Source organism: Styela clava, chromosome 6 (assembly GCF_964204865.1).
Source record: "Styela clava chromosome 6, kaStyClav1.hap1.2, whole genome shotgun sequence".
Classification (NCBI taxonomy): domain Eukaryota; kingdom Metazoa; phylum Chordata; class Ascidiacea; order Stolidobranchia; family Styelidae; genus Styela; species Styela clava.
The window spans coordinates 3,231,195-3,509,545 of NC_135255.1; the positions used below are offsets into that span (position 1 = coordinate 3,231,195).

At 34.3% G+C, this 278,351-nt stretch overlaps 15 protein-coding genes, 2 long non-coding RNA genes and 1 pseudogene across 27 annotated transcripts; 6 read left to right on the forward strand and 12 right to left on the reverse strand.

Annotated features, from left to right (window-relative positions):
• Positions 1–5,181: 5,181 nt before the first annotated feature.
• On the forward strand, positions 5,182–7,715 carry LOC120330863 (retinol dehydrogenase 14-like). Its single transcript, XM_039397824.2, has 5 exons — positions 5,182–5,636; positions 5,735–5,873; positions 6,195–6,319; positions 6,716–6,834; positions 7,041–7,715. The coding sequence occupies exons 1-5, from the start codon at positions 5,507–5,509 to the stop codon at positions 7,494–7,496; spliced, it is 969 nt and encodes a 322-aa protein (XP_039253758.2). The 5' UTR covers positions 5,182–5,506; the 3' UTR covers positions 7,497–7,715.
• Positions 7,716–7,855: 140 nt separating this feature from the next.
• Positions 7,856–49,735, forward strand: LOC120330862 (helicase domino-like). The gene is made up of 63 exons (XM_039397823.2): positions 7,856–8,454; positions 12,559–12,645; positions 12,800–13,868; positions 14,206–14,320; positions 14,500–15,409; positions 15,679–15,804; positions 15,880–16,039; positions 16,357–16,470; positions 16,561–16,701; positions 16,981–17,161; positions 17,539–17,622; positions 17,906–18,063; positions 18,509–18,559; positions 20,545–20,691; positions 21,196–21,321; positions 21,491–21,659; positions 22,048–22,148; positions 22,337–22,474; positions 22,594–22,771; positions 23,044–23,168; positions 23,251–23,373; positions 23,973–24,143; positions 24,559–24,776; positions 25,231–25,417; positions 25,801–25,946; positions 26,333–26,432; positions 26,614–26,716; positions 28,452–28,559; positions 28,845–28,943; positions 29,208–29,267; positions 29,440–29,469; positions 29,704–29,744; positions 30,108–30,256; positions 30,449–30,547; positions 31,058–31,260; positions 31,549–31,718; positions 32,164–32,318; positions 32,579–32,735; positions 33,000–33,209; positions 33,328–33,441; positions 33,906–33,957; positions 34,155–34,279; positions 34,758–34,886; positions 38,497–38,532; positions 39,167–39,329; positions 39,550–39,756; positions 40,335–40,483; positions 40,900–41,110; positions 41,329–41,431; positions 42,218–42,362; positions 42,637–42,784; positions 43,332–43,492; positions 44,232–44,346; positions 44,642–44,779; positions 45,343–45,503; positions 46,242–46,310; positions 46,597–46,843; positions 47,067–47,158; positions 47,432–47,542; positions 47,829–47,915; positions 47,987–48,139; positions 48,565–48,705; positions 48,772–49,735. Exons 2-63 carry the CDS (start codon positions 12,608–12,610, stop codon positions 49,336–49,338), a joined length of 10,284 nt encoding a protein of 3,427 aa, XP_039253757.2. The 5' UTR covers positions 7,856–8,454; positions 12,559–12,607; the 3' UTR covers positions 49,339–49,735.
• Positions 49,736–52,371: 2,636 nt separating this feature from the next.
• On the forward strand, positions 52,372–59,036 carry LOC120331112 (calcineurin B homologous protein 1-like). Its single transcript, XM_039398148.2, has 7 exons — positions 52,372–52,519; positions 53,849–53,921; positions 54,639–54,719; positions 55,164–55,273; positions 55,614–55,675; positions 57,002–57,124; positions 57,598–59,036. The coding sequence occupies exons 1-7, from the start codon at positions 52,453–52,455 to the stop codon at positions 57,649–57,651; spliced, it is 570 nt and encodes a 189-aa protein (XP_039254082.1). The 5' UTR covers positions 52,372–52,452; the 3' UTR covers positions 57,652–59,036.
• A 3,712-nt stretch (positions 59,037–62,748) lies between these two features.
• On the reverse strand, positions 62,749–67,288 carry LOC120331082 (sulfotransferase 1C4-like). The gene is made up of 6 exons (XM_078113776.1): positions 66,678–67,288; positions 66,109–66,321; positions 65,510–65,681; positions 64,605–64,842; positions 63,747–63,944; positions 62,749–63,715 (listed from the first exon to the last, which is right to left on the reverse strand). The coding sequence occupies exons 1-6, from the start codon at positions 66,775–66,777 to the stop codon at positions 63,587–63,589; spliced, it is 1,050 nt and encodes a 349-aa protein (XP_077969902.1). The 5' UTR covers positions 66,778–67,288; the 3' UTR covers positions 62,749–63,586.
• Positions 67,289–71,989: 4,701 nt separating this feature from the next.
• Positions 71,990–80,312, reverse strand: LOC144424437 (sulfotransferase 1B1-like). Its single transcript, XM_078113777.1, has 6 exons — positions 79,475–80,312; positions 78,987–79,205; positions 78,370–78,545; positions 78,243–78,259; positions 77,785–78,022; positions 71,990–72,520 (listed from the first exon to the last, which is right to left on the reverse strand). The coding sequence occupies exons 1-6, from the start codon at positions 79,572–79,574 to the stop codon at positions 72,170–72,172; spliced, it is 1,101 nt and encodes a 366-aa protein (XP_077969903.1). The 5' UTR covers positions 79,575–80,312; the 3' UTR covers positions 71,990–72,169.
• Positions 80,313–84,559: 4,247 nt separating this feature from the next.
• LOC144424438 (sulfotransferase 1B1-like) lies at positions 84,560–86,970 on the reverse strand (annotated as a pseudogene). The gene is made up of 5 exons (XR_013476716.1): positions 86,892–86,970; positions 86,308–86,479; positions 85,566–85,705; positions 85,467–85,522; positions 84,560–85,224 (listed from the first exon to the last, which is right to left on the reverse strand). The product of XR_013476716.1 is annotated as a sulfotransferase 1B1-like (transcript).
• On the reverse strand, positions 85,154–177,462 carry LOC144411707 (sulfotransferase 1B1-like). Of its 9 annotated transcripts, none has more exons than XM_078113944.1 (8): positions 177,294–177,431; positions 176,738–176,856; positions 175,290–176,421; positions 171,710–171,871; positions 171,222–171,440; positions 170,651–170,820; positions 170,053–170,290; positions 168,441–169,214 (listed from the first exon to the last, which is right to left on the reverse strand). In XM_078113944.1, the coding sequence occupies exons 4-7, from the start codon at positions 171,807–171,809 to the stop codon at positions 170,234–170,236; spliced, it is 546 nt and encodes a 181-aa protein (XP_077970070.1). In that variant the 5' UTR covers positions 171,810–171,871; positions 175,290–176,421; positions 176,738–176,856; positions 177,294–177,431; the 3' UTR covers positions 168,441–169,214; positions 170,053–170,233. The 9 variants fall into 9 exon arrangements, with proteins under 9 accessions (XP_077970069.1, XP_077970072.1, XP_077970068.1 ...); XM_078113941.1 differs by having other exon boundaries at positions 171,710–174,477; XM_078113943.1 differs by lacking the exon at positions 168,441–169,214 and adding an exon at positions 85,154–85,294 and having other exon boundaries at positions 171,710–176,421.
• On the forward strand, positions 93,152–94,051 carry LOC144424439 (spermine synthase-like). Its single transcript, XM_078113778.1, has one exon. It carries the CDS (start codon positions 93,152–93,154, stop codon positions 94,049–94,051), a length of 900 nt encoding a protein of 299 aa, XP_077969904.1.
• On the reverse strand, positions 133,789–139,555 carry LOC144424643 (uncharacterized). Its single transcript, XR_013476861.1, has 3 exons — positions 139,517–139,555; positions 138,617–138,734; positions 133,789–134,253 (listed from the first exon to the last, which is right to left on the reverse strand). It is a non-coding gene; the product is annotated as an uncharacterized LOC144424643 (long non-coding RNA).
• On the reverse strand, positions 157,952–159,151 carry LOC144424440 (sulfotransferase 1E1-like). Its single transcript, XM_078113779.1, has 3 exons — positions 159,020–159,151; positions 158,532–158,750; positions 157,952–158,163 (listed from the first exon to the last, which is right to left on the reverse strand). Exons 1-3 carry the CDS (start codon positions 159,117–159,119, stop codon positions 157,952–157,954), a joined length of 531 nt encoding a protein of 176 aa, XP_077969905.1. The 5' UTR covers positions 159,120–159,151.
• LOC144424441 (sulfotransferase 1E1-like) lies at positions 168,864–169,166 on the reverse strand. Its single transcript, XM_078113780.1, has one exon. It carries the CDS (start codon positions 169,164–169,166, stop codon positions 168,864–168,866), a length of 303 nt encoding a protein of 100 aa, XP_077969906.1.
• A 2,811-nt stretch (positions 177,463–180,273) lies between the features above and the next one.
• LOC120331045 (sulfotransferase 1B1-like) lies at positions 180,274–187,481 on the reverse strand. Of its 2 annotated transcripts, none has more exons than XM_078114098.1 (5): positions 183,799–187,481; positions 183,312–183,530; positions 182,735–182,906; positions 182,145–182,382; positions 180,274–181,327 (listed from the first exon to the last, which is right to left on the reverse strand). In XM_078114098.1, the coding sequence occupies exons 3-5, from the start codon at positions 182,893–182,895 to the stop codon at positions 180,977–180,979; spliced, it is 750 nt and encodes a 249-aa protein (XP_077970224.1). In that variant the 5' UTR covers positions 182,896–182,906; positions 183,312–183,530; positions 183,799–187,481; the 3' UTR covers positions 180,274–180,976. The 2 variants fall into 2 exon arrangements, with proteins under 2 accessions (XP_077970224.1, XP_077970225.1); XM_078114099.1 differs by having other exon boundaries at positions 183,312–183,547.
• A 1,535-nt stretch (positions 187,482–189,016) lies between these two features.
• LOC120331083 (sulfotransferase 1E1-like) lies at positions 189,017–190,678 on the reverse strand. Its single transcript, XM_078113781.1, has 3 exons — positions 190,440–190,678; positions 189,536–189,590; positions 189,017–189,367 (listed from the first exon to the last, which is right to left on the reverse strand). Exons 1-3 carry the CDS (start codon positions 190,676–190,678, stop codon positions 189,017–189,019), a joined length of 645 nt encoding a protein of 214 aa, XP_077969907.1.
• Positions 190,679–200,401: 9,723 nt separating this feature from the next.
• On the forward strand, positions 200,402–201,502 carry LOC120331198 (spermine synthase-like). The gene has a single exon (XM_039398267.2). It carries the CDS (start codon positions 200,402–200,404, stop codon positions 201,500–201,502), a length of 1,101 nt encoding a protein of 366 aa, XP_039254201.2.
• Positions 201,503–244,746: 43,244 nt separating this feature from the next.
• LOC120331934 (uncharacterized) lies at positions 244,747–253,294 on the reverse strand. Its single transcript, XR_013476856.1, has 6 exons — positions 253,223–253,294; positions 252,074–252,135; positions 250,714–250,831; positions 249,879–249,940; positions 248,417–248,535; positions 244,747–244,867 (listed from the first exon to the last, which is right to left on the reverse strand). It is a non-coding gene; the product is annotated as an uncharacterized LOC120331934 (long non-coding RNA).
• Positions 253,295–260,603: 7,309 nt separating this feature from the next.
• On the forward strand, positions 260,604–261,338 carry LOC144424443 (spermine synthase-like). The gene has a single exon (XM_078113782.1). The coding sequence runs from the start codon at positions 260,604–260,606 to the stop codon at positions 261,336–261,338; it is 735 nt and encodes a 244-aa protein (XP_077969908.1).
• A 917-nt stretch (positions 261,339–262,255) lies between these two features.
• LOC120331244 (spermine synthase-like) lies at positions 262,256–263,368 on the reverse strand. The gene has a single exon (XM_039398323.2). It carries the CDS (start codon positions 263,366–263,368, stop codon positions 262,256–262,258), a length of 1,113 nt encoding a protein of 370 aa, XP_039254257.2.
• A 5,022-nt stretch (positions 263,369–268,390) lies between these two features.
• LOC120331254 (spermine synthase-like) lies at positions 268,391–276,838 on the reverse strand. Its single transcript, XM_078113783.1, has 2 exons — positions 276,276–276,838; positions 268,391–269,986 (listed from the first exon to the last, which is right to left on the reverse strand). The coding sequence occupies exons 1-2, from the start codon at positions 276,836–276,838 to the stop codon at positions 269,002–269,004; spliced, it is 1,548 nt and encodes a 515-aa protein (XP_077969909.1). The 3' UTR covers positions 268,391–269,001.
• Between the last annotated feature and the right edge of the window lie 1,513 nt (positions 276,839–278,351).

Sequence of the window (278,351 nt, forward strand, 5' to 3'; positions counted from 1 at the left end):
TAACACGGCAATCTGCGGACATAATAATTTGAGATAAACTGATTATATTTAGTTTTTATAAATAGATTTAAATAGTATCACTGCTCCAAATTACCAACGCAATCCGTGGACATAAACATGTACGATTATATGTTGTTTTGATTCGTATTTTTGCAATTTAAAAACATATCTGAGCTATTGCTGCAACCAATATTCCACTTTATCGCAATGCGGGCCATCCTAAAAAAAAACCTAAATGGCGCTTTTGAATCAAAAAAATTTGGGTCACGTTTTCATTCCTTTATTTATCTTAGCCTGTTGTCACACATGATTATGTAATAAAGAAAATTTGGGTCACAGATTCACTCTTTTATTTATCTTAGCATCTTGTCTCACATGAATACGTGATAACTCGTATCTCATAACACAAGTGCCATGGCTGCTTGAGAGCAATAAAGTAATTATCGTTGTGTATCGGTAATAGCCCTTCACTCGTGATGCACACACAAATGCGGAATATGATAATCGCAGCATTGAAATTCCATATTCACCGTGAGAGAATGCCGATTTATTTAAAGTTTAAACTAACCTGTTGAAAAGGTGGTTGATGCTATCGCCGAAGGTATTTTATGGTCCAAATTGAATAATAGGTTGACACCAAATAAATGAAAATTATCATACTCGCCTAATAAGACGACCCCCTAATATCAGGCCAAAAATTTGGGTCTAGAAAAGCGACTTGTTTGCCGGGAAATACGGTATTAGTTAACTATTGAGTTCTGGTGAAACATCAGTAAAAACTAATCAAATTATGGCTAAAGAAGCGGTTTGTAAAAAGGATACACTATACATCTATAACAGTCAGGGGCGTGCCAAACTAGTCTGCTGTCCGGGGCGAGTTTCTGATAATGCTGCCCCTTATACCTAACTTCTAAAATAATTTGGGTGATAAACAGATTATAGGTGTCGTTATACACGAGAACAAGTCAAGTAAAGGTCAAGTAAGAAAGAAACGTTTTTTTTTATTATTAAAATGAGCATCAAAAAATGTTGCGATTGTGAAATATAGGAAAAAATTTTCTGGGGTCAAGGGTCGGGGAAACAACCCTCGGTGAATAACCATCACCACAGAACACATCATGTTAGCTTTTAATTATATAGGAACACATCTAGAATAGCATGTGTAATAACGCAAACTCTACAGCTTGGTTCTGCTGCCTCCCTACAATGTGCTGCCCGGGGTTGGTTGCCCCCTTCGCCCCCCTCTAGGCACGCCACTGATAAAAGTGGTTCCCAACCTGGGGGTCGCGGCGGGATTCTAGAGGGGTCGCGAAGGTCTTGTAAACCAGTAGAAAATAATATAAGACTTCAAGTTAAATATTGTCAATAGAACGTCCGTTACCACGACAGCAAATTGAAAACCAAAGGCGGGTAAATTTTTGCTGCCGTAACCACGGCATGTCGGCTGTAATGGCAGGGCTGCCCGCGATGTTGATAAATATTGGGTAAGTTGGAACATTTTTCTTATGGATATAGTTTTGATGGATTTGGGGTTAGGTTTCAGGTTTAAGTGGATATAATTCCGCATGGTAAACTAAAATCTGATACACGACTTGTTTGTGAAAAGACCGGTAATAGCGCCAACCACGTCAAGAGCTGCCATCGGTTCGCTCGTGGCAGGAGCTACCATGAAGTGGTAATAACTGCGCCTCCACTTTGCCGCTTATTTTATTAATAAGTATAGAAAGTGAGGCAGGGGGTCGCGAGATATGTGTAAACCACCAAAGAGGGTCGCGAGCCAATAAAGGTTGGGAACCACTGATTTATAAGCAACAGTAGAATTGTGAAGATCGAGTTGATATTAATTTATCAATTGGGTGCTGTTGAAGTCTGATTTATTTTCTGATCGTTGTTGGTAGTGGCGATAGAGATCAAGCTAAGGACTCGACCGCTTCCATCTGCCTTCATACAACGCAACACATTATTATAGGATAGGCTAGGATTTACATATTTATCCCGGGGGAGAGGAAAGCCGATAAGACGGCTTATCCATATGGCGAACCACGGCCTCTCGTCCGGTTACCATTCCAAGTCGGGTATGGGATTAGTTTTACTGTATTGTTTGTTTTCGGAAGCATGGACTTGGTGGTGGAGGAAGCCGTAACCGACCAGCGGTTACGTGAACCACCCAACGACGGCGAGGAGTCCAGCAATCCTCTCGCACATAACCATCCCTGCATGGGATTCGAACATGCGAACCCACGCAGAGTAGTTAGAGATGCGGTGGCGAGCGTATTCCTAACGCTTAGCCCGTTGAGCCACACCGCCGCCGATTATATATTTGCTATATTGCAGATCGGAACAAACGATAACAACCTGCCGTTAGCATTCAAATTGGAATCGGAATTCAAAAGTCAAACATCGTTCTCCGAACCAAAAAACTCACCGAAGCAGAGATAAAATAAACTCTCCAACAAACGACACCATGAGACGAAATTGACAAGGCAGAAAGGTAATACACAAAGAAAACAAACAATGGACTTGGATAAAGATGCAGATCATAGAAAACCGGTATGGGCGTGGCTGCAATGATCTTTTAAAGAAAAAAATATTCAACTGCGGATGATAAAGTCGACTTAAATTTTTGATTTTCCAAAAGCCGTGCGTGTAAAGTATTTTAAAGCAATTCCAAACAAGGGCAGCATATGAAGAAACTGAATATATATATATGTTTATGCATAAAATATCTTAGTTACCGTATTTGCTCGTTTTGTAGCCCGGACCCATATTTTTTTCAACCAACTCACTAACCGGGCCCCTATTCAAACCGGCCCTTATTCAAGCACGGGCGCTTGTTATTTTCGATCGTTACAATAATTAATATATTGTTATTTCCAGTTCTCAAGTATGATTTAAACGAGAATAACGAAAATTCTGACTTTTTCCACGCACCGCAGGTACAAATCCGCAAAAAAAGAAAAGTTTTGCGACGCCCTATCAATATTGAAAGGACGCACTTGGGCGTCGCGACGCCCAGTTTGAGAACCATGGTGTTACGTAATCAGGCGCGCAGCCAGGATTTTCAAAAGGGAGGGGTTTCAAAATCGGAAATGCCAATTACCGTGTGTAACAGTCACGGCGATTACGTGCTCGTTAAAAGAGCCGCCTTTTCAGCGTATAATGATTTTTCTGTTGCTTAAATTATTCAACCCATGACAACTACGAAATTCGAAAATGTCCTTTTTATTAATTTAATTGTGTCCAACGTAACTAGCGGTGGCGATTTCTTACGTCAAAATAAAAACATTACTTCTCTAAAATACCACGGCGATCTGTGGACATAAAAATATGAGATAAGCTGACTGATGTATTTAATTTTGATACGTTATACGCGAACTCGTTATAGCCTAGAGAAAATTCTTAATATCTGTTATAAAATTCGTGTAGTACAATTTTACTTCATACAATGAAAATACATATAAAGTAGGTTATATCAGTAAATCGAATACACATATTCACCCGCCTTCACCGCCTCGTAATCCATGTCAAACAGTCGCCGCGGTAACACCACTTGTTGAAAGAGCCGACTTTTTCAACGAAAACTGAATTTTCTGTTGTGCAAAGTATCAATCCACGACCGGTACGGGCATATTTAAAATGTCTTGCTTTATTAATTGAATTGTCATTAATTTAAACTGTGGTTGCGTCGACAAAACAAGAGCCACTCTAAAACACCACGGCATTCAGCGGGCATGAAAATGTGTGGTAAACTGCCCGATTATATATCGTCACGCTAATAACCGAATTGCGTAAGTCATTTTTGGCGATTTTGAGTTTTTTATAAAATAGGTATTCATGTAATGCTGCGCACCTGTCTGTTAACTCAGATTTTATTTTAAGAATTCCGAAACCCATAAAAATGGAGATTTAGTATGACATGCACATTTGTGCAATTGTTTTGTCATAATGAATTACATTGTTACCGCAGGACTATTGTGACGTCACAAAGGCAAAATAACCTCGGCAAAGTATTTTCGAGTTTTTGCATCTCGGATTTTAGCTTAGCGCGTATTAATTTGAATTTATACTACAGTATAAGAAGACGTGCACTTGTGATATTCACTGTCCGAGTCCAATTCACCTTGGTTGGCTTTTATATTGGGTACATTGCTGTTTTATTCTTTATATCTAATCTTAGTCTTATTTCGGTGAGTGTGCAGAACGTGTTATATTGATGAATTATATATTTTTAAACATAAAAAATAATGTAATTGAAACTGATTAGCTATTTTGGGGATTAGACATTGTAGATACTGAGAATTACATTCGTTTTTGAAATGTTTAGTTTTCAGGACTGGTACATATAGTAAAGTTGAAATATTGCGTATGTCCCCAAGTCATAGACACATTTCTGCCTAAGTCACAGTGCGCCTTTATAGCGTCACTTAACTGCGTCATACAAATTAACTTACATCCGGCTACGATCAAAAAATTGAACCACGGCAAATTATTGACTCTCAATGGCATAACAGTATCATTAGGAAGTTTTTTACGTTTTTCTCAAAACTGCTAAAAATGACTTACGCAATTCGGTTATTAGCGTGACGAAATTGTTTTGATCCGTATTTTTGCTTTTTTGCAAATTCCTGTACTTGTAACACTGACTCCTTCAATGTTTTTCTATGTTTCTTCACATTCCAAAACCTTTTATCAAGTCTCTCCACGTTTGGCCAAAATAATTCGGCGTTTGACTTGCGCGCGGTTTTCATACGGTACCATGGGTTACCAAAGCTTTCTAGTCCGACGCTTGACCAAATCCGTTGATGCCATTGTACAGTGAGTGAATCAACTATGACATCCCATAATTGCATATAGTTAATAGTGGTATTGTTGTCATTCTTGTAAATTGGAGGAGGCGTGGACATTTACTCTCGAAATTACCGTGTATATATTTGGTTGCAAGAAAGAGTTTGGATAGGCCCGCTTTACATGTATCATGCTTGGCCACGAAAAACTTAAGTCGTTTTTCCAATCCCTTACAAGCTTCTACTCTACGGGGTAATACAGCAAGCAAACGAAAGCATGTGAAACCAGCACAGACAACCAAGACAAATTTTATAGAGGACTCATAAAACCAGCTAGCATAGGCTACATACACCACTTGAGCCTGATCGCGCTTTTTCAGCACTTGCAAATTTGCTATTTAGCAGATAAATCTAGAAGCATTAATGCTAATGTGCCCATTATTACTTTTTGACGCTCGAAGTAGGTCGCCGATTCTTAAAAGCGTAAGATCCACTCAACAACACTGGTCGCGATACTTTCTAATTGCGTAATGTTTGTATTGCTATGAAGATAAATTGAAATGACTATCCAACGCCCGAACACAAACAATATCTGAGTGACCTCGTTGAGAGTTGTTTCGTAAAAAGGACAAATTCTTAGACAGGTCAGCGCTCAGCAGTTTCAATTTCACGAAACGACCAGTGCGACCTCAATATTTTATTTGTGACAAGTCAGCATTGTAATGGAGTACATTCGAAGATTAACGGAAAGTTTAGAAGTTTGGCAATTTGTGGTCGTTGGTGTAGTTACCTTTGTAGTGATGAGAAAACTGCGCAGATACTTTACTGTTCTAAAGAAATACACGGCCGAAGGTAAAGTACCGTATACAATATAACTCTTTGTATTATTTTTTCCTATGTCACCGCCTTGCTAATGAATAACACGATACATTTGATGCATTAACAACCAGGCAAAACAATTTTGATCACTGGAGCCAATACAGGAATCGGCAGAGCAGCGGCAATCGAGTTTGCAAAGCGAGGTGGTCGTGTTATTTTAGCATGCCGTGATACAGAAAAGGCCAAGCGAGCGGCTTATTACATACGGGAGTGGGTGATATTTTTTCAGTATCTAGTTATCTTATGTCAAATGACCTGTTCCAATACTGGTATTACAAATACCTATTTGTAACAAATAAAATTGATTGATTGATTGGTAATAACACATTTAAGCATTATTGCATAATAAGCATCGTTTCCAACTCCATGGTGGGTATTTACAGTGAACTAATTCTGTCACATTTTATCCTAGCTTCTTTTGTATTTATGGCCTGTTCAGATGACTGAAAGCACTCTGTTAAAAATAAAAGCAGTATCAGGAGCAAAATACAGAAATAGTTTGTAATTTACATTTAAATATATGCTTTGCAGAAGAACTAACAAAGGTTTGTTGGTTATTAAACAACTTGACCTCTCATCCCAGGATTCTGTTCGAAAGTTTGCAAATGACATTTTAGCAACTGAGGATAGACTGGATGTTTTGGTGAATAATGCAGGTAGGATGCCCAACATATTATTTTGAGGGAATTATCCCTTGGTGTCAAAACACACTAGGACAATATAACAGTTCTAAATATCAATCTAATAGCAAATATTATTTTGACCCATTCATTTTTGATTTAATTTAAGTCTAATGATTTGCACACTGGCAACTGAAGTATCGAATTTGTTGTTGCTAGAGCAGCATTTCAATCTGCTAGGCATAAAAGCTTCTTGTTCTGTTGTGTCCGAAATATTCAGTCATTGATATAACACAAAATGCTGTAGACCTTGTGCAAATCCTCAACGAATGATGCATCAATTTTTGGAAATGTTTTAGAGATTGATAAACTGATATAGCCATCCATTATAAGAATTTACAGCAAATGTTTGTATATTTTCTCTGATTTAAGGGGTGTTTGGACTTCCATACGGCCTGACTGAGGATGGAATTGAAACAACTTTTGCAGTAAATCATTTAAGCCATTTCTTGCTCACAAACATGCTTTTAGATTTGATGAGAAAAAAAAAAGTAGGTATTTTGCATAATTTCCATCATTATATAAGTAAATATTTATTTACCTGTGATTGTTCAATTGAATGAACTACCAAAAAATATTGTGTATAATTGTGGTGACTGTTTTCATTTCGGTTGACAAAAAAATCTCCCTCTTCCTGTCTGGAAAGAGGAAATACTGACATTACAGTTTAATCCTAAACACAATTTTCCCATTACAGCATGCTCGTATCATCACAGTGACATCTATGCTCTATGCACGGGGTATAATTGATATAGATGATATTGTGAAAGGGGGGCACAAATCCAGTTCATACAGCCAGAGCAAGTTAGCAAACATCATGTGTGCTAATGTATTGAGCTCTCGGTTAGCTGGATCTGGGATCACTGTAAATTCTGTAAGCCCTGGTATGGTGAAGACAGACTTAGCTCGGCATAAAATTGGAGAATCTTTCATGAAGAATCTCATGTATGAGACTGTAGGTCGACTGCTTTTGAAAACCCCTGAACAAGGATGTGAAATGATTATTTCCTGTGCGTTGGATCCAGATTTTAAGAGCACAACTGGAAAGCTTTTCAGGAATGGCCAAAAACTAGAACTGAACGATGTAGCAAAAGATGAATCTACAGCATTGAGGTTATGGGATGTTTGTATGGATTTGACAAACTTGCATTGATATAGGTTGCTTCCGAGTGTATTTCAGGTAGTACTAAAATATATGTTTTCTACTGGTATTCTTCACCTTCTGCCAGTGCCATGACCCTTTAAACAACATTCCTAATTTTGTGTGGAGGTGTGAGTCACAAAAAGTATGTGGCATAAAATTAGAATTTTTTACAATTACCACTGTTTTATTATCAGTTTGAAATATATGTACTTTTAGATATTCACATCATTATTGGGTTTGATCGGTCTTTGTGATTGTGGGTGACAGTTATAGATACATGTGGGTAAATGTAGATCTTGTTTGATCGTTTTTTTTTTTGAAGCTGGTATGGTGTCACAGAAAACCGATTATAGCAAGCAGATAAAGTAATTTTATGTATATTTATGAATGCGTTTATACAACCGCGTTGGTCAGATAAACTATTTGTTAAAAGTTTTAGTCAGCGCACCTTCACATGGGGAGATATGAAAGTGATCTTTTGAATAGGTACAAACAGCAACTCTTATTTTCGTATACCGAATTTGAGAATGTTGCTTTTTACGGCTATATTTGCACTAGGCCAATATAGAAGAATTGCAAAATCGTCGCCCCACCGAACTGACGTGAAATCGGATGCAAACACCACGTTTCCTAGTCAAGTGAACACCATTCAGACGGCGCTGGTGAGCAGCGCGGGAAATACTGTTTGAGTGAAGAAGGCGATCTTTTATATTAGGTAAACAGAACTCACGCATGCGCATTACGTCCGATCATCACCGCCTTTTTCTTTGTTCTTTCGATCTGTCTGCGCGGACGTGTTCTTTCGATTTTCCTCGTGACACTGTAAAGATGTCGTCTTTAACCAAATGTCCGTTTATTTTGTTTCACTAACAACATGTGAGTCTGTACGCGAAGCTCTGATTACTCTGGATGGAGGTTCAACGGCTGCCGATGGGTTCGTTTTGTGCTGGATTTTATTGGATAAAAGGTAGGTGCATTCTTATCGCAGTATGGGTTGGATTTAGTCTGTGCAGTCATGCGTGTCGTATGCGTTCATGTTATACGACTTATTGAGTTAATGGCTGGTTACTATAAACTGTATTTTATTGATAATCTACCGTCTTGATCGTGTTCTTGTGTTATCGGCACCGTTTGACTCTTTCTGTCTGAATTTGCTTCATGCTGGAAGATGATAAATTACATCATAAACTTCCTTCCATCCAGCCATTTTTTTATATCTTGAGCTCCAGAATTTTTTTTGTAAATGCTTTAAACTAGAAAATACTGCCAGACTGCTGGAATGTCTTTATTTATAAAATACCTGATATTTTATCAGAAATTCTATTACCTCTGTACCATTTTTTATTTATAATTTGTGGCACATAGTCCTAATGAAAGCTAAAAAAAACCAAGACGCACTTGCTAGACCATGTGGTTAACCAATATCAACTAATTTTATCTCAAGTTCGTTTAAGTATGGTCATCCGATGTGAAAATGTTAACCATTCCTTGTTTTCAAACTCGTCAAAGATCTAAGTGCTCTTTGTTGAATAGGACCCAGTTTCAAAAGAGATTCGACATAATTTTATGTTACCTTCAGGATGGTAAATTATTCAGATTTCAGTATGGTACAATATCCTAATTCCAAGAATGTCCAGTCATGTCATTTGGTTCAATAAAACAAACACTCCATGTGTCTCACAAATGAGGAACGACGGGCAGATGAGTCATAACGCACCATGCTTGTCTCAAAAATAATCTAAATAAATCGTGGCTATCATGTGACCAAAATTGCTGTTTTTTCCTAAAAACTCTCGAACGCCATGGTAAAAATTTTTTTCTTTGGTAAATCAGATTCTTTTTTCCAGGGGAATTCAATATTGACGTTTTTAGATAGCGCTTCTTTGTAGTATTTTGTGCAACTTCATCATACTGTATTTTTACCGATATTGAGGGACAACAATGTCCAGACCTCTCCCAAAGGAGGGGTGTGTGATCATCGGTAAAATGCTTTTCTCTGAAACGGGACAATGTCCCTCGATCTGTATAATGTGCGTACTGTATTGAGGGATCATGCCTGACTTTGGCAAATACCACCAAGCAACCATTTCATGCTGCAAATCCCCTGCGGGTGAAATATACGCTTCTTATAGAGCCCGGCGTGCACACATGCCATCGTCGCGGCAATACAGTACGGCACACTTTACAGATCGAGAGACAATCTCTCGTTTTAGAGAAACCTATTTTAACGGTGATCGAATATCCCTCCTTCGATGGACGTCTGGCGGATTTTGTCTCCCGATATCGATAAATTGAAGCTGCGCAATAAACTAACAAAAAGCGCAATCTAAAACCATCACCATTGAATTCCTCGTGAAAAAATAATCAGATCTACCGATGTAAAAAAAATTTTACCGGTGCGTTCGAGAGAAATGAGCAAAAAACGATTGACGGCGTGTGACGTCACTGAATTTCAATCGACGCACGCAGGCACACATCGGCCGTTCCTCGACGTAAACCTTGGCGTGCCGTGTTTCTCTCATTTTCAATGTAGATAGGATGGCGTGTTAACGATAATAAATGCATCAGAGATAATAAAAATTACATTTTGATAACACACAATCGATAAACAGTAAAATTAATGCCTCGATATAGCATTAGATGAATTAGTTCATAAAGCAATAATTTAATCTAATGCCGCAACGAGACATTCATATGCCGCAAAATGTGCAACTTGCGTAATTTATACAAGAATAGATCGACGAAAAACGAGAATTAAATTAGCAAAATAACTTTCATGATGTATTCATATGCCGCAAATGTTCAGTTTGCATAATTTATACTAGTATAGATCGGTAAAAAACAAGATTCAAAATAATATAATGTCCCATCGATACATTCATATGCCGCAAATGTTTAACTTCGAAAGTTACGGTATACGAGAATAATTTAATTCAATGCCACATCGAGGCATTCATATGCCACAAATGTTAATCTATACGAAAATAATTTAATTCATATGCCGCAAATGATCAACTTGCATAATTTACACAATAATAGATCGGCAAGAAACAAGAATCAAATTAGCAAAATAATGTAATATCATGCCGCATCGATGTATTCATATGCCGCAAATGTTCAATTTGCGTAATTTATACTAGTATAGATCGATGAAAAACAAGATTCAAACTAATATAATGCGGCATCGATACATTCATATGTCGCGAATGTTTAACTTCGAAGTATACGGAATACGAGAATATTTTAATTCAATGCCACGTCGAGGCAATCATATACCGCAAATGTTAATTTGCGTGATTTATGCAAGAATAGATAGGTGAAAAACAAGAATCAAATTAATATAATGCCGCATTGATGCATTCGTATGCCGCAAATGATCAATTTACGTAGTCTGTGAAAAACAAGAATCAAATTGGCAAAATAGTTTAATCCAATTAATCATCGAGGCTTTTATTTTACTATAGATTGTTGACGCTCAAATTTAAATAAAAATCTCGAATATAATTATTTGTCGTTGTGCGTTCTAGAAGTTTCAGTTCTAAATAACCGAAGATGCTATGTTAAATTGTTGTAATTACAGGTATTAACGGGCATACAAAGTTTCACTATCGATATTAATTTAACTATTGAAAAAAAAACTTTGATATCGTGCATCGTTTTGACTTCGTTATACGACAATTCAAACGATGTCATGTAGTCACAAACACTTAATAATAAAATTAGTTGGACTCGTAGACGTATTAATCGAAACGCATAATTTTGTAATCTCTTGATATTATTTGAAAGTAATTATTTTATTCACAGACGTTTGCATTTACGCAACATTATTTTAATTAGGCACTACCAACAGTAGACTGAATATAATGATTCAGAAATACATCGTATATCTAACCATATAGGTCAGTATACATCGGTAAAAAACGAAAACCAAATTAGCAAAATTCGAGAGCCCTGTCGATCTGTGCGTGACTTTCTTTGACGTCATATCCAGACATCTGACGTTCTCACGCATCTAGCTCGCAGACGACTCGACGCCCCCGGTTTCACAGACGCCTATTCATATTTTGGCTCTTCCGGAATGTAGACGCAAATCCGGATTCGGGATAGTGTGCCGTACTGCAATAAATCTAGAAGCAAATTTTGTCGGAATTAATTGCTTTCATTCCCACTTGTGATGGTGACCGAACATAACGGGAAATTTTTGCATTCCTCAATTTACAGAGTTTCAAATAGCTCCTAAATATTTTTTAGTATCGTGGATTTTACCTTATCCTGACGATGTTGATGATAATATCGTTCAGTTTAAGTTGGTGGTATTACTTCATAAGCACAAATAATAGCATAACAACCGACATGAAAGATTTAAATCAGTGCTGACTCGAAAAACGAAACACTATTCTCGGTCTTAATTATTAGTCATTGGTTGATGGATATTTGGGAATTGGTTCACTCATTCGATTATGACTATGATCGTGTAATACCATTTGTGTTTTTCTGAATCAAAGAATGGTGGAACAAAGTAAAAAAAATTAAAGCCCGTGCTAGCACAACAATTAATCCTTGTGTAGAGGGATAATTGTGGCAAAATTCAGCTTAACAATGTTGGTGTACTAAATGACAGTCATCATGACGATAAACAGTCTGAATTTATAACAAAAATTGACATGGCAAAAAGCGTGTGTGCTGTAAAGAACTTTTGGTTTTCCTAGAACTTGAAGTAGAAATTAAAACATTCCACTAGGTGCCTAGTTGCTCCTTTTTTCTGTGCTTGCCAAGATGCACCATAATTCGTAGGTGTGAATACTGTAGGTTTATCAAGAAAACCGCTAATTTGAATATTATCACACATTCCATTTATATTTATAATAATATGCCCATAGATTTTAGAAAAGTGAATAAAATATTTGGGGGATTTCAGAATGTATTCGAAATAGTCCAGTATTTGGGTATGGCCGTCCCTATAAGTGCCCAGGTTTTCATTGTCCTAAAATAGCTCGTGAACCATTTCAATTAATTTATCCTTGAAATGACTTTTGTTACCTGTAGCTGTAACTAAGTCTCTTTTTTTCAGAAACAATAGTCTACCGCAATTTAAATGAACATTACACCATCTGATCAAAATGCAGCAAGATGATTATTCGGCTGATAAGTCTGGAAGGTTTGATAGCATATTTATTTATTTTATACAAATTCTGGCCAATGTGAATAATAGTGAACAAAATAAACTATTATGAACTATATATGAACGGTTGGTTGTCTTGGTCAACAATGCCATTCTTTGTAACCCATAAAGACCTAATATTGTATTGCAGATATGTTCCAGATGCCATGCAAGGTCAACAGTTTTCAATATCAAACACGGATGCAAATGCTCCAGTATCTCTCAGTGGGGTGCAACAACCACAAATGAATCTATTTGGAACTGAAAATACCACTCAACCACCACCATACCGGGCCGCTCATCCATCTCCTCTCCCAAGTATGACTCCTACGTTCTCTCAACATATACAGCCTCAATATACAGAAAATCCTCTACAGTCCCAATTTTCTTATAGAACTCCACAGTCCTCTTATCAATCTCAGTCTTACAATGTAGGTGTATCTCCTGGTCAGATACAGACTGTTTTTGATTCACAACTATCAAATCCCATTGCACTGAGTCCTGGAAGTCAGATGTCTGTACCTCAAGGAATGAGAGCTGTGTCACCAAGCCAACCAGCAATCCCACGTAAATCTATAGCAGGTATGATGTCTCCTATCAGAGCACAAGGCCAACCAATGCCACCACCGACTTCACCGGCTGCTTTACTGGCAAGTAGGATGCAAGGGCCAATGTCACCACTTTCGGTATATATGTCGACAGCCCAGTCACCACAAAGAAGATCCCAACCTGTTGTATTACATGCGCAAAATATGGTGTCTGGCCAGTATCTTCCCTCAAGTCCAGTTTATCAACATCCATCAGCATATTCCTACAGCCCGCAGCAGGTCCAGACATGTCAATTCAGCCCTCAATCTTCACCTGTTGCAACTAGCCCAAGGTATGTTGACCCGACTCAGCATAAACAGATGTCTCCACTTCTAGCTACACATGCTCAGCTACATAGCCCGCAGTCGACTCATCCTGGTATCGTTCAAGTACCACGATCTCCATTCAAGGCAGCGAGACAATTGAGCATGGGGGTTTCACCTAATAAAGTCCAGCCTGTCAATACACAATGGCATCAGCATCCACAAAGCACCCGAACGACTTCGCAGGAGATGTGGGAGAATGTTTCAGCTCCTGTGTTACCATCATTACCTGTTCTTTCCGCTGATACATTGGATTTGCTATCAACACTAACTGTATCCACAGTCTCTGCTCCGGTGCAATCATCTACAGTAAGTTAAAACTAAATTTTTCGGGCCCATTCAAATTATTGTATTTCAGGAGCTTACAAGAACACTATATAGCTAACATTGGCAAATTATGGCCCGCTGCCACAATGTTTCAGCTGAAAAATAGCTCAAGGAATGTGTTGAGATTCCGATTAAATTTAGTTTTTGCAAGAGACCTATTGTAACAGTGTAAAAATTGTTCACAAAAAATAGCTTTTTACGTGGCTCGCGAACCTAGGTGGGCAAATTTGCCCAACCCTGCTATACAGTGTCAGCTGAGTGTATTTACCATGTTTAAAGATATATCCAGTAATGTTTACATGATTCATTTTGCGAACAGATTTCAACAGTTTCTGATACTCATGTACAGCAGTCTCCTCTACTTCAAAAACATTTGCTGATGCCTGTGAAACCAATTGTGCCACCAACCAACAGCAATCTATTGGTGGTTTCAGGTGAGCTTATTGATCATTTAACTGTGTCATAAATATGGTTTGGAGTTACTTTTTATGCAGTCAGTCGAATTTTAATTTGATTATGTTATGACATCTTGTTTTAAAAGAGTAATGTGTGGAATAACTAGCTATTCCCATATTCCCAAGATTCTTTACTTATTCCTTTGTTTTTCTTCCAGATTCAGGAAAGACTGCCACAACTTCTTTGACTGGGACATCTTCAAGTCAGCCGAAACCCTATAAGGTTGAAGCACCTCCATCCAGAAGTAATCTAAAGCATAGCGATAGACCAACATTATTAATTAAACGTTCTACGGAGGAAAATCTAATTAACTCTGATAAAAATATTGTATCGTTGGTAACAACGACTTGTACAGACTCTTCTGCTTCTACTTTTTCTAGTTCTAACATTGTGACTTCTAGTGTACATAAAGAAAATATTGATATATCTCCTGTTGACCTTCCGTCTACTGATCCTGTTTCATCAATTGTGATGGAAAATAAATCAAATATGGCTGCATCGGCTGTTGGCACTACTGTGTCACAGTCTGTATCGGTCAGCGTTATGCCATTGAGCACTGTTCCAAAAAATGTTCTTGTAGACGACAAACATTCTCGTAATTCACTTACGAGTGCTTCTGCAAGTCCATTACCACAGGTCCCACAAGATATACTTGAAAAACGTGCAAAGCTTTGTGAAATTCACAAAGCTAAACTAAAAGAAAAATTAGAATTGTATAAAGAGTGCTTGACAGAGCTCTTTTTCTTACAAAATGGTGGAAACTGCATGGACTTCATTCAATTCAAAAAGCGACCATCTGCAAAATTATTGGAGTATCTCAAAAAAATGATGCCCGATGGTCCGCATGTGCGTCGCAAATCTCGTAAAATTTCGCAAGAGTCTACAGTGAGCAACAACAGTGAAATAGCACCAACATCTCCGGCCTCTACTCTTTCTAATGCAAGTTCCAGAAAAATTTCTTCAGATGATGGCAAAAAAGTGAAGTTAAAGTTACCTGAAAACGGTGCAGATAATGTATTGAAATCTGTGCAGCTTCCTGGCAATGAAAGATCGATCAGTAGGAAAAGGTGGGTTGGAATCTTTTTAAGAACTAAGTATTTATAGAGGCCATGACTGCTTTGTAATTGTGTTAATATCAAAAATGCAACTCATTAATTTTATTTTTCTGTTCATTTCTATATGGTAAATGATCTATTCTTGCATCAAGTTATTGATTTCATTATCAAAAAGGTCATTTGTGTCCGCTGTGGAAGTTATATTTTTCATCATCACCGCGAGAAACTACACCGACTTTCCATATACTATTGTTAATACTGTTTCAATTTGTTATTGCCAGGAGCACCTCTCAAGATAAAACCATTGTGTCGAGTCCAGCGGTCGTAACTGTAACAAAATCTGTGATGTCTACCCAAGTACATGGCAATCAAATCTCCACATCTAAGGGACAGTCATCTCCGCTCAGGTTTATAAAATTTTTTACACATGGGCTCCGAAAGTTTTTTTCATCTTTTAAATTTTTATATGTATGGTTTTGTAGATTGAAAAGGCTGTCTAGACAAAACGCTTCAACTCCCCTCGATGAGAGCATTGGTTCTCAAGAGGAAATATTGGAGAGAGCAAAACAAGAGGCAGTTATTCAAAGGAAGGTTGTTGAGTTACGAAAGCAAGGTCTTTGGACACAAAGGAGATTGCCGAAAGTGAGTGAATCTTTTTGATTTATGTAAATTTTTATTTTGTGCCAAGATTGAATTGTAACCAAATGATGGAATCATGGGTGTTCCAAACGGTTCAACTTAAATGTATGGCTAAATTTTTACATTTTCGGAATAAACTTAACATTTTCATTTTTTCTGTATATTGGCCATTTCGAGCAGTGAACTTCAAGACTGTGAATAAATTTCTATGAATCAAAATGATCATAACGAGACCCATTTTAGATGCATGCATACTTTCTCTATCTGGGAAACAATATTTTGAATATAGATGTTTAGTGATATGTTTTCTCGTACCACAGGTGCAAGAGCCTCCTCGGAATAAGACCCATTGGGATTATCTTCTCGAGGAAATGAGATGGTTGGCAGCAGATTTTGCACAAGAGCGAAAGTGGAAACGGGCAGCGGCGAGAAAAGTATGCTTTCAGTTTCATTTGAAAATTTCTAGAAAAGTGAAAGTAATTCTAGTGTATGTATTTAATACTAGGCAATTCTCGTCATTTCAGCTTGTTCGAACCGTTGCTGCTTATCATAAGGAACAGCATGACAAAGTAAGAAGAGCAGAAAAAGAAGAGCAAAATCGTCTACGAAGAATCGCTTCTACTATGGCTCGTGAGATCCGAACATTCTGGGGAAGCATTGGCAAGGTACTTCAAATATATTTTCAGTCCAGTTTTCTATGCATGATAGTTGTTTGCAAATTGCTTTCTTTGGATCGATACATAATTGAAGATTTCAGACATAATTATCTGTAATCAGAATGCCGATTCAAGATTAATTCTCAAATCTCTGCTTCTGTGGCATTGCTTTAATTTTGTACACAGCAATAGACTTGATACAATTGTTGCATGACTAATATGTGTTTCAGTAGGGATCTTCACTTTAAAATATATCTTTACAACTAAGCTGTTATTTTGTGTGGCTAGGTTGTTGAGTACAAACAGCGGTCGTTGCTTGACGAGAAACGACAGAAAGCTCTTGACCTTCACCTGAGTTATATCGTTGATCAAACTGAAAAGTACTCTGATTGGTTGAGTCAAGGTTTAAATAAAACTTCTGCAGGTTCAAGTCCAAGATCTCTCACAAGTTCAAAGCCGGGAAGTGATGGTAAGATTCAGTTCATATCTTCTACGTGGTTGCCAATTTTTTAACGAGATTAATAGACCTGGAGGGTGATTAACTGCTATTGTAGTATGCCCAACTCAAATAGAACAAATGTTCCACGAAAAGAATGATGACTTCCATCAGACAAGGGACGTAATTCAGAAATTGATGTTGAACCGTCTGTCTGACATTTTGTGGAACCTTTGAAACTGATTCAGTAGTAGGCTTGCTGAATATTCTTTAGAAAGTTATATCTACATTTCGGAAACTATGCTAGATAGGGGTTAATTTCATGATTTCATATCAATTGTTTGTCTCTATATTGGCCTGGTAAATAATATGTTATTCATAAATTTAAACTTATTTGGGTTTGTCTCCAGATGAATTTCTACCTCAAGGAGAGTCGAGTGATGATGAGGAGACCATTGCTGTTGCTGAGGAAGAATTGGAAAAGATTGATGACAGTGAGTATCTATGCTACTGATTAGGCTCAGTTATTACTTATTCTCTATTGTGTGACATGATTAAAATAATAATTTAGTTCAGTACTTTTGACTGGTGGAGAAACGAAACTTGATATAATTCAGTGATTCCCGATCTTCATCTGGATACTTTTCTCTCTTCATCTGGTCCAAGTCGTGATAATTATCTGTGATGTTTGAAACCTAATTTTCCTAGTTACTTGCTGCTAATTCTTGTTCCCAGCTTGGTATATGCTATAATATGACTTGTAACTTTTGTACGCAGCTGAAGATGAATTATCTCTGTTAAAAAAAGAAAGCGAGCTTCCCTTCAATGAGTTACTCAGTTCTTTGCCGGCTGAAGTTATTGAAAACATTGGTAAACCATTGGAGGAATCCGTGGATGAGAAATCTGATGCAGTGGAGGGAGAAGATTATAACAAAGTAGGTTTTGGGGTTTAGAATTGTACTATTTAAGTTTTCCCCACACTTTACCACCCTAAGCTATTTAATTTTTGTGTGGTCATTCAGGGGAATAAATTAAATAACAATCATGCAAAATTAAGATTCTTCGGTGGTTTCTTAACTCCGGGGGAAGGTTTGCTCATTGAACAATTATAAAGGCTTTTTTATCAGATTGTAGATTTTAATGCAGTTGCATGCTTGGAGGAAAATTCTATGATCTACCTTCTCCTTTGTTTTGTATGAATACAATAGCGAAAATGATCGTTATCAAGCTTGGATCAGGGAAAACCAAATGTTTATATAGAAATTTGTTGGTGCGGTGAAAAACTTTTGACATCCCAAATGCTCTAACATGATGATGTAATTACAGATTATCCAGAAATATAGAGTTGATGTAGTTTCTACTACTGTATTTCATTTTTAGGGTGAATCATCACAAATTAAAACAGAAGAGCCGACAGAGTCTGAAAAAGAGGTGGGTGTTATGAGGATTAGCTTTCTTTATAGGCGACGAAGTATTATAAGATGACCAGGGATGGCCAATTCGAATAAAGTATTCGAATGTATTCGAATATCTCATCATTCGAATATCGGAATTCACGTTCATAAGAATATCGGATATTTGTGTGACGTCACACATTTTCGACGCCGCTTTCATGACGTTTCCGTTGAATGAAAACATTCTCGATAGAAACTTGCGCGTGATTGTTTTTATCACTAATCAGCGTAACGTGTTAATTAGGCCCGTAAACGCCTTTACGATTGTGTTATTTTCTCTAAAACGAAAATTTTCCACAAATTTGTTCCACGATAACGATAACATTTATTTTATTTTTGTACGCGCACGGAATTGTGAATCTGGTAAATACGTTCATCGGCGGCGAGTTTCTTAAGACAACGCAACGCAACGCAAACGGCAATTTAAAATACAGAAAATAAAACCGTAAACAACATAAGTTTTATTGAGGCCCGCGAAAATTTAAAAAACGCTTTTCTTAAGCAGTGAAAACCGCAAAATTTCGTGTGCCTCCGGCACACATTATGTTTGGTCGGCGTTTGGAAACATATCGTCACTAATTGAGGGCGGGATTTGCCTGTTTATCCATTACTTTAAATTGCCGTCGAATATTTTCGGGTTAACACGATACAAGGTTTGAAACGCGACTTTTTCCCTGGTTGTGAGGATGTATATAATATAATTAATCTAAAGTATATTCAATCAATTTTATTGTGATGAAATAAATTTTACTCTGAGCATTTCGATCGAGCGGAGTCACTGTTAACAAGTACATCTAAATATTTGCCGAATTCGCAAAATACGAATAAAAACAATATTTAATCGGACAGTTTACCTCACGTTTTTATTTTTAATGGCCGCGGATTGCAATGGTATATAAGAGTGGTGAGGATTTTATTTTGTCGACGCAACCGCATGTTAAATTGAAGACAATTAAATTAATAAGAGCAAGACATTTTAAATATGCCCATGTCGGTCACGAATTCATCACTTTGCACAACAGAAAAATATATATTCGTTGTTATATTATTTGTTGTAAAAGTCGACTCTTTTAACAGGTGGCTTAATCGCGGCGATGAATATGTATTTTTAATTTACTGCTGAACTTTATATGTATATTCATTGTATGAAATGAATTATTCTCTACACTTAACAGGATTTTATATAATTATTTGAGATTTTTCTAACGGCGATAACGAGTTGGCAAGATTGCAAAAATACATATTAAAATTAAATACATCAAGCAGTTTATCTCGTAATTTTAGGTCACAGATTGCCGTGGACCGAATAGTAATGTTTTTTTTGACGTAAGAATAAGCAACCGCGAGTTATGTTGGACACATTAAATTAATATATAAAGATATTTCAGAATCTCGTAGTTGTCATGGATTGAATATTTTACGTAACAGAATGATCATTATACGCTGACAAGACGGCCCTTTTAACGAGCGCGGAATCGCGGTGGGTGTTACAGGCGGCAATGAGAATTTCCGATTTCGAAAATCCTGGCTGCGCGCTGGCAGCATTGAGGGTTATATACACCTCAATGGCTGACAGTGGTGGTCATCTATTATCTACAACTCCTTGGCTATCTTTTCATATGGTCATTTGTACAAAGTGAATAATTTTAATAAACTGACTGTGTCACAAGTTGCTATTATTTTTTAATAATAACTATAAACTATCAATTACTTTGTGTACATATACTGTTGGTTTGTGGCTTCATTCTGATATTTCTATTGAAGCTTATTTCCTAATTTACTGGGTTTTAATCAACTAAAACAAAAATGTGTTATTTTCGATTTTAGAATGTATTCGGAATTCCAGATTCGAAAACATTATTTTAGAATGTATTCGGAATAGTTTAGTATTCGGAAATGGCCATCCCTGAAGATGACATGGTTTGCCTTTTTATGTAATATTTTTAACATTCTTAACACTAGGCTGAGGGGAGCGATGGAGAAGATTCCACAAGTTCAAAACCTACACCTATATCTTTGAGAAGGTCAGCCAGGAAGAGAAAGGTTGACTCAACCAACGCATCTAAAAAAGATGAAGCTGACCCTTCGAAGAGGCAAAGGATTGAGCATGTGAGATTATATCATTTATTCATCTTGGTTGATTAGGTTCCCTAACTCTTTGCTGGCTGTGGTGGAATGTTTATTCTTTAATCTGCAGTCGGTCATATGCAGGGAACAGATAAAATGTAGCAATACTGCCACCTCTTTGTCATAAAATATCGAAGTTGTGGTATCCAAGCTATCAACATGCTATTTCTCATCACACCAGTTTTTTTTTCAATTTTTCTCACTCTTTGGGAGCGCAATATTACACCTTTACAATTTGTCATTGTGCCGTGACATGTCAGCTAATGCCCTACACTAGCTATGTTGTTAGCTACTATAGTGAGACTGATTTGTAATTTTGAATGAAGCATACATAGTGTGTATTGCAGTTATTGACGCCACGTAAATATATTTGATTATTTCTCTGAACAGTCTTTATCAACCAACTCGTTAGTTCTCTTATCATGTCCCGTATTAAAATATTTGCAATTGCAACCACTAAATAGTTTGGTTCTCTTTGAAAAAAAGGAGTCACAAGGTGGTGATGAAGAGTTCAGTGTGGACCAAGAATCTGGGGAAGACGATGAGGCAACTGTAGAAGAAGAAGAGAAAAGCGGAGAGGTTGATCACAAAAAGGAGATCGAGGACTTGCAGGTTGGTAAAGAGATAAGACGAATTCAATAACTGGTATTTTCATAGACTGGCTCAGGTAAAAGACAAGTTGTCTGTTACTTGAGTCAGTCTATGAAAATTCTAGTCTTATGTAACTTATCTGCTCTATTGGCTGTATATGTAACCATGCAATTGATTGATACCATCGCAGGCGGAAGGAGAAATGCCTATTGAAGAATTGATGAAGTTATATGGAGCAGCGTTTGATCAGGATCCAGATGGAGAGGAAGAAAAACAACAGTCTGAAGATGAGGAGGAAGTAGATGAATCTGAAGATGATAAAGATGTTCAGATGGAAAAGGAAGAAAGTGAAACTGAAGGTTGGAATTGAACTTTTTATTTTTGTTCAGTGGTTTTGTTTGCAACAAGATCTCAATATGCCTGTTTTATTATATTCTAGCCTTGTTCTTTATTCTATGTACATGGCAATACCAAACTGGCAATATCAACTGTCTTTCAACATCCAGCCATTCTTGTGTTTGTGGAATGCTTGGTTCCATGCAGACGTATATTTATAGACATAACGAATTTGTCATTTCTGATGGCGCTTTCTAGAAGGGTTTATGGCTACACATGCAAACTCACTTTTGTGGTTATGACTAGTATACTTGGTGATTGTTTGTGGTCACTTGAATAACACTGATTTTGTTAAATTTCCATCATACAAGTGAAAATGAAAATTGTTATGTTCATACGTTCCTTTCCCAGCTTCTGATGAAGATATTGAAGATGATAAACAAGATGAAGAGGAAATTGGAATGGATTATTTATTCAAAGCTGATCTAACTAAAGATGACAATATTCCCATGGTAAGATGTGTATTGTTATTACCTATAACTAAACTGAATCTTGTTTTTATGATGAAACAGTCGACTGCAAATCAATGTATGATGTTCGTGATTTCATTGACTAGGTCTCTGAAAAGCTGAAATGAAAGCCATTGGTGACTTTTTCTTACAATATGGGCATTTTGGGAAATTTGGTCTTTTTTTTCTAGATTGTTCCGTCAGATACCTCAGCACAAAAAGATGACAAAAAACCTGAAGGAGAGTCGAGTCCGAGCAAAGAAATTACAGATGTTGCCGCAGAGGCTGCTAGTTTACAACCTACTGGCTTTACATTAGCAACAACTCAGGTTGGAGATGCAGATGAATGTTTTTGCCCACTTTATGACAACTGCAATTTCTATGATTTATTCTATTTGTTTATTAGAATGCATTTATATATTTGTCTCATTCTTCATTGATTTCATAGGTTGTCACACCCATACCTGTTCTTCTGAAACACACATTGCGAGAGTACCAGCATATTGGTTTGGATTGGTTGGTAACCATGTATGACAAACGGCTCAACGGAATTCTTGCAGATGAGATGGGCTTGGGGAAAACTATACAGACTATAGCATTGCTGGCGCATTTGGCTTGTGAAAAAGGTCAGTTGCGCACTTCGTCTATGATTTATGCACCTGAATTGACTTTTGATAATGGTGATAATATGGCGGAGTATGGAATTAAACCTCGTTCTATCATCAATAATATGCATGCTTATGTAAAAACTTATGTATTACACAATATTCTTTGCTATCTAATGTGAGACAGGAAGGGTTTTTGATTATTTTTCCACAATTTTTTTTAAATAGATTTGACTTTGATTTGCAGTGAAAATTGGAAATGAAATTATTGCTTACATAATTTTTTCTATCAGGTGTTTGGGGTCCTCATCTTATAGTCGTTCCTACCAGTGTCATGCTCAACTGGGAAATGGAATTCAAGAAATGGTGTCCTGGTTTCAAGATACTGACTTATTATGGATCACAGAAAGAAAGAAAAGTGAGCTTTCTGAACTTAGAAATATTAGACATTTTTAGATGTTTTATTACTAAAAATTGAAAATATACTTTTTTTTTTTCAGGCGAAAAGAACTGGTTGGACAAAAAGTAATGCATTTCACGTTTGCATAACTTCGTATAAACTGGTTCTTCAGGATAATGTTAGCTTCAGAAGAAAGAAATGGAAATATTTGGTCCTTGATGAGGTATGGATGGATTGTTCCTTGTTAAGATCTAGGTTTATGCACTTCTTACCTTGGACCTTCTTGTTTCTACCATAACAATTTCGTCTGCTGAAGTGCTAGAATAAATGGTGCAGTTGCCTAAAGGCTGACCTCTGCGATGGTTGGACTTTTTTGTTATCTGTTCCACATCAGTCTTTGATTTAGAAATACATAAATCTTAGTTAATATTTTTGGTCTGTGGTCCAAAGTGCAACTTTTGATAGTGTGTTTTTTACATATTTCTCACTCTTATCACAGCTGCACTTCAAAACCACTGACCTATTTTCTTCGACTTAAAACAAAGAATATTATCTGAACCTTTTTAGTATTAATACCCAAACCCAAATATGAAAAAATAATGTTTGTTCTTACGCTAGCTGCTGTACATACTTTAGCCTGTGTTTCTATAAGTATCTCAAAAATCTCTGTTCAAATAAACATCCATTTTTAGGTGAGAGGCTAGTTCAGCATTGACCTCTAGTACAATGTGCATCGTATTCAATTCCTCGATTAATATCTAGCACTTCAACAACTAGGCCGTTACATCCATGAATAAATGATCAACTACTTTTTTCTTCCAGGCTCAAAACATTAAAAATTTCAAGTCTCAACGATGGCAAACTCTGCTTAATTTCAATTCACAAAGACGATTGCTTCTCACTGGGACACCATTACAAAACAATTTGATGGAACTGTGGTCTCTCATGCACTTTCTTATGCCTCATGTTTTCCAGTCTCATAAGGAGTTCAAGGTAAGAGATTGGATGTTTTTTTATGAGGTGGCAAAACTTGGTGAATGCTTATCTAGGTCTCGTGGATGGTCAGGGCAAGATAACTTTCAAACGCATCTTGAAATGATGGCCAGGTATGACTGGAATCAAACAATTCGCTATTCTAAATATATTCTTCAATAAATTTGGTGATGCAGAATATTCCGATAAACTTTATTCGTTTTTTAATTCAATGCGTACTTGACTTCCTTGTTTGCAATGACAGTAATTAATAACTATAATCACAAATTTTCAAACGTTGATGTTCTGGATTGTTCCTAGTATCTATCTTATCATGAATATAACCGATTTCTAACGTATTTAATGTTCAATTCGTTTTCATATATATATATATATATATAAAATAGTTTAATTATTTCCTGTTTTTTTCACTCAGGAATGGTTTTCGAATCCCCTCACTGGAATGATTGAAGGGAGTCAGGAATATAATGAAAAATTAGTCAGAAGACTCCATAAAGTTCTAAGGCCATTTTTACTAAGAAGAATTAAGAAAGACGTTGAAAAACAAATGCCAAACAAATATGAGCATGTTGTTAGATGTCATTTGTCAAAACGACAAAGGTTTTTGTATGAGGACTTCATGTCTCGGGCGAGGTAAATTGCTCAAATGTTTGCTGTTCGTAGTGGCTACAGCATAAAAAATGTTGAACATTAAATTTCATTAGGCTGTTTATTGCTGGTCGGAAAATATTTTGCTGATGTTCAACATGAAATAGTCTTTAAACTTGGTATGCTTGCGTCTGTAAAAAATTTATGGCACTCCGAAAGCGTGTGTACCAATATGGAAGTAACTAATTTTGTTTGCTTACTTTACATCAAGTTGTGGAAAGGGACTGAAACCTATGGGCCGAGGGTATATTTATTCGGCTAACACAGACAGTTCCAGAGTACCCAATTTATTAATTCAATAGTTAAGTGTGTCTCTATATTCTGGAAAATATCAATACTGTGTTATCGTTTTTCCTGTCCGCTGGGATAATTATTGAAATATTATTGAGACTATTTAGTGTAATATACATCACACTCATATTTTAATCTTCTTTCTCAGTACAAAGGACACTTTGGATTCTGGTCATTTCATGAGCGTCATCAACATCTTGATGCAACTCCGAAAAGTTTGCAATCATCCCAACTTGTTCGAGCCTCGTTCGATCGTCTCACCTTTTACATTCGATCGCATAGTGTTTTACGCGCCTTCACTCGCCACTAAAGTTTTTGAAAAAAGTCCCTTTGAGGTGGGTTGTTGTAACAGCTTCAGAGGCTGTGTATATCTATTTGTTGTTTTTCCTCGGTCAAAGACATGGGGTCTGAAATATTGTCTGACGTCATGTAACTAAGAGAGGTAGATTGTCAGGAGATCTATACTGAGCCATCTCTACCAGTGATGCGCTCACGAAGTTTTCTCTCACAAAATCTTGGTGTGTACAAACCTTTTTTAGTTGTCTGTTGAGAATTCTATTCGTTGGGAATTTTTACTTCAATTTCACTAATAAATCAGGAAATTCTTGAACTCGACTTGAAGAATTCACAATATTGACTCGGGGGAATTTAAAATTATGACTTCGGCTCCAAAACTCAACTCCAAAGCCCTGCTGGAAGCAATTTTTTTCTTTCTTAGACATTGAATCTTGAGGATTATCATCTGCATCTACCTTCACTCACCAATATTCATCAATATAATGCGGAGAGGATGAGAGAATTAAAGACACCGAGGAAATTAATCGAGGAGTTGACAACAGATTGTGTGCAGGGAGAAAGTGAAAAGTAGGTTGATTATTGTAACATCACGATAGCTATATATTTGTAAACTACTTCTATTACCGAAAGAAACCTATCGTGCTTGTTCTTTTGTTCAATTAAATTTTTACTTCAAATGTAGCCATTTTGTCATGTGCGATCAAGTTGTATGATATTTTTCCAAGCCTCTTCCACAACATTGCTTCGAGTAAATATCTTGTGAGTAGTGTATCTAATTTATAGAGGTATATTGACTGGAGACTTTCCACTCTGCACGTTTCCTTTTTGAAATATCGTTGCTGAACTAATAGTCCTCCTACAATAATATGATGCTCGTCCTTTTTCTTTTTAAAAAAAGTTTTTTTTTTTATCAAAAATATTTCCTCGTTTTTATCAAACAGTTTCTATTCCAGACCCCAAAGATCTAAATCACAAGTGATTCGCGAACAGTTGAGTCAACTTTTGAAGGAAAGAGAGAAACTGAAGAACTCGACTGTTGTACTAAATCAACAGGTGTGTAAAGTATCCTAGTTTTTTCGCTAAGAGCAGTTTGAATTCATATCTCTGCATGGCAATATTGAATTTTGTCACATGATTTCGGTAACCGCATATTACAACAGTAAATAGAATTAAAACAACGCTTACATAGGTAACATATTAAAAACTATTTTTATAATATTCCCATTTTTATCAGACTGGCAGCACTCTTCCTGTTCTTACTATACCAATCTCAAGTAGTGGTGGAACTACAATCTTCCCTTCAAGAGTAATTACAATTCCACAGTCTAATTCCGAAGGTAAATTGATTTGTATGATTTTAACCAAAGAAAATCAAAGATAAAAAGGTTTGAAATCCTTGTGTTGAGAAACTATTGTAATACAGTATAATGTTCTCTATGAAAACCTTGAATCCTTTTTATCAAAGTTTTGGAATTTGACTCAGTTTTTGTTACATAAATCATTTCCCTTCTTTGAGCTTTGTACGTGCATCATTCACGCTCAAGGTCTAGCTTTGGGAAAAGAGTAATCTTTCGGCATCTTGAAGGCCATGATCAATTCAGTGTTTTGGCCTGACTGTAGCCAGGACAATTTCTATTGTTTAAACTGCATTGTTTGGCTTCGTCTATCATATTAATAACTTTGTATTCTGCTCGCTGTCGAGGTTATTTTTCGGTCGTCGATAGCCAGGCATGAATTTTCAACCCATTATATGACCCCGGCAAAATTAGTTATTCTATTAGTGATGTTATTTTTATCATAAAATGATATGCATGGTAATTTTAATCTCTGAAGGTAGGATCTTTCCCTTATTGTAACAGCTTTGTGAAAATTTCAGTGTTTCGCGAGGTCTTGCCAAAGGGATACACGATGTCGGTTATAATGTCGCATCGTACGTCAGTGCAGTGGCGCGACGAGCTGTACTCAACCGAAACAAAAAAACAATTCCATTGTTTGGCTTCGTCTATCATTTCTAATGACTTTGTATTCTGTTTGCTTTTGAGGTTATTTTTTGGTTGTCGATAGCCAGGCATGAATTTTCAACCCATTATATGACACCCAGGCAAAAAATAGTTATTCTATCAGTGATGGTATTTTTATCATAAAATGATATGCATGGTAATTTTATTCTCTGAAGGTAGGATATTTCCCTTATTGTAACAGCTTTGTGAAAATTTCAGTGTTTCGCGAGGTCTTGCCAAAGGGATACACGATGTCGGTTATAATGTCGCATCGTACGTCAGTGCAGTGGCGCGACGAGCTGTACTCAACCGAAACAAAAAAACAATTCCATTGTTTGGCTTCGTCTATCATTTCTAATGACTTTGTATTCTGTTTGCTTTTGAGGTTATTTTTTGGTTGTCGATAGCCAGGCATGAATTTTCAACCCATTATATGACACCCAGGCAAAAAATAGTTATTCTATCAGTGATGGTATTTTTATCATAAAATGATATGCATGGTAATTTTATTCTCTGAAGGTAGGATATTTCCCTTATTGTAACAGCTTTGTGAAAATTTCAGTGTTTCGCGAGGTCTTGCCAAAGGGATACACGATGTCGGTTATAATGTCGCATCGTACGTCAGTGCAGTGACGCGACGAGCTGTACTCAACCGAAACAAAATGACAATAGCATTGTTTGGCTTCGTCTATCATATTAATGACTTTGTATTCTGCTTGCTGTCGAGGTTATTTTTCGGTCGTCGATAGCCAGGCATGAATTTTCAACATATTATATGATCCAGGAAAAAAATTGTTATTCTATTAGTGATGGTATTTTTATCATAAAATTATATTCATGGTAATTTCATCTCTGCGAAAGGATTTCCCTTATTGTAACAGCTTTGTGAAATTTTCAGTGTTTCGCAAGGTCTTGCCAAAGGGATACACGATGTCGGTTATAATGTCGCATCGTACGTCAGTGCAGTGACGCAGCGAGCTGTACTCAACCGAAACAAAAATCACACATTTATCATACTTTACATAAATTTATAATTTGATAACATTAAAATAATAATTTTTTTCGTGTGCAGATGCTGCTGGTACAAAGACTTCATCCACACAATCTATTACTCTTCAGTATCAAACTCCACAGGGCACTAGGGTGACAATACCAAACAAACAGATACGACAGTTGCCAGGTATGAAAAGGATTTGTTAGACTAAAAAACAGATATAAAACATTCTAATTTAGTAACAACTAACATTAATAGAACTTATTTCACTAAGTCCTCTGACAAGACAAAGCACTCAAGAGGCAAGTTGTGTAGTTTGAAGTTCCGCCTTTTGATAAGCTTTCCTTACTCTCACACACACTGAAGTGACAGTAGTATTACTTAATTCTAGGAACCTAATTATGTTGTAACCCACACAACTTTGCTTCTAAAAGGCATGTAATCTTTACGCTACATACTTTGTTTTCAAAGGGGGTGTTGTCCAGATAATGACTTCCGGATCAACGAAGTCTGTTTCAGGACAGACAGTACCCACACAAGGAGCTCTACGTGTGCCAGCAAATAGTCGAGGTGTGTTGATTTCTTTCTAATTTGTTTAATAGCATACCTGTGGACACTTGACACGCATTGTCTGACAGTGGCTTTAAACGTGTTGATAGCGCAGGAATATAAAATTGTGTCTTTTACGTACCTCGTCGTTTATATCAGTACGACAGCTTGGTCCCGTTGGTCACATACATTTCAGTTTGGTTAGGACGTCTTTCACTTATTTGTGTCTTTTTTGTAAAATCTGTGTGGGCAAATTTTTAACATCTCAAATTCTATAAAATCCAGGTCTTCAGAACGGTTCTTCAGACATAGAAAAAGGGCAGTTGATGGAAATTGATGAACAAAGTAAGTTTGATCTTCTGTCTGTCATAGTGAAGGGAGGAAATTAGTCAATAATATAAAGATTTAAAGTACATATCAATCATTTGCCACATTGGATTCATATGAATATGGAAACACTATTTTTAGATTACCTCCTCATGACTGCCATATTCAAATTTGTTTTTTTTTCGCACAGGGAAAGATGGTGATTTGAAGCAAGCCTCAGGTAGACTGCGTTTTCGTTATTTTTAAAATTCTAGTACGAGTAGTTACAATTGAGTTTTCTGGTGTCAAACCACTCCTGCTTGATTCTGCCAACAAGACCATGATGAATATAATCTGCCCTAGTCAATCTGAATTAAATTGACGAATAGATTTTCTGATCTTGTTTGAGGACAAACAATGTTTTGTTGGCTACAGTCTATTATTGAGATAGTAGTAATGATTTCTTTTCTTGCAGAAAACGAATTTCTGGAATTGAAAGATCCAACGACATATGCAGTAAGTGTGAAATTTTTTTTCTTATCATTACCTCAATAACCTATCTTATATGACATGGCATTTTATTCTTGTTTTGGGGCTCTATATTCCTTTTCAATGCGTCATGATTTGCATCACAGAAAATAATGTGCTTGAAAAATTAAAAAAATTCATACTAAAATAATAAAAAGATGGGATATGGCAGTCAGACATAAGTTTTGTAAAGAAGGAGTCTCTTTTACACCTGTGATGAACTTATGACAAGCATATCACTGAAACAACATTTGTTGATAATGTTACATTTGTCTGAGGTGCACTTCTCCTATACCTTGTTTCATATACTGGCTAAGCGTAGCATAAAAGTCAAGAATTTTGTATATTTAGGATCGTCTTCATCAAATTTTAATCGAAGAAAGACGTCAGAGATGCATCAAAATGGCAAATGTGAATGAGAAAAAATGTGAAGCCAATCCAGATTGGTTGCCACGAGGCACTATCGACTATCTGAAAGATATTTTCAAACTCCCTTACATGTAAGTTTATTACTAGATATTTTCTTATGACAGTGTGGTTTTAGGCCTGACTTTCCATTTCCCTTATCTTAGTTGTTCTGAAAAAAAAAAAGTTGTAGATTTTTAACTATGAAATGAGTATTCAAATTAACTCACAAGCAACCTCTATTGTGCTTGATACAGTTTCTCATCAACTTATTTTCTTCTGTTCAGGCAATCCAGGAACACCATTCGATTAAAAAGTGACGTGATGGATGAGTTTATTAAATCCAATTCAACGGTTTTAAAAGAAATCAAGCCTGTTACAGACAGGTAAGTTATTTTTTAAACTGCTATTGCATACTATTTTTTCTGTCTTCATGAAATGGCTAATGATGATCTGTTATATGCTGATTCTGTGATTGAGATATGAACTGCGTTGCTGAAGCCAATATTTCTAAGTTAGTTTTCATGGTGGTTCAATGTCCATATTATGTTCTAAATCTAGACTTTTATTGAAATATCTTTGATTATATTTAAGGGAACAAGTATGCATAGAAATTTCACAATCAAACCATTTTAGGCATGCTCCATGATATGCACAATCTATCAATACATCACTTCTTCATCACTCAGTGATTTCAAATGTACCTCATTGTTAAATCCCTGAGTTGATATTTCTCAAGCATTAATTAGTTTTCATTTTATCGTTGTGTATGTATAGTAAAACAAATTTGAGTCTTTTGAGAACATTTATATGTACATATGACCTTGTGAGTGATGATTTAATACAAATTTTCTTAGTTACATGGCGAATGAACAAATTTTCATTTGTTTTTATAGGTTTGTATTTGCAATATCAAAGGCTTTAGCCAAGAGGATAGACTTTCACGTTTCACACCCATCACCTTCACTACGTCTCAAAGAAATGACCGGGCTGGAAAATCTTGAATTCTACCTGAAAAAAGAAGTTCAACCTTTCCATCGCATTCATCAAGCGACCAAAATTCAGTTTCCAGAAGCCAGATTGATTCAATATGATTGTGGTGAGTATAGTTAATTGTGCACAAATCCAAATTTGTATCACTATATAATGATTGTTTTGCACCTCAAAAGAATTAAGTGCCACTTTTGAAATTGGACTTTTGCAATTTAAATGAACTGTGATAATGATGATCATAATCTGCCCTAGTCAATCTGACTCGAATGAAGAACAGATTATCTGATATTGCAGTTTTCTTCTTCTCTAAGTGCACATTATATACAACCAGAATTTTATATTTAAAAAAATGGAGTTCCATAAAGAACTTACATTTCTGTTCTACATATTACAGGAAAGTTACAAATCCTAGATGTTTTGTTGAGAAGATTTTGGACTGAAAAACATAAATGTTTAATATTTACACAAATGACTAAAGTGCTCGATATTTTGGAAGCTTTTTTGAGTTACCACGGTTATCGCTATCTTCGACTCGACGGGTCAACAAAAGTTGAACAAAGAATGGTGAGTAGTTTCGCTATATAGAAAGTACCATATTGAGCTCACTTTGCTAAAACGTCTGGCCAGTGTCACCTATGATGAGCATTGACAAGCATATCACTGAATAGGCATGTTTGTGGAAAATTTACAAAATCAACTGAGGTGACAATCAGGCACGAAATAGAAATTTCTCCAATTTCTGACTAGAAATCAGTCTCTCTATTTCTCTTAACCAAATTCATTTTTTATGAATTTACAATTTGTTCTTGCTCCAGAAAGTGAAAAAATACAGTTTTGGCCTTTTCTTCCAACAATAAATATCTGTATTTTAATATCTTGATAGATTTTCGAGAATAATGAATTTTGTGTGCTTCAACTTTTTCCCAATTTGGTAAATCCTCAATTCAAATAGATTTTTATACACTGTACTAAACTATCATGGGTGGTAACTCATTCATACTGTTTTCAGTTACTGATGGAGAGGTTCAACAATGATCCGAGGATATTTTGCTTCATCTTATCCACTCGTAGCGGAGGTATCGGTGTGAACCTAACTGGCGCAGACACTGTTATATTTTATGACAGTGATTGGAATCCAACAATGGACGCCCAAGCTCAGGACAGGTGGGAAGATTGTTTGTTAGTTGGTTGGTGTTTTTTGAGTATTAAACGTATTCACGCACCTTGTATCTACGCTCAGCTCGTGTATGAAGTCGACTGAGCGGTCGTTTTCTGGTGCTACATTGAGTCCAACTAAGCATCGTTAAACCGTACTCATTGATTGATTCGGTTTTAGTAAAGTATTGGTACAAAGCTTTCCAAATATAGAAATTTGATTCAAATTTGTTAGATAACTCTACTAATAAAATCTTTTTCATTGGTAGGTGTCACCGTATCGGACAGACCAGAGACGTTCACATTTATCGTCTCATTAGTGAGCGAACTGTAGAAGAAAATATTTTGAAAAAAGCGAACCAGAAACGCCTTCTCGGTGATTTGGCAATTGAAGGGGGAAGCTTTACGACTGCTTTCTTCAAGGAGGTTAGGTCATGTCTTGAATTAGTCTGAACTTTTATTTTATATGTGATCTGGTCATATTATAGAGGTGCAGTGTTCTACATTGCTGTGCCTTGTCGGAATGACCATATACTAAATTACCGCTGTAGTCTGCACTGTGATCAGCATGAGTGTGGTCACGGTTTGATGGTTGGTTAACAAATAGCATATTTTAAGGAAATTAAAAATAGTAATGCCCTTTTGCTCCCAGTGAAGCTGTCGAAAAGTATCATTGCTTTCTTATTTCAGCAAGCCATCAAGGATCTTTTCAATGAACCATCTGGTCTGGAAGATCTTCCCTCGGCGTTGGTAAAAGATGAAAAACAAACTACGGAGAAGCCACCACTGCAAGTACTTGCAAGACCGATCACAGCCAGGCAAAAAGCTATCGCTGCAGCAAAAGAAGCTGAAGCAAAGGCTGGAATTGATGTTAATGAGAAAGAATCATCTATTGAAAAGGTAATTTCAGTTGTCTGGTTATGATTTTATATTGAGATTGACACCACATCATAAAATTGGGATATGTGACCAATTGGGTATTACGAAACCATGCATTATATTTTGTTACTTTTAACAGCCTGTGAGCCAATCGCAAGATCCGAATGTGCAAGCAAGTAGTTGGGAGGATGCGCTTCAACAAACTGAAGACAAAGAAGATGTTGATGCTGCCAAACAACTAAAGGAAGAACAGGTTTGTTGGATTAGAGGTTACTATCCTTGGCTGAGATTTGCTGGGAGTAAAGAAACGCTGGTGTTGAAAATAATTTTGCGTATCTCTGCACCTTGTATCTACGCTCAGCTTGTGTATAAAGTCGACTGAGCGGTCGTTTTCTGGTGCTATATTGAGTCCAACTAAGCATCGTTAAACCGTACTCATTGATTGATTCGGTTTTAGTAAAGTATTGGTACAGAGTCTTCAATGTTTTATGTCTAAAATATACAGTGTTGAATTATATGAAATTTCCAAAACAGGGATTTTCTAGGTATAACATGAGACTGATCGACATTGTAACGGCGGCAAATTGTGTTATTCCATGCTAAAAACAAATTGGGCGGGGATCATTGCTTAATACTTTGGAAATAGTTATAGTACCGCCTTAGGCACATATTGTACATTGGTATTGTAATTATCACACAATATTCTTTTCTTTGCAGGATGCTGACATGGAAGAGTTCACTGAGAATGCAGAAGGAGAGGAGGGTGAAGGTTAGTTTCTCAAGTTGTTTATTAGGTCTATTGATTGAATGATGATGGACTTGCTACTTTGCATCTCGATTTATTTTGTGAAGAAGGTTAAAGTCGCTCCACTCTGACATATCTTTTCTTTCATTGTTTATTGCAAATTTTGAACATGTAATAAACATCAGTTGCACCATGAGCTAAAATTTTCTTTATTTTAAAAGTTTCAAGAGTGCAAGAAGAGATGAAATCGTTGTATGAAGAACTCACTCCTGTTGAAAAATACGCCCTCAGGTATCTTGAAGAAACGACAGAAGAGATGAACAAGGAAGAGCTGGAACTTGCGGAGGTTGGAAGAGTTTTTGCTTCTCTTTTAAACATTGTTCTACCATGGCACTGAGCATTTCATTACAATATTAAAGTGCTGTTTTTTTTCAGTTCATCTAAAATATTGCCAGTGTTAATTGTCGTGGGTTTAAAAGGCGTATGTCCATCATGTTATATTTATCTTATAAGAGTTGGAGGACAGAGCCTGTATCATGAGAAATTACTGGAGTTATGTTTACTTGTATGATGATAGTAACAGTCAAGGCATAGTTCATCTGATCTATCGTGATGCCTCAACTGAATAATATCTGACAATGTTAATTTTCTCACCCATACCCCGTATATATAAAGTCTTACCACCTGCCAAAATTTCATATCTTAGTATTTATCAATGTTTGCCTTAATTATTCAATGTCAAGTAAATTATATGTTAGTTCCTCGGTCTCTTCCCATTCGAACATGCACATACTTGGTTCTTTATCTACCTAATAATTTTACAGGAGCAAGTTCATAGGTCGAAGCAGGACTGGGAGATCACTCACCTGATGGCACTCAAGGAAGAGGAAGAAAGAAGATTGGAAGAGGAAGAAGACGAGATCTTCTACACGAGGGATGATGCAGAGAATCAGGTAAATGAAGGAACTGGGAAGAAGGGGGGAAAGAAAAGGAGAAGAAAGAAAGAACGAGACATTTGCTTCCTCGACATGTCATCCACGTCTGAGGAAGAAGATAACGATGGAATAGATGTCGAGACTCTCGAAAATGAGGACGAACTTTACGAAGATATTCGTAGCCAGGAAGAACGAGAAGTCAACATCAGTCCTAAAAAGAACAAAAACATGCAGCGGAAAAAGAAAGTCAAAACACCACCGAAGAAAAAATCATCCGCCAAACCGAAGGACGGCAAAAATCGAGGAGCCAGCACAAAGAAAGGGGGCAAGAGATCTTTGCATTCTCCACTTCTCACCAGTCCGAAGAGAAGACGTGCATCGGAGTTGGCTTTAGACATTGCCACACATGGTTACTATCAAAACGATGAATATTACTTCTATAACGATGACGAAGACGATAGTGTGTGTGGTGAGGAACCACCTTGGGATCAAGAAGAAGTTGATAATGAATCGGGTAAAGAATTCGCTTGGTCTGACCGTGAGGATTGGCCTGATACACCATCTGAAGATTACTCCAGTGATGATGAAGTGCCAGATGATCGAACTGTATTCATCGTTACTGATGAAGATGATGAAGCAGCTAAACATGGTGTTGGTTCGGCATACAGAACTTCACCACTGTGGGATACGAGTAACTATGGTCAATTTTCTGCTTTTGGTGGTAGAGGGCAACCTAAAAAACCTTTGTATAATATTGTGGTAGAGACTAGCGCTACTCCTAAAAAATCTATCCCTAAACCGGTTGCTAGGCCGAGAATGACAACGGATGCGATAACCAGGGATGTTAACAGGACTATCAATTTCAATGCTCAATCGAAAAATGTTCAACCTAATTTGACAAACTTAGTACCGACTATATCTCTGAAGCCCAGAGCAGCTTTACCAGCTACACGGCTAATTAAGCCTGTTTTTTCAGCACCAAGACTTGTTTCTAATATTCGCCAAGTTCAAGTGGTTGCCAGCAGGGCACCAGCACCAAATGTAAAGGCACTTACTATTTTTGAACAACAAGCCGCCCAGCGTCAAAAATTGCAGTCTTACAAAATACCCCTCGTGTCTGGAGTACGTGCCCCTGCAAGAGTGGTGACCTCCCAATCAGTAAGACCCGTATTTTCTCAAGGCCAGACTTTTCAACTGGCAGCTACACCCAGTCGGGGCACTGCCACTATTATTCCACTGTCCCAATTAGGAAATGCCACCCTCAATCTTACACCAATTATGCAGGCTCGAGCACCAACACCTCATGTTAGAAGGGTCTTCACGATATCCAACCCAGCCACGGTAGCTCAACAAAGAAAAACAACCCCGTCTGTCATTGTACCAATTACTGCCCTACAACAACAGACTTATATTATACGGCAATCTAACTCTAGTTCACCTGTGCAAATAATTACAAACAGTTCAACCAATGTCACCAATGTTCAGACAGTAATGCAACAATTATCTGGACATGGCAATGTTCTTCGAACTAACACAGTTTCCAATGTTCAGACTGTTAATGCACAAAAATCTAAACGAAAGCCACCAGCCAAATCCAACTCTGTTCATGTCACACCGTCGTCACGAACTTGGCCTAAATCGCCAAAAAAATCTGTCGCTCAAATTAAAAAGAAACCGGAGATTGACAGAGGTATTTTTGATATTGTTAACTCGGTCGAGTTTATGTCGCCACCTCTGCAAGATCCAGACAAAAGCTCTGGAGCTGATCGGAACGAAGAAAAGGGCAGTTTATTCGATTCTCTCGAACAAGAGTTTATAAAGAGTGACACGGCATGTGACTTAACAATAGGCAGTGGTGATGAGGATGACATGATCACCCTTGACCTCGAGCCCGTCAGCCCCAGCGACCCCCAATTACTTGACCCCAATGATACATATGAGAATGAGGAGGAGAGAAACGTTTTTGAATCCTTCCAGTCTTTATTACAGCAGTAACGATTTTGTCAATGTCAACCCTAGAGTATTTTTCTACCGGTACATAGTATTTATGCTGCTACTTAATAATATCTTGTTCTACCGAGCTTCATTTTAGCTTTTGTGCCATCATGGTGGGTTTTTATGCTTCTGCCTGCTGTATTAAGAAACAGTTCTTTGTTAAGATCAGTAAAACTGTTTATTTCTTTGCTGTGTTTTTTTTTTCATTTTTTTTCTGAATATTATATGATTAGTTTCTGGTTTTAGTTGCGTTATATAGGATCAACCTAAATAATCCAGCGTTAAGAATTTTGTATCTGATCACTTTTCCAACACATCGGGTTATTGTTAGTAATTGTGTTCTGCTTCCGAGTTTGAAGAAGCAGAATATCTTGAATATTCGAAACATGTAATTCTCCACTTTTTGGGGTTTTCAGATTCGATTTTCGTTCTTTTTTCTTTATAATGTGTGATTTCTGCCAAAGGTCTGTCCAGCATGAGCAATCTGGTTAACCAAGTAATATTGAAAAAATGTTTTTAGAGGTGGGAGCTTTGATTTGACTATCAAGGGTAACTGTCTAATCCTCCATTGTTTTTAAGTGCTCATGATATTTCTAAAGTCTGTCTGGATGATTATTCTAAAAGTCATTTTCCAAGGCACATATATATAGTCTTTGAGGTGTTGCTGATGTTATCGTTTGCTTTTGCTGGATGGAGTTTTGTTTGAAAAAAATTTTCATTACTATAATTTCATGTTGCCCACCCAATATTCATTCACCACTTGCTTGCAATTCTCTCTCGTATAATACGAGCGACCAAAAAGATTAAAATCACAAACAAACTAGAAAGTCGTTTTTATTCATGAACTTATATGGACAGAACTTTTGAGAATGTAAATGCTAATATATAGGTTGGCAAGGTAGTTTCAGAATGCTTGGCAGCTGAAGAATGCTGATGGGTGGCGAGTGCGTGTTTTTTGGCTGCATTCAATCATAAAAACTATAAATTAGGTGGGAAAAACTGCCTTGCCACCCTGTTAGCATTCTTCTTAAGAGTATCTGCAGTTGTATTTGTTCAGGAATGAAGACGAGGTTTGCTTCGCGTACACAATGGCACGACTTTTTTTATTTTGGTATGTAGGCTCTGGTTGCTATGTTACGACTGATTTTATTTCGTCCCTCTGCTAAAAGTTTTAAGATTCTCTACCTAAAAGACGTTTCCATATAACTGTGCGGGTGGTCTGTCCTATTTTGGCTTTTGAGTCTCAAAAATTAAATCTCTTTTCAATGAATTATATGACACTTGTCTTTCTGCGGTCATAAAGGAATAGATTTAATTCGGTTTCTATGAAATTTGTTATAATTAAAATGTTGAATCACTGGTGGAGCAGAAATACTTTATTCCGATATATGATTGGATCATCCCATCATGAACTGTATCAGAATTTCTTTCGCGGCGTAACATAGCAGTAAAATCTTCTCAAAGCACCCTAAGCGAAGTCGCCATCTTTTCCCGCTGTCTCATACTAACAGCATTTTCCATGATTTGGTCAAGTTGCCTTCAGTCTTGTTGAGACTTAAGTGACAGAGATTTGCAAGTGAGGTGGCTGGAATAGCCATGTAAACCAATGAACTTACAGTATCATGTTCAACAGGTTTACATCGATGATGTCACTGGAGAGATTATGCCGGTAAGTGGATTTCAAATATTTTCGAATTCGTGAGAGGGATGCTGTTTGTGGGGCTTTGGAGTCTGGGGAAAATTGTATTCGATTTTGGCCTGGCAAGAATTTTGACTCCTAAAAAGACAGATTTTGGTAATACTTTGTGGATTTCTTTGACCTGTTTGGGACCATTAGACAAATTTGTGCTTTTTGGATAACTGTCTGAAAATTATATTAGATTATCCACGTCTAACCATTTCAATACGGATTTCTATAAAAACCTGAGTTTTGACCATTTCTGAACATGTACACAAATCAATTTTATTTATTCGTAAAACATCTGAAATCCACCTCCAGTTTCCGACAGTATTGAAAACCAAAGAACTCAATAATTGTGAGAAACAACATTTTGGTACAAGTAGTTCAGGATCTTTTTCTCTCTTAATTGCTGCAAAATTGGCGAAACTGTTAAGCATTGTGTATGTCTTGAACAAAAGTAACCCTAAAAATCTCTCAGGAGGATGTGCGATCATTTGAGATCTTGAACAAGTAATCTTATTAGTGAAATTACAGCATTTCTTAAGTGTACGTAACTTCCTGACTGTGTCCGGTTTTTAACGGCATTAAATTGTATTGGAACTTTATGAATTTATTAAAACAGGTTTGGTTTCCTCCGACACCACCCCAAGATGACAATGATATCTATTTCGACCCTGTGTCGTGTTTATTATATCTCCCGACTCCAATGTCTGAAGATCAACTTCCAACTATTCATGTCAAGAAGGAAAGAAAGCGAACAAAACCAGAATCGGAAAGTCCAGGAGGCAAGTTCTCTCTTGATAAGGCTTCTGGTAGCCTGATATAGTTTTGTTAAACATACCATTTGCTGTTTCCAAGTGCCGATTTGACTCAGAGCTGATTGTCATTTGGGCAATAATGTGCTGCCTAAAATCTGTATGTTTATTTTTTTGGGGGGGAAGGGGGGAATAATTGACTACTGGCGTGTCCAGGACACACACATTTACTGAAACTGCAATATTTCAGGAGCACCAGGTCCAAAGAAGAAAATTTTTCGATCTGAATGTCACGCACCTCGTTCCATATTTGATCGACCGTTATCACAGCTCAAAAAGAGGGAGATTAAAGCTAATAAAGATAGATTGCTACATCTAAAGAAACCATCTTCTACGGCTAACACAATACTACCACATGCAAAAGCTCTTACTGTACCTGCATTGCCCTCATTACCAGGTAGGGTATGCCATTCTAAAATAGCTTCTAGTTTATTATATTGCTGTATGTAATTGTATATGTCAGATGCAGTTTCCAACAAAATCACATTATTTGCTGATTTTTTTTATGTTATTACAGCTGTGGATTTTGTTGGTTTTTCTTATGAATCAGAAGTTACGATAGATAGTTCTTTTTGTTAACAGAATTTTTTTTCTCATTCTACGCGTTCCATTTGTTTGTGTAGTGAGTTAAGAATCAATAACCTAAATTAGGATATGTGAAACAGAATAAGTGCTTTCAGTTTTATGAGAACAATAAAATGATTAGTGAGCAATTACAGGTGGTTGAGAAAATTTTATGTCGCTCATAATGTCAAATTTCAATTGACAAACACTATATTTCATTATAAATTTCAAAGCGAAATTCATAATTGATGAATGGGAAAACAAAAAATAAGATTTTTCGAGTCTGAAAATTAGCCTAATATTGAGTAAAATGATACTGAATGTCTTCGTATCTATCAGTTGTTTTTTTATTTTGAGAGCAGATTCATTATGTTTTTGTTTGTAGCAACTAATTTTATAAACTTGTTTCAGTCACATCTTTACCTGATAAAGAAAATATCACAACACAGAAAGACCAAACAGAGACAAGTACTTCAAGCACTTCTGCTGCAGCGACAGTTACAGATTCAACCAATAAAAATCCTGAATGGCTCATTAATGAAGATTGGAAACTTTTGCAAGTAATTTATGTTATAATTTGTACATGCTAGTACCAAAGATGCTCGGATAATGTAGTAATGTAATAATAGAGTATAAGTTAAGTACCTAAATACCCAATTTGGAGCCAAATATTTACAGTTACAGTACAAATACATCCGATGAGAGGTTAATAATGATCATTCACATAACAAACTAAATTGTCCAAGGCAGGAATCTGAAATAACTAATAATTTGATTTTAGACCTGTATTGTTGAAAATGGAGGAATTCGATGGTGCCCAATTTTATTCGAATATTAGTTATATAATATAGTGTATTATTTTTTAAAATTGGCATATAGAAGGTTATATTCAAAATCTGCCCTCATGAGAGAGTATCTGAAATGGAGATTACTTTATTTTGTCCATCTTTGAATGGAACATCAATTTTTGTCACAGGCTGTTGAACAAGTGTTGGAAATGCCGTTGTCCTTAGCAGTGCTGATGCCGGCACATACTCCTAACTGGGATCTTGTTGCTGACGTAGTTAATTCTATCGCGTCCGTTTATCGATCACCTAAAATGTGCAAACAAAGATTTGAAAATGTCATCGCTCCGAGAGAAGAAGGCATATCCGCAGCTGAAGTGTCAATGAAAAAGAAAATAAAAGGTACGTCTATTTGGTGTAGCAAAGTCCAGTTATTGGGACTTCAGTTGGTTGATTTTTAAGTGTGGCACATTTTTATGTGAATCGGAGTTTGATTTTGAATGTCTGAATGTAATGGTGATGTCAAATTCTGAATTTGTCAGAAGCTTTGAGCCTTCTGAACACGCAATTACATAAGGCTTGCATACGCCAACATTTTTAACATTGGTATAATTTTTCAGGGATTAAAACTCCAGGAAAACCGAAGATGAATAAACCACAGAGAACAACTAATGTTTACTCAACAGATAATAATCTGCAGCATACGACTCTGTATTCAAGCAGGTTCGACTCTTGCTTTGTTTTTTTATAAAGTCTTGGGGATTGGGCACTTGTTGGATGTTCTACAGACGAACGGATTAAAATTGGTTATATTCGGGGATGTCTTATACGAGCCGAAAAACGAACATATTCAAAATCGTTGGTTTTCGATTTAGTTAAATCATGATATCGAAAATGATTTGAAATAGTTTTATTTGATAAGTTGTTAATATAAGCATTCGATATATGATTGTCAAATATAAAATATTTATATAAGCTTCGTTTAACTTCTGACACTGTCAAAAAAACTGTAAAAAAACAACCGAAATAATGTTTAGCTGAACTATTAGGCAGTTACCAAATTAAGTTTCTATCAATCTGCAATAATTTGTGCAAATTCATCTGTTGAATATGACCCCATTTTGAGATATATTTAATTTTTTACATTTGAAAATATAATTCTAAAATATCTTCAAAAAAGTATATTCTTTGATTTCGCCATTCCTGCTTTGACCTTCAATTGTCAAAGCTTTAATTACCAGAATCTGTAAAAAATAGGAAATTTATCAAATTATTGTTTATCCCAACTTTTCTGTATTTACAAACTCAATAAATATATATTGACGTTATGGCTCTTTGTTGAACAAATCCAGACTAAATTATAATCGATATTCCATGTTCAAAAATATTATTTTGAAATGAGAATATTCTGTGTTTAAATATAAACCATTAGCAATTACCGTAGTTTTTCGTTTTCTGATTCATTTATCATTTTTTAAACCAGAAACATCTTTTTTATGTTTCCACCAGGTTTGATGTTATCAAAGAAACCTGTGGCAAGCGAACAATGCCAATGAAATCAGCAGGATCAGGACAATTTCAACGAAACCCAAAACATACTTCAATATTAATGGATAATGGCATCACGTATGATAAACCACTGCCTCCTATTAAGGTAATTTGCATCATTAACAATTTGAATTTTATATCTGCATTTATATATGCCATTTTTTTGAATTCATCAGCAGCAGTAGAGTGATTGATATATTTCAGCACTTTTACTCTTCAAAAACTTTTGGCTTTTTTTTCATCGGCCGATGATGACAGATTTCATTCTCAATTTTCCATGTGGATTCTTGACACTTGAATCCTGAGGTCGAATCTAATTTAGAACCATTTTCTGTGTTTGTTGATGTAAATTTCTCAATTGAAAATTTCTCACTAATTAGGTGGCGACACTTAGAGCAGACAGAATTGCAAGGGAAAAGCAGGCTCTGGAAGTGGCGAAGCAACAACAACAATTACAGTCGCAAGCAATACAACAACACACAGCCAATATGTCACAAATCAGTACAAGTCAGGTTTCAAAATCAGCAGGTAATTTTTTACAATATATTTTGCCTTACAAGATCTTTTACCCATTTGAAATCAAATATTAAAATGGCCATATTGCACCCAAAAATATCCACATTTGAATAATTGGTTATTCAAATTATCTTTCATGCAGCTAATTTTGCTTTCAAATATTCCCAATCGATGCATTGAGAGCAAAATTGAGAAGAACACCAAATGATATGATGTCGCAATAGTAGAGTTTTATTGAAAAATAAAAGTACCTATTTGAATTTTTTCATTAGCCATAATTTTGAATTTTGTTCCAACTATTTCTTTTCATATTAAGTTCTTATGCAGTAGCTCACAACTCTTCCTTTGCACTTTTAGTTGAGCTGTAAGCTCAGGACCACGCTTTGAGTGAATTTATATCGAAAATCATTTTCATTAAATGTTTTTGATGAAACGTTGGGGTCTTCCATATACGACTCCATTTTCAGGATATAATGATGATTTTGTGTATTCGTTATGTTAAGCCTGACAAATCCTTATTATGTATCGTTATGTCCTAATGAAAACTCTCTATTTGCAGGCATGACTACATTGGGTGTAAGTCAGTTAACAGCAATCCCGTTATCAGGAGGTGCCAGCAACATTATTGTCAACTCCAGTACTCTTTCGGCACTAACTAAAAAGATGAATCAACAATCTGCAATGTCACAGTTTTCTGCTGCAAGTGCAAAAACAGCCAAGGTAAGCCAAGTATTTGATTCTTAATAAAAACATTATTTGTTAAGGAAAAGTCACTATGAAGATGAGAATAACCAGAGAAGGCCACACTTTTCAGTACGCGCAAGATTATAATTGTAAATCTTTTGCGATTTTTTTCTCAAAATACTCCCCCCCATGTTCCAAAACTTCAAATATACAATTACAAGTCAATTTAACAATGTCAATGCTGAAATTTTGTATGTTTGGGTTTTATTAGGGATGGCCAAAATCGAATAAATTCTGATCCAATATTTCGCCATAGCTACTCGACATTTCAGTGGCTCCAGCTCCTAACCATCCTCTTGAGCTCATGATTTATTATTAATTTTAATATTCAAACTTGAATTTATATACTTAATAAAACTTCAAATGTCAGAATTTGAAACCTCTGTGTCATAGTTTTGAGTTGAGCTTCTAGAAACTGCATTTAGGGGCAGATATTTCATAATTCGGTCACAAAAATCTATGGGTATGGGACCAAAGCCACTGCTATATTGATTGAATTCTACAGCCCTGCTGTCAACTAAGTTTTGCTAAACCAATGATGACAATTATTGATTTTTTAAGAAAGGTGGAACACACGTTTGAACATCAGGCATTGCTTGATGTTCTGACTGTATTGAGTAATTGTATACCATTTGAATTATAAATAAAAAATTTCACTGTATATTGGGCTTAAACTCGATTGAATGAAAACTGAAAAAATGCTGTTTTTATGTAGACCACATTGATAAATACGGCTTTGCATCAAACTTTGCTGCGAACTGCTGCAGGAAACGAACCAACACAAAATTTACAGCAACAACAACAGATACAGATTCAACAACAAAATCAAGGTAGTTTGTGTTCCGTTATAATGTTACTAATCATATTACGCAATTTTGCACATGGTGTCTGAAATAGTATAAAAATTGGGTTCAGTATGTATATTAAGAATGGTTCTATTTGTGGAAACTGTAAAGTCATCGATTAGAAGATTTCGAATATGTCAGTTTATGAAGGTGGAGGTATCTAAATGAACATTGTGTTTGGTGTCCTTCTAATTTTGATATCAATTTTTCACTTTCATTCTTAGCCATAGACTCTTCGCATGTTTAGTAGAGTAAGTTATTTTTATCATATTAATTTCAGTTGGAACAATGGTGACAGTAGGATTGTTGCATCGATTATCAAACCAGTCGACTGTGACTTCAGTCGCAAGCTGTGCGTCAGGAAATACAATCACATTATCTTCATTGACTAGACCGTCTATATCTGTGCCAGGGGGTGGTAAGTACTCGGTTCTGTGTGTTGAAATGAATTTATTTGAAAAAAAAATTGGAAGTATTGTTGTTTATAATGCTGCTGCTAAATTATTAAAATTGTCAAAAATTTTCTGTTGAGTTTACTTTTGCATGGTGAAATCTTACTTATTTCGCTCAGAAAAACTCAACTCTATTTTAAAATTCACCCATTTGCAAGATTCAAAATTAAACCTAATTGCCATTTACCTGATATAATTTTAAAATACCAAATTATCGTATCGTAATTGACATCTCTAGTTATCGGAAATTTTATTGGGAATTAGGTTTTTGTGAATACATAGCCTATATAAATTGTTCTTGCAAAATGTCCAAAACATATGATTTTTAAAGAACTTCAAATTTAGTTTCAGCTATCACTCGAGTATTAATTTTCATGTCGTAAAATGCATCTTTCTGTTCAGTTCCATCGTATCATTCTCTGCGTATAGGCAAGCTGTAATTTCAGTGTTGACATTAGTCGTTCATCATACCAGTCAATCCATCTATATATATATATATTCATCTATTCTTGTCATTGTATTATTGCAGCCGTCATACAACAAGGATCTCAACTCACGAAGCAACTCACAAAACAACAGAAGCAGAGATTACAACGATTACAAGAACAAATGGAAAGATTGCAACATCATAAACAACAGCAACAAAAGAAACAAAATGTTAAAACTCAGATCACCCCTCAAAAGTTCCAGGTAATGCCGAAGCATTGTTAGTTTGCCGACAACACAAGAGCATGGTGTTCTGAAATTCTTGCTTGTACAATATACTGTGTTTCCTCGAAAATGAGACCTAGCCTGATTTTGGAAATTATTTTAATATGAGCCGTCCCGTTAAAATAAGACCTAGTCGATGGCGCAAAATTTTTGAAATTCTTAAAATTTAGTGACTTGCAAGACATTCCAGAGGATAATGATATGGCATTTTTGAATAATCTATGTTTAGCAGTTTTTTAAATAATAAAAACATTTGGGATATCGGTTTTCTATTTTGTATATTTAAGAATCTCACAGTTCTATACTTTGTAATTTTGTTTTGATAAATGAAAATAAAAGACGTTACCCAAAAATAAGCCCTAGTGTTATTTTTCGGAAGAAAATTAAAATAGGTCACTGACTTATTTTCGGGGAAACACGGTAGACTCTAAATCTAATATATCATCTTTCGGGATGTATTTCAAATTTTTTGAACTGGTCAACCTCCAAGATTGTAAGTAAACATTATACTTAAATTTACTGAATTTTGGATTTTGTTCAAGTTAAATTGGCCGTATATTGCTATTCTACACTTCTGGTGGTTTGGTGCTGTTCCCCATGACACACAGTAGTGTGGATGCCGTGCGATTCAAGTTTTATTGAATTGTGGAGATTTTGAGTAATAGCAAATTCATGGAATTGGCCTGTTGGTAGTAATTTGTTTTCAATGCTTTGCAGCTCACTCCAGAAGCTATGAAGAAATTTCGACAACAGCAACAACAATTGGAAAGTGGAAACGTGATTACTGTGAGTCCTTGTCAAAATTTTTTATTTGTCTGTTAAAAATGGCGTAGACCATCTCCCATAAGGTGAAATTTTTTTTTGCATTTTAAAGAAAAATCAGGCAGAGATGAGGAAGAAGCATTGATCTTTTGCCTTTATACCTTAGGCCTACATGTTTACAAACTTTAAAAGGCATGAAGTATACTAATTGCTAAATTTGCCGCTCATTGCTAGAATGTGAGAGATAATATTATTTCTTCCGTGACTGAAATGATTTTAACAGCCCTTATTGCTCTTGTGTTATCTTTAGGTTGCGGGTAAACAGCGCAAGACAACTCCAATCACGCAAAAAGAGCTCGAATTACTGATGAAAAACCCAGGAATGAGGAGGCAAATGCAACAACAGAAACAACAAACTGCTCAGGTGCAGATTGCACCTGTCCATGCCCAAGTACAAGCTCAACAAGTGCAAGAAGCCGCAGCACAACAAGCTGCACAACACATTGTTACTTCGAAGCCGTTGCCAATAACTGTACCAGTGTCTAGTCTTGTTTCAGGTGAGAAAGGGCCGATTTCTTTAGTATTGTACTTTTTTATGTTTTTACGCTTCAAATAATTTTAAAATAGCTAAAAAATAAATGAAATCTTTCTAATGTGACATTCCCTACACAATTTAGTTTTGTATCTAGATAAGAATAGATAACTTGAAAGTTTTAGACACCCGAAGAATATTCTTCGTCTTTTCATTGGTTCGTAACACAATGAACTTCTTTTATTCAGTTGCTGCAGTTAATCTGGGAGGAATGAACATGTCTATTGCTAGCACAAGTACCAGTGGTCAAGCTAAACCACTTATTGTTACTGGACAACAGGTATTTGATTCGGTCTAAATTATCCATCAATAAAAAAATCAGAAATTGTCAGACTTGGTCAAGAGAAATAAATTGTCAGATGAAATGGTGATTTTGAATATCAAAAATAACATTAACTCACAGATTACCTCTTTCCTGTAAGCAATCAAATCGATCGGTATTCATAATTCGAATCATACATAGTCTAGTTTGTTTTTCCAGTCACTTTCAGTTTCTTTGAAACAAAAATTCACAGCATTTTTAATCGATTTTTTCCTTTTTTTCATTTGTCAGGTTCCAGTCAATATTCAGCAACAGATAACATTACAACGTCAATACATGAAACAGAATCTACTCACTCAACAACAATCTCAGTCACAGCAACAAGCAGTCAGGCAGGGTCAGGTATGAAAAAATTGTTTTTGCGAAATCTGGTCTTCTGGGTCTGAGATATCTGGTTTAAATGTTGGCTCGATATTTGTTTTAGTTAAAACAGAATCATTTGTCTCTTTATGTTGATAAAAAGATGTTAAATCATTTTGACGGCTGTTTATTTGATTAGCTTTATGATGAAATAACTATGCCATTTGCGTTTGAGAGACTTCAGTATGATTAATTCTGCTTAACTATTATCTGTTTTGGATTAATAATTATGGGAAATTTGATTCTTTCATGCTTCATTGTTTTCCAGGTTTTGGCTTCGAAAGTTGGTGTCAAACAAACGGTGTATGCAATGGTACCTGCACCTCCGTTAGTGACTCAAAAACAAAGAAGAGTGGTAAGTTTTGTCTTTGTTACTTGTAAACCAAGTCAGCTCTAAATAAAATTATTAAACATCTCTTCATTCAGAATGTAGCTGTGTCATCTGCTGGGGCAACCATGATTGGACAACAGCAAGGTGGAACGCAGCAACCTGTTCAATTGACCGTCACAAAACTACTTCAGTCACAGGCGATGCCTGGTCAATCGACTTCTCAGGTCAAACAACAATTGGTCAAGCAAGTGAGTTCTTAGGCATGAATCTGAATTTGTTTCGACCAACGACAGCGACTGGTTATTTGTCAGTTGACCACCCGTTCGCTTTGGTTCGAAGAGAAAAAGAGTAATTTTATTAAATGTGCATGTGAAGTAACATTTTCACATGTTTCGTGAATTACTGACATTTTTAAAACTATCTTTGTGGGTATTATGATTGATAGACAATCTGATTTATGAGTATAAGCACATCAAGTTTGCATTAAAGATATAATATTGTAGGTTCTGGTCCGTATTTACCACAGTAAGTCCATGCCTGGTATGTGAAGCAGTACTGTGAACACCTTTCCAGTTGATGTTTGCAGTGGATTGCAAAACCACATTGAGAATCTTACCAAGCTATTGAAATAAGTGACTTATTTTGTTATGCATCTCCCATTCTGTTTTTGTAGGGTGCTGACGGCAGCAGGTTCGAGGTTCAGCAGATACGACAATCACAATTAGTTTCACAGCAGCAGCAGATTGCAACTGCAACCATTGTTCCATCATCACATGTAGGACAACCTCAACGTTTGATTTCGTCACAAAGAAATGTAAGTCTTTTTTTGTCTTATTTTTCCATTCTGGGCCTCGTGTTACAAAAATACATTTTCTTTCAGTTAAGACAAATTCAACAACTGGCTTCGAATCAGCAACAGACGCAGATGATTTTAACACCAGCATCATCTGTTGTTTCCAATTCTCAACAATTCATTCAGAGACAAAATCCAAATGTTGTTGCATCAATATCGATTGCTGCTCCAAGCAGTTCACAATCTGCGTCACAACAACAAATGACGCTAGCTTCACCAACGGTCCAGTCAGCAAGTTTATCTCAACAGCTACAAAGTCTATTGACACCACAAGTATTGAGAGCACAATCATCACAAGCTGTGGTTTCAGTGCATCAGTCGATGAGGGTGTCTCAACCTCAACATTTGGTTCTCTCTCAGGTTACACCACAACAACAACTATCTGTTAGCCCCCAAACTCCTGGAATGACAATAACATCACCTACCACCCCAACAACAATGACCCTGGCGCCATCGTTGGTTCAACTTCCAGCATCCGCCGTAACCTCTGTTTCCGTATCACAGTCCATGTTGAACGTTCCTACTACAACGCAGCAACAGCCGGAAACAAGTGCAAGTGTTCAATACATTACAAGATCTGCTCCTCAACAGTGAGAGTTGTCTGACACCGATCTTTCCGATAAATATGTATGTTGGAAAGTGATTAGACTGTGGTGGATTTTGACCAATTTGAGGAATTATTTTGGTTTTTGGATACTTGTATTCTGAATAAACTTTTCCCAATTTTAGTTCGTTTTTTCTTTTATTGATTGTCTTTTTTACTTTCATGTGAAATCTACCATTCAAGGAAATAGAATTATTCTGTTATATATCATTGATATCATCCCAATACCTGTTGGCTTTTGTGTTTTTCATAATATAGATGGATTTGACTAATTATGAACTATCGTTTATCTTATATGCGGCCTAATGAATATTATTGATTTTGCTTAATTTTGTAGTACTCACTGATCATGGCCTTGTTTGAAATAAATATATATCATCTGTTAAATTCTTTTGATTAGTTGTTTGTATTTTTGCAATCCACATTAGGCTTGCACATAATCCACGAAAATCAATTCCATATTTATGGCAAAATCGCTTACGTAATGGCCCGTAAACAATAAAAGTTTTATTGAGGCATGCGACAGTTTAAAAAACGCTTTTTTAAGCATTGAAAATCGCAAAATTTCGTGCGCTTCCGGCACACATTATGTTTGGTCGGCGTTACAAAACATATCGTCACTAAAATCGGAGCACTGTTAATTGACGAAAATTTTCGTTTCAACATTATACAAGGTTTGAAAAACTGGACAATTTTCTCCGGGTTGTGATGATATATAAGATATTAAATCAATTTTTATTATGCTAAAATAAATTTTACAGCAGATTTATGAATTTTTTGAACGGTTTTATCTTAAAAATAATCGGAGAGGCAGCATTGCGATGTTACAAGAACCTCAAAAATTTGTCGAATTCGCAAAAATAGGGATCAAAGCTTTATATAATGGGGCACAACTTTATGTCCGCAGGTGCCCGTGGTATTTCAAAATTGGGAAGATTGTATTTATTCGACGCAACCGCTGGTTAAATTGAAGACAATTGAATTAATAAAGCAAGACATTTAAATATGTCCTTATCGGTCACGAATTGATTACTTGGCACAACGGAAAAATCATTATTCGTTGTAAAAGTCTGGCTCTTTCAAACAAGTGGCGTAATCGCGGCGTTTAATATGTGTTTTTGATAATGATATACTTTATATGTATTTTCCTTGTACGAAATAAAATTTTACTCTACGGGATTTTATATCAGTTGTTGAGATATTTTTAATGGCGATAACGAGTTCGCAAGATTCCAAAAATACGTATTAAAATTAAATACATCAGGCAGTTCATCTCATATTTTCATGTCCACAGATCGTCGTGGCTTTCAGAGAAGTAATGTTTTAAATTTGACGTGAGAAGGAGCAACCGCGAGTTACGTTGGACATAATTAAATGAATATATAGAGACATTTTAGAATCTCGTAGTTGCCATGGATTGAATATTTTACGCGACAGAAAAATCATACGCTGAAATAACGTCTCTTTAACGAGCGCGTAATCGCAATGTTTGTAACAGACGGCAATGAAAATTTCCGATTTTAAAACCCTCCTTTTTGAAACATCGATATTATTCAGGTAAACTCTTAATTTCCACCATTTCCCCCTTCTCGCAAATATCTAACTGCACATCTCGTGCCACGAGGACACCATAGTTAGTATTTTCTCGTCCGTTGGCCAAAACTCGTTTTTATGCGATCGTCGAAGTCCGAGGATAATCAAATGAGAGTCTGCAACTTGAAATTTCTGGCTGAAAATAAAGGGAGTGAATACTATGACTGAAAAACGGATTTATAAAATACCGCAAATAATAAAAAAACATCACATTAGTTTCGTTTTAGAAGTCGCACTGGCTATCTTGGACACCGTAAATTGGTAAAATTTCGTGTTCCTGCGGATGACTTTATTAGCTTGAAACTATGCCATAGAAACTGAAGTTTTTAAATTGCCATCTCTCGAACACTCGGCATTCCATGCATCAAAATTAAATGCAATCGGGTAGTTAACCTGAAATTTTCATATCCGCGGATTGTCTTAATCTGTGAAATATACCAAACTCCAACTCAACAGCTCTGCTCGGAACACCACCGTCAGTCAGCTGATATACCAAAGCGTATATATACAGTGTGAATAAGATTCTACTGATCTGTGATGTAAGAGATCGATGACTGGATGGTGACTGCTTCCCTTTTATTTTACGGACAGAAAGTCTGGTACGGTACACTCTGGATGACTGGGTTGAGCAAATACTTAGCTTTGCCGCAATTAGTTCGTCAGATACAGAAAGCGTATAGTCTACTACATACAAACATAGTACTGATATTCGAATATTACTGTCTGACTGCTTGGACTGTAGGCTATTAGGTTCAATCTGTCAATAGGTTGAGTATCTTTTTTTGTTTTATTTCTGGCCTAAGCCTCTGGTTTGTATTATGAAGTTTTCAAAATAAACTATCAGTGAATGTTAGAACCTTTCTGAACAGTTAATAAGGTGCCTTGGATCATTTGTATGTATTCCTGTATTCAGAAATGATATCAGCAGTTCAAAAATAAATTACGATTGGATTAATCACATAGCATGGCGTTTTTATCAAATACATACCGAAAAGCTTAGTGATCTTCAACGATTTTTTAATATTTGAAGAAATTTTGTTCAGGTTCTTCGGTACCGTATCCTAAATTAAACCCTTGCTGAAAGAACTGACAAAAGGCGATAAAATGGCTTAACTATATGGCGAACAACAGCCTCTTGTCGATTACCATTTTATACCGGTATGGGATTAGTCAGGTATTTGTTTTTGGAAACATGGACCTGATGACGTTAGAAGCCGTAACTGACCAGCGGTTATGTGAACCACCTTACAGCGGCGAGGAGTCCAGCAATCCTCTCGCACATAACCATCTCTGCATGGGATTCGAACCTGCGAACCCACGCAGAGTAATCAGTGGTAAGGTGGTGAGCGCACTCCTAACGCTTAGCAGTAGCACGATGAGCCACACCGCCGATATAGTATTTGGTTTATTTACTACTGTACTAATTATCTTTATTTCAATGCCTATCACAGTTACTTTGTAGTATATTTTAGACATTGATATTTTGGTTGTTTTCCTTATTAACATTAAAAATGGGTTCCAAAGTTTCGTTGGATCTTCAAGATGAAGAGATAGAGAGTATCCAAAAAGAGACCGGATGTGAGTAATTGTATCATCAGAACTAGTGTTGATTGCTTATTTTTGAAAAACAACACTCTACCCTGGATTGTACTCAAAACTTTTACCCACTACTGCACTATGCCTAAAAGAATGCAAAATTTGAAAACAGCTTATTGTGAGGGTATAATATAGCTGAATACAACACCCTCGACTCAAATGTCATACTGATGTGTCAGCTTCCACTAATTTGAATCAGACCTGATGAAATGGCCCTGTTTCGAGTACTTCTTTCACAGTAGTATCAACAGTCCTATTTTTATGCATAATACGGCGGTATTATTTTGACACAGTCTGTAAACTACACAGTCTGGTTTTTGAGTAATTTGCGTTAGTTTTCATAGTTCACGGAAACTTAAATGAAGAAATATGGAGTAAAATGCCACGTGCTTAATGTGTGCGGATTCAAATCTTGAGTGGGGGAGCATTGCTGAGACACCCGTTGTTGTGGAGTGTTTCATGTGGCCCATGTTTGGGACGTCAGTTACGGATTGCCTACTACCGCAATGGTCCTCAAACTTCAGTTTTCTAAATTTTAACAGGCCGTTTTATGCCCTTAATAATTGGCCATGTCGTGAGTCTTGTGACAAAAAAAAAAAAAAAAACAGTCCTATTTTTATGCATAATACCTAATTGCAGTACATTAAGATTACTTATCGGTATGTAATATCTAGACATGCTTTCCCAAAATTATGTAGCTTATGATTAGCAATGGTCAATAGTGGTGATGGGCAATGTAGAATAAAATTTATTATTCTAGAATACTCAAACCAAATCCAGACTAGGAATTCTATTCTATTTTCATAGTTATATAAATAGAGGGAATTCTACCGCCACATTGCTGGATGAAAATATTAAAAAGGCAAAATTGTAAATGTATTACTGGCTTTGTATTAGGATAATTGAAAATGTCCCCAGAATTGAAGCTTATTTGATACCAAACAGGCATTCTCAGGACAATGAAATATGGGGAATTTTCACAATTGCCTTGAATTATTCGAAATATACATAATTCCTAAATACTGATATTCTGAATTAAGATTCCCCTTACGGATTCTTTGCAAGCAAATACAAGCATAATTAAACAAGAGAGATTTTGATGAAAGCTGAATAAAATAAAAACCCAAAATAGAAAAATTGACAAGTGGCAACGAAGAGGCAGAAACCGAATCCTGTTATTGTATTCTCTTAGATTGAAATCTTTTGTGTTCGATATTCTGCATTGTCCATCCCTAGCCATTAGAGCCAAGAGCATATGCAGTAAGGTAGTACTGGCTACAATACTAATAAATACTTTATATGTGTTTTCAGTTTCCCCAAATCAAATTATTCGTCTCTTTACAAGATTCACAAGTTTGGATAAAGAAGAAAATGGATTTTTATCGTAACTACATTTTTATAGATATAAAAGCCCATATTGTATTGTATAAATCTATATTGTATTTAGACCAGGGTTTCTCATACTGGGGTCCGTGACGACTATACAGGCGGTCCGCAACGTTATTAAGAGTCTGATTTTAACGTATGTTCGCTGTTACCATAGGCATTCGTAAACGAGTTGAGAGACTTTTGCGACTTTGCCAAAGTCATTTGAGCCCTGTTGCTGCAAGAAAGCTGCATGAAACCCAGTTTTTTGTGTGAGACTATCAAAGTATACACAATCAAATTAGTTAGTGTCGCTGCTTGATAACCAGTCTTGGTGTCTAGCGCCTGCCTTCACCCTGGCCTGAAGTACCATTTTACTTAATTTTTTTGTATTGTTTATTCACAATGTGTATGATGGAAAATATAAATTACTGATTAAATTAGTTCCACATGTTCACTTAGTACAGACAGTAGAGTGGGGCCTACGAGTTTTCTTGTCACAAACTGATTCGTCACATTAATAACGTTTTTGTTGTTGTGTTCTAAATCCAGATGAAACATTATCCTTCCTCGTTGGTTAGACGCATGAATTGATACGGCCTCAAGGATATAGCTAGTCATTATATCTTATATGATATCGTTAAAATTTGTTACTTTAGTTTCCTTTGTCGATTAAGTTTCAATTTAAAAGTTTTTTATTTGTTTACACTTTTTTCTGATTTATATATTTATTCAGGAGAGATTCATTCTTGAGGATTCCAGAACTTGCAATAAATCCTCTTGCAGACAGAATTGTGGAATCATTTTTTGAAAAAGGGTAAAATCTTTTTAAACTGAATAGAAAAAATATTTAATGTATTTAGTACACACACTTCTGGAGCGCCAAATCTTTACATATGTAAACAACTTGTTATGTCAACAACACTGATATTGCTAGGATTCCAGACCGTGTTTTACTAAGCACATTTCCATTGGTTTTCACAGTTTAATCTAGTTTGTGTGGTGTGGTGTATTTAATACCACCTTAAATACCAAGTTAAATGATCTTGCTTGTTCTGTGGTTCTCGTTTTCACTCATTAATTTATTGCAAAATCCTGCTCTTAACAAGGTAATAAAATACTAATATGCCCTACTAATGTTTTTGAAGATTTATTTACATCAAGGATGAGGGGCATAAGTTCGAATCTCAAGTCGTTAACCTGCATCCAACATTCTAACCATTAAGTCATTGTATAAATAATAAGTTTTCTTTTTTTTCAGTCATGATCATGTCAACTTCAGGCAGTTCATGAGGACATTGGCTGTGTTTCGTCCTTTAACTAATAAAACACTCGAAACAGCAGTTAATAGCCGAAATAAGAAGCTAGAATGTAAGGAAAATTCTGATTGTATTTTGTCTTTATTTCTATTTAAATCAATTCTTGTACTATTTTACTTCTAACTGCTTATTGTCTAGTAAAGATATATCACAATTAATTATAACAAGTCACATAAATGAGAATATATTATGATGAGCAATCTCAATCAAATGAAGGAGTAGGCCTGTTACAATGAAATTCTTTATTAAACTAATTTAGTCTGGCCCATTTGCTGATTTATGTAGAGTAATTGAATTTTATAGATCTTACTTTGTTGTCACTTTTTCACACTCCTGCCTACATGTATAGTGTGGATTACAGACGAATTGATAAGTTTATTTTATTTTTTCAGTTGTTTTTTCATTGTATGATTCTGACAATGATGGAAAGATTTCTAAGAAAGATTTATTGGATGTGAGTTATGGAGTTGATTTTTTGTGCTTGTCATATACTTATTGTCCAACACAGTGGTTCCCAATCTTTTATAGCTCGTGGCCGTCTTTCGGAGGCTTTTAGCGCTCATGCCCTCCCTGTTCATCATTCCAGTGGTATTTATAGTGTTATTTTGAATGGTAGATTTCAAATCCCATTATGTGCAAACAATTCATGCTCAACAAAGTGAAAACACCTTGACTGGGAATTCCGTGACTGGGAATAATGGGGATTTTTATTGTATGAGAAAATGTAAAATCAGTTTTTATGCTGGCATGTGGCCCCTTCCAACTGCTTTGAGGTCCCCTTGGTGGGCTACAGGCCCACTGTTGAAAACCCCTGAAACGTATGTTTGGTATTCTACTGTTGTTACATTTCTCCATCAAATATGGCTAGTTTTCAATGTTGTCTTGGATCGTGAGGTTTAAATAAAGATTATTTGCTAGCAATTTGAAAGCATAAGATTGGAATTACTTTCCTATTACAACAAAATGCCAGACTAAAAACTTTCATTTTATTCGTTGCCTAACAATACCAATGAGTGATTTTTCTTTAATTTGAGATTATATTTTTATTGAAATATTGCATAAATCATTCAACTGTCATAGCTTCCCTACATCGCCACTTCAAAAGTTGAATTTAAAAAACGGCAATGCAAAGAAAATTAATATGATCGTATATTGATATATAGTTTGATCATACTCGTAAATGAATAAATCTTTTTGACACCTTGAACTAAACTGAACTTCATATATGATTTGATTGCTGTGTTATCAATCTTACATGAAGGGTATTTATTGATCAGTTTTACTGGGGAACATAATCAATAATTTTCCCTGTGATATTCTTTCTATGATATACTCTTCATTAATTTTGATGAGTCACCATTATTTTGCTAATAGTCAGAATTGTGTTTTTATCATATGATGTTCTAATAATAAATGAACAATACTCATAAAGGGAAATTGCATAGTATAAAGCCATAATAGTCACTGCGACAACTTTATTTCATTTATGTCAGTTCCTAAATATGGCTTTTGAATTTGCAGTGACATTTATCATGAGTTATGTCAGCATCACATCTTCGCTTTGAACAAACTTGAAATTCAATCCCTTTTTATACTAAGAATCATTTGTGCTTTTTGAACTACCCAAATGTACTTGGTTTGGCATTTTCTCACCCAATTCATTACACATTCAAGATGGTAGGGGTTAGAACCCTCTATGTACGACACCCCTTGTAGTTGTACTGGATATTTTTCATTTTCTGTCGCAGCATGTTTCACTAATCTATGCCTATATTATTAGATTTTAAGTTTGATGGTTGGAGCTAATATAAGTCCAGATCAACTTTCCTATATCGCCGAACGAACTATTTTAGAAAGTGATAAAGATAATGATAGAAGCATCAGCCGTGAAGAATTTTTAAGGGTGAGATTATTTTGTATTTTTTGTTCAACACTTGTTTATCAGTTACAATATTGTTAATCTCGTGATCAACCACTACTACCATAAGTAATTTAATGTTTTTTTTTATAAAGTTTTGTCATATATTACCAAGAACAAAGTGGTTCAACCAATTATTGGTATTTGTTTTTAAAAACATTTTTAAAATCCTATCTGACTTTTGTTATTTCCTAACTTTAATTTATAACTTGACTAGTCTAACATGTAAACATACATAAAAAAGTAGATTTTGTTTTCTTTCCTTTTCAATTGAAAGATAACCTGTGTTAATCATCATTATTATTACCTTTGATAACCTATTTGTGACAATGTAGCAAGTTTTCATGGTCCAAGCATATAAAGTTTATAAAGCCTTTAGTTTCGATAGCTGTAAAAACGTGCCATTACAGTTATAATGTTAGTGAATATAAATCCGAACTTGAATGTTACTTTTCCAGGCAATGGATGCAGCAAACTGCAATACAAAAATGAGCGTGCGCTTTCTGGATTAATCACCACATTTTAAGCATACATCAGTTTGATTTATTATGAAAAGTTATGTCTGTCTTGTACTGTGAATTTTGTAGATGATTTTGTATGTATGAAGGTTTACTCAACTACAGTTATTCAAAATCATAGTAGATTCCTATGAATCATTGGATGATTGTCCAGTGCCCGGACCTCCAGAAGTATCTGCACCAAAATGGCACACATCCTGAACATAGTATGTGTACCAGGTTAGGGTTCAGGTTGTGCCCCATCTTGGGTGCACATACTTTGGGAGCGCCCAGTGCCCTGTTTGGGGCTAAAAAGTGAAATACTTTTATAAAAATGAAATTTTATTAATCTGTATCTACTATTCTAATCTAAATGTGTAGAGTGTAAAAATAACATAAATTACTGTGGCTTTGATTTAAAGGTTGTTCATATGAAACAAATTCTAACATCCCTACACTGGTCTAAATTCTGAGTTTGACGAAAATATGGAGGCAATGAAAAAAAAACAGATGTACTACATCCATTGTTTTTTTTTCGTGCTCCTTACTTGGCAATCTCAGTATTACTCATTGTCAGGTGAATGAAACGGACCAGTCATTTTAGTTCACATACAGTGTGTTGTAACTGCTAGGTCTAGCCCTCAAAAGGGCAATTGCGTATTTCACATGTCTGTCTCGTCCATGTAATTTTTATTTTTCAATGTATCGCACATTTTGTCTGTATTCATTCATACAGATTGAAGTGCAAAATTTATTTTTAGTCACATATTAACAGACAATAAAATAATACAATAAATTTTTACTTTTCATCGGGACCACGGAACATTCTCATCTTCCTGTAACAAACATATTTTTCAACTTATTGTCGACCAATATATATGTATGAGATTTTTAATTGTAGTATCTTGCATTTATTACTATTTGTAAGTTTTATTTACTTGAGTCAATTTTCACCCAAATATATTACTAATTTTTTCCTAGTCTTCAAGTACATGTGCTGCAATCCCTGTATAATTAATTGCCTCTTTTTGGCTCGATTCAGCAAGGGGAGATATGTTAAGTATTACTAAATGAATTGGGTTTCTTGTTTTATTTTTGAAATGGTATTTTGCTAGAATATGTTGAAAAGACGAATTTAATTTTTTCTTTCTTGAAGTAATTGATTGAATGAAAGTATCCAAAAATACGGTAGTATACCGGTTAAAGTTAAACCTTAAACTTCTTGAAAGCTCACATCAGAGACGCTCACTGATATGCATATTTTGCCAGCTTCTTTCGTTTATGGCGGTTGATTAACTTTTTTCATCTTATATATATGTGTACTTCTACGGTTTATTCCTCTCTCCCGGTCTAAATATGGAAATCCTATTTATTGGTGTCAATAAAATCTATCCATATAATTTATGCATTCAAGTAATTTTGCCGAGCCGTGTTCAATACGGTGTTTTTCTTGTCTGTTCCTTTACCACCTTAAAGCGAAGTAGGCGATCAAACAACTTATGCAATGAATTTAAATTTATCTTATTAGTTCTGGAGCGGTGATATCTGCATACTCATCCGAGTTCAAATGGAGTGCTGTGAAGCGTCATTTATTTTGCTTTGACACATAGTGTTAAGAATGTTTGCTCAAATGATGGCTTTTTGTAATATCCTTCAATATACCACTTCGTAGCTTGCGCTGGTACTCAACTTGGTGATGGACGGTTCATTAAGCTTTGTCGGATAAACAGGGTGCTAACTTTTCTGCTGCCCGGGTCGAGTTTCCAATAATGATGCCCCTATCCCTAACTTCAAAAATAATTCTGGAGATAAACAGATTATAGATGCCGTTATACATGAGAATAAATGAATCAAAGGTTAAGTAAAATAGAAACGTTTGTTTTATTAAATAAATATTCAAACTTAACAACAAACTCACATGTATAAGATCGGACTCATTTATTAACAAAAAGCAAGTGACCTATTTCTATGTCCAATCGCTACTTTGCTGCGACAAATGTCTGAACGACAGCCTCTTTCACCTCGCTCGTCAAGAATTTCTTTTCGATGCTAATCAAAGTTAAACTTGCGCTAATTTGAAATCGACGACCTCAAGTATATATATTTTTATATATTTACTTTGAGAAAGATCGTTCGCAACTAGCAATTGAGTAGCCGATTATGAGTAATAAACAATATGCAATAACAAACTCAACCATTGAAGCAAGAATATCTTTAGCATTTCTGTTTCCACTTCGGAAAAGCGACGTAACAGTAGACGTTTTAACAGTCGTACAGACAGATTCTCTGGCATGGTTGTAGACATTTCCTCGTTCGTTAGTTTTTAGATGTGTTTTGGAAATTCCACGTACATTTGCACCCGTAAACCGCTTCTAGTATGCGCATGCATACTTTTGCACCCACCGACATTTGCATCCATACATTTTCACCTATAGATTTTACCACCCGCCTATAGATTTCACCCGCGGACATTAGCACCCATGTACATTTTGCCCCCACGTACACAACAGAACTTCTTTTACTTCAAAGACTGCAGGTATCCATATATGTGTAAATGTTTACGGGTACAAAATTCCACGGGTGGAAGTGTCCATAGATGCGAATACCCGTGGGTTCAAATGTTCATGAGTGCGAAGGTACGCGGGTTTATTTGTACGTTGGTGCAAATGTACGCGGGTGTAAAAGTACGTGTGTGCAAATGTCCGTGTGTGCAAAAGTACATAGGTGAAAATGTCCGTGGGTGCAAAAGTACATAGGTGAAAATGTCAGTGGGTGCAAAAGTACATAGGTGCAAATGTCCGTGGGTGCAAAAGTACATAGGTGAAAATGTCAGTGGGTGCAAAAGTACATAGGTGAAAATGTCCGTGGGTGCAAAAGTACATAGGTGAAAATGTCAGTGGGTGCAAAAGTACATAGGTGCAAATGTCCGTGGGTTGAAATGTCTGTGGGTGCAAATGTCCATGATTGCAAATATCTATGGATGCAAATGTTCATAGGTGTCCGTGGGTCAAAAGTATGCAGATGCAATTGTCATGGGTGCAAATGTACGTGAATGCAAAAATAATGGAACCCAATGATTATACTGTCTTCTCACATAGTTTAATTGCAGCAATCAAAAATTAGTCCTAAATAGCTGTGATAGACAAGGCTAAACTTTTCTATCGGTACTTTTAAATAACAGGGTTGAATATTTCGAATTAAAATGATTGTTTGAAACATATAAACCGGTTTCAGGCGCTAACTCGTGAAACCACCATTAAAATGAGCACAGAAAATGTTGCAATTGTAAAATAGGAAGAATTTTTCTGGCGTCAATAATTGGGGAAACATTCATTGTTGACTCACCATCACCACAGTCAGTGACACAAACTAAACACATAATGTCAGCTTTTAATTAAATAAAAACACATCGAGAAAAACATGTGTAACGTACAAGCTTTCTCACATTACATATTGAATCATCTGTAAGTGACGCCCTTTAATACTGTCGCGGACACAATATCTTGCACCCAAATTGCTTTTCAATTCATCCCAATATCAGCGTCAATAACATTTTTCGGTCTCCACAGTCAATTTCCTTGCATGAACTTCACGCCGCTCAACAAAAGGATCAATTACTGATCGAATACAAAAGGGATCCTGAGAAACATTCTCTCGAATTAGTAGATGTTCCCATCGCAGAACTAAGCGGAACTTTAGTATTCGATACATCAGCAGATAATAAATTGAGCCATTCGTACCCAAATCGTTACGCAAGAAACTATTTGAAAACATTAACAGTTTAACTCATTCTGGTGCCAGGGGCTTAACTGATCTAATTTCATCACGCTACGTGTCGCCAGGAATGGTCCAATAAGTATTTTACGATCGAATGCAAATGAAATCCTTACGACGTATCAACCAGCATTCCTTCCTTTTTGTGACTTCGAGACTACCACATATGTCAAATTTCACTCTTCTCCGCTGAAACCGCAGTCAAAACCTGATAGCGAACTAAGAGAAAACGCTCCCATTTTAAACGCGCCAACACAAAACAGCCTTACTCGACGTGGACGGGTAAATCGCACACCACGGCAGTTGGATGATTTTATACTAGCATCTATTTTTGAAATAAACATTTAGATTAATAGCGTAGCTCTTTACTTTCTCGTATATATCTACCCCATCGAAGAATATCACCGTATTACTTCTTTGTTCACAGCTATTATTTTTGTCTCACTTATGTTTTTTATTATGTTTTTCCATCGTTCGTGTTGACCACTTGCCCTATCACCTATGTCTGCCAAAAGTTTTGTCACTACCCTAACCAATTTAAAATATGGAAATTTCGTAGTTGCTGTAGTTTCTCCCCACACATCTTTCAAAATTTTTGATTAAATTGTGAATATTTCCATGTCATCACCCCCAAAATACTCAAAACATGATGTGACGGATTAACGTATCATTAGTAGTGTTTCTCTTCTTACAGACGATGGTTGTGTCTATAAGGTTGTCATTTCTGGGCACAAACGCAATTATTTATTTTTATACTATTTTCATCTTGCACAGCTCAATTTTGAACATTTTTGTGTTCAGTAGTTTCTCAATGTCGCACTGTGTCAACGTCCGTGCTATATCTAACCGGATGATATTATTTCATATTTTAATGAGAATATTTTGCCGTACAGCTGTTTTTGTTTGCACTCACACTGGCATTTTATCTTCAAATTGTCAACAATGATTCTTTCTTGTCCACGTCAATTAAACACATCAAATGGTGAAGTTTCGGCTTATCCAAGCGATCCAACTCCATTGCAATCTCCACATTTCGCTGTTCTACTTGCTTCTACTTTTCATCCGTAATTAGAATACTGTAAGATACCAGTGATAATTTTGATTTTTAGCTAGTTATAACTTATGGTTGCATATTAATACTGTTGTGACAGCGTGTTACCTACCACACTTGCTTCCAACATTAGACACCTCTTATAGCGACACCTAGACTCAGGTCATGTGACCCCTTGACGCGCGCGCTGGCCACGTTTTGGCCACTCAACTGCTTCTGACAAGATTCCTCAGCTAAGTTAAGTTGTTTTAGTGTTTTATTATATATTTTATACTGTTTTACAATCGCTGATTTTATTACAATATACAGCAAAGATTTTGCACGTTTAATGAAGACTTTGGAGCGGACACAAATAGAAGCACAGTCTCTGCACGCAATGGAGTCGTAGGACTACAACCAGATACCCTATACATGCACTGTTTTTTAATATTCATAGAAGACCTTATTTCGCAGTTTAATGTCAAGTACGCAGAAATATATTCTATCGATGCCACAAAAATAACTTTCGTAATAGTTAGTACAATATATGTGCGATTATTTTATTTCAGTCCAGGCATTAAAACTAACTAATTGTAAGTTACGCCCATATGCTAAATACTTATACGGAGTTGACAACTCAACGCATCGTTGATGAACCATGGGCAACACATAGATAAAGTAACAAATGTTAATGGCTGGATGTTGAACTTGTTATTGTTGTATGAAGCGTAAATAGTAGAGATAATTAAATAGAAGAAATACTTAAACAGCGAAGTCTTGCTTAAATAGTAGAGCAAGAAAACTGCAAGGCATTCTTTGCATTCAGATGCGGTGAAACAATGATCAAGCATTTGGAGCTGATGGATTTTTCAATATGGACGATGTATTGTTCACTCACAAAAGTAATACTTCAAATCAAAATATATTAATAAGGCCTTCTCAAAAACGGCCTCGCCCTGCCTTACGATCACTCACGCGTCAATGCTGAACTATATATATTTTGTGTAAACGATAGATTCTTAATCATGACTCCCGCACCACTACGTCATGATTCAGAGGACAGGATCTTGCGATGCGAAACGATGCAAGTCAGGTGTAGCAAGTTGAATGAGGCAAGAAGCGAAGAAAGAAATGTTAGTGTACAATTCACATTTCGAAAGGAATGTCAAGCCCACTATCTTTTATTTTTTCATTGTATAATTCATCGAAAGCTGCATTTTCATTTATTGTGAAATAGTTCTTCCAATCACCAACTTCACCTTTTCTCATGAACTTTGCCTTTTTAAAATCCATCCATCCCAAAATTTTGACATTTTTTTGAGTAATTTGTACTTTTGTTCTTGCTCGTACTGTCAAATGTGCAGAAATTAAATATGATATCTATTTGTTCATTAGTTAGTTTTTTTCCAAGAAAGTTGGCTACAGCAACTATTTCCTTTTTCATGTCCTTCTTCATAGCTTCGTACGTAGTAAAGTAAATGCGTTCTTTGTCTGTCTGAAACTTCTATAAAACAAGAGAGTAAGGCTCAAATATATTGACACGGAGGTAGAAGACCTTAAGAACATCGAGTTTGCTGGAAAAAATAATGATTAAGCGTGATGTAATGAGTGTTTTTTTTATAATGTAATAACACAGGAAAAATTTGCGTAAAATATCGATTTCGATAGGACTCAAAAAAAATTTGAAAAAAAAAAACTGAAAGTAATAACTTTCTGGCGACTATTTCTATCTGCGAGTATTATAAATTTGCAATCATTCAGTCCATTTGTCGTGGAAAATATCCCAACAAGAACTCAGCAAAACGATCCACAAGCTTTTGCAAGGCGCAAAATTTTAAAACAAAAATCAAGACTAATTGTCTTATGAAGTTATTTAGTTCAAATAACCATTGTAGCTTCATTTAACACATTGCTGTTGTGTTGACCTGTGTTATGAAGCGTGTATGGTTTAAATATAGGTTATTGAAGTTACGGCCTGATGGTGTCTTTAAAACACTAAACTCAACCAATACCTTATTTTTCAGACAATATTTTATCAAACGATTATTTTCGTGTCTTATTCTTATATATAATTACATCCGATGATTAAATAATGAAATGAGAGCAGATTTCACCTTTGCTAAGATGCCATTTACATGCATCATGTTCATAAATATGATCTTACCTCCCAGTATGTGAGAACATGCGGAAACCAGCTTCCAAACAAGATATTTCCAGAGCTATAATTTTTTAAAAATTCACTCCAGGTACCTGGGTGCGGTAGTAACATATTCATGACGTGAAAGAAGTAGTAAGAAACACAAACGTCTTTCGCGTTCCGGGCGACATAAATTATCTTGCATTTGTTACCCGATTGAATATCTTCAGGCAGGAGTCCATAAGCGAGATGAGTCTTTATTATCCTGCAAGAATATTATATGCGAACTGAATGATATTACTGAATTGATGCGGTTCTAAAAATTAGAAATTTATTTTTCCAAAAGGTTGTTACACTCGATTTTAAGTTAGATGTCGCAGGGGTGGGCAAGGTTTTTAAACCAAGGGCCGAAAATTTAGCCCACCAAAACTGGTGGGTCATGTAAGTGTAACGTAAAAGTTACATTTTATGAACAATATTTACGGTGTTATGAAAGCAAAAGTGGAAAACAATAAGCCTCGTACCCAAACTAAATTTTATCGCAATCTCAAAAAATTCCTAGAGTTATTTTTCAGCTGTAGTATCAAAATTTGGTTTTAGTTTGGTTGTGGCAGCATCAGGCGGGCGAAATTGAATTACTCAACGGGCCGGATTTGGCCCGCGGGCCGTAGTTTGCCCATGTCAGTGTTAGAGTATAAACCGCCATTACATTCACTTTTCAAAGGTTTGGAATACAAAAACATATTACTCATTGCTGAAAGGACGGGTTGATATAACCACGTGGACAAAGCGCCTACTTCTTGATCTCTGGCCCCATTTAGTATTCACTTGATAATGTTATCAGGAAAGGAAATCGTGAACTTGATGTAATGTAATGACCGGCAATTCCGAAAACTAGCTGCTGACTAGTATCAAACCAATATGATACTGACCTTGGCTTATTCTTTTGCCATTTTTCAAGCGTCTGTATTCCCAAAGACACGTTGTCCGTCATATCTATCGTTTCAAGAAAAGGAATTCGACTCGAAAGTGGCTTGTCCTTAGCAACATTGATATCAGCGTTGTTGCAAATTAACCAAACAATTTGCTGCCTCCATGTTGTACCTTCGTTAAAAGAAATAGTTCAATAAAATTTGTTTTGTAAGACTCGAAAACAAATTAAAACATTTTACTGGAAAGACTATAGTTTTGCATAGCATAACATACTGTGAAATTGCACTTTTCTGTAGATTGCGATAGTGATAGAAAGTGTTCAATGCAGCATTTGTAGTTTTAGCGAAAAAGGGTCATGAACTAAAAAATACAAATCAGTTCATAAAAGTAGTAGAAATCAATGTCATAATTCAATATTAAATATAGGTGGGATAAAAAATTATTGAAAATAAAAAGCCTAATTACAATTTCGGCGCCATAATTATATTCTCAAAGTCATGGGGATGTGTAACTTTACTGACATCCGACTTTAAAATCATTCGGAGATGTGATTCAGAAATAGGTTATCTTTGAACGTCTCTTTTTACAATGCACTCACCTGATTTTGGATAAGTAGCAATAAAAACATCATCGTCTCTAATCTGGAATTTCAGAGCTTCCGCATATACTGCAGCCATTCCTGTGTTGCTTAATAGTGTTTCGTATCCATTGCATGCCCTAAAATGATATAGGTAACGTACCCTCAATATCTCCGACAAACCAGTCATACGAAGCAAATGTGGTATTCCGAGTTTTATCATCAGCTTCACTTCTGAAAGTTGAATTATCTTGTCAAAATATCCTTCAAATATACAATGTTAGGATGAGCCATGTAACGTGAAAAATGTTTACTCTCTGGAGATATTAACATGCAATATTTGTTTTAGTTCGAGGTAAATTTTAGGTAAAATTGGACTAATTGCATTTTGTATAACTGCAAGAAATACCGGCAAACAGTATATAATATAAAAAAGATGGAACCTCGTAGCAAATTTTGTTGAGATTCTTCATAAGGCAGTATGGAAAAATAGAGTTATATGGATATACCACTCAGTGAAACATAAACTGAATATTAAAGACAGGCATAGGACTGAGGATTTACATGTGCTACTTATTATTACTACTTACTGAAGGAATCTCTGTCAATCATTCGCATTGATTTCCATCTTGTTCTTGCGTATAAAAACGCAGTAGAAAGAGCTATTGATAGTATAATAAAAACATGCATTCTGGATGATCTAATCCAAGTTTTCAATTTTATTACAGAATAAGGTAAATAAATAAAAAGGTAAAAAAAAGAATTGTCGTGACGATTGTGTCCATGAGTTGTACACAAAAATTTACATATAACGTGAAGTACGGCGACATCCCTGTGTACGCATAGTCGTTATAAGGATTAAGACGATTAAGACAGTTACAAGCAGTTTTGAAGTTCTATAAGTTTTAGAATTTTAACAAATTTACAGCGATGCTAGCGGTAATAGTCCAGTCTTCCACATTTATCGCAAAATATTTAACTCAGAAAATCCCGACTTTTCGTGTAAGTTCCCCTAACTATCTCGTACATCTTTAACAACAGTATGTATATCGACAATGGTATTGAAGGAAGTGGACCTTTAATTGTGGGCACAGTCTTCTAAAATTGATTGTCATCAATAGTAGCACAACTGTCTAAGTCTAAAGCTAGTTCGGCAGTTATATGGGATGTATTTTAGAAACCAGTCCTTAAGATAAAACAAACATTATCCTACATTTCTTTTTTGCAAAAAAGCTCGGCGTCCGTTATCTCCATGTGTATGAAATACGAATAAAATTAAATGTAGGGGAGAGTGGGGCACGGTGGCCCATGGGGCACAGTGGTCCAATCCACTCACTAGCGACACCGGTGGTCGTACCGAGCACGTGACCAAACTGAAAAAAGTCACGGTCAAGCCTGTCCTCTAGGAAATTTATTTGCGCCGGTAGGTCGTATTGGAAAAAGTTAGGAGACTTTCGTTGTTTTTAGGGGGCCAAAGTAAAAATAAATTGCCGGAGTTTTTTCTTCTAAACTGCAGCCCGCATGACTTTTGCCGCCCATATTGGCATGCCAGGTAGGTGCCCCACAGAGGCTTATGACGGGGTATAAGATAGATCGGCACTCTAGGAGCAGGTGATTCATGAAGGCAAAGAACTTCGTACAACTGCAAGAGAAAATGCCATGCCCAAAACAACCCTATCAAGGTACGTCAAAAAACTGAAGTTTATGTCAGAAAGTTCTGTGTCCGACTCAGCGCCTTCAGATAGCCTCGAGTATTTTCGTCCTAACTACACGGTAAGAAGAATATTTTCGGATGAGGAAGAAGGTGAGCTTTCGAGTTATCTGCTACAGGCATCCAGACACCACTACGGGCTTCGAAAAGACGAGGTTCGAGAGCTAGCGTATAAAATGGCAGTTAAAAATGGAACAAACATTCCGCGGTCATGGGTTGAGAACAGTAGGGCAGGAAGCGACTGGCTGGACGGATTCATGCAGCGTCATCCTAAACTCTCTCTGCGCAAACCAGAAGCCACAAGTTTGTCGAGAGCTACCAGTTTCAACAGGAAAAATGTTGGCGAATTCTTTGATAACCTTGATTCCGTAATGAAGCGTAACAAGTTTGAGCCAAATTCCACATATAACATGGACGAAACCGGGTTAACTACCGTTCAAGTGCCGTCCAAGATCATTGCCGAAACAGGTATAAAGCAAGTGGGAAAGATTACTTCGGCCGAAAGGGGACTTCTTGTGACAATGATAGGAGCAGTCAATGCACTAGGAAACTCCATACCTCCGTGCTTCATTTTTCCTAGAGTCAACTTCAGAGAACATATGCTGAGAGGTGCGCCACTTGGTGCAGCTGGGTTTGCAAACAAATCTGGTTGGATAAATTCAGAAATCTTTCTTTCATGGATGAAACATTTCGTAAAACATGCAAACTGCACACCTTCAACTCCCGCACTATTACTAATGGACAACCACAAGAGTCACATCACGATTGATTCTCTCAATTACGCAAAGGAAAAATGGTCTGGTCCTCCTCACATTTCCACCCCACTGTAGTCACAAACTACAGCCTCTGGACAGGTCAGTATACGGGCCGCTGAAACATTACTACAATAACGCCGTTGATGCGTGGCTAACTCTTCCAGAACATGCAGGCAAAACTCTAACGATATACGATATCGCCGGAGTTGCTAAAACAGCATACATTCGCGCGTTCACGCCTGAAAATATTCAGTCGGGATTTCGGGTGTCTGGAATATTTCCGTTTGATCGAGATATATTTGGCGACCATGAGTTCTTGTCTTCCTTGGTTACAGATCGCCCAGAACCAAAAGAAGATGATAGCGAAGACTGTCAGGCTGCGCCAAGCAACGCCGATGTAAGCTCTTTGCCTGGGACCTCCGGCACTACTGCACATTTCTCACCAGAAGATGTCAGACCGTTCAACAAAGCCTGTCCGCGAAGAAAAAAGTGTGGGAGAAAGAGCTCAAAGACGCTTGTTCTCACGGATACGCCGGTGAAAGAGGCTTTAACAGCTAAATTGACTAACTCACAATCCAAAATCAAAAGCTCTAAGAAGAACCCCAAGCGAAAGAAGGCTGCGGCATCTGCTGAAACGAGCAGTGATGAATCATCTGTCTCCTTGAATGACGATAGCGATCTGGAAAGTGAAGTTGATTCGCGTGTAGACGATAGTGTAGATCGGGTGGCAGCTGTGGGGGGATTTTGCCATTATTAAATTCAGTAGAAGGCGTGGTGGAAACGCGTTGCATTACGTCGGTAAAATTCTTGACAAGGACGACGACGAGAAGGAATTTGAAGTTATATTTATGCAAAGAATCCCGTCGAAAGCAACAAATTCCGCTTTTGTTTTCCCCGAAGATGAAGAAAGCACATTCGGGCTGGATGAAGAAGAGGTAGTGAAGATCTCACACAATGGAATATCCAGTAGCTTTGAAGGACGAATAAGGGCTCGATATTTTAGCAAAATTTCTTTCCTGATGGTGTTTTGTTCTTTATAAATTATTTCCTCCTCAGTGTCCCACTGTGACCCAACCACCGTCCCACTGTATACCGACGTCGGGGCACAGTGGGACAAAAATTTTTTTTTAAATTACCTGGCTCACAGGAAAAATATTCCCATTGAGCAAATTCTTTGGTAAGAAATAAAAAGTTCGTTTCTCTTACAATGTAGTCATATGCTTTAGAAGTTGAAATAGCGTAGTAAATAGTTCGAAAATCGCCAAAGAAAAAATGAGGACCACTGTGCCCCACTCTCCCCTAGGTGATGCATGTAGATTGACACAGCTCAAAACGAAAAGGAACCCGATATTTTAAATCTGCACTTCATGTGTAACTGTATCAGCGCGCTAACTATGGCATATAAAATCACCAAGAAAGACAACTGGTTCTAGAGCTCTGTGCCAGTTTACAACTTTGATTTGCTACAAATATTTATGAAAAATGTTGAGACTCAATAGTGATCGTTCAAGTTAAAACATGTATTGGCAAAATTTTCACTATATAAACAAATTCCTCTATTTGATTAACTACCAATGGAGAAGTGGTTTTTAAATTATCATATGTCCTAAGACCTATTCCTTCACTCATTATAATGTTTTGATATTTGCTTGAACTTTAACATCAGTATGTTCAGTTGCATCATTAATAAAAACAACCCAAATAATGGCCGGAAATTATACATTTCTATTACCAAAATTGAATATCAATATCGGTATTTTTCATTCTCTTTTTATCGAGATCATCACCAGCTGCATATTCTTTAAGTGTGAAGTAATTCTTCTACTCGCCAACTTCTCTCTTTTTCGTGAATTTGGACAACTCGAAATTCATTCCTACATTTTTGGCATGAGAGTCATTTGTACACTTTTATTTTTACTTATATTCTTGAATGTGCAGTGTTCAAATATCGTATATATTTGTTTATCAGTGAGATTCCGTCACAGAATACTAAATTTATTCACCTTTCAAGTCTTTCTTTAAAACTTCGTATGTAGTAAAGTAGATATGTTCTTTGTCTGACTAATAATTCTAGAAAAACTAAATACCTAATCCCAAAAGAAAATTGAAAATTCATATTCATTCAAATAAAAACAAAAACAGCATTCATAAAATAGGTTCTACCTGTCGACAATTCATTACTTGAAAAAACCCGCTTCCATATGATATATATATTTCTTTCGTAGGATTTTGCTAAAACCTCCAAATTCCTGAACTTGGCAAAATATTCATAACGTGGAAAAAGTACCCCTCTTTGGGGAATTTCGTGCAGCATAAATAATTTCCATTAATTTGAAAAAATACGCAGTTCCGAATTATATATACATATATAATAATAATAAATACAGAAATATATTCTATTGATGCCACGCGAATAACTTTTATAATAGTTAGTACAATATATATGCGAATAAATTATTCTAATCCAAGTATTAGAAGATTTCTAACGAACGTGTATCAAACTGATGTTCAAGAGCGGTATACACTAACTAATTTTAAGTTACGCCCTTATGCAAAATACTTATACGGAGTTGACAATTCAACGCATCGTTGATGAACCATGGGCAAAACATAGATTAAGTGACAAATGTTAATGGCTCGAGGTTGAACTTGTTAGTGTTGAATGGAGCGTAGCGTATATATTAGAAATAATTAAACAGCAAAGTCTTGCTTGAATAGTAGAGCAACAATACCGCAAGGCCAGGCTTCGCATTCGAATGCGTTGAAATAATGATCAAGCATTTGATGCAGATGGATTTTTCAATTTGTACGATGTATTGTCCATCCACAAAAGTAATAATTCAAATCAAAGTATACTAATACAGGTTTTCTCAAAAACGGCCTCGCCCTGCCTCACGATTACTGAAGCGTCAATGCTATACTATGTGTATTTTGTTTAAACGATAGATTCTTATTCAAGATTCACGTACCTACACGGAATGATTCAGTTGACTGGATTTTGCGATGCGAAACGATGCAAGAAATGTTGCAAAAATCAGGTGTAACACGTTGAATTAGGCGAGAAGCAAAAATATTTGTGTACAGTAACTTAATAAATGGAGTGTCATAAAGAATATCTGGTACCTGATGTAACACACACTCACACTAAACGGAAAATACAAGTGGCTAAATTTTATTAACGCAAGGAAATAGAAATTTATGCTACCTTACCCAAATCAATTACCAACAACTGCAAAATCACATTTATTCTTTACAGTGAATATAAAAAAAAACATTTCAACCTACACAGAAGTTCGCTAATTTAATTTGACAGTACATATTCGCATGGTTGGATTTGTAAATGTTTACAGAAGAGTAATAGTGATAATGCAGGTTAGCATATAAATCAAATATTTGAAACAATCAATATCAAATGCAAAAGTATGTCAATAAAATTTCGAAAACTTTGAAATATCAGATAATATAAGTTTGAATATTATATGGATATATAAATAAATAATTTGGAACCTAATATTGTTTTATGTTTTAATATGTGAATGATCTATTATATCTGATATTTAGTATGATAAAGAAATCAGCAATTGATGTATTCAAAAATTTAAATTCAATTCTTAAATCACAACTCGAAAGGAATGTCAAGTCCACTATCTTTTATTTTTTCTGCGTATAACTCATCGAAAGCTGCATTTTCATTTACTGTGAAATAGTTCTTCCAATCACCAACTTCGCCTTTTCTCATGAACTTTGACTTTTTAAAATTCATTCCCAAATTTTTACCATGTGAGTAATTTGTACTCTTGTCTTTGCTCATACTGTCGAATGTGCAAAGATTGAATATGATATCTATTTGTTCATTTGTTAGTTTCTTTCCAAGAAAGTTGGCTACAGCAACTATTTCCTTTTTCATGTCCTTCTTCATAGCTTCGTACGTAGTAAAGTAAATGCGTTCTTTGTCTGTCTGAAACTTCTAGAAAACAAGAGAGTAATGTTCGAATATATTGACAAGAAGGTCAAAGATCTTGAAGCCTCGAATTTGCTAAAAAGAATGATGGACAAGGTTGACGGGGTGGTGAGGTGTAGTAGAATAAGTGTTTTTCTATAATGAAAAAAAAATTTGTTCATATAGTTTTCTTACCTCCCAGTATTTGAGAACATGCGGAAACCAGCTTCCAAACCTCATATTTCCAGAGCTATAATTTTTTAAAAATTCACTCCAGGATCCTGGGTGCGGTAGTAGCATATTCATGACGTGAAAGAAGTAAAAAGAAACGCAAACATCTTTCGCATTCCGGGCGACATAAATTATCTTGCATTTGTTACCCGATTGAATATCTTGAGGCAGGAGTCCGTAAGGGAGATGAGTCTTTATTAGCCTGCAAAGATTTTATATGCGAACTGAATGATATTACTGATTTGTTGGGGTTTTAAAAATTCGGAATTTATTTTTGCAAGAAGGTTATTACACTCGGTTTTAGATTAGATGTTACGGGCAATGTTTTTGAACCAATGGCCGCAAATTTTGCCCACCTAGACTGACGGGCCATGTAAGTGTAACGTAAAAAGTTATATTTTGTGAACAATATTTATGGTGGTACAAAAGCAAAAGTAGAAAACAGTAAGCCTTGAGCAAAAGCCATATTTAATCGCTATCTCAAAAAATTCTTTGATTTATTTTTTTAAATTTGAAACATCAAAATTTGGTTTTAGTTTGGTTTTGTCAGCATCATGCGGACTAAATTGAATTACTCAACGGGCCTGATTTGGCCCGCGGGCCGTAGTTTGCCCATGTCAGTGTTAGAGAATAAAGCGCCATTACATTCACTTTTCAAAGGTTTTAAATACAAAAACATATTACTCATTGCTTAAAGGACGGGTTGATAACGTTGATAAAGCGCCTACTTTTCAGTCTCTGGCTCCTTTTAGTATTTACTTGATAATGTTATCAAGAAAAGAATTCGTGGAATGTTACGAACGTTATGACAGTCGCTTCCGAAAACTAGCTGCTGACTGGTATCAAACAGATATGATACTAACCTTTGCTTATTCTTTTGCCATTTTTCCAGCGTTTGTATTCCCAATAACACCTTGTCGGTCATATCTACTGTTTCAAGAAAAGGAATTCGACTCGAAAGTGGCTTGTCCTTATTAACGTTGGTATCAGCGTTGTTGCATATTAACCAAACAATTTGCTGCATCCATGTTGTACCTTCGTTAAAGTATATGATTCAATAAACTTCTATAAGTTTAGTACGACCCGAACAAATCAAAAACATTTCACTGAGAAGACTAGTTTTGCATAGCATTGCATACTGTGAAATTGCACTTTTCTGTAGATTGTATAAGATAATATTGATGAATCAACTAAATGAGAAACAAGATGTCATATAATTAATATAAAATCAATGCCATAATTTGATATTCAATAGAAGTGAGAAGGAAAAACAAATGAAAATAAAAAGCCGAAATACAATTTTGACTTCATAATTTTGTTTTCAACGTCACGGGATGTGTAACTTTATTGCCATACGACTTTAAATTAGTCGGAGATGTGATCGAGAAATAAGTTATCCTTGAATGTCACGTATCCATGAATGTCGTCTTTTACAATGCACTCACCGGATTTTGGATAAGTAGCAATAAAAACATCGTCATCTCTAATTTTGAATTTCAGAGCTTCCTCATACACAGCAGCCATTTCTTTGTTGCCCAATAGTGTTTTATATCCATTGGATGCCGTAAAATGATATAAGTAACGTACCCTCAACATCTCCGACAAACCAGTCACATGGAGCAAATGTGTTATTCCAAGTTTCATCATCAGCTTCACTTCTGAAAGTAGAATTATCTTGTCTCAATATTCTCCGAATATAAAATGTAGGCGCAAGAATGAACAATGTAACGTGAAAAATGTTTAATCTATGAAAATATTACCAGGCAATATTTGTTTTAGTTAGATTATTTAAAATTTTTTTTAGGTAAACTTGGACTAATTGCATGTCGTATTACTGCATAAAATACCGGCAAGCAGAATAGAATATAGAAAAGATGAAACCTCGTAGCAGATTTTGGTAAGATTCTCCATAAGGTATGAAAGAATGGAGTTATAATTAAAGACACCAATACGACTGAGGGTTTACATATAGTACTTATTATATACTACTCACTGAAAGAGGTTCTATCAACCAGTCGCGTTGATTTCCATCTTGTTCTTGCGTATAAAAACGCAGTAGCAAAAGCTATTAATAGTATAATAAAAACTTGCATCCTGGATGATTTATTCCGAAATTATCTCTACGTAATTTTATAAAGCAAAATACAAAGTTAAAAAAAAAAATTTTCGTGACGACAATGAGTTCGACTGTGTTCGACTAAACATCGACAATCACCAAAATAAATTTGTATATATTTGTATAAAATTTGTAATACGCGCTACACTGGTACTGAATGTAAACTCCTATATCGCATGCCGGAACAATATTTCATCGTCATTATAACACCATGAGTTGTACATGAAGATTTTCATAAAGGTGTACGCATAGACTGTATAAGGATTGAGACAATCACACACAGTCTTAAAGTTCTTCAAGTTTTAGAATTTTAACAAATTTGCAGCGATGCTAGTGGTAATAGTCCAATCTTCCACCTTAATAACAACAAATTTGACTCAATAATATTCCGACTTTCGATGTAAGTTCCTCAAACTATCTCGAACATCTTTGACCACAGCATGCATACCGACAACGCTATCGATAGGCATCCAATTCTGGACGCAGCCTGCTAAAATTGATTGCCATCAACAGTAACACAACCGTCCAAATGTAGTTCGGCAGTTATATGAGATATATTTGAGGTACCGACGCAGAAGATAAAATAAACAATATCCTACATTTCTTTATTGCAAGAAATCAAATATTAGCATATTGACTCTCGACTCCGTCGTCCGTTATTCCAGTGTGTAGGATATACGAATAAAATTAAATGTAGAATATGCATATAGATCGACACAGCTCAATACGTTAAAGAACCCGATATTTCGAATCTACAATTCATGTGTACAACTGTATCAATGCGCTAATGGCAATCTTAAGCTTATCCATGCTGTGCCATATATAAAATTGCTAGGAAAAAACATTTGTTTTTAGAGTTGTGTGCCAGGTTACAACTTTTTAACATCAGTACATAAATTCTATCGTTGATAAAAGCAACCCAAATGATGGCCAAAAATTAAACATTTCTTGTACCAAAATTGAATATCAATATCGATATTTTTCATTTACTCTTTGCCGAGCTCATCATAAGCTGCATTTTCGTTAAGTGTGGAGTAATTCTTTCAGTCACCAACTTCCCTCCTTTTTTGTGAATTTCGAGAACTCGAAATTCATCCCTGCATTTTAGGCATGAGAGTCAATTGGACATTTATTTTTACTTATATTCCTGAATGTGCGTTGTTTAAATATCGTATCAATTTGTTTATCAGTAAGATTCTTTCCCAGAATAATAAATTTATTTCCCCTTCAAATCTTTTTTTAAAGCTTCGATATAGCAATACAGGTAGCTAAATTCTATTAACACAAGTAGATAGAAATTTGTGTTACCTTACCCAAATAAATTATCAACAGCTGCAAAATCACATTTATTCTTTACAGTGAATTTAAAAAAAAAATCAACACACACAGAAGTTAGATAAGTAAATTTGACAGTACATAATCGCATAGTTGGATTTGTAAATTATAACACAAGAGTAATAGTGATAATACAGTTTAGCATATAAATCAAATATTTGAAACAATCCATATGTTTTTATTACCTCACAGAATTAATTTCGTACTTGTTTTGATTCGTTTTGCAACAATCTACGAGCATCGAATTCGAAATTACGTCATTAAAGTTTCATTCAGTCGAAAACTACGAAATACACGATAATATGAGTTTGAATATATAATTAAAGATAGAAATAATTCGGAACAGAATTTTGATCTAAGTTGTAATATTTGAATAATCCGTTTTATCTGATATTCACTATAACAGAGAAATCAGCAATTGATGTATTTAAAAAATTCAATTTCAAAATCACACCTCGAAAGGAATGTCAAGTCCACTATCTTTTATTTTTTCTTCGTATAATTCATCGAAAGCTGCATTTTCATTTATTGTGAAATAATTCTTCCAATCACCAACTTCACCTTTTCTCATGAACCTTGACTTTTTAAAATTCATTACCAAATTTTTAACATGTGAGTAATTTGTACTTTTGTCCTTGCTCATACTGTCGAATGTGCAGAAATTAAATATGATATCTATTTGTTCATTAGTTAGTTTCTTTCCAAGAAAGTTGGATACAGCAACTATTTCCCTTTTCAAGTCCTTCTTCATAGCTTCGTACGTGGTAAAGTAAATGCGTTCTTTGTCTGTCTGAAACTTCTAGAAAACAAGAGAGCAATGCTCAAAATATATTGAAAAGAAGGTCAAAGATCTTGAAGCATCGAGTTTGCTGAAAAGATTGGTGGACAAGGTTGGCGTGGTGGTGAGGTGTAGTAGAATAAGTGTTTTTCTATAATGAAATAAAACAGAAAAAATTAGCGTAAAATATCGTTTTCCAGGACTCAAAAAAAAATTTAATAAAGAAAATATACTGAGAGTAATAGCTTCCTATCGACTATCTCCATATTCAATTATTATAATTATGCAATCTGTTATTCCATTTGTTGTGGCAATCATCCCAACCACAACAAGAATTTAGCAAAAGGATCCATATGCTTCTTCTGTGCTTCCAATAAGTAATAAAGACAAGAGCATAAGTTAATTTGAGCATGGTATATTTGCCTAATTGAAAATCAATGCAAAATGAGTAACAACAGCTTTTTACATTTTGGTTTGACAGTCACGGAATACCATAGATTTTTGAATGGGGCGCAAAAATTTAGAACATAATTCAAGACTAACTATCTTATGAAGTTATTTTTTTCAAATAACCATTGTAGCTTCATTCAACACATTGCTGTTGTGTTGACATGTGTTATAAAGCATGGATGGGTTGGATAAGTTATTGTCCAACACTAAACTCAACTAATAGCCTATACTTATCAGGCAATAAATATTTCATTAAACGATTATTTTCGTGTCTTATCCTAATATATAATTACTTCTGATGATTAAATATGAAAAATGAGCGCAGATTTCACATTCGCCAAGAAGCTATTTACATGCATCATGTTCATAAAGTGTCCCTACCTCCCAGTATGTGAGAACATGAGGAAACCAGCTTCCAAACATGATATTTCCAGAGCTATAATTTTTTAAAAATTCACTCCAGGTTCCTGGGTGCGGCAGTAGCATATTCATGACGTGAAAGAAGTAGAAAGAAACGCAAACATCTTTCGCATTCCGGGCGACATAAATTATCTTGCATTTGTTACCCGATTGAATATCTTCAGGCAGGAGTCCGTAAGGGAGATGAGTCTTTATTAGCCTGCAAAGATATTATATGCTGACTGAAAGATATTACTGAATTGTTGGGGTTCTAAAAAATCGGAATTTATGTAATGCAAAAAGGTTGTAACACTCGGTTTAAGATGAAATGTTAGAGCCCAAAGCGCCATTTCATTCACTTTCAAAGATTTTAAATAAACAAACTCATTACTCATTGCTGAAATGAAGGGTTGATATAACCACGTGGACAAAGCGCCTACTTTTCGGTCTTTGGCCCCTTTCAGTATTTACTTGATAATGTTATCAGGAAAGAATTGAAATCTTACAAACGTTATGACAGTCGCTTCAGAAAACGAGCTACTTGTATCAAACAGTTATATGATATACTAAACTTTGCTTATTCTTTTGCCATTTTTCAAGCGTTTGTATTCCCAATAACACGTTGTCCGTCATATCCACTGCTTCAAGAAAGGGAATTCGACTCGAAAGTGGCTTGTCTTCAGCAACGTTGGTATCAGCATTGTTGCAAATTAACCAAACAATTTGCTGCATCCATGTTGTACCTTCGTTAAAGTAAAGTGTTTAATGAACTTTTATTAGTTTCGTACGACTTGAAAACAAATTAAAAACATTTTACTGGAAAGACTTGAAAACAAATTAAAAACATTTTACTGGGAAGACTAGTTTTGCATAGCATTGCATACTGTGAAATTGCACTTTTTTGTAGATTGTGTTCAATGAAGTATTTGTAATTTTAGCGAGAAAGGGACGTGAACTAAAAAAGATAAATCAGGTCATATAAGTAGTAAAAATATTTTGATAATAAATACAGGTGAGATGAAAAATGAATAAAAATGAAAAGCCTAATTACAATTTTGGCGTCATAATTCTATTTTCAACGCCACGGGGATGTGTAAATTTACTGGCATCCAACTTTAAAATCATGCGGAGATGTGATCCAGAAACAAGTTATCCATAAATGTCACCTTTTACAATGCACTCACCTGATTTTGAATAAGTAGCAATAAAAACATCATCATCCCTAATTTTGAATTTTAGAGCTTCCTCATACACAGCAGCCATTCCTGTGTTGCTTAATAGCGTTTTATATCCATTGGATGCAGTATAATATATAGGATATAGGTAACGTACCCTCAATATCTGTGACAAACCAGTCATATGAAGCAAATGTGCTATTCCGAGTTTAATCATCAGCTTCACTTCTGAAAGTTGAATTATCCTGTTAAAATATTCTCCGAATATAAAATGTTAGCGCAAGGATGAACAATGTAACGTGAAAATGTTTAATCTCTGGAAATATTACTAAGCAATATTTTTTTTAGTTAGATTATTTAAAAGTTCAATTTAGTTAAAACTGGACTAATTGCATTTCGTATTACTGCAAATGATACCGGCAAACAGTATATATTATAGAAAAGATGGAACCTCGTAGCAGATTTTGGTATACAGTACTATTTATATAACTACTTACTGAAAGAGTATCTGTCAATCATTCGCATTGATTTCCATCTTGTTCTTGCGTATAAAAACGCAGTAGTAAGAGCTAATGGTAGTACAATAAAAACTTGCATTCTTGATGATCTAATCCAAGTTTTCAGTTTTATCACAGAATTCTCTACGTAATTTTATGAAGCTATTTACAAAGGTAAAAAAGAAATTGTCGCGAGGATTGTGTTCTACTGAACGTCGACAACCACACTACGATTTAGCGAATACTTTTACCATGTCGTTCAGGAATGTTAGGATGAATATGAATGCATTCAATTTTTTGTATTGTATTGCATCGAAGATAATTACGGCCCTTGGATTAAGCCTGGAGTGGCCGACCCGCAGCTCGCAAGCCGCATGAGGCTGTTGCGTCGGTTTTATGCGTCTCATTTCCCCTTGGTTATATTAAGGAAAAAATAAAATGCAAACTACGATTCATCTCAATTCGATCAAACATCCTAATTATCTCGTACATATTTAACCACAGTATATATATAGACAACGCCATGGATGGGCCGCTAATTGTGGACGCAGCCTGCTAAAATTGATTGCCACCAACGGCAATACAACCGTATATATGTAGTTCAGCAGTTATATGAGATATAATTAAAATACCAGCGCAGAAGAAATAACAAACAATTTCCTATATTGATTTATTGCAAAAAAACAAATATTGGCATATTGTGCTCGGCTCGGCGTCCGTTACCCCAGTGCAGTAGTTCCCAACCTTTTTTATGTCGCGGCACTATTGAGCTATTTTAAAATAATAAAAAACATAGCAGATCAGATGAAGAAAAATCTATTCTTGTTAATATAACATATATATCCTGTTTTTAAAATGGAAATGACATATCCTAATTTCGGAGCACCTCACATTATTGTAAAAGATTCGCGTCCGCACGGGAAATACGTGACGCGAATACGCTTTAGTTTTTCTCGCCCTTCCGTTGGGTGTAGCCTTATTATTATCACAGGTATTCTCACTTTTGCACAACCTAATTCATCCTAATCTTTTCACGTTATGAATTTCGTGCAGGGCCCGAGCATGATTTGATGGCCAAAATTGTAGCATTTACTATGTCGACTTTTCAGACCGCAGAAACTATCCGAAAAATAACCGTGAAATAATAGAAAGATATGAAATAATCGTCAATTCCACTACGCTTTCATGAAGTAGTGCAATTTACTAAATTTAATGAGGGTTTTATCATTAAGTTTCATTGCATCAGTGTTTGTGCTCCCACGCGTTTTGTCTGAATACTGGCATGATTACAGATTGCAAGAATGGACAAAATAAAATATTTTTATTGAACCGAATAATTCGAATATTTTTAACGAATTGTCGAATATAGGATATTTTTAAAACACATACAATGAGCATCCAGGCATTTTAATGTTGGTGATCTATTTCCGTCCGTCCTCTCTTTTTTACAAGGACTATTTCTTACGCAACGTTTGGTTTTATATCTCTGGGAGAACTATGCGTTCACATGGGCGACATATGTTAAAGACGGCTGTTAAAAAGTGAATTCGGGATTTTATTCTGATTTTTATCTTTTACGCCGGTTTTGATCTTTCTCCCCACCGATTGTAAATTAACTGTCCCAATTTTAAGCTAACAATATTATCATTTCTGACGTCGGAATGCGGATATTTATAAAGACGATAGTTGACCTTCTTATGATTTTACTTTCCTATTATGTCTGTTTTATTTTCGTATTAAAGGGTGAATAAAAACCCTGCAAAGTCATTGCGTGAATCTTAAATGTTATTTGAGTTTAAATAGTCTACTAGTCACATAATAATTCCTCGGTCAAACTTGGGGATAATTTCGCACAATAATTTGTTACCTTGGTTGACATTTACAAAGCAAAACTTAGAATTAAAACAATACCCAAATACCTGAAATATGACTCCTCAATTTTGTCGTTTCTGTTTGTTAGCAAGAGCCATGGGATAATTCTTGTAGAATTCAAGGGATTGGAATCACTTGAAATTAATTCAAATATGAAATCTCTTCGCGGCACACCAAAATCTTTCTGCGGCACCTTAATGTGCAGAGGCACCCTGGTTGGGAGCCACTGCCCCAGTGTGTATGACAGGGTGGTCCAAGGTTGTCGGTTTCGGGAGCCACAAAATCATTTTTGCATTGTTTGCAGGTCACAATAGTGCCAAGAATAGGTAAAGAGTGCAAAAAAATCTGCAAACACATAGTTCTCAGGCATTGCCATCCTAGGCTAATAGAATCCGCATTCGATTTTTAGTTATCTATGATTCCTATGTTGTTAGCATATAGGCTTATTCCCGACTAAAACGATAAAAAGTCAGATAACAATATAGACTCCCAACACATCATTCAACTTTGCTAGTTGTCTCAGTTAGCCATAATACTAGTCAATTCAGTGACATTAGTGATGTAACTTTGGGTGCCGCTGCTAGATAACCAACTTTGGTTCCCCGCGCCTTCCCTTCCCCAGTAAAATTATGTTCTTTAATTTTTGCTAATTTTTTGCACCGTTTAATATTTTACTGGTTAGAAAAAATAAACTTGACTTGACTATGACTAACAACATGTCAAAGGATTATTTTTAATTGATTTTATGACGACGAAACAACACGGAATGCAATATGATTGCTCTCCGAATGCGACGCGGGCCACAGAAAATGAAGCTGCGGGCCACATGTGGCCCATGGGCCTGGGTTTGGACCACTCTGGTGTGTGACATACCAATAAAATTAAATGTGGATTATGCATATAGATCGACACAGCTCAAGACGAGTAAGGACGCGATATTTCAAATCTACACTGTATGTGCAACTGTATCTATGCTCTAACCATGGCAATCCTAAACTTATCCGCGCTGTTGCATAAAATCTCTGAGAAAAGACAACTGTTTCTGGAGTTGTGTGCCAGCGTAGAACTTTGATTTGCTACAAATAATTATGAAAAATATTGAGACTCATTAGTGATCGTTTCATTTGAAACATGTGATAGTAAAATTTTAAATATTTAAACAAATTCCCATATTTAATTAACTTTCATCGGAGAAGTTGTTTTAAAATATCAAATGTCTAAAACCTATTCGTCACTCTTTACAACAGAGGGTCTTAACCTTTCCATGCCTACCGAGTTCCTGAGCTATTCGGCAAGATTCCGCCGAACCACATCTTTCTGAACGGCTGAAATTAGGAGCCCTATCCTAAATTTATATTGGGGAAGCTAATTTCGTGCAAGGTTAAAGAAATTGAACGTTATTGTGTAACCTTAGATTCCGATACCCCATGTAGAAATAGTCTTTGTTTTGTCACAATAATGTCGCCGGCAGGGAGAGTGAATGTCTTTTGTTGTATAAGTAACGCGAGTGAAAGGGCGAAAAACGGATGAAGAAATAGCAACTTTGAAAATCCAAAAGATGATAATATGCCTCAAAAACGTCGGTAGTTCAAGTCATTCGTTTCTCAAACTTCAAACTGCATTGAAATGCGGATAAAAGCGTTTGCCAATTGTTTTTCGTTTTACTGAAATAGAAATATGATATTACTCGGCGCCATATCACAAATATTCAGGTTAAAAATCCATGGTTTGTCATAACTACCCGAGATATTTCAAAGCCATAAGCAGAAAGCATCTAAAAGCGCTACCATAGATAAAAACAAACACCAAAACGCGCGACATCTGTAAAGTTGATACGTTCTTTGTCTGACTGATAGTTCTAGAAAAACTAAATCACATTCCTGGACAAGGCAAAATATTCATAATGGGAAAAAAGTACTAGTTTTGGGGAATTTTGTGGAAGGCGATACGTAAGTAGTTTTTACCTCGGTATCGGCATCATTGAAAATCAGTCAAGCAATCTGATTTATTGCTATAAAATGGAGAAAACCTATTATAATGTTTAGCAACAAACCGGCAGTGTTTAGGGGTAAGCGAAATATATATCACAGCGAAGTATATACAAAACGAGTAAACAAGATATAAAGACTTACATCGTCCTCATTTAGGCCTAACTCTAGCAATTCACTACTTTTTTGAAGTGAACTATATTTGATTATACACATGCACCGATTTTTAATATCCACAGAATATTTTATTTCGCAGTTTAAGTCAAGTACGGAGAAATATATTCTATTGATGTCAAAAGAATAACTTTCATATTAGTTAATATAAAATAAGTGCGCCTATTTCATTCTAATCCAGGTATTAAAAGTTTTTTTTTACTTACCTGTATCAAACTGATGTCCAAGAGCGGTAGACACTATTTAATTTTAAGTTACGCCCTTATGCAAAATACTTATATGGAATTGACAATTCAACGCATCATTGGCAACTCGTAGATAATGTAACAAATTCTAATAGCTCGATGTTGAACTTGTTACTGTTGAATGGAGCGTAAATAGTAGAAATAATTAAACGGCAAAGTCTTGCTTGAATAGTAGAGCAAGAATACTGCAAGGCCAGGCTTTGCATTCAAATGCGGTGAAATAATGATCAAGCGTTTGATGCAGATGGATTGTTCAATTTGTACGATGTATTGTCCACTCACAGAAGGAATAGTTCAAATTAAAATATATTAATAAGGTCTTCTCAAAAACGGCCTCGCCGTCAACTCACGCGTCAATGCTGAACTATATATATTTTGTCTAAACGATAGATTCTTATTCATGATTCATTTTGTTACGTAAAGAATATAATTATAATATAAACAGCTGTTTTGTTACTATAATTCAGTGAAGCTTCGCGGACGGATTATATTGCTCCGCGGGCCGGATCCGGTGTAGGTTGCCGACCCCTGCTCTACGGTATGATTCAGAGGACTGAGTTTTGCGATGCGAAAAGATGCAAGAAATGTTGCAAAAGTCAGGTGTAACACGTTGAATGAGGCGAGAAGCGAAGAGAAAAATATTTGTGTACAGTAACTTAATAAATGGAGTGTCATAAAGAATATCTGGTACCTGATGTAACACAAACTCACACTAAACGGAAAATGCAAGTGGCTAAATTTCATTAACGCAAGAAGATAGAAATTTATGCTACCTCACCCAAATCAATTACCAACAACTGCAAAATCACATTTATTCTTTACAGTGAATATAAAAAAAAAAACATTTCAACCTACATATAGAAGTTGGGTAAGTAAATTTGACAGTACATATTCGCATGGTTGGATTTGTAAATGTTTACAAAAGAGTAATAGTGATAACGCAGGTTAGCATATAAATCAAATATTTGAAACAATCTATATCAAATGCAAAAGTATGTCAATAAAATTTCGAAAACTTTGAAATATCAGATAATATAAGTTTGAATATTATATGGATATATAAATAAATAATTTGGAACCTAATATTGTTTTATGTTTTAATATGAGAATGATCCAATATATCTGATATTTAGTATGATGAAGAAATCACCAATTGATGTATTTAAAAAATTCAAATTCAATTTTGAAATCACAATTCGAAAGGAATGTCAAGCCCACTATCTTTTATTTTTTCTTCGTATAGTTCATCGAAAGCTGCATTTTCATTTATTGTGAAATAGTTCTTCCAATCACCAACTTCACCTTTTCTCATGAACTTTGACTTTTTAAAATCCATTCCCAAATTTTTACCATGTGAGTAATTTGTACTTTTGTCTTTGCTCATACTCTCGAATGTGCAAAGATTGAATATGATATCTATTTGTTCATTTGTTAGTTTCTTTCCAAGAAAGTTGGATACAGTAAGTATTTCCTTTTTTCATGTCCTTCTTCATAGCTTCGTACGTAGTAAAGTAAATGCGTTCTTTGTCTGTCTGAAACTTCTAGAAAACAAGAGAGTGATGTTCGAATATATTGACAAGAAGGTCAAAGATCTTGAAGCCTCGAATTTGCTAAAAAGATTGATGGACAAGGTTGACGGGGTGGTGAGGTGTAGTAGAATACGTGTTTTTCTACGATGAAAAAATAAAAAATTCGTTCATATAGTTTTCTTACCTCCCAGTATTTGAGAACATGAGGAAAACCAGCTTCCAAACCTGATATTTCCAGAGCTATAATTTTTTAAAAATTCACTCTAGGTTCCTGGGTGCGGTAGTAGCATATTCATGACGTGAAAGAAGTAGAAAGAAACGCAAACATCTTTCGCATTCCGGGTGACATAAATTATCTTGCATTTGTTACCCGATTGAATATCTTGAGGCAGGAGTCCGTAAGGGAGATGAGTTTTTATTAGCCTGCAAAGATTTTATATGCGGACTGAATGTTATTACTGACTTGTTGGAGTTCTAAACTTTCGTAATTTATTTTTGCAAAAAGGGTGTTACACTCGGTTTTAGATTAGATGTTACGGGCAATGTTTTTGAACCAATGGCCGCAAATTTTGCCCACCTAGACCTAGACAAGTAGAAAACAGTGAGCCTCGTGCAAAAACCAAATTTAATCGCTATCTCAAAAAATTCCTTGATCTATTTTTTAAAATCTGAAACATCAAAATTTGGTTTTAGTTTGGTTTTGTCAGCATCATGCGGACTAAATTGAATTACTCAATGGGCCTGATTTGGCCCGCGGGCCGTAGTTTGCCCATGTCAGTGTTGGAGCATAAAGCGCCATTACATTCACTTTTCAAAGGTTTTAAATACAAAAACATATTACTCATTGCTGAAAGGGCGGATTGATATAACCACGTGGACAAAGCGCCTACTTTTCGATCTCTGGCTTCTTTTAGTATTTACTTGATAATGTTATCAAGAAAAGAATTCGTGGAATGTTACGAACGTTATGACAGTCGCTTCCGAAAACTAGCTGCTGACTGGTATCAAACAGATATGATACTAACCTTTGCTTATTCTTTTGCCATTTTTCCAGCGTTTGTATTCCCAATAACACCTTGTCGGTCATATCTACTGTTTCAAGAAAAGGAATTCGACTCGAAAGTGGCTTGTCCTTGTCAACGTTGGTATCAGCGTTGTTTCATATTAACCAAACAATTTGCTGCATCCATGTTGTACCTTCGTTACAGTATATGATTCAATAAACTTCTATAAGTTTAGTACGACTTGAAAACAAATTAAAAACATTTTACTGAGAAGACTAGTTTCGCATAGCATTGCATACTGTGAAATTGCACTTTTCTGTAGATTGTATAAGATAATATTGATGAATCAACTAAATGAGAAACAAGATGTCATATAAGTAATATAAAATCAATGCCATAATTTGATATTCAATAGAGGTGAGAAGGAAAAACAAATGAAAATGAAAAGCCGAATTACAATTTTGACTTCATAATTTTGTTTTCAACGTGACAGGATGTGTAACTTTATTGCCATACGACTTTAAATTAGTCGGGGATGTGATCGAGAAATAAGTTATCCTTGAATGTCACGTATCCATGAATGTCATCTTTTACAATGCACTCACCTGATTTTGGATAAGTAGCAATAAAAACATCGTCATCTCTAATTTTGAATTTCAGAGCTTCCTCATACACAGCAGCCATTTCTTTGTTGCCCAATAGTGTTTTATATCCATTGGATGCCGTAAAATGATATAAGTAACGTACCCTCAACATCTCCGACAAACCAAAAAAATATTCAAAAAAATATTACTAACTGTGTGGGTAAGGAATCAATAAATGTGAAAAATAATGGAAGTACCAAGGTTGCTGATAATGAAAATTTACAATAATGAATTCAGAATCAGTTTTCGGTCGATTTCGAAATATATTGTTCACGATTTCATTGCAAAATCGGATATTCAATGTCATACAACAAGTGTGCAGTTGATGCCGTTTTTCTTTATGATATATATCTCGAAGTAGAATTTGCACATCGAACACTAAAAATTTGTCACATAAATGACGTTTAACAACGGAATCGGGTTTTCTAAAATATTTCCACATGCCGAACCACGCTGCCTATCTTTTGCAGCAGTTGAATCATGAAACTATCTCGATTCGTGAATAATTTTGAGCGATACCGGGATAAGAACACGCGAAATTGCTTTATAACCATTGTGACGTAACAAGCTGAAATTATAATTATTACGTCAAACGTCACGCGGCGGTTAACCGGTTAATTGTACGCGGTTAACGGTCAAAGTGTTTTCCCTGAAATTCCCAGCCCTAGCGATATGCATGGATAAAGTAAAACTAATTTTATATGTATGTATCCGCATATATCCATGCATTTAAAATCGAAGAAGAAAATTTGTAATACGGGCTACATTGATACTGAATGTAAACTCCTATATCGCATGCCGGAACTATATTTCACCGTCATCATAACACCGTGAGTTGTACATAAAGATTTACACATAACGTGAAGTACGTCGACATACTGGTGTTAGTGGTGGAGGCATAGACTGTATAACAACTGAGACAGTCAAACACAGTCTTAAAGTTCTCCTAGTTTTAGTCCAATCTTCCACATTCATCACAACATATTTGACTCAATAAAATTCCGACTTTCCGTGTAAGTTCCTCAAGCTATCTCGTACATCTTTAACCACAGCATGTATATGGACAACGCTATCGATCGGGTTGTGGACGCAACCTGCTAAAATTGGAGTGCCATGAACAGAAACACAATCGTCCAAATGCAGTTCGGCAGTTACATGAGATATAATTGAGGTACCAGCGCAGAAGTAAAACAAACAATATCCTACATTTCCTTATTGCAAGAAATCAGATATTAGCATACTGTTCATCGGCTCGTCGTCCGTTATCTCAGTGTGTATAATATACGAATAAAATTAAATGTAGATTATGCATATAGATCGACACAGCTCAATACGGAGAAGAACCCGATATTTCGAAATCTACAATGCATATGTAACTGTATCAACGCGCTAACAATGGCAATCTTAAACTTATACGCGCTGGGCCATATATAAAATCACTAAGAAAAAACAACTGGTTTTTGTGAGTCAGCGCACAACTTTGATTAGCTACGAATATTTAGAAAAAATGTCTCATTAGTGATCGTTTCATTTGAAACATGTGATAGCGAAATTTTTTATATATTTGTTGCACTTTATAATATTTTGCTTAAACTTTAACATTAGTATGTTCATTTTCATCATTCATAAAAGCAACTCAAACGGTGGCCGTAAATTATACATTTCTTATACCAATATTAAAATTAATATTATTAAAAATCAATATTGCTATTTTTCATATTCTCTTTGTTGAGATCATCAAAAGCTGCATTTTTGTTAAGTGTGAAGTAATTCTTCCAGTCACCAACTTCTCCCCTTTTCGTGAATTTGGACAACTCAAAATTCATCTCTGCATTTTTGGCATGAGAGTCATTTGTCTATTTATTTTTACTTGTATTTTGAATATGAAGTGTTTGAATATTGTATCTACTTATTTATCAGTAAGATTCCTTCCCAGAATATAAATTTCCTTTTCACTTTTTAAATCTTTCTCTATAGCTTCGTTTGTAGTAAAATAGGTACGTTCTTTGTCTGACTGATAATTCTAGAAAAACTAAAGATCTAATAAAAAAAAACGAACAATTCATATTCATTCAAATAAAAACAAAAACAGAGTTCATAAAATGGGTTTCTACCTGACGATAATTCATCACTTGAAAAAACCCGCTTCCATGTAATATATTTCCTGTGTAGTATTTTGCTAAAACCTCGCTCTAGGTTCCTGGCTTTTAGACAAAATATTCATATTGTGAAAAAGTAGCATTTTTTAGAGAATTTCGTGCAATACAAATGATTTTGCATAAATAAGATGACTTTACGTTAATCTGAAAACAATATGCGGTTATGAATTATTTTTGACAATATTTAGGCTCCATTATCTTATTAATATTTAACGTTTTTAGTTTTAGGTTCACAACAACGGTACTCGAAACTTAAGTAGTTTGTACTTCGGTATTGGCATCATTGCAAATTGCAAAAGTCAAGTAATCTGCATCCGATTTGTACCTTAACTGATATATAAATTCATAGCTATAAAATTGGAAAAACATAATATAATGTCTATAGCAACAATCCGGCAGTGTTTAGGGGTAAACGAATTATATATTACAGGGAACTGTATATAAAACGAGTAAACAAGATATAAAGGCTTACAATGTATTTATAGTATGCCTACTTCTAGCAATTCACTATTTATCGAAGTGAACTACATTTGTTATATACATGCACTGATTTTTGATATCCACAGAACACCTTATTTCACAGTTTAAGTCAATGACGAAAAGATATATTTTATTGATGGGCTCGATGTTGATCTTGTTAGTGTTGAATGGAGCGTAAACAGCAGAAATAATTAAACAGCAAAGTCTTGCTTGAATGGTAGAGCAAAAATACTGCAAGGCCAGGTTTTGGATTGCGAGAAAAAAATGACCAAGCATCAGAAGCAGAAGGATCTTCCAATTTGAGTAATACATATCACCGATTTATATTACTAAGAAACCATATCACCAAAAAAAATACCTTTTTCAGTTAGAAAAACAAAACCCTCAAGAGTTTCATAAAAAGATCCCTACGTAAGTTATAAATCGTATAATATTTTTCAATCAAGCATCAGCACATCATTTATAATAAATATATTGATTGATATAGGTATGGTATCAAATGTACAAAACAAGTCGTCGTTCATAACATCAAAGAGATACAGGCTTTCTGGTTATCCAGCGCGATGCGTTGTATTACAAGGTTTACCAGAAAGCCTGTATCTCTTTGATGTTATCGCATTTCAAAATACATTATAGCGAATACGATGTTATTTGATATGAACTTCGAAAGTAATTTCCGAAACAAACTGAACCACAGAGTTCTATTCGAACGACGACTTGTTTTGTACATTTGATACCATACCTATATCAATCAATATATTTATTATAAATGATGTGCTGATGCTTGATTGATGATACAGCGCGATGCGTTGTATTACAAGGTTTATATTGGGATGATTTTCCAATGTTCTTATTGATTGCAGAACAAACTAAGCTGAAGTTATCCGGTCAAAAGTTTGTGATATATAGGCTCGACTCAGTATTGTTACTATAGTCGCATTTGTTTACTTAATTTTAATATTCATTCGGAACAAGCAGCACTACCAGTTTAAGGTTGATTATATCTCAAAATGTGAACAAAAAGGCTTATTATTAGTAAATTCAAACAATAGGCATTGATTTTTCCATGTATATTGCACAAAATTTATCCAATAAACAAGCACCTTAATGTTTTTGATAAATGATTTTCGACTATTCTAGATGATTCACATAAAATTATTGGAATTATTTCTACGTTTTCCCGTACTGGACTACAAGAATCAGGTATGCTCGTATATTGTATGTTGGATAGATAGCTCTTGCGTTGGATAGCTCAATTGTACATTATATTTAAATATCTCGGCTAAAGTGTATATGCAGGGAATCGTACAAACGACAACGCATGTGTGCCGCAGGCAGGATTGTTTTGACTGTATTCACTATTCGGTGCAATACTATATTCAGTGCAATTGAGAGGCCACCTTACAGCCTTACTAAACGCAGTGAATAATGGAGCACGGAAGACGAAATAATGAGCATGTAATGACAATGTGTGTCAACTTCAAATATAAACCCTAATTCTTCGGGATTGAGATGGCGTGTACGTTAATGAATAACCTCCATAATGTACGTACCCTGTTTTTATTTGTCACCATGCGGTCTGCTTGTTGTTGAGTTAGTGATAAAAGCAAATAGCAGGGAATACAAAAGATACCCATCAGTCAACAATCGCTGAAAAGTAGATAGATAGCTTTGCGCTATTGCGCTCCGTCAGTTAATGAAAAGTACTTCAGGGTGAAGTAATTGACGTCGTAGTTTGGTAATTTAACTCAGTCAATGATAAAAATTATGAACGAGCATATGAGTCCATCTCTAATTTTTGTCGATTTACCGGTACTGTGGTTCTCATGCTACTGATTTCGAGCACGAGTCTTGGTTGGCTTTGTATATGCTTCAGTGACTCCACTGGTACAGGCTCGCCTCAGCGAAAGGGAATCGTTCAGTATCTGGCTGAAGCTAATGGGGCGTGACAGAATGTATTGAGCTTTAGTTATAGGTAAAGGCGATTTTGAAATACCGAGAATTAGGCGAAATAAAAAAGAAGATGAAATGAAATGCATTGATAATGCACAGATGATTGAATCGGGCTCGACACTTCATTGGTAATCCAGAACTCTAGCCTTTAATTCTGGCTAATATTGCAGATATTCTAGAGCAGGGGTGACGAACCCATTTGCTGCCGCGGGCCACTTTATCAGTCACCGCTGAGTTAGCGGGCCGCACAATTTTTAGTCGTACTACCGTATGATACCTGTTGATTTTCATCTACAAACGGAACAACGGCATCCATACAGTTGATGTTATTCAATTATATAATGCAATATAAACGCTGGGCTCGGATGTTCGAGATCCGAATTTCCTTTCGAATACCACAGCATTTTTAACACAAAAGTTTAGAGTCTACTACCTGCGTATTAATGCAAAATCAATTTTTAATGTACTGATTAAAATAAATTGTAGTCTTTGATATTTTATAGCAGATCTAGGGATTTCTCGGACGTTGATATGAATATCTTGTGATAGAGACAGTCAGTGATGCAAGAACATCATATTTGTAAAACTTTATAAAAAAAAAACGCCTCCGCTCAAAATCAAATGTAAATTATAAATAATTCAATTACATTTTTAGGGTGGGTGGGGGCTAAGAATCCAGATTGCGTCGGAAATTCAAAACCTCAAATCATTTCTAAACCGAACCGCAACTGGATAGTTACTAATTTGTTATTTCAGAACGTAGTGTTTTTTTTCACATTTTGCATTAGGGATGGAGGCTTTGTACAGAAGATCCGTATTTCGCAGGCCTTCGGATACAAAAATTGTAAACAAATCCCTCTAATCACGATTAACTGATTTTTAAAACGTAGGCATTTTTTTGAGATTTACCATTGTCTTAATCATTGAACAGAAGTTATAAACTTTTTATTACTTCCAAGTATCACGTGTATCGTGCACGAAAATATCACATTTTCATAAAGTGAGATTACTCCTTCTCTATTAAACGGTATGCGTTTGCCGATAAGAGAGCGTAACTATGCTACGACAATACTCATTTTGATCCATTGTCAGAGGTATCGATGATCCAAAAAATAGATGTGTTGGAAATAGTGTTGCTGCCAGTAATATGAATAACACTTGCGATCCCGTTCTCTCTGTACAGTTCTTGGAGGTTTGTGACTTTACGCCAAACATACACTGAATTGCCTGAATGCTTCGTGGGCCGCACGAAAGTCCTTGGCGGGCCGCATGTGGCCCGCGGGCCGCAGGTTCGTCACCTCTGTTCTAGAGAATCTCACGAATATGATGTAACAGAAAAATATATTTGATGGGCTCTCAGATAGATGAATCAAGATTTTTATCGATAACTAATGATTACGAAATTGAAGCAATGACATAAACTATCCAATAAGACGTTTGACTGTTCTGAAATAATAAAAAAACTTTTAAAACCGATGAATACCGAAAAACATGCATGTGGAAAATAATATCATACTCAAATATTTGTGTTATTTTTTTACAATTAGGTTTTTGTTTTTCAATTTTGTGATTCTATTCAACTTCAAAAATGGAAAAGTTGATGAATTTTTGAGTCAAATCGGAAAACTCATGAAGCATTTAGACATTGGATGCATTCTTGTGTACAGTAATACCGAAAAACATATTTCAGCCCTCTTCTCGAATAACAAGGGACTCAATGTGTTTCTACAAAGTGCGAAGAATGGCTTGTTAACACTGGACATACATACTACGAGTGTTGAAAATGCTTATTTCAAGAATCTAGTAAATGAATTGGATGAAAAAGTCAGAAAATTAGAATTTGCTGAGATTCCAAAAACACCGCCTTATGATAGCCTTCCCGCCATGAAACGAGGTCGAGAATTTTCTCATTACGATATTGTCCATGGTATTCGTTTAGTTGAACGAGATTTTGACAAGCTTGTGTTTGACGAAGTTACCTCAAGGCAACATCTACGTGTTTTACACTCTATCGAATTTGGGAACTGCCTTTATTGTGATAATGACATAACCATAGGTGAATACGACTACGAAAGCTATTCTCATGCCTTATCAGGATTCGGACACGTCGATTACAACGGGAAACGTGTTCTTATATTGGGTGGAGGTGATGCTTGTATTGTTCGTAGAATCAAGGATATGGGCAGCACTATGATAACGGCAGTAGAATATGACCAGCGAGTGGTAGACGTTACAAAACTCTACTTTCGCGAAATATGTGGTAATCTACTCGATTCCATGACAGGTCCTAATTATGAAATTGTTATAGAAGATGCTGCAGAATATCTTGAAAAAGCTGTCAAGACTGGATTAGAATTTGATGTCGTAATAAATGACATCGCTACAATCCCATTATCTTTGGAACCAGTGGGAGAGAGATGGGAGTTCAATCTTAAACTTTTAGCTAACTCAATGAAGGTGTTGAAGCATGATGGGGTATTCGTTAGTCACGGAACTTCGGCAAGTCGTCTCCAAAATGTCTTTCAGTAACGGGCCTCGTATAACTCGTATCGCCGGGAAATACGGTATTTATCTCATAACTGACGGATTATTGTTATCTTCGAGCTATCATATCGTCATCATATATATTAATAAAGATAAATTCATTCTCGTAACTCTGGCATGGAGTGTCTCAGCCAGATAATCTGTGGAAGACGGAAAACTTGCGTTACATTACAGCTCAAACTCGGCTGGAATCATTGATTCTTGTAATCTAGATCTAACGTCGCCCTAAGTAAGTGCTACAATAAATATTAAATAGAAAAACGATTGAAATAATTATATTTTTCAAAAATATATTCCACAATAACTCCCTAATAACTAACAATTTTACTATTTAGATACATACTTCAAACAAAGCACCTATAATGCATGAAATATATTGCCTAATTAAATTCGATTCTTGAAACAAACTTTTATGTACATTCTACTCTTCCATACATTGCCGTTGGCTATCTGTGTCGTGTGGAAATAGTAAATATCTATATTGCCCTTCTAATAATCAGAATTCAATTAACAATAAACATTAATACTACTTTCCTCTCGAAAATCGTGTGCACTATGCTCCAACAAAGTTCAAATGTTTTCACTACATTTTATAGATTATAATCGCGGTGCTCAGGAAATGTGTTTTCGACATTATTATTTAACGGTAATAAATTCGGCGGATCGATATAATAAATAGCGGATTGAGATTAGGTTATGGGAATCAATTTTTATGACTTATATCTCGACAGGAGGGTGGACAGAAATAAGAAAAGGGAAATGTTTTCTACTCGGCGTATTTCATCTTACCCCAGCTGATGTTGCTGTTGCCCTGATTTTAAGCCCTTGTGTCAACAATTGTTGGCAAAAGTCTTATATATATATGTTTTCTTCACAAAAAAAGGTTTCGTATTGTTATATTCTTCGAACACTGGAAACCGTTCATCACAAATTAAGCAGGCATTTGAATATTGTCTTTAAAAAATACGTCTCTCCATTTCTTGTTAAAAAACGTCATTCGGAATCCACATTGCGTTTCCCACTCATACTGATGGATTTGTTACAGTGGCTGACAAATTACGGCAGCTGCAGAGAGAATGTTGGTAGAAAAATAAGTCCAAACCTAGACTAAGATTTATATAATAAACAGCATAAAGTAGCAATCGGGTCATCTTGGGTGAGTTTTAGGTATATGTGGCTGGTTTTCCACATTATTTACAGGTGCAGATAATACATGTCTATATCTTAGCCGAAGACTCGTTAGTTTCAACGCAAATGTATATCCATGAAAACTATATACTGTAATCGTAAATTCTACAGGCACAAGTTGGCCGGATGAAATACTTCGGCGAGCTGGATCCTGCCCGCGGGCTGTATTTTGCCCACCCTGCCTTAATGATACTTCAATCAATTATTGGAAACAAAGTGTACATATGGCTCGTTTTGTTAATATTTTGTTCTTGCACCAAAGTGGCGCACAACATGAACATAGTATTTGTGTTCCGGTTAGGGTTCAGGTTGTGCGACTAATAATCGTATCGATAACGATACCTCGTTTCCAAGGTATTCTGTTATCACGAGCAATTATCAAAATGCACTTCTGATCATATTCTCTACTTCTTAAATACACACCGGTTTACTTATCTTGAAAATATCCTATTCTAAAGTAATGTTTCTTTCACTTTAATAGCAATACGGATGATGCCTCATTTCCATGGCAACGGGGTATTTTCTTGGATGGCACCATATCCAAAATTGATCAGGGGATGCTACTGTGCATGTGTGCCAAGTTTCATGCTTGCATCCAAAAGTGCATGATTTTACCTCTTATCCGCTGGACTACAAAGCGTGGGTTCTGGGTCGTCATATTTTTAACGCCTAACCAGAAAGTCCGTTTTTTGGTTTCACGCGTAATTTGAACTGCTTATTGTGATGTCACAAACTTATCTGTTACGCCCGAGCACCTTGATTATTATTTACGATCCCTGGATTTCGTGTTGCTGCACCGGTATAATTTATTTGTTTTTCGTTGCGTAGTCAACATAAAAAATATTTGGAATGTTTAGAATTTAAAAAGGCATTTGATATTGCAAAGCTGGTGTCCAATTTTGTTACAGGAAGTTCGTTGGTTGCTGCTCGTAGCCGCATGGTTAGGTTAGACTAGTTGGAATTTGAAGGAGGGAGTGCTATCGATTAAAACTTTGCATCTTATCACACAAATTACAAAAAAAGGTAAAGACTCACAAATTTCTTAAAGCCCTGATTGTTCAATTAAGTCTCCATTAATCCGAATGGATTCTGTACCTTTTCAGTTTTAAAGCAAACTTCTAAATAACCTCATTTTCTGCTATCTTTTTCCGTAATGTTAAACGTTCTCGTTTAAAGCGGGCATTGCTTTCTGGTCGTTCAGCATTATGTTCGTTTGACATAAAATCCAACATTGCTTTTAGCACTTGCTTCATGCAATTGTTCTAAGTTCAATTTTGCAGAAATTTTAGGAATGTCCCTTCCCCTGGTTGATTTTTTCCTACTAGATGAATTACATGATCTTGTCTCAAAGTTCTTTATTGATCTCATTTGCTCTTCCACTTTATGCGTCAAGTGTTCAATCACAATGTTAATTTTGATAAGTTGATTCTCGAATAATTTCATTTCATCGTGTGAAATACAATTTTTCTTCCCGCGAAATATATGCTCCAATGAGCTTTGATCATCAATAACTTTGACAAACATGTCTTTAATTTTCTATTTATCATCACAGCATAAAAGTAGCCTTTTTCATCTCGCAATGCTTCTCTTTAGAAATTCCAGCATTTCAACAAACTGGGCCTTGATTTTATCACCTGCGAAATCTTGACAACAGCAATTTTCTGTGGATGCTCCCCACTTTCAGATCTGGGCTGTTCCAGTTCTGAATTTCCTTCAGTCAAGGTTTACGGTAATAAAATTTCTTCTGCATCTACTTCAGTTTTCCTACTCGTACTGGTGCTTGATGAACCATTTCTTGACGCCATGATCAAAAGCGTCCCAACTAGTAATTGAGTGTACAGTTTTCCAATGTACTGATTATTGCACAGCTTCACACTTGTTGAAGTGCACAAAAGCGTCCCAACTACTAATTGAGTGTACAGTTTTCCAATGTACTGATTATTGCACAGCTTCACACTTGTTGAAGTGCACAAAAGCGTCCCAACTACTAATTGAGTGTACAGTTTTCCAATGTACTGATTATTGCACAGCTTCACACTTGTTGAAGTGCACAAAAGCGTCCCAACTACTAATTGAGTGTACAGTTTTCCAATGTACTGATTATTGCACAGCTTCACACTTGTTGAAGTGCACAAAAGCGTCCCAACTACTAATTGAGTGTACAGTTTTCCAATGTACTGATTATTGCACAGCTTCACACTTGTTGAAGTGCACAAAAGCGTCCCAACTACTAATTGAGTGTACAGTTTTCCAATGTACTGATTATTGCACAGCTTCACACTTGTTGTGCACTTGTGTTGCACTTCTGTTTGTCACTCGGCTTGAGACTCCAATTACTGTAGTGCAGGGGTGTGCAAAGTGCGTCCCGCGGGCCAAGTGCGGCCCAAATATATTGTCACACCCATTTTAAACGAATTCGGTGGGAAATTTGCTGCTGGATTCTTTTGCCGACTACTCTCATCCAAATTTGCCTAAATGCAGTGCTAGCAATTTGACGCCCATTTTAGAAAAAAATATGTAACCGAAAAGTGCCATATTTGAAGCCATGACTTTTTTCAAATTAAAAAAGTTATCTTAGTTGAGATGTTTTTGGTATAATACGTCAAGATTCATTTCCAAATACTTTGCTGTCAAATATTATTCTAGATTAGATTTTAACAAAATCAACTGATAGGCTGGAACCAAAACTCATTCAGCTTTTGTATCTCTTAATATTACATTTTTTCAAACTGCTTTCCAGTTGCCTAATCTTCAATTGTCTGTTCCTACAAATTCATTAGCGTCTGCTCCGCATTTTTTTTTTCAATTGTTTGCTGCTCGGCAAGTGACAGCTTCCTTGTGAATCGCGTTGTTCGCTTCGCTGTGAAGACGTTGTGACGTCTTTGGTGTGACAATATATACAACGTCTTCACAGCGAAGCGAACAACGCGATTCACAAGGAAGCTGTCACTTGCCGAGCAGCAAACAATTGAAAGAAGAATGCGGAGTTGCCTATTAGTTGTTTTTGTTGAAATCTAATCTAGAATAATATTTGACAGCAAAGTATTAGGAAATGAATCTTGGCGTATTATACCAAAAACATCTCAACTAAGATAACTTTTTTAATTTGAAAAAAGTCATGGCCTTAAATATGGCACTTTTCAAAAGAATTCAGCAGCAAATTTCTCACCGAATTCGTTTAAATTGGGTGTGACAGTATATTTGAATTACAGTTTTAAGATATTTATGCGTTTTCTGCAAGGAACCCCTATGATGACGACATGAGATCAATAACGAAAAGAAACTATTTTGTGCCTGCGACTTATAGAAAGCCTATGTTAAATGAAGGTGCGGCCCGCGATTTTTCCCAGTTATCGATATTTGGCCCGCCTGCGAAAAAGGTTGCACACCCCTGCTGTAGTGTACTGTAATTTTGTCAATTTGTTGCCGTAAACAATTAATCCCTTTAATTACTGGTGTACTGCAGTTTGTTCCCCCGACTCAAATTATTTACTTTCACGCTGTGCCAACTTTAAAACGGTGACCACTTGGATCACAGTGTGCCACAGATGTTGATACTAGAATTAACTTTTAAACGCGGTCTTTATCTTTTTATGCTCTGACGGGACGGCCCCTTCAGGAAAAAGCCGGTAATTAATTTTAGTGTTACTCGGGTATAAACAAATGCAGTACCAATAGATTTCTAAACTGTGAGAAAACATATTTGTTACACCTAAAATAACACGGATCAATTACAAATACAAGTCTATGTTGGGGGAGCCATATTTAAGAAAGAACTGCAGACAGGGCAACTAGCCTAACTCAAGTGAGAACACGTGCTTCAAACACAAAGTCAAAAGGTGATAGTCTCTTGCGACACCTAGTGGACATAAACCCATGGGTACGTATGCCAACAATGTTCTTTGTAAATCAATGACCATCACAAAGATATTAAAATGTCCACAATAGTTTTTTCAACACCTCTTTATATGATAAGAAGAGTTGAACGATATCTGCAATCCTTTGCGAGTATTTTTCAACCCAATTTTTTCTTGAAAGAATAAATAATGGGAATTGTATATTTTATTGTAAAAATCATAGTTACATACTGTGTTGAGTCATGTCAGGTTGAGTCAAAAGTAAAAGAGAATAATTCTCGCATCACAAAACTGAAATGTTAAAATATACATGGAGTAAAAAAAATAGGCGCTGGCAACTTCTACTTAACTTACAAAGGCTCCTGTCACAAGTAATGACAAAATAAAAAAAAGTGTTGAAATTCATTATGCAGATCTGTGTTGAGTGTGCAGGGTAAATAACCCTTTTACGATTTTGCCAAATTAAATATTGTCAAAGACTTATCTAAAAATCCAAAATTAAACGATTCGGCTAAATTGTGTGAGAAAAGAATTGAGAAAGCCTTGGGTTATTATATTGCGCGAAAAAGCTGGAAATTCAATGCTCACATCTAGTCAATGAGCCTGGTCATATAGTTACGAGTTTGGTATGAATATCATAACATACTTCTTCAAACAAACTGTGGGCATTAGGATATTAAAAGTTTGGTAACCACCGCTCTAGTTTCTTATGGCTTTTCTAGTTATTCTAGACTTCGCATTAGGAACGGATTGATTCGGATTGGCGACTTAAATTAAACTTGGCTAGTTAATTGATTCAGCTATTCAGACACATCAAAAGAAAAGAATATTTTCGAATTGCTACACATGAACAAAGCGGAGAATTTGAGGAATGTTAAATTCCTATAAATAAAGCTAATGTGTTTCTAGATTTGATTTCACCCTGTGATAATATTTTTCACTATACGCCAGCGCTCTTTCCATATAATGATTCTTTGATCAAGTTTGTCTGCATAGAAACGTCATCAAATTGCATTTTGCTAACACCAAAATAGAAGAGCGCCAACAGACTAACTCAACAATAAAATATTTTCGTATGAGTCGCTCTCTATACGTAGTCTAGTAGAAGTTGAATACTTTGAAAAATTCGATTTTTTGCGATCTTTATTTCGCGTTGCACTTGGCTTATTTTTTTTTATACACAAAGCATATTGCCTACAGCATATACACTCTACAATGTGCCACTAGCTACCTCATTGCTTCAGCCAATACATTTTCTTGCAGTATTGCGTCAATTGATATTGATTGATATTGCATCACGCAAATACTTACACGTCAGCAATTACTTTACTTTTTTCTATTCCTCTTCACCATCAGACTAAATTTTAATTAATAAGAAAACGATACTCAAATATATGGACACGAGAGTCGCTGCTCCTTAAGTATGCGTATCAAGATGGCGGGATTACTGAAGTCAAATACTTAGTCATATCTTATGTGCGAACCTTAGTAATTCGCACCATTCTACCCTTGCACTAGTGTGTCAATTGATATAATTTGATACTGCACCACGCAAATACTTAGCAGAGTTCTCTTTGTCATATTTAATGTCAGTAATTACTTCACTTCCTTTAATTCATCTTCCACAACAGACTATATTTTAAATATGTCTTGCCTGTACATAATTAGGAATTCCGTGGTTATATGTGGGTATATACATGGGTAGAAATATTCATAAGTGTAATTTTTCAACCCATGAAAATTTGAGGGTGTATATATAAATACCGTAATATAGATAGAAATGTCCATAAGTGCAAATGTACGTGGGCGCAATTCCACATCGATTTAAATTACTGACGCGGGTGCAAATGTACTCGGTTAAAAATTACGGGGGTGCAAGTGCAAAAATGTACATGATTGAGATTAACAGCTGAACTCTCGCCTGGTCGCTGGGTTCGCCATATTTCATTTTACTTGTATTGTATATTGTTTATCGACTGACGTTGTTCGCTCGTTTTTATTGTTTTCCTCGCTGAGACCGCACTCCCACTCGCTGATTTCTTTTCTCTCTCAACACTCTTTTATATCCTCGACACTTCACTGGCCTATTCCTTGGCGACTTGCCTGCTGCTGTCTCTACCCAGGTTTCCACTAGCATCTTCACCCTTTTTTATTTTCCTGGGCTTCCGCCCTGCCATCGGCTCCCTTTTTACCACTACCACCTGTATTGTGTGCTGAACCTGCCCTATAACTCGGTCGGGTTCGGACTGATACCTGGCCTAATGTTCAATCCAAAGTCTCTACGTACCCCCTGCGCTAGCGCTACTGACGAAGAACGGGTGTATCAGAATCTTACCTAATTAACAACGCATGACAGCCCACGACGAGGCTAATTAACTTTCAAAAATTACAATGCACATACTGACTTGTTTGAAGGCAAGTGTATTTATAGCTGAATGGAAGTCGTTCAACTGAAACTATCGTTTGCGTTTGCTTTATTCATGAAAATAAAATGATATCTCATTTTTAGTTCTTGTTCATTTTAGTTTTTTTAATAAAAATGCGTAATATACCTTGATCATTCAACCCATCCTATGCGCGAAAAATAAAAGTGGCATAAACAAAACGATTTCAACATTAGCTATTATGGGGAATGGGATCACCTGAGCAGAAATTTGCATTTTTTGTAATTTTTCAGTTATCTTTTATTGTAGACTTGTGTAGTTTTAAGGATAGAATAAATTTTATATATTTTGCGATATTTTTATCAAGATAAACATGGTCAAGATTTTCGATAATTGTTCATTGAAATTATATTTGGCGTGATGTTTCCGCTGGCGTCTTTCTCACTACACCATGACATTCTGCCAACGGGTTGGGGTCTGTAAAATATGCGCTCCAACTGCCCGTGTTTCTTATTATGTGATAACAGAATACCGGAACCACAACATACCGTGTTTGGCGTTTAAGGAAAGACCTATATTAGTTGGTAAAGTTTAGCCGAAATGGCAGTCTGTTTACGTATTCAGTCAGATTCACTTTTTCTTACTGGCTTTGCGCATACCTTACGGGTACAGCGAGCGACCTTTCTCTGAGAGCACGCTAATATGTTTTTAACCTAGTTAGGATACCGGTATTGATTAATGTAATAGGTTGGAGATATTTATCTTTGTTCTTGTATACAACTCATCCTACCGGGACCTATTTGCTAACATTTTCGTTATGATTTAGTTTTCACTCCCTTGGTACGGTGGTTTAAAATAAATAACACGTCAGCATGCCTTCAGAAGATGGTTGCTAACTGTACAGGTACAAATGTGTAAAACCAGTGAACAAACGCGAGTTAAATGGTAAAAGTCTGTCACTGTTACACGCTTTCAGTACCGGTGTACCATACCCAAGGAGACATTAGCACTGCAGTTAGCGCGCATATTCCACATGTTGGCAGAATAATAAAAATAATGGACTACATCACTACAATCTAATTTACAAACGTTATTGCAATTATTCTGCAACTTTGTGATTCTTCCGAAACTATGCCAGCAAAAAAATAAGCAACTGAAAGTACCGCACGATTTAGACACAGCTGGTAAACGTCAGCGTCAATAACAGGTGCGTCGTATGCCATGAAAATTACCAGATTGCAAAAAATCTAAGCTCGCTGCTTCAGACGAATACTTGCTTCACCTATACAAGTCTATGTTTGAATATTGTAACAAATACCTATGTATATATAGACAAAAAACAAACATGGGTGGGAAAATGTTTAGAAGTCTTTCACGTTCGTTCTTATTCTGTTAATTGTAAATAAAATTGTCATCTGGTTCATATTTTTTACACATTCATAAGTTTATAGGGTATATATTCCCGTGGTATGTGAACTGGGTTAGGGTTAAGCCATAACTTTATTCAGATTTTCTTCAGTTTAGTTATATATGGAAATCGGGAACTGCCTGTGTTGGCCAAGTAAATATACCCCTTACCATAGGTTTCAGTTCTTGATGTAAAGTGGGCGAACAAAATTAGTTACCTCCATATTTGTACACACACTTCTGGAGCGCCATTCATGGGGCTTGAGCTGGCATTTAATTTTAAAACCTTGTGCAAGCTTTGAATGGCAATGGCAACGGGTTAAATAACTTAACAGATGGTGAAATTGCTGGTCTAGAAGAGCAATCCGACCAAATTTTGTATACCCATTTTTATTCATGTTATATGACCCCAAGATTTATCCAATATATCATTAATTATATATCAATGGGAAGGTATTTTTGAGTACTTTACGCCAGATGTCACTGGCGGACCTCAAACACAAACACGTGTTGATGAGGTCTCTCGAAAGTCAAAAATTAACAAAAAAAATTCACCTTTCTTATTCTGTCAGCTGTTTGACGAGCTATTTTCTCATGAAACTCAAATGTGACTATACAGTTGACTGCGTTTTCTGTTTCATATGCTACCAGAATTGTGCAGATAGCGTGAGGCGATCCCGCGTAATATAAACTTTCTCTTTAAAAAGTCACTGCATCGAACCAGGCTAGGCTATGATTGATCGATCGTTCTGTTGTTTATTCGTTCGTTATCGTGTTGAAAGCTCTTATAAGTCATATTAAAACATTTAATATGAATCATCAAAGCATATAATCATGGAACATTGAGAATTCAAGCGATAAAACGCCTATGTAAGGCTCTTTTATGTCTGATAGCATATGAAATGAAATTCAAATTAAGACCTTAACAGACTTGCTTGTGTTATTGGTTAGCGCGCAACGCTAAGGTTTATTGAATTATTTTTTTGTTGTGTGACGTTTTTCTATCGCAGCGGCGTGTACACGCTCGAAAAGTAAGCGATATTTTATCACTTCCAAATGTCATATAACGTTCTTTCTTATATTGGTGCGGAGGAAATTAGCTTTTATCCCAAGCAAGACCCTAATAAACATTACAGACCTCATGGTTTACACACAGCATTGCAAAACGTCTAGAATTTCTCGCATGCGCTACTCCGGGTGGAGCAGGTAGGGAGTAATTTATGAGCGGTCATATAACAAAAGCGCAATGACCTACATCTTTTGAAATAAATCCGGTCAAATATATACAAAATAAAACAAAGGAACTTTGTTTGTAACATGTTACGTCGAAATTTTAATTAATTTTTTATTTAATATTGTATATTTATTAATTTTTAACTTGGTCAAGGAATAGGCATGTCGGCGTAAACAAAACCGGTCGTCGGCGTAAAGAAAATCGGTCTTTTCTTTGTCTCTCATTTTTGTTTGTTTAATATTTCGAATTATTGCAAGTCGACTGTTTACAATTCATTTGGTGTTAGGTGTTTGCCGTTAAGTAGGTCTAATTTACTTGCCGCAATGAGCGGGTTTGTTTGCTTGTCTTTAAGTTAAATGATAGGGTTTGATTTATTTTGCATAATTTATTGTTGCCATTGTTTGCATTTTTTAGAATTAAGTGTATGTATGTATGTATGTATGTTTATTAGTCTCGTAGTAGTAAGCAGTATAAAAAATTGACAACATTAATATTGGAGACGGGACGCATGCACAAGACCGTACTGGCCTAAAACACAAATGTGCGACATGCAACCCTTTTGACAAGTACAGAACAAAAAATGTTAGATTAAATGCATATGATATGGTCCCTTATACAGACAATTGTGTAAGGTGGGGCAATGGGTTGGTGTGGCGAAAGTGGTAAGGGAGGATACACAGAACTGTTTATACAAGGGAGTTTATAAGACAAGACAATATATATAAATAGGGACAACACAATACACCAAATACCAGTGGCGGCGCGTCAATAGGGCCAACCGGGGCAATGCCCCGGTTGTTTTTTCGGTATAATAAAGAATATTCGAAAAATACCTCAATATCGGTTGCACGGACTGTCTACACTAGCCATATTCTCCCGACATGGTTCATTTTTCGCTCGCAAAGCCTTCGCCGAACGTCGACGGGGCGACGCCGATTTTGCCCCGGTTGCTCATTGTATATCGTATTCTCTCTTTTATCTTCCACTCGCCACGCTTGTCTCGTTTGTTTTCTGTTTCTTTTACTAAATCATCGGGGCCGATCGGGGCTAGCCCCGAAATTATGACGACACAATGCTGACGTTTCTTACAACAACGTGTTGACATATTCACGCATTCCTTCTCGTTCGTTGGTTGCTTGAAGAGTTGATAGTTTCCACGCCCTCGTTTTTGTCGCTTGTTTCGCTATTTGAATCAGTTACGGACCATTGGTCCATTTGCTTTCGATTTTCCACAGTTCTTTTGAGCTCCTCACTTCTTTCCGGATTCGCATTTCTTAGCCTTAGACCTCATAATGAATAAGGTTGGTGCACTACTTCGCACTCCGTTTTCGCAGCTGCCGCTGGAACAAAAATTAGAGGTACAACGTCTTGGGCCTTATCAACCAAAAAATTGTTCACTGGAACAATCCCATGACGGAGGAAAGCGTCGGCGTACATTCTGCGCAGAAACTTGGTATAAAAAACACGAATGGTTGTGTTACAGCGAGGACAAAAATGCACTTTTTTGTTTTTATTGCCTACTTTTTGCTACCGCCCGTGACTCACGTTGGTGTAAATTTGGTTTTAGAGATCTTAAACATCTTTCCGAGCGTGCCAGGGATCATCAATCTTCTATGGAGCATCTGGACAATGCAGTAAAATACCGAACATTCGGAAATGTTAATATTGCAGCGCAGTTGGATGAAGGACGCGCGGTTTCTATTCGTCGGCACAACCAAAACGTCGAGAAAAACCGCCATGTTCTCGGTCGATTGATAGATGTTTTGAAGTTCATTGGTTGTCACGAGCTGTCCCTCCGTGGGCACGATGAACGGGCTGGCTCTTCGAATAGAGGGGTATTTTTGGATATGGTGGAATACACCGCATCCCTAGATACAGTATTGAGAGATCATCTTGATGCCGCAACTCTTTCAAAAGGGACATCTAAGGATATCCAAAATGATTTGCTCGATTCAATGTATAAAATTTATTTTCAACATTTGGCTCTGGAAATTGAGAATTGCCAGTTCTTTTCGATTTAGTCTGACGAGACAACTGACATCACGTGCGTTTCCCAACTGGCTGTGATTTTTCGGTTTGTGAAAGATGGTAAACCTACCGAGAGATTTCACAGCTTTGTACCAATCGTTGATCGCACGGCTTGCGGGATATCGGCTGTACTGAAAGAAGTGTTACAGCCTTACAACGCGAAGTCAAAATTGATAGCTCAAACTTATGACGGCGCGGCAGTCATGAGTGGGTCGAAACATGGTGTTCAAGTTTATATAAAAGAAGATTTTCCTCATGCGCATTGTTATGCACACCAATTTAACCTCGTTTTTAAAAATATGTGTCTTGATACCCCTTTTGTCCGTATATTTTTTGCAAATGTTTCGGGGTTTTCTTCATTTTTTTCCGTTTCGCCGAAGCGCTCTGACCTCCTTCGGCAGGTCTAAAGCGTCTGCTAGAAGATGGTGAGTTTTCATTTTTTCTCGCTTTTTTCTCCACAATATTCTATCACGTGGATGTATTATACGGCGCATTGCAGTCAAGGCTAATAGATGGAGCGTCTGTGCAGTCGTGTATTTCAGACTTCTGCGATGCTGTATCTCGTATCCGGGAAACAATAAAATACGACGACACATGGAGTGCTTCTTTACGCCGCGGGCAAACATCGCAGCGTTTGATTTTGTCTGCAAAGGAATGCTGTGACATTCTGGTGAATCAAATAGGCGATCGTCTGCGCACTGAACACATTGCCGCGTTCTCTTTGATGAACCCCAAAAATTTTTCAAAATTTGCACGTCAATTTCCCATCCATTTGTTGGCTACTGTCTCCAAATTTTACCCCATGACAAACGTGGGTAAATTGGAAAATGAATTGCGATGTATATACACCAATCAAATTTTTTTGAACATCACATCAACTTGCGCGCTCTATGGGTTCCTCATAGATAACACTCCAGTAACTACCTTTGCGGCGTCTGCAAAATTTCTGGACATCATTTTGACGACGCCTATTTCTTCCGCCGACGCAGAGCGAACATTCAGCACGCTGAAGCGTATTAAAACGTATCTCAGAAACACAATGAAGCAAGATAGATTAAATTCCTTGGCTGTTTTATCCATTCACAGAGACGTTATTTCTGGGATGCATGACTTTAATCAACGCGTTATTGAGCGTTTTGCTTCCAAGAAACCGCGGCGTGTTGCATATATGTTCAAGCAGTAGAAGTCTAGCAGCATATATATCTATGAGTGAGCGACGCATGTCCTTATCTTTGCATTAACTTTCCTTTTCTTCATAGTAACTTTTAAACCTTATTTTAGGTTTTGTCTGCTTTCCCGAAGTTTCTGTTAATATGTCATTGTATTGATGTGGGTAAATATTGCCTTTCCTTTTGAAAGAGGTTTCAAAATAAAATATGTCTATATTTATTAATCCCTTGACTTGGACCGGTTTAAAGACACTTTCTTATCGTTAAAAATTGTCGCTTTTGCCGATTGGTTGTTACCGATGGAATGGTTTTTATACTCATAAAATGATGGGAGAACTTACAGCGCTCATCCTGTCCTCGTAGATGGGGGTGACTTGGTCCCGCAGTAGCTTGCCCCGGTTGTCAAAATGACCACGTGCCGCCACTGCCAAATACATATATACATAATGATAAAATAAAAATTTAGGCGTAGATACAGCACCCTTGAGTGGTGGGACCATATACCGTTAATATGGATGGGCGAAATATAGGAGGTACATGTGCAGTGCCTATACGGTCGCGCCACTCAAGGGTGATAAATATAGTCTTTTATAGAGTATAGATATTTCGGAAAAAATGCGAGTCATGCAGATTTGGTGAAATGCTCTAGTGTTGCTATCTAATTCCTAGGTATTATTGTTCTATTTAAAGGTTAAAGCCGAACATGGTGAGAATTACAGAAAAAAAATAAACTTGATGAAAAGCATTTCAACAAAACCCAACATGATTCCACTTTTTCCAGAAGAAAAGCAATGTATAAAAGTACAATTTAATTAAGGCTGATGCTTTAAAAAAATAATCATTATTTCTCTGTCATGGAGTGCCCAAGTTGAATTAAAATCACAATAGAATAGTATAGTTTCCTGGGGTGAGGGAAGGGGAAAACATATTTGATTTTGTGCGATGACCTATAAGAGGAAGAGAAGTCCCAGCATGGTACATCAGCAAAAAGCATTCACTCTATTGATGGCTGTATTTAAATTTGATGTAAATGTAATGTAATATGCTATCCTAGACCTAATTTGCTGATCTAAATATTAATTCAGTCCATTGTTTCATATTGTATCCTGCTGAGGTGGCCTGTGGAGTTGAAATCGCACTCTGATGGGTTGTGGTTTGGTAGCCTTCAAAGTTCCACGATGGTGGTTTCAATCCAAATTGTCTATAATCGTCCCTTCATTTTCAATTCACTTTAAAAAAAAAATAAGCTCCGAAACAGTAATATGTTCAAAACAGAGAGTTTGGCTAATATGACGATAACAAATGTTGCATAAGTTTGGAACGAAATTCTGAGCTTGATTTAGATTTTTTGATGCTATTAGGTAAGGAATTCCAAGCTTTTGGTCCACATACTGCAATGGATTCTTGTGAGATGCTTTTAGCAACATATGGAATAAAAATGTTTTCTTTATTTCTGCAGTTTGAATTTGGGTTCGCTCTGAACAATCGGTTAAGGCTGGATGGAAGTTTCCCATTGTAGCAAGAGAACATTATGCTGCATAGTTCAAATTTGGCTAAATCCTCAACTTGTAGTAGCTTATATTCTTTGAATAAGTCAACTTTTTCTCGATTTCCCCTATGGAAAACTCTTCTAATAAAACGGTTGCATACACTTTGAATTTTTTCATAATGGACGTTTGGCGATGAACATAAGTTGTGGCACAATATCGAATATGGCTTTCTATCAGAGAGTGGTATAGAGATATTAAACAAGATGTATTCAAATTGTTGGCTATTTTTGTAATAGCACCAAGAGTGTGTTACTAATCTGACTGTTGGGTTGGCCGTAAAATTTATCAACGCTCAACATTACTATATCAATTTATTTGGACATCTACATGGCAAGAATTATTTACACATCTATCTTTACGATACTGGAATCATTTGTTTTTATGACCACACAATTTTGTCGTTTCATTCATCACATTTACTCGTCTATATCGCACTTGTGCATGTAGACTGATATTTCATCGACTGCAATATATTTCAATCATATTCAAAGTGGTGGAGTTGTTAATCACGAGAAACCTGACAGGTTAACATCAAAGGAAGTTAATAGCGCAAAATGTCACCGCCCAACACGTTATAGAGCCTCATTATAAACACTAAGTCGCTTATATTCTACATAACATATCGACACTCTCTGTTGTATTAGCTTAACATATATGTAAAAAATTGCGTGACAAACTAGGGACAAACAAGTTCACATGCAGAATGAGATATACTGTATGGCTTATCATTAAACTATCTCTTTTGTCAAATATAAATTTCATTGGTTCTCCTCAAACACGACTCTCTTGTCAAATATAAAATTTATAGATTCTTCTCAAGCCTGAAAAACGAATTCTCCCTCTTCGTGGTTTTTAACTGCATCATGCTAGTCAGCAATTTCTTTGGTGTGTCTACGCTCACTCTTGCATGATGTTACAAGGTAAAACTGACTACGCTCACCCATGCATGAAGTTACAAAGTAAAACTGACTATGCTCACTCATGCATGACGTTGCAACGTAAAACTGACTACGCGCAATCATGCATGACGTTACAAAGTAAATGACTACGCTCGCTCATGCATGACGTTACAAAGTAAAACTGACTACGCTCACTCATGCATGAAGTTACAAAGTAAAACTGACTATGCAACAAAGTAAAACTGACTATGCCCACTCATGTATGACGTTACAAAGTGAAACTAATTACGCTCATTCATGCATGGCGTTACAAAGTAAAACTGACTACGCTCACCCATGCATAAAGTTACAAAGTAAAACTGACCCATGCATGAGGTTCATGCATGACAATACTGTAAAACGGACTACGCTCAGCCATGCATGACGTTACTAACTTCGCTGACTCCTGAATGACGTTACAAAGTAAAAGTGACTACGCTCACCCATGCATGGAGTTACAAAGTAAAACTGACTAGGCTCTCCCATGCATGATAGTCAATCATTTCATGACGTTACAAGTAAAACTGACACCCATTCACGAAGTTACAAAGTAAATCTGACTACGCTAGGACGTTACAAAATGTTTTCTTGGTGGCCTTCAACTGCATTTATTTTGGTAGTCTTCCGGAGACCCTCTTCCATTGCGAACATTGTTTATCTGATTTATTATTTAAAATTATTCGTCTAATTGTGTCATTATATAACACTAGCCTGACTAGATCTGCCATTTCGATACTAAATAAAACAATACTGTCAATATCGAACAAAGCAAATAGATTTATTTTATTATAAAGATATATTTTCCCCATTTATCATATCTACAAGGTGTTAAAAAAGTACCGCAAAATTTTCCGTCATTGCAACATATCATGTTATTATATATAGCGATAAACTCTTAACATAAAAAGCTTATACAACACACTTTGTAGTCTCCCAGTTGTGCATATCAAAGAGAGGATTGATTTGATGAGAAATTACTACTCATCTGGAAACATTGCATCATCAGCATCACGGTGATGAGAACCCACCTCGTACTTCCACAGTCACAGCTGACGACGGTGGCGTGCTCTCTCTTTATCTCTCGCCTGCGCTTCATATTTCTAGGACAGGGATGAAACACACAAACGCATAATTTAATTCATATTTCAAATCAGCTCAATGCGATTTATAAAATAAATAAAACTATTAAAGATTGAATTTATAGCTACCTTTTTAACTTTTATGATCCTTGACAACATATAAATTACTAAAATAAAGAGACCTTTCCGTAACCTATTTACTTGGATTTCAAATAAATTTAGACAAGACTATTTTAACACCCTGTATGCAAAATACAACTAAAACATATTGCAAAGTAGCCGATAGTCACATATTTGATTAAATATTCTAAATAGATTTGTAAGTAATATATATTCATTGCATATAGTAACATTGCTTTTTTGCCAATTAAAATAAAAAATAATTTTCTAAATTGTCAAAATATAACACCGAGCTTCCAAGTGGACCCAAGAGGTGTCGGTTTTCCCACTCGTTAGGACTTGTTGATGGGGTCCTATCGCGCTCCAGAAAAATCTGAAACGCCCTATGCCCATATTTAAATGCCAAACGAATTACCTATTTTGGACAATTTTAGAAACAGGACTATACCAATAAAACAACAATGGACACAAATAGTGGCTTGTCAAAATTAAAAAAAAAAACAGTCATCATTACATTATATTATACCTTATCGTGATTATCTTCAGATATTGTTCGGCTTCTTCCATATCTCGGTAATTTTCTTCTGAAAACAAATACGATTTAATAAAAATAATCAACAGAATCAAACTTATTAATAAAATTCATTTAATTGAACCTCTTAACATTAAAAATAACTAAACCTAATAAAATTCGTAAAAATATTTACCTGTAATGTGTAGATTTTCCTTGTATCCGTATTTTTTAAATTTCTTCATGGCCTTCATAATTCTTCCCCTGAATCGCTAGAATAACATTAAAAGCATCTAAGCCTTATTATATTCCTATTATTCCTAATGGCGGGAATGGGTCTAAATCTATCTATAACAAATAAAATATTAAAAACAAAAAAGCCATGGCCACCCTGTTAATATATTTCTTCTTTTGTCGGTGTCACGATATCCTGTTTCCTGTGTAAAATATTTCAAAAATAAAGGAGAAAATAATGATTATGACAAAGAAGACAGGCAAATATAGATACAGATTATTACTAAAAAAGCTTTATTATTAAATATTCAGTAATAAACATAATACTTCGTGCTTTATTGTATCAGTAATAATATATTCAGGAAAATATTATGTCGACCTAAAATCAAAATAAACAACAGTTTGAGAGAGAAAGCCTGCCAAATGAAACACATGTAACATATTTACCTGTATCCACTTTTCCTAATTTCTTCATTGTCTTCATACTTCTGTGCCAGTCAAGCTAGAATAACATTAAAAATCTGAGCCTAAAAAAAATTCGTAAAATATTCACATTTATTGTGTAGATTTTCCTTGTATCCTTCTTTTCTTAATTTCTTCATTGCCTTCAAAATTCTGTGCCTGAGAAGCTCGAATAATAAAAATATCTAATCCTAATAAAATTCGGAAAAATATTTACATGTAATGTGTAGATTTTCCTTGTATCCGTCTTTTCCTAATTTCTTCATTGCTTTCAGAATTCTGTGCATGAGAAGATAGAATATTAAAAATATCTAATCCTAACAAAATTCGATAAAATATTTACATGCAATGTGTAGATTTTCCTTGTATCTTCTTTTCTTAATTTCTTCATGGCCTTCATAATTCTGCCCTGAAACGCTAGAATAACATTAAAAATATCTAAGCCTAATAAAAATCGTAAAATTATTTACATGTAATGTGTAGATTTTCCTTGTATCCGTCTATTCTTGATTTCATCATTGTCTCTATAATTCTGCCCCTGAAAAGCTAGAATAACAGTTAAAATATCCAAGTCTAATATTATTCCTATTATTCCTAATGGCGGGAATGGGTCTAAATCTATCTATACCAAATAAAATATTAAAAACAAAAACGCCATGGCAACCCTGTTAATATATTTCTTGTTTTGTCGGTGTCACGATATCCTGTTTCCTGTGGAAAATATTTCAAAAATAAAAGAGATAATAATGATTATGACAAATAAGATAGGCAAATATGGATACAGCATATTACTAAAAAATGTTTATTATTAAATATTCAGTAATAAACATAATACTTCGTGCATTATTGTATCAGTAATATTATAATCAGGAAAATAATATGTCGACCTAAAATCAAAATAAACAACAGTTGGAGAGAGTAAGCCTGCCTAATGAAACACATGTAACATATTTACCTGTATCCACTTTTCCTAATTTCTTCATTGTCTTCATACTTCTGTGCCAGTCAAGCTAGAATAACATTAAATATCTATGCCTAAATTAGATTCGTAAAATATATACATTTATTGTGTAGATTTTCCTTGTATCTGTCTCTTCTTAATTTCTTCATTGCCTTCAGAATTCTGTGCCTGAGAAACTGGAGTATTAATCTGGAATATTTACATGTAATGTGTAGATTTTCCTTGTATCAGTCTTTTTTCAATTTCTTCATTGCTTTAAGAATTCTGTGCCTGAGAAGCTAGAATATTAAAATAATATTATCCTAACAAAATTCGTAAAAATATTTACATGAAATGTGCAGATTTCCCTTGTATCTTCTTTTCTTAATTTCTCCATGGCCTTCATAATTCTGCCCCTGAAACACTAGAATAACATTAAAAATATAAAATTCTAATAAAATTCGTAAAAATATTTACATGTAATGTGTAGATTTTTCTTGTATCCGTCTTTTCTCAATTTCTTCATTGCTTTCAGAAATCTCTGCCTAAGAAGCTAGAATAACATTAAAAATCTGAGCCTAAAAAAAAATCGTAAAATATTTACATTTATTGTGTAGATTTCCTTGTATCCGTCTTTTCTCAATTTCTTCATTGCCTTCAGAATTCTGTTACTGAGAAGCTCGAATAATAAAAATATCTAATCTTAATGAAATTCGGAAAAATATTTACATGTAATGTGTAGATTTTCCTTGTATCCGTCTTTTCCTAATTTCTTCATTGCTTTCAGAATTCTGTGCATTTGAAGATAGAATATTAAAAATATCTAATTCTAACAAAATTCGTAAAAATATTTACATGAAATGTGCAGATTTCCCTTGTATCTTCTTTTCTTAATTTCTCCATGGCTTTCATAATTCTGCCCCTGAAACACTAGAATAACAATAAAAATATACAATTCTAATAAAATTCGTAAAAATATTTACATGTAATGTGTAGATTTTTCTTGTATCTGTCTCTTCTTAATTTCTTCATTGCCTTCAGAATTCTGTGCCTGGGAAACAGGAGTATTAATCTGGAATATTTACATGCAATGTGTAGATTTTCCTTGTATCAGTCTTTTTTCAATTTCTTCATTGCTTCAAGAATTTCTGTGCCTGAGAAGCTAGAATATTAAAAATATCTTATCCTAACAAAATTCGTAAAAATATTTACATGAAATGTGCAGATTTCCCTTGTATCTTCTTTTCTTAATTTCTCCATGGCCTTCATAATTCTGCCCCTGAAACACTAGAATAACATTAAAAATACACAATTCTAATAAAATTCGTAAAAATATTTACATGTAATGTGTAGATTTTTCTTGTATCCGTCTTTTCTCAATTTCTTCATTGCCTCTATAATTCTGCCCTTGAAAGGCTAGAATTACAGTTAAAATATCTAAGCCTAATATTATTCCTATTATTCCTAATGGCGGGAAAGGGTCTAAATCTATCTATAACAAATAAAATAGTAAAAACAAAAAAGCCATGGCAACCCTGTTAATATATTTCTTCTTTTGTCGGTGTCACGATATCCTGTTTCCTGTGGAAAATATTTCAAAAATAAAAAAGAAAATAATGATCATGACAAAGAAGACGGGCAAATATAGATACACATTATTACTAAAAAAGCTTTATTATTAAATATTCAGTAATGAACGTAATACTTCGTGCTTTATTGTATCAGTAATAATATAATCAGGAAAATATTATGTCGACCTAAAATCAAAATAAACAACAGTTTGAGAGAGAAAGCCTGCCTAATGAAACGCATGTAACATGTTTACCTGTATCCACTTTTCCTAATTTCTTCATTGTCTTCATACTTCTGTGCCAGTCAAGCTAGAATAACATTAAAAATCTAAGCATAAAAAAAATTCGTAAAATATTTACATTTATTGTGTAGATTTTCCTTGTATCTGTCTCTTCTTAATTTCTTCATTGCCTTCAGAATTCTGTGCCTGGGAAACTGGAGTATTAATCTGGAATATTTACATGTAATGTGTACATTTTCCTTGTATCAGTCTTTTTTCAATTTCTTCATTGCTTCAAGAATTCTGTGCCTGAGAAGCTAGAATATTAAAAATATCTTATCCTAACAAAATTCGTAAAAATATTTACATGCAATGTGCAGATTTCCCTTGTATCTTCTTTTCTTAATTTCTTCATGGCCTCCATAATTCTGCCCCTGAAACACTAGAATAACATTAAAAATATACAATTCTAATAAAATTCGTAAAAATATTTACATGTAATGTGTAGATTTTCCTTGTATCCGTCTATTCTCAATTTCTTCATTGCTTTCAGAAATCTGCGCATGAGAAGCTAGAATATTAAAAATATCTAATCCTAACAAAATTCGTAAAAATATTTACATGCAATGTGCAGATTTCCCTTGTATCTTCTTTTCTTAATTTCTCCATGGCCTTCATAATTCTGCCCCTGAAACACTAGAATAACATTAAAAATATACAATTCTAATAAAATTCGTAAAAATATTTACATGTAATGTGTAGATTTTTCTTGTATCCGTCTTTTCTCAATTTCTTCATTGCTTTCAGAAATCATCTGTGCCTGAGAAGCTAGAATATTAAAAATATCTAATCCTAACAAAATTCGTAAAAATATTTACATGCAATGTGTAGATTTTCCTTGTATCTTCTTTTCTTAATTTCTTCATGGCCTTCATAATTCTGCTTCTGAAACGCTAAAATAACATTAAAAATATCTAATCCTAATGAAAATCGTAAAATTATTTACATGTAATGTGTAGATTCTCCTTGTATCCGTCTATTCTTAATTTCTTCATTGCCCCTATAATTCTGCCCTTGAAAAGCTAGAATAACAGTTAAAATATACAAGCCTAATTTTATTCCTATTATTCCTAATGGCGGGAATGGGTCTAAATCTATCTATAACAAATAAAATATTAAAAACAAAAAAGCCATGGCAACTCTGTTAATATATTTCTTCTTTTGTCGGTGTCACGATATCCTGTTTCCTGTGGAAAATATTTCAAAAATAGAGAAAATAATGATTATGACAAAGAAGACGGGCAAATATAGATACACATTATTACTAAAAAAGCTTTATTATTAAATATTCAGTAATGAACGTAATACTTCGTGCTTTATTGTATCAGTAATAATATAATCAGGAAAATATTATGTCGACCTAAAATCAAAATAAACAACAGTTTGAGAGAGAAAGCCTGTCTAATGAAACGCATGTAACATATTTACCTGTATCCACTTTTCTTAATTTCTTCATTGTCTTCATACTTCTGTGCCAATCAAGCTAGAATAACATTAAAAATCTGAGCCTAAAAAAAATTCGTAAAATATTTACATTTATTCTGTAGATTTTCCTTGTATCTGTCTCTTCTTAATTTTTTCATTGCCTTCAGAATTCTGTGCCTGGGAAACTGGAGTATTAATCTGGAATATTTACATGTAATGTGTAGATTTTGCTTGTATCAGTCTTTTTTCAATTTCTTCATTGCTTTAAGAATTCTGTGCCTGAGAAGCTAGAATATTTAAAATATCTTATCCTAACAAAATTCGTAAAAATATTTACATGCAATGTGCAGATTTCCCTTGTATCTTCTTTTCTCAATTTCTTCATGGCCTTCATAATTCTGCTCCTGAAACGCTAAAATAACATTAAAAATATCTAATCCTAATAAAAATCGTAAAATTATTTACATGTAATGTGTAGATTCTCCTTGTATCCGTCTATTCTTAATTTCTTCATTGCCTCTATATTTCTGCCCTTGAAAAGCTAGAATAACAGTTAAAATATCTAAGCCTAATATTATTCCTATTATTCCTAATGGCGGGAATGGGTCTAAATCTATCTATAACAAATAAAATATTAAAAACAAAAAAGCCATGGCAACCCTGTTAATATATTTCTTCTTTTGTCGGTGTCACGATATCCTGTTTCCTGTGGAAAATATTTCAAAAATAAAAGAGAAAATAATGATTATGACAAAGAAGACGGGCAAATATAGATACACATTATTACTAAAAAAGCTTTATTATTAAATATTCATTAATGAACGTAATACTTCGTGATTTATTGTATCAGTAATAATATAATCAGGAAAATATTATGTCGACCTAAAATCGAAATAAACAACAGTTTGAGAGAGAAAGCCTGCCTAATGAAACGCATGTAACATATTTACCTGTATCCACTTTTCCTAATTTCTTCATTGTGTGCCAGTCAAGCTAGAATAACATTAAAAATCTAAGCCTAAAAAAATTCGTAAAATATTTACATTTATTGTGTAGATTTTCCTTGTATCTGTCTCTTCTTAATTTCTTCATTGCCTTCAGAATTCTGTGCCTGGGAAACTGGAGTATTAATCTGGAATATTTACATGTAATGTGTAGATTTTCCTTGTATCAGTCTTTTTTCAATTTCTTCATTGCTTTAAGAATTCTGTGCCTGAGAAGTTAGAATATTAAAAATATCTTATCCTAACAAAATTCGTAAAAATATTTACATGCAATGTGCAGATTTCCCTTGTATCTTCTTTTCCTAATTTCTTCATGGCCTTCATAATTCTGCCCCTGAAACACTAGAATAACATTAAAAATATACAATTCTAATAAAATTCGTAAAAATATCTACATGTAATGAGTATATTTTCCTTGTATCAGTCTATTCTCAATTTCTTCGTTGCTTTCAGAAATCTGTGCATGAGAAGCTAGAATATTAAAAATATCTAATCCTAACAAAATTCGTAAAAATATTTACATGCAATGTGAAGATTTCCCTTGTATCTTTTCTTAATTTCTCCATGGCCTTCATAATTCTGCCCCTGAAACACTAGAATAACATTAAAAATATACAATTCTAATAAAATTCGTAAAAATATTTACATGTAATGTGTAGATTCTCCTTGTATCTTTTTTTCTTAATTTCTTCATGGCCTTCATAATTCTGCTCCTGAAACGCTAAAATAACATTAAAAATATCTAATCCTAATGAAAATCGTAAAATTATTTACATGTAATGTGTAGATTCTCCTTGTATCCGTCTATTCTTAATTTCTTCATTGCCCCTATAATTCTGCCCTTGAAAAGCTAGAATAACAGTTAAAATATACAAGCCTAATATTATTCCTATTATTCCTAATGGCGGGAATGGGTCTAAATCTATCTATAACAAATAAAATATTAAAAACAAAAAAGCCATGGCAACTCTGTTAATATATTTCTTCTTTTGTCGGTGTCACGATATCCTGTTTCCTGTGGAAAATATTTCAAAAATAGAGAAAATAATGATTATGACAAAGAAGACGGGCAAATATAGATACACATTATTACTAAAAAAGCTTTATTATTAAATATTCAGTAATGAACGTAATACTTCGTGCTTTATTGTATCAGTAATATTATAATCAGGAAAATATTATGTCGACCTAAAATCAAAATAAACAACAGTTTGAGAGAGAAAGCCTGTCTAATGAAACGCATGTAACATATTTACCTGTATCCACTTTTCTTAATTTCTTCATTGTCTTCATACTTCTGTGCCAGTCAAGCTAGAATAACATTAAAAATCTGAGCCTAAAAAAAATTCGTAAAATATTTACATTTATTCTGTAGATTTTCCTTGTATCTGTCTCTTCTTAATTTCTTCATTGCCTTCAGAATTCTGTGCCTGGGAAACTGGAGTATTAATCTGGAATATTTACATGTAATGTGTAGATTTTCCTTGTATCAGTCTTTTTTCAATTTCTTCATTGCTTTAAGAATTCTGTGCCTGAGAAGCTAGAATATTAAAAATATCTTATCCTAACAAAATTCGTAAAAATATTTACATGCAATGTGCAGATTTCCCTTGTATCTTCTTTTCCTAATTTCTTCATGGCCTTCATAATTCTGCCCCTGAAACACTAGAATAACATTAAAAATATACAATTCTAATAAAATTCGTAAAAATATCTACATGTAATGAGTAGATTTTCCTTGTATCAGTCTATTCTCAATTTCTTCGTTGCTTTCAGAAATCTGTGCATGAGAAGCTAGAATATTAAAAATATCTAATCCTAACAAAAATCGTAAAAATATTTACATGCAATGTGAAGATTTCCCTTGTATCTTTTCTTAATTTCTCCATGGCCTTCATAATTCTGCCCCTGAAACACTAGAATAACATTAAAAATATACAATTCTAATAAAATTCGTAAAAATATTTACATGTAATGTGTAGATTCTCCTTGTATCTTTTTTTCTTAATTTCTTCATGGCCTTCATAATTCTGCTCCTGAAACGCTAAAATAACATTAAAAATATCTAATCTTAATAAAAATCGTAAAATTATTTACATGTAATGTGTAGATTCTCCTTGTATCCGTCTATTCTTAATTTCTTCATTGCCTCTATAATTCTGCCCTTGAAAAGCTAGAATAACAGTTAAAATATCTAAGCCTAATATTATTCCTATCATTCCTAATGGCGGGAATGGGTCTAAATCTATCTATAACAAATAAAATATTAAAAACAAAAAAGCCATGGCAACCCTGTTAATATATTTCTTCTTTTGTCGGTGTCACGATATCCTGTTTCCTGTGGAAAATATTTCAAAAATAAAAGAGAAAATAATGATTATGACAAAGAAGACGGGCAAATATAAATACACATTATTACTAAAAAAGCTTTATTATTAAATATTCAGTAATGAACGTAATACTTCGTGCTTTATTGTATCAGTAATAATATAATCAGGAAAATATTATGTCGACCAAAAATCAAAATAAACAACAGTTTGAGAGAGAAAGCCTGCCTAATGAAACACATGTAACATATTTACCTGTATCCACTTTTCCTAATTTCTTCATTGTCTTCATACTTCTGTGCCAGTCAAGCTAGTATAACATTAAAAATCTAAGCATAAAAAAAATTCGTAAAATATTTACATTTATTGTGTAGATTTTCCTTGTATCTGTCTCTTCTTAATTTCTTCATTGCCTTCAGAATTCTGTGCCTGGGAAACTGGAGTATTAATCTGGAATATTTACATGTAATGTGTAGATTTTCCTTGTATCAGTCTTTAATTTCTTCATTGCTTTAAGAATTCTGTGCCTGAGAAGCTAGAATATTAAAAATATCTTATCCTAACAAAATTCGTAAAAATATTTACATGCAATGTGCAGATTTCCCTTGTATCTTCTTTTCTTAATTTCTTCATGGCCTTCATAATTCTGCCCCTGAAACACTAGAATAACATTAAAAATATACAATTCTAATAAAATTCGTAAAAATATTTACATGTTATGAGTAGATTTTCCTTGTATCCGTTTATTCTCAATTTCTTCATTGCTTTCAGAAATCTGTGCATGAGAAGCTAGAATATTAAAAATATCTAATCCTAACAAAATTCGTAAAAATATTTACATGCAATGTGAAGATTTCCCTTGTATCTTCTTTTCTTAATTTCACCATGGCCTTCATAATTCTGCCCCTGAAACACTAGAATAACATTAAAAATATACAATTCTAATAAAATTCGTAAAAATATTTACATGTAATGTGTAGATTTTTCTGGTATCCGTCTTTTCTCAATTTCTTCATTGCTTTCAGAAATCTGTGCCTGAGAAGCTAGAATATTAAAAATATCTAATCCTAACAAAATTCGTAAAAATATTTACATGCAATGTGTAGATATTCCTTGTATCTTATTTTCTTTATTTTATTCATGGCCTTCATAATTCTGCTCCTGAAACGCTAAAATAACATTAAAAATATCTAATCCTAATAAAAATCGTAAAATTATTTACATGTAATGTGTCGATTCTCCTTGTATCCGTCTATTCTTAATTTCTTCATTGCCTCTATAATTCTGCCCTTGAAAAGAAGAATAACAGTTAAAATATCTAAGCCTAATATTATTCCTAATGGCGGGAATGGGTCTAAATCTATCTATAACAAATAAAATATTAAAAACAAAAAAGCCATGGCAACCCTGTTAATATATTTCTTCTTTTGTCGGTGTCACGATATCCTGTTTCCTGTGGAAAATATTTCAAAAATAAAAGAGAAAATAATGAATATGACAAAGAAGACGGGCAAATATAGATACACATTATTAATAAAAAAGCTTTATTATTAAATATTCAGTAATGAACGTAATACTTCGTGCTTTATTGTATCAGTAATAATATAATCAGGAAAATATTATGTCGACTTAAAATCAAAATAAACAACAGTTTGAGAGAGAAAGCCTGCCTAATGAAACGCATGTAACATATTTACCTGTATCCACTTTTCCTAATTTCTTCATTGTCTTCATACTTCTGTGCCAGTCAAGCTAGAATAACATTAAAAATCTGAGCCTAAAAAAAATTCGTAAAATATTTACATTTATTGTGTAGATTTTCCTTGTATCTGTCTCTTCTTAATTTCTTCATTGCCTTCAGAATTCTGTGCCTGGGAAACTGGAATATTAATCTGGAATATTTACATGTAATGTGTAGATTTTCCTTGTATCAGTCTTTTTTCAATTTCTTCATTGCTTTAGAATTCTGTGCCTGAGAAGCTAGAATATTAAAAATATCTTATCCTAACAAAATTCGTAAAAATATTTACATGCAATGTGCAGATTTGCCTTGTATCTTCTTTTCTTAATTTCTTCATGGCCTTCATAATTCTGCCCCTGAAACACTAGAATAACATTGAAAATATACAATTCTAATAAAATTCGTAAAAATATTTACATGTAATGTGTAGATTTTCCTTGTATCCGTCTTTTCTCAATTTCTTCATTGCTTTCAGAAATCTGTGCCTGAGGAGCTAGAACATTAAAAATATCTAATCCTAACAAAATTCGTAAAAATATTTACATGCAATGTGTAGATTTTCCTTGTATCTTCTTTTCTTAATTTCTTCATGGCCTTCATAATTCTGCTCCTGAAACGCTAAAATAACATAAAACATATCTAATCCTAATAAAAATCGTAAAATTATTTACATGTAATGTGTAGATTCTCCTTGTATCGGTCTATTCTTAATTTCTTCATTGCCTCTATAATTCTGCCCCTGAAAAGCTAGAATAACAGTTAAAATATCTAAGCCTAATATTATTCCTATTATTCCTAATGGCGGGAATGGGTCTGGATCTATCTATAACAAATAAAATATTAAAAACGAAAAAGCCATGGCACCCCTGTTAATATATTTCTTCTTTTGTCGGTGTCACGATATCCTGTTTCCTGTGTAAAATATTTCAAAAATAAAAGAGAAAACAATGATTATGACAAAGAAGACAGGCAAATATAGATACAGATTATTACTAAAAAAGCTTTATTATTAAATATTCAGTAATGAACATAATACTTCGTGCTTTATTGTATCAGTAATAATATAATCAGGAAAATATTATGTCGACCAAAAATCAAAATAAACAACAGTTTGAGAGAGAAAGCCTGCCTAATGAAACACATGTAACATATTTACCTGTATCCACTTTTCCTAATTTCTTCATTGTCTTCATACTTCTGTGCCAGTCAAGCTAGTATAACATTAAAAATCTAAGCATAAAAAAAATTCGTAAAATATTTACATTTATTGTGTAGATTTTCCTTGTAAATGTCTCTTCTTAATTTCTTCATTGCCTTCAGAATTCTGTGCCTGGGAAACTGGAGTATTAATCTGGAATATTTACATGTAATGTGTAGATTTTCCTTGTATCAGTCTTTTTTCAATTTCTTCATTGCTTTAAGAATTCTGTGCCTGAGAAGGTAGAATATTAAAAATATCTTATCCTAACAAAATTCGTAAAAATATTTACATGCAATGTGCAGATTTCCCTTGTATCTTCTTTTCTTAATTTCTTCATGGCCTTCATAATTCTGCCCCTGAAACACTAGAATAACATTAAAAATATACAATTCTAATAAAATTCGTAAAGATATTTACATGTAATGAGTAGATTTTCCTTGTATCCGTTTATTCTCAATTTCTTCATTGCTTTCAGAAATCTGTGCATGAGAAGCTAGAATATTAAAAATATCTAATCCTAACAAAATTCGTAAAAATATTTACATGCAATGTGAAGATTTCCCTTGTATCTTCTTTTCTTAATTTCTACATGGCCTTCATAATTCTGCCCCTGAAACACTAGAATAACATTAAAAATATACAATTCTAATAAAATTCGCAAAAATATTTACATGTAATGTGTAGATTTTTCTTGTATCAGTCTTTTCTCAATTTCTTCATTGCTTTCAGAATTCTGTGCCTGAGAAGCTAGAATATTAAAAATATCTAATCCTAACAAAATTCGTAAAAATATTTACATGCAATGTGTAGATTTTCCTTGTATCTTATTTTCTTTATTTTATTCATGGCCTTCATAATTCGGCTCCTGAAACGCTAAAATAACATTAAAAATATCTAATCCTAATAAAAATCGTAAAATTATTTACATGTAATGTGTAGATTCTCCTTGTATCCGTCTATTCTTAATTTCTTCATTGCCTCTATAATTCTGCCCTTGAAAAGCTAGAATAACAGGTAAAATATCTAAGCCTAATATTATTCCTAATGGCGGGAATGGGTCTAAATCTATCTATAACAAATAAAATATTAAAAACAAAAAAGCCATGGCAACCCTGTTAATATATTTCTTCTTTTGGCGGTGCCACGATATCCTGTTTCCTGTGGAAAATATTTCAAAAATAAAAGAGAAAATAATGATTATGACAAAGAAGACGGGCAAATATAGATACACATTATTACTAAAAAAGCTTTATTATTAAATATTCAGTAATGAACGTAATACTTCGTGCATTATTGTATCAGTAATAATGTAATCAGGAAAATATTATGTCGACCTAAAATCAAAATAAACAACAGTTTGAGAGAGAAAGCCTGCCTAATGAAACGCATGTCACATATTTACCTGTATCCACTTTTCCTAATTTCTTCATTGTCTTCATACTTCTGTGCCAGTCAAGCTAGAATAACATTAAAAATCTAAGCCTAAAAAAAATTCGTAAAATATTTACATTTATTGTGTAGATTTTCCTTGTATCTGTCTCTTCTTAATTTCTTCATTGCCTTCAGAATTTTGTGCCTGGGAAACTGGAGTATTAATCTGGAATATTTACATGTAATGTGTAGATTTTCCTTGTATCAGTCTTTTTTCAATTTCTTCATTGCTTTAGAATTCTGAGCCTGAGAAGCTAGAATATTAAAAATATCTTATCCTAACAAAATTCGTAAAAATATTTACATGCAATGTGCAGATTTCCCTTGTATCTTCTTTTCTTAATTTCTTCATGGCCTTCATAATTCTGCCCCTGAAACACTAGAATAACATTGAAAATATACAATTCTAATAAAATTCGTAAAAATATTTACATGTAATGTGTAGATTTTCCTTGTATCCGTTTTTTCTCAATTTCTTCATTGCTTTCAGAAATCTGTGCCTGAGGAGCTAGAATATTAAAAATATCTAATCCTAACAAAATTCGTAAAAATATTTACATGCAATGTGTAGATTTTCCTTGTATCTTCTTTTCTTAATTTCTTCATGGCCTTCATAATTCTGCTCCTGAAACGCTAAAATAACATTAAAAATATCTAATCCTAATAAAAATCGTAAAATTATTTACATGTAATGTGTAGATTCTCCTTGTATCGGTCTATTCTTAATTTCTTCATTGCCTCTATAATTCTGCCCCTGAAAAGCTAGAATAACAGTTAAAATATCTAAGCCTAATATTATTCCTATTATTCCTAATGGCGGGAATGGGTCTGGATCTATCTATAACAAATAAAATATTAAAAACGAAAAAGCCATGGCACCCCTGTTAATATATTTCTTCTTTTGTCGGTGTCACGATATCCTGTTTCCTGTGTAAAATATTTCAAAAATAAAAGAGAAAATAATGATTATGACAAAGAAGACAGGCAAATATAGATACAGATTATTACTAAAAAAGCTTTATTATTAAATATTCAGTAATGAACATAATACTTCGTGCTTTATTGTATCAGTAATAATATAATCAGGAAAATATTATGTCGACCTAAAATCAAAATAAACAACAGTTTGAGAGAGAAAGCCTGCCTTATGAAATGCATGTAACATATTTACCTGTATCCACTTTTCCTAATTTCTTCATTGTCTTCATACTTCTGTGCCAGTCAAGCTAGAATAACATTAAAAATCTAAGCCTAAAAAAAATTCGTAAAACATTTACTTTTATTGTGTAGATTTTCCTTGTATCAGTCTTTTTTCAATTTCTTCATTGCTTTAAGAATTCTGTGCCTGAGAAGCTAGAATATTAAAAATATCTTATCCTAACAAAATTCGTAAAAATATTTACATGCAATGTGCAGATTTCCCTTGTATCTTCTTTTCTTAATTTCTTCATGGCCTTCATAATTCTGCCCCTGAAACACTAGAATAACATTAAAAATATACAATTCTAATAAAATTCGTAAAAATATTTACATGTAATGAGTAGATTTTCCTTGTATCCGTTTATTCTCAATTTCTTCATTGTTTTCAGAAATCTGTGTTTTCAGAAATCTGTGCATGAGAAGCTAGAATATTAAAAATATCTAATCCTAACAAAATTCGTAAAAATATTTACATGCAATGTGAAGATTTCCCTTGTATCTTCTTTTCTTAATTTCTCCATGGCCTTCATAATTCTGCCCCTGAAGCACTAGAATAACATTAAAAATATACAATTCTAATAAAATTCATAAAAATATCTACATGTAATGTGTAGATTTTTCTTGTATCCGTCTTTTCTCAATTTCTTCATTGCTTTCAGAAATCTGTGCCTGAGAAGCTAGAATATTAAAAATATCTAATCCTAACAAAATTCGTAAAAATATTTACATGCAGTGTGTAGATTTTCCTTGTATCTTATTTTCTCTATTTTATTCATGGCCTTCATAATTCTGCTCCTGAAACGCTAAAATAACATTAAAAATATCTAATCCTAATAAAAATCGTAAAATTATTTACATGTAATGTGTAGATTCTCCTTGTATCCGTCTATTCTTAATTTCTTCATTGCCTCTTATAATTCTGCTCTTGAAAAGCTAGAATAACAGTTAAAATATCTAAGCCTAATATTATTCCTAATGGCGGGAATGGGTCTAAATCTATCTATAACAAATAAAATATTGAAAACAAAAAAGCCATGGCAACCCTGTTAATATATTTCTTCTTTTGTCGGTGTCACGATATCCTGTTTCCTGTGGAAAATATTTCAAAAATAAAAGAGAAAATAATGATTATGACAAAGAAGACGGGCAAATATAAATACACAATATTACTAAAAAAGCTTTATTATTAAATATTCAGTAATGAACGTAATACTTCGTGCTTTATTGTATCAGTAATAATATAATCAGGAAAATATTATGTCGACCTAAAATCAAAATAAACAACAGTTTGAGAGAGAAAGCCTGCCTAATGAAACGCATGTAACATATTTACCTGTATCCACTTTTCCTAATTTTTTTCATTGTCTTCATACTTCTGTGCCAGTCAAGCTAGAATAACATTAAAAATCTAAGCCTAAAAAAAATTCGTAAAATATTTACATTTATTGTGTAGATTTTCCTTGTATCTGTCTCTTCTTAATTTCTTCATTGCCTTCAGAATTCTGTGCCTGGGAAACTGGAGTATTAATCTGGAATATTTACATGTAATGTGTAGATTTTCCTTGTATCAGTCTTTTTTCAATTTCTTCATTGCTTTAGAATTCTGTGCCTGAGAAGCTAGAATATTAAAAATATCTTATCCTAACAGAATTCGTAAGAATATTTACATGCAATGTGCAGATTTCTCTTGTATCTTCTTTTCTTGATTTCTTCATGGCCTTCATAATTCTGCCCCTGAAACACTAGAATAACATTGAAAATATACAATTCTAATAAAATTCGTAAAAATATTTACATGTAATGTGTAGATTTTCCTTGTATCCGTCTTTTCTCAATTTCTTCATTGCTTTCAAAAATCTGTGCCTGAGAAGCTAGAATATTAAAAATATCTAATCCTAACAAAATTTGTAAAAATATTTACATGCAATGTGTAGATTTTCCTTGTATCTTCTTTTTTTAATTTCTTCATGGCCTTCATAATTCTGCTCCTGAAACGCTAAAATAACATTAAAAATATCTAATCCTAATAAAAATCGTAAAATTATTTACATGTAATGTGTAGATTCTCCTTGTATCGGTCTATTCTTAATTTCTTCATTGCAACTATAATTCTGCCCCTGAAAAGCTAGAATAACAGTTAAAATATCTAAGCCTAATATTATTCCTATTATTCCTAATGGCGGGAATGGGTCTGAATCTATCTATAACAAATAAAATATTAAAAACGAAAAAGCCATGGCACCCCTGTTAATATTTTCTTCTTTTGTCGGTGTCACGATATCCTGTTTCCTGTGTAAAATATTTCAAAAATAAGAGAAAATAATGATTATGACAAGAAGACAGGCAAATATAGATACAGATTATTACTAAAAAAGCTTTATTATTAAATATTCAGTAATGAACATAATACTTCGTGCTTTATTGTATCAGTAATAATATAATCAGGAAAATATTATGTCGACCTAAAATCAAAATAAACAACAGTTTGAGAGAGAAAGCCTGCCTTATGAAACGCATGTAACATATTTACCTGTATCCACTTTTCCTAATTTCTTCATTGTCTTCATTGTCTTCATACTTCTGTGCCAGTCAAGCTAGAATAACATTAAAAATCTGAGCCTAAAAAAAATTCGTAAAACATTTACTTTTATTTTGTAGATTTTCCTTGTATCAGTCTTTTTTCAATTTCTTCATTGCTTTAAGAATTCTGTGCCTGAGAAGCTAGAATATTAAAAATATCTTATCCTAACAAAATTCGTAAAAATATTTACATGCAATGTGCAGATTTCCCTTGTATCTTCTTTTCTTAATTTCTTCATGGCCTTCATAATTCTGCCCCTGAAACACTAGAATAACATTAAAAATATACAATTCTCATAAAATTCGTAAAAATATTTACATGTAATGAGTAGATTTTCCTTGTATCCGTCTATTCTCAATTTCTTCATTGCTTTCAGAAATCTGTGCATGTGAAGCTAGAATATTAAAAATATCTAATCCTAACAAAATTCGTAAAAATATTTACATGCAATGTGAAGATTTCCCTTGTATCTTCTTTTCTTAATTTCTCCATGGCCTTCATAATTCTGCCCCTGAAACACTAGAATAACATTAAAAATATACAATTCTAATAAAATTCGTAAAAATATTTACATGTAATGTGTAGATTTTTCTTGTATCCGTCTTTTCTCAATTTCTTCATTGCTTTCAGAAATCTGTGCCTGAGAAGCTAGAATATTAAAAGTATCTAATCCTAACAAAATTCGTAAAAATATTTACATGCAATGTGTAGATTTTCCTTGTATCTTATTTACTTTATTTTTTCATGGATTCATAATTCTGCTCCTAAAACGCTAAAATAACATTAAAAATATCTAATCCTAATAAAAATCGTAAAATTATTTACATGTAATGTGTAGATTCTCCTTGTATCCGTCTATTCTTAATTTCTTCATTGCCTCTATAATTCTGCCCTTGAAAAGCTAGAATAACAGTTAAAATATCTAAGCCTAATATTATTCCTATTATTCCTAATGGCGGGAATGGGTCTAAATCTATCTATAACAAATAAAATATTAAAAACAAAAAAGCCATGGCAACCCTGTTAATATATTTCTTCTTTTGTCGGTGTCACGATATCCTGTTTCCTGTGGAAAATATTTCAAAAATAAAAGAGAAAATAATGATTATGACAAAGAAGACGGGCAAATATAAATACACATTATTACTAAAAAAGCTTTATTATTAAATATTCAGTAATGAACGTAATACTTCGTGCTTTATTGTATCAGTAATAATATAATCAGGAAAATATTATGTCGACCTAAAATCAAAATAAACAACAGTTTGAGAGAGAAAGCCTGCCTAATGAAACGCATGTAACATATTTACCTGTATCCACTTTTCCTAATTTCTTCATTGTCTTCATACTTCTGTGCCAGTCAAGCTAGAATAACATTAAAAATCTAAGCCTAAAAAAATTCGTAAAATATTTACATTTATTGTGTAGATTTTCCTTGTATCTGTCTCTTCTTAATTTCTTCACTGCCTTCAGAATTCTGTGCCTGGGAAACTGGAGTATTAATCTGGAATATTTACATGTAATGTGTAGATTTTCCTTGTATCAGTCTTTTTTCAATTTCTTCATTGCTTCAAGAATTCTGTGCCTGAGAAGCTAGAATTTTAAAAATATCTTATCCTAACAAAATTCGTAAAAATATTTACATGCAATGTGCAGATTTCCCTTGTATCTTCTTTTCTTAATTTCTTCATGGCCTTCATAATTCTGCCCCTGAAACACTAGAATAACATTAAAAATACACAATTCTAATAAAATTCGTAAAAATATTTACATGTAATGTGTAGATTTTCCTTGTATCCGTCTTTTCTCAATTTCTTCATCGCTTTCAGAAATCTGTGCCTGAGAAGCTAGAATATTAAAAATATCTAATCCTAACAAAATTCGTAAAAAGATTTACATGCAATGTGCAGATTTTCCTTGTATCTTCTTTTCTTAATTTCTTCATGGCCTTCATAATTCTGCTCCTGAAACGCTAAAATAACATAAAACATATCTAATCCTAATAAAAATCGTAAAATTATTTACATGTAATGTGTAGATTCTCCTTGTATCCGTCTATTCTTAATTTCTTCATTGCCTCTATAATTCTGCCCCTGAAAAGCTAGAATAACAGTTAAAATATCTAAGCCTAATATTATTCCTATTATTCCTAATGGCGGGAATGGGTCTGAATCTATCTATAACAAATAAAATATTAAAAACGAAAAAGCCATGGCACCCCTGTTAATATATTTCTTCTTTTGTCGGTGTCACGATATCCTGTTTTCTGTGTAAAATATTTCAAAAATAAAAGAGAAAATAATGATTATGACAAAGAAGACAGGCAAATATAGATACAGATTATTACTAAAAAAGCTTTATTATTAAATATTCAGTAATGAACATACTACTTCGTGCTTTATTGTATCAGTAATAATATAATCAGGAAAATATTATGTCGACCTAAAATCAAAATAAACAACAGTTTGAGAGAGAAAGCCTGCCTTATGAAACGCATGTAACATATTTACCTGTATCCACTTTTCCTAATTTCTTCATTGTCTTCATACTTCTGTGCCAGTCAAGCTAGAATAACATTAAAAATCTAAGCCTAAAAAAAATTCGTAAAATATTTACATTTATTGTGTAGATTTTCCTTGTATCTGTCTCTTCTTAATTTCTTCATTGCCTTCAGAATTCTGTGCCTGGGAAACTGGAGTATTTATCTGGAATATTTACATGTAATGTGTAGATTTTCCTTGTATCAGTCTTTTTTTCAATTTCTTCATTGCCTTCAGAATTATGTGCCAGGGAAACTGGAGTTTAATCTGGAATATTTACATTTATTGTGTAGATTTTCCTTGTATCCTTCTTTTCTTAATTTCTTCATTGCCTTCAGAATTCTGTGCCTGAGAAGCTCGAATAATGAAAATATCTAATCCTAATGAAATTCGGAAAAATATTTACATGTAATGTGTAGATTTTCCTTTTATCCGTCTTTTCTCAATTTCTTCATTGCTTTCAGAATTCTGTGCATGAGAAGATAGAATATTAAAAATATCTAATCCTAACAAAATTCGTTAAAATATTCACATGCAATGTGTAGATTTTCCTTGTATCTTCTTTTCTTAATTTCTTCATGGCCTTCATAATTCTGCCCCTGAAACGCTAGAATAACATTAAAAATATCTAAGCCTAATAAAAATCGTAAAATTATTTACATGTAATGTGTAGATTTTCCTTGTATCCGTCTATTCTTGATTTCTTCATTGTCTCTATTATTCTGCCCCTGAAAAGCTAGAATAACAGTTAAAATATCTAAGTCTAATATTATTCCTATTATTCCTAATGGCGGGAATGGGTCTAAATCTATCTATAACAAATAAAATATTAAAAACAAAAAAGCCATGGCAACCCTGTTAATATATTTCTTGTTTTGTCGGTGTCACGATATCCTGTTTCCTGTGGAAAATATTTCAAAAATAAAAGAAATAATAATGATTATGACAAATAAGATAGTCAAATACTTCTGTGCCAGTCAAGCTAGAATAACATTAAATATCTAAGCCTAAAAAAAATTCGTAAAATATTTACATTTATTGTGTAGATTTCCCTTGTATCAGTCTTTTCTTAATTTCTTCATTGCCTTCAGAATTCTGTGTCTGAGAAACTGGAATATTAAAAATATGTAATCCTAATAAAATTCGTTAAAATATTTACATGCAATGTGTATATTTTCCTTGTATCCGTCTTTTCCTAATTTCTTCATTGCTTTCAGAATTCCGTGCATGAGAAGCTAGAATATTGAAAAGATCTAATCCTAACAAAATTCGTAAAAATATTTACATGCAATGTGTAGATTTTCCTTGTATCTTCTTTTCTCAATTTCTTCATGGCCTTCATAATTCTGCCCCTGAAACGCTAAAATAACATTAAAAATATCTGATCCCAATAAAATTCGTAAGAATATTTACATGTAATGTGTAGATTTTCTTGTATTCGTCTTTTCTCAATTTCTTCATTGCTTTCAGAAATCTGTACCTGAGAAGCTCGAATATTAAAAATATCTAATCCGAACAAAATTCGTAAAAATATCTACACGCAATGTGTAGATTTTCCTTGTATCTTCTTTTCTTAATTTCTTCATGGCCTTCATAATTCTGCCCCTGAAACGCTTAAATAACATTAAAAATATCTAATCCTAATAAAAATCGTAAAATTATTTACATGTAATGTGTAGGTTCTCCTTGTATCCCTGTATTCTTAATTTCTTCATTGCCCTCATAATGCCCCTGAAAAGCTATGATTAACAGTTAAAATATCTAAGCCTAATATTATTCCTATTATTCCTAATGGCGGGAATGGGTCTAAATCTATCTATACCAAATAAAATATTAAAAACAAAAAAGCCATGGCAACCCTGTTAATATACTTCTTCTTTTGTCGGTGTCACGACATTTTGTTTCCTGTGGAAAATATTTCAAAAATAAAAGAGATAATGATTATGACAAATAAAATAGGCAAATATGGATACAGCATATTACTAAAAAAGCTTTATTATTAAATATTCAGTAATAAACATAATACTTCGTGCATTATTGTATCAGTAATAATATGATCAGGAAAATAATATGTCGACCTAAAATCAAAATAAACAACAGTTGGAGAGAGTAAGCCTGCCTAATGAAACACATGTAACATATTTACCTGTATCCACTTTTCCTAATTTCTTCATTTTCTTCATACTTCTGTGCCAGTCAAGCTAGAATAACATTAAAAATCTAAGCCTAAAATAAATTCGTAAAATATTTACATTTATTGTGTAGATTTTCCTTGTATCTGTCTCTTCTTAATTTCTTCATTGCCTTCAGAATTCTGTGCCTGAGAAACTGGAGTATTAATCTGGAATATTTACATGTAATGTGTAGATTTTCCTTGTATCAGTCTTTTTTCAATTTCTTCATTGCTTCAAGAATTCTGTGCCTGAGAAGCTAGAATATTAAAAATATCTCATCCTAACAAAATTCGTAAAAATATTTACATGCAATGTGCAGATTTCCCTTGTATCTTCTTTTCTTAATTTCTTCATGGCCTTCATAATTCTGCCCCTGAAACACTAGAATAACATTAAAAATATACAATTCTAATAAAATTCGTGAAAATATTTACATGTAATGTGTAGATTTTCCTTGTATCCGTCTTTTCTCAATTTCTTCATTGCTTTCAGAAATCTGTGCCTGAGAAGCTAGAATATTAAAAATATCTAATCCCAACAAAATTCGTAAAAATATTTACATGCAATGTGTAGATTTTCCTTGTATCTTCTTTTCTTAATTTCTTCATGGCCTTCATAATTCTGCTCCTGAAACGCTAAAATAACATTAAAAATATCTAATCCTAATAAAAATCGTAAAATTATTTACATGTAATGTGTAGATTCTCCTTGTATCGGTCTATTCCTAATTTCTTCATTGCCTCTATAATTCTGCCCCTGAAAAGCTAGAATAACAGTTAAAATATCTAAGCCTAATATTATTCCTAATGGCGGGAATCGGTCTAAATCTATCTATAACAAATAAAATATTAAATATGAAAAGCCATGGCAACCCTGTCAATATATTTCTTCTTTTGTCGCTGTCACAATATCTTGTTTTCCCTGTTGAAAATATTTTAAAAAATACAATAGAAAATAATGATTATGACAAAAAGATAGGCAAATAATGATACAGCATATTACAGAAACGCTTCATTAAAAATATACATTAACAGTAATAAAAATATTCTGAAGTAAGAATAACGTAAAACGAAGTATTTAAAAATTTTCATACCACGACATCAAAAACAGAATGGCATTGCAGGGTGTTAGAATATAAATAACAATCGTATATAGTTTTCTGAGCTTTGATTCAATCCATTAATAAATGTATAATCAAGAATCCGTTTACAATAATTCAAATTACATAAATAGTTAGTTCCTCATGGGTCGACTCATATTAAATTTCTGCATTTAATCCTTTTACAGTATGTATGGCATTTTGGTATAGTTTTAATCAACAGTCTTATTTGATATAAAATGCATTTGCGTGTGCACCCCCATGCATTTGTTTGCGACCACATATTAGTAACCAGTGCACATGCATACGAGCTTAAAGTACATATGACAATGGGATAGTCTCAAACAACAGTCTATTTTTCAATATCAAAGTCTTGTGTGTGGGCCCAATGCATTTGTTGGATAGCACATCTTAGTTATCTTTAATAAAACTCTTCTTCATATTTTAATAATTGAGTTTCATTTCTTTTTGAAAAACAGAAAGTGTCGTGAAGTTCCATATTTGAGGAATCCTGTAAAATGTTTTAGGTATTATGCCTTTTTATAATAGAGGAAGTAAATTATGAGCAACTTATTACGTATGATGAAGCTCTACAAGATGCCTGCCTATAACGTTCTGGGCGGTGATGCTTCGCGCCATCATCCCTTAGACATATAACCTGCCAGTTATATGGATATTAACAACTCCACAACCTTGAATATAGGTGTAGTCTATTACTGGCAATAAAATAAATATCCGATCTACACAAACAAAGTACGAGAGACGAATAACATGTGATGAAACGCGACAAATAGTGTGGTGATAAAAATGATTATTGTAGAAGTCAAAACTATTAATGAATAGGGCTTCTAAAGTTTACGACCGACCTAGTATGTCGACAACATACTCAATTCCAAAAGATGCAAACAATAGCAACATTAATTTATGCAATATGAATGAACCCTATCACAACCAGAATATAAAACAAGCAAACAATCCGTTTAACAATACGGCAATTTAATTAACACTACTTAAACGACAAACTTATAATGCAAATTAACTCCTAAATAGCCGACTCTCAATGATCCGAAATGATAATAAACAAACAGAATATGAGAAGACAAGACCGATACAAGATTTTGTTTACGTGAACATGCCTATTTTCTTCCCACGAACAGAAGATGAAATTGCCTTAAGGGAGTAAGTAGGCGGTCATTCATCAAAAGGACAATGCCCGATAACTTTCAAAATAACCCCGGGTCAAATATATATACGAAATGAAACAATCAAACTTTGTCTGTAGCTGAGGAAATGAATCTTAGTAGTAGTATGTGTAACCAATTACATGCTTAAGATGGCCTAATAAAATATGCTATTTGTTAGCATACGAGTTTTTTTTTGTTTGTAGTAAAATAGTGCATTGTCTTACAACATATCATGTGATACAAGAACGCATGAAGTGGATATCTATTTTAAACATTACATTTAACGGCCATTACATTATACTCGAGATTCCAACTAGAGAGATGTACCTATACCACTTGTCGCCGAAACCGATCCGACAACAACGATAAAACGTCGATATTAATATTTTAAAGCAGAAATTGCCGACATTTACATGCTATGTAATTATTATTCTAAGCGTGAAATCCAAACTAGTCAAAGTAACAGTTTGCAAGCATTATTCATGCCACACAATTTTTCAGATTGGAAAAGACATATTTCGGATAATGAGAAATTAATGTTTTGAATCCTAATACGTTTTTTAATTTGAATACATTGCACACTGACGCTAATAATATCGGTTCGGCTGTGGGTGGTAAAATGAATAAATTTTCACTCATCCTGTTTAACTGATACATCGAGTTGCATTCGCAAAATTTTATGCCAATATAACGACGTATTTTGTATTTTACACATCGAAAAATTCCCATTCGATATATTTCTTCATAACTTCCATGTAATGCTAAAAATGTCAATATAAAAAATTGGCTGCAAAAATAGCCAAATTAGTTGAGCTAGTTGGGCTAATAAATGGCTAAAATCAGATTATAATCCTGTTCCCGTTTCTATTCGCGCGGTTGGGAAACAGCATTGCTCATACTTAATCTTTGTGTTTCTAAACACAGCTTAACGCACAAACACATTCTGTTTCATAATCATTACTTTATCTCGGCTTATGTTATGAATTAGTTTGCTACTTGTGTATACTTTTCAGTGCACGCACAAGTTTGACCAGTGCTCCGCATTCGTACAGAGGCGTTATCAGGCATATTGGGTGAATTTAAGCACCTTCAGTTAACGGTTAGTTGGACGTGTTTTACCCTAAAATTATTCAAACCCTCCCCACCATAAAAATTAGAAACAAGTTACAGTAATAGAAAACGCGGCTAGTTGACAAACTGTACGGTACAACGAGATTACATTGTCAGGCCCTTGGGATACCAAAACAAGTTTATAAATGTCCACCTATTAGCAGAGGATCAGAATAAACGAACAAACGATTAAGCGAGGGCTTAATTAATATGACTTGGCATGTGTGCAGTGTAAATTGGATGTTTTATGGCTTGCCAGCATGTTTGGAACTGTTTTCTGTGCGCTCGAAAATATGAATATCTATTGTAAGCGTCAAATATACAACAGTGCAGCCTACAACAGATTTAGCAACCAATCACAAGAAATCATTTTTTTTTGCTATATTGGATACCCGACAGAAGGACTGCACCTTCTGAAAAGAAGTCAGAACATCAACCGTTGGAATATGAAGCGCACAAACGAGGATAAACAGATAGAGTTATAATCAAACACAACAATTTGATACCAATCAAAAACTATATAAAATGTTTTATACATAGAGAAAACAAAATGTGAAATAAAAAACTAGTCTTGACAAAAAAAAAAATGAAGAAGAACTTCGGAAAAACGGCCCGCGAATGAACCTGAACGACTTTCGCAATTATTGCTGTATATCATTGTATTTTATTATTTCCAGTTTCGAGTGAAATGACCCCTTATTTGCAGCTAAAAAAGATAAATAAACGATTGAGCGAGGAATTAATAAATATGACTTGGCGTGCGCGCAGTGTAACTAGGATTTGTCTGGCTCGTAGGTTTGCTTAAAACCGTTAACTTTGCGTTCAAAAATATACCATTTCAATACACATATTAGAAACTATGATTGTCCAGTGTCAGCGTCGGATAAATACCAGTTCAGCTAATAAAAACAGAAATAGCCCGCAAACAACAGAAAATATCATTTTACTCTCTACAAGCATATTAAAAAGTAGATATTAAGGATTGAAAATACGATAAAATTCCGCGAGTAACTCAATGTCGGCCCGTGAAATAAAAGGTAATTACTTTTCACCCAGTTATTCGTTTCTGGTCCTTCTGTATTACAAGTTGTACACCCCTGCTGTTTGATTTACATTTTTACCACCAAAACTATGTCGTGTCCGAAATTAAAACTCAACGGTTCTAATGAATTCACACTAAGAGAGACAAAATCCGAAAAACTTTCGCTTTCAATTAATATATTTTCAGTCAAATATTTCCACCAGTAAATTGCGTTTTTTTTATGAATCTGCTGTTGTGCATTGCTTTCAAACATCTGATCAAGCATTTTTGGTATGGCGGAGATATAGTGTGGGGAATCTTGTATAAATAGAACATGGTATTAGGACCACGAATTTTGCAGTTCCTTCTCTTAACCCCATAGATTTTCGCAAAATACCATTATGTAATACAGCATTGCTCTGTAAAGCACTCGCAAGCCCTGATAAAGAACAAACTGGTCAGTATCGTTACGTTACAACAAAATCAGAAAATTCTAAAATTTATTAGAAAGTTTTGATGTTGAGTGCTTTCAAATCTACCAATTTATTACGCTTCATCAGAGAATTAGAAATGAACATTTCATTTCTTTCTCAAATGGCAACATCAAATAAAATAATACTACCTAACTTACCCTTTCCGAGCCTGTCGAACCCCTGCGCTATCCTGAAAGCTCTGGCCAAACCTCATTGTACCAAATGGTTGAAAAATTGGGGTGCCCAATCCTAACTTTATAAAGGGGAAGCCTAATTTCGTGCGAGGTTATAGGAAATAAAAAGATTCAGCTTGAAAATCCTTGGTTTGTCATAACAACCCAAAATGTTTCAAAGTCATAAGCAGAAAGCATCTAAGGGCACTATCATATAAGCCCAAACACCAAAGCGCACGACATCCGTGGAGATGACGGGTTCACTAAAACTTACAACTGCGCAACGCTATACAAACAGCAACGCTAATTTATTAGTTATTAAGTTTAAATATTCGAGATGAACTGTAGTTAAACTTGCATATTTAGTTGACGATGTGATAGAAAAGTCCTATAATATAAAACTCTTTTAATTTAAAGGACCCTCGTCGAACCCATGGAACAGCTCCAACAAACACCAAAAATTCGATTGAACCATTGTTAAAAACTACTGTTCTAGACTATTGAAAAACTGACAAAACGCTATGGCGACGAAACAAACCCATAAAGTAAGAATACAATAAATTGTATAAAATGAGGACCAACCAATTGTATTAATGCAGCCACAAATGCCCCATTGCCACTATTATAATCTCATTGCTGTCGACTGGTGCATACTTCAATACTTGTCAAACGATGGGAGAACGCCCAAAAGGAAACATAACCCGCGTCTTTTCGGGAATTATGTATGCGAAATGAACAAAGTAGCAAAATTTATTGCATACCAGCTAAAAACTGCATACCTGTCCATGAACTAACGATTGCATTACATGACTTTACGAAATTACATAAATGAAATTGGGAGAAATATTTTGGACATGATATATCAGTTTATACCTGACAAAATATGAATTGAAAGATTTATAAGATTACATACTTGCTCTTTACTCTTTGGACTAAATATATAGGCTTCCATCTCACTCAGTGATGCACCAGACTATTAAAAATGTCGATTCCGTTTGAAGCATGACTCTTCCAAGCAGTGTTCTAGAAAACTGAAAATAAATATATAGTAGATTTGGAATGATAAATCACAAAAAATGCTGTTTGACAGAGGTAAAGCAAAGGTAAGCTTATATTGAAAATGCATGAAAAAATCAATTTAATGTCGTGAATATGTGTATACCGAGTCTATCTAACTTTAGGTGAAACTAAATTTCGTTGACCTAAGACATTATCAAGTTATTTAATTCACAAAAAATACTATTTGACAAAATTACGGAGAAAAGATATAGTTGTTCGAACTATGTCATTATCAATCTTTGGAGTTGTGATTAACAGGGACATGAGAAGCTAAGCTTGTACTAGAAGTTAAAAAAAAATAAAAATATTAATTTTTGGTTTAATATAAAATTATTTGCTGATTTCCACGAAAATTACAATTTTTACTTAATTTGAATGATCTGTCAGTGCAATATATTGTATCTCATCATATAAATATCGACTAGTCAATTATTTACTAGAGCAGTGGTTTTCGAACGGCGGGGCGCGCCTCACATGGGGGCGTAAACATTTTAAGGCGACGTGAAGCTGATTGATGGAACTTCAAAAAAAGCGTGAAATCTTTTCTGCCTTATTTTCTTAATTTATTTCATTATATACGTTTCATACACGTATTTGCAACGTGCTCCTTGACGGAAACGTCCGCACTAACTATCTGTGTTTTTGTATCACATTGTTAACTAGTTATTTTGAGGTGGTGCGCGAGACTTGAGAAATTCCTATCTTGGGCGGCTTAAAATATTTGTGTACCACAGGCATTGTGCGTTATATTTACCTTAATATTCAGGTCCTCTCTTCTTTTTCTTACCAACAACTAAAAATATATATTTCATCAAATAATTTTTAATAAGTTAAATTAGCCACAGGGATTGTATACATTATACATTCATTATAAGAACATAACATATTGATACTCGCAATAAACTATAAAGAAATAGGGAATATATTTCTAGATTTAAAAACTTAATACCCTCTGTCAGATTCATTTACATAGTATGGTACTTCGCGTGACCTACCATTTGTGGTGAAAACGGGTTTCAAAATAAATAAAAAATGGTATCAGCCATGTAAAATGATAGAATGATAAGGACTATGCTTTTAACGAAGTTAGATATGTTAGCTCAGGTACCTCATGATAAACGATTTTAGGGTAGTAATATTCGCATTAATACAGCGTCAAACATACACGCATGCATAGAAGATATGAATACTCGCACTTAGTAACAGCTCATTTGGAATATTGCCAGCTTCGAACACTTATCAACATGCAACATATGGTTACAATGACCACCAAGGATTGCCTTTCAATCTACACTCGAAGGGTAGATTATATTTTTTTACGTAAGAGAATTTACCGTACAACATGTTTAAGAGTAAATTATATTATAACCTAATAATTTAGTGAACAGTTAGTCGTTTGTATCTTTTTAATGAAAATCTCTCATAATTTGACAAACCATGCAAAAGAGGCAGAAAGCAGAAACCTGGATTCTTTCATTTACGACCTCTTATATGGTGGAGAAGGGGTTTGTAACAACGAAACAAGTGCTATCAAAACAACGAAATTGCCGTTCGATTAGTAAACGGGGCGATTTGAGATTGTGGATGACGAAATGTCACCAAAAAAAAAAATACTCTTTGGAAGACCACTAAGTTATTCTATCTCATTAAAAACACTATAAACTATGATTTATCTTGTTTATTTGTTCTGTAATATATTCGTTTCTGACCTCAAACAATGTCCAAAACAAACGTTTTGTAAACTGGGGGGCGATGAAGTTGTATATATTACTGTATATATTAGTGCGACTAAAAAGTTTGGAAACCACTGAGACCATGATAATTTACAGTTACATTTCTGAGCTTAGTCGGATTCTTTTTTTACAGTATGATACTATTTTGTGGCAAAAACGAGTTTTGCTCATAAGATTAAACAAGTAAATTCTACACAGAATAATAAGGACCATGTTATCAATAACGTAGTACCCGTATAAATAAAACATAAGAAATATAGACACGCTCAAATATATTGACACGAAATTTATAACGAAATTTTTTACCATTATTTCCCCGGAAATCATACGGTTTTCGTGTCCCACGTGTCCCATGGAACATACAAATGTGGGTTGTCCCATTCCATCTCATGGGACGTTTCCCATAGGCAAGCCTGGACATATGGTAACTATCGCGATAATGCGTATCCATATTAGGTTTTTGGCCATTTGGAAGCGTTGCCACAAAACTTTAAGATGGTAAGCTGGAGTGAATATTTAATTATTAGATGCAAACAGCCAATTTTCAAAGAGATGCTAAAATTGTACAATATTCTGCCTAAAACTCAGATATTAAACATGTACAACGATACTTCAAACAATCTTACGAAAATTTCTCCCTTGGTCTATTAGTGCATAGGTATTCAAAGAGCTCTGTGAGAGAAACTTAGGCGCTCGCGAGCTATTCGATTACTTATTAAAATACTGACTTGACTAATTTTTTTACTGTCCAAAAAAGTAATGACATCATTAATAAAATTTGACATCAGTAGCGTCGAAATATGACAACGAGCGTAAATTCAAATGTGACATTATCTATAAGTAGGATCGCAGTGGATAAAAAGTTGTCTCTCGAGTAAAATATTCAATTCATAGCCGGTGCGAGCATTTGACATATCTTGTCATAGTAATTTCATAGTAATTTATTTGTGTTCTTCGTTACTCGAATTTTAGTCGAGGAAACTTTAACGATTATTAAAATTAAAAATTACTATTCAAAAACTGCATAAAATACGTCCCAAACTGCCAACCATAAGTAGACCGGAATCGTATTTTAAGGTTAGTCAAATTTGATTTGTTTGCGCTCAAAATTATTTTAAAGATATGGACAAAATACGAACGATAGTAATATTTAAATTTGCAAAAAAAAATTTGTTCGATATATTTTGCATTAATTATTTTATATATCATACCGAGAAAAGGTCGTATTGGGCTCCATCGGTAGTTTCAAAATGGACAAAGGTACATCGCGCGAACAATTCACTGTGTTTCGATTTCAGTTACCACATGGTATACAGTCTGAAGAAATACTAACATAACACAAATTTACAATGTCTAAAAAGCGTTTTCAATCTGCTGCGAGACTGCTAGAACGTAACTTATGGTGATATCCTTCGTTTTAGATTTTAGTTTCAATATTTAATAATGCCGGTTTTCAATCAAAAAATTGGGTTGCGGATTCTCCTCTTTATCATTTATTCTTAGCATCTCTTCAGCGATTTTTATAATATAGCATTCTAACTTGTTTCGCACACTGAACTCATAATTCCGCACAAAAATAAAAAGTTATCGTCGGCCTCGTGGAACAATACATTCATATGCCAAGGAATAGGCACATAAGTTGTTTAAAAACACGTCGCGCTGACGAAAACTATCGGTGATTCTACCAACTGCCATCGCATACGTTATTAGGACTTTTTCAGTATTCCAACAACAAAAGGGTGTTCGACCCGAAATTTGATAATATGTTTGTTGAGTTTACATCCTAATATATTTAATTTATGTGTGAAATTTAGATTTATTTATGTCTGGTATTAATCCTATTAAAATGTTTAGCATTTAAATTAGGTAAAGTAATTTTAACTTACTTAGGAATAGTAATAGATAACAATTTTAAAATTTATTGTGGGGATCCGTGAATAATGGTGATGAATGTAAGAAGATTCGAAAAATTGTAATAACATACTTGCTCTTTAGACTCGAGACAGCCACCTCTCTCAGTGATGCATAATCGAACAAATAATTCCGCATGTCTATAGATATAATGATAAATTGTCTTTCCCGCTCTCAAGAAGTGTTTCAGAAAGCTGAAATTTTTATGAGATAATGAAATGTAGGTAAATTTTGTATAATATTGATTTGAACTATATATAGTTGTTCGAACTATGTCATTATTAAATTTTAGGTTCATAAGTTACAGATGATGTAATTTGGTAGGAGCACAGAGAAGCTATGCTTATACTTTAGAATTCAGGGTTTCCCAACCCGATTCCGCGGTCTCAAATGAGCCCGCGAAGCGTTTGAATGAGTCCGCAACGAGCCAGAAATTCACTGCGGGCTTTTGCGAAACTTAACTATCAGCCAAGTTACGATTTACGTTAGAATTTACATAAAACATAAAAGACAAGTTTATTCACATAACATTATTCGAGTCAATAATTACTGGTCAATGAGTAGGACTGGGCATATATTCGAATATTCAACTATTAGAATAGCAATTTACTATTCGAAAATTTGGTAACAGGTGACGAAAACACCTTACGACGAAAACACGAGTCTGCACAAGCTTCGATAGAGTTCGCGAGTTCGAACAACGAGAAATATTTTTTTTTTTGGAGGTGTCAATGGTGACAACCCAAATTTTCTAAATTGAAAAGCGGCTATACAAAATACTAAAAATAAAACGGATAACAGCATAAGTTTTGTTTTATGATTGTCCACGACCGATTAAAAACGCTTTTTTGGACATTGCAAATCGCCAAATTTCGGGTGCTACCGTGGTATACGTGCCAGGGCATTTTTCCTTGGGATTCTTTGCCTTAGTCCCTACCTTGGTAAGTACAATACTGGAGCGCCGTAAGTGTTGTACAAAAAGCTCAGATTTGTTGAATTCACAAAAATACGAATCAAAACAAAATATAATCGGGCACTTGGACCATATTGATATTTTCCGAGTAGTATTGCTTTTATTTCGTCAACACAATTGCCGATTAAAATCATCACAATTACCTTAATAGTAAAGCAAGGCGACAAATATGTATTTTTCATTTACTAATAAACTTTAAATATATTTTTAAGTGCTAAATGAAGTTGTACCTTTTGGAACTTTACAGCAGAAAATAGATTTTTTCTAACGGCGATAACAAAATCGCAAGATCGCAAAAGCTATGTATCAAAACTAAATATAATCGGGCAATATATTCTTATATTATGTCCGCAGATTTCCGTGGCATTTAAAGAAGTAATGCTTTCATCTTGTTGTAAGTCGACGCAACCGCGAGTTACCATGAACACAATAAATTAAAATAGAAAGACATTTTAAATTCTCGTCGTTGTCGTAGACTGAATATTATGCGACAGAAACGGCCATTATACACTAAAAAGTCGGCTCTTTTAACGAACGCATAATTGGGCGAATTTCCAATTTTAAAATTGTAATGTCGTGTTCGGTTTTATTGCTTCTTCACACAAACTACGGTTGCAATAAACGCTCCTCGAGTCCGCAAAGGTTTTCGCCAGTGAGAAAACAGTCCGCGACCAAGAAAGGTTGGGAAACGCTGCTTTAGATACATAAAAATAAAAAAATTAATTTTCAGTTCATTGATAAAATTATTCACAAATTTCCCCCAAAATTACAAATATTACTTTGGAGTGATTTGTCAGTGTATAATATTGCAACACATCATATAACTTATATTTATATTCATTGCAAAGCACGTTGAAAATACGACTACATATTCAAGAAATAAAAATATTAAAAATAAGGCGGGAAAGATAAATCTAGCCAATATTTCTATTCTTAATTACCTTAACGCCCTTCGAAAAATTGTCCACGCCCTTGTGATAAGCTATGCTTATTCTAAAGATACAAAGACGACAACTTGTAACCTACTGATATTCATTTGCGTTCATTCGATATTGTTTGCAGATTTTCAATATTATAAATATTACACATTTGGAATGATTTGTCGGTGTGCTATGTTGTATCTCATTATCTGAATCTTAACTAGTTAATCATTTATTAGTGTGTTATATTTTACCTTCAAGTTTTCTATAGTCTTTCCTTCCCAGCGACTTCCTGAAAATATACGTCAATAAATAACTACAGCCACAGACATTAGACATCATATTATATATATATCTATCTAAATATAAGAGCATGACAGATGATTACTACGGAATAAACGATAGGGAAATAAGGAATGTATTTCCCTTTTTCGAACACTTATGTACATGGGACGGTATGATTACTGAGACTACCAGCAACGGGAATATAGGCTGACTATAGTTGATTTACAATTCGGTGGGATCACATGTATATATATAGTAACCTTTTTGGAATCAGACTGGTTATCGAGCAGCGACACTCAAGTTTCTGATATCTAATTAAAAAAGTAATAATTCTAGAGTTTTGAAACTACTATATTTTATATTGACGGTGAGTGCCGTATGAAAGATCGAATCAACTGAAGAAATTTCTATAAGATATAAGATTAACGGCTATCTTAATACGGTTAGAATGACGCACTCTGATAATATCATTATTGGAAATTTGGGGCAGTTCCAGTTTGAACTAGTTGGGAACATCAATGACATGGTTATCAACTGTTTACTACCAGAGCGTGCAGGTCACGATGAGCCACAGTTACATTTAGGAAATTAGCCTGATTATTTTATATAGTATGGTAGTTAGTGTAAACTACCAATTGTGGCAAAAACTCTCATCAGATTAATAAAAAAGGCCAGGACTACGATTTCAAAAAATTAGGCATATCATTGTATATATAGGCACCCTATGATAAACAACAAGTTAATTAAACAATGCGTTTTAATATTTGCATGGTTATTGAGTTGGGGTTGTGTTTTACCCGAATTGCACTTAATGAGGCATAGTTCAAATCCTTTCAGTATCTCTGCAGATATACACTGCTGGATCAACTTATAGTATCACTATGAATAACTTTCACTGTTTGTCGTAATCACAACGCGACGCCCTATTTTCAGAGAAAAATATTCAGAAAAGAGTCTTACTTTAAGAATACAAAATGAGATACAATATGATAAAGTAACATATCATTTTAACTGAAGGATGTAATTTTGGGGAAATCAGCGCCTACGCGCCTACGCCCTACGCCTTACGCCTTACGCCCTACGCCTTTCATTTATGCTGGCCTAATGACCTTTAAATAAACCGACATTGCAAGATAATAATTGGCCTTTTGGTTTGAACGAATAAACGAAACGACAGCAGATGGGACAACACAGCAGCTAGCCCCTGAACGTGCAGCGCTGTACTGACTACGCCATTATACACCGGATATTGCTACAGTTAATTTGTAGTACAAAACAGTTAATTCCGCGATTATACGAAATGAACATGGTATGGTTTTAACAGATTTTGCCATATACAATTATGAGCGCGCATTGGTGCCTAAACTGACAAAAAAAAATCAATGTAATGCATAAGGAACGAAAAAAGCCTAGTTTTTATTTCTAAAAAATGACCCCCGCATTTTTTACTGGGCCGACTCATAGCCAGAACAAAACGGTAGTTGTGCAAATCATGTTATTATGAAATTAATTTTGAGGTTGTGATTATGGGAAAATTTCATTTGACAGACGAAACAAAACTAAGCTTATACTCAATATATCAAAAGTAATAATTTGTTAGTAGATTTCCCGAAAAAAATAAAATATATCATTTATTTATAGACACGTTAATTGAAAGATTTCAAATGATTTGATTACATACTTGCTCTTCAGACTTGATAGGCCTCCATCTCACTCAGTGATGGAAACCTGGCTCTTGACGAATTTTTTTGGTGCAATGAATTGTTCTGCCGACTTCCAAGCAGTGTTTCAAAACGCTGAAAATCAATATATAGGTCGTGATTTTGTAAGCCAATTCTAAATTTGAATTAAACTAAATTTCGTTGAGTCAACTATGCCATTTTTAGGTAGTTAATTCACTCAAATGTTATTTGACAGAGACACTACAAAGCTATGCTTATGCTAAAGATACAAAAAACCAACTATGTAATTCAATTTAGGTCATTTTCAACTATTTCGCTGATTTCCCCAAAATTACATCATTCAGTTAAAGTGATATGTTAGTTTATCATATTGTAGTTCATTTTGTATTCTTAAAGTAAGACTCTTTTCTGAATATTTTTTTCTAAAAATATACGTAAGTTTTAATAAAATACGTAACGGGTAAATTTCGACATTTAATTTCCTAAAATCCAAAACTTAGAAAATTTAGACGAATGAAATTTATTCAGCGATTGCCATTAAATTTCAAATATATACTTTATATATACATATCAGGTGTAGTTTTCAAACTGCACAAATTGAAAATATTGAAATAACAACAAAAATACCCAATAAAGTTTTATAACTGTTTCATGGAGTATATGACTAAATATCTCTGATCAGTAACTTGTAGCATTATCACATTGTTCACGGTAGGGATCGAAAACTGGGGATCGCTATCCGTAGGGAAGCGCGCAACGAACTTTAGGGGTCGCAAAGAGTACACCAATTTGATACAAGGTACTATATTTATAGTATTTTTTTGGACTTCTGCTTCGAAACACAATTATTAAAACTTGTGCAAAATCTAAATCTTACGATTTCGATAGAATGCACAGCTTCAAATAAGCGGCGTAACAATGTTGGCTCGCATCGAACTATTTAGCATTTTAAACGTGAACGTGGGTCTTAATTTTTTGGAATTTCGAATCGAAAGACAATTATTGAAACTTGTGAAAATATAAATCTTACAATTTCGAAAGAAAACACACTATCAAATAAGGGGTATTACAATGCTGACTCTGATCGCAAGAACTGAGACGCGATGCGCTCGCATCGAATTGTTTAGCATTTTAAACGAAATCAGTGGTATACAGGAATCAATAGGCGTCGAAAGTAGAATAAAATGTTCAAATAATATTTACTTGTAATATTCCTCGTTCGTTACTTTGTGTCTTTAAATCGTTAACTATTAATATTTCTGAATCTAAAAAAAAGTTAAAATATTGATAAATAAACTGTCGCAGAACTGTAGCTAGCATATTCAATGGACAGTGGGACTGAATCTATCGGATCTTCTGCACAAAGCTCCCGCCACGTTTCAAAATGACAGATCAGCAATTATCCATTTGGGGTTAAGAATGATTTAAAAATTTGGATTCCCAGCGCAATCTGCATTCCTAACTTAAACTGGATAATTACTAATTCTCTTATTTTGAACGTTGATAGGATCTTAGTACAAAGATCCAATCTATAGACAATAATATATAAAAGTAAAATGCCTACGGCGAATCTCTATTAAGCCATGAATTTTGCGCTACATTTGCGAAAGCTATGCATTACATTCATGTAAAGCGTACCATGTTGAATGCAGCTTTCGTAGTTACGTAGATCAGTGTATTACGTTTAAGTTTCTTATTATGATAAGTTTATAATGCATAGTTATGCATTCTTGTGTCTCGACTATTGGGCGGGAACGAAAAAATCTTAGTTTTCATTTCTAAAAAATGAACCCCGCCTTATTTACTGGGCCGACTCAATAGCCAGAATAAAACGGTAGTTGTGCGAATCATCTAATTATAAAATTAATTTTGAGGTTGTGATTGAAAGAAAATTTCATTTGATAGACGAAACAAAACTAAGCTAATACTCAATATATTAAAAGTAATAATTTGTTAGTAGATTTCCCGAAAAAAATACAATATATCATTTATTTATAGACATGTAAATTGAAAGATTTCAAATGATTTGGTTACATACTTGCTTCTCAGACTTGATAGGCCTCCATCTCACTCAGTGATGAAAACCTGACTCTTGACGAATTTCTTTTGGTGCAATTATAAATTGTCCTGCCGACTTCCAAGCAGTGTTTCAAAACGCTGAAAATCAATATATAGGTCGTGATTTTATAAGCCAATTCTAAATTTGAATTAAACTGAATTTCGTTGAGCCAAATATGCCATTTTCAGGTAGTTAATTCACTCAAATGTTATTTGACAGAGACACTACAAAGCTAGGCTTATGCTAAAGATACAAAAAACTAACTATGTAATTCAATTTAGGTCATTTTCAACTATGTCGCTGATTTCCCCAAAATTACATTCTTTAGTTAAAATGATATGTTAGTTTATCATATTGTATCTCATTTTGTATTCTTAAAGTAAGACTCTTTTTTGAATATTTTCTTCTAAAAATATACGTAAGTTTTAATAAAATACGTAACTGGTAAATTTCGACATTTAATTTCATAAAATCGAAAATTTAGACGAATAAAATTTATTCAGCGATTGCCATTAAATTTCAAATATATACTTTATATATAAATATCAGGTGTAGTTTTCAAACTGCACAAATTGCAAATATTGCAATACCAATAAAATACCCAATAAAGTTTTATAACTGTTTCATGGAGTATATGACTAATTATCTCTGATCAGTAACTTGTAGCATTATCACATTGTTCACGGTATGGATCGCAAACTGGGGATCGCTATGCAGTAGGGAAGCGCGCAACGAAATTTAGGGGTCGCAAAGAGTACACCAATTGGATACAAGGTACTATATTCATAGTATTTCTGCTTCGACTTCTGCTTCGAAACACAATTATAGAAATTTGTGCAAAATCTAAATCTTACAATTTCGATAGAATGCACAGGATCAAATAAGCGACATAACAATGTTGGCTCGCATCGAACTATTTAGCATTTGAAACGTGAACGTGGGTCTAAATTTTTTGGACTTTTGAATCAAAAGACAATTATTAAAACTTGTGAAAATATAAATCTTACAATTTCGATAGAATGCACAGGATCAAATAAGCGACATAACAATGTTGGCTCGCATCGAACTATTTAGCATTTTAAACGTGAACATGGGTCTTAATTTTTTGGACTTTTGAATCGAAAGACAATAACTAAAACTTGTAAAAATATAAATCTTACAATTTCGAAAGAAAACACACTATCAAATAAGTGGTATAACAATGCTGACTCTGATCGCAAGAAATGAGACGCGGTGCGCTCGCATCGAATTGTTTAGCATTTTAAACGAAAACAGTGGTATATAGGAATCAATAGGCGTCGAAAGTGGAATAAAATGTTCAAATAATATTTACTTGTTATTTTCCTCGTTTGTTACTTTGTGTGTTTGAATCTTTAACTTTTAATATTTCTGAATCTGGAAAAAAGTTAAAACATTGATAAATAAACTGTCGCAGAACTGTAGCTAGCATATTCAATGGACAGTGGGACCGAATCTATCGGATCTTTTGCACAAAGCTCCCGCCACGTTTTAAAATGACATATTAGTAATTATCCATTTGGGGTTAGGAATGATTTAAAAATTTGAATTCCCAGCGCAATCTGCATTCCTAACTTAAACTGGATAATTACTAAATCTCTTATTTTGAACGTTGATAGCGTCTTTGTACAAAGATCCAATCTATAGACAATAATATATAAAAGTGAAAGGTCTACGGCGAATCTCTATTAAACCATGAATTTTGCGCTACATTTGCGAAAGCTATGCATTACATTCATGTAAAGCGTACCATGTGGAATGCAGCTTACGTAGTTACGTAGATCAGTGTATTACGTTTAAGTTTCTTATTATGATAAGTTTATTTATTGCCATATAGCTTTAAAGTTTGGCCTATTTGTGACGAAACGATGGAACCCGCTGTTAGTGAGTTCGATACAAAAGAGAATCATCCATCAATCTGTACTTCTGTATTAGGTTAATAATTCTAATTCGTATAGGTCCGAAAACCTCCAATTTACCACTTATACAATAGTAAAATGAAAGCAATAGGTATAAAGAACATTTAGCTCACCTGAATATTGTTTCGAACTCACTGTCATAACCCAATAGTCACCATATCCATACATCCTACAGAAAATCAAACCTCAGCCTACCACAAACATTTGACTGACTAAAAGCGATGTCGCTTGTGGCTTCCCGCGCAAAAATATTTGACGAAAAAAGCCAACTGATTGGTTATAATCAAATGTTTTTAACTGATTACTTTAATTACTCCAGGTTGTCGTTACGCTTCTGACGCGTGATCGCAAAGTTGCAGAATGCAAATGGCGGTTTGGATTTGCTTCATACATCGTATAATACCTAGTTCACAGTAATATTCTCAGAATCTTTTGTACCAAGTCCCGCCCCAAAACAACACCCCGCCAACGCTCGAATTAAATAGAAATAGTAAATATTCAGTTAAGGTGAGAGATGCAGATTCAGCCGGTAATTCAAATTTACAAATCGTTCCTAACCCAAACTGCATAATTTCCCATTTTTTATTTTAAAACGTGACAGGGGTGTTTATCTCAGATCACACATTTTTGCATCAGTGACGGGAGCTTCGTACAAAGAATCCAGCAATTCCATTATATTTGTCTGTTTACATTTGTCGAGTAAACGCGCACGTGAATGCCATCAAAAATGTAACCTTCCTACAACTCAATGAAAGAATAACGACGTGTAGAGGTTTAGCGTCATATCAATGCATTCTCTGCATTGGCGTACAAATCTTAGCTCATTGACTTGCGCAGCCAAGAATAATTTTGTGTTTTCATACAATAACGTGCCGGCGATGTCGTTAAAAGGGTGGTCATAACGTGACGTTGTTTCGATGCCTACGTTATAGTAATTTCTTCGCCCAAACCAAACAGCAGAGACATAACATCAGCAACAGCAATAATCAGGGTTCTATGTGAAGTAAATAAGTGACTGCTCAAGACAAGAGCATACCGACAACAACAACTGATAAAATAAATACATCAACTATTCGAGACCATTCAAATATTTGGTGTTATGGAGCTCGTGAAGAGGTATTATTGACGTAGGCCCACAATAAGAACGTAACAAAATCAAATTGTTACTTACCTATCAATATTAATGAGTGAATTGAAACTACTCTATTTAATAACTCGGATGTATTTGCTGCTTCTTAAATTTTATTAATGCCATTTTGAGTGAACGAATATGTCGCGTAGACCCTAGGTCCATATGAAGCACTTTGAGTCTGTCTCTAGATTAGACCTCTTGGTAAAGAATGATCATGATACAGGTATGTACGGCCGTAAACGACAATCCTGAGATTTGATCACACAGGGTAAGGGTATACACGTATTATAATCTATTTAGTATCTATGCCAGCCCGTGCACTGCAGCTGACTACGTTCGCGTTGAGTGGCGCATCGTGCTAAGCCTTAGGAATACGCTTGATTCCTATCCTAAGATTACCTCGCTTGGATTTGCAGGTTCAAATCCCGTAGGGGATAATTTAGTACCAGAGGATTGCTGGCGGCTTCCTCCCACCATCCATACCCCAAGCCAGAAATTTTTTTCGCCACGGAACACTTGCACTTTTTCTGTCGCCTCGTGGAACACCAAAAATGCGCCGCTAAAACTACCAGAATTGTGTTAATCATACCTAAAATATGATTGGATATGTTTTTTTTTAAATTTAAATGCTGGGTATATGAATCAATAAATTCATTTTACATTTCTGTGTCGATTACTTTTCATTACGTAGTGTTTCCCTTTAATAATGTTACGTAACAATGAAGTACTTTATTTTATTTATCTGCTCCATCTATTATTATTTATCTGCAGAATCGAGTTTAGGAAGCATGAGTTTCAATTTCAAAGTAAAACCAGGCAGAGGTGGAGGAAGAAAAGTTGACCTTTTTGCCATTATCCTTTTGGCCTACATGTTTGCCTACATCTACAGTAAAACCAAAAGCTGTAAACTTGATATTGAACCTGACAATCACAAAGCTAGGCCGACGGTTAACGAAAATGCCACCACCCGCAAAAAGTTAGTCAGCTTTAGGCCGACGATGACGCGATATTCAACGGTCGTTAGTTGGGCGACAATTTTACGATGGCGTGATTGACTTGGCGACCAATTTAGCCCTAAGCAAACGCCATATGAAAAACATGTCTTTTTTGTAGGCTTTTCCACTGCCGACGGAAAAAATCTCATGGTATATAATTTTTGCAGCCATGGATTAAACATTTACTTAAAGTCATTCGCTTCACAAAACTAGGGCTCAACGTCTCAACTTCATAATTTTGGCCGCGAGTAGGGCTAGCCTAGATTTTACTGGCTGAAAATATTGGCCCGACTTGGCTTAGTTGGATGATTCGTGTCAAACATAACATCGACTGTCGGATTTTGTTAGTTCATGCACAATTTCATTGATCATTTAAAGGCTCTCTCCAAAGTTTCCAAGCTAAGGAAGAGAATTGATTCCGGCTCATTCCAACTTGGAGCAGTAAGAAAAGCTTCCTTTATGGGTTTAGCTTAGGGTAGGATCTTCATACAAGCGCAACTAAGGTCTGGACTCTGGATCTCCAAATGGGTAATGTATATTTATTACACCGACTTATAAAAGATCCATTTGTACATTCGGTGTCCAATGAGAAAATGAGCTGAAAAAGCCCAACTTGGTAACATCACGCGCACTCACTCAGAAATAAATGAGACCGATATCTGAGCAAAGTTACAGGCCACCACACTAAACTGCCAAGAAAGACTATAAAAATACATGATATACTCGACCTGGCCAACCACATGTTGGACGTATAGTAAGTTAGTCTCGCGCAACCCAACTCGTAATTCTTTTGGATTCGCCACTATTATAAAACTTGCGACACTTGGATAAAAAATAATGGTACTCCCGAAGTATGTGAACCAAGATGACGGACACCGGAATGTAGATGTGTACCAGGTTAGGCTTAGGCCACAATTTTATTTAAATTTTCCCCATTTTAGTTCTATTACGAGTTCGGGGACTAGCCAAGTGACTTCCGTAGTATTTGTATATGAAATTATGGCCTAACCCTAACCTGGTACACATACATATTTCTCAACTTCATTTGTGTCCTGTAACTTGGCTCAGAGATTATTTTCTATATTTTTGAGTGATGCGCGTAATCTTGCTTTCAGTAAAATTGCCAATACAAACACACACTCCCTGCGCTGACTGCATATTATAGAAGGAATGCACAAACTTCATGTGTGGCGAGCACCCTAATCATTTTTTCACGAGTAGCAGACGTAACATAAACTCATAGCCCTGTATTGTTCCCAAGATTACCAACTGAATAAAAAAAATATGTTGATGTACTGATTCATATTCTTCGAGTGAAGGTGGAAATTCATGATGTTTTGACCTTTCTTGTTATAATTCGTACACTTTACCACTATTTTCACATTCTATGAATTTCGAATACAATATATTAGAATGGCCATGATCACAAATATACTGATTGAATTGACATGGTTTGCAATACGTTAATCATTTTTATTAGATTTCCTCTTTCCAGAGGTAAATAGTATCTTATGCTACTATAATATAACCAGTCGAACTTCACACATATTATTGCGATCCTGAGAGAATCCATATCATGCACTGCAATTAATACTTCAGCCTTCTCTTCTTATCAAATTATTTGAAACGAGCACGCCAAAACCGACTGACAAAAATAGCACGTGGTGACTCAGTATTCTAAATTACCAATATTATGTTGAAACCAATGCACCCATTGAATATATTTATAACGTTCGGTTGTAAAATAGCAAATATGCAATTGATATATATGTATTCCTATTTTATCGATTTGGTCGACAACACGGGGTTATTTTCGCTGTATTTGGGCGACGGAAATATTTTGGCCACATTTTGCTGTCGCACAAATAGTTCGAGCTTTATTTTCTTTAGGTTTGGGATAATGTTATCACTTCGAGTCTGCAAAATATCTCACTACCTAATCATGAAATATATGAAAATATATGGAGCATTCGTGATATGTACTTTTTGCATGCTAGTGTACTTCGTTCAAATACAATTTTTTTGTAAACAAATCATGTGTGGCCAGGTGTATACCACCGGGCCTATTTAATACTACTTTATACTGTGAACCTTTTAGCGACAGTATTCCTAATTTACAAATGGGATACAATTTGTTCCATGCACTAGTATCAGTAATAGCAAAGAAACAAATAGCAAATTTAATTTAGTCCTTATTTTAGTCAGAAGGATAATTGCAGCAATATTTGATACACACATGAGAGATGTCTTCTGAGGATGAAAAATTCAAAGTTAAGACTGTCAGGGAAACAGTTACTGATTACGTTCTTATTTCATCAGCGGACCCCAATTGTAAGTTGCCAACTATATCGCTGTCTGAACTGCATTCAACTGGTGGGCACCACACTCAGAATGATGAAAGTGAAAAGGTATGGGAGAAAATTAGCTACAGCTTGAGCAAGCAAACACTGCGATGTTTATATTGAGGCAAAATGCTGTTTAAATTGAAACGACATTTAAAAACAGTGCATGGACAGGAAGCTGTAGTGAAAAAAGCTTTGGGGCTAAATGGGAGAAGAAATATGAGAAAATTTGATCTTTGGCACAAAGAGGGCATGTATAATAATAATTTAAGTATGATAGAAGAAGACAACCCCATAGAAGTTGAAGGACGTCAAAAACAATGCCAAGCTGATTTGTCCCGTGGTTTTCCAGGAGAAACCAAATTTCAGCAAAAAGGTAGATTCTTTAACGAGGAAAACTGTTACTAAGAAGGTTTTTTCGTTTGCAGCTTCATTCAATTTGGGACAATGGATCAATTTTGTTGATGGTCCTTATTAGGAAAAAAAAAAAATTTCTAGATAAATTGTGAATTCTGAAAATTTGAGGGTCAGTGGCATATTCAGAGGATTCAACTACCAATGAACGGCAGTTAATATTGTCTCCTGTAAATCTAATGCACACCGTCATGCATTTCGTTTTTCTGTTTTCATTGAATATATTTTTCGCTGCATAAGGAGTTTCTTTTTTAATTTTGATTTCGGGTGAAAATATTAGCCGGGACATCGTGTATTTTATAGCCGGTCCAAGATGGAAATAAAATGGATTCAGACTCCGAAGTCAAACGCAGCATGCGCGAATGTGATTTCACCCTTTTGACTAGTTTTGCTCATGACGTAGTACATGACTTGTTATTGGTGATCCAACTCGCCAGATTAATTTATTTGGCCAAATTGGGTTTAAAGCGTGTACATAAACACTGTATTGATATTATAATCAAATTATCAGTAATTAGGAAAAAAAGCAATAGCTTCAATAAAAATCAATACCAACGAATCAGCCCATCCCAACGAGACTAAAACCAAACCAAAAACAAATAAAAGATTTAATAGAAAGCAGAAACGACGCAACAAAGAGGAAATTGCGACGGTTACCACAACCTTGTACAATCTGTCCAATATCTCGCTAACCGAGCCACAAACTAAAGTGTTAGCAAATGGCTTCTTGCTATAGCATCCTTGCGTTATACGCATACGGATCCATCTGCGCAAAGGCATAGATCAAGGAAAGGTAGTTAGTTTCACGTAACCCCAACTGTTAATTAGGAAAAAGTTTGTAATACTGTTAAAACGACCAATGACAATGGTAAGGACAAGGCGATGATCGCTTTGTTGTTTATTCGAGATGATAAAGCACTCGTGTGAAATCGAGTCACGTTTGAGCACTATGTACATTTTACGGCGCTCCGGAAGTGTGTGTACCAAGATGACGCACAACCTGAACCCTAACCTGGTATACATACTATGTTCAGGTTGTGCGCCATATTGGTACACATACTTTGGGAACACCCATTCAACTAGGAATTGACTGTTGGAAATTACACTCACAGCTATAAAATCATGACATTAGACTGAGTTGCATACATTCGCCGGTGTAACCTATCAGTTTTTTTACATCACCGATTGCATTCGTTATACGATCGGAGCTATAAAATGAAATAACCCAGTATGGTGTCTTATGACTTCAGCGTGCAAAGTGCCGCAAATCTTTTGTACTATGTTTGACACATTTATCCAATGCACGGGTCTACTTTTGTTCAGATGAATAACCAGGGATAAGGGGAACATTGAAGCTTATCAAAATTTCACCACCTTTTGTCTATTAATATTTATTTAAATAGCCTTATACCATTAAATTTTCTTTGACGAACTCAAAATTGTATATTATATACTGAGGCAGACGTTCCCAACCTTCCTGAAAAGAAGGTCAAAGACCTTGAAGCATCGAGTTTGCTGAAAAGATTGGTGGACAAGATTGGCGGGGTGGTGAGGTGTAGTAGAATAAGTGTTTTTCTATAATGAAATAAAACAGAAAAAATTTGCGTAAAATAGGGTTTTCCAGAACTGAAAAAAATTTAACAAAAGGATCCATATGCTTCTTCTGTGCTTCCAATAAGTAATAAAAACAAGAGCAGAAGTTAATTTGAGCATGGTATATTTGCCTAATTGAAAATCAATGCAAAATGAGTAACAACAGCTTTTAACATTTGGGTTTGACAGTCACGGAATACCATAGATCTTTGAATGGGCGCAAAACTTTAGAACATGTGTGTGGTATGGTAATATATGGCGCTTTAAACAATTTGAGTCTTTTGCGCCAGACAATTTAAATCAAAATTTTGTATATGCCTAATTCAAGACTAACTATCTTATGAAGTTATTTATTTCAAATAACCATTGTAGCTTCATTCAACACATTGCGTTGACATGTGTTATAAAGCATGGATGGGTTGGACAAGTTATTGTAGTTATCTTATTTATTGCACGGCCTAATGGTGTCTTTAAAACACTAAACTCAACTAATAGCCTATACTTATCAGGCAATATTTCATCAAACGACTATTTTCGTGTCTAATCCAAATATATAATTACTTCTGATGATTAAATATGAAAATGAGCGCAGATTTCACATTCGCCAAGAGGCTGTTTACATGCATCATGTTCACAAAGTGTCCCTACCTCCCAGTATGTGAGAACATCAGGAAACCAGCTTCCAAACATGATATTTCCAAGGCTATAATTTTTTAAAAATTCACTCCAGGTTCCTGGGTGCGGTAGTAGCATATTCATGACGTGAAAGAAGTAGAAAGAAACGCAAACATCATTCGCATTCCGGGCGACATAAATTATCTTGCATTTGTTACCCGATTGAATATCTTCAGGCAGGAGTCCGTAAGGGAGATGAGTCTTTATTAGCCTGCAAAGATAGTATATGCTGACTGAAAAATATTACTGAATTGTTGGGGTTCTAAAAAATAATCTATTTATGAAATTTATGTAATGCAAAAAGGTTGTAACACTCGGTTTAAGATGAGATGTTAGAGCCCAAAGCGCCATTTGTTTCACTTTCGAAGATTTTAAATAAACAAACTCATTACTCATTGCTGAAATGAAGGGTTGATATAACCACGTGGACAAAGCGCCTACTTCTCTGTATTTGGCCCCTTTTAGTATTTACTTGATAGTGTGATCAGGAAAAGAATTCGTGAAGTCTTACAAACGTTATGACAGTCGCTTCCGAAAACTAGCTACTGAATTGTATCAAACAGTTATGATATACTGAACTTTGCTTATTCTTTTGCCATTTTTCAAGCGTTTGTATTCCCAATAACACGTTGTCCGTCATATCCACTGCTTCAAGAAAGGGAATTCGACTCGAAAGTGGCTTGTCTTCAGCAACGTTGGTATCAGCATTGTTGCAAATTAACCAAACAATTTGCTGCATCCATGTTGTACCTTCGTTAAAGTAAAGTGTTCAATAAACTTTTATTAGTTTCGTACGACTTGAAAACAAATTAAAAACATTTTACTGGGAAGACTTGAAAACAAATTAAAAATATTTTACTGGGAAGACTGGTTTTGCGTTGCATACTGTGAAACGTGAACTAAAAAAGACAAATCAGGTCATATAAGTACTAAAAATAATTTGATAATAAATATAGGTGAGGAGAAAAAAAAAGCCTAATTACAATTTTGACGTTATAATTCTGTTTTCAACGTCACAGGGAAGTGTAACTTTACTGGCATCCGACTTCAAAAATTTATTCGGATATGTGATTCAGAAACAAGTTATCTATAAATGTCACCTTTTACAATGCACTCACCTGATTTTGGATAAGTAGCAATAAAAACATCATCATCCCTAATTTTGAATTTCAGAGCTTCCTCATACACAGCAGCCATTCCTGTGTTGCTTAATAGTGTTTTAAATCCATTGGATGCCGTATAATTTATAGGATATAGGTACCGTACCCTCAATATCTGTGACAAACCAGTCATATGAAGCAAATGTGCTATTCCGAGTTTAATCATCAGCTTCACTTCTGAAAGTTGAGTTATCCTGTTAAAATATTCTCCGAATATAAAATGTTAGCGCAAGGATGAACAATGTAACGTGAAAATGTTTAATCTCTGGAAATATTACTAAGCAATATTTGTTTTAGTTAGATTATTTAAAAGTTTAATTTAGTTAAAACTGGACTAATTGCATTTCGTATTACTGCAAATGATACCGGCAAACAGTATATATTATAGAAAAGATGGAACCTCGTAGCAGATTTTGGTATACAGTACTATTTATATAACTACTTACTGAAAGAGTATCTGTCAATCATTCGCATTGATTTCCATCTTGTTCTTGCGTATAAAAACGCAGTAGTAAGAGCTAATGATAGTACAATAAAAACTTGCATTCTTGATGATCTAATCCAAGTTTTCAGTTTTATCACAGAGTTCTCTACGTAATTTTATGAAGCTATTTACAAAGGTAAAAAAGAAATTGTCGCGAGGATTGTGTTGTACTGAACGTCGACAACCACACTACGATTTAGCGAATACTTTTACCATGTCGTTCAGGAATGTTAGGATGAATATGAATGCATTCAATTTTTTGTATTGTGTTGCATCGAAGATAATTACGGCCTTTGGATTAATCCTGGAGTGGCCAACCCGCAGCTCGCGAGCCGCATGAGGCTGTTGCGTCGGTTTTATGCGTCTCATTTCCTCTTGGTTATATTAAGGAAAAAATAAAATGCAAACTACGATTCATCTCAATTCGATCAAACACCCTAATTATCTTGTACATATTTAACCACAGTATATATATAGACAACGCCATGGATGAGCCGCTAATTGTGTACGCAGCCTGCTAAAATTGATTGCCATCAACGGCAATACAACCGTATATATGTAGTTCAGCAGTTATATGAGATATAATTAAAATACCAGCGCAGAAGAAAAAACAAACAATTTCCTATATTGATTTATTGCAAAAGTGCAGTAGTTCCCAACTTTTTTTTATGTCGCGGCACACTATTGAGCTATTTAGCTGTAAAATAATAAAAAACATAGAAGATCAGATGAAGAAAAATCTATTCTTGTTAATATAACATATCCTGTATTTAAAATGGATGGTTAATAGTTACCGATATTATAACTGTTTTGTTTACAATAATGTACACGAGACCCACTTTCGGAGCACCTCACATTATTGTAAAAGATTCGCGTCCGCACGGGTAATACGTGACGCGAATACGCTTTAGTTTTTCTCGCCCTTCCGTTGGGTGTAGCCCTATTATTATCACAGGTATTCTCACTTTTGCACAACCTAATTCATCCTAATCTTTTCACGTTATGAATTTCGTGCAGGGCCCGAGCATGATTTGATGGCCAAAATTGTAGCATTTACTATGTCGACTTTTCAGACCGCAGGAACTATCCGAAAAATAACCGTGTCTGTGTTCAAGATATGAAATAATCGTCAATTCCACTACGCTTTCATGAAGTTTCATGAATTTACTAAATTTAATGAGGGTTTTATTATTAAGTTTCATTGCATCAGTGCTTGTGCTCCCACGCGTTTTGTCTGATTACTGGCATGATTACAGATTGCAAGAATGGGCAAAATAAAATATTTTTATTGAACCGAATAATACGAATATTTTTAACGAATTGTCGAATATAGGATATTTTTAAAACACATTCAATGGGCATCCAGGCATTTTAATGTTGGTGATCTATTTCCGCCCGTCCTCTCTTTTTTTACAAGGACTATTTCTTACGCAACGTTTGGTTTTATATCCCTGGGAGAACTATGCGTTCACATGGGCGACATATGTTAAAGACGGCTGTTAAAGAGTGAATTCGGGATTTTATTCTGATTTTCATCTTTTACGTCGGTTTTGATCTTTCTCCCCACCGATTGTAAATGAACTGTCCCAATTTTAAGCTAACAATATTATCATTTCTGACGTCGAAATGCGAAAATTTATAAAGACGATAGTTGACCTCCTTATGATTTTACTTTCCTATTATGTCTGTTTTATTTTCGAATTAAATGGTGAATAAAAACCCTGCAAAGTTATTGCGTGAATCCTAAATGTTATTTGAGTTTAAATAGTCTACTAGTCACATAATAATTTCTTGGTCAATCTTGGGGATAATTTCGCACAATATTTTGTTACCTTGGTTGACATTTACAAAGCAAAACTTAGAATTAAAACAATACCCAAATACCTGAAATATGACTCCTCAATTTTGTCTTTTCTGTTTGTTAGCAAGAGCCATGGGATAATTCCTGTAGAATTCAAGGGATTGGAATCACTTGAAATTAATTCAAAAATGAAATCTCTTCGCGGCACACCAAAATCTTTCTGCGGCACCTTAATGTGCCGCGGCACCCTGGTTGGGAGCCACTGCCCCAGTGTGTATGACAGGGTGGTCCAAGGTTGTCGGTTTCGGGAGCCACAAAATCATTTTTGCATTGTTTGAAGAATAGGTAAACAGTGCGAAAAAAACTGCGAACACATACTTCTCAGGCATTGCCATCCTAGGCTAATAGAATCCGCATTCGATTTTTAGTTATCTATGATTCCTATGTTGTTAGCATATAGGCTTATTCCCGACTAAAACGATAAAAAGTCAGATAACAATATAGACTCCCAACACATCATTCAACTTTGCTAGTTGTCTCAGCTAGCCATAATACTAGTCAATTCAGTGACATTAGTGATGTAACTTTGGGTGCCGCTGCTAGATAACCAACTTTGGTTCCCCGCGCCTTCCCTTCCCCAGTAAAATTATGTTCTTTAATTTTTGCTAATTTTTGCACCGTTTAATATTTTACTGGTTAGAAAAAATAAACCTGACTTGACTATGACTACTAACAACATGTCAAAGGATTATTTTCAATTAATTTTATGACGACGAAACAACACGGATTGCAATATGATTGCTCTCCGAATGCGACGCGGGCCACAGAAAATGAAGCTGCGGGCCACATGTGGCCCACGGGCCTGGGTTTGGACCACCCTGGTGTGTGACATACCAATAAAATTAAATGTGGATTATGCATATAGATCGACACAGCTCAAGACGAGTAAGGACGCGAGATTTCAAATCTACACTGTATGTGCAACTGTATCTATGCTCTAACCATGGCAATCCTAAACTTATCCGCGCCGTTTCATAAAATCTCTGAGCAAAGACAACTGTTTCAAGAGTTGTGTGCCAGCTTAGAACTTTGATTTGCTACAAATAATTATGAAAAATGTTGAGACTCATTAGTGATCGTTTCATTTGAAACATGTGATAGTAGAATTTTAAATATATAAACAAATTCCCATATTTAATTAACTTTCATCGGAGAAGTTGTTTTAAAATATCAAATGTCTAAAGCCTATTCGTCACTCTTTACAACAGTGGTTCTTAACATTTCCATGCCTACCGAGTTCCTGCGCTATTCGGCAAGATTCCGCCGAACCCCATCGTTCTGAACGGCTGAAATTAGGAGCCCTATCCTAAATTTATATTGGGGAAGCTAATTTCGTGCAAGGTTATAGAAATTGAACGTTATTGTGTAACCTTAGATACCGATACCCCATGTAGAAATAGTCTTTGTTTTGTCACAATAATGTCGCCGGCAGGGAGAGTGAATGTCTTTTGTTGTATAAGTAACGCCAGTGAAAGGGCGAAAAACGGATGAAGAAATAGCAACTTTGAAAATCCAAAAGATGATATTATGCCTCAAAAACGTCGGTAGTTCAAGTCATTCGTTTCTCAAACTTCAAACTACATTGAAATGCGGATAAAAGCGTTTGCCAATTGCTTTTCGTTATACTGAAATAGAAATATGATATGACTCGGCGCCATATCACAAATATTCAGGTTAAAAATTCATGGTTTGTCATAACTACCCGAGATAATTCAAAGCCATAAGCAGTAAGCATCTAAAAGCGCTACCATAGATAAAAACAAACACCAAAACGCGCGACATCTGTAAAGTTGATACGTTCTTTGTCTGACTGATAGTTCTAGAAAAACTAAATCACATTCCTGGACAAGGCAAAATATTCATAATGGGAAAAAAGTACTAGTTTTGGGGAATTTTGTGGAAGGCGATACGTAAGTAGTTTTTACCTCGGTATCGGCATCATTGAAAATCAGTCAAGCAATCTGATTTATAGCTATAAAATGGGGAAAACCCATTATAGTGTCTAGCAACAATCCGGCAGTGTTTAGGGGTAAGCGAAATATATACCACAGCGAAGTATATATATACAAAACGAGTAAACAAGATATAAAGACTTACATCGTCCTCATTTAGGCCTAACTCTAGCAATTCACTACTTTTTTGGAGAGAACTACATTTGATTATACACATGCACCGATTTTCAATATCCACAGAATATTTTATTTCGCAATTTAAGTCAAGTACGGAGAAATATATTCTATTGCTGTCAAAAGAATAACTTTCATATTAGTTAATATAAAATAAGTGCGCCTATTTCATTCTAATCCAGGTATTAAAAGTTTTTTTACTTGCCTGTATCAAACTGATGTCCAAGAGCGGTAGACACTATTTAATTCTAAGTTACGCCCTTATGCAAAATACTTATATGGAATTGACAATTCAACGCATCATTGGCAACTCGTAGATAATGTAACAAATTCTAATAGCTCGATGTTGAACTTGTTACTGTTGAATGGAGCGTAAATAGTAGAAATAATTAAACGGCAAAGTCTTGCTTGAATAGTAGAGCAAGAATACTGCAAGGCCAGGCTTTGCATTCAAATGCGGTGAAATAATGATCAAGCGTTTGATGCAGATGGATTGTTCAATTTGTACGATGTATTGCCCACTCACAAAAGTAATAGTTCAAATCAAAATATATTAATAAGGTCTTCTCAAAAACGGCCTCGCCGTCAACTCACGCGTCAATGCTGAACTATATATATTTTGTCTAAACGATAGATTCTTATTCATGATTCATTTTGTTACGTAAAGAATATAATTATAATATAAACAGCTGTTTTGTTACTATAATTCAGTGAAGCTTCGCGGACGGATTATATTGCTCCGCGGGCCGGATCCGGTGTAGGTTGCCGACCCCTGCTCTACGGTATGATTCAGAGGACTGAGTTTTGCGATGCGAAAAGATGCAAGAAATGTTGCAAAAGTCAGGTGTAACACGTTGAATGAGGCGAGAAGCGAAGAGAAAAATATTTGTGTACAGTAACTTAATAAATGGAGTGTCATAAAGAATCTGGTACCTGATGTAACACACACTCACACTAAACGGAAAATGCAAGTGGCTAAATTTCATTAACGCAAGAAGATAGAAATTTATGCTACCTCACCCAAATCAATTACCAACAACTGCAAAATCACATTTATTCTTTACAGTGAATACAAAAAAAAAACATTCCAACCTACACAGAAGTTCGCTAATTTAATTTGACAGTACATATTCGCATGGTTGGATTTGTAAATGATTACAAAAGAGTAATAGTGATAACGCAGAATAGCATATAAATCAAATATTTGAAACAATCTATATATATCAAATGCAAAAGTATGTCATTAAAGTTTCGAAAATTTTGAAATATCAGATAATATAAGTTTGAATCTTATATAGATATATAAATTAATAATTTGAAACCAAATCTTGTTTTATGTTTTAATATTTGAATGATCCATTATATCTGATATTTAGTATGATAAAGAAATCAGCAATTGATGTATTTAATCTGTTAAAAAATTCAAATTTAATTTTAAAATCACAATTCGAAAGGAATGTCAAGTCCACTATCTTTTATTTTTTCTTCGTATAATTCATCAAAAGCTGCATTTTCATTTATTGTGAAATAGTTCTTCCAATCACCAACTTCGCCTTTTCTCATGAACTTTGACTTTTTAAAATTCATTCCCAAATTTTTACCATGTGAGTAATTTGTACTTTTGTCTTTGCTCATACTGTAGAATGTGCAAAGATTGAATATGATATCTATTTGTTCATTTGTTAGTTTCTTTCCAAGAAAGTTGGCTACAGCAACTATTTCCTTTTTCATGTCCTTCTTCATAGCTTCGTACGTGGTAAAGTAAATGCGTTCTTTGTCTGTCTGAAACTTCTAGAAAACAAGAGAGTAATGTTCGAATATATTGACAAAAAGGTCAAAGATCTTGAAGCCTCGAATTTGCTAAAAAGATTGATGGACAAGGTTGACGGGGTGGTGAGGTGTAGTAGAATAAGTGTTTTTCTATAATGAAAAAATAAAAAAATTGTTCATATAGTTTTCTTACCTCCCAGTATTTGAGAACATGAGGAAACCAGCTTCCAAACATGATATTTCCAGAGCTATAATTTTTCAAAAATTCACTCCAGGTTCCTGGGTGCGGTAGTAGCATATTCATGACGTGAAAGAAGTAAAAAGAAACGCAAACATCTTTTGCATTCCGGGCTACATAAATTATCTTGCATTTGTTACCCGATTGAATATCTTGAGGCAGTAGTCCGTAAGGGAGATGAGTCTTCATTAGCCTGCAAAGATTTTATATGCGAACTGAATGATATTACTGACTTGTTGGGGTTTTAAAAATTCGGAATTTATTTTTGCAAAAAGGTTATTACACTCGGTTTTAGATTAGATGTTACGGGCAATGTTTTTGAACCAATGGCCGCAAATTTTGCCCACCTAGACTGACGGGCCATGTAAGTGTAACGTAAAAAGTTATATTTTGCGAACAATATTTATGGTGGTACGAAAGCAAAAGTAGAAAACAGTAAGCCTTGAGCAAAAACCAAATTTAATCGCTATCTCAAAAAATTCTTTGATCTATTTTTTTTAAATCTGAAACATCGAAATTTGGTTTTAGTTTGGTTTTGTCAGCATCATGCGGACTAAATTGAATTACTCAACGGTCCTGATTTGGCCCGCGGGCCGTAGTTTGCCCATGTCAGTGTTAGAGCATAAAGCGCCATTACATTCACTTTTCAAAGGTTTTAAATACAAAAACATATTACTCATTGCTGAAAGGACGGGTTGATATAACCAGGTGGATAAAGCGCCTACTTTTCGATCTCTGGCTCCTTTTAGTATTTACTTAAACAGATATGATACTAACCTTTGCTTATTCTTTTGCCATTTTTCCAGCGTTTGTATTCCCAATAACACCTTGTCGGTCATATCTACTGTTTCAAGAAAAGGAATTCGACTCGAAAGTGGCTTGTCCTTATCAACGTTGGTATCAGCGTTGTTGCATATTAACCAAACAATTTGCTGCATCCATGTTGTACCTTCGTTAAAGTATATGATTCAATAAACTTCTATAAGTTTAGTACGACTTGAACAAATCAAAAACATTTTACTGAGAAGACTAGTTTTGCATAGCATTGCATACTGTGAAATTGCACTTTTCTGTAGATTGTATAAGATAATATTGATGAATCAACTAAATGAGAAACAAGATGTCATATAAGTAATATAAAATCAATGCCATAATTTGATATTCAATAGAGGTGAGAAGGAAAAACAAATGAAAATGAAAAGCCGAATTACAATTTTGACTTCATAATTTTGTTTTCAACGTCACGGGATGTGTAACTTTATTGCCATACGACTTTAAATTAGTCGGAGATGTGATCGAGAAATAAGTTATCGTTGAATGTCACGTATCCATGAATGTCATCTTTTACAATGCACTCACCTGATTTTGGATAAGTAGCAATAAAAACATCGTCATCTCTAATTTTGAATTTCAGAGCTTCCTCATACACAGCAGCCATTTCTTTGTTGCCCAATAGTGTTTTATATCCATTGGATGTCATAAAATGATATAAGTAACGTACCCTCAACATCTCCGACAAACCAGTCACATGGAGCAAATGTGTTATTCCATGTTTCATCATCAGCTTCACTTCTGAAAGTTAAATTATCTTGTCTCAATATTCTCCGAATATAAAATGTAGGCGCAAGAATGAACAATGTAACGTGAAAAATGTTTAATCTATGAAAATATTACCAGGCAATATTTGTTTTAGTTAGATTATTTAAATTTTTTTTAGGTAAACTTGGACTAATTGCATGTCGTATTCTGCATAAAATACCGGAAAGCAGAATAGAATATAGAAAAGATGAAACCTCGTAGCAGATTTTGGTAAGATTCTCCATAAGGTATGAAAGAATGGAGTTATAATTAAAGACACCAATACGACTGAGGGTTTACATATAGTACTTATTATATACTACTCACTGAAAGAGGTTCTATCAACCAGTCGCGTTGATTTCCATCTTGTTCTTGCGTATAAAAACGCAGTAGCAAAAGCTATTAATAGTATAATTAAAACTTGCATTCTGGATGATTTATTCCGAAATTATCTCTACGTAATTTTACAAAGCAAAATACAAAGTTAAAAAAAGAATTGTCGTGACGACAATGAGTTCGACTGTGTTCGACTAAACATCGACAATCATCAAAAGAAATTTGTATATATTTGTATAAAATTTGTAATACGCGCTACACTGGTACTGAATGTAAACTCCTATATCGCATGCCGGAACAATATTTCACCGTCATTATAACACCATGAGTTGTACATGAAGATTTTCATAAAGGTGTACGCATAGACTGTATAAGGATTGAGACAATCACACACAGTCTTATAGTTCTTCAAGTTTTAGAATTTTAACAAATTTGCAGCGATGCTAGTGGTAATAGTCCAATCTTCCGCCTTAATAACAACAAATTTGACTCAATAATATTCCGACTTTCGATGTAAGTCCCTCAAACTATCTCGAAAATCTTTGACCAAAGCATGCATACCGACAACGCTATCGATAGGCATCCAATTCTGGACGCAGCCTGCTAAAATTTATTGCCATCAACAGTAACACAACCGTCCAAATGTAGTTCGGCAGTTATATGAGATATATTTGAGGTACCGACGCAGAAGATAAAATAAACAATATCCTACATTTCTTTATTGCAAGAAATCAAATATTAGCATATTGACTCTCGACTCCGTCGTCCGTTATTCCAGTGTGTAGGATATACGAATAAAATTAAATGTAGAATATGCATATAGATCGACACAGCTCAATACGTTAAACAATCCGATATTTCGAATCTACAATTCATGTGTACAACTGTATCAATGCGCTAATGGCAATCTTAAGCTTATCCATGCTGTGCCATATATAAAATTGCTAGGAAAAAACATTTGTTTTTAGAGTTGTGTGCCAGGTTACAACTTTTTAACATCAGTACATAAATTTCATCGTTGATAAAAGCAACCCAAATGATGGCCAAAAATTAAACATTTCTTGTACCAAAATTGAATATCAATATCGATATTTTTCATTTACTCTTTGCCGAGCTCATCATAAGCTGCATTTTCGTTAAGTGTGGAGTAATTCTTTCAGTCACCAACTTCCCTCCTTTTTTGTGAATTTCGAGAACTCGAAATTCATCCCTGCATTTTAGGCATGAGAGTCAATTGGACATTTATTTTTACTTATATTCCTGAATGTGCGGTGTTTAAATATCGTATCAATTTGTTTATCAGTAAGATTTCTTCCCAGAATAATAAATTTATTTCACCTTTCAAATCTTTTTTTAAAGCTTCGATATAGCAATACAGGTAGCTAAATTCTATTAACACAAGTAGATAGAAATTTGTGTTACCTTACCCAAATAAATTATCAACAGCTGCAAAATCACATTTATTCTTTACAGTGAATTTAAAAAAAAAATCAACACACACAGAAGTTAGATAAGTAAATTTGACAGTACATAATCGCATAGTTGGATTTGTAAATTATAACACAAGAGTAATAGTGATAATACAGTTTAGCATATAAATCAAATATTTGAAACAATCCATATGTTTTTATTACCTCACAGAATTAATTTCGTACTTGTTTTGATTCGTTTTGCAACAATCTACGAGCATCGAATTCGAAATTACGTCATTAAAGTTTCATTCAGTCGACAACTACGAAATACACGATAATATGAGTTTGAATATATAATTAAAGATAGAAATAATTCGGAACAGAATTTTGATCTAAGTTGTAATATTTGAATAATCCGATTTATCTGATATTCACTATAACAGAGAAATCAGCAATTGATGTATTCAAAAAATTCAATTTCAAAATCACAACTCGAAAGGAATGTCAAGTCCACTATCTTTTATTTTTTCTTCGTATAATTCATCGAAAGCTGCATTTTCATTTATTGTGAAATAATTCTTCCAATCACCAACTTCACCTTTTCTCATGAACTTTGACTTTTTAAAATTCATTACCAAATTTTTAACATGTGAGTAATTTGTACTTTTGTTCTTGCTCATACTGTCGAATGTGCAGAAATTAAATATGATATCTATTTGTTCATTTGTTAGTTTCTTTCCAAGAAAGTTGGCTACAGCAACTATTTCCTTTTTCATGTCCTTCTTCATAGCTTCGTACGTAGTAAAGTAAATGCGTATTTTGTCTGTCTGAAACTTCTAGAAAACAAGAGAGTAATGTTCGAATATATTGAAAAGAAGGTCAAAGACCTTGAAGCATCGAGTTTGCTGAAAAGATAGGTGGACAAGGTTGGCGGGGTGGTGAGGTGTAGTAGAATAAGTGTTTTTCTATAGTGAAATAAAACAGAAAAAATTTGCGTTGAATATCGTTTTCGGAAACTCAAAAAAAAAAAAATTTAATAAAGAAAATATACTAAGAGTAATAGCTTCCTATCGACTATCTCCATCTTTAATTATTATAATTATGCAATCAGTTATTCTATTTGTTGTGGCAATCATTCCAACAACAACAAGAATTTAACAAAAGGATCCATATGCTTCTTCTGTGCTTCCAATAAGTAATAAAAACAAGAGCTGAAGTTAATTTGAGCATGGTATATTTGCCTAATTGAAAATCAATGCAAAATGAGTAACAACAGCTTTTAACATTTGGGTTTGACAGTCACGGAATACCATAGATCTTTGAATGGGCGCAAAACTTTAGAACATAATTCAAGACTAACTATCTTATGAAGTTATTTTTTTCAAATAACCATTGTAGCTTCATTCAACACATTGCGTTGACATGTGTTATAAAGCATGGATGGGTTGGACAAGTTATTGTAGTTATCTTATTTATTGCACGGCCTAATGGTGTCTTTAAAACACTAAACTCAACTAATAGCCTATACTTATCAGGCAATATTTTATCAAACGACTATTTTCGTGTCTAATCCTAATATATAATTACTTCTGATGATTAAATATAAAAATGAGCGCAGATTTCACATTCGACAAGAGGCTGTTTACATGCATCATGTTCATAAAGTGTCCCTACCTCCCAGTATGTGAGAACATGAGAAAACCGGCTTCCAAACATGATATTTCCAGAGCTATAATTTTTTAAAAATTCACTCCAGGTTCCTAGGTGCGGTAGTAGAATATTCATGATGTGAAAGAAGTAGAAAGAAACGCAAACATCTTCCGCATTCCGGGCGACATAAATTATCTTGCATTTGTTACCCAATTGAATATCTCCAGGCAGGAGTCCGTAAGGGAGATGGGTCTTTATTAGCCTGCAAAGATATTATATGCTGACTGAAAAATATTACTGAATTGTTGGGGTTCTAAAAAATCGGAATTTATGTAATGCAAAAAGGTTGTGACACTCGGTTTAAGATGAGATGTTAGAGCCCAAAGCGCCATTTGTTTCACTTTCAAAGATTTTAAATAAACAAACTCATTACTCATTGCTGAAATGAAGGATTGATATAACCACGTGGACAAAGCGCCTACTTCTCGGTATTTGTCCCCTTTTAGTATTTACTTGATAATGTGATCAGGAAAAGAATTCGTGACATCTTACAAACGTTATGACAGTCGCTTCAGAAAACCAGCTACTGAATTGTATCAAACAGTTATATGATATACTAAACTTTGCTTATTCTTTTGCCATTTTCAAGCATTTGTATTCCCAATAACACGTTGTCCGTCATATCCACTGCTTCAAGAAAGGGAATTCGACTCGAAAGTGGCTTGTCTTCAGCAACGTTGGTATCAGCATTGTTGCAAATTAACCAAACAATTTGCTGCATCCATGTTGTACCTTCGTTGAAGTAAAGTGTTCAATAAACTTTTATTAGTTTCGTACGACTTGAAAACAAATTAAAAACATTTTACTGGGAAGACTGGTTTCGCGTTGCATACTGTGAAATTGAACTTTTTTGTAGATTGTGATAGGAAGTGTTCAATGGAGTATTTGTAATTTTTGCGAGAAAGGAACGTGAACTAAAAAAGACAAATCAGGTCATATAAGTACTAAAAATAATTTGATAATAAATATAGGTGAGAAGAAAAATAAAAAGCCTAATTACAATTTTGACGTCATAATTCTATTTTCAACGTCACGGGGAAGTGTAACTTTACTGGCATCCGACTTCAAAATCATTCGGATATGTGATCCCGGAACAAGTTATCTATAAATGTCACCTTTTACAATGCACTCACCTAATTTTGGATAAGTAGCAATAAAAACATCATCATCCATAATTCTGAATTTCAGAGCTTCCTCATACACAGCAGCCATTCCTGTGTTGCTTAATAGTGTTTTAAATCCATTGGATGCCGTATAATTTATAGGATATAGGTACCGTACCCTCAATATCTGTGACAAACCAGTCATATGAAGCAAATGTGCTATTCCGAGTTTAATCATCAGCTTCACTTCTGAAAGTTGAGTTATCCTGTTAAAATATTATCTGAATATAAAATGTTAGCGCAAGGATGAACAATGTAACGTGAAAGTGTTTGATCTCTGGAATTATTACTAAGCAATATTTGATTTAGTGAGATTATTTAAAAGTTTGTTTTATGTTAAACTGGATTAATTGCATTTCGTATTACTGCATATGATACCGGCAAACAGTATATATTATAGAAAAGATGGAACCTCGTAGCAGATTTTGGTATACAGTACTATTTATATAACTACTTACTGAAAGAGTATTTGTCAGTCATTCGGATTGATTTCCATCTTGTTCTTGCGTTTAAAAACGCAGTAGTAAGAGGTATTGATAGTACAATAACAACATGCATTCTGGATGATTTAATCCAAGTTTTCAGTTTTATCACAGAATCCTCTACGTAATTTTATGAAGCTAAATACAAAGGTAAAAAAGGAATTGTCGCGAGGATTGTGTTCTACTGAATGTCGACAACCCCCCACGATTTAGCGAATACTTTTACCATGTCGTTCAGAAATTTCAGGATGAATATGATTGCATTCAACCTTTTTTTATTGTGTTGCATCGAAGATAGATACGGCCTTTGGATTAAGCCTGGAGCGGCCAACCCGCGGTTCGCGAGCCGCATGCGGCTGTTGCGTCGGTTTTATGCATCTCTTTTCGCCTTGGTTATATCAAGGAAAAAATAAAATGCAAACTACGATTCATCTCAATTCGATCATTTATCGTGCACTGTTCTTTTATGTCGAAGATACATGAACGCCCTCATTCGATTGACACCGCAATCGTCCATTATTAAGCCCCAATCAAATTCGTCGTTGTGGGACGTTTATTGCACTACAAGGGCTGCCGTAATCGTATCAAAAACGAAGTTAGGCCACAAACGCGCAATTTACCGTTAGAGAAAAGTAATTGAATTGCAGATAAACCGTCACAGATTACGTCGTCGACGACTCATTTAATTCTGAGACGGATCGTTTGAAATTCCCTCTAGTCTCACATGACACTGCAACTGAGTTGAAGATGAGTCTATCCTTGTGGGGTAGACGAACTGAAATGCGCTTTATGGGAAGGAACTATTGACTTATGGATAAGGTCAATGTCAAACGAGCTGCGTTTAGAATATTTTCAATGTTTGGATCAACATACGTCTGCGAATATGTGTTTTCTACCCCCTAAAACACATGAAATCGAAGCATTGACTTGTTTTGACTGACACCCATGTGAAAGAACTGCTTTGATTAGCTAAAACGACAGACAAACCATATTTAAAAAGCAATATTCAATCCAAGAAACACCAGAAGTCCCACTAAGTAGCATGCATAACAATAAATGGCTTGTAAATTTCCGTCATAATCATGTTGCTTAATGACATTTACAATGAACTAGCATTCTAGCAGATCTGAATAAAGGTGTATCTGATGTTCATGTGTGTTCCTTGTTATAATGAGGCTCTTCGCGGTAATTAACTACGAGATGCAGCTCTTGGTGTCTGACTGGTTGGAAACCACTGGATCAGGCAATCTATAACCTACACAGGTAGTACAAGTAGTTTATGTTCCGACTTTCCGTGTAACTATCTCGTACATATATTCAACCACAGTATATATATAGACAACGCTATGGATGGGTCGCCAATTGTGGACGCAGCCTGCTAAAATTAATTGCCATCAACAGCAATACAACCGTATAAATGTAGTTCAGCAGTTATATGAGATATATTTGAAATACCAGCGCAGAAGACAAAACAAACAATGTCCTACATTGATTTATTGCAAGAAACGAAATATTAGCATTTTGTGCTCGGCTCTGCGTCCGTTACCCCAGTGTGTATGACAGGGTGGTCAAAGGTTGTCGGTTCCGGCAGCCACAAAATTATTTTTGCATTGTTTGCGGGCCACGATAGTGCCAAAAATAGGTAAACAGTGCAAAACAAAAAATGCAAACACATGGTTCTCAGGCATTGCCAACCTAGACTAATAGAATCCGCATTCGATTTTTAGTTTTCTATGATTCCTATGTTGTCAGCATATAGGCTTATTCCCGACCAAAACGATAGAAAGTCAGATAACAATATAGACCCCCAACACATCATTCAACTTCGCTAGATGTCTCAGCTAGCCATAATACTAGTCAATTCAGTGACATTAGTGATGCAACTTTGAGTGCCGCTGCTAGATAACCAACTTTGGTTCCCCGCGGCTTCCCTTCCCCAGTAAAATCAAATATGAATTATGTATATATATATATATAGGTCGACACAGCTCAAGACAAAAAATAACCCGATATTTCAAATATACAATGTATGTGCAACTGTATCTATGCTCTAACCATGGCAATCCTAAACTTATCCACGCTGTTTCATATATAAAATCACTAAGAAAATACAACTGTTTCTAGAGTTGTGTGCCAGCTCAGAACTTTGATTTGCTATATATAATTATGAAAAATGTGTTGAGACTCATTAGCGATCGTTTCATTTGAAACATATTATAGTAAAATTTTAAATATATAAACAAATTCCCATATTTAATTAATTTTCATCGGAGAAGTTGTTTTAAAATATCAAATGTCTAAAGCCTATTCGTCACTCTTTACAACAGTGGTTCTTAACTTTTCCAAGCCTACCGAGTTCCTGCGCTATTCGGCAAGATTCCGCCGAACCCCATCGTTCTGAACGACTGAAATTAAGAGCCCTATCCTAACTTTATAAAGGGGAAGCTAGTCTCGTGCAAGGTTATAGAAATTGAACGTTATTGTGTAACCTTAGATACCGATACCCCATCTAGAAATAGTCTTTGTTTTGTCACAATAGTGTCGCCCGCAGGGAGAGTGAATGTCTCTTGTTGTATAAGTAACGCGAGTGAAAGGGCGAAAAACGGATGAAGAAATAGCAACTTTGAAAATCCAAAAGATGATAATATGCCTCAAAAACGTCGGTAGTTCAAGTCATTCGTTTCTCAAACTTCAAACTGCATTGAAATGCGGATAAAAGCGTTTGCCAATTGTTTTTCATTTTACTGAAATAGAAATATGATATGACTCGGCGCCATATCGCAAATATTCAGCTTGAAAATTCTTGGTTTGTCACAACAACCCGAGATATTTCAAAGCCATAAGCAGAAAACATCTAAAAGCGCTACCATAGATAAAAACAAACACCAAAACGCGCGACATCTGTGGAGATACGAGTTTTCTATGAAACGTACTAGAATCTAAAAGCATTGACGGGTTCAATAAAACTTCTATCTGCGTGAAGCTGTACACACAGCTAAACAAATTCATCGGTCGTTGAACTTTTAAGCTTGAATATCTGCGATGAACTAGTTATTTTTGCATAATTAGTAGGCGAAGTAATATAAAAGTCTCATAATATAAAACTGTTTCAAATGACCTTCGTCGAACCCCTGGAACAGCTCCACCTAACCCCAAGGGTTCGATCTAACTTAGGTTAAGAACCACTGCTTTACAATATTTTGCTTAAACGTTAACATCAGTACGTTTAGTTTCCTCATTGATAAAAGCAACCCAAATGATGGCCGAAACTTATACATTTTTTATATCAAAATTAAAATTAAATATCAAAATCGCTATTTTCATTTTCTTTTTGTCGAGCTCATCACAAGCTACATTTTCGTTCAGTGTGGAGTAATTCTTCCAGTCACCAACTTCTCCCTTTTTCGTTAAATTGGACAACTCGTCCCCGCATTTTTGGCATAAGAGACATTTGTACTTTTCTTTTCAATCATATTTCCTAAATGTGCGGTGTTTGAATATCGTATCTATTTGTTTATCAGTAAGATTCCTCTCCAGAATAATAAATTTATTTCACCTTTCAAGTCTTTTTCATAGCTTCGTATGTAGTAAAATAAATACGTTCTTTGTCTGACTGATAGTTCTAGAAAAACTAAATATCTAAATAAAAAAGAAAACGAAAAAATTATATTCATTAAAATAAAAACAAATACAGCGTTCATAAAATGGGTTGCTACCTGTCGAAAATTAATCACCTGAAAAAACCCGCTTCAGTATAATATATTTCCTGCGTAGTGTTTTGCTAAATCCTCCACATTCCTGGACTAGGCAAAATATTTATAATGGAAAAAAAGTACTATTTTTGGGGAATTTCGTGGAAGGCAATACGTAAGTAGTTTTTACCTCGGTATCGGCATCATTGAAAATCAGCCAAGCAATCTGATTTATAGCTATAAAATGGGGAAAACCCATTATAATGTCTAGCAACAATCCGGCAGTGTTTAGGGTTAAGCGAAATATATACCACAGCGAAATATATACAAAACGAGTAAACAAGATATAAAGGCCCACATCGTCCTCATTTAGGCCTAATTTAAGCAAAAGTAGAAAACAGTAAGCCTTGTGTAAAAACCAAATTTAATCGCTATCTCAAAAAATTCTTTGATCTATTTTTTTAAAATTTGAAACATCAAAATTTGGTTTTAGTTTGGTTTTGTCAGCATCATGCGGACTAAATTGAATTACTCAACGGGCCTGATTTGGCCCGCGGGCCGTAGTTTGCCCATGCCAGTGTTAGAGCATAAAGCGCCATTACATTCACTTTTCAAAGGTTTTAAATACAAAAACACATTACTCATTGCTGAAAGGACGGGTTGATATAACCACGTGGACAAAGCGCCTACTTCTTGATCTCTGGCCCCTTTTAGTATTTACTTGATAATGTTATCAGGAAATGAATTCGTGAACTGTCACGAACGTAATGACAGCCAATTCCGAAAACTAGCTACTGGCTGATATCAAACAGATATGCTACTAAACTTTGCTTATTCTTTTGCCATTTTTCAAGCGTCTGTATTCCCAAAGACACGTTGTCCGTCATATCTACCGTTTCAAGAAAAGGATTCGACTCGAAAGTGGCTTGTCCTTAGCAACATTGATATCAGCGTTGTTGCAAATTAACCAAACAATTCACAGCATCCATGTTGTACCTTCGTTAAAATATATAGTTCAATAAAATTTGTTTTGTAAGACTTGAAAACAAATTAAAATATTTTACTGGAAAGACTAGTTTTGCATAGCATAACATACTGTGAAATTGCACTTTTCTGTAGATTGTGATAGTGATAGAAAGTGTTCAATGCAGCATTTGTAATTTTAGCAATAGAGGGATATGAAATAAAAAATACAAATCAGTTCATAAAAGTAGTAAAAATTCAATGTCATAATTCGATATTATATATAGGTGGGATAAAAAATTAATAAAAATAAGGTATCCTTGAACGTCTCTTTTTACAATGCACTCACCTGATTTTGGATAAGTAGCAATAAAAACATCATCATCTCTAATCTGGAATTCCAGAGCTTCCGCATGTATTTCAGCCATTCCCGTGTTGCTTAATAATGTTTTGCATCCATTGAATGCCCTAAAATGATATAAGTAACGTACCCTCAACATCTCCGACAAACCAGTCACACGAAGCAAATGTGGTATTCCGAGTTTTATCATCAGCTTCACTTCTGAAAGTTGAATTATCTTGTCAAAATATCCTTCAAATATACAATGTTAGGATGAGCCATGTAACGTGAAAATGTTTAATCTCTGGAGATACTAACATGCAATATTTGTTTTAGTTCGAGGTAAATTTTAGGTGAAATCAGACTAATTGCATTTCGGATAACTGCAAAAAATACCGGCAAACAGTATATATTATAGAAAGATGGAACCGCGTAGCAGATTCTTCATAAGGCAGTATGGAAAAATGGAGTTATATGGATATACCACTCAGTGAAACATAAACTGAATATTGAAGGCAGGCATAGGACTGATGATTTACATGTGCTACTTATTATTACTACTTACTGAAGGAGTCTCTGTCAATCATTCGCATTGATTCCCATCTTGTTCTTGCGTATAAAAACGCAGTAGTAAGAGCTAATGATAGTACAAAAAAAACTTGCATTCTGGATGATCTAATCCAAGTTTTCAGTTTTATTTCAGAATTCTCTATATATATACGTAATTTTATAGAGCTAAATAAAAAGGTAAAAAAAAGAATTGTCGTGACGATTGTGTCCATGAGTACACAAAGATTTACATATAACGTGAAGTACGGCGACATTCCTGTGTACGCATAGTCGTTATAAGGATTGCGACAGTTACACGCAATTTTGAAGTTCTATAAGTTTTAGAATTTTAACAAATTTACAGCGATGCTAGCGGTAATAGTCCAATCTTCCACATTTATCACAAAATATTTAACTCAGAAAATTCCGACTTTTCGTGTAAGTTCCCCTAACTATCTCGTACATCTTCAACCACAGTATGTATATGGGCATGAGTGGACCTTCAATGGTGGGCACAGCCTTCTAAAATTGATTGTCCTCAACAGTAGCACAACCGTCTAAATGTAGTTCGGCAGTTATATGAGATATATTTTAGAAATCAGTTCATAAGATAAAGCAAACATTATCTTACATTTCTTTATTGCAAGAAAGCTCGGCGTCCGTTATCTCCATGTGTATGACATACGAATAAGATTAAATGTAGATGATGCATATAGATTGACATGGCTCGAAACGGAAAGGAACCCGATATTTTAAATTTATATTTCATGTGTAACTGTATCAGCGCGCTAACTAAGGCATATAAAATCACCAACAAAAGACTATTGGTTCTAGAGCTGTGTGCCAGTTTACAACTTCGATTTGCTACAAATATTTATAAAAAATGTTGAGACTCATTAGTGATCGTTCCAGTTAATACATGTCTTAGCGAAATTTTCAATATATATATACAAATTCCTCTATTTGATTAACTACCAATGGAGAAGTGGTTTTTAAATTATCATATGTCCTAAGACCTATTCGTTCACTCATTATAATGTTTTGATATTTGCTCGAATTTTAACATCAGTATGTTTAGTTGCATCATTAATAAAAGCAACTCAAATGACGGCAGAAAATTATACATTTCTATTACCAAAATTGAATATCAATATCGGTATTTTTCATTCTCTTTTTATCGAGATCATCACCAGCTGCATATTTGTTAAGTGTGAAGTAATTCTTCTAGTCCAGTGCTCTTCAACCTTTTTGTTATTGTGGAATCCCTGATATAATTTTTTGTTTTTTATGGAACCCAAATTAACAAAATTAAAAAAAAAACATGAAATAATCGTAACACGAAAAGCTGAACAACAAATCTAGTTTGTACTTTGTAGTATATACTCTCACTAGTCTCGAGAGCAATTTCTACATACTTTGAACATCATGTAACTATGGTGCAACAATAGCGTTCTTGTTAGTTTCATAACAATGACTAAAGTGATTGTACAACCGAAAATATTTCTGTTTTGTCTATTAACTGCACTGTGACTAAACCTCCTGTTCAACGAACTGGCTTACTTGGAGTTTGAATGAGACACGGTGGTCTAGGAATATTTATATTGACGCATCAACATGCTGGAACAAGAAATGTTTTTCCATGAAAAAAACAACAATGCGGAACCCCTAAGGAACCCTATAAACTCACGGAACCCTAGGGTTCCGCGGAACTGTTGAAGAGCACTGTTCTAGTCAACAACTTCTCCCTTATTCGTGAATTTGGACAAATCGAAATTCATTCCTGCATTTTTGGCATGAGAATCATTTGTACACTTTTTGTTTTACTCATATTCTTGAATGTGCGGTGTTCAAATATTGTATATATTTGTTTATCAGTGAGATTCCGTCCCAGAATACTAAATTCATTCACCTTTCAAGTCTTTCTTTAAAACTTCGTATGTAGTAAAGTAGATATGTTCTTTGTCTGACTAATAATTCTAGAAAAACTAAATATCTAATCCCAAAAGAAAACTAAAAATTCATATTCATTCAAATAAAAACAAAAACTGCGTTCATAAAATAGGTTTCTACCTGTCGACAATTCATTACTTGAAAAAACCTGCTTCCATATGATATATATATTTCCTTCGTAGGATTTTGCTAAAACTTCCAAATTCCTGAACTAGGCAAAATATTCATAACGTAGAAAAAGTACCACTTTTTGGGGAATTCCATGCAACATAAATAATTTTCATTAATCTGAAAAAATACGCAGTTCCGAATTATATATACATATATAATAATAATATATACAGAAATATATTCTATTGATGACACGCGAATAACTTTTATAATAGTTAGTAGAATATATGTGCGAATAAATTATTCTAATGCAAGTATCAGAAGATTTCTAACGAACGTGTGTCAAACTGATGTTCAAGAGCGGTATACACTAACTAAATTTAGGTTACGCCCATATGCAAAATACTTATACGGAGTTGACAATTCAACGCATCGTTGATGAACCATGGGCAAAACATAGATTAAGTGACAAATGTTAATGGCTCGATGTTGAACTTGTTAGTGTTGAATGGAGCGTATATATTAGAAATAATTAAACAGCAAAGTCTTGATTGAATAGTAGAGCAAGAATACTGCAAGGCCAGGCTTCGCATTCGAATGCGTTGAAATAATGATCAAGCATTTGATGCAGATGGATTTTTCAATTTGTACGATGTATTGTCCATCCACAAAAGTAATAATTCAAATCAATGTATACTAATACAGGTTTTCTCAAAAACGGCCTCGCCCTGCCTCACGATTACTGAAGCGTCAATGCTATACTATGTGTATTTTGTTTAAATTAAACGATAGCTTCTTATTCATGATTCACGTACCTCCAGGAGAAGCGAAGAGAAAAATATTTGTGTACAGTAACTTAATAAATGGAGTGTCATAAAGAATATCTGGTATTTTGATGTAACACACACACACACTAAACGGAAAATACAAATGGCTAAATTTTATTAACGCAAGGAGATACAAATTTTTGCTACCTTACCCAATTCAATTACCAACAACTGCAAAATCACATTTATTCTTTACAGTGAATATAAAAAAAACATTTCAACCTACACAGAAGTTAGCTTATTTAATTTGACAGTACATATTCGCATGGTTGGATTTGTAAATGATAACACAAGAGTAATAGTGATAACACAGTTTAGCATATAAATCAAATATTTGAAACAATCCATATGTTTTTATTACCTCACAGAATTACTTTCGTACAATCCTAATAAGTGATGGAAAAAAATGAAAAATATTTTTATTTTGCTGAACAGTCTATTCCCAACACTTCAGGTAATTCAAACTAATTTTGACTCCGCTTCTCAATTTAAATACAAAAAACTTCAACATAACTTTGATTAAAAAAAATCTTGTCACCGACGTACATTTAAGAAGACCTAGCATAACTTGTTTTGATTCGTTCTTCCAACAATGTACGAATATCGAATTCAAAATTACGTCATTAAAGTTTCATTCAGTCGAAAACTACGAAATACACGATAATATGAGTTTGAATATATAATTAAAGATAGAAATAATTTGGAACAGAATTTTGATCTAAGTTGTAATATTTGAAAAATCCGTTTTATCTGATATTCACTATAACAGAGAAATCAGCAATTGACGTATTCAAAAAATTCTATTTCAAAATCACAACTCGAAAGGAATGTCAAGTCCACTATCTTTTATTTTTTCTTCGTATAATTCATCGAAAGCTGCATTTTCATTTATTGTAAAATAATTCTTCCACTCACCAACTTCGCCTTTTCTCATGAACTTTGACTTTTTAAAATCCATTACCAAATTTTTAACATGTGAGTAATTTGTACTTTTGTTCTTGCTCATACTGTCGAATGTGCAGAAATTAAATATGATATCTATTTGTTCATTTGTTAGTTTCTTTCCAAGAAAGTTGGATACCGCAACTATTTCCCTTTTCAAGTCCTTCTTCATAGCTTCGTACGTGGTAAAGTAAATGCGTTCTTTGTCTGTCTGAAACTTCTAGAAAACAAGAGAGCAATGCTCAAAATATATTGAAAAGAAGGTCAAAGACCTTGAAGCATCGAGTTTGCTGAAAAGATTGGTGGACAAGGTTGGCGGGGTGGTGAGGTGTAGTAGAATAAGTGTTTTTTTATAATGAAATAAAACAGAAAAAATTTGCGTAAAATATCGTTTTCCAGGACTCAAAAAAAAATTTAATAAAGAAAATATACTAAGAGTAATAGCTTCCTATCGACTATCTCCATATTTAATTATTATATTTATGCAATCTGTTATTCCATTTGTTGTGGCAATCATCCCAACCACAACAACAACAACAACAAGAATTTAGCAAAAGGATCCATATGCTTCTTCTGTGCTTCCAATAAGTAATAAAGACAAGAGCATAAGTTAATTTGAGCAAGGTATATTTGCCTAATTGAAAATTAATGCAAAATGAGTAACAACAGCTTTTTACATTTGGGTTTGACAGTCACGGAATACCATAGATCTTTGAATGGGGCGCAAAAATTTAGAACATAATTCAAGACTAACTATCTTATGAAGTTATTTTTTTCAAATAACCATTGTAGCTTCATTCAACACATTGCTGTTGTGTTGACATGTGTTATAAAGCATGGATGGGTTGGATAAGTTATTGTCCAACACTAAACTCAACTAATAGCCTATACTTATCAGGCAATATTTCATTAAACGATTATTTTCGTGTCTTATCCTAATATATAATTACTTCTGATGATTAAATATGAAAATGAGCGCAGATTTCACATTCGCCAAGAGGCTGTTTACATGCATCATGTTCATAAAGTGTCCCTACCTCCCAGTATGTAAGAACATGAGGAAACCAGCTTCCAAACATGATATTTCCAGAGCTATAATTTTTTAAAAATTCACTCCAGGTTCCTGGGTGCGGTAGTAGCATATTCATGACGTGAAAGAAGTAGAAAGAAACGCAAACATCTTTCGCATTCCGGGCGACATAAATTATCTTGCATTTGTTACCCGATTGAATATCTTCAGGCAGGAGTCCGTAAGGGAGATGCGTCTTTATTAGCCTGCAAAGATATTATATGCTGACTGAAAGATATTATTGAATTGTTGGGGTTCTAAAAAATCGGAATTTATGTAATGCAAAAAGGTTGTAACACTCGGTTTAAGATGAGATGTTAGAGCCCAAAGCGCCATTTCATTCACTTTCAAAGATTTTAAATAAACAAACTCATTACTCATTGCTGAAATGAAGGGTTGATATAACCACGTGGACAAAGCGCCTACTTTTCGGTCTTTGGCCTCTTTCAGTATTTACTTGATAATGTTATCAGGAAAAGAATTGAAATCTTACAAACGTTATGACAGTCGCTTCAGAAAACTAGCTACTTGTATCAAACAGTTATATGATATACTAACCTTTGCTTATTCTTTTGCCATTTTTCAAGCGTTTGTATTCCCAATAACACGTTGTCCGTCATATCCACTGCTTCAAGAAAGGGAATTCGACTCGAAAGTGGCTTGTCTTCAGCAACGTTGGTATCAGCATTGTTGCAAATTAACCAAACAATTTGCTGCATCCATGTTGTACCTTCGTTAAAGTAAAGTGTTCAATAACTTTTATTAGTTTCGTACGACTTGAAAACAAATTAAAAACATTTTACTGGGAAGACTAGTTTTGCATAGCATTGCATACTGTGAAATTGCACTTTTTTGTAGATTGTGTTCAATGAAAGATTTGTAATTTTAGCGAGAAAGGGACGTGTACTAAAAAAGATAAATCAGGTCATATAAGTAGTAATAATAATTTGATAATAAATACAGGTGAGATGAAAAATGAATAAAAATGAAAAGCCTAATTACAATTTTGGCTTCATAATTCTATTTTCAACGCCACGGGGATGTGTGAATTTACTGGCATCCGACTTTAAAATCATTCGGAGATGTGATCCAGAAACAAGTTATCTATAAATGTCACCTTTTACAATGCACTCACCTTATTTTGGATAAGTAGCAATAAAAACATCATCATCCCTAATTTTGAATTTTAGAGCTTCCTCATACACAGCAGCCATTCCTGTGTTGCTTAATAGCGTTTTATATCCATTGGATGCAGTATAATGTATAGGATATAGGTACCGTACCCTCAATATCTGTGACAAACCAGTCATATGAAGCAAATGTGCTATTCCGAGTTTTATCATCAGCTTCACTTCTGAAAGTTGAATTATCCTGTTAAAAAATTCTCCAAATATAAAATGTTAGCGCAAGGATGAACAATGTAACGTGAAAGTGTTTGATCTCTGGAAATATTACTAGGCAATATTTGTTTTAGTGAGATTATTTAAAAAAATTTTTTATGTTAAACTGGATTAATTGCATTTCGTATTACTGCATATGATACCGGCAAACAGTATATATTATAGAAAAGATGGAACCTCGTAGCAGATTTCTGTATACAGTACTATTTATATACTACTTACTGAAAGAGTATCTGTCAATCATTCGCATTGATTTCCATCTTGTTCTTGCGTATAAAAACGCAGTAGTAAGAGCTATTGATAGTATAATACCAACTTGCATTCTGGATGATTTAATCCAAGTTTTCAGTTTTTTCACAGAATTCTCTACGTAATTTTATGAAGCTAAATACAAAGGTAAAAAAGGAATTGTCGCGAGGATTGTGTTCTACTGAACGTCGACAACCACCCTACGATTTAGCGAATACTTTTACCATGTCGTTCAGAAATTTTAGGATGAATATGAATGCATTCAACCTTTTTTTATTGTGTTGCATCGAAGATAGATACGGCCTTTGGATTAAGCCTGGAGCGGCCAACCCGCGGCCCGCGAGCCGCATGCGGCTGTTGCGTCGGTTTTATGCATCTCTTTTCGCCTTGGTTATATCAAGGAAAAAATAAAATGCAAACTACGATTCATCTCAATTCGATCATTTATCGTGCAATATTCTTTTATGTCGAAGATACATGAACGCCCTCATTCAATTGACCCCGCAATCGTCCATTATTACGCCCTAATCAAATTCGTCGTTGTGGGACGTTTATTGCACTACAAGGGCTGCCGTAATCGTATCAAAAACGAAGTTAGGCCACAAACGCGCAATTTACCGTTAGAGAAAAGTAATTGAATTGCAGATAAACCGTCACAGATTACGTCGTCGACGACTCATTTAATTCTGAGACGGATCGTTTGAAATTCCCTCTAGTCTCACATGACACTGCAACTGAGTTGAAGATGAGTCTATCCTTGTGGGGTAGACGAACTGAAATGCGCTTTATGGGAAGGGACTATTGACTTATGGATAAGGTCAATGTCAAACGAGCTGCGTTTAGAATATTTTCAATGTTTGGATCAACATACGTCTGCGAATATGTGTTTTCTACCCCCTAAAACACATGAAATCGAAGCATTGACTTGTTTTGACTGACACCCATGTGAAAGAACTGCTTTGATTAGCTAAAACGACAGACAAACCATATTTAAAAAGCAATATTCAATCCAAGAAACACCAGAAGTCCCACTAAGTAGCATGCATAACAATAAATGGCTTGTAAATTTCCGTCATAATCATGTTGCTTAATGACATTTACAATGAACTAGCATTCTAGCAGATCTGAATAAAGGTGTATCTGATGTTCATGTGTGTTCCTTGTTATAATGAGGCTCTTCGCGGTAATGAACTACGAGATGCAGCTCTTGGTGTCTGACTGGTTGGAAACCACTGGATCAGGCAATCTATAACCTACACAGGTAGTACAAGTAGTTTATGTTCCGACTTTCCGTGTAACTATCTCGTACATATATTCAACCACAGTATATATATAGACAACGCTATGGGTGGGTCGCCAATTGTGGACGCAGCCTGCTAAAATTAATTGCCATCAACAGCAATACAACCGTATAAATGTAGTTCAGCAGTTATATGAGATATATTTGAAATACCAGCGCAGAAGATAAAACAAACAATGTCCTACATTGATTTATTGCAAGAAACGAAATATTAGCATTTTGTGCTCGGCTCGGCGTCCGTTACCCCAGTGTGTATGACAGGGTGGTCAAAGGTTGTCGGTACCGGCAGCTAAAAAATTATTTTTGCATTGTTTGCGGGCCACGATAGTGCCAAAAATAGGTAAACAGTGCAAAACAAAAAATGCAAACACATGGTTCTCAGGCATTGCCAACCTAGGCTAATAGAATCCGCATTCGATTTTTAGTTTTCTATGATTCCTATGTTGTCAGCATATAGGATTATTCCCGACCAAAACGATAGAATGTCAGATAACAATATAGACCCCCAACACATCATTCAACGTCGCTAGATTTCTCAGCTAGCCATAATACAATTCAGTGACATTAGTGATGCAACTTTGAGTGCCGCTGCTAGATAACCAACTTTGGTTCCCCGCGCCTTCCCTTCCCCAGTAAAATCAAATATGAATTGGTCGACACAGCTCAAGACAAAAAATAACCCGATATTTCAAATATACAATGTATGTGCAACTGTACCTATGCTCTAACCATGGCAATCCTAAACTTATCCACGCTGTTTCATACATAAAATCACTAAGAAAATACAACTGTTTCTAGAGTTGTGTGCCAGCTTAGAACTTTGATTTGCTATAAATAATTATGAAAAATGTTGAGACTCATTAGCGATCGTTTCATTTGAAACATATGATAGTAAAATTTTAAATATATAAACAAATTCCCATATTTAATTAACTTTCATCGGAGAAGTTGTTTTAAAATATCAAATGTCTGTGGCCTATTCGTCACTCTTTACAACAGTGGTTCTTAACTTTTCCAAGCCTACCGAGTTCCTGCGCTATTCAGCAAGATTCCGCCGAACCCCATCGTTCTGAACGGCTGAAATTAGGAGCCCTATCCTAACTTTATAAAGGGGAAGCTATTTTCGTGCAAGGTTATAGAAATTGAACGTTATTGTGTAACCTTAGATACCGATACCCCATGTAGAAATAGTCTTTGTTTTGTCACAATAGTGTCGCCGGCAGGGAGAGTGAATGTCTTTTGTTGTATAAGTAACGCCAGTGAAAGGGCGAAAAACGGATAAAGAAATAGCAACTTTGAAAATCCAAAAGATGATAATATGCCTCAAAAACGTCGGTAGTTCAATTCATTCGTTTCTCAAACTTCAAACTGCATTGAAATGCGGATAAAAGCGTTTGCGAATTGTTTTTCATTTTACTGAAATAGAAATATGATATGACTCGGCGCCATATCGCAAATATTCAGCTTAAAATTCTTGGTTTGTCACAACAACCCGAGATATTTCAAAGCCATAAGCAGAAAACATCTAAAAGCGCTACCATAGATAAAAACAAACACCAAAACGCGCGACATCTGTGGAGATATGAGTTTTCTATGAAACGTACTAGAATCTAAAAGCATTGACGGGTTCAATAAAACTTCTATCTGCGTGAAGCTGTACACACAGCTAAGCAAATTCATCGGTCGTTGAACTTTTAAGCTTGAATATCTGCGATGAACTAGTTATTTTTGCATAATTAGTAGGCGAAGTAATATAAAAGTCCCATAATATAAAACTGTTTCAAATGACCTCCGTCGAACCCCTGGAACAGCTCCACCTAACCCCAAGGGTTCGATCTAACCCAGGTTAAGAACCACTGCTTTACAATATTTTGCTTAAACGTTAACATCAGTACGTTTAGTTTCATCATTGTTAAAAGCAACCCAAATGATGGCCGAAACTTATACATTTTTTATATCAAAATTAAAATTAAATATCAAAATCGCTATTTTCATTTTCTGTTTGTCGAGCTCATCACAAGCTGCATTTTCGTTCAGTGTGGAGTAATTCTTCCAGTCACCAACTTCTCCTTTTTACGTTAAATTGGACAACTCGTCCCCGCATTTTTGGCATAAGAGACATTTGTACTTTTCTTTTCAATCATATTTCCTAAATGTGCGGTGTTTGAATATCGTATCTATTTGTTTATCAGTAAGATTCCTCTCCAGAATAATAAATTTATTTCACCTTTCAAGTCTTTTTCATAGCTTCGTATGTAGTAAAGTAAATACGTTCTTTGTCTGACTGATAGTTCTAGAAAAACTAAATACCTAAAAATTATATTCATTGTAATAAAAACAAAAACAGCGTTCATAAAATGGGTTGCTACCTGTAGAAAAATTATTCACCTGAAAAAACCCGCTTCAGTATAATATATTTCCTGCGTAGTGTTTTGCTAAATCCTCCACATTCCTGGACTAGGCAAAATATTTATAATGGGAAAAAAGTACTATTTTGGGGGAATTTCGTGGAAGGCGATACGTAAGTAGTTTTTACCTCGGTATCGGCATCATTGAAAATCAGTCAAGCAATCTGATTTATAGCTATAAAATGGGAAAAACCAATTATAATGTCTAGCAACAATCCGGCAGTGCTTAGGGGTAAGCGAAATATATATCACAGCGAAGTATATATATATACAAAACGAGTAAACAAGATATAAAGGCTCACATCGTCTTTATAGCAGGCCTAACTCTAGCAATTCACTACTTTTTTGAAGTGAACTATATTTAATTATACACATGCACCGATTTTTAATGTCCACAGAATATCTTATTTCGCAGTTTAAGTCAAGTACGGAGAAATATATTTTATTGATGTCACAAGAATACCTTTCATATTAGTTAGTATAATATAAGTGCGATTATCTTATTCTAATCCAGGTATTAGAAGTTTTTTTACTTGCCTGTATCAAACTGATGTCCAAGAGCGGAAGACACTAATTAATTTTAAGTTACGCCCTTATGCAAAATACTTATACGGAATTGACAATTCAACGCATCATTGATGAACCATGGGCTTCTCGTAGATAATGTAGCAAGTGATCAAGCATTTAAAGCAGATAGATTTTTCATTTTGTACGATGTATTGTCCACCCACAAAAGTAATAATTCAAATCGAAATATACTAATACAGGACTTCTCAAAATACGGTCACGTCATGCTTCACGATTACTGAAGCGTCAATGATTGATACTCTGTTGTGTATTTTGTTTAAACGATAGCTTCTTATTCATTCAATAAAAATAAAATTGATATTCTTTTGCTGAACAGTCCAACACTTCAGTTACTTCAATCTAATTTTCACTCCACGCCTCAATTTATAAACTAAAAATGTAAAGGCATGTTTGATATCTGAATTTCAACATAATTTTGATTAGGGGCATAAAAATTGCGACCCGAATGTCCACATTAAAGTAATTCAAACGTTTAATCATTGTTGCTGTCGACGAACAGATACTATACACGCGATATTACGCACAGTAATTATATTGGGTCCTTTCCTGGTTCCTAAGATTTGTGACCAAATGATACTGAACAAAAAACATTGTGAATCAATCAGAGATTTAAGACATATCTTGTCACCGACGTACGTACGTTTATGGAGACCCAGCGAGATTTGTTTTGATTCGTTCTACAATCTACGAAAATTAAATACAAAAGTATGTCGATGAAATTTCGAAAACCTTGAAATAATATAAGTTTGAATATTATATAGATATATAAATTAATAATTTGGAACCAAATCTTGTTCTATATTTTAATATTTGAATCATCCAACATATTTGATATTTAGTATGATAAAGAAATCAGCAATTGATGTATTTAACAAATTCAAATTCAATTTTAAAATCACAATTCGAAAGGAATGTCAAGTCCACTATCTTTTATTTTTTCTTCGTATAATTCATCAAAAGCTGCATTTTCATTTATTGTGAAATAGTTCTTCCAATCACCAACTTCGCCTTTTCTCATGACCTTTGACTTTTTAAAATCCATTCCCAAATTTTTACTATGTGAGTAATTTGTACCTTTGTCTTTGCTCATACTGTCGAATGTGCAAAGATTGGAAATGATATCTATTTGTTCATTTGTTTGTTTCTTTCCAAGAAAGTTGGCTACAGCAACTATTTCTTTTTTCATGTCCTTCTTCATAGCTTCGTACGTAGTAAAGTAAATGCGTTCTTTGTCTGTCTGAAACTTCTAGAAAACAAGAGAGTAATGCTCGAATATATTGACAAGAAGGTCAAAGATCTTGAAGCCCCGAATTTGCTAAAAAGATTGATGGACAAGGTTGACGGGGTGGGAGGTGTAGTAGAATAAGTGTTTTTCTATAATGAAAAAAAAAAATTGTTCATATAGTTTTCTTACCTCCCAGTATTTGAGAACATGAGGAAACCAGCTTCCAAACCTGATATTTCCAGAGCTATAATTTTTAAAAAATTTACTCCAGGTTCCTAGGTGCGGTAGTAGCATATTCATGACGTGAAAGAAGTAAAAAGAAACGCAAACATCTTTCGCATTCCGGGCGACATAAATTATCTTGCATTTGTTACCCGATTGAATATCTTGAGGCAGGAGTCCTTAAGGGAGATGAGCTTTATCAGCCTGCAAAGATTTTATATGCGAACTGAATGATATTACTGACTTGTTGGGGTTTTAAAAATTCGGAATTTATTTTTGCAAAAAGGTTATTACACTCGGTTTTAGATTAGATGTTACGGGCAATGTTTTTGAACCAATGGCCGCAAATTTTGCCCACCTAGACTGACGGGCCATGTAAGTGTAACGTAAAAAGTTATATTTTGTGAACAATATTTATGGTGGTACAAAAGCAAAAGTAGAAAACAGTAAGCCTTGAGCAAAAACCAAATTTAATCGCTATCTCAAAAAATTCTTTGATCTATTTTTTTAAAATTTGAAACATCAAAATTTGGTTTTAGTTTGGTTTTGTCAGCATCATGCGGACTAAATTGAATTACTCAACGGGCCTGATTTGGCCCGCGGGCCGTAGTTTGCCCATGTCAGTGTTAGAGCATAAAGCGCCATTACATTCACTTTTCAAAGGTTTTAAATACAAAAACATATTACTCATTGCTGAAAGGACGGGTTGATATAACCAAGTGGATAAAGCGCCTACTTTTCGATCTCTGGCTCCTTTTAGTATTTACTTGATAATGTTATCAAGAAAAGAATTCTTGGAATATTACGAACGTTATGACAGTCGCTTCCGAAAACTAGCTGCTGACTGGTATCAAACAGATATGATACTAACCTTTGCTTATTCTTTTGCCATTTTTCCAGCGTTTGTATTCCCAATAACACCTTGTCGGTCATATCTACTGTTTCAAGAAAAGGAATTCGACTCGAAAGTGGCTTGTCCTTATTAACGTTGGTATCAGCGTTGTTGCACATTAACCAAACAATTTGTTGCATCCATGTTGTACCTTCGTTAAAATATATGATTTTATAAACTTCTATAAGTTTAGTACGACTTGAACAAATCAAAAACATTTTACTGAGAAGACTAGTTTTGCATAGCATTGCATACTGTGAAATTGCACTTTTCTGTAGATTGTATAAGATAATATTGATGAATCAACTAAATGAGAAACAAGATGTCATATAAGTAATATAAAATCAATGCCATAATTTGATATTCAATGGAGGTGAGAAGGAAAAACAAATGAAAATGAAAAGCCGAATTACAATTTTGACTTCATAATTTTGTTTTCAACGTCACGGGATGTGTAACTTTATTGCCATACGACTTTAAATTAGTCGGAGATGTGATCGAGAAATAAGTTATTCTTGAATGTCACGTATCCATGAATGTCGTCTTTTACAATGCACTCACCTGATTTTGGATAAGTAGCAATAAAAACATCGTCATCTCTAATTTTGAATTTCAGAGCTTCCTCATACACAGCAGCCATTTCTTTGTTGCCCAATAGTGTTTTATATCCATTGGATGCCGTAAAATGATATAAGTAACGAACCCTCAACATCTCAGACAAACCAGTCACATGGAGCAAATTTGTTATTCCAAGTTTCATCATCAGCTTCACTTCTGAAAGTTGAATTATCTTGTCTCAATATTCTCCGAATATCATATGTTAGCGCAGGGATGGACAATGTAACGTGAAGAATGTTTAATTCATGGAAATATTACCAGGCAATAGTTGTTTTAGTAAGATTATTTAAAAAAAAATGTAAACTTGGACTAATTGCATTTCTGCATTAGATACCGAGAAACAGTATAGTATATAGAAAAGATGAGCCTCGTAGCAGATTTTGGTAAGATTCTTTATAAGGGAGTATAGAAAATGGAGGTATAGGTTGGACATAACGCGCTGCAAAGAATAAACTGAAAATTAAAGACACCTATAAGTCTGAGGGTTTAAATATATGACTTATCATATACTACTCACTGAAAGAGGTTCTGTCAATCAGTCGCGTTGATTTTCATCTTGTTCTTGCGTTTAAAAACGCAGTAGTAAAAGCTATTTATAGTATAATAAAAACTTGCATTCTGGATGATTTATTCCATCCAAGTTTTCAGTTTTATCACGAAATTATCTATATGTGATTTTATAAAGCAAAATACAAAGTTAAAAAAAATTGTCGTGACGATTGTGTTCGACTAAACATCGATAACCACCAAACGAAATAGCAAAACAGTAACTTTACTCTTCATAACCCATAAACTCAAGTATATAGACTTGGGAATAATCGCTGAACTTCCAAGTTCATCATTCTATTTGCAAACATTCTATAACTGAATTGCAACTGGCACGTGGCCGTGTTTGCTAATATATCCTATCAAATATGGTCATTCCCTTATATAACATTTGATATTTATTATGGTTGGTTATCAGGCATTGCCTGCAGTTTCCATTGTTGCGAATACTTTTACTATGCTGTTGTGCAGAAATGCTAGGAGGAATATGAATGCATTAAAGTTTTTGCATTGTGTTGCATCGAATTGTTTTTTTTTATATCATCCAAATATCTTGTTATGTTAGATACGACCTTTGGATTAGGCAAACTATACTTTCCACGGGTAGTACAAGTAGATACACTAATATACAATCACTCTTTATTTATATTATTTTCACTCTAAATGTTTGAATTCTTATGAGTGATACAACTCTATCCTCCTCTATTTACCAATACCATATTGGATACGTATTCACTTTTTTATAGATATGTTAGATATACATCACATATGAGCTTTTTTCAGCCAATATTTCCACCGTATTATCAGTACGTTTGCTCAAAAAAATTTCTACACTTTAGTCACAAACCAGCCCATAGACCTGAAATAAATCTAAAAATATACATAATAGACTCGTTGTTTTTATACCATTGTTACACGCTCTTTGTGGTATCGTGTTCAACAATGTGCGATATGTAGGGCTGGGAATGGTTAACCGGTTAACCGATTTCAGATGGTTAACGGTTATTATTTATTTTAACCGTTAACTGACATCTCAGGTACAAATCATCTTCATACCGTACAATATCGTCAAATATGATTACGTCATCGCAAATTTATCTCTTGCAGCGTTTAATTCAAAAAAATATTACTAACTGTGTGGGTAAGGAATCAATAAATGTGAAAAATAATGGAAGTACCAAGGTTGCTGATAATGAAAATTTACAATGATAAATTCAGAATCAGTTTTCGGTCGATTTCGAAATATATTGTTCACGATTTCATTGCAAAATCGGATATTCAATGTCATACAACAAGTGTGCAGTTGATGCCGTTTTTCTTTATGATATATATCTCGAAGTAGAATTTGCACATCGGAAACTAAAAATTTGTCACATAAATGACGTTTAACAACGGAATCGGGTTTTCTAAAATATTTCCACATGCCGAACCACGCTGCCTATCTTTTGCAGCAGTTGAATCATGAAACTATCTCGATTCGTGAATAATTTTGAGCGATACCGGGATAAGAACACGCGAAATTGCTTTATAACCATTGTGACGTAACAAGCTGAAATTATAATTATTACGTCAAACGTCACGCGGCGGTTAACCGGTTAATTTTACGCGGTTAACGGTTAAAGTGTTTTCCCTGAAATTCCCAGCCCTAGCGATATGCATGGATAAAGTAAAACTAATTTTATATGTATGTATCCGCATATATCCATGCATTTAAAATCGAAGAAGAAAATTTGTATTACGGGCTACATTGATACTGAATGTAAACTCCTATATCGCATGCCGGAACTATATTTCACCGTCATCATAACACCGTGAGTTGTACATAAAGATTTACACATAACGTGAAGTACGTCGACATACTGGTGTTAGTGGTGTAGGCATAGACTGTATAACAACTGAGACAGTCACACACAGTCTTATAGTTCTCCTAGTTTTAGTCCAATCTTCCACATTCATCACAACATATTTGACTCAATAAAATTCCGACTTTCCGTGTAAGTTCCTCAAGCTATCTCGTACATCTTTAACCACAGCATGTATATGGACAACGCTATCGATCGGGTTGTGGACGCAACCTGCTAAAATTGGAGCGAATATTTAGAAAAAATGTCTCATTAGTGATCGTTTCATTTAAAACATGTGATAGCAAAATTTTTTTTATATTTGTTGCACTTTAGAATATTTTGCTTAAACTTTAACATTAGTATGTTCATTTTCATCATTGATAAAAGCAACTCAAACGGTGGCCGTAAATTATACATTTCTTATACCAATATTAAAATTAATATTATTAAAAATCAATATCGCTATTTTTCATATTCTCTTTGTTGAGATCATCAAAAGCTGCATTTTCGTTAAGTGTGAAGTAATTCTTCCAGTCACCAACTTCTCCCCTTTTCGTGAATTTGGACAACTCAAAATTCATCTCTGCATTTTTGGCATGAGAGACATTTGTCTATTTATTTTTACTTGTATTTTGAATATGAAGTTTTTGAAATTGTATCTACTTATTTATCAGTAAGATTCCTTCCCAGAATACTAATTTAATTCACTTTTTAAATCTTTCTTTATAGCTTTGTTTGTAGTAAAATAGATACGTTCTTTGTCTGACTGATACTTCTAGAAAAACTAAATATCTAATAAAAAAAACGAACAATTCATATTCATGCAAATAAAAACAAAAACAGAGTTCATAGAATGGGTTTCTACCTGACGAAAATTCATCACTTGAAAAAACCCGCTTCCATATAATATATTTCCTGTGTAGTATTTTGCTAAAACCTCGCTCTAGCTTCCTGGACTTTAGGCAAAATATTCATAATGGGAAAAGTAGCATTTTTTAGAGAATTTCGTGCAATACAAATGATTTTGCATAAATAAGATGACTTTACGTTAATCTGAAAACAATATGCGGTTATGAATTATTTTTGACAATATTTAGGCTCCATTATCTTATTATTAATTAACGTTTTTAGTTCTAGGTTCACAACAACGGTACTCGAAACGTAAGTAGTTTGTACTTCGGTATTGGCATCATTGCAAATTGCAAAAGTCAAGTAATCTGCATCCGATTTGTACCTTAACTGATATATAAATTTATAGCTATAAAATTGAAAAAACACAATATAATGAATAGCAACAATCCGGCAGTGTTTAGGGGTAAACGAATTATATATTACAGGGAACTGTATATAAAACGGGTAAACAATATATAAAGGCTTACAATGTATTTATAGTAGGCCTACTTCTAGCAATTCACTATTTATCGAAGTAAACTATATTTGTTTTATACATGCACTGATTTTTGATATCCACAGAACATCTTATTTCACAGTTTAAGTCAATGACGAAAAGATATATTTTATTGATGGGCTCGATGTTGATCTTGTTAGTGTTGAATGAAGCGTAAACAGCAGAAATAATTAAACAGAAAAGTCTTGCTTGAAAGGTAGAGTAAAAATACTGGAAGGCCAGGTTTCGGATTGCGAGAAAATAATGACCAAGCATCTGAAGCAGAAGGATCTTTCAATTTGAGTAATACATATCACCGATTTATATTATATACTAAGAAACCATATCATGAGAAAAAATATACCTTTTTCAGTTAAAAAAACAAAACCCCTCAAATTTCATAAAAAGATCCCTACGTAAGTTATATTTCGTATAATATTTTTCAATCAAGCATCAGCACATCCATTATAACAAATATATATATTGATTGATATAGGTATGGTAGCAAATGTACAAAACAAGTCGTCGTTCGAATAGAACTCTGTGGCTCAGTTTGTTTCGGATATTACTTTCGAAGTTCGTATCAAATAACATCGTATTCGCTATAATGTATTTTGAAATGCGATAACATCAATGAGCTACAGGCTTTCTGGTTATCCAGCGCGATGCGTTGTATTACAGGGTTTATATTGGGATGATTTTCCAATGTTCTTATTGATTGCAGAACAAACTAAGCTGGAGTTATCCGGTCAAAAGTTTGTGATATATAGCCTAGGCTCGACTCAGTATTGTTACTATAGTCGCATTTGTTTACCTAATTTTAATATTCATTCGGAACAAGCAGCACTACCAGTTTAAGGTTGATTATATGTCAAAATGTGAACAAAAAGGCTTATTATTAGTAAATTCAAACAATAGGCATTGATTTTTCCATGTATTTTGCACAAAATATATCCAATAAACATGCACCTTAATGTTTTTGATAAATGATTTTCGACTATTCTAGATGATTCACATATAATTCTATTGGAATTATTTCTACGTTTTCCCGTACTGGACTACAAGAATCAGGTATGCTCGTATATTGTATGTTGGATAGATAGCTCTTGCGTTGGATAGCTCAATTGTACATTATATTTAAATATCTCGGCAAAAGTGTATATGCAGGGAATCGTATAAACGACAACGCATGTGTGCCGCAGGCAGGATTGTTTTGGCTGTATTCACTATTCGGTGCAATACTGTATTCAGTGCAATTGAGAGACCACCTCACAGCCTTACTAAACGCAGTGGATAATGGAGCACATAAGACAAATAATGAGCATGTAATGACAATGTGTGTCAACTTCAAATATAAACTGAACCCTAATTCTTCGGGATTGAGATAGCGTGTATGTGAATGAATAACCTCCATAATGTACGTATCATGTTTTTATTTGTCACCATGCGGTCTGCTTGTTGTTGAGTTAGTGATAAAAGCAAATAGCAGGGAATACAAAAGATACCCACCAGTCAGCAATCGCTGTAAAGTAGATAGATAGCTTTGCGCTCCGTCAGTTAATGAAAAGTACTTCAGGGTGAAGTAATTGACGTCGTAGTTTGGTAGTTTAACTTAGTCAATGATAAAAATTATGAACGAGCATATGAGTCCATATCTAATTTTTGTCGAGTTACCGGTACTGTGGTTCTCATGCAACTGATTTCGAGCACGAGTCTTGGTTGGCTTTGTATATGCTTCAGTGACTCCACTGGTATAGGCTCGGCCTCAGCGAAAGGGAATCGTTCAGTATCTGGCTGAAGCTAATGGGGCGTGACAGAATGTATTGAGCTTTAGTTATAGGTAAAGGCGATTTTGAAATACCGAGAATTAGGCGAAATAAAAAAGAAGATGAAATGAAATGCATTGATAATGCACAGATGATTGAATCGGGCTCGACACTTCATTGGTAATCCAGAACTCTAGCCTTTGATTCTGGCTAATATTGCAGATATTCTAGAGCAGGGGTGACGAACCCATTTCGTCACGCTAATAACCGAATTGCGTAAGTCATTTTTAGCAGTTTTGAGAAAAACGTAAAAAACTTCCTAATGATATGCCATTGAGAATCAATAATTTGCCATAGTTCAATTTTTCGATCGTAGACGGATTCAAGTTAATTTGTATGACGCAGTCAAGTGACGTCATAATGGCGCACTGTGACTTAGGCAGAAATGTGTCTATGACTAGGGGACATACGCAATTTTGCAACTTGACTATATGTACCAGTCCTGTAAACAAAACAATCCAAAAATGAATGTAATTCTTAGTATATACGATGTCTATTCCTCAAAATAGCTAATCTGTTTCAATTACATTATTTTTTATGTTTAAAAATATATATTTCAAAAAAACACGCTCTGCACATCCACCGAAAAAAGACTAAAGTTAAATATAAAGAATAAAACAGCAAAGTACCCTTATATAAAAGCCAACTAAGGTGAATTGGATTCAGACAGTGAATATCACAAGTGCACGCCTCCCTATACTGTAGTTCAAACTGAAATTTATAAGCGATAAGCTAGAATCTGAGATGCAACAAGAGAGCTATGCTCAAATATATGGACACGTAGAGTCACATAATTTTGATGACGTCATAGCGAAAAAAGAAGTAATAGCCTTCTGGAGAAAATTTTTATCTTTAACCACTAAAAATTTCAAAGCAATTGGTCCAGTATTCGAAGAGAAAAGCGACTTTTTAAAAACGTGTCAAGCGGTACTGAGTTAGCAGTCAGGCAGCATCTTACCTGTACACTGTAGGCCATATACGGTAATTGATCACAGAACAGTTGTTCCCTTGCAAATTTTATGTTGTTTACACTTTAGGACAGATAATTGATCACAGAACAATTCTTCCCTTTCAAATTTTATGTTGTTTCCAGTAGACTCTCATCAAAATAAACAAATATAGTAGGCTACAAGTGCTACAACGCTTGCATTACTGCACTGGTAGGACCGTGAAAGAATAAGTTACGGTAATTTCATTGTGGTAAGACACCGGTACCGGCACCAGTACCAGTATCGTACTTGCGTACTGAGCTACCAGTACCGGTTAGCAGTCAGCCAGCATCTTACCTGTACACTGTAGGCCATATACGGTAATTGGTCACAGAACAGTTGTTCCCTTGCAAATTTTATGTTATTTACACTTTAGGACAGATAATTGATCACAGAACAATTCTTCCCTTTCAAATTTTATGTTGTTTCCAGTAGACTCTCATCAAAATAAACAAATATAGTAGGCTACAAGTGCTACAACGCTTGCATTACTGCACTGGTAGGACCGTGAAAGAATAAGTTACGGTAATTTCATTGTGGTAAGACACCGGTACCGGCACCAGTACCAGTATCGTACTTACGTACTGAGCTACCAGTACCGGTACCGAACCTGTAGGTCTGATATTCCGTTCCGCATACGATAGGCTATAAAACTTGCATTGCAGCATTAGTAATACCGCGGAAGGAATAAGTCAATTTCACTGCGTTACGGCACCGGTATGGCAACTTACCAGTACCGACCTACAGTAGCTGTAGTACTGAGCAAGACAATCGATCGCGAAACCGCTTGAAATAAGTGTAAAACAGTGTTCCCATGAGTAAAAATAAATACCGCGAAATTTTGTATGAAATATCATATCTCATAGGATTCATATAAAATTTAAGAATAAACAAAAGTAATAGCCTTCTAGCGAAAAAATTAATCTTCAACCACTGAAAATTTCAAAGCAATTGGTCCAGTATTCGAAGAGAAAAGCGACTTTTTAAAAACGTGTCAAAGAACAAGAACAACAACAAGAACAACAAGAACAACAACAACATAATATTGAAACGATCGTTATGTCCACTACGTGTCCAAAAACTCGAAAATCCTTCGCAGAGGTTATTTTGCTTTTGTGACGTCATAATAGTCCTGCGTTAACAATGATAATTCATTATGACGAAACAATTGAACAAATTTGCGTATCATACAAAATCTCTATTTTTATGGGTTTTGGAATTCTTAAAATAAAATAAAATCTGAGTTAACAGACAGGTGCGCAGCATTACATAAATACCTATTTTATGAAAAACTCAAAACCGCTAAAAATGACTTACGCAATTCGGTTATTAGCGTGACGATTTGCTGCCGCGGGCCACTTTATCAGTCACCGCTGAGTTAGCGGGCCGCACAATTTTTAGTCGTACTACCGTATGATATCTGTTGATTTTCATCTACAAAACGAACAACGGCATCCATACAGCTGATGTTATTCAATTATATAATATAATATAAACGCTGGGCTCGGATGTTCGAGATCCGAATTTCCTTTCGAATACCACAGCATTTTTACCACGAAAGTTTAGAGTCTACTACCTTCGTATTAATGCAAAATCAATTTTTAATGTACTGATTGAAATAAATTGTAGTCTTTGATATTTTATAGCAGATCTAGGGATTTCTCGGACGTTGATATGAATATCTTGTGATAGAGACAGTCAGTGATGCAAGAACATCATATTTGTAAAACTTTATAAAAAAAAAACGCCTCCGCTCAAAATCAAATGTAAATCATAAAAATTCCAATTACATTTTCAGGGTGGATGGGGGCTAAGAATCCAGATTGCGTCGGAAATTCAAAACCTCAAATCATTTCTAAACCGAACCGCAACTGGATAGTTACTAATTTGTTATTTCAGAACGTAATGTTTTTTTCACATTTTGCATTAGGGATGGAGGCTTTGTACAAAAGATCCGTATTTCGCAAGCCTTCGGATACAAAAATTGTAAACAAATCCCTCTAATCACGATTGACTGATTTTTAAAACGTAGGCATTTTTTTTAGATTTACCATTGTCTTAATCATGGAACAGAAGTTATAAACTTTTTATTACTTTCAAGTATCACGTGTATCGTGCACGAAAATATCACATTTTCATAAAGTGATATTACTTCTTCTCTATTAAACGGTATGCGTTTGCCGATAAGAGAGCGTAACTATGCTACGACAATGGTCATTTTGATCCATTGTTAGAGGTATCGATGATCCAAAAAAATAGATGTGTTGGAAATAGTGTTGCTGCCAGTAATATGAATAACACTTGTGATCCCGTTCTCTCTGTACAGTTCATGGAAGTTTGTGACTTTACGCCAAACATACACTGAATTGCCTGAATGCTTCGTGGGCCACACGAAAGTCCTTGGCGGGCCACATGCAGCCCGCGGGCCGCAGGTTCGTCACCTCTGTTCTAGAGAATCTCACGAATATGATGTAACAGAAAAATATATTTGATGAGCTCGCAGATAGATAAATCAAGATTTTTATCGATAACTAATGATTACGAAACTGAAGCAATGACATAAACTATCCAATAAGACGTTTGACTGTTCTGAAATAATAAAAAAACTTTTAAAACCGATGAATACCGAAAAACATGCATGTGGAAAATAATATCATACTTAAATATTTGTGTTATTTTGTTACAATTAGGTTTTTGTTTTTCAATTTTGTGATTCTATTCAACTTCAAAAATGGATTCGTGGCTTTTAGAATTTCAAATGGACATGAGCAAAGTGCATGGAAAAGTTGATGAATTTTTGAGTCAAATCGGAAAACTCATGAAGCATTTAGACATTGGATGCATTCTTGTGTACAGTAATACCGAAAAACATATTTCAGCCCTCTTCTCGAATGACAAGGGACTCAATGTGTTTCTACAAAGTGCGAAGAATGGCCTGTTAACACTGGACATACATACTACGAGTGTTGAAAATGCTTATTTCAAGAATCTAGTAAATGAATTGGATGAAAAAGTCAGAAAATTAGAATTTGCTGAGATTCCAAAAACACCGCCTTATGATAGCCTTCCCGCCATGAAACGAGGTCGAGAATTTTCTCATTACGATATTGTCCATGGTATTCGTTTAGTTGAACGAGATTTTGACAAGCTTGTGTTTGACGAAGTTACCTCAAGGCAACATCTACGTGTTTTACACTCTATCGAATTTGGGAATTGCCTTTATTGTGATAATGATATAACCATAGGTGAATACGACTACGAAAGCTATTCTCATGCCTTATCAGGATTCGGACACGTCGATTACAACGGGAAACGTGTTCTTATATTGGGTGGAGGTGATGCTTGTATTATTCGTAGAATCAAGGATATGGGCAGCACTATGATAACGGCAGTAGAATATGACCAGCGAGTGGTAGACGTTACAAAACTCTACTTTCGCGAAATATGTGGTAATCTACTCGATTCCATGACAGGTCCTAATTATGAAATTGTTATAGAAGATGCTGCAGAATATCTTGAAAAAGCTGTCAAGACTGGATTAGAATTTGATGTCGTAATAAATGACATCGCTACAATCCCATTATCTCTGGAACCAGTGGGAGAGAGATGGGAGTTCAATCTTAAACTTTTAGCTAACTCAATGGAGGTGTTGAAGCATGATGGGGTATTCGTTAGTCACGGAACTTCGGCAAGTCGTCTCCAAGGACAGAAAGTATATGAAGCTCAACTGGAGAAACTTGAGTATCCCATTAAGTTCACCAAAGAAATAGGTTACATTCCGACTTATCAAGAAAACTGGGTGGTTTACATAGTTTGGAAAAAGAGTTCTTGAAACTGAAGTATTCAGACAGAGTAGACTATTTTACAATTAAAAGTAATTAAAATTGATGTGCCTCAACAATCGTGATAGAATTCATAAACTATTTACTTTACAAAAATGTCTTTCAGTAACGGGCCTCGTATAACTCGTATCGCCGGGAAATACGGTATTTATCTCATAACTGACGGATTATTGTTATCTTCGAGCTATCATATCGTCATCATATATATTAATAAAGATAAATTCATTCTCGTAACTCTGGCATGGAGTATGTCAGCCAGATAATCTGTGGAAGACGGAAAACTTGCATTACATTACAGCTCAAACTCAGCTGGAATCATTGATTCTTGTAATCTAGATCTAACGTCGCCCTATGTAAATGCTACAATAAATATTAAATAGAAAAACGATTGAAATAATTATATTTTTCAAAAATATATTCCACAATAACTCCCCAATAACTAGTGGGGGCAATTCTACAATTTATATATATACTTCAAACAAAGCACCTATAATGCATGAAATATATTGCCTAATTAAATTCGATTCTTGAAACAAACTTTTAGGTACATTCTACTCTTCCATACATTGCCGTTGGCTATCTGTGTCGTGTGGAAATAGTAAATATCCATATTGCCCTTCTAATATTCAGAATTCAATTAACAATAAACATTAATACTACTTTCCTCTCGAAAATCGTGTGCACTATACTCCAACAAAGTTCAATATTTTCACTACATTTTATAAGACTGCAATTCTATTGAATACCAGGCAACATACATTTCTATATCTGGCACAATGATTATAATCGCGGTGCTCAGGAAATGTGTTTTCGACATTATTATTTAACAGTAATGAATTCGGCGGATCGATATAATAAATAGCGGATTGAGATTGGGTTATAGGAATCAATTTTTATGACTTATATCTCGACAGGAGGGTGGACAGAAATAAGAAAAGGGAAATGTTTTCTACTCGGCGTAGTTCATCTTACCCCAGCAGGTGTGGTAAATCACTTTCTTGAGGGGTCCACAGATAATAGACTTATTTAGTTGGCTATGAAGTGAAGTGAGCTTTATAGCCGTATCTGTTGCCCTGATTTTAAGCCCTTGTGTCGACAATTGTTGGCAAAAGTCTTATATATATATGTTTTCTTCACAAAAAAAGGTCTCGTAATGTTATATTCTTCGAACACTGGAAACTGTTCATCACAAATTAAGCAGGCATTTGAATATTGTCTTTAAAAAATACGTCTCTCCATTTCTTGTTAAAAAACGTCATTCGGAATCCACATTGCGTTTCCCCCTCATACTGATGGATTTGTTACAGTGGCTGGCAAATTACGGCAGCTGCAGAGAGAATGTTGGTAGAAAAATAAGTCCAAACCTAGACTAAGATTTATATAATAAACAGCATAAAGTAGCAATCGGGTCATCTTGGGTGAGTTTTAGGTATATGTGGCTGGTTTTCCACATTATTTACAGGTGCAGATAATACATGTCTATATCTTAGCCGAAGACTCGTTAGTTTCAACGCAAATGTATATCCATGAAAACTATATACTGTATACTGTAATCGTAAATTCTACAGGCACAAGTGGGCCGGATGAAATACTTCGGCGAGCTGGATCCTGCCCGCGGGCTGTATTTTGCCCACCCTGCCTTAATGATACTTCAATCAATTATTGGAAACGAAGTGTACATATGGCTCGTTTTGTTATTATTTTGTTCTTGCACCAAAGTGGCGCACAACATGAACATAGTATTTGTGTTCCGGTTGGGGTTCAGGTTGTGCGACTAATAATCGTATCGATAACGATACCTCGTTTTCAAGGTATTCTGTTATCACGAGCAATTATCAAAATGCACTTCTGATCATATTCTCTACTTCTTAAATACACACCGGTTTACTTATCTTGAAAATATCCTATTCTAAATTAATGTTTCTTTCACTTTAATAGCAATACGGATGATGCCTCGTTTCCATGGCAACGGGGTATTTTCTTGGATGGCACCATATCCAAAATTGATCAGGGGATGCTACTGTGCATGTGTGCCAAGTTTCATGCTTGCATCCAAAAGTGCATGATTTTACCTCTTATCCGCTGAACTACAAAGCGTGGGTTCTGGGTCGTCATATTTTTAACGCCTAACCAGAAAGTCCGTTTTTTGGTTTCACGCGTAATTTGAACTGCTTATTGTGATGTCACAAACTTATCTGTTACGCCCAAGCACCTTGATTATTATTTACGATCCCTGGATTTCGTGTTGCTGCACCGGTATAATTTATTTGTTTTTCGTTGCGTAGTCAACATAAAAAATATTTGGAATGTTTAGAATTTAAAAAGGCATTCGAGATTGCAAAGCTGGTGTCCAATTTTGTTACAGGAAGTTCGTTGGTTGCTGCTCGTAGCCGCATGGTTAGGTTAGACTAGTTGAAATTTGAAGGAGGGAGTGCTATCGATTAAAACTTTGCATCTTATCACACAAATTACAAAAAAAGGTAAAGACTCACAAATTTCTTAAAGCCCTGATTGTTCAATTAAGTCTCCATTAATCCGAATGGATTCTGTACCTTTTCAGTTTTAAAGCAAACTTCTAAATAACCTCATTTTCTGCTATCTTCTTCCGTAATGTTAAACGTTCTCGTTTAAAGCGGGCATTGCTTTCTGGTCGTTCAGCATTATGTTCGTTTGACATAAAATCCAACATTGCTTTTAGCACTGCCGAAACTCTACTTGCTTCATGCAATTGTTCTAAGTTCAATTTTGCAGAAATTTTAGGAATGTCCCTTTCCCTGGTTGATTTTCTCCTACTAGATGAATTACATGATCTTGTCTCAAAGTTCTTTATTGATCTCATTTGCTCTTCCACTTTATGCGTCAAGTGTTCAATCACAATGTTAATTTTGATAAGTTGATTCTCGAATAATTTCATTTCATCGTGTGAAATACAATTTTTCTTCCCGCGAAATATATGCTCCAATGAGCTTTGATCATCAATAACTTTGACAAACATGTCTTTAATTTTCTATTTATCATCACAGCATAAAAGTAGCCTTTTTCATCTCGCAATGCTTCTCTTTAGAAATTCCAGCATTTCAACAAACTGGGCCTTGATTTTATCACCTGCGAAATCTTGACAACAGCAATTTTCTGTGGATGCTCCCCACTTTCAGATCTGGGCTGTTCCAGTTCTGAATTTCCTTCAGTCAAGGTTTACGGTAATAAAATGTCTTCTGCATCTACTTCAGTTTTTCTACTCGTACTGGTGCTTGATGAACCATTTCTTGACGCCATGATCAAAAGCGTCCCAACTACTAATTGAGTGTACAGTTTTCCAATGTACTGATTATTGCACAGCTTCACACTTGTTGAAGTGCACAAAAGCGTCCCAACTAGTAATTGAGTGTACAGTTTTCCAATGTACTGATTATTGCACAGCTTCACACTTGTTGTGCACTTGTGTTGCACTTCTGTTTGTCACTCGGCTTGAGACTCCAATTACTGTAGTGCAGGGGTGTGCAAAGTGCGTCCCGCGGGCCAAGTGCGGCCCAAATATATTGTCACACCCATTTTAAACGAATTCGGTGGGAAATTTGCTGCTGGATTCTTTTGCCGACTACTCTCATCCAAATTTGCCTAAATGCAGTGCTAGCAATTTGACGCCCATTTTAAAAAAAAATATGTAACCGAAAAGTGCCATATTTGAAGCCATGACTTTTTTCAAATTAAAAAAGTTATCTTAGTTGAGATGTTTTTGGTATAATACGTCAAGATTCATTTCCAAATACTTTGCTGTCAAATATTATTCTAGATTAGATTTTAACAAAATCAACTGATAGGCTGGAACCAAAACTCATTCAGCTTTTGTATCTCTTAATATTTGACAGCAAAGTATTAGGAAATGAATCTTGGCGTATTATACCAAAAACATCTCAACTAAGATAACTTTTTTAATTTGAAAAAAGTCATGGCCTTAAATATGGCACTTTTCAAAAGAATTCAGCAGCAAATTTCTCACCGAATTCGTTTAAATTGGGTGTGACAGTATATTTGGATTACAGTTTTAAGATATTTATGCGTTTTCTGCAAGGAACCCCTATGATGACGACATGAGATCAATAACGAAAAGAAACTATTTTGTGCCTGCAACTTATAGAAAGCCTATGTTAAATGAAGGTGCGGCCCGCGATTTTTCCCAGTTATCGATATTTGGCCCGCCTGCGAAAAAGGTTGCACACCCCTGCTGTAGTGTACTGTAATTTCGTCAATTTGTTGCCGTAAACAATTAATCCCTTTAATTACTGGTGTACTGCAGTTTGTTCCCCCGACTCAAATTATTTACTTTCACGCTGTGCCAACTTTAAAACGGTGACCACTTGGATCACAGTGTGCCACAGATGTTGATACTAGAATTAACTTTTAAACGCAGTCTTTATCTTTTTATGCTCTGACGGGACGGCCCCTTCAGGAAAAAGCCGGTAATTAATTTTAGTGTTACTCGGGTATAAACAAATGCAGTACCAATAGATTTCTAAACTGTGAGAAAACCTATTTGTTACACCTAAAAGAACACGGATCAATTACAAATACAAGTCTATGTTGGGGGAGCCATATTTAAGAAAGAACTGCAGACAGAGCAACTAGCCTAACTCAAGTGAGAACACGTGCTTCAAACACAAAGTCAAAAGGTGATAGTCTCTTGCGACACCTAGTGGACATAAACCCATGGGTACGTATGCCAACAATGTTCTTTGTAAATCAATGACCATCACAAAGATAATAAAATGTCCACAATAGTTTTTTGAACACCTCTTTATATGATAAGAATAGTTGAACGATATCTGCAATCCTTTGCGAGTATTTTTCAACCCAATTTTTTCTTGAAAGATAAAAATAATGGGAATTGTATATTTTATTGTAAAAATCATAGTTACATACTGTGTTGAGTCATGTCAGGTTGAGTCAAAAGTAAAAGAGAATAATTCTCGCATCACAAAACTGAAATGTTAAAATATACATGGAGTAAAAAAAATAGGCGCTGGCAACTTCTACTTAACTTACAAAGGCTCCTGTCACAAGTAATGACAAAATAAAAAAAGTGTTGAAATTCATTATGCAGATCTGTGTTGAGTGTGCAGGGTAAATAACCCTTTTACGATTTTGCCAAATTAAATATTGTCAAAGACTTATCTAAAGGTCCAAAATTAAACGATTCGGCTAAATTGTGTGAGAAAAGAATTGAGAAAGCCTTGGGTTATTATATTGCGCGAAAAAGCTGGAAATTCAATGCTCACATCTAGTCAATGAGCCTGGTCATATAGTTACGAGTTTGGTATGAATATCATAACATACTTCTTCGAACAAACTGTGGGCATTAGGATATTAAAAGTTTGGTAACCACCGCTCTAGTTTCTTATGGCTTTTCTAGTTATTCTAGACTTTGCATTAGGAACGGATTGATTCGGATTGGCGACTTAAATTAAACTTGGCTAGTTAATTGATTCAGCTATTCAGACACATCAAAAGAAAATAATATTTTCGAATTGCTACACATGAACAAAGCGGAGAATTTGAGGAATGTTAAATTCCTATAAATAAAGCTAATGTGTTTCTAGATTTGATTTCACCCTGCGATAATATTTTTCACTATACGCCAGCGCTCTTTCCATATAATGATTCTTTGATCAAGTTTGTCTGCATAGAAACGTCATCAAATTGCATTTTGCTAACACCAAAATAGAAGAGCGCCAACAGACTAACTCAACAATAAAATATTTTCGTATGAGTCGCTCTCTATACGTAGTCTAGTAGAAGTTGAATACTTTGAAAAATTCGATTTTTTGCGATCTTTATTTCGCTTTGCACTTGGCTTATTTTTTTTTATACACAAAGCATATTGCCTACAGCATATACACTCCACAATGTGCCACTAGCCACCTCATTGCTTCAGCCAATACATTTTCTTGCAGTATTGCGTCAATTGATATTGATTGATATTGCATCACGCAAATACTTACACGTCAGCAATTACTTTAATTTTTTCTATTCCTCTTCACCATCAGACTAAATTTTAATTAATAAGAAAACGATACTCAAATATATGGACACGAGAGTCGCTGCTCCTTAAGTATGCGTATCAAGATGGCGGGATTACTGAAGTCAAATACTTAGTCATATCTTATGTGCGAACCTTAGTAATTCGCACCATTCTACCCTTGCACTAGTGTGTCAATTGATATAATTTGATACTGCACCACGCAAATACTTAGCAAAGTTCTCTTTGTCATATTTAATGTCAGTAATTACTTCACTTCCTTTAATTCATCTTCCACAACAGACTATATTTTAAATATTTCTTGCCTGTACATAATTAGGAATTCCGTGGTTATATGTGGGTATATACATGGTTAGAAATATTCATAAGTGTAATTTTTCAACCCATGAAAGTTTGAGGGTGTATATATAAATACCGTAATATAGATAGAAATGTCCATAAGTGCAAATGTACGTGGGCGCAATTCCACATCGATTTAAATTACTGACGCGGGTGCAAATGTACTCGGTTAAAAATTACGGGGGTGCAAGTGCAAAAATGTACATGATTGAGATTAACAGCTGAACTCTCGCCTGGTCGCTGGGTTCGCCATATTTCATTTTACTTGTATTGTATATTGTTTATCGACTGACGTTGTTCGCTCGTTTTTATTGTTTTTCTCGCTGAGACCGCACTCCCACTCGCTGATTCTTTTCTCTCTCAACACTCTTTTATATCCTCGACACTTCACTGGCCTATTCCTTGGCGACTTGCCTGCTGCTGTCTCTACCCAGGTTTCCACTAGCATCTTCACCCTTTTTTATTTTCCTGGGCTTCCGCCCTGCCATCGGCTCCCTTTTTACCACTACCACCTGTATTGTGTGCTAAACCTGCCCTATAACTCGGTCGGGTTCGGACTGATACCTGGCCTAATGTTCAATCTAAAGTCTCTACGTACCCCCTGCGCTAGCGCTACTGACGACGAACGGGTGTATCAGAATCTTACCTAATTAACAACGCATGACAGCCCACGACGAGGCTAATTAACTTTCAAAAATTACAGTACACATACTGACTTGTTTGAAGGCAAGTGTATTTATAGCTGAATGGAAGTCGTTCAACTGAAACTATCGTTTGCGTTTGCTTTATTCATGAAAATAAAATGATATCTTATTTTTAGTTCTTGTTCATTTTAGTTTTTTTAATAAAAATGCGTAATATACCTTGATCATTCAACCCATCCTATGCGCGAAAAATAAAAGTGGCATAAACAAAACGATTTCAACATTAGCTATTATGGGGAATGGGATCACCTGAGCAGAAATTTGCATTTTTTGTAATTTTTCAGTTATCTTTTATTGTAGACTTGTGTAGTTTTAAGGATAGAATAAATTTTATATATTTTGCGATATTTTTATCAAGATAAACAGGGTTAAGATTTTCGATAACTGTTCATTGAAATTATATTTGGCGTGATGTTTTCGCTGGCGTCTTTCTCACTACACCATGACATTCTGCCAACGGGTTGGGGTCTGTAAAATATGCGCTCCAACTGCCCGTGTTTCTTATTATGTGATAACAGAATACCGGAACCACAACATACCGTGTTTGGCGTTTAAGGAAAGACCTATATTAGTTGGTAAAGTTTAGCCGAAATGGCAGTCTGTTTACGTATTCAGTCAGATTCACTTTTTCTTACTGGCTTTGCGCATACCTTACGGGTACAGCGAGCGACCTTTCTCTGAGAGCACGCTAATATGTTTTTAACCTAGTTAGGATACCGGTATTGATTAATGTAATAGGTTGGAGATATTTATCTTTGTTCTTGTATACAACTCATCCTACCGGGACCTATTTGCTAACATTTTCGTTATGATTTAGTTTTCACTCCCTTGGTACGGTGGTTTAAAATAAATAACACGTCAGCATGCCTTCAGAAGATGGTTGCTAACTGTACAGGTACAAATGTGTAAAACCAGTGAACAAACGCGAGTTAAATGGTAAAAGTCTGTCAATGTTACACGCTTCCAGTACCGGTGTACCATACCCAAGGAGACATTAGCACTGCAGTTAGCGCGCATATTCCACATGTTGGCAGAATAATAAAAATAATGGACTACATCACTACAATCTAATTTACAAACGTTATTGCAATTATTCTGCAACTTTGTGATTCTTCCGAAACTATGCCAGCAAAAAAATAAGCAACTGAAAGTACCGCACGATTTAGACACAGCTGGTAAACGTCAGCTTCAATAACAGGTGCGTCGTATGCCATGAAAATTACCAGATTGCAAAAAATCTAAGCTCGCTGCTTCAGACGAATACTTGCTTCACCTATACAAGTCTATGTTTGAATATTGTAACAAATACCTATGTATATATAGACAAAAAACAAACATGGGTGGGAAAATGTTTAGAAGTCTTTCACGTTCGTTCTTATTCTGTTAATTGTAAATAAAATTGTCATCTGGTTCATATTTTTTACACATTCATAAGTTTATAGGGTATATATTCCCGTGGTATGTGAACTGGGTTAGGGTTAAGCCATAACTTTATTCAGATTTTCTTCAGTTTAGTTATATATGGAAATCGGGAACTGCCTGTGTTGGCCAAGTAAATATACCCCTTACCATAGGTTTCAGTTCTTGATGTAAAGTGGGCGAACAAAATTAGTTACCTCCATATTTGTACACACACTTCTGGAGCGCCATTCATGGGGCTTGAGCTGGCATTTAATTTTAAAACCTTGTGCAAGCTTTGAATGGCAATGGCAACGGGTTAAATAACTTAACAGATGATGAAATTGCTGGTCTAGAAGAGCAATCCGACCCAATTTTGTATACCCATTTTTATTCATGTTATATGACCCCAAGATTTTTCCAATATATCATTAATTATATATCAATGGGAAGGTATTTTTGAGTACTTTACGCCAGATGTCACTGGCGGACCTTAAACACAAACACGTGTTGATGAGGTCTCTCGAAAGTCAAAAATTAACAAAAAAAATTCACCTTTCTTATTCTGTCAGCTGTTTGACGATCTATTTTCTCATAAAACTCAAATGTGACTATACAGTTGACTGCGTTTTCTGTTACATATGCTACCAGAATTGTGCAGATAGCGTGAGGCGATCGCGCGTAATATAAACTTTCTCTTTAAAAAGTCACTGCATCGAACCAGGCTAGGCTATGATTGATCGATCGTTCTGTTGTTTATTCGTTCGTTATCGTGTTGAAAGCTCTTATAGGTCATATTAAAACATTTAATATGAATCATAAAAGCATATAATCATGGAACATTGAGAATTTAAGCGATAAAACGCCTATGTAAACTCACTTTTTTCTGTAAGGGCAGCTGCGATCAAACGACTCGTTATTTTCATATCTTTCATATTTCCCATATGTTGTGAAAGGCTCTTTTATGTCTGATAGCATATGAAATGAAATTCAAATTAAGACCTTAACAGACTTGCTTGTGTTATTGGTTAGCGCGCAACGCTAAGGTTTATTGAATTATTTTTTGTTGTGTGACGTTTTTCTATCGCAGCGGCGTGTACACGCTCGAAAAGTAAGCGATATTTTATCACTTCCAAATGTCATATAACGTTCTTTCTTATATTGGTGCGGAGGAAATTAGCTTTTATCCCAAGCAAGACCCTAATAAACATTACAGACCTCATGGTTTACACACAGCATTGCAAAACGTCTAGAATTTCTCGCATGCGCTACTCCGGGTGGAGCAGGTAGGGAGTAATTTATGAGCGGTCATATAACAAAAGCGCAATGACCTACATCTTTTGAAATAAATCCGGTCAAATATATACAAAATAAAACAAAGGAACTTTGTTTGTAACATGTTACGTCGAAATTTTAATTAATTTTTTATTCAATATTGTATATTTATTAATTATTAACTTGGTCAAGGAATAGGCATGTCGGCGTAAACAAAACCGGTCGTCGGCGTAAAGAAAATCGGTCTTTTCTTTGTCTCTCATTTTTGTTTGTTTAATATTTCGAATTATTGCAAGTCGGCTGTTTACAATTCATTTAGTGTTAGGTGTTTGCCGTTAAGTAGGTCTAATTCACTTGCCGCAATGAGCGGGTTTGTTTGCTTGTCTTTAAGTTAAATGATAGGGTTTGATTTATTTTGCATAATTTATTGTTGCCATTGTTTGCATTTTTTAGAATTAAGTGTATGTATGTATGTATGTTTATTAGTCTCGTAGTAGTAAGCAGTATAAAAAATTGACAACATTAATATTGGAGACGGGACAGAACTGTTTATACAAGGGAGTTTATAAGACAAGACAATATATATAAATAGGGACAACACAATACACCAAATACCAGTGGCGGCGCGTCAATAGGGCCAACCGGGGCAATGCCCCGGTTGTTTTTTCGGTATAATAAAAAATATTCGAAAAATACCTCAATATCGGTTGCACAGACTGTCTACACTAGCCATATTCTCCCGACATGGTTCATTTTTCGCTCGCAAAGCCTTCGCCGAACGTCGACGGGGCGACGCCGATTTTGCCCCGGTTGCTCATTGTATATCGTATTCTCTCTTTTATCTCCCACTCGACGCGCTTGTCTCGTTTGTTTTCTGTTTCTTTTACTAAATCATCGGGGCCGATCGGGGCTAGCCCCGAAATTATGACGACACAATGCCGACGTTTCTTACAACAACGTGTTGACATATTCACGCATTCCTTCTCGTTCGTTGGTTGCTTGAAGAGTTGATAGTTTCCTCGCCCTTGTTTTTGTCGCTTGTTTCGCTATTTGAATCAGTTACGGACCTTTGGTCCATTTGCTTTCGATATTCCACATTCCTTTTAAGCTCCTCACTTCTTTCCGGCTTCGCATTTCTTAACCTTAGACCTCATAATGAATAAGGTTGATGCACTACTTCGCACTCCGTTTTCGCAGCTGCCGCTGGAACAAAAATTAGAGGTACAACGTCTTGGGCCTTATCAACCAAAAAATTGTTCACTGGAACAATCCCATGACGGAGGAAAGCGTCGGCGTACATTCTGCGCAGAAACTTGGTATAAAAAACACGAATGGTTGTGTTACAGCGAGGACAAAAACGCACTTTTTTTGTTTTTATTGCCTACTTTTTGCTACCGCCCGTGACTCACGTTGGTGTAAATTTGGTTTTAGAGATCTTAAACATCTTTCCGAGCGTGCCAGGGATCATCAATCTTCTATGGAGCATCTGGACAATGCAGTAAAATACCGAACATTCGGAAATGTTAATATTGCAGCGCAGTTGGATGAAGGACGCGCGGTTTCTATTCGTCGGCACAACCAAAACGTCGAGAAAAACCGCCATGTTCTCGGTCGATTGATAGATGTTTTGAAGTTCATTGATTGTCACGAGCTGTCCCTCCGTGGGCACGATGAACGGGCTGGCTTTTCTAATAGAGGGGTATTTTTGGATATGGTGGAATACACCGCATCCCTAGATACAGTATTGAGAGATCATCTTGATGCCGCAACTGTTTCGAAAGGGACATCTAAGGATATCCAAAAGGTTTGCTCGACTCAATGTATAAAATTTATTTACAACATTTGGCTCTGGAAATTGAGAATTGCCAGTTCCTTTCGATTTAGTCTGACGAGACAACTGACATCACGTGCGTTTCCCAACTGGCTGTGATTTTTCGGTTTGTGAAAGATGGTAAACCTACCGAGAGATTTCACAGCTTTGTACCAATCGTTGATCGCACGGCTTGCGGGATATCGGCTGTACTGAAAGAAGTGTTACAGCCTTACAACGCGAAGTCAAAATTGATAGCTCAAACTTATGACGGCGCGGCAGTCATGAGTGGGTCGAAACATGGTGTTCAAGTTTATATAAAAGAAGATTTTCCTCATGCGCCTTTTTTACATTGTTATGCACACCAATTCAACCTCGTTTTTAAAAATATGTGTCTTGATACCCCTTTCGTCCGTATATTTTTTGCAAATGTTTCGGGGTTTTCTTCATTTTTTTCCGTTTCGCCGAAGCGCTCTGACCTCCTTCGGCAGGTCTAAAGCGTCTGCTAGAAGATGGTGAGTTTTCATTTTTTCTTGCTTTTTTCTCCACAATATTCTATCACGTGGATGTATTATACGGCGCATTGCAGTCAAGGCTAATGGATGGAGCGTCTGTGCAGTCGTGTATTTCAGACTTCTGCGATGCTGTATCTCGTATCCGGGAAACAATAAAATACGACGACACATGGAGTGCTTCTTTACGCCGCGGGCAAACAACGCAGCGTTTGATTTTGTCTGCAAAGGAATGCTGTGACATTCTGGTGAATCAAATAGGCGATCGTCTGCGCACTGAACACATTGCCGCCTTCTCTTTGATGAACCCCAAAAATTTTTTAAAATTTGCACGTCAATTTCCCATCCATTTGTTGGCTACTGTCTCCAAATTTTACCCCATGACAAACGTGGGTAAATTGGAAAATGAATTGCGATGTATATACACCAATCAAATTTTTTTGAACATCACATCAACTTGCGCGCTCTATGGGTTCCTCATAGATAACACTCTAGTAACTACCCTTGCGGCGTCTGCAAAATTTCTGGACATCATTTTGACGACGCCTATTTTTTCCGCCGACGCAGAGCGAACATTCAGCACGCTGAAGCGTATTAAAACGTATCTCAGAAACACAATGAAGCAAGATAGATTAAATTCCTTGGCTGTTTTATCCATTCACAGAGACGTTATTTCTGGGATGCATGACTTTAATCAGCGCGTTATTGAGCGTTTTGCTTCCAAGAAACCGCGGCGTGTTGCATATATGTTCAAGCAGTAGAAGTCTAGCAGCATATATATCTATGAGTGAGCGACGCATGTCCTTATCTTTGCATTACCTTTCCTTTCTTCATAGTAACTTTTAAACATTATTTTAGGTTTTGTCTGCTTTCCCGAAGTTTCTGTTAATATGTCATTGTATTTATGTGGGTAAATATTGCCTTTCCTTTTGAAAGAGGTTTCAAAATAAACTATGTCTATATTTATTAATCCCTTGACTTGGACCGGTTTTAAAGACACTTTCTTATCGTTAAAAATTGTCGCTTTTGCCGATTGGTTGTTACCGATGGAATGGTTTTTATACTCATAAAATGATGGGAGAACTTACAGCGCTCATCCTGTCCCCGTAGATGGGGGTGACTTGGTCCCGCAGTAGCTTGCCCCGGTTGTCAAAATGACCACGTGCCGCCACTGCCAAATACATATATACATAATGATAAAATAAAAATTTAGGCGTAGATACAGCACCCTTGAGTGGTGGGACCATATACCGGTAATATGGATGGGCGAAATATAGGAGGTACATGTGCAGTGCCTATACGGTCGCGCCACTCAAGGGTGATAAATATAGTCTTTTATAGAGTATAGATATTTCGGAAAAAATGCGAGCCATGCAGATTTGGTGAAATGCTCTAGTGTTGCTATCTAATTCCTCGGTATTATTGTTCTATTTAAAGGTTAAAGCCGAACGTGGTGAGAATTACAGAAAAAAAATAAACTTGATGAAAAGCATTTCAACAAAACCCAACATGATTGCACTTTTTCCAGAAGAAAAGCAATGTATAAAAGTACAATTTAATTAAGGCTGATGCTTTAAAAAAATAATCATTATTTCTCTGTCATGGAGTGCCCAAGTTGAATTAAAATCACAATAGAATAGTATAGTTTCCTGGGGTGAGGGAAGGGGAAAACATATTTGATTTTGTGCGATGACCTATAAGAGGAAGAGAAGTCCCAGCATGGTACTTCAGCAAAAAGCATTCACTCTATTGATGGCTGTATTTAAATTTGATGTAAATGTAATGTAATATGCTATCCTAGACCTAATTTGCTGATCTAAATATTAATTCAGTCCATTGTTTCATATTGTATCCTGCTGAGGTGGCCTGTGGAGTTGAAATCGCACTCTGATGGGTTGTGGTTTGGTAGCCTTCAAAGTTCCACGATGATGGTTTCAATCCAAATTGTCTATAATCGTCCCTTCATTTTCAATTCACCTAAAAAAAAAATAAGCTCCGAAACAGTAATATGTTCAAAACAGAGAGTTTGGCTAATATGACGATAACAAATGTTGCATAAGTTTGGAACGAAATTCTGAGCTTGATTTAGATTTTTTGATGCTATTAGGTAAGGAATTCCAAGCTTTTGGTCCACATACTGCAATGGATTCTTGTGAGATGCTTTTAGTAACATATGGAATAAAATTTTTTTCTTTATTTCTGCTGTTTGAATTTGGGTTCGCTCTGAACAATCGGTTAAGGCTGGATGGAAGTTTCCCATTGTAGCAAGAGAACATTATGCTGCATAGTTCAAATTTGGCTAAATCCTCAACTTGTAGTAGCTTATATTCTTTGAATAAGTCAACTTTTTCTCGATTTCCCCTATGGAAAACTCTTCTAATAAAACGGTTGCATACACTTTGAATTTTTTTCATAATGGACGTTTGGCGATGAACATAAGTTGTGGCACAATATCGAATATGGCTTTCTATCAGAGAGTGGTATAGAGATATTAAACAAGATGTATTCAAATTGTTGGCTATTTTCGTAATAGCACCAAGAGTGTGTTACTAATCTGCCTGTTGGGTTGGTCGTAAACTTTATCAACGCTCAACATTACTATATCAATTTATTTGGACCTCTACATGGCAAGAATTATTTACACATCTATCTTTACGATACTAGAATCATTTGTTTTTATGACCACACAATTTTGTCGTTTCATTCATCACATTTACTCGTCTATATCGCACTTGTGCATGTAGACCGATATTTCATCGACTGCAATATATTTCAATCATATTCAAAGTGGTGGAGTTGTTAATCACGAGAAACCTGACAGGTTAACATCAAAGGAAGTTAATAGCGCAAAATGTCACCGCCCAACACGTTATAGAGCCTCATTATAAACACTAAGTCGCTTATATTTTACATAACATATCGACACTCTCTGTTGTATTAGCTTAACATATATGTAAAAAATTGCGTGACAAACTAGGGATTGGCTCGTATAAATTGTCACGCTTCTGGCTTGAATAGCGAGATCGTCGCCAAAGTGACCCTAGAAAGAAAGTTATCTATAGAAATGATCACTTGTACAAGTTCACATGCAGAATGAGATATACTGTATGGCTTATCATTAAACTATCTCTTTTGTCAAATATAAATTTCATTGGTTCTCCTCAAACACGACTCTCTTGTCAAATATAAAATTTATAGATTCTTCTCAAGCCTGAAAAACGAATTCTCCCTCTTCGTGGTTTTTAACTGCATCATGATAGTCAGCAATTTCTTTGGTGTGTCTACGCTCACTCTTGCATGATGTTACAAGGTAAAACTGACTACGCTCACCCATGCATGAAGTTACAAAGTAAAACTGACTATGCTCACTCATGCATGACGTTGCAACGTAAAACTGACTACGCGCAATCATGCATGACGTTACAAAGTAAATGACTACGCTCGCTCATGCATGACGTTACAAAGTAAAACTGACTACGCTCACCCATGCATGAAGTTACAAAGTAAAACTGACCCATGCATGAGGTTCATGCATGAAAATACTGTAAAACGGACTACGCTCAGCCATGCATGACGTTACTAACTTCGCTGACTCATGAATGACGTTACAAAGTAAAAGCGACTACGCTCACCCATGCATGGAGTTACAAAGTAAAACTGACTAGGCTCTCCCATGCATGATAGTCAATCATTTCATGACGTTACAAAGTAAAACTGACACCCATTCACGAAGTTACAAAGTAAAACTGACTACGCTAGGACGTTACAAAATGTTTTCTTGGTGGCCTTCAACTGCATTTATTTTGGTAGTCTTCCGGAGACCCTCTTCAATTGCGAACATTGTTTATCTGATTGTTTATTTAAAATTATTCGTCTAATTGTGTCATTATATAACACTAGCCTGACTAGATCTGCCATTTCGATACTGAATAAAACAATACTGTCAATATCGAACAAAGCAAATAGATTTATTTTATTATAAAGATATATTTTCCCCATTTATCATATCTACAAGGTGTTAAAAAAGTACCGCAAAATTTTCCGTCATTGCAACATATCATGTTATTATATATAGCGATAAACTCTTCATAAAAAGCTTATACAACACACTTTGTAGACTCCCAGTTGTGCATATCAAAGAGAGGATTGATTTGATGAGAAATTACTACTCATCTGGAAACATTGCATCATCAGCATCACGGTGATGAGAACCCACCTCGTACTTCCACAGTCACAGCTGACGACGGTGGCGTGCTCTCTCTCTTTATCTCTCGCCTGCGCTTCATATTTCTAGGACAGGGATGAAACACACAAACGCATAATTTAATTCATATTTCAAATCAGCTCAATGCGATTTATAAAATAAATAAAACTATTAAAGATTGAATTTATAGCTACCTTTTTAACTTTTATGATCCTTGACAACATACAAATTACTAAAATAAAGAGACCTTTCCGTAACCTATTTACTTGGATTTCAAATAAATTTAGACAAGACTATTTTAACACCCTGTATGCAAAATACAACTAAATCATATTGCAAAGTAGCCGATAGTCACATATTTGATTAAATATTCTAAATAGATTTGTAAGTAATATATATTCATTGCATATAGTAACATTGCTTTTTTGCCAATTAAAATAAAAAATAATTTTCTAAATTGTCAAAATATAACACCGAGCTTCCAAGTGGACCCAAGAGGTGTCGGTTTTCCCACTCGTTAGGACTTGTTGATGGGGTCCTATCGCGCTCCAGAAAAATCTGAAACGCCCTATGCCCATATTTAAATGCCAAACGAATTATCTATTTTGGACAATTTGAGAAACAGGACTACACCAATAAAACAACAATGGACACAAATAGTGGCTTGTCAAAATTAAAAAAAAAAAAAAACAGTCATCATTACATTATATTATACCTTATCGTGATTATCTTCAGATATTGTTCGGCTTCTTTCATATCTCGGTAATTTTCTTCTGAAAACAAATACTATTTAATAAAAATAATCAACAGAATCAAACTTATTATTAAAATTCATTTAATTGAACCTCTTAACATTAAAAATAACTAAACCTAATAAAATTCGTAAAAATATTTACCTGTAATGTGTAGATTTTCCTTGTATCCGTATTTTTTAAATTTCTTCATGGCCTACATAATTCTTCCCCCGAATCGCTAGAATAACATTAAAAACATCTAAGCCTAATTATATTCCTATTATTCCTAATGGCGGGAATGGGTCTAAATCTATCTATAACAAATAAAATATTAAAAACAAAAAAGCATGGCCACCCTGTTGATATATTTCTTCTTTTGTCGGTGTCACGATATCCTGTTTCCTGTGTAAAATATTTCAAAAATAAAGGAGAAAATAATGATTATGACAAAGAAGACAGGCAAATATAGATACAGATTATTACTAAAAAAGCTTTATTATTAAATATTCAGTAATAAACATAATACTTCGTGCTTTATTGTATCAGTAATAATATAATCAGGAAAATATTATGTCGACCTAAAATCAAAATAAACAACAGTTTGAGAGAGAAAGCCTGCCTAATGAAACACATGTAACATATTTACCTGTATCCACTTTTCCTAATTTCTTCATCGTCTTCATACTTCTGTGCCAGTCAAGCTAGAATAACATTAAAAATCTGAGCCTAAAAAAAATTCGTAAAATATTCACATTTATTGTGTAGATTTTCCTTGTATCCTTCTTTTCTTAATTTCTTCATTGCCTTCAAAATTCTGTGCCTGAGAAGCTCGAATAATAAAAAAATCTAATCCTAATGAAATTCGGAAAAATATTTACATGTAATGTGTAGATTTTCCTTGTATCCGTCTTTTCCTAATTTCTTCATTGCTTTCAGAATTCTGTGCATGAGAAGATAGAATATTAAAAATATCTAATCCTAACAAAATTCGATAAAATATTTACATGCAATGTGTAGATTTTCCTTGTATCTTCTTTTCTTAATTTCTTCATGGCCTTCATAATTCTGCCCTGAAACGCTAGAATAACATTAAAAAGATCTAAGCCTAATAAAAATCGTAAAATTATTTACATGTAATGTGTAGATTTTCCTTGTATCCGTCTATTCTTGATTTCATCATTGTCTCTATAATTCTGCCCCTGAAAAGCTAGAATAACAGTTAAAATATCCAAGTCTAATATTATTCCTATTATTCCTAATGGCGGGAATGGGTCTAAATCTATCTATACCAAATACAATATTAAAAACAAAAACGCCATGGCAACCCTGTTAATATATTTCTTGTTTTGTCGGTGTCACGATATCCTGTTTCCTGTGGAAAATATTTCAAAAATAAAAGAGATAATAATGATTATGACAAATAAGATAGGCAAATATGGATACAGCATATTACTAAAAAAGCTTTATTATTAAATATTCAGTAATAAACATAATACTTCGTGCATTATTGTATCAGTAATAATATAATCAGCAAAATAATATATTGATCTAAAATCAAAATAAACAACAGTTGGAGACAGTAAGCCTGCCTAATGAAACACATGTAACATATTTACCTGTATCCACTTTTCCTAATTTCTTCATTGTCTTCATACTTCTGTGCCAGCCAAGCTAGAATAACATTAAATATCTAAGCCTAAATAAAATTCGTAAAATATATACATTTATTGTGTAGATTTTTCTTGTATGTGTCTCTTCTTAATTTCTTCATTGCCTTCAGAATTCTGTGCCTGAGAAACTGGAGTATTAATCTGTAATATTTACATGTAATGTGTAGATTTTCCTTGTATCAGTCTTTTTTCAATTTCTTCATTGCTTTCAGAATTCTGTGCCTGAGAAGCTAGAATATTGAAAATATCTTATCCTAACAAAATTTGTAAAATATTTACATGCAATGTGCAGATTTTCCTTGTATCTTCTTTTCTTAATTTCTTCATGGCCTTCATAATTCTGCCCCTGAAACACTAGAATAACATTAAAAATATCTAATTCTAATAAAATTCGTAAAAATATTTACATGTAATGTGTAGATTTTCCTTGTATCCGTCTTTTCTCAATTTCTTCATTGCTTTCAGAAATCTGTGCCTGAGAAGCTAGAATATTAGAAATATATAATCCCAACAAAATTCGTAAAAATATTTACATGCAGTGTGTAGATTTTCCTTGTATCTTCTTTTCTTAATTTCTTCATGGCCTTCATAATTCTGCTCCTGAAACGCTAAAATAACATTAAAAATATCTAATCCTAATAAAAATCGTAAAATTATTTACATGTAATGTGTAGATTCTCCTTGTATCCGTCTATTCTTAATTTCTTCATCGCCTCTATAATTCTGCCCCTGAAAAGCTAGAATAACAGGTAAAATATCTAAGCCAAATATTATTCCTATTATTCCTAATGGCGGGAATGGGTCTAAATCTATCTATAACAAATAAAATATTAAAAACAAAAAAGCCATGGCAACCCTGTTAATATATTTCTTCTTTTGTCGGTGTCACGATATCCTGTTTCCTGTGGAAAATATTTCAAAAATAAAAGAGAAAATAATGATTATGACAATGAAGACAGGCAAATATAGATACAGATTATTACTAAAAAAGCTTTATTATTAAATATTCAGTAATAAACTTAATACTTCGTGCTTTATTGTATCAGTAATAATAAAATCAGGAAAATATTATGTCGACCTAAAATCAAAATAAACAACAGTTTGAGAGAGAAAGCCTGCCTAAAGAAACACATGTAACATATTTACCTGTATCCACTTTTCCTAATTTCTTCATTGTCTTCATACTTCTGTGCCAGTCAAGCTAGAATAACATTAAAAATCTGAGCCTAAAAAAAATTCGTAAAATATTTACATTTATTGTGTAGATTTTCCTTGTATCCGTCTTTTCTTAATTTCCTCATTGCCTTCAGAATTCAGTGCCTGAGAAGCTCGAATAATAAAAATATCTAATCCTAATGAAATTCGGAAAAATATTTACATGTAATGTGTAGATTTTCCTTGTATCCGTCATTTCCTAATTTCTTCATTGCTTTCAGAATTCTGTGCATGAGAAGATAGAATATTAAAAATATCTAATCCTAACATAATTCGTAAAAATATTTACATGCAATGTGTAGATTTTCCTTGTATCTTCTTTTCTTAATGTCTTCATGGCCTTCATAAATCTGCCCCTGAAACGCTAGAATAACATTAAAAATATCTAAGCCTAATAAAAATCGTAGAATTATTTACATGTAATGTGTAGATTTTCCTTGGATCCGTCTATTCTTAATTTCTTCATTGTCTCTATAATTCTGCCCCTGAAAAGCTAGAATAACAGTTAAAATATCTAAGCATAATATTATTCCTATTATTCCTAATGGCGGGAATGGGTCTAAATCTATCTATAACAAATAAAATATTAAAAACAAAAAAGCCATGGCAACCCTGTTAATATATTTCTTGTTTTGTCGGTGTCACGATATCCTGTTTCCTGTGGAAAATATATCAAAAAAAAAAGAGATAATAATGATTATGACAAATAAGATAGGCAAATATGGATACAGCATATTACTAAAAAAGCTTTATTATTAAATATTCAGTAATAAACATAATACTTCGTGCATTATTGTATCAGTAATAATATAATCAGCAAAATAATATGTCGACCTAAAATCAAAATAAACAACAGTTGGAGAAAGTAAGCCTGCCTAATGAAACACATGTAACATATTTACCTGTATCCACTTTTTCCTAAATTCTTCATTGTCTTCATACTTCTGTGCCAGTCAAGCTAGAATAACATTAAATATCTAAGCCTAAAAAAAATTCGTAAAATATTTACATTAATTGTGTAGATTTCCCTTGTATCAGTCTTTTCTTAATTTCTTCATTGCCTTCAGAATTCTGTGCCTGAGAAGCTGGAATATTAAAAATATCTTATCCTAATAAAATTCGTTAAAATATTTACATGCAATGTGTATTATTTCCTTGTATCCGTCTTTTCCTAATTTCTTCATTGCTTTCAGAAATCTGTGCCTGAGAAGCTAGAATATTAAAAATATCTAATCCTAACGAAATTCGTAAAAATATTTACATGCAATGTGTAGATTTTCCTTGTATCTTCTTTTCTTAATTTCTTCATGGCCTTCATAATTCTGCTCCTGAAACGCTAAAATAACATTAAAAATATCTAATCCTAATAAAAATCGTAAAATTATTTACATGTAATGTGTAGATTCTCCTTGTATCCGTCTATTCTTAATTTCTTCATCGCCTCTATAATTCTGCCCCTGAAAAGCTAGAATAACAGTTAAAATATCTAAGCCTAATATTATTCCTATTATTCCTAATGGCGGGAATGGGTCTAAATCTATCTATACCAAATAAAATATTAAAAACAAAAACGCCATGGCAACCCTGTTAATATATTTCTTCTTTTGTCGGTGTCACGATATCCTGTTTTCTGTGGAAAATATTTCAAAAATAAAAGAGAAAATAATGATTATGACAATGAAGACAGGCAAATATAGATACAGATTATTACTAAAAAAGCTTTATTATTAAATATTCAGTAATAAACATAATACTTCGTGCTTTATTGTATCAGTAATAATATAATCAGGAAAATATTATGTCGACCTAAAATCAAAATAAACAACAGTTTGAGAGAGAAAGCCTGCCTAATGAAACACATGTAACATATTTACCTGTATCCACTTTTCCTAATTTCTTCATTGTCTTCATACTTCTGTGCCAGTCAAGCTAGAATAACATTAAAGATCTAAGCCTAAAAAAATTCGTAAAATATTTACATTTATTGTGTAGATTTTCCTTGTATCCGTCTTTTCTTAATTTCTTCATTGCCTTCAGAATTCAGTGCCTTAGAAGCTCGAATAATAAAAATATCTAATCCTAATGAAATTCGGAAAAATATTTACATGTAATGTGTAGATTTTCCTTGTATCCGTCATTTCCTAATTTCTTCATTGCTTTCAGAATTCTGTGCATGAGAAGATAGAATATTAAAAATATCTAATCCTAACAAAATTCGTAAAAATATTTACATGCAATGTGTAGATTTTCCTTGTATCTTCTTTTCTTAATGTCTTCATGGCCTTCATAATTCTGCCCCTGAAACGCTAGAATAACATTAAAAATATCTAAGCCTAATAAAAATCGTAAAATTATTTACAAGTAATGTGTAGATTTTCCTTGGATCAGTCTATTCTTAATTTCTTCATTGTCTCTATAATTCTGCCCCTGAAAAGCTAGAATAACAGTTAAAATATCCAAGCCTAATATTATTCCTATTATTCCTAATGGCGGGAATGGGTCTAAATCTATCTATAACAAATAAAATATTAAAAACAAAAAAGCCATGGCATCCCTGTTAATATATTTCTTGTTTTGTCGGTGTCACGATATCCTGTTTCCTGTGGAAAATATTTAAAAAAAAAGAGATAATAATGATTATGACAAATAAGATAGGCAAATATGGATACAGCATATTACTAAAAAAGCTTTATTATTAAATATTCAGTAATAAACATAATACTTCGTGCATTATTGTATCAGTAATAAGATAATCAGGAAAATAATATGTCGACCTAAAATCAAAATAAACAACAGTTGGAGAGAGTAAGCCTGCCTAATGAAACACATGTAACATATTTACCTGTATCCACTTTTCCTAATTTCTTCATTGTCTTCATACTTCTGTGCCAGTCAAGCTAGATTAACATTAAATATCTATGCCTAAATAAGATTCGTAAAATATATATATACATTTATTGTGTATATTTTCCTTGTATCTGTCTCTTCTTAATTTCTTCATTGCCTTCAGAATTCTGTGCATGAGAAGATAGAATATTAAAAATATCTAATCCTAACAAAATTCGTAAAAATATTTACATGAAATGTGCAGATTTCCCTTGTATCTTCTTTTCTTAATTTCTTCATGGCCTTCATAATTCTGCTCCTGAAACGCTAAAATAACATTAAAAATATCTAATCCTAATAAAAATCGTAAAATTATTTACATGTAATGTGTAGATTCTCCTTGTATCCGTCTATTCTTAATTTCTTCATTGCCTCTATAATTCTGCCCTTGAAAAGCTAGAATAACAGTTAAAATATCTAAGCCTAATATTATTCCTATTATTCCTAATGGCGGGAATGGGTCTAAATCTATCTATAACAAATGAAATATTAAAAACAAAAAAGCCATGGCAACCCTGTTAATATATTTCTTCTTTTGTCGGTGTCACGATATCCTGTTTCCTGTGGAAAATATTTCAAAAATAGAGAAAATAATGATTATGACAAAGAAGACGGGCAAATATAGATACACATTATTACTAAAAAAGCTTTATTATTAAATATTCAGTAATGAACGTAATACTTCGTGCTTTATTGTATCAGTAATAATATAATCAGGAAAATATTATGTCGACCTAAAATCAAAATAAACAACAGTTTGAGAGAGAAAGCCTGCCTAATGAAACGCATGTAACATATTTACCTGTATCCACTTTTCCTAATTTCTTCATTGTCTTCATACTTCTGTGCCAGTCAAGCTAGAATAACATTAAAAATCTAAGCATAAAAGAAATTCGTAAAATATTTACATTTATTGTGTAGATTTTCCTTGTATCTGTCTTTTCTTAATTTCTTCATTGCCTTCAGAATTCTGTGCCTGGGAAACTGGAGTATTAATCTGGAATATTTACATGTAATGTGTAGATTTTCCTTGTATCAGTCTTTTTTCAATTTCTTCATTGTTTTAAGAATTCTGTGCCTGAGAAGCTAGAATATTAAAAATATCTTATCCTAACAAAATTTGTAAAAATATTTACATGCAATGTGCAGATTTCCCATGTATCTTCTTTTCTTAATTTCTTCATGGCCTTCATAATTCTGCCCCTGAAACACTAGAATATCATTAAAAATATACAATTCTAATAAAATTCGTAAAAATATTTACATGTAATGAGTAGATTTTCCTTGTATCCGTCTATTCTCAATTTCTTCATTGCTTTCAGAAATCTGTGCATGAGAAGCTAGAATATTAAAAATATCTAATCCTAACAAAATTCGTAAAAATATTTACATGCAATGTGAAGATTTCCCTTGTATCTTCTTTTCTTAATTTCTCCATGGCCTTCATAATTCTGCCCCTGAAACACTAGAATAACATTAGAAATATACAATTCTAATAAAATTCGTAAAAATATTTACGTGTAATGTGTAGATTTTTCTTGTATCCGTCTTTTCTCAATTTCTTCATTGCTTTCAGAAATCTGTGCCTGAGAAGCTAGAATATTAAAAATATCTAATCCTAAAAAAATTCGTAAAAATATTTACATGCAATGTGAAGATTTCCCTTGTATCTTCTTTTCTTAATTTCTTCATGGCCTTCATAATTCTGCCCCTGAAACACTAGAATAACATTAAAAATATATAATTTTAATAAAATTCGTAAAAATATTTACGTGTAATGTGTAGATTTTTCTTGTATCCGTCTTTTCTCAATTTCTTCATTGCTTTCAGAAATCTGTGCCTGAGAAGCTAGAATATTAAAAATATCTAATCCTAACAATATTCGTAAAAATATTTACATGCAATGTGTAGATTTTCCTTGTATCTTCTTTTCTTAATTTCTTCATGGCCTTCATAATTCTGCTCCTGAAACGCTAAAAAAACATTAAAAATATCTAATTCTAATAAAAATCGTAAAAATATTTACATGCAATGTGTAGATTTTCCTTGTATCTTCTTTTCTTAATTTCTTCATGGCCTTCATAATTCTGCTCCTGAAACGCTAAAAAAACATTAAAAATATCTAATCCTAATAAAAATCGTAAAATTATTTACATGTAATGTGTAGATTTTCCTTGTATCCGTCTTTTCTGAATTTCTTCATTGCTTTCAGAAATCTGTGCCTGAGAAGCTAGAATATTAAAAATATCTAATCCTAACAATATTCGTAAAAATATTTACATGCAATGTGTAGATTTTCCTTGTATCTTCTTTTCTTAATTTCTTCATGGCCTTCATAATTCTGCTCCTGAAACGCTAAAAAAACATTAAAAATATCTAATCCTAAAAAAAATCGTAAAATTATTTACATGTAATGTGTAGATTTTTCTTGTATCCGTCTTTTCTCAATTTCTTCATTGCTTTCAGAAATCTGTGCCTGAGAAGCTAGAATATTAAAAATATCTAATCCTAACAATATTCGTAAAAATATTTACATGCAATGTGTAGATTTTCCTTGTATCTTCTTTTCTTAATTTCTTCATGGCCTTCATAAATCTGCTCCTGAAACGCTAAAAAAACATTAAAAATATCTAATCCTAATAAAAATCGTAAAATTATTTACATGTAATGTGTAGATTCTCCTTGTATCCGTCTATTATTAATTTCTTCATTGCCTCTATAATTCTGCCCTTGAAAAGCTAGAATAACAGTTAAAATATCTAAGCCTGATATTATTCCTATTATTCCTAATGGCGGGAATGGGTCTAAATCTATCTATAACAAATTAAAAATTAAAAACAAAAAAGCCATGGCAACCCTGTTAATATATTTTTTCTTTTGTCGGTGTCACGATATCCTGTTTCCTGTGGAAAATATTTCAAATATAAAAGAGAAAATAATGATTATGACAAAGAAGACGGGCAAATATAAATACACATTATTACTAAAAAAGCTTTATTATTAAATATTCAGTAATGAACGTAATACTTCGTGCTTTATTGTATCAGTAATAATATAATCAGGAAAATATTATGTCGACCTAAAATCAAAATAAACAACAGTTTGAGAGAGAAAGCCTGCCTAATGAAACGCATGTAACATATTTACCTGTATCCACTTTTCCTAATTTCTTCATTGTCGTCATACTTCTGTGCCAGTCAAGCTAGAATAACATTAAAAATCTAAGCCTAAAAAAAAATCGTGAAATATTTACATTTATTGTGTAGATTTTCCTTGTATCTGTCTCTTCTTAATTTCTTCATTGCCTTCAGAATTCTCTGCCTGGGAAACTGGAGTATTAATCTGGAATATTTACATGTAATGTGTAGATTTTCCTTGTATCAGTCTTTTTTCAATTTCTTCATTGCTTCAAGAATTCTGTGCCTGAGAAGCTAGAATATTAAAAATATCTTATTCTAACAAAATTCGTAAAAATATTTACATGCAATTGGCAGATTTCTCTTGTCTCTTCTTTTCCTAATTTCTTTATGGCCTTCATAATTCTGCCCCTGAAACACTAGAATAACATTAAAAATATACAATTATAATAAAATTCGTAAAAATATTTACATGTAATGTGTAGATTTTCCTTGTATCCGTCTTTTCTGAATTTCTTCATTGCTTTCAGAAATCTGTGCCTGAGAAGCTAGAATATTAAAAATATCCAATCCTAACAAAATTCGTAAAAATATTTACATGCAATGTGTAGATTTTCCTTGTATCTTCTTTTCTTAATTTCTTCATGGCCTTCATAATTCTGCTCCTGAAACGCTAAAATAACATTAAAAATATCTAATCCTAATAAAAATCGTAAAAGTATTTACATGTAATGTGTAGATTCTCCTTGTATCGGTCTATTCTTAATTTCTTCATCGCCTCTATAATTCTGCCCCTGAAAAGCTAGAATAACAGGTAAAATATCTAAGCCTAATATTATTCCTATTATTCCTAATGGCGGGAATGGGTCTGAATCTATCTATAACAAATAAAATATTAAAAACGAAAAAGCCATGGCACCCCTGTTAATATATTTCTTCTTTTGTCGGTGTCACGATATCCTGTTTCCTGTGTAAAATATTTCAAAAATAAAAGAGAAAATAATGATTATGACAAAGAAGACAGGCAAATATAGATACAGATTATTACTAAAAAAGCTTTATTATTAAATATTCAGTAATGAACATAATACTTCGTGCTTTATTGTATCAGTAATAATATAATCAGGAAAATATTATGTCGACCTAAAATCAAAATAAACAACAGTTTGAGAGAGAAAGCCTGCCTAATGAAACGCATGTAACATATTTACCTGTATCCACTTTTCCTAACTTCTTCATTGTCTTCATACTTCTGTGCCAGTCAAGCTAGTATAACATTAAAAATCTAAGCCTAAAAAAAATTCGTAAAATATTTACATTTATTGTGTAGATTTTCCTTGTATCTGTCTCTTCTTAATTTCTTCATTGCCTTCAGAATTCTGTGCCTGGGAAACTGGAGTATTAATCTGGAATATTTACATGTAATGTGTAGATTTTCCTTGTATCAGTCTTTTTTCAATTTCTTCATTGCCTTCAGAATTCTGTGCCTGGGAAACTGGAGTATTAATCTGGAATATTTACATTTATTGTGTAGATTTTCCTTGTATCCTTCTTTTCTTAATTTCTTCATTGCCTTCAGAATTCTGTGCCTGAAAAGCTCGAATAATAAAAATATCTAATCCTAATGAAATTCGGAAAAATATTTAAATGTAATGTGTAGATTTTCCTTGTATCCGTCTTTTCCTAATTTCTTCATTGCTTTCGGAATTCTGTGCATGAGAAGATAGAATATTAAAAATATCTAATCCTAACAAAATTCGTTAAAGTATTTACATGCAATGTGTAGATTTTCCTTGTATCTTCTTTTCTTAATTTCTTCATGGCCTTCATAATTCTGCCCCTGAAACGCTAGAATAACATTAAAAATATCTAAGCCTAATAAAAATCGTAAAATTATTTACATGTAATGTGTAGATTTTCCTTGTATCCGTCTATTCTTGATTTCTTCATTGTCTCTATTATTCTGCCCCTGAAAAGCTAGAATAACAGTTAAAATATCTAAGCCTAATATTATTTCTATTATTCCTAATGGCGGGAATGGGTCTAAATCTATCTATACCAAATAAAAAATTAAAAACAAAAAAGCCATGGCAACCCTGTTAATATATTTCTTGTTTTGTCGGTGTCACGATGTCCTGTTTCCTGTGGAAAATATTTCAAAAATAAAAGAGATAATAATGATTATGACAAATAAGATAGTCAAATATGGATACAGCATATTACTAAAAAAGCTTTATTATTAAATATTCAGTAATAAACATAATACTTCGTGCATTATTGTATCAGTAATAATATAATCAGGAAAATAATATGTCGACCTAAAATCAAAATAAACAAAAGTTTGAGAGAGTAAGCCTGCCTAATGAAACACATGTAACATATTTACCTGTATCCACTTTTCCTAATTTCTTCATTGTCTTCATACTTCTGTGCCAGTCAAGCTAGAATAACATTAAATATCTAAGCCTAAATAAAATTCGTAAAATATATACATTTATTGTGTAGATTTTCCTTGTATCTGTCTCTTCTTAATTTCGTCATTGCCTCCAGAATTCTGTGGCTGAGAAACTGGAGTATTAATCTGGAATATTTATATGTAATGTGTAGATTTTCCTTGTATCAGTCTTTTTTCAATTTCTTCATTGCTTTAGAATTCTGTGCCTGAGAAGCTAGAATATTAAAAATATCTTATCCTAACAAAATTCGTAAAAATATTTACATGCAATGTGCAGATTTTCTTTGTATCTTCTTTTCTTAATTTCTTCATGGCCTTCAAAATTCTGCCCCTGAAACACTAGAATAACATTAAAAATATCTAATTCTAATAAAATTTGTAAAAATATTTACATGTAATGTGTAGATTTTCCTTGTATCCGTCTTTCCTCAATTTCTTCATTGCTTTCAGAAATCTGTGCCTGAGAAGCTAGAATATTAAAAATATCTAATCCTAACGAAATTCGTAAAAATATTTACATGCAATGTGTAGATTTTCCTTGTATCTTCTTTTCCTAATTTCTTCATGGCCTTCATAATTCTGCTCCTGAAACGCTAAAATAACATTAATAATATCTAATCCTAATAAAAATCGTAAAATTATTTACATGTAATGTGTAGATTCTCCTTGTATCCGTCTATTCTTAATTTCTTCATTGCCTCTATAATTCTGCCCCTGAAAAGCTAGAATAACAGTTAAAATATCTAAGCCTAATATTATTCCTATTATTCCTAATGGCGGGAATGGGTCTAAATCTATCTATTACAAATAAAATATTAAAAACAAAAAAGCCATGGCAACCCTGTTAATATATTTCTTCTTTTGTCGGTGTCACGATATCCTGTTTCCTGTGGAAAATATTTCAAAAATAAAAGAGATAATAATGATTATGACAAATAAGATAGGCAAATATGGATACAGCATATTACTAAAAAAGCTTTATTATTAAATATTCAGTAATAAACATAATACTTCGTGCATTATTGTATCAGTAATAATATAATCAGCAAAATAATATGTCGACCTAAAATCAAAATGAACAACAGTTGGAGAGAGTAAGCCTGCCTAATGAAACACATGTAACATATTTACCTGTATCCACTTTTTACTAAATTCTTCATCGTCTTCATACTTCTGTGCCAGTCAAGCTAGAATAACATTAAATATCTAAGCCTAAATAAAATTCGTAAAATATATACATTTATTGTGTAGATTGTCCTTGTATCGGTCTCTTCTTAATTTCGTCATTGCCTTCAGAATTCTGTGGCTGAGAAACTGGAGTATTAATCTGGAATATTTATATGTAATGTGTAGATTTTCCTTGTATCAGTCTTTTTTCAATTTCTTCATTGCTTTAGAATTCTGTGCCTGAGAAGCTAGAATATTAAAAATATCTTATCCTAACAAAATTCGTAAAAATATTTACATGCAATGTGCAGATTTCCTTTGTATCTTCTTTTCTTAATTTCTTCATGGCCTTCAAAATTCTGCCCCTGAAACACAAGAATAACATTAAAAATATCTAATTCTAATAAAATTTGTAAAAATATTTACATGTAATGTGTAGATTTTCCTTGTATCCCTCTTTCCTCAATTTCTTCATTGCTTTCAGAAATCTGTGCCTGAGAAGCTAGAATATTAAAAATATCTAATCCTAACAAAATTCGTAAAAATATTTACATGCAATGTGTAGATTTTCCTTGTATCTTCTTTTCCTAATTTCTTCATGGCCTTCATAATTCTGCTCCTGAAACGCTAAAATAACATTAAAAATATCTAATCCTAATAAAAATCGTAAAATTATTTACATGTAATGTGTAGATTCTCCTTGTATCCGTCTATTCTTAATTTCTTCATTGCCTCTATAATTCTGCCCCTGAAAAGCTAGAATAACAGTTAAAATATCTAAGCCTAATATTATTCCTATTATTCCTAATGGCGGGAATGGGTCTAAATCTATCTATAACAAATAAAATATTAAAAACAAAAAAGCCATGGCAACCCTGTTAATATATTTCTTCTTTTGTCGGTGTCACGATATCCTGTTTCCTGTGGAAAATATTTCAAAAATAAAAGAGATAATAATGATTATGACAAATAAGATAGGCAAATATGGATACAGCATATTACTAAAAAAGCTTTATTATTAAATATTCAGTAATAAACATTATACTTCGTGCATTATTGTATCAGTAATAATATAATCAGCAAAATAATATGTCGACCTAAAATCAAAATGAACAACAGTTGGAGAGAGTAAGCCTGCCTAATGAAACACATGTAACATATTTACCTGTATCCACTTTTTACTAAATTCTTCATTGTCTTCATACTTCTGTGCCAGTCAAGCTAGAATAACATTAAATATCTAAGCCTAAAAAAAATTCGTAAAATATTTACATTTATTGTGTAGATTTCCCTTGTATCAGTCTTTTCTTAATTTCTTCATTGCCTTCAGAATTCTGTGTCTGTGAAACTGGAATATTAAAAATATGTAATCCTAATAAAATTCGTTAAAATATTTACATGCAATGTGTATATTTTCCTTGTATCCGTCTTTTCCTAATTTCTTCATTGCTTTCAGAATTCTGTGTCTGTGAAACTGGAATATTAAAAATATGTAATCCTAATAAAATTCGTAAAAATATTTACATGCAATGTGTAGATTTTCCTTGTATCTTCTTTTCTTAATTTCTTCATGGCCTTCATAATTCTGCCCCTGAAACGCTAAAAAAACATTAAAAAGATCTGATCCTAATAAAATTCGTAAGAATATTTACATGTAATGTGTAGATTTTCTTGTATTTGTCCTTTCTCAATTTCTTCATTGCTTTCAGAAATCTGTACATGAGAAGCTCGAATATTAAAAATATCTAATCCGAACAAAATTCGTAAAAATATCTACACGCAATGTGTGGATTTTCCTTGTATCTTCTTTTCTTAATTTCTTCATGGCCTTCATAATTCTGCCCCTGAAACGCTAAAATAACATTAAAAATATCTAATCCTCATAAAAATCGTAAAATTATTTACATGTAATGTGTAGATTCTCCTTGTATCCCTGTATTCTTAATTTCTTCATTGCCCTCTTAATTCTGCCCCTGAAAAGCTAGAATAACAGTTAAAATATCTAAGCCTAATATTATTCCTATTATTCCTAATGGCGGGAATGGGTATAAATCTATCTATACCAAATAAAATATTAAAAACAAAAAAGCCATGGCAACCCTGTTAATATATTTCTTCTTTTGTCGGTGTCACGATATTTTGTTTCCTGTGAAAAATATTTCAAAAATAAAAGAGATAATGATTATGACAAATAAAATAGGCAAATATGGATACAGCATATTACTAAAAAAGCTTTATTATTAAATATTCAGTAATAAACATAATACTTCGTGCATTATTGTATCAGTAATAATATAATCAGGAAAATAATATGTCGACCTAAAATCAAAATAAACAACAGTTGGAGAGAGTAAGCCTGCCTAATGAAACACATGTAACATATTTACCTGTATCCACTTTTCCTAATTTCTTCATTGTCTTCATACTTCTGTGCCAGTCAAGCTAGAATAACATTAAAAATCTGAGCCTAAAAAAAATTCGTAAAATATTCACATTTATTGTGTAGATTTTCCTTGTATCTGTCTCTTCTTAATTTCTTCATTGCCTTCAGAATTCTGTGCCTGAGAAACTGGAGTATTAATCTGGAATATTTACATGTAATGTGTGGATTTTCCTTGTATCAGTCTTTTTTCAATTTCTTCATTGCTTTAAGAATTCTGTGCCTGAGAAGCTAGAATATTAAAAATATCTTATCCTAACAAAATTCGTAAAAATATTTACATGCAATGTGCAGATTTCCCTTGTATCTTCTTTTCTTAATTTCTTCATGGCCTTCATAATTCTGCCCCTGAAACACTAGAATAACATTAAAAATATACAATTCTAATAAAATTCGTGAATATATTTACATGTAATGTGTAGATTTTCCTTGTATCCGTCTTTTCTCAATTTCTTCATTGCTTTCAGAAATCTGTGCCTGAGAAGCTAGAATATTAAAAATATCTAATCCTAACAAAATTCGTAAAAATATTTACATGCAATGTGTAGATTTTCCTTGTATCTTCTTTTCCTAATTTCTTCATGGCCTTCATGATTCTGCTCCTGAAACGCTAAAATAACATTAAAAATATCTAATCCTAATAAAAATCGTAAAATTATTTATATGTAATGTGTAGATTCTCCTTGTATCGGTCTATTCCTAATTTCTTCATTGCCTCTATAATTCTTCCCCTGAAAGGCTAGAATAACAGTTAAAATATCTAAGCCTAATATTGTTCCTATTATTCCTAATGGCGGGAATGGGTCTAAATCTATCTATAACAAATAAAATATTAAAAACGAAAAAGCCATGGCAACCCTGTTAATATATTTCTTCTTTTGTCGGTGTCACGATATCCTGTTTCCTGTGAAAAATATTTCAAAAATAAAAGAGATAATAATGATTATGACAAATAAAATAGGCAAATATGGATACAGCATATTACTAAAAAAGCTTTATTATTAAATATTCAGTAATAAACATAATACTTCGTGCATTATTGTATCAGTAATAATATAATCAGGAAAATAATATGTCGACCTAAAATCAAAATAAACAACAGTTGGAGAGAGTAAGCCTGCCTAATGAAACACATGTAACATATTTACCTGTATCCACTTTTCCTAATTTCTTCATTGTCTTCATACTTCTGTGCCAGTCAAGCTAGAATAACATTAAAAATCTGAGCCTAAAAAAAATTCGTAAAATATTTAAATTTATTGTGTAGATTTTCCTTGTATCTGTCTCTTCTTAATTTCTTCATTGCCTTCAGAATTCTGTGCCTGAGAAACTGGAGTATTAATCTGGAATATTTACATGTAATGTGTGGATTTTCCTTGTATCAGTCTTTTTTCAATTTCTTCATTGCTTTAAGAATTCTGTGCCTGAGAAGCTAGAATATTAAAAATATCTTATCCTAACAAAATTCGTAAAAATATTTACATGCAATGTGCAGATTTCCCTTGTATCTTCTTTTCTTAATTTCTTCATGGCCTTCATAATTCTGCCCCTGAAACACTAGAATAACATTAAAAATATACAATTCTAATAAAATTCGTGAATATATTTACATGTAATGTGTAGATTTTCCTTGTATCCGTCTTTTCTCAATTTCTTCATTGCTTTCAGAAATCTGTGCCTGAGAAGCTAGAATATTAAAAATATCTAATCCTAACAAAATTCGTAAAAATATTTACATGCAATGTGTAGATTTTCCTTGTATCTTCTTTTCCTAATTTCTTCATGGCCTTCATGATTCTGCTCCTGAAACGCTAAAATAACATTAAAAATATCTAATCCTAATAAAAATCGTAAAATTATTTATATGTAATGTGTAGATTCTCCTTGTATCGGTCTATTCCTAATTTCTTCATTGCCTCTATAATTCTTCCCCTGAAAGGCTAGAATAACAGTTAAAATATCTAAGCCTAATATTATTCCTATTATTCCTAATGGCGGGAATGGGTCTAAATCTATCTATAACAAATAAAATATTAAAAACGAAAAAGCCATGGCAACCCTGTTAATATATTTCTTCTTTTGTCGGTGTCACGATATCCTGTTTCCTGTGGAAAATATTTCAAAAATAAAAGAGATAATAATGATTATGACAAATAAGATAGGCAAATATGGTCTAAGCCTAATATTATCCCTATTATTGCTAATGGCGGGAATGGGTCTAAATCTATCTATAACAAATAAAATATTAAATATGAAAAGCCATGGCAAGCCCTGTTAATATATTTCTTCTTTTGTCGCTGTCACAATATCTTGTTTTCCCTGTTGGAAATATTTTAAAAAATACAATAGAAAATAATGATTATGACAAAAAGATAGGCAAATAATGATACAGCATATTACAGAAACGCTTCATTAAAAATATACATTAACAGTAATAAAAATATTCTGAAGTAAGAATAACGTAAAACGAGAGTATTTAAAAATTTTCATACCACGACATCAAAAACAGAATGGCATTGCAGGGTGTTAGAATACAAATAACAATCGTATTTAGTTTTCTGAGCTTTGATTCAATCCAATAATAAATGTATAATCAAGAATCCGTTTACAATAATTCAAATTACATAAATAGTTAGTTCCTCATGGGTCGACTCATATTAAATTTCTGCATTTAATCCTTTTACAGTATGTATGGCATTTTGGTATAGTTTTAATCAACAGTCTTATTTGATATAAAATGCATTTGCGTGTGCACCCCCATGCATTTGTTTGCGACCACATGTTAGTAACCAGTGCACATGCATACGAGCTTAAAGTACATATGACAATGGGATAGTCTCAAACAACAGTCTATTTTTCAATATCAAAGTCTTGTGTGTGGGCCCAATGCATTTGTTGGATAGCACATCTTAGTTATCTTTAATAAAACTCTTCTTCATATTTGAATAATTGAGTTTCATTTCTTTTTGAAAAACAGAAAGTGTCGTGAAGTTCCATATTTGAGGAATCCTGTAAAATGTTTTAGGTATTATGCCTTTTTATAATAGAGGAAGTAAATTATGAGCAACTTATTACGTATGATGAAGCTCTACAAGATGCCTGCCTATAACGTTCTGGGCGGTGATGCTTCGCGCCATCATCCCTTAATATAACCTGCCAGTTATATGGATATTAACAACTCCACAACCTTGAATATAGGTGTAGTCCATTACTGGCAATAAAATAAATATCCGATCTACACAAACAAAGTACGAGAGACGAATAATATGTGATGAAACGCGACAAATAGTGTGGTGATAAAAATGATTATTGTAGAAGTCAAAACTATTAATGAATAGGGCTTCTAAAGTTTACGACCGACCTAGTATGTCGACAACATACTCAATTCCAAAAGATGCAAACAATAGCAACATTAATTTATGCAATATGAATGAACCCTATCACAACCAGAATATAAAACAAGCAAACAATCCGTTTAACAATTAAATTAACACTACTTAAACGACAAACTTATAATGCAAATTAACTCCTAAATAGCCGACTCTCAATGATCCGAAATGATAATAAACAAACAGAATATGAGAAGACAAGACCGATACAAGATTTTGTTTACGTGAACATGCCTATTTTCTTCCCACGAACAGAAGATGGAATTGCCTTAAGGGAGTAAGTAGTCTGTGAGCGGTCATTCATCAAAAGGACAATGCCCGATAACTTTCAAAATAACCCCGGGTCAAATATATATACGAAATGAAACAATCAAACTTTGTCTGTAGCTGAGGAAATGAATCTTAGTAGTAGTATGTGTAACCAATTACATGCTTAAGATGGCCTAATAAAATATGCTATTTGTTAGCATACGAGTTTTTTTTTGTTTGCAGTAAAATAGTGCATTGTCTTACAACATATCATGTGATACAAGAACGCATGAAGTGGATATCTATTTTAAACATTACATTTAACGGCCATTACATTATACTCGAGATTCCAACTAGAGAGATGTACCTATACCACTTGTCGCCGAAACCGATCCGACAACAACGATAAAACGTCGATATTAATATTTTAAAGCAGAAATTGCCGACATTTACATGCTATGTAATTATTATTCTAAGCGTGAAATCCAAACTAGTTAAAGTAACAGTTTGCAAGCATATTCATGCCACACAATTTTTCAGATTGGAAAAGACATATTTCGGATAATGAGAAATTAATGTTTTGAATCCTAATACGTTTTTTGATTTGAATACATTGCACACTGACGCTAATAATATCGGTTCGGCTGTGGGTGGTAAAATGAATAAATTTTCACTCATCCTGTTTAACTGATACATCGAGTTGCGTTCGCAAAATTTTATGCCAATATAACGACGTATTTTGTATTTTACACATCGAAAAATTCCCATTCGATATATTTCTTCATAATTTCCATGTAATGCTAAAAATGTCAATATAAAAAATTGGCTGCAAAAATAGCCAAATTAGTTGAGCTAGTTGGGCTAATAAATGGCCAAAATCAGATTATAATCCTGTTCCCGTTTCTATTCGCGCAGTTGGGAAACAGCATTGCTCATACTTAATCTTTGTGTTTCTAAACACAGTTTAACGCACAAACACATTCTGTTTCATAATCATTACTTTATCTCGGCTTATGTTATGAATTAGTTTGCTACTTGTGTATACTTTTCAGTGCACGCACAAGTTTGACCAGTGCTCCGCATTCGTACAGAGGCGTTATCTAGCATATTGGGTGAATTTAAGCACCTTCAGTTAACGGTTAGTTGGACGTGTTTTACCCTAAAATTATTCAAACCCTCCCCACCATAAAAATTAGAAACAAGTTACAGTAATAGAAAACGCGGCTAGTTGACAAACTGTACGGTACAACGAGATTACATTGTCAGGCCCTTGGGATACCAAAACAAGTTTATAAATGTCCACCTATTAGCAGAGGATCAGAATAAACGAACAAACGATTAAGCGAGGGCTTAATTAATATGACTTGGCATGTGTGCAGTGTAAATTGGATGTTTTATGGCTTGCCAGCATGTTTGGAACTGTTTTCTGTGCGCTCGAAAATATGAATATCTAGTGTAAGCGTCAAATATACAACAGTGCAGCCTACAACAGATTTAGCAACCAATCACAAGAAATCATTTTTTTTTTGCTATATTGGATACCCGACAGAAGGACTGCACCTTCTGAAAAGAAGTCAGAACATCAACCGTTGGAATATGAAGCGCACAAACGAGGATAAACAGATAGAGTTATAATCAAACACAACAATTTGATACCAATCAAAAACTATATAAAATGTTTTATACATAGAGAAAACAAAATGTGAAATAAAAAACTAGTCTTGACAAAAAAAAAATGAAGAAGAACTTCGGAAAAACGGCCCGCGAATGAACCTGAACGACTTTCGCAATTATTGCTGTATATCATTGTATTTTATTATTTCCAGTTTCGAGTGAAATGACCCCTTATTAGCAGCTAAAAAAAATAAATAAACGATTGAGCGAGGAATTAATAAATATGACTTGGCGTGCGCGCAGTGTAACTCGGATTTGTCTGGCTCGTAGGTTTGCTTAAAACCGTTAACTTTGCGTTCAAAAATATACCATTTCAATACACATATTAGAAACTATGATTGTCCAGTGTCAGCGTCGGATAAATACCAGTTCAGCTAATAAAAACAGAACTAGCCCGCAAACAACAGAAAATATCATTTTACTCTCTACAAGCATATTAAAAAGTAGATATTAAGGATTGAATACGATAAAATTCCGCGAGTAACTCAATGTCGGCCCATGAAATAAAAGGTAATTACTTTTCACCCAGTTATTCGTTTCTGGTCCTTCTGTATTACAAGTTGTACACCCCTGCTGTTTGATTTACATTTTTACCACCAAAACTATGTCGTGTCCGAAATAAAAACTCAACGGTTCTAATGAATTCACACTAAGAGAGACAAAATCCGAAAAACTTTCGCTTTCAAATAATATATTTTCAGTCAAATATTTCCACCAGTAAATTGCGTTTTTTTTATGAATCTGCTGTTGTGCATTGCTTTCAAACATCTGATCAAGCATTTTCGGTATGGCGGAGATATAGTGTGGGGAATCTTGTATAAATAGAACATGGTATTAGGAACACGAATTTTGCAGTTCCTTCTCTTAACCACATAGCTTAAGATTTTCGCAAAATACCATTATGTAATACAGCATTGCTCTGTAAAGCACTCGCAAGCCCTGATAAAGAACAAACTGGTCAGTATCGTTACGTTACAACAAAATCAGAAAATTCTAAAATTTATTAGAAAGTTTTGATGTTGAGTGCTTTCAAATCTACCAATTTATTACGCTTCATCAGAGAATTAGAAATGAACATTTCATTTCTTTCTCAAATGGCAACATCAAATAAAATAATACTACCTAACGCTGTGTGATTTTTCAAATCCTAGTTAACCTTACCCTTTCCGAGCCTGTCGAACCCCTGCGCTATCCTGAAAGCTCTGTCCAAACCTCATTGTACCAAATGGTTGAAATTGGGGGGCCCAATCCTAACTTTATAAAGGGGAAGCCTAATTTCGTGCGAGGTTATAGGAAATAAAAAGATTCAGCTTGAAAATCCTTGGTTTGCCATAACAACCCAAAATGTTTCAAAGTCATAAGCAGAAAGCATCTAAGGGCACTATCATATAAGCCCAAACACCAAAGCGCACGACATCCGTGGAGATGACGGGTTCACTAAAACTTACAACTGCGCAACGCTTTACAAACAGCAACGCTAATTTATTGGTTATTAAGTTTAAATATTCGAGATGAACTGTAGTTAAACTTGCATATTTAGTTGACGATGTGATAGAAAAGTCCTATAATATAAAACTCTTTTAATTTAAAGGACCCTCGTCGAACCCATGGAACAGCTCCAACAAACACCAAAAATTCGATTGAACCATTGTTAAAAACTACTGTTCTAGACTATTGAAAAACTGACAAAACGCTATGGCGACGAAACAAACCCATAAAGTAAGAATACAATAAATTGTATAAAATGAGGACCAACCAATTGTATTAATGCAGCCACAAATGCCCCATTGCCACTATTATAATCTCATTGCTGTCGACTGGTGCATACTTCAATACTTGTCAAACGATGGGAGAACGCCAAAAAAGAAACATAACCCGCGTCTTTTCGGGAATTATGTATGCGAAATGAACAAAGTAGCAAAATTTATTGCATACCAGCTAAAAACTGCACACCTGCCCATGAACTAACGATTGCATTACATGACTTTACGAAATTACATAAATGAAATTGGGAGAAATATTTTGGACATGATATATCAGTTTATACCTGACAAAATATGAATTGAAAGATTTATAAGATTACAAACTTGCTCTTTACTCTTTGGACTATATATATAGGCTTCCATCTCACTCAGTGGTGCACCAGACTATTAACAATGTCGATTCCGTTTGAAGCATGACTCTTCCAAGCAGTGTTCTAGAAAACTGAAAATAAATATATAGTAGATTTGGAATGATAAATCACAAAAAATGCTGTTTGACAGAGGTAAAGCAAAGGTAAGCTTATATTGAAAATGCATAAAAAAATCAATTTAATGTCGTGAATATGTGTATACCGAGTCTATCTAACTTTAGGTGAAACTAAATTTCGTTGACCTAAGACATTATCAAGTTATTTAATTCACAAAAAATACTATTTGACAAAATTACGGAGAAAAGATATAGTTGTTCGAACTATGTCATTATCAATCTTTGGAGTTGTGATTAACAGGGACATGAGAAGCTAAGCTTGTACTAGAAGTTTAAAAACAAAATAAAAATATTAATTTTTCGTTTAATATAAAATTATTTGCTGATTTCCACGAAAATTACAATTTTTACTTAATTTGAATGATCTGTCAGTGCAATATATTGTATCTCATCATATAAATATCGACTAGTCAATTATTTACTAGTGCAGTGGTTTTCGAACGGCGGGGCGCGCCTCACATGGGGGCGTAAACATTTTAAGGCGACGTGAAGCTGATTGATGGAACTTTAAAAAAAGCGTGAAATCTTGTCTGCCTTATTTTCTTAATTTATTTCATTATATACGTTTCATACACGTATTTGCAACGTGCTCCTTGACGGCAACGTCCGCACTAACTATCTGTGTTTTTGTATCACATTGTTAACTAGTTATTTTGAGGTGGTGCGCGAGACTTGAGAAATTCCTAACTTGGGCGGCTTAAAATGTTTGTGTACCACAGGCATTGTGCGTTATATTTACCTTAATATTCAGATCCTCTCTTCTTTTTCTTCCCAACAACTAAAAATATATATTTCATCAAATAATTTTCAATAAGTTAAATTAGCCACAGGGATTGTATACATTATACATTCATTATAAGAACATAACATATTGATACTCGCAATAAACTATAAAGAAATAGGGAATATATTTCTAGATTTAAAAACTTAATACCCTCTGTCAGATTCATTTACATAGTATGGTACTTCGCGTGACCTACCATTTGTGGTGAAAACGGGTTTAGAAATAAATAAAAAATGGTATCAGCCATGTAAAATGATAGAATGATAAGGACTATGCTTTTAACGAAGTTAGACATGTTAGCTCAGGTACATGATAAACGATTTTAGGGTAGTAATATTCGCATTAATACAGCGTCAAACATACACGCATGCATAGAAGATATGAATACTCGCACTTAGTAACAGCTCATTTGGAATATTGCCAGCTTCGAACACTTATCAACATGCAACATATGGTTACAATGACCACCAAGGATTGCCTTTCAATCTACACTCGAAGGGTAGATTATATTTTTTACGTAAGAGAATTTACCGTACAACATGTTTAGAGTAAATTATATTATAATCTAATAATTTAGTGAACAGTTAGTCGTTTGTATCTTTTTAATGAAAATCTCTCATAATTTGACAAACCATGCAAAAGAGGCAGAAGGCAGAAACCTGGATTCTTTCATTTACGACCTCTTATATGGTGGAGAAGGGGTTTGTAACAACGAAACAAGTGCTATCAAAACAACGAAATTGCCGTTCGATTAGTAAACGGGGCGATTTGAGATTGTAGATGACGAAAATGTCACCAAAAAAAAATACTCTTTGGAAGACCACTAAGTTATTCTATCTCATTAAAAACACTATAAACTATGATTTATCTTGTTTATTTGTTCTGTAATATTTTCGTTTCTGACCTCAAACAATGTCTAAAACAAACGTTTTGTAAACTGGGGGGCGATGAAGTTGTATATATTACTGTATATATTAGTGCGACTAAAAAGTTTGGAAACCACTGAGACCATGATAATTTACAGTTACATTTCTGAGCTTAGTCGGATTCTTTTTTTACAGTATGATACTATTTTGTGGCAAAAACGAGTTTTGCTCATAAGATTAAACAAGTAAATTCTACACAGAATAATAAGGACCATGTTATCAATAACGTAGTACCCGTATAAATAAAACATAAGAAATATAGACATGCTCAAATATATTGACACGAAATTTATAACGAAATTTTTTACCATTATTTCCCCGGAAATCATACGGTTTTCGTGTCCCACGTGTCCCATGGGAAATACAAATGTGGGTTGTCCCATTCCATCTCATGGGACGTTTCCCATAGACAAGCCTGGACATGGTAACTATCGCGATAATGCGTATCCATATTAGGTTTTTGGCCATTTGGAAGCGTTGCCACAAAACTTTAAGATGGTAAGCTGGAGTGAATATTTAATTATTAGATGCAAACAGCCAATTTTCAAAGAGATGCTAAAATTGTACAATATACTGCCTAAAACTCAGATATTAAACATGTACAACGATACTTCAAACAATCTTACGAAAATTTCTCCCTTGGTCTATTAGTGCATAGGTATTCAAAGAGCTCTGTGAAAGAAACTTAGGCGCTCGCGAGCTATTCGATTACCTATTAAAATACTGACTTGACTAATTTTTTGACTGTCCAAAAAAGTAATGACATCATTAATAAAATTTGACATCAGTAGCGTCGAAATATGACAACGAGCGTAAATTCAAATGTGACATTATCTATAAGTAGGATCGCAGTGGATAAAAAGTTGTCTCTCGAGTAAAATATTCAATTCATAGCCGGTGCGAGCATTTAAAATATCTTGTCATAGTAATTTCATAGTAATTTATTTGTGTTCTTCGTTACTCGAATTTTAGTCGAGGAAACTTTAACGATTATTAAAATGAAAAATTACTATTCAAAAACTGCGTAAAATACGTCCCAAACTGCCAACTATAAGTAGACCGGAATCGTATTTAGTCAAATTTGATTTGTTCGCGCTCAAAATTATTTTAAAGATATGGACAAAATACGAACGATTGTAATATTTAAATTTGCAAAAAAAAAAATTTGTTCGATATATTTTGCATTAATTATCTTATATATCATACCGAGAAAAGGTCGTATTGGGCTCCATCGGTAGTTTCAAAATGGACAAAGGTACATCGCGCGACCAATTCACTGTGTTTGATTTCAGTTACCACATGGTATACAGTTTGAAGAAATACTAACATAACACAAAATTACAATGTCTAAAAAGCGTTTTCAATCTGCTGCGAGACTGCTAGAACGTAACTTATGTTGATATCCTCCGTTTTAGATTTTAGTTTCAATATTTAATAATGCCGGTTTTCAATCAAAAAATTGGGTTGCGGATTCTCCTCTTTATCATTTATTCTTAGCATTTCTTCAGCGATTTTTATAATATAGCATTCTAACTTGTTTCGCACACTGAATTCATAATTCCGCACAAAAATAAAAAGTTATCGTCGGCCTCGTGGAACAATACATTCATATGCCAAGGAATAGGCACATAAGTTGTTTAAAAACATGTCGCGCTGACGAAAACTATCGGTGATTCTACCAACTGCCATCGCATACGTTATTAGGACTTTTTCAGTATTCCAACAACAAAAGGGTGTTCGACCCCAAATTTGATAATATGTTTGTTGAGTTTACAGCCTTAATATATTTAATTTATGTGTGAAATTTAGATTTATTTATGTCTGGTATTAATCCTATTAAAATGTGTAGCATTTAAATTAGGTAAAGTAATTTTAACTTACTTAGGAATAGTAATAGATAACAATTTTAAAATTTATTGTGGGGATCCGTGAATAATGGTGATGAATGTAAGAAGATTCGAAAAATTGTAATAACATACTTACTCTTTAGACTCGAGGCAGCCACCTCTCTCAGTGATGCATAATCGAACAAATAATTCCGCATGTCTATAGATATAATGATAAATTGTGTTTCCCGCTTTCAAGAAGTGTTTCAGAAAGCTGAAATTTTTATGAGATAATGAAATGTAGGTAAATTTTGTATAATATTAATTTGAATTATATATAGTTGTTCGAACTATGTCATTATTAAGTTTTAGGTTCATAAGTTACAGATGATGTAATTTGGTAGGAGCACAGAGAAGCTATGCTTATACTTTAGAATTCAGGGTTTCCCAACCCGATTCCGCGGTCTCAAATGACCCCGCGAAGCGTTTGAATGAGTCCGCAACGAGCCAGAAATTCACTGCGGGCTTTTGCGAAACTTAACTATCAGCCAAGTTACGATTTACGTTAGAATTTACATAAAACATAAAAGACACGTTTATTCACATAACATTATTCGAGTCAATAATTACTGGTTAATGAGTAGGACTGGGCATATATTCGAATATTCAACTATTAGAATAGCAATTTACTATTCGAAAATTTGGTAACAGGTGACGAAAACACCTTCCGACGAAAACACGAGTCTGCACATCTGCACAAGTTCGCGAGTTCGAACAACGAGAAATATTTTTTTTTGGTAGGTGTCCATGGTGACAACCCAAATTTTCTAAATTGAAAAGCGGCTATACAAAATACTAAAAATAAAACGGATAACACCATAAGTTTTGTTTTATGATTGCCCCCGACCGATTAAAAACGCTTTTTTGGACATTGCAAATCGCCAAATTTCGGGTGCTACCGTGGTATAACGTGCCAGGGCATTTTTCCTTGGGATTCTTTGCCTTAGTCCCTACCTTGGTAAGTACAATACTGGAGCGCCGTAAGTGTTGTACAAAAAGCTCAGATTTGTTGAATTCACAAAAATACGAATCAAAACAAAATATAATCGGGCACTTGGACCATATTGATATTTTCCGAGTAGTATTGTATTTATTTCGTCAACACAATTGCCGATTAAAATCATCACAATTACCTTAATAGTAAAGCAAGGCGACAAATATGTATTTTTCATTTACTAATAAATTTTAAATATATTTTTAAGTGCTAAATCAAGTTTTACCTTTTGGAACTTTACAGCAGAAAATAGATTTTTTCTAACGGCGATAACAAAATCGCAAGATCGCAAAAGCTATGTATCAAAACTAAATATAATCGGGCAATATATTCTTATATTATGTCCGCAGATTTCCGTGGCATTTAAAGAAGTAATGCTTTCATCTTGTTGTAAGTCGACGCAACCGCGAGTTACCATGAACACAATAAATTAAAATAGAAAGACATTTTAGATTCTCGTCGTTGTCATAGACGGAATATTGTGCGACAGAAACGGCCATTATACACTAAAAAAGTCGGCTCTTTTAACGAACGCGTAATTGGGCGAATTTCCAATTTTAAAATTGTAATGTCGTGTTCGGTTTTATTGCTTCTTCACACAAACTACGGTTGCAATAAACGCTCCTTGAGTCCGCAAAGGTTTTCGCCAGTGAGAAAACAGTCCGCGACCAAGAAAGGTTGGGAAACGCTGCTTTAGATACATAAAAATAAAAATATTAATTTTCAGTTCATTGATAAATTATTCACATATTTCCCCCAAAATTACAAATATTATTTTGGAGTGATTTGTCAGTGTATAATATTGCAACACATCATATAAATTATATTTATATTCATTGCAAAGCACGTTGAAAATACGACTACATATTCAAGAAATAAAAATATTAAAAATAAGGCGGGAAAGATAAATCTAGCCAATATTTATATTCTTAATTACCTTAACGCCCTTCGAAAAATTGTCCACGCCCTTGTGATAAGCTATGCTTATTCTAAAGATACAAAGACGACAACTTGTAACCTACTGATATTCATTTGCGTTCATTCGATATTCGATATATACTACGGAATAAACGATAGGGAAATAAGGAATGTATATCCAGATTCGAAAACTTATGAACATGGGACGGTATGGTTACTGAGACTACTAGAAACGGGAATATAAGCTGACTTTAGTTGTTTTACAATTCGGTGGGATCCCATGTATATATATAGTAACCTTTTTGGAATCAGACTGGTTAACGAGCAGCGACACTCAAGTTTCTAATATCTAATTAAAAAAGTAAGAATTCTAGAGTTTCGAAACTACTATATTTTTTTATTGACTGTGAGTGCCGTATGAAAGATCGAATCAACTGAAGATCCTGTATTTGACCAGGTGAATACCAACTGATCCTTCATTTGACCAGATCTAATATTTTGGTAGGGTTAGGGATTCTTCAGTTGATCCGAAAGATCTAACTAACGCCATTCAGTAGAGATTATAAATGAGAGTTTATATTAATTAGGTTCTTCTTAATACACTTGATTAGGCATAACATGACGTGAGCCGCACTAACAATAGGGAAAATATGACACATATTTCCATTTCTCTAATTTATACGGTATCGTTTTTGGAAATTTCTTTAAGATATAAGATTAACGGCTATCTTAATACGGTTAGTATGACGCACTCTGATAATATCATTATTGGAAATTCGGGGCAATTCCAGTTTGAACTAGTTGGGAACATCAATGACAGGGTTATCAACTTTTTAGTACCAGAGCGTGTAGGTCACGATGAGCCACAGTTACATTTAGGAATTAGCCTGATTACTTTATATAGTATGGTAGTTAGTGTGAACTACCATTTATGGCAAAAACGCTCATCAGATTAAAAAAAGGTCAAGACTACGATTTCAACAAATTAGGCATTCATTGTATATATAGGCACCCTATCATAAACAACAAGTTAACTAAACAATAAGTTGTAATATTTGCATGGTTATCAAGTTGGGGTTGTGTTTTACCCGAATTGCACTTAATGAGGCATAGTTCAAATCTTTTCAGTATCTCTGCAGATATACACTGCTGGATTAACTTATAGTATCAATATGCAAAAATTGCACTGTTTGTCGTAATCACAACGTGACGCCCTATTGCGATGAAACGCCTTTTCTTCATGCTAGCCTAACGACCTTTAAATAAACTGACATTGCAAGATAGTAATTAGCCTTTCGGTTTCGACGATTAAACGAAACGACAGCAGATGGGACAACACAGCAGCTAGCCCCTGAACGTGCAGCGCTGTACTGACTACGCCATTATACACCGGATATTGCTACAGTAAATTTGTAGTACAAAACAGTTAATTCCGCGATTCTACAAAATGAACATGGTATGGATTTACAGATTTTGCCATATACAATTATGAGCGCGCATTGGTGCCTAAACTGACAAAAAAAAATCAATGTAATGCATTCTTGTGTCTCGATTATTGGCATGAACGAAAAAAGCCTAGTTTTTATTTCTAAAAAATGACCCCCGCCTTATTTACTGGGCCGACTCAATAGACAGAATAAAACGGTAGTCGAGCAAATTTTGTTATTATGAAATTAATTTTAAGGTTGTGATTAAAAGAAAATTTCATTTGGCAGACGAAACAAAACTAAGCTTATACTCAATATATTAAAAGTAATAATTTGTTAGTAAATTTCCCGAAAAAAAAAATACAATATATCATTTATTTATAGACATGCGAATTGGAAGATTTCAAATGATTTGATTACATACTTGCTCTTCAGACTTGATGGGCTTCCACCTCACTCAGTGATGAAAACCTGGCTCTCGACGAATTTCTTTTGGTGCAATTATAAATTGTCCTGCCGACTTCCAAGCAGTGTTTCAAAACGCTGAAAATCGATATATAGGTCGTGATTTTGTAAGCCAATTCTAAATTTGAATTAAACTAAATTTCGTTGAGCCAACTATGCCATTTTCAGGTAGTTAATTCACTCAAATGTTTTTTGACAGAGACACTACAAAGCTATGCTTATGCTAAAGATACAAAAAACCAACTATGTAATTCAATTTAGGTCATTTTCAACTATGTCACTGATTTCACCAAAATTACATCCTTTAGTTAAAATGATATGTAAGTTCACCATATTGTATCTCATTTCGTATCCTTAAAGTAAGACTCTTTTCTGAATATTTTTTTCTAAAAATATACGTAAGTTTTAATAAAATACGTAACGGGTAAATTTCGACATTTAATTTCATAAAATCCAAAACTTAGAAAATTTAGAATTTAGATGAATAAAATTTATTCAGCGGTTGCCAATAAATTTCAAATATATACTTTATATATACATATCAGGTGTAGTTTTCAAACTGCACAAACTGCAAATATTGCAATAACAATAAAATACCCAATAAAGTTTCCTAACTGTTTCATGGAGCATATGACTAATTATCTCTGATCAGTAACTTAGTAGCATTATCACATTGTTCACGGTAGGTATCGCAAACTGGGGATCGCTATCCAGTATAGGGAAGCGCGCAACGAATTTTAGGGGTCGCAAAGAGTACACCAATTTGATACAAGGTACTATATTTATAGTATTTTTTTGAACTTCTGCTTCAAAACACAATTATTGAAATTTGTGCAAAATCTAAATATTACAATTTCGATAGAATGTACAGGATCAAATAAGCGGCATAACAATGTTGGCTTGCATCGAACTATTTGGCATTTGAAGCGTGAACCGTCTTAATTTTTTTTTATTTTTGAATCGAAAGACAATTAGTTAAACTTGTGAAAATATAAATCTTACAATTTCGAAAGAAAACACACGATCAAACAAGAGAGCTAAGCTCAAATATATGGACACGTAGCGCCACTCAATGGCAATGGTTTTGATGACGTCATAGCGAAAAAAAAAAGTAATAGCCTTCTGGAGAAAAATTTTATCTTTAACCACTGAAAATTTCAAAGCAATTGGTCCAGTATTCGAAGAGAAAAGCGATTTTTTAAATATGATGGAGACAAATATTAACAATAACAACATAATATTGAAACGATCGTTATGTCCACTAAACGTGTCCAATAAGGGGCATAACAATGCTGACTCTGATCGCAAGAACTGAGAGGCGGTGCGCTCGCATCGAATTGTTTAGCATTTTAAACGAAAACAGTAGTATACAGGAATCAACAGGCGTCGAAAGTATAATAAAATGTTCAAATAATATTTACTTGTTATATTCCTTGTTTGTTACTTTGTGTCTTTGAATCTTTAACTTTTAATATTTCTGATTCTTAAAAAAAGTTAAAATATTGATAAATAAACTGTCACAGACCTGTAGCTAGCATATTCAATGGACAGTGGGACTGAATCTATCGGATCTTTTGCACAAAGCTCCCGCCACGTTTTAAAATGACATATTAGTAATTATCCATTTGGGGTTAGGAATGATTTAAAAATTTGAATTCCCAGCGCAATCTGCATTCCTAACTTAAACTGAATAATTACTAATTCTCTTATTTTGAATGTTGATAGGATCTTAGTACAAAGATCCAATCTATAGACACTAATATATAAAAGTGAAAGGCCTACGACGAATCTCTATTAAACATGGATTTTGCGCTACATTTGCAAAAGCTGTGCGTTACATTCATGTAAAGCGTACCAGGTTGAATGCAGCTTACGTAGTTACGTAGATCAGTGTATTACGTTTAAGTTTCTTATCATGATAAGTTAATAATGCATAATTATGCATTCTTGTGTCTCGACTATTGGGCGGCAACGAAAAAAGCCTAGTTTTATTATTTTTTTAAATTGACCCCCGCCTTATTCACTGGGCCGACTCAATAGCCAGAATAAAACGGTAGTTGTGCGAATCATGTAATTATAAAATTAATTTTGAGGTTGTGATTAAAAGAAAATTTCATTTGACAGACGAAACAAAACTAAGCTAATACTCAATATATTAAAAGAAATAACTTGTTAGTAGATTTCCCTATAAAATACAATATATCATTTATTTGTAGACATGTAAATTGAAAGATTACAAATGATTTGATTACATACTTGCTCTTCAGACTTGATAGGCCTCCATCTCACTCAGTGATGAAAACCTGGCTCTTGACGAATTCTTTTGGTGCAATTATAAATTGTTCTGCCGACTTCCAAGCAGTGTTTCAAAACGCTGAAAATCAATATATAAGTCGTGATTTTGTAAGCCAATTCTAAATTTGAATTAAACTAAATTTCGTTGAGTCAACTATGCCCTTTTCGGGTAGTTAATTCACTCAAATGTTATTTGACAGAGACACTACAAAGCTAGGCTTATGCTAAAGATACAAAAAACTAACTATGTAATTCAATTTAGGTCATTTTCAACTATGTCGCTGATTTCACCAAAATTACATCCTTTAGTTAAAATGATATGTTAGTTTATCATATTGTATCTCATTTTGTATTCTTAAAGTAAGACTCTTTTTTGAATATTTTCTTCTAAAAATATACGTAAGTTTTAATAAAATACGTAACGGGTAAATTTCGACATTTAATTTCATAAAATCGAAATCTTAGAAAATTTAGACGAATAAAATTTATTCAGCGATTGCCATTAAATTTCAAATATATACTTTATATATAAATATCAGGTGTAGTTTTCAAACTGCACAAATTGCAAATATTGCAATAACAATAAAATACCCAATAAAGTTTTATAACTGTTTCATGGAGTATATGACTAATTATCTCTGATCAGTAACTTGCAGCATTATCACATTGTTCACGGTAGGGATCGCAAACTGGGGATCGCTATGCAGTAGGGAAGCGCGCAACGAATTTTAGGGGTCGCAAAGAGTACACCAATTGGATACAAGGTACTATATTCTGTATATCTGCTTCGACTTCTGCTTCGAAACACAATTATTGAAATTTGTGCAAAATCTAAATCTTACAATTTCGATAGAATGCACAGGATCAAATAAGCGACATAACAATGTTGGCTCGCATCGAACTATTTAGCATTTGAAACGTGAACGTGGGTCTTAATTTTTTGGACTTTTGAATCAAAAGACAATTATTAAAACTTGTGAAAATATAAATCTTACAACTTAGATAGAATGCACAGGATCAAATAAGCGGCATAACAATGTTGGCTCGCATCGAACTATTTAGCATTTTAAACGTGAACGTGGGTCCTAATTTTTTGGACTTTTGAATCGAAAGACAATAACTAAAACTTATAAAAATATAAATCTTACAATTTCGAAAGAAAACACACTATCAAATAAGTGGTATAACAATGCTGACTCTGATCGCAAGAACTGAGACGCGGTGCGCTCTCATCGAATTGTTTAGCATTTTAAACGAAAACAGTGGTATATAGGAATCAATGGGCGTCGAAAGTAGAATAAAATGTTCAAATAATATTTACTTGTTATTTTCCTCGTTCGTCACTTTGTGTCTTTTAATCTTTAACTTTTAATATTTCTGAATCTGGAAAAAAGTTAAAATATTGATAAATAAACTGTCGCAGAACTGTAGCTATAGCATATTCAATGGACAGTGGGACTGAATCTATCGGATCTTTTGCACAAAGCTCCCGCCACGTTTTAACATGACATATTAGTAATTATTCATTTGGAGTTAGGAATGATTTAAAAATTTGAATTCCCAGCGCAATCTGCATTCCTAACTTCAACCTGATAATTACTAATTCACTTATTTTGAACGTTGGTAGGGTCTTTGTACAAAGATCCAATTTGTAGACAATAATATATAAAAGTAAAAGGCCCACGGCAAATCTCTATTACACCATGGATTTTGCGCTACATTTGCGAAAGCTATGCATTACATTCATGTTAAGCAACGGTCGGCAACCTACAGCCCGCGGGCCGCATCCGGCCCGCGACGCATCACTGAATTATAGTAGCAAATAATTGCTGTTTTGTCGATTATATTCTTTACGCAAAAGAATTTAGGTGTAAACGTAACAAGTATATAATTCACAATTACTCGTTTAATGGGCCTATAATTTAAATATAATGTAGACAAATGACAACTAAACGCAGAAAAGTTGATGCTAAGTGCAAATGGTTTAATGACGCAAAAAATATTCAAATGGTCAGTCTTCGCGCGCCGCTTAAAATTTAACTTGTGATCTGTATGATAAAATGTGATTCATCGGTCATCCATTCGATTTTTAACATTCTAAAAATATGTGCGGCCTGCCAATGACTTGCAACCTTTAATTTTGGCCGGCGAGCGACAAAAGGTTGCCGACCCCTGATGTAAAGCGTACCATGTTGAATGCAGCTTACGTAGTTACGTAGATCAGTGTATTACGTTTAAGTTTCATATTATGATAAGTTTATTTATTGCCATATAGCTTTAAAGTTTGGCCTATTTGTGACGAAATGATGGAACCCGCTGTTAGTGAGTTCGATACAAAAGAGAATCATCCATCAATCTGTACTTCTGTATTAGGTTAATAATTCTAATTCGTATAGGCCCGAAAACCTCTAATTTACCACCTATACAATAGTAAAATGAAAGCAATAGATATAAAGAACATTTAGCTCACCTGAATATTGTTTCGAACTCACTGTCATAACCCAATAGTCACCATATCCATACATCCTACAGAAAATCAAACCTCATCTTATCACAAACATTTGACTGACTAAAAGCGATGTCGCTTGTGGCTTCCCGCGCAAAAATATTTGACGAAAAAAGCCAACTGATTGGTTATAATCAAATGTTTTTAACTGATTACTTCAATAATTACTCCAGGTTGTCGCTTCTGACGCGTGATCGCAAAGTTGCAGAATGCAAATGGCGGTTTGGATTTGCTTCATACATCGTATAATACCTAGTTCACAGTAATATTCTCAGGATCTTTTGTACCAAGTCCCGCCCCAAAACAACACCCCGCCAACGCTCGAATTGAATAGAAATAGTAAATATTCAGTTAAGGTGAGAGATGCAGATTCAGTCGGTAATTCAAATTTTCAAATCGTTCCTAACCCAAACTGCATGATTTCCTATTTTTTATTTTAAAACGTGCCAGGGGTGTTTATCTCAGATCACACATTTTTGCATCAGTGACGGGAGCTTAGTACAAAGAATCAAGCAATTCCATTATATTTGTTTGTTTACATTTGTCGAGTAAACGCGCACGTGAATGCCATCAAAAATGTAACCTTCCTACAACTCAATGAAAGAATAACGGCGTGTAGAAGTTTAGCGTTGTATCAATGCATTCTCTGCATTGGCGTACAAATCTTAGCTCATTGACTTGCGCAGCCAAGAATAATTTTGAGTTTTCATACAATAACATGCCGGCGATGTCGTTAAAAGGGAGGTCATAACGTGACGTTGTTTCGATGCCTACTGTATAGTAATTTCTTCGCCCAAACCAAACGGCAGAAAAATAACATCAGCAACAGCAATAATCAGGGTTCTATGTGAAGTAAATATTTGACTGCTCAAGACAAGAGCATACCGACGACAACAACTGATAAAATATATAGATCAACTATTCGAGACCATTCAAATATTTGGTGTTATGGAGCTCGTGAAGAGGTATTGTTGACGTAGCCCCACAATAAGAACGTAACAAAATCAAATTGTTACTCATCGATCAATATTAATGAGTGAATTGAAACTACTCTATTTAATAACTCGGATGTATTTACTGCTTCTTAAATTTTATTAATGCCATTTTGAGTAAACGAATAGATCGCGTAGAGTGTAGACCCTAGGTCCATATGAAGCACTTTGAGCCTGTCTCTAGATTAGACCTCTTGGTAAAGAACGATTATGATACAGGTATGTACGGGTGATCAGGATTGTCCGCCCGTACATTTTGCTGTCGCCCAATTAGTTTGAGCTTTATTTTATATATGAATCCATCGAGCAAAAAATCTGAAACTTTTTGTGATTTTTAACATTACCCTCAACTATCGCCATAATGTTGAATATGAAATTCGAGCAAAAAAACTCTGTTTTTTGTCGACAGTTTTTAGGCCTAGGTATATTTCATGTAGTTATTTTTGCTAAATTGTGGCTACAAATATATATGCAACAGTCTTAAGAGAGACTTATTTCGTGTTATAATATCCAGGCATTTTAGCTACGTTGGAAAATGTTGAACCCGGGTGGTATTTGACTTTTGTAATTCAAATACACAGAACTTAACTGATATATATAGGAATACTAATAGGTTAGTTCATCCTTCTAGTTTATCAGATTGGAAAATCCTAGCTATATTTTAATTCCCATTGGGGAATATTTTACATTTACATTTTGAATTACGGTATATACCTATTTGTATTGTGTTGTCTGAGTATTTACGATGATAAACATTACCATTATATTACCGTTACGCCATTAATAAGCAGTTCACATGTTTCGATATAAATGTATATACATTGTGACTTGTTCAGAGAATAAAATTGCAATTAATTAATTAATGATACAATGTACTATTTATATTAACATGTATAAAAAATATTTACTTATTATGTTAGGTAACAAAAAACTAGTACAATAAAATATCTCATAGTTTCAGGTTCGAGTAAAATGATTGTAAGACAATGCACAGCACTGAAAGTTTAGTCTAATTGCCTTAAAATGAATTTGATAATTATAAATATAGAAAAAAAAAATGTCTCATAAATTTGAAAAAGTACGAAGAGCAAATGAATACTAGTTACGAAAATCAGCATTTTTTTTATTGTGAAGACTGATTGTGAGGCACATCATTCAAGCAAAATATAATATCTCAACTACAAATTTTGGTTATTTAAATATTAACTTATAATTTATGATAAATTGATCCAATACGGTAGTTATTCGTTAAGTATATTATACTTGAGTAGATTATCTATTTATCGAGCAAAACATTCATCCACTGAATTGAAAAAATTTAATTATTTAAAATTATTATATCTATATATATATACAAGAAAAAGTGTAGCAAAAACCAGGAACCGTTTTGATTCAAATATTTATTGAAATGATATCTGTCATATCCAAAGCATTTTGAACAGTATATCCGTTCGATTTCGTGCACGAGTAAAGTGTATGAAATCTTTATTCATATTATGAATGAGGATTTGAAATGATTGCAACTTGCTATATCAATTGGGTATTCATTAAATTTATTTATGTGTGCAGCCCTGTTTTTTTGAGTTTTTCCAGTTAAGATAGATTATCCAATTTTCTTGATACGATGGTATGTAAGTTATTTATTTGGAAAGTGTTACTGATTATGCAATTCATTAAGTTTATTTCGAATAATTTCCTATATTGAGGATATCTTGCTACGTTTCCATGACAAATGTAAATACAGTTCTTCTTCAAAACTTCCATTGAAAGGTCAAGAAGTTGTCTGAGAAAAATCCATTTATTCCTTCATTTTTAAAGCTTACTGGAATCGAAGTTATGTCATTTATGATAACATCAACTTTTAACCTATTTTTCACGGCTCTTTTGAGATATTCTTCTGCATCTTCAATAATAATTCGATATTTTTTCTAGTCATAGAATCTAGGACATCACCACAAATTGGTCGAAGGTACAGTTTTGTAACATCAATCATTCGCTGATCATAATCTACGGCTGTTATCATGGACGCTCCAAGATCTTTGATTCTTCGTACAATACACCCATCGCTTCCTCCAAGAATAAATACAGTTTTATTTGTATACTCCACTCTTCCAAATCCAGATAAAGCGTAAGAAAACGCTTCGTAGTCGGTTTCGCCAATATTTGTACCATTTTGATGTAACTTCATCAAACACTACTTTGTCAAAATCTTTTTCAACGATGAATCCCTCACATACATCGTAACATGAAAACTCTCTACCTCTTTTCAAAGGAGGAAGACTATCATACCGAGGTGTTTTCGGGATTTCTGCAAACTCTAATTTTCTAATGTCTTCATCTACCTTATTAAACAAGAGGTTAAATTCGGGATTATCTATGTTCGTAGTGTGTATATCCATCGTGAAAAAGCCTTTGTCTGCTTCTTGTAATAAGGCTTTCAAATCATTGCTGTTCGCGTAAAGGGTTGTAATCTTTCTCTACTTTGAAACACAAGCTTGCAGTTTATGTCCATCGTCTTTATAAGCTTGCTTATTTCATTTATAAATTCTTCTCTCTTTCCATTCATTTTGATAACATTTATTCTAAATTCAAGTAGCCATGAAACCATTCTCCTAGATGGGTCTCGAACGATTATGGCTATGTAATAGAAATCTGAATCATTTGGAAAAGACTAAAATGAATTAACCAAGCATGATGAAAAATTTTGAACGGCGATATACGACTTGTTCGCCACAGCCCCACACCCCTATATTTTTTCAATCAATCAGCAGCACATCAATTCTAGTAAAAATACTGATTGATAGGTATGGTAGCAACCCTACAATGCAAGTCGTTGTTCGAATAGAACTCCATGTTTCATATTGTTCCGGAATTTACTTTGGAAGTTTATATTGCATAACATATATTCGCTATATATTGAAATGCGATAACATCAATGAGCTAAAGCTGCTAAAGATTTTCTGATTATCCAGCGCAATGCGCTGTTTTACAGGGTTTATTATAGGATAATTTCCCAATGTTATTTTCGATTTCAGAGTAAACTACGCTAAGGTTATCCCGTTAAATGTTTGCGATATATGAAAGATTGTTAGGCTTAACTCAGTTTTGTTACTATACTCGCATTTATCCACTTAATTTCATCATTGATTCGGAACAAGCAGCAACACCAGTTTGGATTGATTATATATAAAAATGTATACAAAATGTCATAATATTACTAAAATCAAGCAATAAGCATTGACTTTTTCATTTAAAGTGCTCAAAATATAGTCAATAGACATAAACCTTAAAGGTGGGTTATCACCTAAACATTTTTGTAGCAAATTTGATTCTATATAATTTATTAAGATTTTTGGCGTTTACCGTTTGCATAAAATGGACTTCGTTTGCGAGACTCGAATTTTTTAAAGTCGACCCTGCCGAAATCGAACGCAAATTAGTATGTCCGTTGATGACGTAGTGGTGAGAACTCGTCGGCGAAACTTTGCATTAGGTCAAATGCAATTATAGCATTCTGTGCACTCATTCTGAACCGTGTGCTAGTTCTATTGGGCGGTACATTTGGAGGAAGCTTTTGTGATTTAAATCATTACCAATATCTTCAAATAATATTATTGCATTGTGAGAAATTACAGTAAACTCAACTAATCGAGGTCAAGACGAACTTGAGTTCTGTGCCGGACCTTTTGCTGAAATATATTTTCTAGTGAAAAAGCGCATACCAGGCTATTTTTTGTCTCAAATGATCTAGATTTTATAATTAATGTGTGTTTACTCTACTTATCTGATTCTATAACTAGTCTTTTTGTTATATTTTCGGTATATATAGACTATCTGACCATACCGGTATATGCGCAAACATTACCGTACCGTATGGAATGTGTAGTTGGTGGTTACAGCAGATTTCACAGCGATGAATCTGTCTCGAAACAGGAAACAAGGATAAAACTATGGATACAATTTTCGCAAGTAACCTTTTCTGATGTCTCTCCATGGAACTAAAAGAAGACCTCTAAGTCGGTGGATCGTTTAAGCCTTAAAATTATGTTGGAATCCATGCAAACTCCTACCCACAGACGAAACAACAATACCTCACGCAGTTATTCAAATCATTTTTTATTTATTTTTAACATTTTATTACAAGTTTTCATCATATGTAATTCATTCATGCCAATAAATGTGTTGTCACGAATCTCCATTAGTTGATAGATAACAGCTGGACTGTGTTGTTAATAGCAGTGTGCACTGGAAACAAAGTATACAAATTAAATTGATAGAACTGACATAAAATAAGATTAGGATAATATTACCAGACAGTTTAGTAAGGTTCAACATACAACAGTGTTTTGTTGCATAATAATGTGAAATGAATATAAAAAAACTGAACCATTATCGGGATTCTACGTTAATTGGTAGTAGACTATCACTCTTTTGGTAGATGTACAAATTGTCAATTTGTATTTGGTTCCTATTCATACAAAAGTGTGACTGGGTATCATCATGCATTGACTTATTATTTTATCAAACAGTCGATAAACGAAATAAAGTAGTAAATACTTACTCTAGGATCAGTTCCTCAAAGCCTTCTGACGGGTGGTCAGTACCGGTACGATCATTACATAAAACGCCGTGGCTTGATCCCCTCACATTTAGAACTTCTTATGCAATAGCATTTATGTTTAACAATACATTATTGTTTCAGTCTTTATTAAACTACGCGATGAGAAACTAGATTTAAACGCCAAAAACAGAGGTTGAACACCTTACTCGCCAATGGCGAGGGAGCTAATTTCTGGAATGAGTTCTCACTACTACGTCATCAAAGGCCGTTTTCGAACCTTCCGGGTCGATTTTGGTTGAAGCGGTTTTTAAAAATTCATAAGTAGAAAACTAAGTCCACTTTATGCAAGGGGTAAACGTTAAAAATCTTAAAAAAATATATAGAATCAAATTTTCCACAAAAATGTTCGCGTGATAACCCACCTTTAATGCTTACATCTTTATAAATGACTTTCAACTATTCTACATCATTCACATAGAAGTATATTGGAATTATTTCCACATTCTTTGTTTCCCGTATGCCTAAACTGGACTACACGAATCAGATATGCTCGTATATAGGACGGGATCATTCCTCTTGAAGGCCCTAAGCACTTAGGATTTTGGTACCCCGTGTTTAAAAAATAATAATAATGAAACTGGTGTCGTGTGTTATTTTGAATTGAATAAGTAAGTTTCAGTATTCACTGCTAATTGAGGGCTAAGTTACGATTAATTTGTATGTTTTTTGGAAACAGTTCTCATATATATATATATTAAAAACTTACATTGATATATAGAGAGGTGTAACATGATACTTCAGAGCCAGAACATTTTTGCAGCCTGGTCAGTGTCGCGGTTTTAGTAGTCTGGCCAACTCGAATTGTTTCATTAAACACTGGGGCACCATTAAAAATTTGTCTATGGAAATTTCTTTGGTGCCCCTTTTTCTTTGGTGCTTTAAGCACGTGCTTATTCTGCTTAATCGTTAATCCCAGCACTGCTCGTATATCATATGTTGAATAGCTCTTACGATGGATAGCTCAACTCTACAATATTTCGGCAAACGTTTATAGGCAGGAAATCGTATGAACAGTAACGCATGGAGGCCGCAGGCGTGATTGATTGGTTCCGTTTGGTAGTTGGAATTGATTTCATACGTCGGAATTCAGATGGCGTGTACGCGAATGAATAACCTTCACAATGTACGTACTATGTTCTGTTTGTCTCTACGCGGTCTCCTTGTTGTTGAGTTAGTGATGAAAGCAAATCGAGTGGCAATGAAAAGATGCCACCAATCAACAAACGCTGTAAAATAGATAGATAGCTTTGCACAATTGCGCTCCATCAGGTAATAAAAAGTACAGGACGATGCGATTGACGTTGCCGTCGTATTTTGGCCATTTTTAAAGATTTTGCGTTCAAATCTAATCTTCGACCAGTTGGTGAGGTTTTCATGCCTCTGGTTTTGGCCATGAGTTTCAGATAGATTTGCGTATGCTTCAGTGACTACACTTGGCACTTTATTGATAATCTATACAGTCTTTGATTCTGGCAAATATTGCAGATATTAGAGATATACTCGCGAGTAGATCAATCAAGATTTTAATAGCAAGCAATTAAGAAACTATACGAGACTGAAGCGATAAATAAACTATTCAATAGGACGTGTGACTGTTCTAAAATAACAAAATTGTAAGCACCGATAAATATAGAAAAACATACATGTGGGAAATAATGTCATATTAAAATATTTGTGTATTTTATCACAATTAGGTTTTTGTTTTAATTTTGTGATTCTATTTAATTTCAAAATGGATTCGTGGCTGTTAGAATTTCGAATGGACATGAGCAAAGTGCATGAAAAAGTCGATGAATTTTTGAGTCAAATCGGAAAACTTATAAAACATATAGACATTGGATGCATTCTAGTGTACAGTAATACCGAAAGAAATATTTCTGCCCTCTTCTCGAATAGCAAGGAAGTTAATGTGTTTCTTCAAAGTGCGAAGAATGACCTGTTAACACTGGACATCCATACTACAAGTGTTGACAATTCTTATTTTAGGAATCTAGTAAATGAATTGGATGAAAAAGTCAGAAAACTAGATTTTGCTGAGATTCCAAAAACACCGCCTTATGATAGCCTTCCCGCCATAAAAAGAGGACGAGAATTTTCTCATTACGAGATTGTCCATGGTATTCGTTTAGTTGAACGAGATTTTGACAAGCTTATGTTTGATGAAGTTACTTCGAGGCAACACCTACGTGTTTTACACTCTATCGAATTTGGAAATTGCCTTTATTGTGATAATGATATAACTATGGGTGAATACGACTACGAAAGTTATTCTCATGCCGTATCAGGATTCCGACACGTCGATTACAACGGGAAACGTGTTCTTATATTGGGTGGAGGTGATGCTTGTATTCTTCGTCGAATCAAGGATATGGGCAGCACCATGATAACGGCAGTAGATTATGACCAGCGTTATTATAACGAAGATTATAACGAACTTAACAGTAAATTTTTTGACTCCCATGTTTAGTAGTCAGAAAAACCGATTCTGAACAAAAAATAGGACCCCACCCCGATTCCAATGCAAACAGAAATCTCCAAATTCAATCTGACCACGCATACCTATTCAAGAGACTAAATAATAAATTAGTGTTGCGTTTTGTTCCAAAGGGCGTTTGACAGTCAGCAAGTTGTCCAATGGGCGCTGTAATGAAAGGTTCGGGAAACTGATTCAGAGTGCCAGGTAAATTAATACTCCCGAGCATAAAATATTATCGGTATATGGATTCGACTAAAATTTTAAACATTCTACTACCTCGATTTACTTGGATTTTCTTTTTTCTTTTAATTACATAAGAAACTGCTTATCTACAAACTACTTTCCAACATATCTATACCTTATATCTCAGCTTCATAAAATACGTTTAAAGGCAACAAAGTTGCTGCAACCACAATGGATTGGCGAGCATGTGATCAATTCTTCATGAAAAAGTTTGTTAATGACAATGTCGTCGGATTGTAAACCTTGGCAATTTCAATCAAAAAAACCCAAGCCACATGAAACCCTTTTGAAGCTACGCCAGCTCTTACGGCAAATATAATTATGCAGTTTTAAATAAGTATCAAACATACAAAAACAAACTATTATTCAGTGTTTTTTGTTATTTAATCATTTTGACGATCTTATGATATTATATGCGGACAAATTAGAGATATGTAATTGAAGTTCATCGAATGTTTCTGTCATTTTTCTACCATTAACTTCATGTAAAATATGGACCGACTAGACGCCGACAATTAGCCCTACATGCCTACACAGTATCGGTGATACAAAAAATACAGGCAACATTAGCGTTTGAGATACTATAATATGATACTATAGGAATAAATAGATGAATTTTATACAAAAGACTTTCAACAAACGACTCGACAGTCAAATCGAATCTTTTATGTTCGTTGCTTTTTCTCAATATTTTTCCAGATTAGGTAAATAACCCAATTTTCTTGATAAGACGGTATAATTGCAATCTTTTTAGTGAACTGTATCGTGTAATCCAGTTTATTCAGCTCATATTCGTATAGTTTTTGACCTTCGAGTCGGCTCGCCGAAGTTCCGTGGTTAATGTATACTCCGCCATCTTTCACCACTTTCATTGAAAGATTCAAAACTTTCCTAAGAAAATCCCATCTGTCTCCTTCAGACTTTGAAGTTAAAGGAATTGTGGTTATGTCGTTTATGATGATGTCAACTTTTAAATTATTCTTTACAGCTCTCTCAAGATATTCAGCAGCATCTGCTACAATGAATTGATAATTTTCCCCCTCTATGGAATCAAGAACATCATCACAAATTGGTCGAAAATACCTTTTTGTTATGTCTATTACAGCTTGATCATAATCTACGGCTGTTATCATAGATGGACCAAGATCTTTGATTCTGCGCACAATGCATGCATCGCCACCCCCAAGTATGAGCACGGTTTTACCCTCGTAAGCGATTTTATCAAATCCAGATAGGGCGTACGAATAACCTTCGTAATCATATTCGCTAATATTCAGGTCATTGTCACAAAAAAGACAATTTCCGAAAGCAATTGAATGCATAACGCGCAAATGTTGTCTTGATGTAACTTTGTCAAAAACAACTTTATCGAAATCTCGTTCAACCAGTCTCCCACTGGCAGTTTCGTAATAGGAATATTCTCTTCCTCTCTTTAAAGCAGGAAGACTTACAAACCGAGGTGTCTTTGGAACCTCTGCGAACTCCAATTGTCTGATATCTTCATCTAACTGATGCACGCGATCTTTAAAATCAGAATTGCTTAAAAGTGTTGCGTGGATATCCAGAGTGAACAACCCATCATTCGCTTCTTGCAATAAAATTTTCAATCCGTGACTGTTCATGTAAAGAGCAGTAATTATTTTTTCTTTATTTTCGTATACTAGATTGCAGTCACGATCCAAAGTTTTTATAAGCTTGCTCACTTTCTTTATAAATGTTTCTGTATTTTTTCGTACCTTGCTAGTGTTCATCCGTAATTCTAAAAGCCACGAATCCATTTTCTACAGAATTCAATGGTATAAAATAAAGACAATAACTTTATATGAAAAACTATAAATATATTTATTATATATATCTTGAATATATTGAATGCATTTTGTGCAGTACAAATATTAATCACAAAATACAGTAACATAAGCTAGTATAGGCCTGTAGGGTAAAATGATATTTCTGGTTGTTTGATGGCTAGTTCTGATCTGATGAAGACTCTGATTACACCGTTTCCAAAGACATGTATTTATATAATATATATATTTACAAATAGACAATTACAAAATGTCCAGTTCAAACCAGGCTGATAGCAAGACAAAATCCGAGTTACATTGCACGCATTCTGAGTTGTAAAAATTATTCCCTCAATCGTTAGTTGTTCTAGCTGCCCATCCCCTTCCTAACAAATGGTTATTCATAAAATTGTTTTGGTATCCCGATAGGATGACGCTGTAATGCTATTGTAGGCGAATCAACTAATTGTAACTTAATATGCCTAATTGTCGCGTTTTTTTTTTATCTTTGTTTGGTTCTAATTTTAATTAAACACGTACAACTGTTAACTGAAGCAGTTACATTAACACAATATTATGCTTTAGGCCTACAGCGACACAGATACTCATTGTAAAAAATATAAGTCAGGACAGATCACACTTTATGGATAAAAGTACACTATGTTTTTTTGCCCTATTGGAAGTGCTCTTACTTTGGAGACGATAAACTGCACTAATTTGATTGATTATGAAACACAATCACGGAATCGAACCTCGGAATGTATCAATTTTCCACGACCACGAGCCATGTTATCTGGATACGTGAGAAACCAAACACAAATTAATATACAAGTTATTAACATGTTATTCAGAGGGTCAAAATAACCTAAAAACACTCGTTTTCGACAATAGAAAATGCAGCATTGTCAGTACTAAAATCTTGCGTGATCGGACTATCAAAAAATAACAAAGATTTGAATTCACAAAGTTGAATCTATATAAAACGTTATTCAGCACAATGGCTTCCCGAAATAGCCTTTCGAAGCATTCTATCTAGTGAAAGAGAATAAAGAATTTCTGTTCACCAAATGTTGTAATTCACAGACTCCGTGTTCATTCCATACTTTTATGAAAAATGGTATTCTTGCATATTGTAATTTCTTGTTGTACCCTAATGGTTCATTATAAAGTTGAATATTGGCATCAGTTCTTAATTTCTCATACACGTATACAGGTAGGTACAAAGTGTATCCTAAATTGTTGTTATGAAATGAATATTTTTTCGAAGCGAGAATTATACCTTAAAATTTCCCTTTCAGTAAACAATGTAATTTCATGTTACGTAAATAATAAAGTTTAATGGTTTTCCAATTGCCCTCTTTTGACTCAATGAGGTGCTACATCCAGTTCTGTTTTTAGATATAATTACACTTTGAACGTATACTAATATCAATTTATTCTCGAGAAAATCAGTGTTTTACATTCAACTCTTTTCTATTTTGAAGTGGAAAGGAAGCGAAATATTAAAATGTTCATGAATTTTTACAATTTCTTGGATATAGTAACCTGTAAAAATGTAAATTAATAAGTTAAAATAGAGTTAATGATTGGAATACACACACTTTTCCTAGAATTGTTAAATTTCTCATTCGCTAAGTTTGGATAATGTTTTGTAATTGTTGACGATAACGCAGTCAATAAGTTAAGTTTATATAGTTGTAAGTCTGCGGTAATTGTAATTTCAAATTTATAAGTTAAATTCATACGTTCAGTTGAGATTGTTGAAATTATTTTGTTCAATTATAACACTTTAAGTTCCAAATTCATTGCTTGCGATTTTTCAGCATTTGTTTTGCATCCTAATATATTTCCAAAGACAGTAGCTGTTCAAAATAATGTTTCTATGCTTTTAGATCAGGGTCGTCCAACCCGTGGCCCGCGGGACACATGTGGCCCGCAGAAATGTTCCGAGTGGCCCGCGCAGTATTTTTCGAAATTAAATAAACTAATCTTGACCCGATTTCTCCCACAATTGACACCTCCCATAAAAATTAAGTAAATCATTATTAAAAAAATTATTTCTCGTTCAAACACGCGAAAGACACGACTAAATGAAAATTTTCGAGACATCGCCTTCAATCTACTTCGGCTGTAGTGAGCACTGATATGGTCGATTTGTCTATTTTAGCTTATCGAATTCGACCTCCCCTTTCAACGAGCCAGGAAAGATATATAGGGCAAGGTGCGTTTCGTGAATTTGGTTTGTTTGTTCCGGCCATCTACATCTCAATATTGGTTCTGCTTATTACGTGTACCAATTCTGTTTATTTTTTCTTTCTCGAAGGACCGCGCATTTGCTCAACGAAATCGAAAGCTATTGTGCGATCCTTGGTCGAGGAAAATTATAGGGATTAATTTGCAACCCAAATATAATTCATTATGATTATTATTTTTCGTCTGTCTAGGCTTTGGTCGTCTTTATCTGCTGTCAAATAACTAAGATTTAAAATACAATTTGGAGAATGTAAATCGAATTAAAAACGTCAGTTAGGAGAGAATTGTTTAAATGGAAAATAAAATGAAATCGATTCAGTCGAAAAAAAATGTTTGATCTGTCACTTTATCTTCGCAAGGTCATGTGAGCGCAGTAGCAACTGAGATAAATAAAAGAGAATTCGCAGCAACCGCACTACGAGTATGAAAAGGGAGATCAGTTTTGAAGTTAAGGATACATAAATGAAATTTGGGTATTGGAATTAACTATATGAAAGATTACGCAAAAATAAATCACAATAAAGAAATTTAGAGCATCAAGTCTTGTGTGAGAAAGGTGAAAATATTCAACAACAATCACAATCAAAAGGAATGATATGTTGTTATAAGAAAAGCATCACATTTCGCACAATTGGCATCAAAAACCGTATCAGAAATGACCGACCTGATCACTGGCGAATTACTGAATGTTATAAGCATTGAGGTACAGATTTTTTAATTACATTTTGAGCGTTTTATAGGTCTTGGAGCGCATAGTAACTGGGAGCATATTTCAAAGTTTTATGCCCATGTACTTTATGGAATTTTGTGTACGACTGAATGAAAAGCGGGTCATAAAGCTATTGGTAGAGGAACGTGTTGCATAAAAGCGAATAACGCTTTGCTTAACGAAATAGATAGTGAATGCAACAGACAATTTATTATTATGGTGTTGGTGCATAATTTTCAGCAGTTCAATTTTTTAAATGTTACAATTTTAAGAACTTGCATCTTATAATAGTAGGAGTCTAAATTTGACCGTGGTACTGCATTAGTAATGGCACGAATCGCTTATTTTGCATAACTTCAATGCGATGTAATAACGTTTTGCTTGCTGAACCCAAAGCCGCAATGCCATATTGGATATGAGACTGGAACAGAGCATAATATACCATACGTAGAATTGACATTGGTGTGTATGGACAATCTTATACAACATTCCTCCCGACTTAAATAATTCAACGGCAATGCTATTTATTTGAATATACCAGTACAATTTATTATCAATATGGTGCCAAGATATTTATAAGTTTTAACATTTTCAAGAATAGTCCCCCCAATTTACCATCATTATGTTTGAATTTGTTCGGAGTTATCAGCATAGTTTTGGATTTATTCACATTTAGAGTTAGTTCGTTGAATTTCCATCCAATTTACAACTTTTTTTTTATATCAGTATTCACTCTTGACTGAGAGCACATTATGAGACTTATCACTATCAAGAAGGTTTGTGTCGTCCGCAAATAATTTTGATAATGGTGTGGAACTGCGTGCGAGATCATTGATATAGATCAGAAACAGAGTCCCAAACAAGAACCCTGGGGGACCCCGTGGGTCACAGGTAAGACAGATTAGCAATATGAACCCATTGATACATATTGTGTTCTATTTGTCAAATAGCTAGTAAGGAAGTGATTTGCTTTCCCCTTATACCATAAGGCCACAACCTATTAATTCCTTTTAATTAGATTTATGTTATTTTCTAAACTTGGTGTTTCTGGCGCATACAGCATTTAATCCATTTTGTCCATTGGTTGATCGTCGTCTTCATCATCATTGTTAATTTATCATATTTTAGTTGAGTAGTGGGTTTCTCATGCGAACTGCTTGAATATCCCCTTTTCTCAGCTAATGACGCTGGGAATACATTTCTAGGTCGATAGTCTACTGTAAAAGATTAGATAACCGCCCTACTTTTTTTTGGTGTACGTCGCATAAGCTATTGGTACTGTTTAGTCATTTGCATTCGTATCCATATAACCGAGCATTACTCGCATGCACCAGTCAGTCTTTAGAGAGACTTATCTCGTGTTATAATATCAGGCATTTTAGCTACGTTGGAAAATGTCGGACCCGGGTGGTATTTGACTTCTCAAGAACACAGAATCTAACTAATATACATGGGAATACTAATAGGTTAGTTCATTCTTTTAGTTTATCAGGTTGGAAAATCCTACCTATATTTCAATTCCCATTGGAGAATATTTTACATTTTTCACGCAAACTAAACCCAAATACATTTATTGACTAGGCAGTAATCTACACATCACGACATGAGAATTGGGGTTCCACCGGAACAAAGGAAATTTCTCTATCTCATCCTAGCCCCTATTCTATCCGAGTCTTTTATCTTACATTTAGCCTTATTTTGAAATTTCTTGTTATATGTTGCGACTTTTAGATTCAAATATTTTAGATTTTGTTTCTAGCCTTTTTACAATTGAACCAATATTTGGTTCAACTACAATAGTACAGTTCCAGATTATTATGTGTCGTCAACTTTCCACTTTTGGTGAAACTTGGTATCATGCCTTTTGAAACTCGGTATATAACCATTTGTATTTTGTTGTCTGAGTATTTACGATGATACATCTTACCATTATATTACCGTTACGCCATTATAATGCAGTTCACATGTTTCGAAATAAATGTATATACATTGTGACATGTTCAAAGAATAAATTTGCATTTAATTAAGGATACAATGTATCATTTATATCAACATGTATAGAAAATATTTGCTTATTATGTTAGGTAATAAAAAACTAGTACAATGAAATGTCTCATCGTTTCAGGTACGAGTAAAAGGATTGTAAGACAATGCACAGCACGGAGAGTTTAGTCCAATTGCCTTACAACGAATTCGGCAATTATAAATATAGGAAAAGAAAATGTCTCATAAATTTGAAAAAGAACGAAGATCAAATGAATACTAGTTACGAAAATCAGCAATTTTTTATTGAGAAGACTAAATGTGAAGTACATCATTCAAGCAAAATATAATATCTCAACTACAAATTTTGGGTATTCAAATATTAGCTTATAATTTATATTAAATTGATCAAATTGAACCAAACATTCATCCACTGAATTGAAAAAATTTAATTATTCAAAATTATTATATCTTTATATATATACAAAAAAAGTGTAGCAAAAGCCAGGAACCTTTTTGATGCAAATATTTATTGAAATGATATCTGTCATATCCAAAGCATTTTAAACAGTATATCCGTTCGGTTTCTTGCACGAGTAAAGTGTATGAAATCTTTTATTGGATTATAAATGAGGATTTCAAATGATTGCAACTTGCTATATCAATTTGGTATTCATTAAATTTATTTATGTGTGCAGCCCTGTTTTTTTGAGTTTTTCCAGATAAGATAGATTATCCAATTTTCTTGATACGATGGTATGTAAGCTATTTCTTTGGAAAATGTTACTGAGTACTGCAATTTATTGAGTGCATTTTCGAATAATTTCTGATATTGAGGATATCTTGCTGCGTTTCCATGACAAATGTAAATACCGTTCTCCTTCAGAACTTCCATTGAAAGGTTAAGAAGTTGTCTGAGAAAAATCCATTTATTCCCTTCATTTTTCAAGCTTACTGGAATTGAAGTTATGTCATTTATGATAACATCAACTTTTAACCTATTTTTCACGGCTCTTTTGAGATATTCTTCTGCATCTTCAATAATAATTCGATAATTTTTTCCAGTCATAGAATCTAGGACATCACCACAAATTGGTCGAAAGTACAGTTTTGTAACATCAATCATTCGCTGATCATAATCTACGGCTGTTATCATGGACGATCCAAGATCTTTGATTCTTCGTACAATACACCCATCGCCTCCTCCAAGAATAAGTACAGTTTTATTTGTATACTCCACTCTTCCAAATCCAGACAAAGCGTACGAAAACGCTTCGTAGTCGGTTTCGCCAATATTTGTATCATTATCACAATACAGGCAATTTCCAAATGCAACTGAGTGTAAAATCCGTATATGTTGTTTTGATGTAACTTCATCAAACACTACTTTGTCAAAATCTTTTTCAACGATGAATCCCTCACATACATCGTAACAAGAAAACTCTCTACCTCTTTTCAAAGGAGGAAGACTATCATACCGAGGTGTTTTCGGAATTTCTGCAAACTCTAATTTTCTTATGTCTTCATCTACCTTATTAACAAGAGCTTTAAATTCGGGATTATCTATGTTTGTAGTGTGTATATCTAACGTAAACAAGCCTTCGTCTGCTTCTTGTAATAAGGCTTTCAATCTATTGCTGTTTGCGTAAAGGGCTGTAATCTTTTGTCTACTTTAAAACACAAGCTTGCAGTTTATGTCCATCGTCTTTATAAGCTTGCTTATTTCATTTATAAATTCTTCTCTCTTCATTTTGATAACATTCATTCTAAATTCAAGTAGCCATGAATCCATTCTTCTAGATGGGTCTCGAACGATTATGGCTATGTAATAAAAACCTGAATAATTTGGAAAAGACCAAAATGAATGAACCAAGCATGATGAAAAAATTTGAACGACGATATAAGACTTGTTCGCCACAGCCCCACACCCCTACTTTTATGTCAAGTGTCATTTCGAAGATTTTGTTAGTATTTCCCTCCACATACGTACAATATCTACACTTATTTGTATTCAGACAACTTTGTTAATGCCTTCATATAATTATTACCAATCGCATATCGTCTCATAGTAATATCATTTGACAGTATTTTAGGCAACTATTATTTTCCCGTTCCAACATGCTGAAAACCTTCAAACTTTATATTTTGTTTATTTTCTTCGAAATATATATAATAATTTTATTTAATGTAATCGATCAACAATTTATCAATCCAGTATATTACCTTTAGCGACATACAATATACAACTTATTTACTTGGAGATCAAGAGATACTATTACACAACGTCTGGCACAAGCGATAACTCTCAAATTGAGCCGTGGGTTCAAATGTACTGTCACCATCCTAACCACTTTAAAAATGATAATTAAACCCTTCATGTGGTCCCGACCATTGATGAAGATTGTTGAAGTTCCGAATAACGTATCCATTGAACTTTGAATTTGCTAAAATCTAAATTCAATCCTTGTCGAGTTTAAATAGTATGTTAAACTGAATTCATTTCAAATCACTATACAGTCTTGCTTCTAGAAAAATTATTGGTCGGAAACCGTAGAATGGAGTGGAATTTTATACAATTACAACTGCAAGTGATTGAAAACTTGGTACTGTTCATAACAAAGTGGGTAGATATGTTAAATGAAATAAATACAAACAAAAGCAACTGTATTCCACCCAGTCTATTCATCAATCAGCATTTAAGCTGATTCACATAAGCAATCAAACTGCAACGCGCTGTGGTTTCACTATCCATAGTTGGCCAAAATTAGTCAACGCCGACGATATCCGCTTGTCACCGTCCTCAACTAAGGTCTAAACTCCCTTGGCAAATAAAAAGCTACCTTTCCTATTTCGACGAATATCGTTCTACCTGTTCAGTGAATCATCAATATTACCAGATTTTAAACGCTCAGATCAATTCCAAGTACTTGCCTTACAGCAATTACAAATTCTGTTAGGAACATGTCTTTTTAATATCCCAAAAATAAATTGGTCATCCATCTTAATTTTCATAGCTGATGGCTTGAGCCTTTCAGGATTGACTTGTCCGTGAATTTTTTTAACACACTTATTTTATATATTTGCATAAGCCATGCTATTGATTTGTGATGGAGTTGTGAGGAATCGGAAAAGATCATAAGTCTTTGTGACACGCCAATATGTCTGAAACAAGTCACGAGTGTCTTGGGCAAGTTCAAGTTGTTAACACAGTATCAAATCTGATCGACTCTGATTAAAATGTCATTTGTTGGAAGCATAAATAATATTGCAAACACATGACCACCTGCAAGTCACGCGGCATGAGCTCACAGATTTTTCACATAAATCGAGGTGCCTTGAATAATATCAAGTTCATGTGCTGAGATGAGCTCAGAATGTTCTCGTGATATACCACTCTGGAGAAATTCTTGTAGAGAACGATGTGTAAACACGGTATTCAACCCTTTTCAAAAGCTATTGGGTGATTTTCGATGTGTTTTAATTCCTGTTTGCATGCAATAACACTATGAATAGCTGAAAATCATATCTAATTTAAAAAGGATATCACTCTTTATTTCAAATATTTACAATTCAAACACTTGCAACTGCAGAATACCTTCATGGTGTTTGAGCTCCTACAACGTAGTTTCTTACTAACTTAAATTTGGCATTTCTAACATTTTCAAACTATACATGGATCTTTTGGATCATCATCATGGATTAAATTTGCTTTTCTTACGCTATGCAATCAGAGAGCTGTATACCCAAGATCCAGAGATAGATAGACGCACGGCATAAAACACTGCTTCTGCCCCATCTAGACTAGATTACGTCAGTGGTTCTTCCATTGTTGTTTCTATTTTTCTTCTAATGCGTGAATAGCAAAATCACTGTATTATTTTAATATATTAACCAAAAGTAACGACTCAGCATTATGCACCTGTTGAGAATAGTTCTCGCTCTTTTTAAGGTCGCCATCCCCAGTCAAGAAACCTCGAAATATACACCATAATGTTTTATTGTGCTTTGAGAATAAATTATTATTTGTCTAACAACTAGGATGAATACAAGAACGCAGTTGTCGTAGTAGCTTTTTTCCTGTAGCTCATCGCATGTTGGCAGTCTTCATATTAAAGTAAATGGTTCCAGGAAAGAGCAGGTAGCCGTTAGTACAGTATTTCAAAGGATTTTAATGGATCGGTATCAGATTTCTCATTTTTGCATCTTGAAAGGGATGCTTTGCCTTTCAAAACTTCCCTGCGCGAATGGCTTAAGACGCTTGACTTTTCAATTTATACATTATTTTGTCATTATTATTATTTTGTTATACATTATCGTGGCGGGGCGTTCTCCGATGATCCGAGCTTATTAACCTTTTAAAAGTTAACACCATCAGTGGTACATCCTGCCACTCAACGGTTCCAACGTGAAGACATACTAGATAGAAAGAAAGTTATTATGTTGCCGGAAAAATGTTGTGCAACTTCAGAAGTTGAAAATAATGAGTTCGATATATGTTGTCGGTAGTTTAGTAATACCACTGTATCATTTCGGATAAGTAGCATGTATAGTGTAAAACAACCGACATAGTTTGAACCAAGGGTGTGCAACTTTTATCACAATGGGCCAAATACAAGTAACTGGGTGAAGCCGCGGGCCGCGCCTAGAAACTTTACCTACAAAAGGCTCTGGATACGAAAGATCCAAATTACGAAGATTCTTATCGTAAAAATACTACTTCGGCAAGCGTAAGATTTTCTACATACGAAGGGCCGAAAACCAAAAACGTAAAAAGCGGGTGTATTGATGTTTATTTAATTTAGGGTAATTTAATGCAATACTTGAATATGGGATGTCCAATTTGAATTTAATAATATCGAATAACGTGACTGTCGAGTATCGTTTTTCGTGTTTATAAGAGTACCTAATATGTCACACATATCCTAGCGCCGCCGTCCACATTTCGATATGAAATATTTTACAATTATTTCATATTTTATGGTAATCGAAGGCAGCTGAATTTCATTAGTGTGGGCTCATTTTCGTACATTACGTTCTCTCTCAGCGGTCAACTTTTGCAGGCTCTCACTCTCCACGGTCTTCGTTTAGCCAAGTTTTTCCTGTAGTTGCAAGCACAAAAAAATTGTTTCTTTTTGTTATTGATATTACGGCATTGTTAAGGGTCCTTGCAGAAATGTTGAGTTGAAACGCATAGATTCAGTAAAAACCACGTTTTTATAACATTGTGATTTTTGCAACAGGATTTTGCTAGCTAGTTTTGCTTATACGACAGTGACACTCATGTACTGATATAGGCTTTGCAACACAAAGAGATTGGAATTGCTCACACGTACCAAATAAACTAAAAACTCGTTTCGCGGGCACAGTATTCAAAATTGGCACTTCACTGCGAGCCTTACAGTTTTTCTTTGCGGGCCACATTTGCCCGCATGCATTTAGCCCGCGGGTCGCAGTTTGCACATCCCTGGTTTAAACCTAAAGGATATTTTTTTATATATATATCACTTAATTTCGTTTGTTTCATTGATTGTACCGTTACATAGGCCGAGACTAGATTAGCGATATGTGGTTCGATTCTTTCTTGGATGTTCACCTAGTTCAAATATCGTGGCATATATTCAACCTGGTGCCAAACGTTTGAGAAGTTCAGAGTATCTACGGGTACAATAAAGAGATCGAAGATTTATTCAGGTATCACGATAATTTGAAAAGAAACATGAAATTGGTCGCAACTTTTTTTCTGTTCTAATTTAAAGTATAAATATTTTGTAATATTGTAACCATAAACTGTTTAGATGTTTAATTTTCTAGTATTATGAGAACGCGTATTTGATTAGTTGAATAATTCTGGAATCGAAGAATATAAAGTATAATCGGTTGTACACTCAATATTGAGTTGATATCGCATATTGCAAGTCAAAAATCTAACTCAAGAATCTGTTCCAACACACTACCTTTGCATGCATTTTGCTCAACAGTATGAAATACATTGTACATATGCTTCTCATACCTAACTCTCATTAACAAGTTTGGGAATCCTTTCTGAGCAATATCACACTCTGATATAATCGAACGTTCAACATAAATGCGTTATTTTCTTCTTGTCAGTCGCAGTTATGTATATATCGTTAGTACAAAACTGAATGTGAGCTTATACAACGCGTGACAGAATTGAAAACTATATAATTAATCCATATTATCTAATTTGCATTTCTATTAATTTATTGTTCATGGTAGGGCTACATGGACGGGAAGTACATTCCCTGAAACCGCAACGAACCAGGAAATTCAAGTCAAAACTCGACTGAACCCGAATAACTAACTATTAATTTGAAAGCTTCAATTATATATGGCCAAATCAAATCTCAAAATATTGTTTGAGTGGTGTTTGAATATTTCATCTTGTAACTTGGGTTAGCAAGTACCAGTACACAATATGAAAAAGCAAACGAGATATGCAGTATGCAATTATCACGTTCTCTATCTAGCATATTATTTTATGAGGGGTCTTGACACAGATTTTTTTTTCTTATAAATATGAACAATTCTAAGTAAACTCGCAACGGTACTCCGGTAGTATGTGTACCAGGTTAAAACACGTCACAAGGTGTCGCTATTTTCATTCTGACACATAAAAAACGAATATCTTGAAGTCCACAGAAGTTTTTGAAATAGGTAAAAGTAATAGCTTTCTGATAAAAAAAATCAATCTTTAACCACTGAAAATTTCAAAGCAATTGGTCCAGTATTCGAAGAAAAAAGCGATTTCATTATGACGAAAGAGAAGAATACTAACAAGAACAACAACATAATATTGAAACTATCATTTTGTACACTGATGTGTCCAACAAGGTGCAAGTCAATCATGGTAACGGTTGCTTCACCAATAGCTGTTAAAAGTAGATATGACTTATTCACTAATCATCCAACAATCTACCAAAAACGCTTTTGACGCCTCCTCCCCAAATCCACCTACGCAGACAGAAGTGCTGGAAATCATTAATAGATACTTAATAATTGCTGAAAGCACATCATGTCATAACGAGTCAATGCATGTAGGCATGTGCTTCCTAAAACTCCGAGGAAGTATACAACCGGAAATACGTTGTTCTACTAGATTTAGATATTACTTGCTAGAATATTTTTATCTTGAGAGCGAATTGAGTGTGGATTTATGTTACATATGTTTGTTTTATGATTCAGGAAAAGCAGGTATCATTTCGTAACTACTAATCATCATGTGTATCATTAGTATATACATCATATACTAATCATACAAATTAATCATGTATCGACCACGATGGAAAATTTTGATCGGTGATGGACAAGTTTCATTTTGGAGATTTGTAAGTATTACTTCCACAGAAGTTGAATATCTACACCTATTTGTATAGGCAGGCAACTCAAGCAGGTTAATGCCTCTATATACTGTATATCGAATTACATATTGTCTCATAGTAACATAATTTGACTGTATTTCACAAGTCTGTCTAATCCCGTTCTGACACGATGGAACCTTCAAACTTGATATTTTGTTTATTTTCTTTGGAATATGTCGTCTTTATTCAATGCAATAAAATGAACAATTTATCAATAACGTATATCCCCTTTATCGACATGCAATATATGATTGTATTATTCCTGAATATTACGATAAAAAGTTTAAAATATATTTATATTTTGTAAGATGTAGGAATACAATTTTAATATAGCTATCACAATTTAGTGCAAATATAAAAAAGAAGCATTACCGTGTATGGGGTCTAGAGTATCAGATTGTGATATATATCTGCTTTATTGCGATAAGATATAATAGAACGATAGAGAATATAACGTTACGTGTTTATCATATTCATAGCATCTTCATTTGTAGAGCGCAGTTGACCGTGTATTAAAATCAAACTGAAAAGTAACAGACTCCATACTATATGATTATTAAAAGGTGTGAGAATTTACATTTCAATAACCGAGTTTGTCTGGGTATCTGATTGTAAGTGCACAAGAATAAGCACAGTTTTATCGACGTAATCGACCTTCCCAATTCCGGACATCGCATGAGAAAATCCTTCATAGTCCGACTCAGCAAGATTCAAATCGCCGTTACAGTAAAAAACATTTCCAAATGAGACCGAGTGTAGAATTCTAATGTGCTGTCTCGACGTAACTTCATCGAGAACTACTTTATCAAAATCTCTTTCCCCTATCATTCCATCGGAGAAATCATAGCAAGAAAACTCTCGGCCTCTTTTTGAAGCAGGAAGACTATCATACCGAGGTGTTTTTGGTATTTCCGCAAAGTCTAATTTTCTAATATTTTCATCTAACTGATTCATACGATCTATAAAATAGGAATTCCTTTTTGTTGTAGCGTGAATGTCCAATGTAAACAAACCGCCATCAGTTTGTTGCAATAATGCTTTTAATCCATTGCTGTTCATATAAAGTGCAGTAATCGAATCCTTTCTATTTTCAAACATGATATTGCAGTTCATGTTCAATGTCTTGATAAGTTTGCTCATTTTCTTTATTCGCTTTGCTAGTGTTCATTCGAAACTCAAGAAGCCATGAATCCATTTTAGAGTCATGTAATAGATGTATAAAGTAATTAAATAATAATCTATAAATATTGAGAGATAAAAGGAGTATTTACTTAACGATCAAGAGATAATATTACCCAACGTCTGGCACAAGCGATAACAATCAAATTGAACTGATATGATTTGTACATATTACAATACCCTCACAAGACCATAATATTATTATCGTCTCACTTTTTAACTCTTGTTGATCACTCCAGTTAATTAACTTAAACCGCGGAGGTGGATATATTAAAAAGAAAAACACTGAAATAGAAATAAACGTGTAAAAGATTGATAGACAAGTAAACATCACTTATACAAAAACAAAGGAAAGTAAAGAACAGATTTTTTATTCGGATAAATATTTAGGACATAGTTATCAGCGGGCACACTTTTTAGAGTGTGTAACGGACCTGAAACAGGAAACTCAAACTTCGAACCAGACTGAACTGGAAAAATTATACATTTGTAACCCTGGCGTGTAGATAAGAAATCTCAAATACCCCAGCCATTATAAAACTGTTCAGCTTATTAAGTAGTCCTGACCATTGATTAAGATTTTCGAAGTTCTAAATTAAGTGTTTATTCCATAACTTTGAACTTTATTTAGTCAATTGGTTGAAAATTTTAGTGTAGAATTGTATACAATTACAACTACAAGTTATTGATAACTTGTAACTGTTCATGACAAAGTGGATAAAAACAAACAGAAGCAACTGTATTCCACTCAGTCTATCCATAAATCAACTTTTAAGCGGATTCAAATAACCCATCAAAGTGCAAAACGCTGTAGTTACACTATCTGTAGTTAGCCAAAATTAGTCGACGCCGACAACATCCGCTTGTCACTGTCCTCAACTAAGGTCAAAACTCCCTTGACAAATTAAAAGCTACCTTTCCTATTTCGGCGAATATCGTTCTACATGTTCAGTGAATCATCAATAATAACAGTTTTTAAACGCTCAGATCAATTCCAAGTATTTGCCTTACAGCAATTACAAATGTCTTTATAATATCTGAAAAATTAAATGGTCGTCCATCTTAATTTTCATAGTTGATTGTTTGAGCCTTTCAGGATTGACTTGTCGGTGAATTTTTTTAAACACATATTTTATATATTTGCATAAGCCATGTTACTGATTTGTGATGAAGTTGTGACGAATCGGACAAAGTCATAAATTTTTGTGACACGTCAATATGTCTGAAACAAGTCACGGGTGTCTTGGGCAAGTTCAAGTTGTTAACACAGTATCAAATCTGATCGACTCTAATTTAAATGTCATTTGCTGAAAGCATAAATAATATTGCAAAGACATGACCACCTGCAAGTCACGCAGCATGAGCTCAAAGAGTTTTCACATAAATCGAGGTGCCCTGATTGATATCAAGTTCGTTTGATGAAGATGAGCTCAGAATATTCTCGTGATATACCCCTATTGAGAAATTCTTGTAG

Bases quoted from the DNA above. Each gene is read 5' to 3' on its own strand.
- LOC120331254 (XM_078113783.1), bottom strand. From the start codon at position 276,838: ATGAGCAAACTTATCAAGACATTGAACATGAACTGCAATATCATGTTT. The intron at 269,987-276,275 runs GTAAATTCTCAC...GTTTTAAAGTAG, and splicing joins ACAAACTCGGTTATTGAAAT to ACAAAAGATTACAGCCCTTT.
- LOC144411707 (XM_078113943.1), bottom strand. From the start codon at position 171,809: ATGCATGTTGTTATTGTACTATCAATACCTCTTACTACTGCGTTTTTA. The intron at 171,441-171,709 runs GTAAGTAGTTAT...CTCAACTTTCAG, and splicing joins GACTGACAAATACTCTTTCA to AAGTGAAGCTGATGATTAAA. The intron at 170,821-171,221 runs GTGAGTGCATTG...ACTTCAACGAAG, and splicing joins TGCTACTTATCCAAAATTAG to GTACAACATGGATGCAGCAA.
- LOC144424441 (XM_078113780.1), bottom strand. From the start codon at position 169,166: ATGAAGAAGGACATGAAAAAGGAAATAGTTGCTGTAGCCAACTTTCTT.
- LOC120331082 (XM_078113776.1), bottom strand. From the start codon at position 66,777: ATGCATGTTTTTATTATACTATCAATAGCTCTTTCTACTGCGTTTTTA. The intron at 64,843-65,509 runs GTCAGTATCATA...ATATTCTTGCAG, and splicing joins TGGCAAAAGAATAAGCCAAG to GATAATAAAGACTCATCTCG. The intron at 63,945-64,604 runs GTAAGATCATAT...CTTGTTTTATAG, and splicing joins ATGTTCTCACATACTGGGAG to AAGTTTCAGACAGACAAAGA.
- LOC120331244 (XM_039398323.2), bottom strand. From the start codon at position 263,368: ATGGATTCGTGGCTTTTAGAATTACGGATGAACACTAGCAAGGTACGA.
- LOC144424437 (XM_078113777.1), bottom strand. From the start codon at position 79,574: ATGCAAGTTTTTATTGTACTACCATTAGCTCTTACTACTGCGTTTTTA. The intron at 78,546-78,986 runs GTGAGTGCATTG...ACTTTAACGAAG, and splicing joins TGCTACTTATTCAAAATCAG to GTACAACATGGATGCAGCAA. The intron at 72,521-77,784 runs GTAGGGACACTT...CTTGTTTTCTAG, and splicing joins ATGTTCTCACATACTGGGAG to AAGTTTCAGACAGACAAAGA.
- LOC120330863 (XM_039397824.2), top strand. From the start codon at position 5,507: ATGGAGTACATTCGAAGATTAACGGAAAGTTTAGAAGTTTGGCAATTT. The intron at 5,874-6,194 runs GTGGGTGATATT...TATGCTTTGCAG, and splicing joins GCGGCTTATTACATACGGGA to AAGAACTAACAAAGGTTTGT. The intron at 6,320-6,715 runs GTAGGATGCCCA...CTCTGATTTAAG, and splicing joins TGTTTTGGTGAATAATGCAG to GGGTGTTTGGACTTCCATAC.
- LOC144424439 (XM_078113778.1), top strand. From the start codon at position 93,152: ATGAAGCATTTAGACATTGGATGCATTCTTGTGTACAGTAATACCGAA.
- LOC144424440 (XM_078113779.1), bottom strand. From the start codon at position 159,119: ATGCAAGTTTTTATTGTACTATCATTAGCTCTTACTACTGCGTTTTTA. The intron at 158,751-159,019 runs GTAAGTAGTTAT...CTCAACTTTCAG, and splicing joins GATTGACAGATACTCTTTCA to AAGTGAAGCTGATGATTAAA. The intron at 158,164-158,531 runs GTGAGTGCATTG...ACTTTAACGAAG, and splicing joins TGCTACTTATCCAAAATCAG to GTACAACATGGATGCAGCAA.
- LOC144424443 (XM_078113782.1), top strand. From the start codon at position 260,604: ATGGATTCGTGGCTGTTAGAATTTCGAATGGACATGAGCAAAGTGCAT.
- LOC120331045 (XM_078114098.1), bottom strand. From the start codon at position 182,895: ATGCAGCAAATTGTTTGGTTAATTTGCAACAATGCTGATACCAACGTT. The intron at 182,383-182,734 runs GTTAGTATATCA...ATATCTTTGCAG, and splicing joins TGGCAAAAGAATAAGCAAAG to GCTAATAAAGACGCATCTCC. The intron at 181,328-182,144 runs GTAGGGACACTT...CTTGTTTTCTAG, and splicing joins ATGTTCTTACATACTGGGAG to AAGTTTCAGACAGACAAAGA.
- LOC120331112 (XM_039398148.2), top strand. From the start codon at position 52,453: ATGGGTTCCAAAGTTTCGTTGGATCTTCAAGATGAAGAGATAGAGAGT. The intron at 52,520-53,848 runs GTGAGTAATTGT...ATGTGTTTTCAG, and splicing joins TATCCAAAAAGAGACCGGAT to TTTCCCCAAATCAAATTATT. The intron at 55,676-57,001 runs GTGAGTTATGGA...CTATATTATTAG, and splicing joins CTAAGAAAGATTTATTGGAT to ATTTTAAGTTTGATGGTTGG.
- LOC120330862 (XM_039397823.2), top strand. From the start codon at position 12,608: ATGCAGCAAGATGATTATTCGGCTGATAAGTCTGGAAG. The intron at 16,471-16,560 runs GTATGCTTTCAG...TCGTCATTTCAG, and splicing joins AACGGGCAGCGGCGAGAAAA to CTTGTTCGAACCGTTGCTGC. The intron at 30,257-30,448 runs GTAAGTTTATTA...TCTTCTGTTCAG, and splicing joins ATTTTCAAACTCCCTTACAT to GCAATCCAGGAACACCATTC.
- LOC120331083 (XM_078113781.1), bottom strand. From the start codon at position 190,678: ATGTTTTTGATTTGTTCAAGTCGTACTAAACTTATAGAAGTTTATAAA. The intron at 189,591-190,439 runs GTTAGTATCATA...TAAAAATTATAG, and splicing joins TGGCAAAAGAATAAGCAAAG to CTCTGGAAATATCAGGTTTG. The intron at 189,368-189,535 runs GTAAGAAAACTA...CTTGTTTTCTAG, and splicing joins ATGTTCTCAAATACTGGGAG to AAGTTTCAGACAGACAAAGA.
- LOC120331198 (XM_039398267.2), top strand. From the start codon at position 200,402: ATGGATTCGTGGCTTTTAGAATTTCAAATGGACATGAGCAAAGTGCAT.